The following is a 282,040-nucleotide window of genomic DNA, read 5'->3' as shown; positions in this document are numbered from 1 at the left end:
CCATGGCGTGTAAATTGTCTCAGGAGCATAAAAAACCCTTTTGTTATTACCTTTAATTATGGATCACTAACACACAGTTAATCACGCTATCATTCATTTAGCACTCAAAAATTATGACAGGAAACTCTACACTGATTCAGCACTGAGTGAGGAAGGGTACGTGAGAGAATGCCTCGCTCGGGTGCAGAGTTGTAAATTCATCAGGTATGGTATTGTGTGGGATACGCGAGAGGAAAGGGGTAAGTGGAGGATTTTCTAACGTAATAGTGAAAGAAAGAAAAAAAAAAGAAAGGAAGGAAGGAAAGAAAGAAGGAAGGAAGGAAGGGGAAAAGGAAAAGACCTCATAGACACAGACAACAGTATGGTGGTTCCCAGAGGGAAAGGGGGTGGGGGAGGTAGAAAAGGGTAAAGGGGGTCAGATATATGGTGACAGAAGGAGACATGACTCTAGGTGGTGAGTACACAGCGCAATATACAAATGATGTGTTATAGAATTGTACACTTGAATTTTATATATTTTACATAATTTTATTAACCAATGTCAATGCAATAAATTTAATAAAATGTTTTTTTTTAAAAAAAAGAACATACTGTCATTTTTCATCTTTGAAAAAAAAAAAAAACTAATGTTGACCATTAAACGAAATAGCTTTGCCCTAGGCTTCAGTGGTATAAAAAAGATCATTTCCGAAATGATACCAGCCCTCTTTCATAGAAACAAAAGATCATAAAAAATCAGACATCATTTTTGAACAGCGGCTCTGTGGCTGTATTTGTATTTTAAATCAGACCTTTCATCACAATGAACCATAAATAAAATATGAATCGAACCCTTTGCTTCACACATTAGTAGCCAAATGCATATACAATGCACGCTTAAATTCTTTTTCACTTTGTACTGTGAATGCAAACCAGATACAAAAAAAGCACCTCATTTAAAAGTCTACAGCCTCATTTAATCTTGGCCATTGTGACAGGGGAGAAGTAGTTGCTGAAAGATGGCAAAGTCACCGAACCACTGAAATTTTAAAATCTCTCAGAGCACAAATCCAGAGGTCCATCCGCTGACGCCACCCTGTGCAGCTGCGTGCACCGTGAGGGAGCCCGGCAGCTTTGGTGTGACCCTCGGAGACGAGGCGGCTCTGAGAAGAAACTGGAGCCGTGCTGTGCTCCGTAAAGCCAAGACGGAAGCCGTTTCCGAGTACCCGCAATCCTGCCTCTGCCTCACTACTGTCTCAAAGCTTCCGGTCTCCAGCTCGGCCCCCATCACTCAGGAAATGCCAACAGTGTCTTCACAGTGATCACGCTGTCACTGAACATACTACCACACATCGCTGTTTCCATGGCACGACTGCTGCGAGCACCGTGTGTGTAATGCAAGAGTGTGCAATATATAGAGGCACAGCGTGCTAGCACCTGTCATACATGTGCTTACACACTTAGTTTAGACATTTAAATATGTAAGTGCTTATATATCTGTGTGTGTGTAATCACAGAAGGATTTCGCAGGCATGTAATGCTCAGTGCCGGGCTCCATTTTGGACACTTTCTGCCCATTCACTAATTCTCCCAACAACCCTGTGTATTAGATCCTATTATTATCTCATTGCATCAAAGTGAAAAGCTAGGGACAGAGAGATGAAGTGATTGGCCCCAAGGCCCAGCGCTGTAGGTGTGGGTGTGGGGCGGCAGGGAAACCCAGGCAGCTCAGGCCCAGCACTCTGCACCACTGCTGGAGAACACTGTGGGAGATGACAGTTTATCTGGGGAAGGCGCGGCCGTCAGTGAGGAGGCAGCTACCAGCCAACACACCCAAGTGCTGAGCTGAGGCCCGATCCCCCCTGAACCTCCGCCCAGGGAATGACACGTGTGTAAGTGTGTGTGTGTGTGTGTCCTTCTCTTAGTAGGGGTGACACTTCCTGAAAGTGTGCCAGGCAGAACTCTTGACAGATGAACTGTTGTCTAAGAAAGCACATCCTGTCTTTCCAGCCAGTCGAGGTGCTGCAAACATGTCTTTACTCTTACCGTGAATTTAGATGTGAGGTGTGTTTAGAAGTCCTCCCCTCAGATGCCTTCCTGTCCAGAGGCAGGGTCCTCCTCCATTGTCCTACCAAACGCTCTCCTGCCTTTAGAGTCTAATGAATGCCCTTCCCATGCTCTCCTGTGGAATGTACTGCGTGCACCGCCCATCTGACAGGTGAGCATTTCCTGCCGTGTAGCTCCCACTTCTGCCTTGTTTGACGTCTCTTACCATCATTTGAAACCTCTTCTGAGACATGTGTGTCTGCTTTGTACAACCTGCAGAATGCTGTAAAATAGTCTACATGCGAGGCACACACCTGTTAGATGACCACAGCACCGCCAGCCTCTGGCTCGGCGCACCCCGGCGGGTCTGCAGGCACTAAGGGCCTTTGTACCTGGCTCTGCACACGTGCTTCACTCTTTGAGATGGTTGTGAAGGGACGGACTTTGTTAAAGACGTTTGCTTGAATCTGTAAACCTTCTGCAGAGAATTCTTGCAACAGAAGAGCAGCAACTTTAGAGTACAGGCCTATCTGCTAATATGCACTTTAGCCATTACTAGAGTTTTATCCTGATAATCAGTCTAAAATTGGTTTTGTACTTTTGTAAAGAACTAAATGGGTGGGGGGAGGGAGATGAGGGTAAGGGGGATCAAATATATGGTGATGGAAGGAGAACTGACTCTGGGTGGTGAACACACAATGGGATTTACAGATGATGTAATATAGAATTGTACACCTGAAATCTATGTAATTTCACTAACAATTGTCACCCCAATAAATTTCATTTAAAAAAAGAACTAAATGACATTTAATAACTATTTGACAGGTAAATGAATGAATAAATGATGCTGATTATGGCCTTGACACTGTTTGACTACGGATGACTTATTGCTGGGCGGATAACCAGTGAGCTAAGATCAAACGCAGTTGCTTTATTTTACTTCAATGGCACACTACTTCAACACATTTCATCCTGACCAGAAGTGCTACACAAGTTTCGCTTTATTTTATCAGCTCCAAAACATGCAGGTAAATGTACTGAAGGGGGTATTTCAAAACCACATTTAAGAATAATCAAAAAACTAAATCAAAAAGGAATTCACTATAAAGACAAAAGCAAGTAGAAACTGTTCTTAGCATGTGAAGTCTAAGCGTCTGTTATCACATTACTGACTAAACCGTTAAGGCTCAGGGCCTTAATGGTTTCGGCCCTGAAAGGGCCTTGAAAACGCTCTGAAATTTAGGTAATGTACTAAAAACAGAGGTCATGAAAAAAGTTTGTTATAACAGCTATTTGAAAATGCAATTTTGTTCTTTTTCATGTCACGTTATTTCTTCTCATTGTTTTGTTCCCAACAGCCTGAGCTCGGTACCAAGTGACCCTCAGGCAAGAAAGATGGTACAGCAAAACAATTTGTAAAGCCAATTTTTAGTGATTCACCAAGGAATTCACTGCTTCTTAACATTTCAAACTAACACTTTCAAGTCAACATTATTAAAAATAAATCCAATTAAGGCACAGAGCTTCTGTGAAGAAATGCCCTTGGATCTTGAGAGGCCGTTTCTGCTTTTCCAGGGTAAATGACATTTCTCTAAAGTAAAACTAAAACTGAACTGGAGAAATTACCATTTTAACTTCCTGTTAAGCAAATATGTCGCCTTCCACACCATTCCTTTCTCATGTACCCATAGTGTCACTCGCTTGTTCAACCAAAAATACCCACAACCAAACACAGCTTCCGCAGATCTGAGTCCACAGACAAGACACGACAGCCACCGCGCACAGGGCTTCTGCAGAAATGTTACACCTTACACGCTTCTAGTTGGTAAAACGCTCATTTTCTCTTCCTTTTGGAACTAAGACAAAAAAATGAGGGAAAGTAGTCAAAATAAGATGATGACGAAAAGGAAGAGAAAGTGGCAATGTGGCGAGGGGACTAAATACACTATATTTATACTAAATACACGTGTGTGTGTTTTTTAAGAAGACCTTAAACAGAACGAAGACTCTGCAGAGACACTGGTCCCCAACACACCACCGTCCCTCCTGGAGCCTGAACCGATTATCCTGACAGGTGACCATCACACGTTCCAGACTCGGGACCCAGAGGCACATTTATTCAATTTATTTCACAGCATCCATGCAGCACCCTTGAATTTCAGTAATTGAACACATCTTCGAATTTCAGTAATTGTGGTCATGTTTTCAAACCAGTGGACATTCTGGGCACCGGCTAGCAATGCACTGACTGCTGTGCCTGGTGTGCAGAAGGCCTGTGTACGTCAGGTCCGATGGCAGGGGGCCAGTGGGGCTCAGATTGGCCACTTCCTGGCCTGCAATCCAGGACATGTCCTCCAAGTGCTCTGTAAAGGGGGGCAGTCATCACCCTCCATGTCAGACGCACAGATGGCCTTGTCCGTTGGAAAACACCAAGTAGATATTATCATATGTCTAGTGCCACTGAACACATCTTACTAAGTTCTTAGTGTCCTCGGTACAATGCCCTTCATGGACACATGACTCCAGCAGAGAGTAGCTCACAGCCATTAAGGGTTCCCTCACTGGAGGGAGCCAAGTGGGACAGAGCTGCAGCGGGCGTCCAGCCCCAAGGCCCGCTCTGGACGTGGACCTGGTTTGCACCTGGGCTGTTCTCCCTGCAGCCACAGGGCAGATGGAGCCGGCCAGCAGCAGGCGGGAGGTTTAGCTCCTACACGCAGGCTTATTTCAACACTGGTATCGTCTGTCTGGGCCCTGGCTCCACTCTGGAAGAAGGAGCAGGGAATGAAACACATGCCTTCCCTTCACCACTCACTCACTCATTAATGGAATAAAATCCATACCATTATCAAGTTACTGGGAAGGTGTTGTCTGCACCAGCTGTTGGTAAACCCTGACATCTGAGAAGTAGCTGATCCCATCTTTTAGATAATCCGTTTACATTTAATGTTATCAATTTAAATTCCATAGCATAGGCAGAAAGTGCAAAGACCGAGAGTGAGAAAGGGAAGATTCCAAGGCCAGGAGGGCAGAAGTGAGAAGGCAGACAGCACTTTTACACGTTGTTGCATCTCTAGGACTCAAATTCCTCATTTGTGAGAGGGAGGAAGGGCTCAGTAGCTCTGATGACTCCATGATGGTGGTTCTTTTCAAACACACGCACGAGTTCTCAGATATGCCTCCCTTCAAAGGGTGGAGTCTAGCTCTCCTCCCCTTCAGTGTGGACATGATGTCTCACTAAGAATAGGACATGGCGGAAGTGACAGACTGCGTCCTCAAAGGCATGGCTGCTTCCCGCGCTCTCTCTGGGAGGAGGCAGAACCACAGCAAGCAGCCCAGTGGGGAGTCTGCCTGATGAAGAGCTGAGGCCTCCCCCCAGAAGCCACGTCCCTGAGCCACGTCCAAAGCTGAGAGCTCCCCCCAGAAGCCATGTCACTGAGCCACGTCCAAAGCTGAGCCTTCAGGCGACTGCAGCCCCGGTTGATATGTGCACTGTAGCCTCAGGGGACAGTGAGCCAGGACCACCCAGCAAAGTCACTGCTGGCTTCCCGACTTTCAAAACTTTGTGAGGAAATAATCGTCTGTTGTTTTAAGCTACTAGAGTTTGCGGGTAATTTGTTACAAAACAATAGATAACAAATGCAATGACACTGATATAAATTAATCGTGTTACTTAATGACTATCAGTAATGACTTTGTATTTGAGATAAAAAACGTGGGAAATTTGCAGGAGCTTTTGCTTACAGAGCGATTGAAGATTACAACTGAGAAAGTAAAATTCTGTTAGAAATGCTGGGAAATATAAATGGACCCTGTAGCTTGACGCTGGTCTTGGCTTTTCCGCACACACTGGGGTAATGCAGCCCACCCACAACTCCTTCTGGGCCTCTCTGGCACTCAGGAAACTTGTGGAACAAACGAGGGAACCATGGAAAGCGACAGGAAAAGTGTAGGTCTGGGCAGAGTGCGGACACTAACGTTAGACGGTAGCGAGTCTGTGCCAGGCGCCACCACACAGACATCACATGATAAACAAGGACGCACTTCCATTATCCAACACAACGATGGGAAAGCAGCCACTGCCCACAACTAATTGGGAAAGAGGGAAAATATAGAAAAGGAACCTGACAGAAATAAAATGCTCACCGGCACAGCAGAAACAGTATTTACATGAACCCGAGGTGCTCCTGGAAAGGGGGCCTTACCAGTGTCTCAAACAGAAGACTTCTGCCTAGGCCACATGATTTTCCACAAAGAGAACAAAACTCAGTAAACCAACTGGAACTCATGAAATGCGATTTTAACCAGGTGTCTTTAAAACTACTTCTGCCGGGACATTTACATGAGGAAGGCCCGCGTGCTAACCATCACCTTTCACGTTGCCAGTATAACGATATATTATTTCTTCAGAGGTTTGTCCTTCATCTCGGCAAACCGAGCTAAAGCTACAAATAAAGGTACAATAATGGTGATAAGAAATGAAACTTTAAAGATGGTGAAATATTTATTAGTGATATACAAAAATGTTTTACTTAACCCACACAGCTTAATAATTTATATGTTCCATTAAATGTCAGCTCGTTTAGGGTCTAAGCACTTCGTCAGTTCTGAAGGAAGAGATCTGGGTTCAGACACTGACCCCCTTCCCTCCTCACACCCTTCCTCTTTCACCCTAATTGGACTGACCGAGCGTCAGGCCTGCTTCCGATTAGGCCCAAATGCTCATGGACCAAATGACTTGAACACACTTTGAACTTTGCTTCATGCCACTCAGATTCCTTCAAACGCAAAAGCCTACACATGCCTATCCAGCTCTTGAATTACACCTTTTTATCTAAACAGCAATGGCAATTAAAATTTCTCAGACAGAGAAAGGAAAATACCATATGATTTCTTATATATGCGGAATCTGAAAAACAAATTAAATGAGCAAAGTAAACAGAGAACAAACTGGTGGTGGCCAGATGGGAGAGGGCTGGGGTCTGGGTGAGGGGGTGAAGGGGTTAGGAAGTACAGATGGGCAGTTACAAAACAGTCACCAGGCTACAAAGCACAGCACAGGGAGCACAGTCAGTAATATGGTAATAACTGTGTCTGGGAGGGACTAGACTTATTGGGAGATCACTTCGCAAGGTATGTAAGTGTCTTGTCACTGTGTTGTACACATGAACTAATATAATATTGTACGTCAGTTGTAATTAAAAAATAAATTTAAAAACAAAATTTTTTAAACTATAAAAATTTTTAAACATATGACAATAAAACATGATAATTTAGTAGAAACACATGAGTGAACTCTAATGTGTAACAAATGCTGAGCGCACGTAGCTGACAGGGCTGGTCCTGCTTCAGCACGAGCTGTGCCTCAGAGGAACCCCACAGCTCACAGGCTGCAGCCCAGAAGGACTTCCAGACCTGCACAGCACCCCAGCACCTTTCCCGGCCTACCCCTGGCTGACCAGCACTGCCCCTGGCCCCCTGTCTGCTCCGCGGGACGCCTGACTGGCTGCACCCACCCGGTTGCAGACCTGGCTCCCCGCCCCACCCCACCCCGCTCTGCCCTGCCATGACAGCTCCTCTTCCTCACATCTTTCAGACGCTGCACTGACCCCACAGAGCCTCGGCCACACACACCAGCCTCCTCACAGCCGCTCTCTGGCAGGGCCCGGCCCTCAGAGAGGGTTCAGACGACGCACGTGCGACCTTCCCAGGGGACCCGGGGCCTCCCCATCTGCAATGCTCCTGTGACCCCGCTGGAAGACATCTGTTTCCAAAAGGGCCCTTCTCCAGTGCCAGGTGATTTCCCCCAAATGCCCAGCTCCGCAGTAATGGCAGCTGTCCACGCGAATGTGCACACACCTTTTCCACAGCAGGCAACTTCCACACGCCAGAAAAAATCAGATGGAAAGGAGGAAGGAGCTTGGCACCACATACGGAAAGCCTGCCAATCCCCGCTACACACAAATGCACCCCCACTCCGAAGGGCAAGGGCTGAGGGCATGATTGACGGGAACTCATGACACAACCCCAGGCCTCCCCCCAGCTGGACCTGAAAAGAGCTACCTGGAAGGGCCTGTGCGAGACGAGAAGCCTGCATGTCACCCCTGCGTGTGTTGTCCGAGAGGTCCGCACGCTCGGAGGTAGGCAGGCCCTCCACGGTACTCACGTGGGCAGTCCTGCTGCTGCAGCTGCGCTGGTCGCTGGTCATCAGAAGAGCCTCTCGGGTAGCAGCGCAGTCAGATCCGCGGGGCACACGGAGCCCGTCCTGAAGCCCGAAGCACAGCCGCCCAGCTGACCTGTGGGCGACAAGGAACGCTCAGCACGTGGTGGAAGCTGGGAGTCAGGCCCCTGCAGCAGCAGCTGGGGTGTTCCTCTGGCCGGTGCAGGCAGAGGGATCTTAGAGTCACGCGAACGAGACGTGACAGGTCCACACTGACAGCTGCTTGGGGAGGACTAGGAAGGAAGGTAAGAGTGGGCACTGGAGGGAGTGTGGAAGCCATGGCAGGAATCGGGGGACAGGTGGTTGGTGGCTTAGGCCAGAGGAACGGGTGACGGGACCCAGCGCTGCGTGGGGTGTGGGGTGTGCGACAGAGGAAGGAGCTACAACTGTCCCGCGGCCTGTCACCCCCAGCTGCCAGTTCAGTCAGCACCAGGAGCCCCCATTTCTGAGCACCAAACAAGCACAAGGAGTGCTGTCAACTGCCGCACACAGGGACACAGTTGCTATGGCAGCAGCGCTCCTCTTGGGGCAGCCAGGTGGAAACCAAACTGTCTTGAAGAATCCGGGAGCTACAAGGAGGAGTCCTCCAGCCCCATGTGTGCACTTCCGACCCCCTGTGGTTTTCTGACGAGCATATTGGAATCGGGATGCTATGCTGGGCTGGTATTCATCTCTTTCTGAAACCAACTCTGCGTCTCCATTTTGCGTCTGCAGTGTGTGCCGAGCACATGAGGCAGCCCCCCCTCAGCTACGTGGGTGCGGGCCTTGGACTCCAGTGACAGATCAGGACAATGGACACGTGTCACTCACAGCCAGGGCATTTGTCTCAGACCTGTGCCCTCTCTCCTGACCTAGGAAACTCAGTGGGACACTGCTGGGCCTAGAGGCAGCCTGGGCACCCACCCGCCACTGTCCGAGCTTAGTGCCAAGCGTGGCCTGGATGCCAGCCCCTCCTCTGTCCCATATGGCTCGGCCCGGCGTTCAGCTCCTAGACCCGAGATTTCCTGCTCACGTGACATCCACCCAGCTCAGGCAGCCTGTGCACTGTCAGTGGGGACGGAAACTGGTACATTTGCATGTATTGGCCATTATGAAAAAACTGTATGGAGATTCCTCAAAAAATTACAAAGAGAACTACCATATGATCCAGCAACCCCACTTTTCCTATTTACCAAGGGAAAGGAAATGAGAATGTTGCAGAGAAAGCTGCACTCCCAAGTCACTGCAGCATTATTTGCAGCAGCCAAGGTCTGGAATCAACTTAAGTGTCCGTGGGTGGAGGAGCGGAGAAAGAAAAGGTGGCATCCAGACACAACGAACTATGATTACGTCTTCAAAAGGAAGGAAATTTTCTCATGTACAGCAACACGGATAAACCTGGAGGGCACTGTGCTACGTGAAATAAGCCAGATACAGAAAGACAAACTGCACGGTCTCCCTCTTAAGTGCAATCCAAAAGAGTAAAACCCACAGATGCAGAGACCGAACGGTGGCTGCTGGCGGCAGGGGAGTAGGGGACACGGGGAGAGGTTGCTCAAAGGTCGTCTCACTGATGCAGGGTCTAAGGTACAGCGTGGCAACCCCTGAGTCCTTTACCTGAAGTTTGCTAAGACAGCAGACCTTAAATGGTCTCAGCAGCAGAAATAACTGTGTGAGGTGATAAATAAATTAACTTGATTATGGTAATCATTGCACAATGTGCACAGACATCCAAAAAGCACACTGTGTACCACAAGTAGAGACAACTGTCGTGTGTCGATTGTACCTCAGTAAAGCTGGGGGGAGCGTGCCCAGCCCCGAACCCTTGGCAGTCGATGATAAATGGAGACAGCCTGCAGGACTCCTGCATTTATGACCCCCACGCCTCCCATAAAAGTTTTAGTCTTTACCTCCTCCTGTGATCTGAGCGTCACCTTATGTCACAGTGTACTCCACCCACACCGAGGCCAGAACGACAGAGGACCAGGAGGTATCCACACTTTGATGAACTTACCATTTCCATTTCTGATACCCAGTACACAGCACAGTAAATTAAGTCCTTTCTACCGGTACCGTAGGACACGCAGACTCACACCGATTTTTAAAATGCCTACTGCCCACCTGCAGCCAGGGAGGGAGCTGGTCTGGCAGACCAGCATAGAGAAGTAGCCTCTAAAGCTCATGCCATTGCTAAGAGGCAGCACTCGTGTGTGAAGACTGACAGCCCAACATTCATTGAACTCATTAACGCCCTAAGGGCTTCCAGATAAATTGCATTTGGGCACAAAAGGCTAAAGGAGAAATCTATTATGGAAGAGTTTAGAATAGCGTGTAATCTGTAGGAGGGCTACATTTTCTGCATTTCAAGGAGAAATCTCACCAATTTTCAAGATGGACTGACTGTCTGTGGCCGCCACATGTGGGGAGACAAGATGCCTTAGATGTGAGGAGGCTAGCACTTGTCCTTGTCCCCAGGGAGCACGAGCGTGTGATCGCAGCGCAATTCAATCCATGTCTGGAGACACCAAGCAGGCACAGAACCCGCATAGTGCAAACCCCCCACCCCCGGGACATGGTCCTGCCGTGCCCACCCCCACACGATTCCCTTTCCTTCCTGCTTGGGGCCACGGGGGCCACTCTGCCTTGTCACTGCACTAGAGGTCAGAGCACAGGCGATGTAAATGTCTCATCTACAGTCACAAGCATCCAGGTAAACAAAAGGACAAATGTCACGGTTTCCAAGACAGCCCAAGGCCCTCTGAGAACAGCACCATGAACTCGGCCCTTCAGGGCTCCATTCTCGCTCCATCTCGGCTGGCGGAGAAAAGGTGGGGTCGTTAACATCTTCAGAAAGTCAGATTACGTTTGTCTCATGTTCGCTTGGCACATAAGGGAGGGCTCAGGAAACGTCCCCCTGATGTCCCATAGGACCTGAGTACGCTCCACGCTTCACTCTGTGTTTCCGTCACATTCATGGTGACCACGGTGTGTGTCTGCCCCAAGGAGGTCAGGGTGACAGAGAGGGAGCAGGTGCCACACTCTGTTGGCTTCATACAGAGTGTGCTGTATTAGATAGTCTAGGAAGTAAAGCCTCTACCGCAGAAAATAAAAGATGAGAAATCTTCACACAGTTGTTTAAACACTCTTAAAATCAACATACATATTTGGAAGAATGTTCAGAAACATACAAAATTTGTGTGACATACAAAATACACACATATAACGTACACACAATACATACTCATTAACACACATAATAAACACACATAAAACACAATGCACATAGATAAAACATGCATAACACATAAAACGTACAAAATATACGCACAATACATAAACATCATAATACATAGACACATAAAAACAATACACACACAGCACACAAAACATACATAATGCACACACCTATAAGTACGTGCATGACCTCTATCTCCAACTACCGACCAGATGTTTCCACAGCAATGCCCTCAGCACCTCGGTCTCGACTAGTGCAAACCACATTCCCCCGTGAACAAAGACTCTCCTCTGAGTTCTTATCATAACATTCACTTCACGTGGCAGCCACGCCCCAAACCACAGCTCGTCCTGTGCCCCTCTCTCCCTCATCTCCACTGGCCAATCGCTCGTAAGTCACAGAAATCCCTGTAATAACCTCTCAGATTTGTTCATTCCTCCTCATTTCCACAGTCACTGCTGGACCTGTCATCTCTCATGGGGATTATGAAGAAACCTCCCAGACTGCCACCAACCTCCCATTTCCCAGGACTCCACCTGGCACAACTGTCACAATTATGCTGCAGAAACACTTATCTGATGATGTCATCAGCGGCATAAACACATCGTTGGTGACTGTGGCCTTTAAGACAAACTACAAGTCATTGCAACACCATCTTTTCAGTATGTCCTCCTACAAAGCGTGCAGTCTGCTAAGTATGACAAGTACAGAGGTGAAAAGGCATGGGTTCCAGGCGGCCGCACTGGCCATCTAGGCAAACTGGGCGTCCTCAGAGCCATTAGCACAATGCAGTGCACGCACCGCAGAGTGTGCCCGGGGCACAGAGCAGCGTGGAGTGTGGGTGAGCACTCACCCTGGAGTCCGAGCCTGGGGTGGGTCTGCTGAGCACAGGGACAGGCCATACAAAGCGCTTTGGGACACACCAGCTCTCCGGGCCCAGACACTACGGGAGTGTTGCAGGAACGTGAACAGCCCGTGGGCATGCGTGGTGCTGGAGGCAGGGCCGGGGGTAAGGTGGGAGAGCAGGGGGTGATCAAGGCACAAGGACCAGGGGACAGGTGGCATTTGGAGTGAAATATCCATGTGCAGGTCTCAGTCCAGGGGAAACTTGGAACCAAAGACACTGTCATGAAACCATGAAAATAAGCTAACTCTCCTAAGGAAAGGGCACAGTGGAAGGAGACACGAGGACTGACATAAGCCACTGAAGAAACTTAAGGTCTGCGAAAGAACAACGGAACCCAGAGTGAGGCGATGTCAGAGACGCCCGCAGAGAAAACGGCTCTGAAAGAACCGTGATAACTCTTGCCTGGCTGGCATGGCTGGTTCTCGGTGCCATCTGAAGAGCTGCTCTCCCTCCTCTGTGCTTAGTGCCAAGGCCACGCATGACACTGAGTCTCCTTCAGGAATCTCAGACACTGAATGAGGGCCACTCCAGCAGACTGAGTGTCTCGTCATCGAGCCCTGACTGCAGGTGCCACAATGCGCCCGCCCTGCGTCTGCCTGACACCGGTTCCCTCTGTCCTCTGAGGTGCCCGCTGGGTTCATGCACATGGTTCACTCACCTTGGCAGGGCCCTGGCGTCCTGCAACTCAGCCTGTCCACCGTGCGGCCCTCAGCGAAGGGACACTCCTGCCCCCGCCCCAACGGCTGGGCCTCCTCTCCACTTCCCGTGTGAAGACAGCTCTGCTAGGTCAGGACCTCTGCTTTCTGGGAGAGGCACACACCTTCGTCCCCCCCGGGGTACAATGCAAACAGGACATGCAGGTTAAAGAAGTGAAAACACATTGACTTCATAACGTTAAAATCTTTTCTTCTTTACAGTCCAAGAAATTTCTGGAATCTAACCTTTCAGTACCAATTAAATACTTTTCTTCTAACTGCCTCCATTTCCTAGACGCCTGTGCTCCCCGATTCCTCATGTGAAAAATGGGGACAGTCTAGGAACTCCGCTGTTGGGTCTCTGAAATGAGTTAACACAAGAAAAGTGCGGTGAACCCGCAGCCCCACCTTGGGTCTCACAGACCTGAAAACACCAGCTAATAAGAAAACGTGTACACAGACGCTCCGTGTGGCACTGTGGTGGCAAACAATAATAACCGGGAGCAACTCAAACAACTATCGGCTGTGTGTACTTAAGGAAGTGTGGTGCCTGCACATCACGCACGCCTGCAGCTGTCACACACGTCTCCAGGGTCACCTCACTTCCTCTCAGGCCACGTCATGCTCCAGCTGTCGCTACAGCAACCAGCTGCTTGTAGTGTAACCTCCGGCACCTTCCTTCAGCTGCAGCACGCTTCCTGCTGTGTGCCCAGAGTCTGTCATCAACACGTGGGAACACGAGGCCATTCCAGCACAGAGGCAAGCCTGGAGCTGCAAAGGGCCGGGGGCCCCCTGGACAGACGGTTCTGAGGCGCAGAAGCCCCCGCTTCCCACAGGTCCAGCAGCCTAACCAGGAGCACTGGTCCACTCGCCCTCCCCCCAGGCCCTCTCTGCCCTGCACTCCTAGCCCTGGGGTCACTCTCCAGAATAAACTGCCTGCAAGCAAACCCTTGTCCCAGTCTTTTGGGGGAACGCAGGTCAAACCAGTACCTATTTTCAAAATGAGAAGTATATCTGTAGACCTGGAAGGCTGTCCATAGTGTATTGTTAAATGAGGAAAAGCGAACTGCAGATTGATGTGTGTGGTGCCATTTATAAAGTCAAGCAATGCTCCAGTGTATGCATGCACATGAGTGTGTCTGGGGTGTGCACATGTGTGCATTGTGCATTCATGTGTGTGCATGTGTGTGCATGTCTTTCTGTATTTGTATGTGCATGGGGGTACATTACGACTGTGCACATGTGCATGTCCGTGCACATGTGTGTGCGTGTGTATCTGTGTGTCTCTCTGTGTACATGTGGGGGGTACGTGTGTGTGCGTGGGTGCATGTGTGATTGTGGGTGTGTGTGCATATGTGTACATGTCTTTGTGTATGTCTGTGCCTGTGTGTACGTGCGCGCCTGTGTGTACGTGCGCACCTGTGAGTACGTGCGCGCCTGTGTGTACGTGTGCGCCTGTGTGTACGTGTGTGCCTGTGAGTACATATGTGCCTGTGAGTACGTGCATGCCTGTGTTTACATGCACGCCTGTGTGTACGTGTGTGCCTGTGTGTACGTGTGCACCTATGTGTATGTGTGTGCCTATGAGTATGTGTGCGCCTGTCACCGTATCCAAAGAGAATGGTAAAAGGACGTATGTGAAGTTGATGGCGTTGGTCTCCTCAGGGGGGAAGAAGGAAAGCGTTAGCTTTTCCTTAATAATTTGTTCACTGTTGAACTAGTTACATGGAGCACATACTAATTTCACAATTTAAACTACTTTGAAAAGAAGATGATGTCTAAAATTAGTGTCAAGACAACATTTTCCTAAGAAAGAACTTGTAACCAGGTGACAGGGAAGACAATTGCTGTACTACTAATTGGACTTGAAACTCAAACTCGGTCGTGAGCCTTTTCGGTAACCTTGGACGGAAAGTAACTTCTTGCCCGAGACTGTCAGCGTAAACCTGCCTTCAGAAGCAGAGCGCTGGCTGGGCTGACACGCACTGCAGACGCCTGTGTGAGCATGCCCAGCTGTGGGGAGGATGCTTCCTGGAGCCTTTCCCTGAGGGGTGCAGGGGGGGACTCTGCCGCAAACGAGGACAGCTGTCCCCAAGGAAAAACCTGGCTGAGAGGAGTGGAGGATCTCAGGAAGGAGCTGTCCCCACGGCAGCAGGGTGGGCCCACACACATCATACACCTCTTGGCTTGGGGCTTCAAACCTCCCATAAAGAAGCAAACAGACCCCACACAAAATTGTATAAAAAGTTAAAATCTGATCGGAATAAATCTCCATTCAGCTCCTTAGTGGTTCATTAGGAGTTACTTTAAGGGAATGAGCAATGGCTGTGCGTGTTATAAGGAGGGTACCTTGGAAAACCTCCCCAGGGGCCTGAGTCTTGGGGTTAGGATCTGGTTCCACTGCTTAAATAATGCAAAAGGTAAGGAGAAAATCCCTTAAAATCATATGAGACGAAAGGATGAAAGCAGCTACCTCTAAAACACATCTGTCGAGAAGCAGCTGGCTTATGGCACGCAGCTCCAAGCACATACTTCTATGGGATGAAACAAGTGGACCGAGCAGGCAGCCCTGTGACACAGAGGGTAAGGTGACTAGTCAGCATGATGCCACTTTAAGTGTCAACTGCGGGGGCGACCGGGCCCAGATCATTGGTAGCCATCGACTGAATGCTTGTGTCCCCCACCCCGCAAACTCCTATGTTGAAACGCTAACTGCCAATGCCATGTCATTAAGACGTGGGGCCTTTGGGAGGTGACTGGGCTTACTGAGGTCATGGTGAGATTTGTGACCTTCTGTCTCTCTCTCGCTCTCTCTGTCCACAGCATAAGAGCACAGCAAGAAGGCAACCATCTGCACACCAGGGAGACAGTCCTCACCAGACACTGAATCTGCCAGCACCTCGACACCCTGATTTGGGCCTGACAGCCTCCAGAACTGTGAGAAATAAATTTCTCTTGCTTAGGGCACCACTTGGCATTTTTCTCGGGCTTTGACCGGCATACAACTGTCCCCTAAAGCCAGGAAGACTTGGTGTCCTGAGCCCGATCCGCCTTGGTTTTAGCTCATTGGGTCCCTCCCCGCATCGAATCCCCATTGATCCCTCATGGGGAGATCAACTCTCACCTGTTCTGTTAAATCTCACATCACAACCCACACCAATTCCTAAAGCACTGAGCTGTATTATTTCGGGACTTCACAAATTGCCCTTTATTCCTTTACATATACCCCCTGCTGCCCCAGGGACCATGTATTCTTTCTTTAGCCTGTATCCACCACAATACCTAAGCCAATGTCTGTACCACGCCTCAGTTACTAAATAATCAACTGACAGGGTATATTAGGGGAAAAGCTCCTATCGCATGCCATCTCCCCATCTCCCATCCACACCAAAACAAAATACAAGTCCCACTTGCAAAGTCTAATACTTTTTATACTTTGGAAAATTACTCTAAAAAGTAGGTAGGTGAAAGATACAAGAATGCTTGATTGCACTCAACAGGGAACGCTTCTTAAATCCCTACTTACGACGATTTTAACGGACAGGGTCAGTAAAAGCCTCTCACCCTTTGGCCGTGCTAAGAATTCAGTTAGTAATAATAGCTCTCTGAGGACAGAAGGAACTCCAAACTATTTATTTTTTAAGAGCACAGAAGGCAAAGATCCTCCAGGGAAGTTTTATAAGCCACTCCCAAATAGAAATAATCACCAAACTTTCTGAAGGCTTGGATGAATGGTTAGTTTTGATAAAAACAGATTTAAGGTCCATCTGAGAAAAATACAGGGAACGGACTTACAGACAGCAAAATGCCTGCCACAAGACAGACTCCCCCACTTCTACCAAACAACTACGGTGCTCCAGCACAGTTCACTGCACTGCCTGGAGGGTTCTGTCCCTGAAGGTCAGGATGTCCAGCACTGGGCCGTCCTCGAGCCAACCTATCCCTCAGGCTCATCTAGGAAGCTGAGTGTGACCTAGAGGCAGATGAACAACCTTTCAAAGCCTTTCAAAGTCTGATCTTCTGTAAAATGGGAGCAATGATAGCACTGCTTGCAGGGTTCCTGGGACAATTAAATGACACAATGCACAAACTGCCCTGAGCACAGATGTCCATCATCCTATCAGGACAGAATATATCGTAGGAGAAAACAGTAAAATGCCTTCAAGGAAGGATGATGGTTACTGAGACATGGGGCATTTCCAAAGCCAGGAGGACTTCAGGGTCTGCCTGACGGAATGTAGAACAGCTGTGAGGCTGAGATTGCGGGAGTGAGAAGCTTCCAACAGGAGTCACTGATATCGTTTCCAGGGCGTGTCCTGTAGGCACTTCTACCATCTACTGTGAAAGGGTAAGACAGAGCACATTGAAAATGGTCAGATGTCCTCCAGGCTTCCTTTATGCTGAATCACTATCACACAGGGGACCCTGCTCGCTGTGCTATTTTTCATGCGGGGTGTCAGGCGGGGTCTCAGCTCCCGCTCCCCACATAACGCAGGACATGGTGAGGCCAAAAAGGAACACCCACGGAGCCATAGATAGGGGAGTCATACCACTATATTCTCGCCGGCGGCATCCGCCTCTCCGCAATCCGCTCTTGCTAGCCCCTATTTTCTGCTAGCGTAGCCATGGCAGTTATATTAGTGGCCAATGGCTCACTGGTTACAGCTGACGGCCAACTAGCCACAGCTGATGGCCATCTGTTCACAATTGATGGCCATTTACTACCTGAGCCAGCACCTTTCCATGTGAGGCCGAGAGCCTGGAAACTGCTTTTTGGGGCTCTGTCCCCACAATCACTTTCCTGAATGCGTATGTGCTATAATTCGGAACTCTGTAGAACGGAACCTCCACGTCACAGAACATGGATCTGTTCCATGTAGGTCCATGAGGACTTTACTAGATAGCATATAGTCCCACTGTCGCATGACCTGGCCTCTGAACATGGTATCCTAGGGAACATATCACCAAACATGATATGTGATCACAGAACCATAATTTGTGAACTGAAAGGTCATTACAGATGGTCGCATCCAATCCCTCCATTTTATATCTAAGGGAACAAGCACGTCGAGAAACTGTCTAGTAACGCTCTTTAGTGTAAATCTGAAAAATGCAATTGGAGTGACGGTCCCAGGGAGGAATGACTGATTCTGACATCTTCAGAGCCTCATAGCAGAGCAGAACAAGCCAGAAATGAGGCAGTGTTTGAGAAAGATGCAATAATTCTAAGCAGACACATATGATTTTCTTCTTCAACCTGCAATGCTGACCACATGGCCTGTTTCCTCACATCCGCCCACCTCGCCAAGTCCTGGTTTATGGACCTTTCATTTAGCGGTGGCCCTCCCTGCTCAGACACCGAGTGGCCCTTGGTGACAGCAAAGGGCACATGACAACACAGACTCGACCGACGTGGCTGGGACAAGCTGTGGTTGGAACTGAGAGCAGCCCTTGCTCGCCCTCGCTCTGTCCTCTGCACCCCACATTTGGGTGTTTTGTGCCTCATTAACAAGAGCACAGCAACAATCGTGTCTCTAAGGCATTAGCGGCAATGACAACTAACTTCACTCATTAGTAGGACACACCATGCACTGTTCTAACAACAAACCTAAGCGATGGGTGCATTCGCCTCCCTCCGCAGAGACGAGAAGACTAGGCAGAAGGGCAAGTAGAGGGCCCCATGTCACAAGCTAGCGCAGGACTCTCGGAGCCCAGCTCCAGAACCCACCCTTCAATCTTTATGTTCCCAGTTCTGCGTTCTTTTTTACCTTCTCCCCCATTTCCTGCATTCTTAACCACCCTATTCAACTCTGTGTCATTTAAGCCTCAAATACGTCTTTTGCGGTATCATTAGCTCTACTTCACCAGTGAAAAGGCTGAGGTTTCCACAGGCTACGCTGGGAGAGGTTACAAACATGCCGTGTGTGTGAGAGCCGGGATCACAACCCAGGTCTGAGCGACTCCAGGCGCACACACCACACTAACGACCTGCGGTACTGGCCTCTGCAGCACCGTCTCCTGCTGAGACTAGAATCTGGGGTCTTGCTGTCCACATTCCTGGCTTGGAGAGACGCCATCTGGAGATGGCCATCTACCTGACGATCGTCACTTGCAAACCCCACCTGCCTTGCCCTGTGGAGCAGGATCTCAGCCGTGTCCATCACCCTCTAGAAAGCAGCTTTGGATAATGCCACTGCCCTGCTGGGAAGCGAGCAGCAGACCAGGGTCACTTCCTCCACTTGGGCCGCTCCTCCCGTCTTCCTGGATTCCAGGGCGTGGAGGACCGATCCCTCTAAGCCAAGTCTCTACAACCATGGTGTATGCTTAACAGAGTACTAAATGGGATGCGATTTATCAGCACTGTTATTTTAGGTTCTATACGTGTGTATGTGCACTGAGGTGTATAACTAATGTTCTAGTTTATAGATTTCAACAAATAAGGAAACCTAAAGAACTTCAACCAAGACATATTAGTGATATAAACACGTCTGCAACACATTAATCTTAGCGGCGATTCGTTCACCTTCATCAGTGTCTTGACACTTTCCCGGACGCCCAGCATGTCCAGCTGCCCTTGGACGACAGTCTTTCTAAGTCAAATGCACACCCAGCTGGGCGTTTCATCCTTAAGTCATTCAGCTGCACTTTGAATCAGCTGAGTGAAACTCGGCCAGGCAATCCAGCTGTGTCCATTTAAGTTGTGGCTGATGTAAAAATGCTTTCCATCGGCCATGTCATTGCCACTGCTGATGACCGGTGTCCCCGAAAACAGCAACACCTTCTGTTACTCTTGGGACTACTTAAGGGTAGTCTGTCAAGAATTTGGCCCAAGAGGTCAAAAATGCCTTTAAAACTATTTACCCTATGATTTACCCTACAGTTTTCACACACATTTGTGGAAAGAGTGAGTGGCTGACGTAATATTAAAGATAGCCCCCCAAAATTAGGTATGGCCAAGAGTGGAAAAGAGAGGCCATGGACCCTAAGTGGAGGCCATGTGACTGTCACTAAGGCGCTCTGCTGTTTATCTCTGTGTCTTAATTCTAGTCTCCATTATCTCTGGATGCAAGGCTTTGTTAAGAAAGACCACAGCTGTGAGCAACTGATGCATAATTTCTTCTATGTGAACAGCTGAAAACCTTAAGCCAAAGCCTGTTGTCATAGTCCTTACTGGGGAAGGGTCTTTCCAACTGCACATTATTAATGTCTGCAGCTCTAAGGAATTGTTTTCTGTTAGACTCTGGGGGTCCTATAAGTGATCGTTTGCCGAAGTCCTAAGTTAACATGGACCAATGGTCGTCTGCTCACTGCTGCAGACACATGTTGGCACAGTTATGGAATCAGAAGCCAAAATGCTCTCCTCTGAACCAAAATAACCTATCAGAGTAGAATTCCAACAATTATCACCATTTAAAAATTTTTCACTAAATGCCACCTTCAGTTACACATTCAGTAAAAGACTAAACCGCCACACAAGAAGTTCTAAGAATGCTGACTGATACTACTTTTTGGGTATTTTTGCTTAGATCTTAAAAAGAAGAATCATCATTTTCAGCAACATCCTTTGTAAATGACTGTATCTCTCATCAAAGTGTATAAAAAAACCAGTGTGCTATTCACATGACAAATAAAGGTCCAAAGGGCCATGGCCAGAGCCCAGGTTACCGTGGGTACGTCCAGGAGTTTGCATCTGCCCACGAGTGGTTACCACGGGGCTTCCCTGCCCACCGCAGGCTCAGGGCTCAGGACAACTCCTCCTGTGCTGAGCCTGGAGGCAGCAGGAGAGGTGGAAGGAGCCTGCGCGTTGGGCCAGACCATCGACACCTGGAGGCTGAGTCTTCCTTAAGGCCATGTGGGGACTAACACTGGCCAAGTTCCTGCGCTCGCTGAGCCGCAGGCTGTTCTCCAATGTGACCGGCCCAGGTGAAGCCTACAGCCTGTGTCATAAAGACCTAAGTCTGCTACTCTCCTCTGCCCTGGTTTTCCCCATCAAAGCACCAGAAGCATCTCTGTAATAGCCAGGTGTGGGTCATGGAAGCTCGGAATCTGTATGAAACAGTATCTATCAGAGTCATTTCATTGTAGACATGATGACACAGCAAAGATGTAAATAAACTCCCGCTCTATAGTGAGAAATAGACCAGGTTTTCTGCACAGCCATATATACACCGTACATACAGGACATGTCAGTACGTCTCCTAACCCTGGCTGATTTGTCTCAACCCTTCTTGCTGGATGAGTTCTCTTTCTTTCTGCCCCCCTGAGGCTCACTGTCCTACTAAACTGGGTCTGGGGTATCTGCTTCTTTCTGCCAGGCTCTTATTAGGCTTGCATTATGCTACGTGCTCGCCTAAATGCAGCCTTCTCTGTCATTTCTAACAAGTATACTTGTAGCTGCTATTACGTGACAGGCTCTGAGCCTGTTGATTTCCTCAGAATCAGTGGATTTCTGCAGAAGGGTCTGCACATGTCATATGTGCTCTGACACGCTGGCCATGTGAGGTGACACCTGTCCTTTGGGACAAGGTCTTCTGCTTTGAGTGCTGGGTTCCCTCTGCAGGACCACGAATCCTCTGCAGACTGTGGGGACTTCACAAGGGTTTCTGTGCCTTTAGGAAGACAGTCATTTCCTGTTTGGAGCACGAAGTGGAATCAGACCCCGACTCTCAGCGCCGTTACACTTACAATTAAACACTCCCAGCGGGAGCAGTTCAGTCATTTCTATCCAGTCATTTCATGTTCGTGAGCTCCTGGTGGTCAGGAAAAGTTACACAGCAAAACCCTGGTGAGATAATAGTTTTCTGTAAGTGCAAAGCTTTTCATCCCCGTTGTTGTAACCAGAAGGACACTTAATGGGTGACAGGAAACAGACAAATCAGTAATGGATTTGGGGCAACTTAAGGGCGGGGAGGGGAGCAAGGGTGGGGTTGGGGGACGTGCAGGAGGGAGCCACCTAGAAAACCAGCTTCAAAGAAAGATGCTTGATTTTTTTCAATGTTATTTTAGTTAGAAAATAGTAAGGGTGACTACAAAATCTGCTAATAGTTTTCTACTTGTTCCTGCAATAATTATCTCTTATCCCTTCAAGGAGGTTTTTGGAAAGTTCTAAGACCACCTAAATTATGACTAATTTTGGGTCTAATCTATTTGAGGAGGTAAGTGACTACCGTGTTTCCCCGAAAATAAGACCTAGCCAGACCTTCAACTCTAATGCATCTTTTGGAGCAAAAATTAATATAAGACCCGGTATTATATTATATTATTATATTAATTATATTAATCATATTATATTAATTATATTATATTATATGTATTATATTATATTATATGTATTATATTATGTAAGACCTGATCTTATAGTAAAATAAGACCGGGTCTTATATTAATTTTGCTCCAAAAGACTCACTAGAGTTGATGGTCCGGTGAGGTCTTCTTTTCGAGGAAACCCGGTAGTAAAGGTTCTGCCAGAAGGACAGCAGTTGGTAACCAGAGAGCAGTATCCCTGCCAGGGCAGCGATCAGTGGAATGAGCTGGTTTTGGAACCCTCCTGAGACTATGGAGGGGGTAGCGACAGTGAGTGAGCTCCAGAGACGGAAAGTGATCCATACGTGAAAACTATTTAATATATTCTGTTGTGTGGCTCTCAAAACAAAGACGTCATAGGTGGGCTTGAGGCAATTTGAATTTGAACTGACTAAGGGGCAACGTTAGGCGCCCCTCTTCTTCTTTGGCCCTGTACCCAGCCACCCTTCTGAAACTGAACACGGACGTTCACATTTTGTGCCTTTGCTCATGCTGGAGAGCTTTGGCTGCCCCTTTCCACCAACCAACATGGTTCTTGTTTTTTAAAGCTCAGCTTCCCCCTATTCCTCATGGTCTGAACTAAAGGCCCTTCCTCGACCGTCCTTGTCACTGGGCTGACATTGTTAGCCTGTGTTTGCTTTCCGTGGACAAGCTTGTCTCCTCCACCAGCACCGTTGTCTTCGTATACCCAGAGCTCCTAAGAGGGTAACCTGAGAACTAGTAAGCTATGTTACTTGTTTAATTCAGAATAAGGCGGCGGGCGCAGCTCGAAATATCAGAAGATAGGTTTAAACATCCGTCCACTGTGTGGTACACTAGTTAGTTCAGGTTCCTCTCAGAACTTCTCTTACACTTTTGTAGTCTAGGGGTACAAACAACAGTCCTGCATTAAAGTGGGTTTGGGAGAAGACGGCCTGTGCCAGTGTCCGATAAGCTGTGGAGCTCAGCCACGGGGGCGGGGGGGTCTTATCTTTATGAAATGAGCTGTGATTTGACCAAACTGAACAGCTTCCTTCCACGACGACAAACACTTTCCCTTTCGGTGGTGACTTGGCGAATTCTGAGACACCCACCCTGGAAGAAGTGAAGTTGAATTCCCCACACCCCCTGCTGGGCTCTTGGTTATCCTGTGACTGTCACGACTAACAATGCACAGCTTATGTCACAAAAGGCCTGGAAGTCTCCACATGGCCTTAGGAATGCTCATCCTCAGTCTCTTTAGCTGGAACTGCTCCCAGCTGTGAAGCCGCAGCCACCTGGAGAGGTCACAGGCAGCGCCCTGCACACCAGTTCGGTCTCTCACCAGGGCTTCAGCCACCTCCCAGGCGCCCAGCGTGAGTGAAGCAGGAGCAGACGAGCCAGCCCCAGTACTCTCGTCATGCCAGCCATTATGGAGAGGCTGGCTCCATGCTGCCCTTCTGAAGCGCTGCCCCACAAAATCCATGGGCACCAGACAACACTTGTCACTGCATGCCACTGAATCTCAGTGGGCGGGGGGATCCCTCAGCAGTAAATAACTGGAAAACGTCTCACACAGAACCGATCACTTTGACCCTGACCATCCATTAGCTGTGGGAGCCCAGACACTCTGGGTGACCCAGTTAGACCAGCTCAGCAATCTCAGTGGTTTTCAATAGCAAAGGCTCGGTCCTTGCTCACACTGTGCCAACTGTGGCTGCACACGGAACTCCCCCAGGTGTCAGGAGCTCGGGCAGTGGACATGGCCAGTCCCTGCGCTGGGAGGCAGACAGCTCTGGAGGGCCCTGCGCAGGTACTCCCACGCTCAGCCTGCAGTGGCAGGTCACTTATGGTCCTAGCTCACTGGCCAGGACCACTCACGTGGCTGCTCCCACCCACAGCTGCAGGAGTGCTAGTCCTGTCCTGCACCCTGGAGGGGGGCACCCCTGAGGACAGCCATACAGCCTCACAGACACTCGGGCCAAGTCCTGCCCTGCCCACCCTGGTGCTTTCTGCTGGCTCTCCCCACCCCCGCACCCCTGCAGGCCAGCAGCCTTTACTGAACCATCGGCACATCTAATCTTCCTGCCCACCCTTCCTGCACATTATCTGCATAGAAAGCAGCGGCTCTGGTGGTTTCCATGACAACCAAGACTATGGAGTGCTTTTGCTAAACTCCTCATCATGGGTGTTTCTATCTCTCTCTCTCTCTCTCTCTCTCTCTCTCTCTCTCTCTCTCTCTCTCTCTCTCTCTCTCTCTCTCTCTCTCCTTCTCTCTTTCTCTCTTTTTATCAGAGCCCAAATCAGGACTCTCACCTCAAAGAAAAAAATGTAGCCTGCACTCACATCTCTGGCCTGAACTGAGTATTCACCAAGGTATCAGGTAAAGATAATTATAAAGAACAAAAGGAGGAATGCAAATTAAAGGAACCGCTTTGAGAAATAAACTGGGAACGCGGAGAGACTCAAAGAAGGAAGAAAGGGTGAATGAGGAAGGTGATAGAGAAGGGTGTGTTTGGTGTGAGTTCTTGACTAGGTATTAAATTCAAGCACTGACTCGTTACTTCCTCATTTTTTAACAGTTTGAAAGCTCGGACCCCTTGTATAGGAAATGGGGAGATATAAGGGTTCTCTTACCTAGTTAACAAGGTAGTTGAAAGGATAGATAACTAGTCTAAGTAAATGCGCATTGAAAGCAGGGCCATTCAGCTTCAGTGTCAGCAACACACTCATCTCCCGCCACCTGTTAGAGCATCTCTGATGGAAGGTTTGGAAACTCCCCACCCGTAACGTGGCTCAGCTCAAATGTTTAAGACCCCTAGATACGCGGAGGTGACCGACAGCACAACTAATGCTGTGGAACGCGAGGCCGCCAATTGCAGAGTTGGGAGGAAGTCAAAGGCCCAAATGCAGAAGCACACTTCTCCAACAAATGGCTCTGAATGGTACCAATCACCTGCAAAGTCCAGCGGTTTCTATCCACCCGCATGCTTCCTAAGCTCTTAGCGCACTCTGACCCTGGACCTGTTTGAAATTCCCTGAATGTGAGAGTTTCCACTCCAGTATCGCCTATTTCTCTGATACTTTTCACGAATCCTCTTCTTCCCACCTGCGAACTGCAGATACTGCCCAAGGGTTGATGACCTGTTTTCATCCATTAAAATGGCTTCGAGCAGCTGTGCTTTGAGGGTAACATACACCACACGACTGTCAAACCCGGCCTCTCCACAATTTCTAGACCTGTGTTTCCTCCTGCCTACTAACCACGAGACTACAAGCAAAGCAGCTGGCACATGGAGCCACATTGCACCACATGCCACCAGGATTTTACTTATTTCCTTACAGCCACACTTAAACCCATGGCTAGGTGCACAAGTTACCCGCACTTGACAGACATGGAATGCGCAGCCCAGAGGGGTGAAGTAACTGAGCCCAACGCGCGGTGGGCACGCGTTCTGCCCGGCCTGTCTGCTTGGAGCCTGCTTTCCTGCCTCCCAAGCCTCACACTTGTTCATATGAGCACACTGTCAGCATCTCGAAATCAACATGTCTGAATTCAAAAACCCAGAACCCACACTGTGTCCTCTCTTTCCTATTTCTAGTAGTTTATTAATGTTTTGTTGGTCGTCCAAACCTAAAACCTTGGCGTTCTTGTGAACTTCCCCCCCTTCCTCTCCCCCACACATTAAATTCATAGACTAAACCTTCCCAGCCTCTTCCCACCAGCAGGCCACGGCTGCCCCCTCCCGCCTGCCCAGCAGGAGCTGCCCCACCTGCTCCCCAGCTGGCTCCCCTCACACCCCGGTGCCTGAAAGCACCCCTCCTGGTCCTGCTCCTATAAGCCAGCTGCAGACGGCAGCCTGGCGCTCCCAGCACATGCTCACTGCTCGCGGGCTTTTCACTCCAGTCCTTTGTGAGACCAACTAAGCTGAGCTCGTGGCTCTTCCCTGAGCAGTCGTCTTCCCCGCCTTCTCTCACATCACAAAAATCTGAGCTGCTCCTCAGGCCCACAGGCTGGCCTCCCTCTCCAGGAACCCCAAGGAGTGTCACCGGAAACCTGCCAATCCTGCTACTAGCGTGAGACAAATTATCCCTTTTCTTTCAGTTCAGGAAAACAGCACTGGGCAGAGCTGCCGAGTAACAGTTCCACTAAACAGGAAAGATTTCAATTTAAAAATAAAAAAAGCGAAAAACAAAAATCCCAGCAGCCTCCCCTGTCTATGAAGCCCTACTCATCATTCAGAAAGCAGTGGAAGGCCGCCTCTTCCAGGAAGCCCCCCCGGGTGCCCTCCCAGGTCGGGAACACCTAGCTTACACCTCATCAGCGTGCTTCCCCGACAGCTGACGCTGCGTCAGCGCGGTCCTCGGGGTCCCCTCCTACCAGGGTCCCCTGTACTGGCCGGGGAGGGAACTGCCGCATGTACACAGTGGGTGTGAAGCGGGGCTCTGCACACAGTAGGAGGTTAAGGAATGGCACTGGAAACGGGTGCGAAAGAGGAGCTCACACATGGAGCGTCTGCAGAAAGACCCGCAGAAGTCACAGACATAGGTGTGCAACGCTTACGCTGCCCTCTCAGGACGCGCCGGTGCCGTGACTGTCACGCGCCCGCAGCGACGAGCTTAGGAAACTGCAGCGAAGGAGCGTGTGGCTGACAGGCCCTGGCGGGCGGCCCAGGAGGCCCAGGAGCAGGTGAGCTGGCGGGACGGTGCGCCCCGACTGCGCTTTATCGGGGTGCAGGGGCGCGCAGATTCTCAGCTCCCTCTTTGTCGTTGAGTTTATTAGTAAGAGCTGCCCTTTAGCGCAGGGAGAGAAAACAACAAGCAGCCCGGGGCGTCGTCATCAAATGAACCTGAGTCACAGAGGGGCCCGGGGGCGGGGCCGGCCCTCACCTGGTCGCGGCCAGGTGCCTGTTCCCGAGGCTGCCGGCAGGGGGCGCCGCCGGGCGGCTCAGCGGGCCTTGCCCCGCGGGACGGAGCCTGGAGCTGCGCTGCACCTGCTCAGGTGTGGGCGGCGTGCGGGTGGACACGCTGCTGCCCGTCGCGCGGAGGCGGGGCCCCTGCACTCACAGCCGCAGGCTACACCGCCCAGGTGTGTGTGAATGCACTCGGACGTTCGCGCGGGTGAAATCACCGCCCAGCGCTCCTCCCACGACGTCCGTCCGTCGTGACGCAGCACACGGCTGTGGAGCAGTCATCGGGGACTGCTCGGTTATTCACCTTCCGGAAGCTGCAAACCCAACAGAAAGGTTTCGTTTTAGAGCGTATTTGCGGGGTCACTGTCAACACTGGAGAGAAAGAGGAGTACACCTTCCCGTTTTTCTGTACTCCCTCTTGTAATAACCATGCTTCATGCCCAAAAATGTCTCTCCTGCGTGAAGTGGTAAATTGGTGGCTTTTGATAGAGTTGCAAAGTAAACTTCGGCAAATTTCAACAAAACGTTTGGCACATCAGAAGTTAAAAATAAATGATTCTCTACCTTTTTATTCAGCCACCAGCACCTTGCTTAAGGCAGACCAGCATGTTCACTGGAAAGCCAGGAAAATCCATCGTAGCAACTTAAAAATCAAAATGAAAGTATCACATGCAATTTTCAGTTGTATTATGATTTCTTAAATGTTTTATGACCATGCTCACAAAAACATTTTCTTTCACACAAAAATGTTTTAAAACCATTGTACTCTAGAGGCTTTCTGGCTGGGAATATTTACCCTAGAAATTGTGCAACAGGAGGGAGCCTCTGGTTGCAGCATGATGTCTGCCCATCCTGGACAGAAGGCCACACAGCTCTCAACACTGCCACGTGCGGTCCTCCCAAGGTCACGTATTCCACTTCCAAACAGTTCCCACTGTCAGAAAATCCTATTGGACAAAATTCTGCCTCTGCCCTCAGGAGTCCTAAACACTCAGGTGATGTGTCTTAATAGGACAACCCTTTAACTACTTGAAGACAGCTGTCATGTCTTCTCTCTTCCAGACAAATTGTTGTGAGATGGTCCTTCCTTTTAGTCCAGCTTAAAGGGTATAATTATTTCAAAAGCCTGAGAGAAGGTATGAAAGGTCTTCATTAGCAGTTTCTGTCGACTGTCCTCACCTGCCACCTCCCTACATGCCTCCCCCACCTGCCCTGCCTGGTGTGTCAATGGAAGTCTAATGTGATTTGTGCCTGACACAGGAAGCCCCCCATGCCCAGAGGGTACATTAGGACTTCATATCCTCACCAGGTGTCATTGATGCGGCTATGGGCCCGTCTTGCTGCCATCCTGACCTATCCCTCCCGTAGTCCTATCCGCCTCTGCCTGGCTGGCTTGTGCCTGACAGCCACCCACTACCCCGCCTACCCCAGAGGTCTGCCTGCGTGCTTTACTAGAATGGCAGCACTGCACCTCAAAGCATTTATTCATGTGTTTCCTGAGTATTGTCTCTCCCTTTGCTTTCTAAATGATACTCTGAAGGCATTTCCCCTATCCTGTCCCATAGCCTCCATGGGCCAAAGACCCAAAGAACGAAGCCATTAACCACTGTTTCAGTCAGAAGAATTTGGAAACCAGTTTGAAGGCCGGATTTTTCTGCTCCTAGAAACTAGATGACTCAGGCCATGGAAAGGGAGGGTCTGACTAAGAAGGTGGGGGTGACTCAGACTGGAGAGGAAATTAGGGCTGGTGAGAGCCCAGCCTTCAGAGTGCAGGCAGAGGCTGTGAAAGGCCAGGGATGGAACCTGCAGCCTCGTTGTGCTTACAAGAAAATCCATGACCACCAACCACCATGCGTATTCAGTGCCTGAGAAGTCCACGCACATACCTTGCTTTGCAATCTTTGAAGAATTGTGATTTTCACATTTGTTTCTAAGTATTTGATCAGTGTGTGACTCTCAGGATATAGTTCCATGAGGACTGGACCACGTCCGGCTGCAGTTACCATGGTGTCTAGGTACCTGGAACAGTATCTGACACACAGTAGCTGTCCAGTAAGGGTTGAATGAGTGACATATGAACAATAAATGACGCCAGTGTGGCGCGATGGCAGGTTAGTGAAGAAGAGGTGATCAGCTACCTGTGTGCGGACGTTAACTCTTCGGAACACCAGCCATAGTTGGTCATAGTGTTGGGAAGCTTTGCCTCAAGCGTTGTTTGGGTGTGTTCCGTATTCTCCCTAAAGCAGCCTGCTCGGGCATTGTGAAACAAGCACATCTGAGCTGGAGAGAAGCCTCAGCCACCTGCAGGCCGCCAGCACTGAGCCCAGTAAGAGACAGCTACCACTGGCAGGGGTAACTGCACACATGGCATCTGAGCGCAGACCCTGCCAGGCCTGGCCAGGCCAAGTCACATGACAAGCAGAGGGCAGCAGCTGAGGGCCGCTCCCAGGTTCTGCTCCTCAGCTCGGGGGTTCCTTCGTCCGTTCGTTCATTCGTTCGTTCTTTCCTCATTTGCATCCAGCTTGAATATTGGAAGTAATAGAACATTGAACATGTCAAAGAAAGGGACTCCTTCCAGTCTAGTCATTTGAAGCACTTCATGAAGTCATTAAGTGTGAACTGCTTGTGTGACTACGAGGGCCTCTTGAGGAGGGTTTTGTGTGTGAGTTTGTATGTGGAAGCCGAGCGTACCTCCTTTCACCTGGATCCTCATTGACCAGATTGCTGTCTTTCCATGTCTGTTTGACAAAGGGCTCGATACTCAGCTGGGTCCCTTCGCATCAGAGCTGCTATAGGTATTTGGAAGGGTAGGAAAGGACGTCGCAGCAGTTAGTTTGCTCTCCTGAGCCACTCACTGTCTATACCACCATGACTGCACAGCACACACATCTTTCCACCATCTCTTCTTAATGATGGGTTTCATTTTTGAGTTTTCTGCTCAAGCTTGAGCTGCAAGAAAACGTACCTGCAACAGTGCACTTGCCCTCCTTCTCGCAGCACCCCCAACTTGGGTCAGACTTTGTCCACATTTCAATCTGCCTGAAGCAGCTTGGCCGTCTGGAAGGAGAGAGAGGAAGTGTTGCTGGGAGAGGCATGGGATTGCCTGAAAGCTTGCTCAGGGGTAGCAGGAAGGGGACAGGGCGTGGGAGGGGACAGGATGCAGGCCATCGGGGTCTACTGCTGCCCACTCGGCATTCACCACTGCTCGTCACTACCTACTGAGAATGCTCTTTCCTCCAGCCACTGACTCTGTCTAACTCAGAACTCTCCTTCCAGGCTATGATTTGAAACCACAGGTTTTATTTCCACTCGCTTCTTAATTGACTTGATATTTAAGTGATGAATGGAAACATTTTCCCTCAAATTAACATTGTGAAATATAGTGCACATTTAGAGCTTGCTATTCTCCACTCCCAAAAGCCTGGGAGGTAAGAGAACAGCTCTGAAACGCCACGGTGAGCCTCTGTGAACCACCGTCACTCAGAAGTGTTCAGGTTCCTGTACCGTTTGCTTAGGCACATAAATGAAGTGGTCCAAACGAGAAAGCCCTTTTGTTACACATATGGACAGTACCACAGTCTCCAGAGAGGTTGGCTGTTTTCTATGCCTGAGAAAATAGCTTCACTTAGAAATTCGTCATCTACAGGCTGAGAAGAAGCAGTGTTTCTGAGACGGAGTCTTTGACCTCATAGCGTCGGTCAAAACGAAGCGACTGTCTTCCATGGAAGCAACAGAATCATGCAGCACGTGCTGCGGCCTGTGTGAACACACAGTGCACCGGCCAGTTAACCAGACGGTGCAGAGAGCACTTTTCTCCCTGACGCTCACTGCTGCGGGCACACAGCCTGCGGTGAGACCGCGCTCCTGGCTCTGACCTCAGCCCTGAAGTGTAAACCCCTCCCAGCCGCACCTCCTCTCTCCAGAGCTCTAAGCCCATGTCCGGCTGCTCCTTCTCTCCACTTCTGCACATCTTTAATTCGTTCCTCCTCTGACTTTCCTACGCTCTCTGTCCAGTAATCCTTTACTTGCCATCAACCAACCTCCCACTGGTTCCCTTAGAGAGTAAACCGAAAGCACACGTTCTCTGACTCAAGCTTTCTGTTTTTCCTGGCAGATACAGCTCCTTTATGATATGTAACACCTACGATAATTGCTGCTGCTTCAAATGACTCTTTCTGAATGCTAAGACATGCAGAAGAAAAAGAGGTAGCAAAATAGAGATGTTACTTTTATTTACATTCCAGCATTCTCTGAGGGAGAATGTGGGAAGCTTTTCACCAATGACTCATGAATTCCAACAACACCCTGGGAGGCAGGGAAATGGCAGGGACTGTTAATCTTGTTATGGTGGGGAAAATGGAAAACCCCAGAGAGGTTAGATACCTTGCTGAAGGTGACACAACTGGTTATTTGGAACCCTGAGGGCAAAACACACACCTCAGGTGGCTGACTCCCAGGTAGTACAGTCATGTCTCCCCTCTGCTTGGAGGCATCTGTTCGGAAAGCTTGTCTCACTTTTAAATGCCGTAAGCACTTAGTTATGTGACAAAAAATCTGGGGTAACTCAAACCCCAAAAGATCTCAGACCCCTTGCTTGTCCAGACTTGTGGGCATGAAACATCGTGTTTCCAGGAGAACTTTCAAGCATGAAGTGTGAAAGGTACTGTGCCCTAAGGGAACTGCGACACCCGAGGGCCTGGTGACTCAGGGAACGTCCCCTCCCCTGGCTGTCCTTCAGAGGCCAGAAGCCGGAAAGCTGCATCAAAGCGCCCTTTGCATGTAGGGTTCTAAGTGCAAATAGGTGCCAGCGGTAGGGTGTGCTTGTGCAAGGCGTGCAAGGCAGAGTGAGGAGGGTCCTGGCCTGGTGACCCACCACTGCTAGCACTCATGGTCATGGAGTTTCCTGTGTGACGTCCCAAATGTGGGTGCGGCGCCGAGCTGGCTTCCACTGTCCAGCTGCGTGCCTGAGCTTCCTTTTGGGGTACAAGTCGGGATAATTGGAGGCTGGCAGCTGTGTTTGTTCCCATCCTAGCAGGGACAGGGCACCTGCTCACGGCCTTCAGCACCAAGAACATTGTCACCATCCAGGGAGCGCCCTTCCCACTTCCCAGATGGTGTTGCGCTGAGTCTGTATAAACCAGATGAAGAGGTTTCTACCCCTACGAGGTTATGAATTTCCTCTGTCATCTACTGTCATACACACAGCGACGCACGTCACCTTTTCTTTTGAAAAGACATTTCCATAGGATTTTTAAATTGCCATCACCATCCCTATAGTTCAGCTTTTTCATTTCTATCATTTGCACAGTGAGGAGCTAGTGAGATATTTATTAGAGAATACGTATTCTTTCAGTATTTAAATCTACTGAAAGAGTAGACAGAACCATTGGAGTAAACGTTAAAAGCTGAGGCCTGCACATGCTGTCCTTCTCACCCAGACACCGCAGCCCCTTTCACTTGACCTTGACAACAGCATACGTGTTCTTTGCAGTCAGATGAGTTAGAATGCAGTGCACATACTCACACGCAACACCTCCGATAAGGGGCTAATATCCAAAATATATGAAGAACTCATACAACTCAACAACATAAAAACAAACAATACAATTAGAAAATGGGCAGAGGATCTGAGCAGACACTTCTCCCAAGAAGACAAATGGCCAACATATACATGTAAAAATGCTCAACTTCACTAGCTATTAGGGAAATGCAAATAAAAACCACAATGAGATATCACCTCACCCCAGTCAGAATGGCTATCATCAACAAGACAAATAGCAACAAGTGTTGGAGAGGCTGTGGAGAAAAAGGAACCGTCGTACACTGTTGGTGGGAATGCAGACTGATGCAGCTGCTATGGAAGGCAGTGTGGAGGGTCCTCAAAAAATTACGAATAGAATCACCATATGACCCAGCAATCCCTCTCCTGGGTATCTACCCAAAAAATCTGAAAACATTTATCCATAAAGACATGTGTGCTCCAGTGTTCATTGCAGTTTTATTTACGGTGGCCAAGACATGGAAACAACCAAAATGTCCTTTGATAGATGAATGGATAAAGAAGTTGTGGTATATATACACCATGGAATACTACTCTGCCATAAGAAAAGATGAAATAGTGCCATTTGCAACAACATGGATGGATCTTGAGATGATTAGGCTAAGAAATAAGTCAGAAAAAGTCGAGAACCATATGACTTCACTCATATGTGGGATATAAAACTGAAGGCAACAGAGGAACAAGAACTCATAGACACAGACAACAGTTTATCGGTTACCAGAGGGAAAGGGTGCAAGAGGGAAGAAGAGGGTAAAGGGGATCAAATATATGGTGATGGAAGGAGAACCGATTCTGGGTGGTGAGCACACAATGGGATACACAGAGAAATGTACACTTGAAAACTGTATAATTTTACTCACCAATGTCACCCAAAAAATTTAATAATAAAAAAAAAAGCGTGTAAGCCAGAAGCTTTCCGTGGCTGCTTGGCAATATAGCTTCTAAGTAAACTATCTTAATTTGAAAAGAAGGTGATGAACAGACTGCTTTTTTTCTTTAAAATGACATAGAATTAATTTAAAATAGCTATGCGGAATGGCTGAGATAATCACAAGGTAGAAGTAGAGGAGGACTGGGCTGTGGGGTTGGTGGGTGAAGAAGCAAGTCCAAGAGTCACCTGTTGAAGCACAGTCACTCCTTCATGTCTAAGTTGAGACCTGCTGCGAGCAGCGTGCGGGTTACACACAATGGAAGGTAGAATCTCCTCAAGGGTCCTTCATTCGGATAATCAAGCAGTCAACCAAGGGGAGGGGCACCGGGCCGTCCTTGGAGTCCAGCTGCCCCTTTGCCCCTGATCCCGTCACGGCCACCCTCACAGCTCACTCACTGGCCGCACATAACCGGCCTGGCACACCCAGCTCACGGGACCCTCTGCGCGATCCAGGGAGGTGGCGTCTACCGCAGTTTTTATTTCTCTTACAGATGAATAAATGGGGCCGGGAGGGCGGGGCAGGGGGTGAGGGGGCAGTTGAAGTCCACTGCATGGAGTTCACAGGGCGGTAAACAACAGCACAGTGTTTTCACTAAAGTGCTGGGATCGTGAGTATTTAGGTGACATCTCAGCTTTCCCCTCGACCAGAACACACGTCTGGAGAGGCCTCGTTTTTCCTCACGTATAAAATGAAAGAAACAGAAGGTCATATCTAAGTTTCGTCCTTTCCAAATGCTTATTTCTAAAAAGCCAATGGGTGTTAAGTGGCAGCAGCATAGTAAGCGTCATGAAAGGCTGCATGGAGAATCGCACACGTGGAAAGCACTGATTTCCTAGGTGTCGTCCTTCCTTGTGTCCAGTGCACGTCGCCTGTGCCAGTGTGTCCCAGGCATCAGGACGAAGGTGGTGCTCCCGCTTCTGAGTGCCCCCCCACACACAGAGGCTCTGTGCAAAAGGAAACCACTTGACATGCATTCACAAGGGACCAGATACCGGAATCTGGGCTTGGACAGGTTTCTCTTGAGGCTGTTTACGTTTGTCTAAGTGTTTCCAGAAGAATACAAAGAAAACGGTAGAGAACTAGAAAACAGCAAGGAAAACCAGTAACTCAAAGCACATCTCGTCACAACTCTTGCGACCAGTCAGTGCACAAGAAGCCCCTGCTTTGTGAGAAGATTCTTTTCTCCGGGTTCCTCCTCAGTGCTCCCGTGCCTACCTGCATCCTTGAGTCCATGTCCATGTTTTAATTTACAAAGGAACGCTTAACCATTGAAGATAAATGAGAAGTCCCAGGCCAGAGGGACCGTGCTCCTCCCCTGGAGAAGCACGGTATATTTCCTGAGAACTGACATTCCAAGTTCAGCTTTTCCTCAGACGTGGGTCTTTTCAGCAAGTGGCGGACAATCGGTGATGGGATGGGGAGGCTTTTCACTTCAGAGGTACAGTCGGGTTTTTATTACGAGTGTGCCGCAGATCTTAGCCCCTCAGTGCTGCTGAATTATCTAGACAGCAGTCGCACGCGGCAGTAAAGGTACCCGGCAGACAGCCACTGGGGTTGGAGCACCGCGTTGGGGGCATTCTGCACACACACCGTCTGTGGTATCAGCACTGTCACGCGGCCTCTGTGCTGTAGGACTAGCACATGTCCCCAGCTGCATGTCTGCTCACTGCGCCTGCCTGAGCAGCCTCTCGGCATGTCTCTTGCACACAGCCAGGCACGTCGTCCTCCAGAAGTGACCTGGTTTCTTTCTAAAAGGCTCTCGTGAAGACTGATCTTTTAGATTTTCTGAGCTGACCTGTATTCTTGCTAGGTTTTCTCCCAAAATGTCCCAAGAAACTAGAAACCAAAAGGTACAAAAGGGAAGCTTGGAGAATTGTCATCACAAGTAAAGACTCTTCTGACATGGACGATTTCCTAAATCACAGTGATTTCTTAAGTTGGCAGAATATCATCTAATCTTCAGTAAAATCACCTAAGGGGCTTTGTTTGAGATGGTCCCTAACAGGCATTTTGGAGATTTTTGTCATTCTTGTCATCTCACATCCAAACACAGTACAAAGGGAAATATAACAAATTGGTTCCACAAAGAGACATGTACATTTTGATGACAACATTAGTGAAATAAAAATCCCTTCAGGACGAGCCTTGATGGTGTTGTGTTCAGTGCCTGCTTTGCTGGCTGGCTCCCCAAAGTGCATCTTTCTAACACATTTGTTCCAGAACACTGCTCACACAATAAATATTCATTTCAACAATGTGGTGATGACTCCAGGATTTGCGTCTGATGTAATCTTTCCAGGGCCCCTTTCTAAGTACTAATTGGACTCATAAAAGCATTTTATTTTCAGCAACTTTCAAAAGTTTGATTCTCGGCTTTTGCTTCTAGCAAATAATATGTTTAAAATGTATTAGAAATGCAACAACTAGATATTTTTACTTCTTAGTTATTCTTGTGAAATTCTTAGTTAATTCAGATCATGAGTAATAATGTCATAAGTTATTAAAATAGTGTATTAAAACATTAGCCAAGGCAAAAGAACTACCTTTTATGAGTGGAGAATGAAAAGTTAAGCAGTATCTTTTTTCAGCTAACAAGTGGTGTTTTAATTTTTATCTTTCAACTTAGAAAAGTATCCAGTTGAATGATTTGATTATTTAAATTAAGAAAAATGATTGCCCATAAAAAGGGAAAAATGTTTTTAATAGACAAAATGTTGGATAACATTTTTTCACCAAATTGTTTTTACCAAGGCAGTGAGCAGAGAGAAATTTGAATTACTAAAGTGAGGGTTGTTTAAAATAAAAAAGCAATAGGAAATGGGAGGAAAACAAATTCTCTCAGTATTCGATAACTTGAAATTTCAGACATAGGATAGCTCTTCAGTAAGGCCGTCAAAATTACCACCAACGATTTACAACGCGCAGAATCACTCACCACCATCACACAGTGCTTTGCCTAAGGCCACCATCCATTTCAATCTGTAATAGCACAAGAAAGTAAATGATGAGTGAACACACACGCACACACACGTGAGAAGGTTCCAGAAGTTAAAAGAGCAGTGCGGTTCCTTTCGGCAAAGAATACTGACAGTTCAGTAATCCTGCACCATTCACTGTCTCAGAAACCTCTTGGGACCCACCCCTTCGGTTCTAAGGCGAAGTACAAGCTACGTGGCTACCCAGCACAGTGTGGCGAATCATGCTAAACGTTTGCCAAAGAATCTGTGGGTCAGGAGCCTCTATTACTATCCAGACAATCCCTACTAATGAGTGGTTATACAGCGCTATTATGATGAGAATTGCTGTAATTAGAATTTCATGCTCACCGTTTCTCCAAGTGAGAAGGTTTTTGTTATACGCGAAGGGCAGGAGAGGTCCTTTTTTGTTCCCCTAAAAAATCAGGCCTAAAGAATGCTGTCAAAATTCAACAGGAAAAGGAATAAATTAGAGTTTATTTTAAAACTTGGTATCTATAACAATAGTAACTCATAGTAGGAATTCAGACACGGTAAGTTCCGGTTTATATAATAACTTATTCAGGTGAGCATAACTTTTTTTTTTTAATTCATTCACCCTAAGACTTGTTTTAAAGGACATGAGTGAAAAAAAAGAATGACTGGAACACTGTGCTTGGTGTGCTCAGAACTGGTATTGTCTTTTGAAGGTGACACTGGGAGACAGGTAGCAGCTTGGAAACTGATGTGTCAGCTGAGACCCTTCCACGCCCACGAAATTCCTCCCTGAGATAGTGCCGGCGCCGGGTGGGCCAGGGCTCTGGTGGCCGGCCACCCAGCCCACCTCCCTGGTAATGGCACATCTCCCCAGGGCCCAGCTTCTCAGCGTGACACGGTGGGGAAGCCCAGGGCGGCCCACACTCACAGCAGCAGCCCCCACGTCCTTCACAAGCCTCTCTTCCCCACTGGAAGACCGTTGTCTATGTCCCTGTAACAGGGCAACACTAGGGGGAAGTACTGCTGCCCTTGGCAGCTGGTAGCTACGAGAAAAGAATGTGTTAGCCTTCTTGATCTGAGTGCTTTAGGTCAGTTGTAAATGTATCTAAAGGAACATTTTCCTGACACCATGCATCGTGGATTGTTATGCAGCCATCATAGGAAAAACAGTCATTTTATTCCCCAGATTTCAAAATGAAAGAGATGCTACCAGAGCAGACCTGTGAAAACCTGGGACATTATTAGAATAAGTGATACATTCCACTGAGAACATTACCTTAAACTGGACTTTGGTTTAAGAAAGGATTAAGCACATTTAGTTCATTTGAGTTGTAGCTGTGTCTGTTTTCAATCTAAATACTTCATGCTTTTTCAAAATTGTAAGTTCTACAGACAAAAGAGAAGATTTTAAAGGCTCAGATTAACTTATAAGTATACGTGTTCAATTTCTTACGTGATGAACTGAACTAAGTGAGAAGATATGATCACTAGTGGCACACGTGGCACAGCACAGATGGCTAATAATTTGTGCTGTAGCTTGTGTCTAAACTCTAAAAATGCACGTGTCTGGGAGCTGACATTTGCAGTCTGGAGAGCACAGATGTGTACTTCCCAATCCTAGCATTCTTGTGTTCCCAGCTGTGGGCACACCGCAAACACCTTGAGTCTCCAAGCTCTGACTGTGTGGCAGTGGCATATGCAGACTTGCCACCTTGCTGGCATTTCCTTGTGGCCTCTTCCGCTGGACACCGCCCCGCCTGTTGTTCCCAGGCAGCCCAGGTGGCCATGTCTCTGTCCTTTCACCCCACCCTGGCCCACAGCTGGCTCCAGTGTTGGGCTCCCACTGTAAGGTATTCAGGCTCCTGGCTGAGCACACCAGGTGATCGATCGCCTGCCTCCCCAGAATGAAATACGGGCCTGGCTGTCCACAGACAGGACAACAGTACTCCACCCAGAGCAGTGAGTCCAGCAATGCCTGCTGCAGTCCTGGTTCCCACACGCACTCTGGGTTTCTCCCACTAGTTCATCTGCTTTCTAATGTGCCTTCAGCAGCAGTTTTGTTCGTTCGTTCATTGTTTTAAATGTGCCCTGACTCTGTCACAGGTCGTTATCCAGGTGACATGCAAAGGGGTCCTGAGGCTCCTGGGGTGGGGTGCGAGGGAGAGAACCAAAAACGCTGCACGTCACTGATACACTGTCTCAGGCGGATAAGTAAGGTACCAGAAATCACTACCAGATACAGAAGATTTAGAGATTCAGATCAAAGGAGGGCAGACGCGGGCTCTTAGCCATGAAGGTCTAGTACGCTGCGGAAGGGGGGAAAGCTGGTGAGGGGGACACAGATTCCTCCAAACCCTGTGGGGAAAAACAGTACAAGTATGGCAGGTTTTCCCTGGGGGTATGTCGTGCTGAGATCCAGCTGACAAACTGAATAGGCTGCTTGGATAGGTACTGAGTGCCCTAGACGTGACATTTCCAAGAGGACCCAGTGAAGTGTGGACGTGGGGTCACTTCCTTGGCACTCCGGCTGGGTGGTCACAGCTGCGTTGGCTGGCTCCCCACTTCTTGGCTGTTGGTCCACTCCTTGAACGCTCCCCCTTTTCCTGGAGGTGCTAGCCAGCTCTGCCCTCCATGGAACTTGCCCCTTTTAGTTGTAAAGAGTGTTCATCACTTGGCTGCCACATCAGTTTATAAAGCACATGGAAGCTTTCAATTGTTTAAGTGGCCCAAACCCCTCATTTTATACGTGAGAACAGAAGGTTCAGGCGCTCACTGGTTCGCCGCCTGGACATCGCTGGATAATGGTCAAGGTGACAGGCCGGGTGTCGGGCTCGGTCCAGTCCTCACACTGACCTAATGAACGCGTTGTAGTTAGTTGTACTGACGTGGATTTGAGACAGTGCGGGGGTAGCTGCCATGTACCCAACAGACAGCTTATCCTGAGGCAGGAAATGGACATCACCCACGTGCTTCTCTCTTCATTCTATCAGAGTTTTCATGCAAAGGGACGATCGCTGTTTGGAAATAAAATGCAGCAGAGGTCAGAGGCTCCTTCATTCTGTGTTTAGCCGACACGATGACTACGATAGAGGGTGTGTTCTGCTGCCACCGCGGACCCTGCGCCAGGAGAGGAGTCACACGCGTCCCTCCTTAGACGCTCTGCAGGGTCAGAAGTAATTAGACACACAGTCCAGTCGTCCTGTCCAGATAAGATGCCGTATGCAAACGGGGATGTTAAATTGCTGGTTAGTAAGTACTTGTGCTCCTTTATTAAGCCAGATTAGGTTTCCATATGGATGAGAGAGTTATGGGGGTGTTATAAAATCAGGTTACCCAATTGTAATTACCTAATATTCTAATTAAACAAATTTATATTTAAAATATTGCAGAACATTGCCAGCATCTCGTTTTCTGTCTATAAATTAATTACATTTTCCATAATAACCAGCCACCCCATAATCACCCCTTACATATGCATGAAAGGTAAGTTGTGTACTAATCACTGTAGCCATTTCTGTGTCCTGTCCATGTACTTGGCACTGATGAAATTTACTAAAAAGTTTACTCTCAAATTTTAGGATTATTCGGTACTCAGAATAGATACTAATAGAGTATAACGCACCATGGAGTATGGCCCCCAACAGGCAGATAGTATTGCTAGGCAGCCAGGAAACATGCTGTGTTCATTTTGCACAGCACGGGGGATTCAGTGCATAGCTCCTGGCTGTTGAGTAAGTCATATGATCTCTGACCTGAAGAAGGGTTGGTGACCTTTCTAACATCTGCACTTTTACTACCGGACAGACTAGAACTAGAACTAGATCCCTGCACTAGAAGAGATCGCTCGTTTTAAATGAGGGAGCTGCTGAGTCTGTTTAGGGCTACCACCCCATTCCCACCACTGGGCCCCTTTGGTCGTGCTGTTTAACCCAGGAAGCTTTTCTCATGATTAAGCTGTGAATGGATTGTTCCTTGAATCTCATTGCAAATTCTCCATATTACAAAGCAATTGCAGAACCCAAATCTATCATGACTCTGGTATCAAAGCTGATTAATAGTCATTATAAAAATAGAAACTCATAGCTCATTCACGCTGTATATCCTAGTGCCATAGTTCTTTTTTCCATCGAACCACTGACTTTTCCATATAAATGTAACTCCATTTATTGATGACCTGCTGACTGGCGTTTCTTTCTGTTATGTCTACCCATACGCTGTTTGGTCCCATCACACCTTTTTTTTATTTAGTTTTTTGTTTCTTCCCTAAGCAGTTTTTTAAAATTTATAAATACATACTTTTCAAAACTGTTTGAAGATATTTTACATTTTTAATTAAATTTCTAGAATAACATTGATAAACAATTGTATTTATAATATGTAATGCATGCAAGGTCCTTTTTATATTTGCAGACCTACATTTCCTGAGAATATAGGGTGATGAAACTGGGAAGGGAAAATAAATAAAATGTGCTAACTTGTATATTATTACAAATATTTATTACAATGATTATTACAAATACCTATTGCAATGATTAAAATGCTTATATGCTGAATCATAAAACATAGCCATTAAATTTAACGGAAATAATCCTGCCTAAAGCTCTGTAGACCTTCTGACATTTTTCATAACTCTGTTGGAGAAAATTATCATGTACAATGAAATTCATTAAATCTTGTCAGGGATTCCTTTCTTTTGTCGCCCTTTTGTCTAACGCACTTCTCCTTTGAACAAGGAAAGCTGCAGGTCCCTGAGGCCTGGTGTAGCCGACATAGCCAATGCCACCAAAGTTGTCTGTTTGCTTTTGTGTGTTTTTTTTTGCAGCGCTGAAGTAGATGGCTCCAGTGCTGGCGTAACATTTTAAAAATATGCCCATCATGACTCAGACACTTTCTGAATTGGGGCCTGCGCACCGGCCATCAGCATCTTCCTCCTGAGAAAAAGAGTGGCCTGCATTTGCCAGGCACCTGTCTGCCAGCTAACCAGAGCCTGCCGGCGCACTCAGGAAGCAACTCTGTTATTGGAGTGTTTGGCTCTTCGTAACTCTGGCTGTAAAATAAGAACCATCGAGACAAGAAGAACGTGGGTTGGCTGTGGAATGGACCTCCCAGCTGCTCACGAAATTCTCAGCATCCGTCACTTTTGACCTGCCAGCAAGCGTGTCATTCACGTGACCAGCAGTGTAAAAGCAGAGTGTAGCCTCACTGGCCAGTTCTTCCAGTGCGGCCTTTACCTGTCCAGCACTGGTGACAAACTTGAGCTGCGTCTCAGATCCTTTCCAACATACATGCAAAACAGAACTGTTAATTAAATGCATCTCACCAATATTTTTGAATACTTCCAAGAGCAAGGAATTGCCTCAATATTTTTAGTTTACGTCTGGCTCCTGCAAACATTTGGATAAATGTAATGTACTTCTCAGGGCTATTGGTGTGTTAGTTTAGTGAGTATTTTTGGTATATCATCACATTTAATTTCATTTTATTTTCCTAATCTGGAGGTAAAGACAATTAATTCTTTATATTTACAAAACGACGAGCTTTTGGATTGAGACCCTGTTTGCATGCCACGTGTCCTTCATGTTGCATGTACTAGTCTTATACGTGTTTTAATACCTTTGCCGCTGTTCACCTTGGCAGTGAGGGAACTGCTTTCCTCGGGGATGACTGTCGACCGGGCCTTAAGGAACCCACAGAATGCCCTCAGCTGGCAAGACAGGCCGGGTACTGCTGGGTGGGAAGATAAGTGGCTCCCTGAAAGGGAGGCTGCTTGGACCCTAAGGGTACCCGTTTTCCAGCCAAAAGGACAGAAGAGGACAGGTGGTCGGGTGCATCTTAAAAAGTAAGCGTCTGCTGCCACGCAGTTCATTCAGGCTGGATTCTCAGGGGAGTTGGGGAGCAGCAGATGCTTTCCAACTAGGAAGGGGCGTTTTTCAGACAGATCACTGCTGATGGTCAGGGAGGAGGCAGAAGAAACAGTGGCAACAGGGAAGACCATTAAATGGCTGTTCAGACAACCGTGGTAAAGGTGTTTCAGCCATAAAAATGCCTGAATGTATTTCATCTAGTTGTCTTAAACCTTCTCTTTCTGATTGGCGCTTTTTAAAACCAATTATTATTCTGACTTTCCATTTCACTCATTATCTTTAAAGTTAAAATTACTATGAACACCAACTGACTTTCCAATTTTTTAATACACCTATCTGTTTTTTCTAAATTTATATAATCTGGGAACATTAATGTGAATTGTCATGCGTTAATTTAGTGTCTATTCAAAACTGATTAAACTCTTCTCTTTCTGAATAATAAAGTAATTTTGTACTTGTGCCTACTTTCTGATGCTATAGACTCTCATTCATGTTTACAAACAATATATATTATTTGAATTATATTGAGGAATTTATTCTTGGGCACAGTGTTTGCAGAGGAAATTCTAGGGAAGGTTAGAATCTACCCAAGGCCCATGATGAAGCCCAGGCTAGTCAGAGGGCACAGCTGGCTCTCTCACTAGCCTGTCACCATTGTCTGTCCCACAACCACTACATGTGTCCCTTTCATTCTCAGAGTTCAAAGGACAGTAACAACCACAGCAGTGTGGCAAAACAGGCCAGATCACTGAAGATGTGCTCCAGGGGGCAGCCGGTTTTAATTGTGTTCAAACTCAGGCTGGGCTGGCACCAGGTGGAGAGGTTAACTGGAGTCATGAAAGGTAGGTTGAAGGCAAGTACTAGCTCAGCTCCTGAGGCCTGACCTTGAGCCAGTAAGCCAGAGGGACCACAGCTCACCCTAGAGAGCTTCGTGGACAGGAAGGGTCTGGGAAGGATGTCATGCTTCCCAATGAGATGACGTTTAAACAGAGACAGATGGAGATGAGGGAAGCAAATCATGCTTTGGCTACGTGTATCTTGGGAAGAGAGGAAGACAGGTGCAAAGGCAGGATGTAGCACGGGGGCCAGTATGGCTGGAGAACAGAGAGCAAAATGGACAGTGGGAGTGGTTGGACTCAGGGAGCACGCAGCAGGTCATGCGGGCTGTAAGGTCAGATACAGGCTTTGGGCTTCACCGAGAGCAGAAGGAAATAACAACCTGGCATGTTTTGTAAAACTCACAGCGAATGCGGGATGGAAAGTAGACCCGAGGTGTCTAGAGCAGAATTAGGGAGGACAGTTAGCAATGCAAACAGTAACTGAGGCAAGAGGCAATGATGTCTTGAACCAGTTGATGGAGATACTGAGAAGTGGACCAACTCGGGATATGCTTTAAGAATTACCAACAAAATTTGGTGATGGATTGAATGCAGTACAGAAAAGAATTTAGGAAGATTTTAAAGTGTTACCCTGAGCAACTGCAAAGACGAGGTTTTGTCATCACACGGTGATGTGGTTATGGATTTTGGAATCTCTCCTGTGTAGATATCAGGTAAAGTTGTAAAACTGGGTTAGGTTACTTATGGAGTGAGTATAATTTAAATTTCCAAGGACTGAGCTTTGGGAGACTCCAAAATTTAGAGATTGAGAAGATGAAGAGGAGCCCCCAGGAGATGGGGAAAGAAAGACGAGTGAGATGGGACAGTGTCGTTCCAAGCCCAAGTGAAGAAAGTGCTTCTGATGAGAGGGCAATCAATTTCAGGACTAAAACTTGACTTAGGTTGAGCAACAAGAGGGTCACAAGTGGCCTTGACAAGAGTGGGAAGAGAGCCTTGGAAGTGGGTTCAAGGAGTAGAAAGAGAGCAAGTGGAGAGGAGTGCAGACGATTCTTCCCCGAGTGCTGCGACACGTGGGGTGTGCTGGGGACAGAAGACGTAAAAACAGCAGGTTTTTAGGTGAGAAGTGTTACACTATGTACGTGTGCTGATTGCCCTGGGAAGAGTGGAATTCTGACCATGCGGAAGATGGTGGGGCTGGAATACCTGGAGGAGGGCGTGTCGGGGCGTGGCTGGACGTGGAGGAGGGCGTGTCGGGGCGTGGCCGGACATGGAGGAGGGCGTGTCGGGGCGTGGCCGGACATGGAGGAGGGCGTGTCAGGGCGTGGCCGGACATGGAGGTGGGTGTGTTGGGGCATGGCCGGACATGGAGGAGGGCGTGTCAGGGCGTGGCCGGACATGGAGGTGGGTGTGTTGGGGCATGGCCGGACGTGGAGGAGGGCGTGTCGGGGCGTGGCCGGATGTGGAGTTTACTGCCATCCTGAGCAGCATCGCTCCAGCAGCTCAGAAGTCCTGACAGCATGCAGTATCCGACCTTCAGGTTTTATCTAATACATACTTTCTCTCCTTGCTGGAGCCGTTTGCTGTCCTGGTTAATAACGCGAGAAACAAGTTGAACTCCAAAATTCTAAGTATCACCTAAAATTTCCCTGTCTGTGAGGTGGCCCCTCACCCGGCGTCTTTTCCTGTGCTACGAATTCGTCATGGTGAACTGTAAAGAAAAGAAAAGATGCATTCTGAGTGACTTGGGTGAGAAAGCATTTGAAGTCTGTTGTTTTCCTTCTGTTGTAAGTAGAATTGAATATTTTAAAAAGTTGTTGATTGCTCACAGAATCTCTAGGGATGATTGAAAAAGATTGTGGGAGGATGTCCAAAAGCAGGTTGTGCCTTGATCAACCTGTGGGGGACACCATTGTGCTACCAACGCGCCCAGCACTGTCATAGTACCTTGACCCAGGACTACCTCCAGTCCCAGCAGGGCCATCCTGAGGTCCTCAGGGTCCCGAGTGAATTCCTGACATGCTCTATGAGCCGGAATCGGTGCTTTTCAGCTTTTCAGTGAGTCCCACATCGGCAGCTGAGACGCTGGGAGAGGGGGCGTGGACCACTTACAACTGCTGTGGCTGGGCGAGGCCCACTGAGTGGCTTAACTGACCTCACATCACATTTCTGATTCCCACCACCACAGGAGTCCATCAGCCTCTTTTGATAAAAGTAAATCTCGTTGGCACCTATACTAGAAAACATAAATAATGTTTGTACATTCCTCTTAATGCCCTGACACCTTTTTGAATGCCTTGAATTGTAGATGTCCTGGCATCCTTCAAGAGGGGCATGCTTTTGAGACATGCATGTTTGTGGAGCACATTTGTGATCACCTACTATGTACAAGGCAGATGTTGCTGATACAGAGGCAACACTCTTGCTGTCGCCTGGGAATAGAGTCTAGTGAGATGTCTGAGACTGTCTCGGTGCAGACTGCTGAAGTATGAGGTGTGTGGGAGTGAGCTTCTCAGAATCAGGTGGTGTCAGCATGGATGGTCTCCCGTTTGTTGTCCTGGCAACCCTGTGTGTTAAATGTTATGAGAGAGACTAGAGGCTGTCGTCTGATTGTGCGGGCATAGGTGGTGGCGCGGGGATGCCAACCTCTGAGTCCTGCAGTAGGAAAGCCGTCGGGCCCTACTGCGCATCTTCCAACTCCATGCAGGTCCCTTGGCCCCCAACCACCCATTTGTTCAAACCCACCATCTTAATGACATTTCTGGCCCTGCTTGAGGGCTCGGCAAGAGTCTCTGCCTTGGTTGTTTCAGTATAAAGCTAATTGCTAGTATAATTGCTACCACTGATAACAATGACCTACAGCTTTGCAGACCCTGTGCTTGACATGCCAGCCTCCCGCCACACACACTCGAAGCTTATGGACCTGACCCATCTCATCTTCCATCCCTCCCAGTCTCTCAGCATGGCACCCCGCTCCCTACAGCCTGGCACTTCTACACTGAATTGTTTGGTTGCCCGTTTCCTAGCTGAGCCGTCTGCACAGGGCACCGCCTTCTGATTTGCTGTATCCGCAGTCACTCCTACAAAGCCACCCAAACCCTGATCTCTCCTAACTTACCCTCCATACTCAGCATTGCAGTCTTAGCATGATCGGGTTTGAGGAAAAGATTGAGAGGTCTGTGAATCGAGTCAACAGGTAAAAGTGAAAGGTGCAGGTAGGTTTGCAGAGATTCAAGTGGGTGAGCTTAGGAACACCTGAGAGCAGCTAGTTGCGCTTATCATTCCCGTTTCCTGTTCAAGTTTCTAAACACTCAGCGGAAGGAATGCTGAGGAGTCGCATGCAACAGTCACGTCAGGGAGAGTCTGATTGGTCGTGCTGAGTCTGGACAGGGGTTGTCAGGTGTTAAAATCGTTACAGCTGGTGAGTGCTAAGGCCCCTTCAGCATCCTGCAGTTTAGGCAGGTTGGCCTGACACTAAAGCACCATCTTTCAGAAGTTGTGGCCATAGAATTCGTTCCAATTGCCAGACTGGCCCCTTCCCAAGGCCTTTGATTCTGTAGGAACTGGCTGCTGCTCCGGATCCTCAGGAAGTGTCCTGGTGTCCATTCCCGGCCTGACGCATCAACTTAGCTGCCACTTGGGTCAAGTTCACTGAGTGCTTTGTCCCTTCAGGGCCTCCTAGTGGATGCCGACACTTACAGCCACGCTTTGCTCCAAAATACTCTTCCTGCTGCTGCTGCTGCTGTTACGTCCCTGCCCCTCGGGTACAGGGGAGTCACGGCCACAGACACGGCACTCAGTGAATGTTTCCACTGCATTTGTGCAGACAACACAGTGCCCCCATGAATGCCCAGATTAGGATAAAGAAGCAGAACCGTCTGCTGCTGCCAGATCTGCAGGGGTGCTCAGATGTCCCTCTGTCAGGAATGATGCCTGCTTTGGCCTCGCACACCTAAGCTTCTGTGGTTTCTGTGCAATTTAGAACCAGGACTTGGATCTGGGAGACTGGCTTAGGCAGGCCCAGCACGGGCCCTGGACACCCAACACCATTCCATGAAGGGAGGCCGGGCGCTACTGCGGTCAGAGCATGGAGGCTGTGGGGCTGCTCCAGCTCTCAGAAGTGGCCGTAACTTAATTCAGATGCAAAGTAGAGCTTCCTGTTTTATTACCTGTGGCAGAATCCTGGGCTTCACAGCACTTTGGACAGGACAGCTCCACTCTTCTGACTGACACTGGGGATTTATTTGCAGGTTCCTAGCTGAGCTGACTCAGTGTAGTTTGTATAGTTGGTCCTGTACACTAAGTGAGTTTTGATCAACTCTGAATTACAAAGCTGTTTTTTTCCTTTTTCACAGCCATTTTAAGCCATTGTATTGGTATCATTTTACTCTCCAGAAAGATATTTTGCGGGTGTTTTTTTCTGAGTCACATTAATAAGTAGTAAATATCACAGTAAGATTAAAAGCTTCCTTTTGTCTGCTTGCATCCCTGCAGTATTAAATGGTCATTAGCAATAAGTAAACTCATGTCTTAGGATGAGAACATAGGCAGAGCAGGAGGCAGTCAAAACTGGAAGGAGGTAGGGTCAGATAAACGGGCCAATCCTGGTTTGACAGCCTCTCGACGGTACCACCTTCTAGATGGGTCCCAGCTTCCTTGTCTATACAGGCACAACAGTACACCCACCGCTGAGAACGGACTGTGTGTGTCTCCCCAAGCTTATACGTTAAAGTCCTCATGTCCGCTGTGACGATATTAGAGGCAGGGTATCTGGGAGGCGACTGATCCTGAGGACAGAACGCTTGGGATGAGTGGAGAGCCCTGTAACGGGGATACACATGAGATCTGTGTCTCTTGGCTCCTCTGCCATCCTCTCTCCTTCTCTCCGGGGGATCTTGTCCAGGCTTCTATTGGCTGCTTCTCCCAGTCAGGATTCTAAGGGCATCTTCCTATTGTTAATTCCAATACTTCAGTTATATTCCAAATTCATTACAATTCTGTGGAAAATTTATCAACTAATAATTGTAAAATAACCACCCCACTGGCACAATTGTTTAAAAGTAAAGATTCCAGCAAACGTTGAAATGAATTTTAATTATAACATTTGTTAGTCACGACAGATCCATAGCGTCAGTGTGTCCACTTCCTTTTCCCAAATTTTCCAGAAGCCCCTAATGAGATGGCCGGCAGGACGGCCAGGTATTTATCTCAGATGGGACCTGCTGAGCTCTCTGGGGCCAGCACCAGGCTGCTCATTCTCGAAGGCGGACAGTGCACTTCAAAGACACGAACGCTCTGCCGTACAGAAGTATCTCCACACCAGGTGCCTGGCCATGGTCCATGTCCTCTAAACAGCGCCACACTTGAAGCTGAGTAAGTCATTACTTCTGAAAGCTGTTGAATACTAATGTTCACTAATTCTTACAGTCATCTATTCATCTTCCACGATAAAAAAGAATCAAGAAACCAAGATAAACTATCACTATTTCCTGCCTTAGGGGTGGGGCAAGTATTTTAGTAAATTATCTTTTGTCATCGTCCGTCATATAGGCTTCAGGACCAGACATGAACACTTGTTATTTACATGCATGGCTTAGAGGAGTTAATACAGATTTCTAAGTGTCAGTTTCTAGTAGCTTTTTAAAAAAATGTAGATCCTACTACCTGCCTTACAAGAAGTAGGAAAAGGAAACAAGATTACAGTATCTCCTTGGGGAGCCTACTACATGGGACAGAAAAGGAGCGTGTCACCTGCCTAAAGGGAACTTGCTGCTGCTCCTGAGCAGAGAAGGAAAATGAAGAAAGTTCTTGAATTCCTCACGAAAACCATGCTCTTACTAGAACAGCCTGATTAAAGCTAAACCCACATGCATTTTGTGTGTACCTAAATAATCTTAACTTTTTAACTTCTTTCAGCTCTGCAGAAGTGAATTAGCTTTCTGAGGAAACCATATGCTATTCAGTTAGTTATATTTTCCTTATAAAGCACCTTCACTGCATTGTGTGGTTGAAGACACGTATAACACTATGAAAATAATAGTTCTTCACTCACCTTCTTCCCCCACAGAAAACATAGACCTTTCACTCAGACACCAGGAGATTGCATTGTCCCCTGGGACGTCCCCAAGTCCAGCCTTGATGTCCTTTCCGTGGAAGGCTGTGCATGTGTTTGCATTTCCCTGACTCCACCCCTCTGCCAAACTTACATCTAGAAATGTCTAAAAGTGGTTCTATAGGGTTCAACTTATAATGAAAAGGAAGCAAGTTTGCCAGGTAAAATAAAGGAAGCTTAGCTCAATTTGGTTTTCGATAAACAATGAATAATTATTTACTGTATGTCCACGCAATGATGTTTCAGGATATCTATGTCCCAAGTATCATGTGGGGACATACTTACAGTAAATAATTATTTATAATTTACCTGAAATTCAAATTGAACTTGGTGTCCTGTATTTCTACAATCATACCTTATATTTTAATTGAAAAAATAAGTAGATATCTAGTCCCCTAGAAACACAAAGCCAACCCACAAAGAACTGTGTGCGTGTGGAGAAAAAACCAGCACTCCCTCGAGATGAACTTGTTTTCCACTATGCTCTTGGCATAGTTTCCAGTCTGATACAAATCCTGTAAGTCGCCAACGCTGAGGAAACCTCTAAGGGTTAGAGATGATGGGCAGTCTGAAATACAAAACCTTGGGTGTAGTTACTATACCCACTGAAGTCTAGCCAGTTCATGGTTTTTAACAAACATTTCCTCACCTTCTGAACTAGAGCTCATTGAACCAGAAGTGTGAGCCATATTCATTTTCCTCGTGTGACTGGACCTGAAATGTGCAAAACTGTGGCCACTTGGTTGGGTCTCTACTAGCCCATATGCTGCCTTAGAAATGAGAAAAAGGCACCGTTTCTAGAACGATTCAGCTAGGTTCACAGTTTGGCAGGACTCGGCTGCATTTTGACTCGCTGGGTTGGACACACTCATGTGGGGAGGAACGTGGGCCATCTTCTGTTGTTGCCTTGACGTTTTAACTCCCGCAAAATACAGAGCAGAGCATAGGAAGACGTGCAACTGAGACACGGCGTAAGGACACTGCTAGCACGTCTTCATTTCTAAATTCTACACCTCTTTGAGACAGGTTATTCTCATCATCGTGCTTTGTAAAGTAGTTTTGAATCTTTATAATAAATCATTCCTCTTTTTGGTCAATCTCCAGCTCATTCCTGACACTTGAAAACAATGGTGATTCGTTACAGAGATACTGGCTTTAGAGAAGCGTCTTAGGGGTCACTGGCAGATTCCAAGATTCTGGCAATGCTCTATGAACTGGCACTGAGGACACCACCGTGCCCTCCTCTCCCCCTGGATTGGTGTCAGAGGCCAATACACCCGCTGGTGATCAGAAGGGACTGCCTTCAGCTGTGTCCAGAATGAATTTCATTTCCACTCACTTTCTGTGCATAGCAAGTTCCTCAGACTGGACTAGAAGCTGTGCTGTTTGATATAAAATACCTTTTCTTTCTTTGGAACAATTTTTAAACATGGGATTATAGAGGTGTTAAAAAGAAGGAATCAGATGGTTTTATACAAAAACAGCTTAATGACATGGAAGAAACAGAGGAATAAGCAAGAACAGAATGGAACCACTTAATGTGTTAATAAGACCTACTTGGGCCATAGCTTACAGCTAACTAAAGCTTTTGTTTTGTTTTCATGATCATGGGGGAAAGCTCTGCTTTTCACAGTTAATGAACTGTGGCATCATGGGTCTTCACAGAGCCATTTTCATAGACATATTTACCTTCCTTCCAGTTGGCAGTACAGGGAGTTGTATTTTTGCCTTTCCACCCTTTTCCACGAGAGGCATGCTGACTCGAGCACACAGCTCACTATACCTTCTGTGTAGTCGTGTTGACAGCCCCGTCCCCATCAAGGTCGTAGACCCCCTCTGTGATGGTGGCATGTACGTGGGAAGCAATAAACCCCAATGGGAACTTTTAATACGCATATTTTAATCTGAAATCTACAGCCTGTGGTAATGCTGTAAGTGGTGATTATGAGGAAGAGATCCCACACTGCTCCAAGGATTGAAGTGGGGAGATAGTACCGTTAATAGGAATTGAGACTTGTGGCATCAAAGCATGAGGCCATCTAAGAATAAGCACCAGAGCCCCAGGGGTGGGGGGTCACCATGTGGGCGCGATCTACATGCTACCCGCTCCACAGTCATGGCAGAGGCCTACGTGTAAAGAAAGAGGGAAGGAAGGAGAACAAGTGATGATGGTTTAGGCACGTACACTATTGTGTTGGGCAAGTGGACTTCTAAAACCTCTTTTCTCTGTTTTTTTAAGGAATGAAGGAGCATGCCTATAACCACCTTCTGGGAAGCAAATAAGTTAAGGAATATCAAAGGCCTTGGTGATCTGGGAAATAAGTAGTATCTGAATAATACATTATAATAAATAGTAAAGAATTAGCTGAACCTGCCATGCTGCGAGGACAGAGGAAGTGCGCAGGACTGGCACAGAATACTGAGTAAGCAAATGTACTTTAGGGTGTATTCTGAGTCCAGTTGGTGCTGTCTGCCTGATACAGCGCATGGAGCAAATGCTTGCCCCCCCGGCACCTACACGATGACCCTGGAGGGCCTCGTGAGCCATTTGCAGGATTTGGTTTTTAGTCTAACTGAGATGGGAAGTCTTGAGCAGGTTGTGAGCAAAGGCACAAGTTGCTCTGACTGAGGTTTCCAGGGGATCATGCTGGTTGTTGTGCGGAGACCAGGATGAGGGGCGAGAGTAGAGCAGGAGACCAGCAGGAGGCAACGCTGATGAGCCACGTGCGACTTCTGTGTGACTTTGGAAGGACTCAGGCGGTCCGAACTTCAGAATTAACTGTCAATATATGTTTAAATAACAGAAATCTTTTAATTAGCCCAGACATACATCTAGGAACAGCGCAAATATAGACTAAGCAGACAGTGTTTGCTTAAAACACTACACATTTATTGTCTAAAAATAAATAAGTATTGAAACTGTTTCCGTTATTGTATCACACAATTATCATAACCGTTTACAGTCATCAGTAATTTAAGTAAATGAGATGAATACTGTAATTATGTAGGCCTCATTACTTGAATATTTAAAAAGCAATTTTCTTTCCCAGAGTTGTAAAATTTTATATTACCTTTATTTATTGCTTTAATTTTACTTTTTGTTTCATTTTTAGATTCAGAGAAGAATATAAATCCAGTGCATTATAACTTGGAACCACATTGCTAAATATTTAAGATATATGTTAAAAATCCTTAACCTAGACCAAATTGGGTTGGGTTTTTTTTCCCCAATTTTATAGCTCAGTTATTGATATTTAGACACCTTGTTTCTTTTTATGTAGCTTTTGGTAACAACCTCTTTTGTATCAGTATATTTTACATGTTGTAGTTATTTGCCTTTTTATGGCTCGGAATCAATATGTACAAAGTTGAATTTTGTTATAATAAGCGTTAAAAATTGTTAACATTTTGAGAACTTCGATAAAAGCTGTTACTGACAGTCCAGCATTCCCAGATCAGGACATAAGGGAATTAGGATAGGTGTGAGGTGGATAAGGTTGATTTACTTTTTAATAGCAGGCTCTGGGAACAAGCAACACGACTCCTTTAAGTCTTAGATTCTCCTTATCTCCAAGTTATCTTTTATCTTCTAGCTGTGAAATTTCGCGTTCACGATGTAATGCTAACGATGAACAAACGAGCAATGGAATTGCAAGGCTGATGAACAAATGAGCACTGGAACCCCAAGGTTTTTCTGTCCAATGCTGGAAAGCAAAAGGCAGTAATTTGGCAAAGACCTTTCATAATTCTTTTGGTTTTGGTCCGTCTCTAAACTTACAATTTTGTAGTTTATTAAAGGCATAGGACTGAAGGGAAGCCCCGAGCAATTTACCTACTGTGTAAACGTAACGCACGATTCTTTTCTCGTTTTTACTGGAAACAACGTCCGCTAATCAGCAGGACGGTCCTGAACTGCCGGGTGGTTTTCCCACAGCGTCACGCAGGACACTCACGTGTACCACCTGGCAGAGCCTCGAGCACGCGAGCAAAGCACATGACCTCTCCTCTGCTTTTTTCCCTTTGCAAAGGGGTCAGGCGAGGCGTGCTCACGTGAGGTGGCTGACATCAGCCCACAAGCTCGCGTGACCGACACCCCGCCTTCCTGACGCTCCGCCCCCCAACCGCGCAGCACAATCTCGCGAGAACCGCCATCCTCTCCGAACTTGTTCAGGTGACAGCGAGTCCCTTAGGAGCGGAGGTGTGGCTGGTGGCGGCGTTTTTGCTTTCGTTTCGTTAACGTGATGGCCGAAGCCGAGGCCTTCGGGGGTGGCCCGAGTCTGAGCCTCGCGCCCTGGGAGACGGCGGGGACAGGAGACGAGGGGCCGTCCTGTCGGACGGGGAGCGCCGCCCGGGAGGGGTCGCCCTCGCTGAGGGGCCGGGGGGCCCTGGGCACGGGGGCCGGGACCCCCTCTGCAAACAACCCGCGACCCCACGCACGGCGCCCCTCGCCTTTGCGCGACCCTGGCAGCACCTCGCGGTGATGCACCGCCCGAGGGAAGCCAGGGCCTCGATCACCTGCAACCACTCGCCCTCTTCCTACACTGGCGCGCGTGAGGCGCACGAGGGCACGAGACTGGGCTCGCTGATGGAGTGCGGGGCCCGCGAGGAGATCCACGAGAGAGGGCGCCCGCAGGAGGCGGCGGGCCTGGGGCCTGCAGCCTCCGCCCCGCCGTCGCCCCGACCCTGGGCCCCTCCCCTGACCCGCCTCCAGCCATAGTCCCCGCCCCTGGGACCCGAATCTCCACCTCCCCCGGCCTTGGGCCACGCCCCGCCTCCAGGCCGTCGGGCAGGAGCCCCGCCCCGGTCCTAGGCCCCGCCCCCAAACCCGGCCCTCGGGGCCTCAGCCTGGCCCCGCCTGTCTCCCCGCCCCAAGCCCTACGCCCCACCCTAAACCTCTCTCTCTCGGCCCTAGGCCCCCGCCCCTGCCCTGGCCACGCCCCCCAGTCTCCACCTCCCACCCAGCTTTCGGTCCCGCCCCACCCCCAGGCCCCTCGGGCCAAAAGCCCCAGCCCCGCCCCCCGGGCCCGCGCTGCCACCCGGGCCTTTGGCTGCGCCCTGAGCCTCTATTTCCGATCCCGGCCCGCGGCTCCGCCCCGTATCCAGACCCTGGCCCTCGGGGCGGGATCCCCGGCCCCGCCCCCCGCCTCCCGCCCCGCCCCCGGCCCTTGGCCACGCCCCGGCTCTGCCCCGCCCTCGGCTGGAGCCCCGCCCCGGGCCCGCCCCGGGCCCAGCCTCCTCCCGGCTCCCTCCCGCCTCCGCCCCGCCCGCAGGCCGGGAGATCATCGCAGCTGCTGGCTGCTCGCGGCTCGCCCCGCGCCGGCGGTTTTCCATTTGCAGGCCGCTGTTACCGAGCGCGCTCCCCTGCATCTGGGGGCCGGGGCTGGAAGAGGGCGGCGCGGCGTCGGGAGGAGCGGCGGGACCTCGGCGCGGAGGAGCAGGAGCCCGCGCCGCCCTCTCTGGTCGCCCCCGCCCCGCGCGCCCCCCGCGGCCGGCCACTGTCGGGCCCGGGGACAGCCCGGCCGGGGACAGCGCCAGCCGGGCAGCCGGCCCGAGGATGGCGTCCACCACCACCTGCACCCGGTTCACGGACGAGTACCAGCTCTTCGAGGAGCTCGGAAAGTAAGCGCGGCGCCGGGCGGCGGGGGCGGAGGAAGGGCCGGGCAGGGGCGCGGGCGCCTCGGGGACCCTGCCCTCGCCCGCGCGCGCCGAGCCCAGGCGGCCCGCAGCCGCGGCTGGCAGCCGGCGACGCGCGTGGACGCAGCGCAGACCGTTCTGTGTAAGCCGAGATGCCTCCGGAGCCGCGGGTCGACCACGCGCGGAGCGGGGACGCGCTGTCCCCGCGGTGCGTGATGAGCCCGGAGTTCCACGCCCGACCGTGCCGCGCCCCACTGTCACGCTCGCCCGCTGGCTCCGTGTTATCCCCTCGCGGGGCTCGCGCGCATCCCCGCCGGCCCGGGAGGACTTCCGCGCGGGGGGCGCCCGGGTGGCCTGGCGCCGAGCGCGCCTCGACCGCGGGGGACGTGCCGGGCCCGGGCCCCGCTGGGGACCGCGATGCTGCTCTGCGACTTAGGCGGCGTCCGACCCGAACCCAGTCCTCCGCCGCGGTTTCCGCTGTCGGCGATGGAAGGGTGCGCTTAGGTGTGCGGTGTGGTTTCCCGCAGCTCAACGCAAGGAAATGGAAGTATCTTTTCAATGGAATGAACATTGTATCCTCACAGGTTTATGTATTGTTTGCTGTTCGAACATGGAGAATATGTCGGAAGTGCAGCTTTATTTAAATCTCTCCCCTCCCCCAGCCCAAAAAAGGACACACAGAAATCAGCACACCAGAATTCGTTAAACCACACAAATGTTCCTAAGATTTATATTTTAATGAAAACAGTCGCCATGTTTATTTACTTGGAGCCACATTAATTTTTTTTTTTCCTACCAAAATAAATAGGCAGCAGATTTTTGCTGCTCTTCCTCAGCTCTGCTCTTTGCAGGGTTTTTTCTCAGCATTTGGTGCTGGGTGAATGTGAATTGTCAATGGTTTTCAGGTTTCGTGGGCAAAGAAAAGCCTCATAACTGGCATTTCTTTTGTTTTTGTTGATTGATGTGTATTTCTGGGTAAATAAAATTTTTAAATTTACTTTTATTCCTCAGCATTAAAGAAGGTCTAGGTTTCCATGAGGAATTGCTCATTTCCTGGACGTTACTGTAGTGCACTCATTTGAAAATTCACTGAATTCAGTACAAATGCCCAGATTGGTGTCATTTTCAATGACTCTCAGAGCTGATTATATTGATGACCTGTTGATTTGTGGTTTCCAGGGGCGCTTTCTCAGTGGTGAGAAGATGTGTGAAAATCCCTACTGGACAAGAGTATGCTGCAAAAATCATCAACACCAAGAAGCTCTCTGCCAGGGGTAGGTGTTGGCAACCACACGCGCGATTAATTTCGTATTTTTCATGCTGACTGTTGGTTCTCGTGTATCATGTAGTTGTAACTGAATTATAGACTTAGGTATTATTACATATTGACATTATTTCCTTCCTGAATGCCTCTTGGTCTGTACAGTTTGAAAATAAATGAATATAATTTAATTGTTATAAAAATTTTATCCTATGAGCAGTAACAGAAATAACTCTATTTTAAAGCAAATAAACGTCACTAAGTGAATTTGGCCTTTAGCTGTACTGGAAAATAACATCCAGAAAAACGCTGTAATTGAAAAATGTAAGTCTCACGACTGTCATTATTCCCTTTTGCTTTTGAGAAGAGAAATAGGTCAGAGCTCAGCTGAATCATATATTTCAATTGTGGTTACACTTGAACTTAATCCATCGAGGTCTGTTTGACGCTAATGGCTTTGGGAGGAAGCATTTGACTGCTACATTCTAGGAAGTCCAGCTTGCTTTTCATGTTCTGCGTGCACTTCAGACCTTTCCTTCGTCTTCCACACTAGGCTTCTCACAGACTCGGAATGGATTTTGTACAAGCTTACTGGCCACAGAGACAGTTCATACTCATAAAATAGCTGTTGACACAAGCGGGGACGTGGCGGCCCTCCCTGCATTCCTGTCACTTTGGACTCGCAGAGGTGCTTTCACTGCAATGTTAGGCATTCGAGTTATTGTGCGCACATGTCGGAGGTGTTTCCGTGGGAATTTATGGTTTAATGAAAGAAAAGTGAAGTTAAAATGAACAGACTGCCAGACTGTAAGCCCGTGTCAGTGACACAGTTTATTTTAAGTACTGAGAAGAGCAATTCCGTTGGGTTTGTTTTCCTCACTTAATCTGCCTCCTGAAGAGCGCTGCTGCCTGGTGTCCTGGCGTCACTGTGCTCGGTCTCTGCCATGACTTCTTTCTCCATTGGTTGTGAATTCTACTTTTACCATGGATGTCAGGTTTAGACTGGCCTTTCAGTGTACTGGCTCCACTGGCATTTTTGTTCTGATGTCCTCCCCCTGCCCCCGACTTTCAGGGGTTCTGAGGAAGGTCTGTGTGTAAGGCGGCCAGCACCCCAGATGACAGGTGTGTAGGCTCAGTTATGGCCCTTCCCCCTTCTCTGACTCCGCAGGGAAGAGGACTTGCTGATCTGCAAATGACATTTTAGTGAAAAAAAGGGAAATGCGGAGTTCAGTGCTCTCGGTGCTTGTATGATTTCTTCTTTTGGGGGAGTGTCACTCCTTTGGGAAGCATTACAACACCTGTCTTTCTGTGGCTTTAAGTTTTTCCTGCAAACGAGTGAGTCCTGTTGTAGAGCATGTTTACTGATGACCTCATCACAGCCATCCTTCGCCCCCTGCTCCTGCTTATAGAGGCCGTGAGAAGGCCCAAGGACATTGTACTCCTCCTGTCACCTGCCCTCCATGTCCCTCACCTGCTCATGCTCTGCTTAAGGACCAGTCTGCATTCAAAGCCACCCAGCCCTTTCTGCATGTAATGCTTCCAGTTGTCCCAGATGCACTTAGCAGTTCAGAGGGTGGAGAGCCAGAAGGCGGGCTTCCTGTCTTCCCTCTGCGAGGTTCTCTCCTCTGACTTTGGTCCAGTTTCTGCGCCTGTTCTGTTAACACGCTGGAGTGAGGGGTGAAGGAGCAGATGCCCTGCGTGTGAACTTCGTTCCTCTTCGTTCCCTTACCCGGTAGCTGTGTGAGCCCGGGCAGCTGATGTGAGCGTCACTTTTGTCATCTGTAGCATGGGGCCATACTGGAACTCTCCCTTTCATCGGGGTTGTGAGGAGTGAATGAGTTCCCACGGTGTGGAACAGCTACTGCCACTCACTGGATGTTAGCTGCTGCGAGCTCATTGGGTGGTTGTAAGGAGTAGCCAGATGGCCTCCATGAAAGAATGTGAAGATTATAAATGCAGCGGCAGCCTCTATTAGCTAAGGGAACCCACTCTGAGTCTTGGCTCTGCTGCTCAGGGTGTACAGTTGGCTCAGTTGCTTACCTTTTCTTGATCGCGAGTTCTTCACCAATAAGATGGGGTGGGAATAACCATCAGGTGTCACGGGTGCTCTGAGGATTCAGTGAAGTGTAATGGGGATCACTTCTTAAATTGCAAAGTGCTGCAACAATTTTATCTGTTACTGCTCACCTGTAAAATATGACAGCACTTTTCCTTCAAAATATTCACTTTATTTTACATCACCAAAACAATTAGAGCTGATTATATAATAGAATATTGGTACCTTTGAATGTGTACAGTTGACTCACCTATACCCTAGTAAATTACAAGCTCTTAAAGGAAAAATGCCACGCTTCATTTTGTAACAACATTCCACAGCACTGAGAACACAGGATGGTTTGGTAGAGTGACCAGATCACATGTGTCTCTGAAATGGTTTGGAAAGGAGGTGCCTAGTTTGTTTCGAAGAGCCAAATACTGACTGTGAAGTAAACGGTAATGTAGTGTTTTCAGAGCATAGGCTTAAAAGATGAATTCTCCTTTAAAAACACTCTCTTCTCAGAATATAATGATCCCAAGACACAACTTTTATAAATAAATTAATTAAATAAATAAATATTTAAAGGGAAACGTAGAATGAAGTGCAAAATAGCCTGCTTTTTTTTTCTAAAGTCCTGTATTTGTTGTTTTTGTTTGTTTGTTTGTTTGTTTTGGCTGCATATGGAAGTTTCTGTGGAACATACAATATTTTTGTACAATTTTTTTTTTTTATTTTAAATACCATGCTTTGTAAATCCAAGCTTTAAGCCTATTTGTTTTAACGACCAGGCAGGTCCTTCAACTTAAATAATGGTCTTTAAATGTGACATTACAACTGAAAAGAAGGCCACTGTCAGTAATCATCATCTAAGACCATAAGGGAATTGCCAAAAATATGGCTGCGTTCCTGCACAGATTTGCACATCCAGTGACACTGTCAGCCAGGCATTTTTCCGTGCCTGGGTCGTACTGGATTTCCAGCAGACGGTCTGAGCTGCATTTCCTCTCAGCTGTTAGGCACCCACACCGTATTTGGGAGACTCAGTCTGCTGAAGAATTTCTTTCCTTTTGAGTTCACACTTTGCATACACAGCCTTCCTTGTGCAATACCCATCAGACAGATAAGTGCACTCATATCTAATTGGCTTGTTTTAAAAATATAAAATAAAGTAAAAAAATCCCAAACATGATGTTTTATATGTAATTTCTGTCTTCTAAAAAGTTTTTTTGTTAGGTAGAAATAGAAGACATGCTTAGGAAATGGTAGTGGTAATCGAATTTTATCTCATTTTTACCATGAGAATTAAAAGTTACATCAGTTTGATCCCAAATAGGTTAGTGCTCGGCAAGTGCTAATTTGGCCTGCTGTCTTGATATTTTGCCTATTTTGACATGATTATAACTAAGGTATTGTCGGGTTCTGGAAGGTCCATGCGCCGCTGGGGCTGAGTTCAGAACTGGTGGCTGACCGTCCTGATGGCAGGTGTCTTTAGTACATGGGATGGACTTCACCTTTTGAAGCTCCCTGTGGTGAAAGATGTTTTTATGGTCAGAATGACGTATTTTCATTTCTCAGTGTATTTTTTGACCATTAGAAACCACTTCTTATTACAGAGAGTCTGAGATGCCTGGAGTCATTCTTTTTATAAAATACAGTAAGTTACAATAGAAGTATAGTATATGCGGTGACAAGTATATTTTATCTCTGCTGCAGTGGAGAAGTTAGAAGGGGGATTCATTTTATATTTCTGTAAAACTTCACATATAATACAGTTAAATCATTTTGGTATTCTTTGATTTTACTAGTTTTGTTAATTCTTAGACTGATTATACTAGTAGAAGGTGGATCAGGAATTTATAAAACGATTTGACCACTTCCACAAAACTGGGCCTCAGCTATGAATTCTGAATGCTGCATATATGTCCCTAAGTCTTCTGTGTTAGAACAGGGACGTCGATAACTAATGCCTGTTACTTCTCCTTTTTTTGGCATTCAGAGAGTCCAGAAATTACTGTAATTTCTCAGCCTCATGGTTACTTGTCTTGAAGCAGAAGTAGAACTGAGATGGTGTAGATGAATCAGCTTGTTCTGAATATACATTATTAATTTGGCAATTTGAAACTAATTAGGCAAATTAATATTAATTTTTGAAAGTTTCCTGGCTCGAACACCGTTTTAAGAAAAATTAGTGAATCGTTTTCATTTTTGTACGTGAACTCTCTCCAACTCTTCAGTCATTGGGCCCCAAAGTGGCCTGTAACATCCTATCATTTTGTTCTTTAGTTATGTTTAATTGTGTTTACATTCGTACCTAAGCCTTGCTGTTAGGCATTTATTTTCCTCTTTTGGTGAATGAGAATATTAGCAACATTCAAAACCAGTTAGGACCAAAAGATAAAAGTGTGCGTATCTGTGTTTCCAGGAGATCATAAAAGTCCTTTCTGTGTGCACCATCACTAGGGAAGGCAAACTTCGTAGAATATGGTGGTCAGGTAGCTTTCTGTGTGCTGATGGCTAGTGTTACCTCCCCCTGACCAATTACGCAACAGACACAGCCCCTGAGAACCTCTTGTGTGTCCAGTTAGATCCATACTCTTCATTTCCATTGAAATACTGAATCACCTCAATGTCAAAATTAATAATTTAGTAGTTAATTACTTTTTATGGGTTCTCTTAATGTTAATTGTGAATTGCGGTAAAGCACATACTAGCATTTTCTTGGGCATTTAACTTCTTTTGTTAACTAGAATTTTAATTAATTTTTAAGTCTTCCTTGGGCAGACACTGTGGCTGGCCGACCGCCAGTGTCTCTAGAGCTGGGTTGGTATTTTTTTTAACATCTGTCCCTCTTCATTTATTAGGGCGTAGTGTGTACAATGTTATCTTATATTTATTGGTGACCAATTAATGATTGTTTGCATAAGAGGCTGTGGTAAAGCTTTTAAGTTACAGTATCATTTAGTAAACTTTGGTGTGATACAGTAAATGGAGTCTCAGCAATGGTTTTAGTCTAAAACATGATACCTTTATAATAGTAATTTATATTTCATGTTACTTTATGGATTACTAAACACATTCAGATACGTGTTTTTAATAAACATTGAAATGACTACAATGGGCAGAGTGTAACAAAAGTAAGATTTATGTACGCAAAGAGATGTCTAGGAGACATGCGTGGTGTTGTGAGTCTAGCGAATAAAGAGCTGTGGGTTTTCAAAGGAGGGGGAGATTATTCTGCCTGGGGGGTGAAGGAGGTCTCTGACAGGAATTTCAGTGAACTTTTAGAATTGTAACGCAAGTGGGGCTCCAGTACCAAGATGTAAGCAAACAATTTGGAGGGATTATTCAAAATAGTTTAAATATCGGATTATAATGAAAATGTTATTTTATTCATATGGTAAATTTGTTGCAACTATCAGTATAAAATTATTTTTAGAATAAAATAATTTTAAATGAAGTAGGGAAAAAATTATAGACAACAAAATTCCTGTGATTCTGGTTAAGGCAGATACAACAATACTTCTTAGGGTGAATTCATAGCCCTTTCCTGTGCCAGAACTTGTCTCTTATTCTGGGATGGGGAAACAGGAGTTTGGAGAGGAGAGAGCACAGCTTTTGTTGTTTGTTCGGTTTTGTTTCCAAATGTCTTATGGATTGTTACAATTTTCCCCAGAGCAACAGTATCACTGCTGTTTTCCTTCTGTGAGCCCCTTTCTGGGACTGCGTTCTCCTTTGAAATTCTTCAAACTTGGTGATTACCAAAGTCACTGATAATAATAATAATGACATAATAGAAATGTCCCTCACGTTACTTAAAGAGAACCTCGTGAGTGACAGGTACATATCGAAGTGACAGGTATATATTTACAAGACCCTCTGTCTTATTTAACCCACACTGCATCCTCCAGCGAGATGAGACCATCTCATCTCTGTTTTCAGATAGGGGAGCTGAGGCTTTGCGTGCCATCGTTAGTAAGCGCAGGGTCAGAATTTCAGCCCAGTTTCCTTGGGCTCTCCAGCCAGTGTTTCAGCTGGTCAGGTCTTTCAGCTGGTCACATCCCACTGATGGCTCACAGGGAACGCAGCCTTTCTGTGTGGACCTGCCTGACCTCCCAGGAACGGGACTCCTTGGTGAAAAGCACTGTCTCCGCCTCTGTGTTTGCCAGTGCAGCATAGAGAGTTGAGTATTTCTTTGGGAAAATTTATTTGGAGTTCCCACTTGTGAGAGAAGATAGCGTTTGGATTGCTGCATTAACACCAGATCACACTGAAGCTTGAGATCTTCAAGGGGTCCTCCTGTTGTTTTCTGGAGGGGAAGCAATGTCGTGAAAAATCTTGTTAAGAATGGAAGGAAAATGGTTGCAGAAGATTGCAGTGTTTTGTAAACTTAATTCATTACCCGATTAAAAATACCTCGATTCACGGCAAGTTGCTGATATTACTTCTTCTGCATGATTCACTAGCTGCTGAAAAGAAAACTTCAGCCCTTAACCCAAGTCCAGAAAAACCTGCTCAGGAAGGCGTCTCTCTGGCTCCCCTTGTTCAACCAGAGAAGATGGGAACACAGGTGTGTTTGTTTCCTCTTGGGCACACTGTTGTGTGTGTCAGATTCATACAAAACTGTGTCAACTGAAAGAGAAATACTAGTGTCATGTATCATATTTGTTGGAAAAACAACTCTTAGGTGCGCAAGTGGGTATACAGATGACATTGTCACATGATGCGCATGTTCAGCTAATTGCTCTCCTAAGGTCTCTACTTTCCGTAGGTTACATAGGGATTAAACTTTGTATTATAGAAATCAGATATGGGCATTTACATCATACGTATTTAATTATAAAGCAGCAGTCAAGCACCCAGTAACCCACCTCTCACATGGTCACCAGAACATTCCGTCTAATGGGGCAGCAACTCGTGCGCTCCCTGCTGGTACCTTACTCCCTGCAAGTGTTTTAGGGGAGAGACCTTTCTTCACACCCTGAGCTGTTTGATTCCCTGGCTAGTCTCAGTTGTCCAATCAGTCACCACTGGGAAACTATGCGGTCATTATCTAGGTAAACTGTATTTTACTTTACCTGTGTTTTATCTGTACAAATTCAAGACATAAACTGCCTTAATTCTCACATATTAGTTATATTATTTGACGCTCTCCCTTAGAGGTAGGGAAGGCTTAAATTATTTGGAATTTTTTTAGCAACAAATTATTTTCCTTCTCTGTCTTTTTGAAGAAATGCCATTGGTGGTGATGAATACACATTGTAATGAAGCAAGAATAAGCTATTTAAAACTATCTTATTAAAGGTAAATATGGTAAGTGAACATGAATCAGATTTTTCTTCTGAGAGTTGAGATATGCCACGATACAGCTTTAGTGTTAAAATGTGATGTTTTGAGAAAGGAATCGTTTTACAATTTTTGGAGCCTATGTCCGGGATAACTTGAATTTCTGCTGCAGTCTCTTCATTAGTAATCCAGGCCCCAACTCTCCCTCCTGTGGGTAGAGCCGTGATGTCCCCAGGTTCCCACATACCTGAGCCCTGGTTTTTAACCCATCTCAAAACCCTTTCCATCTCTCCCTCTTTTTGATTTAACCATTTGGATTTGAGCTGTCTTTTCTTCTTGATTCACCTCTAAAAAAACTTCTCAACCAGGTTTTCCAGCTGATAGTTGCCACATTGTTCATTCATTTATTCAGATCTTCATTAGACCTTTTGGGGCCCACTCTGCTGGGCATCTTGATGAAGCCCTCGGATGTGCAGATGAAAGGCAGACATACCCCTGGAGCATTTCGGGTCCAGCATGTGGGGACAGCCTGGCAAACAGCGCAGGTCGTGGAGGCTGTGACATGGGGCTCTCCTGTAGACATGGCTGGAGGAGGCGGTGACCCAGAAGGCTTCCCGAGGGCACCTGTGTGGGATGTGCCTTGAATGATCAGCAGAGAAGGGAGATGTGGTTTTCCCGGCAAAGCGAGCAGCTTGTTAAGGGAAGGGAGAAAGCACCACTCCACCCTCCAGATGGAATGGACACGCCTGTCCTGTTGCAGTCCTCTCTCCTTGACGACCAGTTCAGGTGCTGTCTCCTCCAGGAAGCCGGCTCTGACTTCTTCTCCACCTCTCCTCCCTTCCTCTCGCCAGAAGTGACTTCCCTGGTTCCCTGAACAGCTTTCTCATGTTTCTCAAGGAACTCATGCCTCCATTCCCCCTCGTGCTGCAGTCCTCCGTATCTCAGCATAGTGGGGATGGCTTTCAGCTCGTCCTCGAGTCTGTGCCTCACACAGTAACTACAGCATTGCAGACACTCGTAAACGTTTGTTGAATGAGTGAATAAATAAGATTCTGTCTCTCGAAATCAGCGGATGCCTAACGGAGATCTGTGATACAGAAAGGAAGTGAACCGAGCGGGGGCCTCGTGTCAGCGACATGCGCTCACTCCATCAATCAGCTTCTAATTCTCAGATGATTTCATCATCTCCTGATGGCCAGTGAGTCTTTGTTGGAAAGGGTTTGTGTAATGCAGTAAGTTTTCGAGCAAGGACATGCACATCCTTGCTGCTCTGCCGATGGGGGACTGCCTCAGTGTGGGGGTGACAGGCTCCTGGCCTGTGGGCCCAGGTCACGCACGCCATCCTTAACTGATTCTAAAAGGACTGGCTTTTAATATTTTGATCCGTTCTCCAGAGGTGCTTACTTTTTCACTTTTAAAGAGGCTCATTTTTAAAAGCGTTTTGATGATACTTTATAGAGTTTTGGATACACAAGTGATGGATATTATTTGCCCATAGAGATTATGATTTTTCAGTACAGGCGGTTAGGCCAGCTGTTATAACTGCTGTGTCTGGCCGTTCGGACACTTGATGGGGTGCTGGAAAAAGGACTTGTTTCAGTGTCAGAAGGCTCTGAAAGCAGAGTGCAAGTTTTCAAGTGCTATCTGTGTCCCCTCCAAAGGTTGCTGTGTGATGTGTAGCACGAAATTGGGGGTTTTGCAACTCTATAACTTTCAGTACACATACCTATATAGTATGTATTTTTTTGTTTTTTTTTAAGAAAACATGCTATTCCTTTCATAAAAGCACTCCAATAATATTTTTAAAAGGCTGTAAGCATGTTGGCAGAAGTGATTATCTTAATTAAGCAAATTATATGTGCTTTTATATTAAAGACTGTACATAAATATTGGTTAAGTACAGAGAGAATTGTACACTTTGCACATACCACTAAAATATATTTTTGATTATTTGTTACTAATTTGTATGAATGCATTTAAAGATTATATTGTAAATATGTATTTTAATTACAAAATCTGGGGAAATACAGAAAAATAGAAAAAAGAGTTTGGAGTTCAATTTCCCCAACCTCTGTTAACGTTTTGTTTTCTTTCACGTGTCAGAATACTGGACTAAAATATACAATTTTGTGTACTGTTTAATATTATAAAATTTCACTATGTTACTACAAATCCTTTGAATTCTTAAAGGATTATAGTTCACTGAGTAAAACATCAGTTTAGTATTGCTAGTATTTTTAAAAAAACTTTGTTCTTTGCTATGATAAATAACATAATAGTAAATATTATTCTGTAAAACTTTTTCAGATTTCAGATTCTTTTCTTAGGAAATAGTTATAAAGGAGAGTTTATAGGTTAGAGGCCTGAACTTTCAAAATTCCTGACAAATGCCGCCAGGCCACACCCTGCTCTTAGTCGTGTGCATTTCCACCCGTGACATTTAAGCATGCCCAGAAACTGAGCTCTGGGGAGCACGACTCTGAATTTCAATTTCAATGTAACAACAACACAGAAAACACTGATCCTGTTCCAGACCCTCGGCTGGGTCCTGGATAAACAAAGTAGCTGGTCAGAGCCTTCAGCTTGGTGGAGTCGCTGGGGACCCCGTGACAGCGAGGTGGTGGGAGGCGCCGTGGGCGTGCTCACTGCTCCCGCTGCTGGGCTGCTAAACGGGAAGGGGGGACTTACTACAGGAGCGGGTGTCTGAACTGGGTTTTGAAAATAAGCAGCTTTGAATTTAACGATGGCTAGTAAAGATACAAATCAATAGGATATTATTAAAAAAGATTTGTGAGAAGCAAGGAAATTAGAAAGTGTCAATAAAGTGAACTCAAAAGTAGATAAATACTTTTTAATCCGGAGTACTGGACTCACCAGTATAAAGTTTCATGAAAGCGTGCAAACATTTCCCCCCGTGACTCCTTCATGCAGCCAGATCTGTCGGGAGGCATGAAGTGAGGTGGGATTCTGCAGCTCTCAGTCATCGGGGATGAACAGCTGAGAAGAGAAGAATAGCAACTTCTTACCAGCCTCACATTTTGTTTTATTAAGCTTTGGGGCGATACCAAAAAAAAAAAAAAAAAAAAGGGATTAAGTGGAAGATAAAGGACAGGAGGATAATTAGAAATTTTTTAAAAAATCATTTGATATTAAAAGTGCCCTAAGGAATCCGTTTCTGTTTATAACAAGAGAAGCTATGTAGCTTCTCGGTTGCCATATTGGATTAATGACTGTTGCAAAAAATATTTGTAGGTTTCTGTTCAAAACCAAAAGTATGATGTCTAAAAATGGCTTTGAGATCATTCGGTGAGTTCTTGAGTTCCCGGTGTCTAGAATACTTCCTTTCTGTCCTTTACAGATATTAATGGAATAAACGAAGGAATAAAGGCATCCAGAACTACATTTTATTATGAAAAATGAATACATTTAGGGGCCCAGAACTTAAATATGATTTTGAAGAAAACCTTAAAATTTAACAGTCAGATGCATTCTGTGATATAATTTACAACTTAGCACCAGCTGATGGTTAGAAAATAGCCCTTCATTTCCTTCACTTAAATAGTGAGAAAATCTCTTATTGATTTAGAAGACGGCTTCGATTTAAATATTCAGCCTCCTGAGGTAGACTCAGCCACGCAGTATTTCCCCCTATTTTCAGAAAGATCTTAGTAGCTATATATATAAAAAAATTACCTTGTAAGATCTCCCCAGTTGTATTAACATTAAGGGCTGTGTAACTTGTAGTCCAAAGGGGAAACATTGCTTTACTCCGAGTATGCATATGTTTTATGGTGGAATGTTCTCGAGGGGGTGTGGGAGCTTTGTAGAGCAGAATGCTTTCTGTTGACTTCAGAGGCTGGGAAAACCCCTCAGTCCAGACCACAAGTGGAATTTCTGAGTCAGCGTCCACTCCTGTTGTGTGTGGTCTCTGGACTGCAGGCCAGTTTCGTTCTAGTAGAAAGGGAGACAGAGAAAAAGCTGTCCGAGGGAGCTAGCTGTTCGTCTCCTGTCACTAGGACTGAGGCCGGCTTCTCTCTAACGTGCATGCTTGGTCATTGTTTTTGTGTAAAGAACATTCTTCGGGTTGACTTTTTCCTCCTGTGTTCTATGTGTCTTTATGATCGAGGAAAGGGAAAACAGACTACTTGTTAAGCCGAGGTCTACGTGGAAGCAAGGCAACGTGTACCATCTTGTAGTGACAACACCAGTACTGGGCTGCCTGTGGCTCTGCACCCTCTGTTTGTGCTAATAATCACTAAAGTGCCTGTCATCTGCCAGGGACACCACGACGAGAAGCCCCAGGATGTGGGCAGGGGTGGCTGAACGACGGCGCAGTCTATCCTTTAAAATAATGGGAACTCATTGGAGTAAATACTGGCAATCTTTTGTAAACTTGAGGAAACTATTTTAGGTAGGAGACTCGAAGATATACGAGTAGGTTTCTGTGTGTGTGTGTTAGAATAATCTGAACCAAACAAATCCAGGTTTAGAGATGTATTAGAAATCTACAGTGAACAGTGGATTTCTACAGTGGTCAGTTTTAAAAATAGCACTTGGCTTTGAGAGTCCAGCGTCTGTCCACTCGGCATGCACACCTCTCATACCTTCTGTAGCAGGCTTTGGGGAGGAAGGGGAAGCGAGAGCGGAGTCCTGCAAACTTCTCATAGCTCATGCTTATTTAGCATCTTTCATTCAGGGCCTGAGACACTTCTTGACAGGGTCCCATGGCGCTTCTGGGTAGGAGAAAGGCAGGCGGGGTGCTTGTGCCTGCTCTGCAAGGCCTGTCGCCCCAGGTGCTTTTGATGCCAAGTTGGGAACACCAGCTTACATATCATGGGGACCTGGGAGAGAGGGCCCCAGGACGTGACTGTAAGCAATGAGTCATGGACTGGCACAGACTGTGAGGAATCAGCTTCTGAAATCTTCAGTTGATGGAAGACGAGGAGTGAGGTCACAAGGGTGACAGGTTTGGGGAAAATGGGGTTTTCATGGAAGAAATTGAGAAGTCAGAATCAAGGACTGATTTTGATGAAGGAAGATGGTGAATTGACATGTGTTTGAGGTACAAGCAGTCTGTGTGTTCAGGTTGAAGTATCTAAAGGACTTGAAAACTGGACGTGGTCCGTGAGCAAGGGCCCCAGGGAGCAGTGAGCTGTACCTGTAACTGTCAGAGGAGCGGGGCTCTGCTGTCAGGTGGCCAGGATTTAGTACCTGTGTCCACCGCTTCCTGGGCCTTGTGACCTTGGGCAGCCTTCTAACTTCTGCAGGCCTGGCTTTTCTTGTCTATACAACTGGATAATTGATGTAGCTGCATTATTTGTGAGTCCTCTGCGTGGAGATGGTGCTCAAAGCTCTACGCAACGAGAGAATATGGGAAGGGAAGAGGGCAGCCTGGGACCGTGGCTGGCGGCACCCGCATTCTAGTGGACGGAGGAGGAGGGGGCTAGTGTCAGAGAAGTGGCAGGAAAGGAGAGCATGGCTATTAATGTTCAATGTTACAGAGATGCAGAAAGAGATGGAGACCCAGGAAAGGCTTGGCTGATCGTCCAGCAGAATTTTAGGAGCGCTGGGGAGGAGATCCGAGTGCACTGTGTGAAGTAGGACAGGTGTCTAAGAAATGTTGGCTGAATAGATAACAGAAAAAGCAACGGCTTGCTGGGATTAAAGATCGCATGGAGATAACATGTAAAATCCTTCTTGTTTAATAAAATACTAAAAGAGAGAGATGCTCAGGAGTAATTTCAGGGATTAGCCCAGTCAGGGGATTAACTTTGGAGGAAGAGAAAAAGGATCAGTAAGGAATAGAAAGGCTGATACTCAGGGGAACAGGGTGTGGTTATTGGGGACAGTCCTGGACACTTGGCTGTGAGTGGGGAAAAGGACATTTTTGCTACTCAGGCACAGGACAGTGAGACAAAGCATCTAAGCTGACACCATCTGGATGGAGCAGTCACAGTTCAGCTGAGGCCGGAGAAACAGCAGGGCTGAGGGCGTCAGAGGACAGACGTGTGCTGGTCTCGGGGGGCTGCAGTATGCCAGGGGCCCTGAGGGTTGCATGGCCTGGACCCCGGGCCTCACCCTGGGCATCACCGTGGGCCTTGATCCTGGGCCTTGACCCTGGGTCTGACGCTTGGCCTGAGCTGGGCCTTGACCCTGGGCTTCACCCTGGGCTTCACCCTGGGCATTACCCTGGGCCTGATGCTGGGCCTGACGCTGGGCCTGACGCTGGGCCTCGACCCTGGGCCTCGACCCTGGGCCTTGACGCTGGGCCTTGTCGCTGGGCCTTGACGCTGGGCCTTGACCCTGGGCCTGACACTTGGTATGACTCTGGGCCTTGACCCTGGGCCTTGACCCTGGGCCTGATGCTGGCCTTGACCCTGGGCCTTGACCCTGGGTCTGACGCTTGGTATGACCCTGGGCCTTGACCCTGGGTCTGACGCTTGGTATGACCCTGGGCCTTGACGCTGGGCCTGATGCTGGGCCTCGACCCTGGGCCTCGACCCTGGGCCTGACCCTGGGTCTGACCCTGGGTCTGACGCTGGGCCTTGACCCTGGGCCTTGACGCTGGGCCTGATGCTGGGCCTCGACCCTGGGCCTTGACCCTGGGCCTGACCCTGGGCCTGATGCTGGGCCTTGACCCTGGATCTGATGCTTGGTATGACGCTGGGCCTTGACCCTGGGCCTTGACCCTGGGCCTTGACCCTGGGCCTGACCCTGGGCCTGATGCTGGGCCTTGACCCTGGATCTGACGCTTGGTATGACCCTGGGCCTTGACCCTGGGTCTGACGCTTGGTATGACCCTGGGCCTTGACGCTGGGCCTGATGCTGGGCCTCGACCCTGGGCCTTGACCCTGGGCCTCGACGCTGGGCCTTGACGCTGGGTCTGACGCTTGTTATGACCCTGGGCCTTGACCCTGGGCCTTGACCCTGGGTCTTGACCCTGGGTCTGACGCTGAGCCTTGACCGTGGGCCTTAACCCTGGGCCTTGACGCTGGGTCTGACGCTTGGCATGACGCTGGACATTGAACCTGGGCCTCACCCTGGGCTTGACACGTATGCCCTGGGAGCTTGGGCTTGGCCAGCAGTAAAGGAGAAAGGCTTTTTGTGTTTGTTTGCTTTGGTTTGATATTAATTTCCCTAAATTTGTACAGTTAGTAAGATTAGTTATTCTCCCCATTTCCACCTCTCCTCTCCCCCAACACTGGGAAAACACTAATATATTTATTTCTCTACAGATTCATTCATTTTGGACATTCCATATGAGTGTACTTCATGTAGTCTTTTGTGACTGGCTGCTTTCATTTAGCATACTATTCTCCATGTTTTGGCTTTCTTTTTGTTGAGTAATGTGCCATGGTGTGGACAGGCCACATTTTGTTTGTTCATTCATCAGCTGATGGACATTTGGGCCTCCGATGAATAGCACTGCTGTGAGCATTTGTGTCCAGGTTTATTGTATGGACTTCTGTTTGTATTTCTCTTGCACGTATGCCTAGGAGTAGAGGAAATACTGTATACACACACGCATGCATGCATGCACAGTGAAGAAATACAGTGTTTGGGATGGAGATGGTACCCTGTAGTGTAGCATAGGAATAACTGGGTGCCAAGCTGGTTAATTTGCCTTTGAACACATGTCCCGGGAACAGACAGGCTAGAAAGTGTCATCATTTCGAGATTTTGATGCGTGGAAAAGAAATGGAAGTAGAGTTGCAGCGTGAGGAGGTGGTTAGGACGGTTCCCCTTTGTGTATAAGGAGCAGATGTCGCGCAAGGAGGGTTCTTGGTGGAATCACTCGGAATAGCTGTGCCCAGAGTTCAACATCGTTCCGTGTCACAGAATCGTCAGTCCAATGTGCTAGTTGCTGTGTGTTCTCCTCACTCATGTCACCTGTTACTAGGAAGAACTTGGCGTGGGGTCTTTACTCGTCTTATGGCTTTTGTTGGAATGTGGATGCATGTGGGGGGGTGTCGTTCTGCGGACTGACTGGCAGGTGGGGTAACGCTCTCATGCCGGCCCCCATCCCGTCCCTTGCGGGACATGTGCCTGTTCCTGCCTGTCATTGCTATGTGTGGCAGGGACCCACAGTCTGTTGACACTGGTGTGATGTTTGCCAGACTTCTCATTTTGGGTGGGGAGCTGTTGGGCCTGACTGGGCCGTGGGGCTAGGAACCAGGGGACGTTGTCCTTCACTGAAGCCCAGGCTTAGTGTGATAATCAGTGAGAAGCTTCCATCTTCATCTTTTAAACTGAAGAGTGTGTTCAGGATTCCTTGAAGGTGTAAGAGTGCGATGCCCTGCCCCCCTTTCCCGTGGGGGTTTGAACCAGGGCCCTCGGTCCTTTGGGCTACACTGTGTCGCTGACCTGCCAACACTGCAAGGTTGGCCCGTAGGGAGTGTTTCCAAGGGCGGGCTTCTCACTGCTTTGAACAGCCTAGGAATGGAAAGGACTGAGAGAGTGGCCTTTTTGAAGGGATACTCTAATCCACGCTTTACATGTATTTCCACATCATTAAAAACTGTACTTTGCATTAATGGCAGGGTTTCTGTGGACGGGTTCTGTGTTGTCATATGTACAGTCAGACGGGCATTTCCAAGTGCAGTGTGTGTTCCCCGTCTCGTCTTTCATAAAATGCTGTGATTAACATTGAAGACCAGGCTGTGTCCACGGCCTTTCACTTGGCCTTTCAGGACTGACTGATGTGGCAGTCGTGGGGCAGGCCATGTTGGAAAGTGGCCTCGATATCGAAAATGGGGAATTTCTGCTAATGATCCTGCATCCCAGCTTTTACTGTTATGTTTTTATTCAAACATAACTATATGGTTTGAATAAAAGTATAAAATACCCATTATGTAGTTTTTGTGAAAACACGCACACGCGCGTGCGGTATTCCTGAGGGGAGATACAGGGATTATGAAGAGCACCCCTTGTGTTTGGTTGCAGTCCAAACAGGACGACAGCACAGTAAAAAAATTTTGTGTTCACTGATTGTGCAATACCCTATTTTCAGTTTAAAGAATCAGGTTGGTTAAGTCAGCTGGAAATATGTAACTGGCTGATGTCCACACGTTTCTCTCCCTTGTGGTCATATTCGGCTGCATTTGCATAGCCCCATGAAACCATCATTCGTGCAGCGCGGATCGGAAGGCAGCATGTACGGACCTCCTTGTGTACATTTGGGGCCAATTTCCAGAGCACTGTCAGAAAGCGAAAGACAGCGATTTCATAAGTAGGAATCCATCATTTCATCTAACCTGATTTTCTTCCCCTCACACTGATTTTCTGAGAAGCACTTTGAGTCTTCACTCATTCTCGTTGGTCTGTAGGAAATAAAAGTGGTGATTTATCAATTCTTTTTCCAGAGTTGGAAACTGATTTCTCACATCAGCAAGAGGACCTCAGGCAATTTGCTGAACGTTTTGTTATTTGGAAGCCTAATTTGGAGTTGTGGGAAATAATGAGAGAATCTGCAAGGCACATTGTCTTAAAATCTACCATTTCAACCATTTTTTAGTGCACAGTTCTGTGGCATGAAGTCTATTCACACTGCTGTGCAGCCATCATCACTGTTCATCTTTGGAGTTTTTCATCTTCCCGAACTGAAACTCAAAACCCATTAAACAACTCTCCAACCCAGGGCACCCACTATTCTACTCTTTGTCCCTATGATTTGGTGACTCTTGGTAACCTCATCTAAGAAGATTTACGCATATTGTCCTTTTGAGACTGGCTTACTTTAACACTGAGCACGCTGTCTTCAAAGTCCATCCAAATTGTCACAGGCACGAGAATTTCCTTCCTTTTTAAGGCTGATGATATTCCATTGTAGGGATGGACCACATTCTGTTTATCCATGCATATGTTGGTGGCCACTCGAGTTGCTCCCACCTTTTGGCTGTTGTGAATAGCGGGGATCTCAGTGTTCTATCTGAAGCTCTATATGATCATTAAACTGAACATTCCTTTTTATTAAATTTATTGGGGTGACATTGGTTAGTAAAATTACATAGATTTCAGGTGTACAATTCTGTAATACTTCGTCTATATATCCCATTGTGTGTTCACTACCCAAAGTCACTTCTTTCATCCCATATAAAGAGCGTTACATTGAACAATCTAATGGGTGAAATAAAGGCAGGAAGGGAGGAAGGAAAATACACATCACATACATTTTATGATTTTGATTTCTTTGCTGTACACAGGGATGTGTGGGGCCATTTTACCCCAAGATACTTTTATTAGTTTGTAAACAGCTTACCTCGACTACTCTCCGTGAACAGAGGTGTTGTGGTGTGTGCCTCACGATGTGTATTTCTTTACTGAAATGAGGAGCGGGGTCCTGTACACTGTGCACGTTTGACGTGATGAGGGGGTTGGCATCCCAGCTCCCATTTGCATTGGACTCTGTTTGCGTTTGGCAGTGTGATGTCAGAGGTCAAGGGGAGCCAGAGGGATGCCTTCGCCGTCTATGATCCTTGCTTGCAGTACCTGTTTTTTCTTTTGTCCTTGGTCTGGCTTTCACAGTTACTTTTCATTTGACTGGTTTGGTCATATTGATTTCAGTATGAATGAAGGGGTGTCGTTTTGCTTTCAGATCTAAAACGTGGTGCGCTGTTGTTGAAGGGATGTTGGCGTGTTGAGACCCTCACTGCAGGGATGTGGGTGTTGGCTGCCGGCGAGCCTCAAGGGGTATCGCTTCCTGAACGTCCTGCAGGTGCCAAGTGCAAAGGCGCTAGAAGGGAAGGGATGCCTGCTGCTTCCTGTTTCACTCGTTTTAAAGCAGTAAAGCAAAACTGAAACAAGCTTTGATTGAATCCGGTTGATAAACTTTTGCAGCTAATTGCCTTTAGAAACAGTGTCTGTTAAATGCTAGAATGTATCAAAGTACGGTATGCACACTTTTTTGTTTCCAGGACTAATCTAGGTGAAGAGTTTAATATGTTTCATTGGAATTAATGTGTTTAATATGTGCACTTACTATCTAACACTAGGTACAATAAAACAAAATATAACCCCATTGAGGAATAGTGTCTAAGAAGCCTTTGGAATAAGTTGAATGACTTGGAAGACCTGATTGTGTGTGAATATTTCGAAGCAAAATTATGAGTGGGAAAGAAAGCCTTTCTGAAAAGCCCTGTCTTGAGTTCTGTTTTGGGTAATTTTTAAATGGTTTTGTATTTTTGAGGGATCTGTTTGATCAGCTGATCAGATCTTAGCTCCCCCTGCATCTACCTGATAGGTTTACCATTCCAAGGTGGCAGTGGCCTCAAATAGGCTTCAGCAGCACTGGGGTATTAGTGGGTGGAGTCTTTTTACTCTAAGGATGAATCAGGTGGACTTGTCGCTCAGTAGGGGCTGTGCCTGTGGGGACACTTCTTCCTGAACAGCCTGTACTGTCCTTGCTCCATGGTCACATGACGGTGGTGGAGCCCTCTTACATCTTTCTGATGCTCTAACAAAGAAGACAAAAGGATAGTTTTCCTTTTTATTGTTTCTGATCTTCAACATATTAGCTATTTTCTTTTGTAGTTATAGGCCCTCTTATTTTCTGTTGCTGTTTGCAGAGGTGATAGTGCTAATATATAAATATACTTTCCCTAATGTTACTTGGCTTTTAACTGTCTACACGAGTCTCCTTTTTTTTTTCTTTTTAATTGTTTTATGTTAAATGTAAAACTTCCCCAGGCACCTTATTGATTCTTAGAAAGTTGCTGTTTATTAAGTTACTACAGCTGTATTTTAACCTTCCTGAGATCCTTTCTTCATCAGTAGAATGGGAATAGTAACCTTTGGCCTGTGTATCTCTCGAGGTTATTGAGAAAATTAAGTGATATAATATGAAAACACTCTGAATTGTAAATCACCATGTATATTTTATAATTTCATATAGTTGCATATTATACAAGTTTTTTAAAGGCAGAATTTTACAAATAATATTCCCTATGTTATTCTGCTGAGGTACATGTTGTGCTCTTGGTGCTGGCAGCTTCTCTGACAGGCAGATAACTTCATTGGGTTTTGTTTTGTGTTTTAGTTCTTATGTGTCTCAGATCAGTTTTGGAATCCACATTATTAATTTGGTGATTATACATTATAGCCTAAGAACTGTGCCCTATAAAATAATTTTAAAATGATTTTTTTCTGACTCTCCCCCTCCCCCCAGGTTATTAAGAGTGAAATTGGTTAATTTTTTTAAGGCATTTAAAAATATTAAGTGGAGTGTTCACATTTTATTGTTTTCCTTCTGTATTAACACGCACACATATGTTGCATTTAGAGAGATACAAATGTGTTCACGGTAAAACAAGTTTTCCCATCAGCTTTTCAAATTTGTTGTGTCTTGCTGATTATGAAAGCATCGTCATCGTAATAACCAGTCTTTCTAGGATGTCAGCTGGCTCTTAAATGGTGCGGCTGCTCGGACCTCCCACCCTGTTGTCAGCAGGTAATACTAAACAATTGAAAGATTTGCTTTGCATGCTGAGGAAATGATCTGTATAAATGCCATCCATTCGGAAAAATTACTTTTGAAACAACTAAATTCAAGAGCTTAGTATAGCAATAAAAATAAATGCATGAATAAATGCATAAATAAATAAAATACCCTATGTGAGAATATGGTGGAATGTTGTCCTGTACTGTGCTGTCGTGATTCAGTGAGGGTACTGCCCTTTCTCCCCATCACCACCTCCGAGTTTCATCAAGTGGAAACCAGCACAGCTTTCTCATGCCATGCCATGTGTTTTAGAAAGAGCTGGGAAGCAGAAAAAAGGAAGTTAAACAACTGACCTAACTAATCTCTTGTTACCAACATCTAGAGGAAGGCGTCTTACTCTTGATCTTCTCGGTTTCTTAGGGATTTTCTGTGCAAAGATTTTGTTTTATACTCTCAACTGAAAGCTAAAACACATGAGTTACCCTTATTTTTTTTAAAAAAGATGTTAAACATGAGAATTGCAGACAAAATTCCCATTCTTTCGTACAGTCACAGAAGTCAGGTGAGAGTCTTTCTGAAAGTTAACGTTGAAGTTATTTTTTCCTTAAAAAACATTTTTTCCTGTCAGTTCTGTGTAAAGGCTGAATGGAAACTTGTTCTCATTTGCACATATCTGGCCTCCCGGCTCACCGGCGGCTGAGTCGTAGACAAAGTCACTGTGTGTATGTGTTTGAGAAGGCAGATGTCAAGTGATGACCTCAGGAAGAGGCCATTATAATTAGAAGTGTGCATCACTGTTTACTCAGGAAGAAAATGCCATTTCTATACTTTCAAGGTACATGCCTGAGCAGAGCCTGTGTTTCTAAATTCAAAAATAGTGAAATGACCCTTTGCCTTTATGTAAAAACATGTTCAGTGACCCTTGTTTTCCATAGCTCTGCTTCTAGGATGGTAACCAAGCTTTCGACAGAGTTGGAATCAGCAGATTGAACTTTGGTAATTTCACCGTTGTTGGCATTTTACCTGACTTTGTGCTCGTGACTGATCACTTGAGTTTTCTTTGGTTTACCTGCAGATTTTTCACTCATTTAAAACACAAGTGGCTAACAAAGTAGGATGTTGTGTTTAGCAGTAGGAGAGGATTCGTGCCTGCTGACAACTGCTTTGAAGCAGACCAGCGTGTGGTTGCTCGTGGAGCTTTCACTCGTGGTGGTCGTGTCGTGCGGCTGTTCCGGGCACACGAGCGTCAGTCGCGCCCCACAGGGTTCAGGAGCACGGGAGCCAGTACCCACGGGCCTGGGCGGTGGCCCCCTCGCCACGTCCATGTGCGCACATGCAGCCCGCATGCGGGGCCTGTGTCACGGGGCCTGTGTCACAGGCACCCACAGCCTCAGGCCCAGGCTCGGCCGCCCTGGCGGCCGGCAGCGCCCTGAGCAGCGCCCATGTCCGGCCCCGGCTCCGCGGCTGAGGGGGGTTCTCGCGGGCCCATGCCCCACGGGTGAGGCGCTGAAGCCCCACAGCGGGGCGGCTGGCTGTGCCAACTCAGCTCCTTTTGTCCCAACAGTGTGAGGAAAACCACATGTCAGCAGTGGCCGCGGAAGGGCTGCCCCAGAAGGAAATGTCCGTCTCTCAGCGGGGCCTTGTCAGATGGAAGCCCCACGAGAGCGAGGACGCGCGTGGACCCTCCCCTGCGCCGTGGGGACCGGCGTCTTGCCGTCCATGTCCCCTTGGGCAGGACCTGTGGTGGCAGAATGGCTCGGCGGGATGGGGCCGTCCCCGCAGCTTCCCTGGTTCCAAAGGACCAGTGTGGGCCCACCACCCTCGTCGCTGGGGGACTCCTGGCGGCCTCGTGTTCCTGCACATGGACTGACGTGGAAACACGTGAACTGCCATGCACTGGATGGCACTGTGAATTAAGGCCGTTTTGATGAAAGGTCCATTCACGTAAAAGTTGTACTGAATTTGTGAAAGCTCAACCAGTCATCCCACAGGCACCGCAGCTGAGTGGTGACACTCGGAGGGCGTATGTGCCCCAGGGGCTGGCGTCACTGCTGCCTAATCTCAAAGACGAGGACACGGGGCCCACGGCAGTGAAGTGACCTGTCCGTCAGGGTCTGAGAGGGAGACCAGAGCTCGGCTCCAGGGCCCTGGGGCCCTTCTCCACGGGGACGGCAGGTGGTGTAAAGAGGACAAAACCCTTTCTCGGATTGCTGGTCGGAGTTGGAAGTGGTTTTTCTCACCATTAGGGAGCAAGAGGCAAGGAATAACTTGATTATAGAAGATAAAGTATTATTACACTGTTAATTTCTGACTCCCTGGGGGCTCATTAATAATAGCAGAATCATCATTTTGATAATACTCAAACTTTTAAAATCATGTTTACGATTATGATTTTTTGTCTTTATAAAGCCTGAGAAGCAAGTAGGGAAGGTCGGTGAGCCTACTTTTCACCTGGGACTGCTGACACAGGTCCAGGGGGTGACCTATAGTCGCAGAACCAGGTCTCACTGCTGCTTCATGTCCGTCTCCTGTGCTGTGACCCTGCCGCATGCTTCTCTTTTCTGTGTTTTTACTGAGGGGCAGACTTACGGGAAAGACGCTGAAATGCTTGACTTGGCTTTCGCCAGCGTGTCTTAAAAAGAATCATTGGTCAGCGCATTGAATGTGATGACTTTCATAACATCTGAGGGTCGTATGTGCTGCATTGTCTAAGTCAGTGATTGGAAATATTGGTCCCAGAGTAACTGCTGAACAAGAGGAGTTCTGCTTCTGATCATAAGACTTTAAGCCTTAGCACTGTCGTACGTTGGCACTGGGTATGTGAGTGTCCCCTAGCACGATGTGTGCACAAGTGCTACAGGAATAAGCCTGGTGGGACGCTCAGTCCCACAACCACTGTGCAGGCAGCACGCCAGGGAATGGACCCGGAGCCAGCAGAAGGAAGTTGCTGTGGGAACAGGACTAGAGAGCAACAGTTTTGAGCCTTTCTGTAGTCAGCTGAGGGAATCACTGTAAGGCCCAGAGCTCCTTGGAGTAGAATAAGGACATGTGTGAGGAAAAGGGGCCTGGCTGCAGGCCTGGCTGTGTTACAAACACTATGGTTTTGGAGTCAGATTCCAGATGAACCTATTCAAGGTCCGTGTTCTTCTACAGTGTGTGCGGTTTGCTAGAAGAGGTCTTTACAGCAAGTAAAGTCATGAGTGCCAGTAAAATGCCTCTGAAAAGCTGGAGGACCTCTGCCATTCACATGGAATCCTCCACCCTTACAAGACGTGGTGTCATTGCTGCCCTTGTCACTTTCATGCACCGTGTCACTTGGAAGAAACTGCTGCTTAAATGAGCATGAACGTCAGAAGTGAACAAAACCATGAAACAATGAGCTTAGAGGAAAGTTGACGAGTGTACGGCTGACATGCGTTGCCGGCTTTGTGGACCATGTGGGTTCCATGATTCCTAGAACCCAGGATGCTGAGTGAGCAGAAGACATTTGTGCCAGAGGCGGGGCAGGGACACACACACACACAGACACACACACACACACACGCACACACGCGTGGAGCACCGACCAGCGAGTGACGAGGGCAGGTGAGGAGCTGTTACATCCTGGAGGGCCTGCCCGCACCTGAGTTCTGTTTAGTCCCTGGCTTCCCCGTTAGAGGGCTGAGTTAGGGGACACGGAGGGTGATTCCCTCCTGCAGCTCTGAGGTCTCTTGTTTTCCCCATAATCTACACTTACTACAGCTGGAAAGATAATCCTGTGTTTTCCATTGTCCATTGAAAAGCAATTTCACAGTCATCATGTGTTTTGATCAAAGCTACAGTGTGGTAAGGGGCTTCTTGTGATCTGCTGTGGTGGAAAATGACTTTTTGGTGGAGAATCCGCAGGTATGCACCTGTGACTGGTAGGCGTGTGCTGTGGGAGCTGTGATTAGACGGAATCCGTGACGCAGGGCAGGTTTTGAGCTGACTTATTTCATTCTTGGCTGTGCTTTCTAAGCCCCTGTGTCATGAATCATCACAGTAAGCCTAGGACACAGGTGTTTTCATTATCTCCATTTTGAAAAGAAGGAAACCAGGGGGCTGAGAAGTGAAGGCACCCTCCCAAGGTTGCACAGAGAAGAAATGGCGCGGTCGGAATTGGACCAGCTGTCTCTGATACCACAGCTGAAACCCTTTTAAAATAAGAGTGTACCTTAACTGATGCATCTTACAAGTCACAAAATGATTGGATCTGAAGTCATCATTGGACAAATGCACCTCGGTGCCAGCTCTGCAGACCAAACACAGAAGGTTTCCCGCAGGCAGACTGTCCGTCTGTCCCTCCCAGTCAGTCCCCACACCCGCTCACCATGCGACGGCCACTTCCCGGCTTCCCTCGCCGTCTGTGAGAGTTGCTGCTTCCCAGCCGCCTGTGAATGAAATCACGAGCCTGTCATCTGTGCGCCTGGCTTCCCTCGCCCAGCATGACACTTTGGAGACTCTCCTGTGCTTGTGGCTCACTGCTTCCTGTGGCCACAGAGCCCCATCCACTGTGTGAACATGTCAGAAACCACCAGCCATTTACCTGTTAGTGGCAGCACGTTTTTCCCAGAGCGTTCCTGTTCTGGGAACAGGACTTTCAGCACAGTTGTGCCCAGCAGTCCATCTTCACTTCTGCTGGTAAGAGCCTCGGACAAGAAGAGACGGGGCGCGGCTGCAGGCAGGCGTCGGCTCAGACCCTCAGAAGCTGCCGTCTGCCCTCTGGAGTGTGTGGCCCTTTCAGCTGCTGACACGCACACCAGCACTGGGGTTGTCTGGCTTTGTCTGTTAGCCAGTGAGGAGGGTGGAAGTAGGAGCTCATTGTAGTTTGAATTTGCATTTCCCTAATGACCAACGATGTTGGGCACCTTTTAATGTGTTTATTGGCCATTTGTATGTCGTGTTTGCATGGGTGTGAAGTGTTGAACACTTTTGTCCTTTAATGCCCTTGGATTATGTGTACTTTTATTGCAGATTTCTGAGGTTTCTTGATCTAATCCAGGTGCACAGGTCTTTGTCAGATATACATATTATATTCCTGTGGAAATTTCCCCCAAACTATAGTTTGCCCATTCATTTCCCTGGCAACGTCTTTTGATGAGCAGAAATGTTTACTGTTGATGGAAGTCCAATTTGTCAGTTTTGTTTTTCACAGTTACTGCTTTCTGTGTCCTAAGAAACCTTTGCCTGCATCCCACTTACAGAGATTTGTCTTGTGTTCTCTTCTAGAAGATTTTAGTTTTAGAGTTCAGTCGTTGATGCAGTCTAAATAAATTTAGACTTTATTTTTGTGCATGGTATGAGGGAAAGGACAAGGACAAGGTTCATTTTTCCTGTTTATCTCGTTCCAACACCTTTGTTTAAAAGGTGTTCTCTTCCCCATTGAATAGTTTTGGTTCCTTTGTCAAGTCATTTGACCATATATAGGTCAAGGTTTCCATTTTGAGTTCATTTTTTGTGGGTCAATTTCTGGATTGTTCTGCTTTCTGCTCTTGACGTACAGGAGTTGTTTATTTAGTCGATACAAGATCTTTGTTAGATAAATATATTGTGAATCTTTTCTCCCTGTCTGGGCAGTACTTGTGCATTCAGTGTTTTGATGACTAGGGTCAAATCTGGTAAAAGCTAATTCAACACTTTTTCTTTGGTCAGTACTTTTCATGTGCTAAGAAATCTTGGCTTATGTCAAGAGCGTGGAGATGTTCTGCTGTTTTCCTCTAGAAAAGCTGTAGTTTTAACGTACGTTTAAGTTATGTATCAGTTTTTGAAGTAACGTTTGTTTTTTGTGTGAAGTGAAGTTCAAGGTACATTTTTACCACACACATATTACTTTGTCATCTTTGCTGAAATTTAAGTGATCACACATGTGGGACAGCTACTGGACTCTGGCGTGAATTTTGTGAATCTGTCCGTCTGTCCTTCACTAGCTCCGTGCTGTCTCATTGCTCTAACTCCATAGTCTTGAAGTGACATCCTCCAAGTTTGTTCTTCCTTTCAGGATTGTTTATGTTTGTCATCTGGGGCTTTTGTGTTTCCTTGTATGTTTCAGACTTTGCTTGCAAATATCTGCAATGATATTTGCTGGGATTTACTTGGTGTAGCAGTGAATCCATGTAGCAGATGAGGAAAATTGACCTCTTAACAGTATTATGGGTTCTAATCCATGAACGTGACATGTAACTATCTTTTTAGGTCCTCTTTAATTCCTCTCAGCAGTGTTTTGTAGTTTTCATTATAGAGGCTTTGCTCACTTTTGTTGATATATTCTAAGGCTTTTTATTTTTATGTAAATGATATTGTTTTGAATTTCATTTTCTAAATGTTCATCTTTATAACATAAGATAGAAATTTATTTCTTTTGTATGCTGCCCTTTTATCCTGCAAACGTGCTAAATTCACTTCTAGAATTTTTTTGTAGCTATCGTATTTTTCTATGTATACAATAAAGTTGTGTATAAATAAAAATCCTTTTACTTCTTTCTTTCTCAACATTATACATTTGTTTCTTTTTCTTGCTATATTCCACTGGCTAGGACCACCAGAGCAGCCTTGAACAGAAGTGGCAGGAATGGAGAACGCCTGTCCTTGGCTTGTTTCTGATGATAAGGGAGAGCAGTCAGCCTTTCCCTGTGGAACGCGGCGTTAGGGGGTGTTCACTGTGGGACACGGTACTAACTGAGATTTCTCTTAAGCGCCCTTCATCAGATGGAAGACATTTCCTCTGTTCCCAGCTTGCTGGAGTTCTCCTGCTCCCTTTTCTCCTTCCCCCTCCTGCAATGTGAGATGGGTATTATTTTTTTTTCTTGAATATTTGCTGTAGTTCACCAGTGAAACCGCCGGGGCCTGGAATCTTTTACACCTGGAGGTTTTGATTGTGAGTTAAATATCTTAACAGATGAGGGGCTGTTCATATTTTCTTCTCTTTTTTGCATCATTCTTTTGTGATTCTTTCAAGGAAAGTTTCGATTTGTATTATTGAATTTGTTGGAATAAAGTTGTTATTCTCTTATTATATTTTTGTATCTTTATGATATATAATAAGGTCATTTTTTCAATTCCTTAAATTTTGTGTTCTGTTTTTTTCCCCCTCTTTGGTTAGCAAGCAGTTTTATCATTTTATTAATCTTATCAAAGAACCAATTTTTGGTTTTGTTGATTTTTCTCAGTTCTTTTCATTTCCTATTTTATTGAGTTTTGCTTGTCCCAATTCCTTCTTTCTACTTACTTTGGGATTAATATGCTCATACTTTGCTAGCTTCTTAAGGCAGAAGCTTAGATTGTTGATTTTAAAACTTCTTTTCCAGTTTTAGCATTTAAAGAAATTAGCTTCTCTCCGAACACTGAGTTATTTAACCCACATATTTTTGAAAAGTGTTCTCCGTTTTGAGGTGATTGTAGGTTCCCAAGCGCAGTGGTAAGAATTCATAGTAAAAGGTCCCACGTGCCCTCACTCAGTTTCCTTTAAATCTGACAAAACTTTGGCGGAAGAATGTCACAAGCAGGAAATCAGCATCGATCTGCGCGACCAGCTTTGTGCGCACCCCTGTGTGTGCGTTCAGTTCTTTGCAGTTTAGCACCGGTGCCGGTGCTCGCTGCCACCCCCACACATGACACACTGAATAGCAACGATCTTTCCTTTTGTCCTTTTATAATCACTGCCTCCCACACCCCCTGCAGGAGTCCCACACCCCGTGCTTAACCCCTGGCAACCACTAAACTTTTTTCCTGCCTATAATTTTGTCATTTGAAGAAGGTTATGACAGTGGAATCATCCAGTATGTCACCTTTTGAGACTGGGTTTTTGAAAACTCTGCATAATTCCGTAAGACTCCTCCAGTTTATTGCATGTGTCACCTCTTGGTTCATTTTTGGTTCTTCAGTGGGTCAGCCAGTTTAACCAGCCCCTCTGTTGGTCCTGTTTGGGGCCGTTCGTTATAAAGGTGCTGTGAGAATCTGTGTAGAGGTCTGTGTGGGCACAAGTTCGTTCCTCGGAGGTAAGTTCCCGGGACTCGCGGGGGTGTGGCCACCGCGGTCTCTTGTGTGCGAAGCTGCCACACGGACCAGGATGTCCAGCCGCCTTCATTCCCGCAGCCGGAGTGAGTGGTCTAGTTTCTCGGCGACACCCCAACACTGGTCGCCTTTCTTTAGCCCGTCTGATAATTGTGTGGCGATGTCACACTGTGGTTTAATTGGCACTTCCTTAATGGCCAATCATGTTGGGCATCTTTCCACGTTCTCATTTCTGTGTGTATTTCCTCTTCTGTGAAATATCTGTTCATGGCTTTTGCCTGTTCTGATCGGATCGTTTGTGAGTGTGCTGTGTGGTAGGTACTAGTCTTCTGGTGGATGCGTGGTTTGCAGATACCTTCTCCCACCTCTAGGGCTGGTCGTTCATCCTCTTTTACAGCAAAAGTTTTTCATTCTGACAAGGTTGAGTTTATCAGATTTTCCTTTAATGGGTCATACTTTTGGTGTCAAGTCGAAAACTGTGTAGCCCTAAATACTGAAATTTTCTCTTACCTTTTAAAAAGATTTCCATTTTGAGTTAATTTTTTGTATAAGTTGTTAGGTTTTCCCATTACTCTTCTTTTTCAGAATTCTTTTCAATATTCTTGTTCTGTTGCATTTCCATGTAAGTTGTAGAATAATCATGTCTATGTACACAAAAATCTTACTGGGATTTTGGTAGGAACTGCATTCCATGAGTAGGACAATTTGGGGAGAATTGACATCTTGAGCCTTCCAGTCTGAGTACAGTATGTCTCTTCCTTTATTCAGAGCCGTGATCTCTGTCATCGGTGCTTTGCAGCTTCACACACAGCCCCTGTGCATGCCTTCTGGGGCTAGGTGATCGTCTCTGGAGCAGTTGTAAATGGCATTTTAGTACCTGCTTCCCCATCTTCATCACTAACGTGGAAACGTGACTTATTTTTGTGTATTGATCTTGTCTTCTGGGACCTTGACTTTTTTTTTTCTTTTCTGTCCATTTCTTGGGATTTTCTTTGCTTTGCCATATCTTTAAAAGATCCCCCTGGCTATGCTGTGGGGCAAGGGCATAGCTCACAAGCACAGTTAGGAGGCTGTTAGAGTAATCCAAACCAGAGAGAATAGATTTCTCGGGGACACTCATTCAGTAGAAAGAAATGATTGGATTTTGATATAGTTGAAGACAGAACCCATGGGAATCTTTAGGGAGAGAGGAGTCCACCCTTCTCCAACCAATCGAATTTTTAATTGTACTGTTGTCGCCCCATGTTCCCAGACCCCCAGTCCTGAAATCTGATGCCTGAAACCACAGATGGTACCAAACCCCACATTACTATGTTTTTCTTTGCGTACATAGTTATGGTATAGTGTGATTGATAAATTATGCACAGTAACAATAACTAATAGTGACATAGGCATAACAATATAGTCTACTAGAAGTTGTGTGAATGGCTTTGGGTGATCACTAATAAAATAAGGGTCACTGGAACACAAGTACTGGGATCGTGCAGTGACTTGGGCTCCAAGTGCCCGAGGGCCGGGGTGTGTACAGCGAGCGCCGTGGGCGGGCCAGACGGCTCGGACTTCCTTCACACAACTCAGAATGCCACTCAATTTAAAACTTATGGATTCTTTATTGACTTGCTTATTTCTGGAATGTTCCATTTAATATTTCAGGCCACCGTTGACCATGGAAAGCAAAACCACGGATAAGGGGGGACTACTGCACTATTATTATTATATCACCATTATTTTCATTTGTCTTCTCTAGAGGTAGGAAAATATCCACGTGTACGAATGTTACAGGAAATAAGGAGATCGCCGTTCAGTTGTAACAGTGTTCAGGACCATTACAAATGAACTGAGATTATCAGCAATACAGAGGCCAAAACTGTTTCCAGGGCTTGGTAGCCACTCCAGAAATGTTTGTTGATAAAAGATTTTAAAGTGATTTGTTATAAGCAGATGGAACCTATTAGAAGCTACTTGGGAGCTATTTAGGGCGCAGCTTTACTTCACGTCGGTGGCTTATGAAGGCAGAGGACTAGTTCCTTTCCAGGTAAAGGAGGTTCGATGCAGAGCAACAAGCTGGGATAACACACGTTTAAAAATATATTTCATAACCTGAAGAGTAATTCATCTTTATGAATGAAGTCCAACAGGCTGGATTTACAAAGCGAAAACTTAAAGATTCTTTTTCAGATTTTTATTCTACTTTGCAAAAATGATCACTGTTTATCTGTTAGTCATTACCTGTGTTTCTTTCCAGAATTATGAGGTGCATTTATCTTTTTTAGCCATTAATTTCTACAAAATATAAGTAGTTAGGTTTATACACGGTTTTGATTCTACTCAATCTGAGACCCTTTTGCTCCTGTTTTCTGTTTTCGAAATTTTTGCCTGGTTTATTTTCATTTAATGTAATTCATTCTTAATCCTACATCTTAAGTTTACTAAAGAGGATTTTAATGTGTTCCTACTTTTAAATTTTCTCAGAAATGGAGGAAAACATAGTCTTTAAGTGCAAACTAGAAGACAATCAATGGGAAAGCAGATTTAGCTAGTCAAAGTCTGAGAAAAACAAAACAATTGTGACACTGCATTGGTAAAAGAAATTTCAGAACCAAAAGAATTATAGAAGAACATTTATATTGACGAAAGCTGTTATATTAGGTTGGTGCAAAAGTAACTGCAGTTTTTGCAATTTTTAACCTTTTAAACCGCAATTACTTTTGCACCAACCTAAAAGTGTTGACTAAATTTAGAATTTGAGCTAGGTGTTAAAAAAAGGACAGGGCTACTCAAGGTTCCTGCCTCCCTCATCCCCGCAGGGAGCCCCAGACTTGGAGAGTAAGCTGGTAACTTTGTGAGCTGAGCAGGGCTCAGTCAGCTCCAGGCTTGCCTTGCCCTCCGTCTGACGACGAGATGCAGGGTTCCAGGACACACTGTGAGGCTTTGGTTAACTGTCCACTCAGCATTCGTGTTTGTCTTGTATTTACTTTATCACTCCATTTTTTTACTTGAGGATAAAAGTTAGCATATACTTACCTCAAGTTATCTGTTACTTTATTTAAGTCTTCAATGGCTTTTCTTAATATTTAGTGTTACATAGTTTTCTTTGTAAAAAGAAATAATTTGTCATTATGTGCTTTTGTCTAAAATTGTATTTGTCTTTTGTTTCCATTCTGCCTGAAAAATAATTCCCACAGATTTTCTTTAAAAACACAAGTCCTCTCCCAGTTATGCCCCAAACCAACTTTCATTTTATTGAAGATGTTAGGGCAGGATATAGTAGTTACGGATTGTCAGCGTAAAAAGCTGTGCTACCGTGTTTCCCCGAAAATAAGACCTAGCCGAACAGTCAGCTATAATGCGTCTTTTAGAGCAAAAGTTAATATAAGACCGGGTCTTATTTTACTATAATGTAAAAAACGTTTACTTATATTATATAAGACCCGTTCTTATATTAATTTTTGCTTCAAAAGACGCATTAGAGCTGACTTGTCCAGCTAGGTCTTATTTTCGGGGAAATACACGGTATATAACATGTAATTCTTAGCTTTCTGTTGTAATTAAGGTTAATAGTCCAAATGTCCAAACTTTAATGTGCGATGATTTAACTGGGACTATTAACTCTGATGGAAATAAAAGACAGTGATGGACATGGGCATTGTCCATTCAGTAACCAAGGATTTCAGGGTGCAGATTCAGACCTGCCCTCCGCCACCTCGTAATTTAAAACTTCAACAGAGACATGTCCTAGAGCCATACAAGTGTATTCACGAAAAGGCATCTGGCTTCACCTCGACACTCGCTTTTGCAGATTAAGGTTGGTTTTTCTTCTGCTTGTACCCATAGTAGTCACTGGTGAGAGGTGTTTATACCACAGGCTTGAAGCAGTACCAAGCCCTGAATTTTTTGAAAATTTAATGTGAACATGCTTTAAAAATTCATTACACTAAATTCTCCGAGAGCTTTCAGTACATTTTAAAAACCATTTTATCTATATTTTTCTGAACTCATATTGGATAGGGACCAGCAAAGATTTTTTTTTTTTTTTGCTAGCAAGGTGAGATTTTTATAATGTTTTTACAAGCATTTTCCATGGGTATTGATGCTATTTCTAATTGATCTTGAAAATGAATAGAAAGGATAGACGATTCTGGAAACTATAAACTACGCACAAATTAGAACTTCGTGCTTTCTAAGACATATGTGCCTTTCCCTCTTAGTCTGTAACAGTAATTGGCATTCTGAGAGAGAAAGACATACACATCTCAGGCTGATTCAGCAAAAAACTACAGGATTTATCTGGACCTGATCACTTTGAAAAGTTAGGAAAAGTAAAATAGGTTGGAGAAATTTAATCTTTTATAAAAATCCCTTCAAACTTTTCATTCTGAAAGCTGAATAAAATTAATTGTAATGTTAAGAACCTGTTCACCTGTTCACTTTTATGTGTCCATAGTGGCATCACTGAGTTGGTTTCTTTGGTTTGCAAAGTACCCTGAAATAATAGTATTACATGCATTTGCAGGGACTCAGTTTTAGAATCACATAAAACTGAATGTTTCGCTTGTGTCCTTGTGCCTAAGTGTCCCGTGTGTTACCAGACTTTGCTGCATGCCGTTACTTTTACGCATTTTGTAAAAAGATGTCAAAGGAAAGATTTAGGCTTCGAGCTGAGTTTTGCAGGCTTGTGATCAGTATTCGTCACCGACAAGACAGTGCCACTGGAGCGACAGGCCACTCCTTATGCTATGAGAATGGTGGTTGGCTCTGCAGTATGTGTTCTGATTGACAAATCTCAGGGCTTGATCAGAAATGCAGACCAGGTGGAACTAGTGTAGCAGGTGCTGCTGTTGTCTGCACTCCTGCTCCTGTCACAGCGAGTGACTGAGGAGGAGCCGTGGCAGGGGCACCGGGCAGATGCCTCCTTAGCCGCCCTGCACTGCAGGCAGAGTGCCCAAGGCAGGACTCTCCAATGCTCGCATCGAGCTTCCGGAGAAAGGGACGGGGGTGATGGCGCTCTGTGTGTGATGAAGCCTAGCGACTCTGGAAATCACTCCAGAGCCAGGTCCACTCAATGCTTTGGGGTGCGGTGATGTCCTGGCAATGCCAGTACTCTGTTCTGAGGAAAGAGAATTATTCGATCAAGAGACTTGGAGACACTCTTGTTAAACCATCACGTACATAGTGACATGTGGTACGTTTCTGAGAAAGAGATGTATGTGCTGCTCAGGGCATCTCCCAAACCTACTTGACCTCGGAAAGTGCTGCAGCATCTGGGAGGATGACAGGGCTCCCTGGAAATTGAGAAATAGTCCTAAAAACATGGTTAACTTTCTTTTCTTGTGAGGAAAGAAACTGAAAACAAATGTGGTGAAGTGTTATTATTGGCTTAAGGTGGTGATGGGTAAATGTTTTTTGTTACATTATTTTCTACATGCTTACGCTGTCACAGAGTTACAAATTAAAAAGTATTCACAGGGATTTGAGTGTTTGCGGGTTTAGAATTAGAATCTCAAAGAGAAGTGGACCTTGGCAGTTCCATAACAACAGTAGAGCCTTGATATGTCTCAGTGACGCTGACACTTTCAGGTTGTGCAGTGTGCGGTGAAAGAAGGAATGTGAGTGGCTTCTGCTTGTGGTTACACGTGAGCGAGCCGGGAGTGCAGGGGACAGTTTCCAGGTTAGCGTCCTGCTCAGGGAACAGTTTCCCACCAGCTGTAAATTATACCTCTGTATGCCCTGAGCCTAACGCCATAGATAAAGAGTAACCTAAACTAACTCCAAACACCCACCCTTCTAGTGCCCCGTTCTGAACACTGTCAGATAGGTCAGAGTTCATTGCTGGCTACCCCTGTCTCCCCTCCAGCTCACCTGTGCCCCCCAGGAATCGGTGACTGTAGCCTCTGCCATGAAAATCTATCATGAGCTGATAAATTCACATGCAGTGAAGTGTGTCGGAGGGAAACAATGAGTTTCCTTTCCAAATGATGCTTGTGTTTTAAGGAGGTTCAAAGACTTACACTCAAATAACGAATTCCTAACGTGGAAGTCAAGGGTAGACGTTTTGACAAGGACCTCGTGTAACCTCTGAAAGGCTCCACCTGGAGAGCACATGCAGTACCTAGGAAGGTAAAATGAGGGTAAGAGGATGTGTGGGAAATGGCCCTGTTATGGTTTTAATTGCATATTAGAGGCAAATTAGGACTCACACAACTTCTTCAGCCTGAAAAAGAGTCAGTGTACAGACGTTTTTTTCTATACATAGGATGAAGGATCAGATGACACAGTGGAGTCGTGAAGGCCAGTGACAGGCTTCCAGCCAGCGGACTGTAGGGTCCCTTTCACTGCAGTGGTCTTTTCAAGTGCATTTCTAGGTCATGTGTTTTCACAGGTCCGTGTAAAGCCACCTCCGTGCTGATACGAGCGGGGACAATCATTTCATTGTCAATCAATGGACTTCTGTCAATTTAGTTTTCTAGTCGCCTTGAGGTCAGACTCCATGAGCTCATTTACATCTTTCATTTAGTTCAAATCGGCACAAACCCATGAGAAGACATGTGTGCACACCTATACAAATAGACATTTTAGCTTTAGTGTGGATTTTGAATTTCTCAGTATTAAATATTTTCTCTTAAGCTTGTTAGTTTTCACTGAGACAGTCTGTGTAAAAACGGGACATTTACTGGCATTACCCATGGCTGTGTTAGTATTTTTAAAATGTACTACAAAGGGTAAGTTGGAAAATTCTAATATGTACATATATTATACTTACATATTCAACTTTAATTGCACATAATAAAATAGATAATTAAACATAATCAATGATATATGTAACATTTTTACACATTTACAAATATGTTTAGATATAGAAATATCTATTATATTCAATCAAATAGAAGTTATATTTTGGGGTAAATTGACTACCGTCTAAAATTCCAAATAGATGCTAGAAGTTAAAGCTACTAGAAGTTATGACGGAAACTCCGTGGTGATTCAGGTTCTAGAGGTTCCTGTTAGGGAGCACACATTCCCGAGGGACCCACAGGCCTTGGACTGTAGAAGTGCTGCCCTCCACGGGCCCCAGAGCTTAGGCGGATCCGTCTCTCAGTGACCTTGAGTTTAGGCGGATCCTGTCTCTCAGTGACCTTGAGCTTAGGCAGATCTGTCAGTGACCTTGAGTTTAGACGGATCTGTCTCTCAGTGACCTTGACCTTAGGTGTATCTGTCTCAGTGACCTTGAGTTTAGGCGGATCTGTCTCTCAGTGACCTTGACCTTAGGCAGATCTGTCTCAGTGACCTTGAGTTTAGACGGATCTGTCTCAGTGACCTTGACCTTAGGCGGATCTGTCTCAGTGACCTTGACCTTAGGCGGATCTGTCTCAGTGACCTTGACCTTAGGCGGATCTGTCTCAGTGACCTTGACCTTAGGCGGATCTGTCTCAGTGACCTTGACCTTAGGCGGATCTGTCTCAGTGACCTTGAACTTAGGCGGATCTGTCTCAGTGACCTTGACCTTAGGCGGATCTGTCTCAGTGACCTTGACCTTAGGCGGATCTGTCTCAGTGACCTTGACCTTAGGCAGATCTGTCTCAGTGACCTTGAGTTTAGACGGATCTGTCTCTCAGTGACCTTGACCTTAGGCGGATCTGTCTCAGTGACCTTGACCTTAGGCGGATCTGTCTCAGTGACCTTGAGTTTAGACGGATCTGTCTCTCAGTGACCTTGACCTTAGGCGGATCTGTCTCAGTGACCTTGAGTTTAGGCGGATCTGTCTCAGTGACCTTGACCTTAGGCGGATCTGTCTCAGTGACCTTGACCTTAGGCGGATCTGTCTCAGTGACCTTGACCTTAGGCGGATCTGTCTCAGTGACCTTGAGTTTAGGCGGATCTGTCTCTCAGTGACCTTGACCTTAGGCGGATCTGTCTCAGTGACCTTGACCTTAGGCGGATCTGTCTCAGTGACCTTGAGTTTAGGCGAATCTGTCTCTCAGTGACCTTGACCTTAGGCGGATCTGTCTCAGTGACCTTGACCTTAGGCGGATCTGTCTCAGTGACCTTGAGTTTAGACGGATCTGTCTCTCAGTGACCTTGACCTTAGGCGGATCTGTCTCAGTGACCTTGACCTTAGGCGGATCTGTCTCAGTGACCTTGAGTTTAGGCGGATCTGTCTCTCAGTGACCTTGACCTTAGGCGGATCTGTCTCAGTGACCTTGACCTTAGGCGGATCTGTCTCAGTGACCTTGAGTTTAGATGGATCTGTCTCAGTGACCTTGACCTTAGGCGGATCTGTCTCAGTGACCTTGAGTTTAGATGGATCTGTCTCAGTGACCTTGACCTTAGGCGGATCTGTCTCAGTGACCTTGAGTTTAGGCGGATCTGTCTCTCAGTGACCTTGATCTTAGGCGGATCTGTCTCAGTGACCTTGAGTTTAGATGGATCTGTCTCAGTGACCTTGAGTTTAGGCGGATCTGTCTCTCAGTGACCTTGAGTGTAGGCGGATCTGTCTCAGTGACCTTGAGTTTAGACGGATCTGTCTCTCAGTGACCTTGACCTTAGGCGGATCTGTCTCAGTGACCTTGAGTTTAGACGGATCTGTCTCAGTGACCTTGACCTTAGGCGGATCTGTCTCAGTGACCTTGAGTTTAGACGGATCTGTCTCTCAGTGACCTTAGTCCACCTCCGGTCGGCGGTCTTCAAGCTTGGATCTCTCTGCATCTCTGGCGAAATGGCAGAGTCGCCCTAGCTTCTGACCACATCTCGCTGCTGGGCTGTCATGGCAGCAAGAGCGAGACAGCAGTTTGTCGTGGACGGGGTCTGGGGATGGAGCTGCTGACACACACACACACACACACACACACACACACACACACACACACACGAGGACCTGGTTATGGTCTGCTCACGCAGGCACAGCCCAGATCTGCTTGCTGGAGCCAAGAACCTCTTTATTCCCTCATTAGAATCCCTGGGTTTCGTCTTCCCTGAAACAGTGAGGAAAAGGCATCGCGGATTCTCAGTTGGGGCTGATGGGGGTGTGGTCAGGTAAGTGTTTATCGTTTTCCAGACAGGGACCCAGGGCCTCGGACGGGTCTGGGGGCTCAGCAGTGTCTGTGTTTGTGGCTGTGGTTCCTTCCTGCAGTCTTGCAGGACCACTGCCGCTGGGCTTGGCGCCGGAGACCCGACGGGAGTCACCGTGCAGACAAGGACCTGTCAGTTCCCACAGCTTCTCCGTTCTAGAGCCATCCCCTTGATCAGGCATGCTAGTGACAAGTTTCAACTTGTGTCCTGCAGCCTCGTAAATAGTCTACATATGTGTCATTAGTAACTTTTGGCTTTTTTAAATGACAGCCAAACAGGTGAAGAAGTCCGAGCTTTTGAATACCCTGAAATCTGAGTGTCTCTGCAGAGCTGAGTTATGAGGTCTGCTGTTGTCAGAAAGGTTGGAATTTTAACTGTTGCCTTCCCAACACCCGGATTTCTTTCTCTGTTTTACTTCTGGTATCAGCATCAGACTATGGAAATAAATACTCAGATGAAAGTGCAGGTCCACCCACCCCCCCACCCCCCACCCCCGCCACCTCTCCCCACACATGTTATCAGAGTGAAAGTAAGTGCCACCCTCCGGAAACCCCAGGCTGCGTTTCTCACAAGTGAGCAAGCAGCTCTACCTTGTTAATTCCTGTTCACTTTCGGGGCGTTTAGTTTCGCTCTGAAGCCTCTCTTTCATTTGCCTTTGTGTCTCCTGGTTTCAGCTTCCCACCTCTCCCCTGAGCCAGCGGCGTCCTGGAGAGCAGGGCAGGTGGGTCTGAGCTGCAGCCACACAGGTAGCCTTCCGGGGGCCTTTGGAAGGCTGTCCGCACAGTGATTCTCTAGGATTCCCTGACTCAAACCTGAGTTCAGCCCACCAGCGTATGATGTCATCCCTCCCTAGCCCATCTCCTTTGGGTGCGTGCACCCACATGGAAAAACAGCCTCCGAGTTTTTCTGCTTGTCCTCTGTTCTAATTGAGTGGGAAGGGATAGGACTTCTTTCAGTTCTGAAGGTGATATAATTCGGTGACTAGTAATGTATATAAATTAAAAATATGTAGTCTTAAATTACAAAAAAGTGATCACTGATTTTCATTCTCTGGATTTAAAAAACACGTTTTTGATTACATTTAAAATTTCTCTAGAGGAAAAATTAGGTTGTAATGCAAGTGCCTAGAGAAACAAGGTGATTTTGAGAGAATGTATTATAATTTGTTTCAGAGATGATGGGGAGATTTAATAGAAAGTAAACAGGAAAATAACTTCCTGTTTTTATAGCTACATCAGCCTACGGTATCAGTATTTTTCTGTATTTAAAATTTCGTACAGTTTGATTCCATTAAAAGAACAACACAAAACCCCCAAATCCTTTTGTTTTGAAGGGGATAAAATGCTCATTTCGATAACACATTTTATGGGTAGGTTATGGAGTATCAGAAAGGTTTAGCTGTTTCAAAAGGTAATCTGTACAGCTATGAAAGAAACTTTCCCCACTCTTTTTCTTTTCTTATTAAACGTACTGGGGTGGCATTGGCTAATAAAACTACATAGATTCAAGTGTCCATTTGTGTAATTCGTCATCTGTACGTTGCATCGTGTGCTCACCGCCCAGGGTCAGTTCTCCTTCCGTCCCCATATGTTTGACCCCTTTACCCTCTTGCACCTCCCGACTCCCCCAGTGTGAAAGTGACTGGGCGATTGGCATGCCAGGGTAATCTCCCTGTGCTGTCTGTGAGGAGGTTGGTGCTGGGTAAGCCTGTTGGTTGCCAGGCAACAGGAAGCAGCTGCAGGGCGTGGGCCAGGCCACCTGGGGACACTCCTCTGGCCTTGTCAGTGGGGGCTCTGCAGCCCTGCGCCCTGTTCCTGTAGTCAGCTCCTGGGGAGAATCTGGCCCCACATTTTGTTTCCGGAATGCTGAAAGACCTTGGAAGCCCTTAGATGCCACCAGCATTGACCTTGGGGCCACTTAAATGATGAATGGGATGGCCAGGAACTGGAACCGTGGGGCCCTTCTGCTTTTCCGTGATTTGCCTGTGATACGGCACAGACACAGACGGGAGCTGCCGCCGGAGCTCAGGGGAGAGGCTGGCCGGGACAGCGAGAGCCGGCCCTGGAGGCCGCGCGGCTCCTTCTCGAGGTCGTGCTTCTGCTCTCCCACTTTTCCGTTCTGCGAACAGCAGGGGAAGAGTCAGGGTCGTTTCATGGTGTCCTGTGTCTGTCGATGCCTTTCTGAGGTTGCTCGCTTCGGAACAGCAGGGAGCTAATGTGACGTGAGCAGCAGTCTAAGCAGTTGCACCAGCTCCTTTCCACAGGTTATCTCGTGTTTTGTCAGCACCACACTTTTCCAGCGTGAACGCTGTGATAGCCCCTTGTGGAGACGGAGGCGCTCAGGGAGCTGGACGTCCGAGGTTGGAAGTCTTACCTGGTGTCGCAATATGGTCTCATCTGAGGCAAGTTAAATCATTGCTGCCTAAAACTCAGAGTAATGGACTGGGTTCAGTAATATCTCATAGCTCTTTATGCACTTAATATACCTGTCTTGATAAAGGCTGTAGAAATTAAGTATCTGCATAGTTTCAAATAACTCTGGAAAAGGTTCCATGATTTGTCAAATCTGTCATTGCTTTGATTTCAGCCATTTTCTTTTGGTTCGTCCCAAATAGAGAGGGAGGACAGCTGGCGGCCTTTGTCAGTACAATAGGCCATATATTTTGAGGATGTTACAGCGTCTCCCCTTAGCTCTTTCTGCACAGCCGGACCACTTCCGTCCTTTCATCTCTGTGCTCTGCAGCCGTCCACCATCCGCTTGGTTTTCCTCCTTTCTCACTTCACAAGTGGCGATCCTAACTGGGTGTGGACAGGTGTGAGCCCAGCAACGGACAGTAAAATAGGAAGCTTACCTCACGTTTCTAAACTGATTTTCTATTTATGAACCGTGTGCTTGGTTAAAACTCAAGGACGGCGGCTGGCTGTCACGTGTCGCACGGGTCGGCTGTGGTGCCAGGTGGCTTTTCCTGCTGCGGTGCACGTGGCAGCCTTACCTGTGTCTGCTGTTGCTCATGTTACGAAACACATTATTTTGCAAAATGACAGAAAAGCGCTGCATGAAGTATGAAGAATATATTGATGCCAAAAAAAAGTCTTTTAAAGTCTTTTAAAAGACTTTAATGTGCTCCAAGTGATTAGTGTTAAAATGCTTTGTGTTTCATGTACAGTGGTACCTGGAGTTACTTCACATACACCTGGACAGTTGGGACTGCAACTTCGCCTCAATCCTTTAATCAATTACCTGTGGGTTTTCTAATCCACCAACCCCACTCTGAGTACTATTTGAATCCCCGAAGTTTGGTTACCTTATTTACTAAGGGAAAAACGTAAGGATTGTCCTGTCTCATACTGTAAAACCTTATGTCGTTGCCTGTCTTCCTGGAAGCACTAACTACCAGGCTAAGTTTTACCCATGCCATCCCCTAAAATTCACTCAAATTCACTCATTCCTTGTTAAAATAGCCAGCTCTTTCCTCTCCCCATTTCAGGACTATTGTAGTTTATAAAAATTACTGTTTCTTGGAAGGTGTTATGTCTGTAATTTTTACAATCACAGATTGGCTTGTTTTGTTACTCAATTTTATGCCCAAACTTTACCTTTTCTGTTATGGGTAAGGGGTCATAGGTATTTTTATTTAGGTAGGGAATGTCTTGTTTTCATCCAGCCTGAATGGAGAAGTTTCTGGTAGTGAAACTATCGTTTTCATGCTTCCATAGTGTTGTAAACCAGCAAACTTAGAATTGGGGCTCTTCACACGTGCTTTTCCAGTTCCATTAAAAGTCTGTGCCCTCTCAGTAAGTGCCATCAGGTTCATGAGAGCGAGTTCATCACTGCATTAAAAGCGTCGGCTCAACCGCTGATCACAGCTCACTTCTCTGTGAAATTAGCCATTTTGTATAGGACAAAAATTTTTTGTGGCTCTGCAGTTATCAGAAAAGCATCTCGAAATCTCTTCTTATCATCGATTACTATCGTCCTTACTTATGAATGACCCATCAAATTGGACAGTTTTCAAAAGTAGTAGTGTTCTCTCTTTAGCTGTGACCTTTGCATGAGACGCACTGTGGGGTATGTGTCACCTCTTGTGTTCCCTCCCTACGATGTCAGCGTGCTCTGTCGCCGTCCCTCCCCACCATGTCACCGTGCTCTGTCGCCGTACAGGTTTGCAGACATCTCCCGACAGCCCACGTGCCCTGCTCTCGAGAAGGCTTCACTCAGACGATGGAACGGCTGCTGCTTTGAGTCTTGACGCACAGCTCCTATCCTTCTAGCAACTCGGAGGGAACGCTTCTGCCCTTTAAATTCCATTCACCGTCAATTTTTAAGAAAATTCAGCCTCCAGTCTAGGCAGGTCTATGGAGAAACAGAACTGTGCTGAATAGTCTCAACAGCTCACCTTTGTTGGAGCTTTTTATTTTGAAATAATTCTGCATTTCCAAGTTGCAAAGAGGTACAGACTGTTGTCACGCAGCTATCACTTAGTTGGGAGCTGTGACTCCCAATTGCGGTGCCTGCTGCTCACAGACCATGCGCCTGCACTTGCTCACGCGCCGGCACCTGCTCGCGTACCGCACACCTGCGTCTGCTCGCATGCCGGTTCCTGCAGGGCTGTGGTGGTGAGTGTCTGTGGGCTGACACGGGCACGCAGCTGCCCGGCCACGACCACAGCAGCACTCGAGGGGCTGAGATATCTGAGCAGGCCTGGGCCAGGGTGCCAGGCTCCATCCCCGCTACTGAAGCAGGAAGAAGTGTTTGTGGGCACCGTGCTCCAAGCACACAGGGCGTGGTGAGTGCCAGCGGGCTGCCCAGCGTGGTCCTCAGGGTGGCCTGTCCACTGCTAGACACGCGTCTTACGGAGGCGACTTACTGTCGTGTGACATTCATCACCTTGCAGTAGTAAAAGCCTCGCTGATGGTCAGTAAGCTTGATGTGTGTTTTAGAGGAAAAGTTATCAACCTGCTGTGAGGGAACTCTTCTGCGCTCACTGTCGGCTGCATAGTGTAAGAGAGTTTGAGTGTTTCTGAGGACGTGTAGTGCTTTCCTCTGTTAATGGGATTTTAATTGTATATTTATCCCCTGTTAGTGCTTGTTAGAATATACATGTTTCTGTTAAGAATGAAACTTAGTTATGGATTTGCCTTAAATAAAATTGCATTAGATTTAATAAAAGTTAAATTGTTAGGAAAATTAATTTTTCCTTTTTCTTTTATTATAACGATAAAGTTCATATTTTACAATTAGTAAAATATACCAGAAAGTCCAGGGGGAAATGGTGGAAATGCCCACCTTGTGTATTTTCAGAAGATGTTTAGATTTCACCTTAGTGCTCTTCTGACCCTTAGATAAATGCCGTGGGAAAACAGGCACTGTCTTATCGCCTTCAAAATAATCCTGTGTTTCTAAGGCCATTTTATACCCAGTATGCTTTCTGGGGATTCATAAAATGTGTTTGCACAAAAGCAGGAAAAGCACTTCTCGACCATTTGAGATTTCAGAAGGCATCGTTGCCACGTGAGGCGCCTGGTCCTTTAAAATAAGAACTGACGTTATGAGAAACAGGAAGTGCACCTGTAGCAAGAGTTTGACATCTGTTTTGAGAACACCTGCCCTCCCCTTTACGCCTTCTGTAAAATGGTTAATCGTTCCCATGAGATCATACACTCCCTGTGCGGTCGTGGTGTCCTTATGTCACATGCCAAACCCATCTCTCATGCAGAGGGTGCTTAATGGAAGAAAATCATGTCGAAAAGTTCGAGCCATTTTAACTCTTAAAAGCATTTATGATTTTAGAGAATCTGGAGTGCATTAAGAAGTTCTCACAGATGTGGTGATCAGTTAAGACCCACCTCCTTTTAGTTCTGCTGTAGCCCATGTGCAGACCACTAGACATCCCACTGTCACCGGTTCCCCCCTCCCCGCCCCGGACGCTGGGCTGCTTAAGGGAGAAAACGGAATCCTGTAAATCACCCTCTCATATTTAGCACAAGACCATCTGTATTCAGATAACGGAACCCAGCAGTGGTGTGTAGGTGACTACGTCCACATTCTGGAAACACCACGCCTGTATCCTTCAGCGCTCTGGTCCAGCATGGTGGCCACCTGCTCTCCGTGGCCGTCGAGTGGAAAGCAGGGTAAATATAAACTGCACACTAGACCTCAGAAACGTAAAATGTAAAATAGCTTAATATTTTATATTGGTTTCATGTTGAAATGAGATTTTTTAAAAGATTTTTGATGAAATAAAACATTAAAACTGAGCCATATATGTGTACGTATATTTTATGTGGCTGTAGCCCATTTAAAGTTCCATGTGCTGTTTGCACTTGTGGCCTGCGTAACTCTCCATCTGACGGTGCTGTGCTGACGCAGAAGCTGGGAAGTGGGCGCCGGGAGCCGTTTCTGCTCTATTTTTTTGTGACCAATGAGCTAAGAATGTTTTTACATCTTTAAAGGGTTGTTAGAAAAACAAGTATATGCCATGGAGACCATATGTGATATGCGAAGCCTGTAGTGTTTACAATCTGGCCTTTAGTATAAAATGTTTAACTCTGTCCTGAAGAAATTCTGAGGATCCAACTCGTGGTTCTTACCTTCCAGCAGCTTCTCGGTCGGTGGCAATGACAGTCCTGACACATTACATGACAACCAGAGTGCCGTCGAGGGGTGGGTGGTGGTGGCGAGTGTTCGGACGTGATGTGACATTGTTCTAGACACTTGAAGGAGGAGGGCCTGGGCAGGGCTGCGCGTCCTGAGCCCTTCAGGGCGGCCTGGCCTTGCCTCTGAGCTGCTGGCCGTGTCCGTGGCCTCTGCAGCCTCCTCGCCCACGTCTCAGGGTGGCCTGGACAGTGTGTGAGCAGAGAGGAGAGGATGGTGAGGCGTCCCGTGTCAGCACCCCTGAGGCCACCTGTCGGCTCCCGGAAGTGCCGGCGGAAGCCGTCCCTGTGACCTGGTTCGCCGTCTCCCTCTGGCTTGGTGCCCCCGCCCCTCCTCTCCTCGGGTTTGGGCCCCAGAGCCCAGCCTAATGAACATGATACTAACCCCCCTCAGCAGAGGGGGGTGTTCTTGTTGGGGGCTGAGCAGCAAAGGGGCAGAAGCAGGAAAGAAGGAAGCAATGAGGTCTGTTGGGGCCAGGGCATTCATCACTGGAGTGCAGAGTGCCTGAAATGAAGGTGCAGGCACCAAGCGCTCTTCCTGGGGAGAACAGACACTCTTGGAGCAGGGAGGTGACATGAAGGAAACAGTCCTTTAGGGGAGTTCAGCGAGGAAGAAGTGTGGATTGAGGGGACAGCATTGTTCCAGAGAGTAGCCCATTCCTGCGCTCCTCACTCACCAGTGCCTGGTTTTGTGGGTCATCAGTAAGTGAGGATCAAATACATTCTTAACTGAAACCGAGGTAGTTGAGATTTGAGAACTTGCAATGGTTGTGTCTGGGGTCCCCTTGGATCTTTTCTGAAGGCTGCATCAGGTCCCTGCCCCTCGCGCACTCCTGAAGACGAGACGAGTGCCCCACTAGTGTCCTGGGCCTGTCCGAAGAGCCGTCGGGCTCTTCACCCTTGCCAGTTCCGCCCAGTGCCAGCTGACCCAGGTGTGTCTCCTGCCAGACGTACCTGTTGGGACCCTGTTCTCCTCTCTGCCCTCGGAGTCAGGCCTGGAGGCCGAATGGGGCCGTCTTCCTGGATATTACATGGCACGGCCCGCCTGAGGCTCTGGGTTTCCTTCACAGATCTTTGTGAGTCTGCCCAGCTTGAAGGGAAGTGTTTTCATTGTTGTTTCTAGATCTGAAGAGGCCATCATCTGATCCTGCTGTTTAGAGCTAGGAGAACAACCTTTGTCACCAGGGCTGGGGGCGGGGCACGAGAACGACACAAGCAGAGCCGGCGCCGTGACTTCTGGAGCCTACATAGCCATCTCTCCCGCCCAGAACCCGCAGGAAGAGGGAGCGCTGTGCGTGTGGTGCCTTCCTCAGCCCCGGAGGATGCGTCCTCCCTCGGCCTTACTATCAATCGCGGGAGTCACTTAAATCGCATTGACAAAGGTTAAGATGGGCAGCCTATAATTACGAGCTTGTTAAAAATCACCCTTTGACCAGGCAGTGAAATGGTTGCCTGTTTAAAGTTGGCAGGTTTTCTGAGAGCGTTTTATAAAAAGTGGCCTCAGTCTTGGCTGCCTTGGTCAGTCCCTCTGAAGTAAAGCAGTTTCAATTGCCCATTGAGTATTGTATGCTGGTGTTTCCACAGAAACGATTCTGCGCAGTTCAGTGCTCAGAAAGCACCAGATGGAGAGCTTCTGGGCTGCAGGAGTGTAGGGTGTTTAAGCGCTCTGTCCTCTGAGATGAGCGGCAGGCAGACTGGCCTCTTGCCAGACTGTAATTCCAAGACCAACCTGGCATTGTACCAGTGCCCAGTCGTTTTCTTAAAAGGAAGACTGTCCCGAAAATCGGTGCCTCCTTCGGTCTGCGGAAACCTAAGTTAGTTGCGTGTGTATTTAGGGGACACAGCCGCAGAGGAATGAGTTTCGTCGGTGACATTCGCAGCACAGCCGTTTGGTCTGTGGGTCCCGAGGTGTCTGGTCTGGGATGGGGCTAGTTGTTTCCTTCCCATGATCTTGTCATGTTCGAAGGTGCGAACAAGAGGATTGCAGATTCTGTGTGTAGTCTGGAAAGTGAGACATCAGCATGCAAGTATGAGGGATGTTATGGGTCGTGATGCGGGACAGGGCATGTGCGAGGCATGTGCGAGGCATGTGTGAGGCAGGACACAGCGGCTTCACGCGATGGTTTTGACCGTGGCTTCATAGCGTATAACAGAGGTGGCCCTGCCTCCACGTGGCCAGAGACCACGGTCGGTGCCCCTGGTCTGTGCAGGCCAGCTCCTTCATCCTCCTCCTGTGGCCATCGGTAAGCAGAGGGCTCGTGTCGGACTCGTTCTCACTGGTGGGACGGCCGCGTTTCTGTTTTTATTAGATTAATGGGATAAAAACACACCGCTGAGGGGTCGTTGCCTACAGGTAAGTGTGCTAATATCTATGTCCTTGAAATACAGGCATAGCTGTTGATGCACCGTACACACTTCTAGAATGAATCTCCCCAAACGTCGTGTGTACACATCTGAAGTGTTGATCAAAGCGTCGTCTGTTAGGCATGGACAGTGCATCCATTTTACACTGTTCATGGGACCGTGATGGCGTTTCAGCGAGACGGTGTCAACATGGAGAAAGCTACACGAGACATCTCCTCAGGTGAAGGGAAGCAAACTGCAGACAGCTCTGTCATGGGGCCCAATTTATGTCAATAAAAAAGAAAATGTGAAGGTAGCTCTGTTTCCTGTCGCAAAATACGTCTGGAAGGACATGCAGACAGGGACACTTTCGGAGCACGGGGTTGGAGGGGTCGGGTGGAAAAGAAGGGATTTTCCCATTCACTTCTGTGCTGTTTGAATTGTTTCCGCAGTAAACATACCAGTCAACTGTTTCCAATTTAAATGTAAACCACAGATAGAAAAATAAAAATGCACACGGTAGGGACAGTGACAGCTGATGCTCACTGAGCAGTTACGGAGCAGGCCTACTGTGTGCATGTGACGTGTGTGTCCTCACTGCGTCGTCACAGACACCCTACGGGCTCACACAGATCTGGGGTTCCCTGCCCCAGTCAGTGTGTGGGGAACGAGTCAGAGCCGCCCTGGAAGGAGAGTGCATGAGCTCTGCAGTGCGAATGTGGTCTCTGCTGTGTGACCCGGCCGACAGCATGGTGGCTGGCTCGCTTTGTGAACAGGAAGGAGAGGGGAGGGCGCTCTTTCCCCTGTGGCTTCTGCAGTGGTTCTTAGGAGTTTGACTCAAGGAGAAAATAGGCTGTTGGAGAAATTCCAAGGACTTGTGCTTGAGGGAGTCCTTTCCAAGGGGGGAAAGCAGGTATGCTTTGGGATTTTTAGAGGTATTTCACAACAGAGAGGAATTGTATGAGTCATTTCTCATAAGACCTGGCCTAGGATGGTACAAACGAATCCTGCTCATAGTTTCCAAGGTTATGGGGTGGGAGGGGAGATGCTAACAAATGACTTGCTCTCCCAGTCATCATCCAAGTTCAGAAAGGAGGCGGGCGGCGTCCTGGCCACGGCTTCGGATGCATTTTCGAGCAGTGACCCTTCATTCCCCAGTGTGTACTGTGTACCCCAGAAACCCACACGGATATATTTGGACAAGCAAATTCAAAGTCCCCTGCCCCTCCAGAACCTGTTCCTTTTGCTGTGGGCTCCTCTGGGACTGTCCTTCACTGTCACCCTCTGGTCCGGTCTCCTCACGTCCCCATCGCTGCCAGGGGGTGGGGGTTGCTTAAGCCTGGGGGTTACAGACAAGTGACCTCTGATACGCGTGTCCTGATACGTATGGTGGGGTCTAGAGCCTGAAATCAGGCTGTGGACCTGCTCACGTGCGTGACTGCTCACTTCTGTCTCCCAGCTCTTGTACGCACATGTTTCCATCTGTACATTTGTGCCTTCCACTTTTTCCTCCACCTTTTCAGAACCTTTAGACCAGAGCCAGTGGGGGGACCCGTCCGTCGGCATCCCTGACTTCTGGGGACAGGCCTCTCCTGCCCCCATCTCCACCCCCTGTACCAGACACACTGTGCCCCCTTAAGAGTACATGTCAGTGGTGTTTCTCAATCACCTGCTTTTTGGACATCCCTTCTCTGCACCCGGTGGGACTGTCTTACTGTTGGCTGCCAGAGTTAGAACATGATGCTCTGACTTCCTTGCTGTGTTAAAATTTCTTTAAAGTCTCTGAGCCTCAGTTTCCTTCTTTTAAAAAGAAAGAAAATAATACAAACCCGCATCTTAGCGCGTTGTGAGTACCGGCTCATGTGTGCTGATGCTTGTTTGCGCCCGGCCTGTGATCACTCGGTGTGTGATGGGTGTCTCTCTGTGAAGGACAGCTGCCGGTCACGGGCCTGTGTATTCACAGGCCCCTGTTTACACCCCGACCCCGGCCGCACCTGTGCCCGAGCGTCTGCCCTCTGCCTGTGCTGAGTGTCCGGCAGCAGGCCGGTCACCACGGCCCACGGAGCCTTGCGCTTCCCTCCAGACCTACTGCTGTGCCTTGTTTCTCCTGACGCAGAGCTGACAGCGTCATCCCTCTAAGTCGCTCAGGCGAGACCTTGTCTTGACTCCTCTCTCTCCCTCATACACCATCTCCCATTGTCAGCAGTTCCTAATGGCTCTGCTTTCAACATGTCACCAGTGTCGGGCACTTCCCCCGCACCACGGTGCCCCGGCCGGGCCAGCACCGGCCCCCTGGGCCTCTGCAGCAGCCTGCCCCTGCCTCCTGCTCTGTCACCTGGGGCCTGCGCTCAGCACAGCGGCCAGTGGCATTGTCAGCCTGCACCCCCACCCACGGCTCCCGTCCCACGCGGCACCGATGACAGAGTCGTGGCTGTCCAGTGTCCCGTGGGGCCACCCGCCTGCTTCTCTCTCTCTCTCTCTCTCTCTCTCACACACACACACTTCAGCCCCTCCTTGGCTTCATTTTCTCTGCAGCCCTGTCGTCCGTCTCGCACACGCACACTTTACCTGTGGCTGAAATGTGAGCTGCAGGAAGGAAGCATTTTTTTCTGCTCTGACCCCTGTTTAGCCCCAGGGCCGGGACGACGCCTGGCACATAGCAAGCAGTCAGTAGCCGCGTGTTTCTTCAGCTACGGACCCACTGAGAAGCCGGAGGGGGACCTGCTACCGCTGCGGTGTCACTGCAGAGGGATTTCGGTCCCCCCTCGTCTCTCCGGGGGCTGTCGGCACCCACCTTCTGGTAGTGAGAAACGGGAAATGTGAAGCCTGGCAGTGACTGAGGCGGAAGCGCCTCCAACTGCCCCACACGTTCTTTTCTTTAGTTGGTCTGTCTGCGCTCTGCTCATCTTGTCACCACACAAAGTCCAGCACGGCCACAGTGCTGACAGTTGTCACCGGCTTGCAGGACGTGGGGAACCTTCTCTTCCTTTGTCACTCTGAGGTGTCAGCAGAACAAACTCTCGTCTAGGAGATGGAGGCTTCTTCCTGGTGACTCCAGCTACGATCAGACTGTGTTCTGAATAGAAAGCTGGAGCCTGCCTTTCCTCGTCCTCTTGTGCACTGTTTGTTTGTGTTTGTGTCGGCCGCGTGCTCGCCCCATCGGCACAGCCACGCATCGGTCTGTGCTCCTGTGTGGAGCTTGTGTGCCTGTGCGTGGGTGGCAGACGAGAGGTGTTCCTCGGTCTCTTGCCTGCAGAAGCTCACTAGGCGCTGAGAGCCGGACACACAGCGAAGCGGCTGGGGCACAGAGGGAGCCGGCTGTCCCGTGCCCTGGGCTGTGCAGCACAGCAGTTGAGAAAAAGCTTGTTAAAATGAGCTGTGCCGTATTTCTGGCCACACTCTGATGCATGGCTTTCTTGTCGTCCTGTGCCGATGGGTGGAGTGCTCAGCGGAGGGCCTGTCCCCCCATCTGTCCAGCAGCCCACAGGTTTTTGGGGAGACCCTGAGAGTGGCAGAGTGAATGAGCACGTGACCCACATTCCCGAGGAGAGCCCTTGTAAACCCAGCTGAGGACTTTTTCATCCATAGAAATACCCGTTTTTAGAAACGTTTTCCTAGTGGACTACAGGGTGCCTCTTGGTCATGACCGTGAGCTTCTGAAAATACAAATGGCGGTCGTGGCCCTGGACTGCAGGGCTGGTGGTGTTAGTGGAAGCTTGTACTGACGCTTCATTAATAAGTCAGCAGTGGCGAGAAACCAGATCGTCCTTTTCCTGAAGACTTTACAGTCTCTCCATGCTCCTGAGGGTGCAGGAAACTCGCAGTTTGAGGTCAGACGATATCATGTGCTATTTCCATTCTCGGGACAGAATGGCTGGCCCTTACCCCCTGGATGAAGGCCCCAGCCCCCCGATGAGGTCACGTGGGCCATGAACACACCCTTTATATTCATGGAGGGTTTTTGAAGAGGAACAAGCAGGAGAGATGTGCGTGGAGAGGACAGCGCTCTGGCTTTTGCTTGGCCGCGCTGCCCTAGCAGGGAGCACGTGAGGGAGAGGAGATGGTTTCCAGGCGTCTCCAGTGAGCTTTGGAGGGCTTAATGGGATGCTTTGGAGCAGATAATGGCTTCCTAACGGGGCTCACTTTAGTAGATCTTAAGATTAGAAAACATGACGTAGGTAGTATAAGCCTAAAACATTTCCTTTGGGTAGTCCCCACCGGCCTTTGCCTACACAAGAGAAAACATTTTTACCCGTAATGCGATATTGTTTTGCTTCTGTCCTTACATTTGGTGACCGCCATTCCTGGCCTCTCAATTCACAGGACATTCTTCCAAGGGCTCCGGTCCTGAGTAAAAACTCCCAGCAGGCCCCATTAACCCTACAAAACCGGACACTCCCTCCCAGCTGGCACGCAAGGCCCGGGAGTGGCCGAGCCCAGGAGAAGGAAAATACCCGGCCTAATGCCCTTTCCTCTGCCACTGGTTCCTTTGCCCGGCGCCGTTTTCTCTGTAAGGAGCGGTGCCAGATGAGTGAGTCTTGGCGAGGGGGTAGCTGACTTGACAAGGGCTTAACTGACGGTACCAAGAAAAGGCAGGGTTTATTGGGTCCCCTCCGCGTACCTTACACCAGTAAAGTTGCAAAAAACCTGGTAACATTTTGGAATGTAGCCCAACTAGCTAAGTCTTTCTCTGGCTTTCTGACTTGCAGGCCGGTCTCCTAGGAATTTTTTATGGGAGTTCTGGAGCCCATAAACTTTACAAATATTGTTTCTGACAACATAATGAGCCCACACTGGGAATGCCAGCTGCCAGAGGACGTTATTCGGGATGGGCTTTCTCACGTGACTCGTCCTCCGAATTCTCCCTCGCCCCCGTTCAGCTTTGTAGATGGTGCGGTCAGAAAAGTTAGCTCAGGGCCAGTTCCCAGCCGCAGCAGACTTGTTTCATTTATTTTTCACGTCTCCTGTGGGTCAGAGGGCGTATGAATGGTTTCCTGTGGGCTCCTGCCTGAATGAGGAAGTGAAAGTGTTCGTGAGCCCTGCAACGTTACAAAAACCTTTCTGAGCAGTTCTGCAGGCGATGTTACTAGAACTCGAAAACAAGAGTCATTTTGAATTCCAGTCAAGGTCAATAATACTCCTAAGAATAACGTAAATCTCATATACTTGTATTCAGGGAATATATTGGTATGTACACAGATGCTTTGTGCAATTATGTTTTCTACAACTATTTAGTGCAGCAGGAGTTAACCATGTAAATGTTAAAGCATCAGAATGCAATACTAAAAAACTGCATAAACTGCCGATTATAGACATATTTTTATTTAGAAAGTGATAATGTCAGATTGTTGTTACTTGTTTCAAATATATTGTGTCAGAGGACTGAGGATGCGTGCTTTCACCCTCTTCAGATAGGAGAGAGGTGATGTGTTGGTGTGGGAAGGGGACAGAAAGCCCTGCACAGGGACCAGGCGCTTGAACTTGGAAGAACCTGGAATGGCAGAGACAACTTTTCCTGAGAGAATGAGAGACTCAGGATGGAGACGTCTCTTAGCAAGGACTCTTCAGTTATTCAGTGACTTTTTCTCAGCAGCATTTTAGGTCTTGCTTGTGTACCTGTTTCATGGTTGGCTTTATTCTCCTCATGCCCTAATATTTCCCTGTCCTTTTCTCAGGAGTAGGAGAAGGTCCCATGAAAGCACAGAACCGAGTTCTGCCCCCTGGCCCCGCTGCACAGCAGAGCTGTGGTGGAATCGGGCCAGCCTCCTGCAGTGCTGTCAGAGTAGCTGGGGTGTCCCCAGCCGTTTGGGGACATGCCTGAGGCTGTCAGGTGTGGATGCAGCCGACAGGGCCTGCAGCTCAGGGCAGTGTCATCAGCCCCGTGGCTGCCCCGTCCATCCCCACAGTCAGGCTGTGTGCTTCTTCCCGCCATTTACAGCGTCTGGGGCGTACTTAACGCCCTCAGCGTAGCACCTCTTCGTGCTCGGGGCCTCGGCCCAGCAGGCGTGGTGCCACCAGCAGACCGCAGAGTGGGGCCTCCATCTTCCGGGCGAGGAGAGCGTTGTGCTGGGCAGACCACGTCTGTAAATTCTGCAAAGGCCCCGTCCTCTAGGACTGTCTGGCAGGGACGCCTGGGCTTTCGGGGCCGCAGGCCAGCGCTTGTATTCAGAATCCTGTGGTCGGTCCCGAGCCGGCGGTGACTGAGTAACTGTAACCTGCCCGTAGTTCCCGTCCAGGCGTTGGGTCTCAGCAGGCACAGCAGCCTTGGTCACAGGTCCTGTCACCGGCCTCAAGAAAAAACCGTGCAGACCCGGGCCCGGCCCGCCCCGGCAAATGCACGCATTCAGAACCCTGCTCTCGGCCTCCCAGCGGCACGTGTTCCCGCAGTCAGTGAACCTGTGTTGAGCCAATAACACATGTTGCAGTCTGTCCAGGACTGACCAGGAAACTGTCAACAGGAGTAAGAAACGTCAGCTGTTTAGAGGGGGTTGGGGGGGCTGATGGTCACCACGGTGGCAGGAGGACCGGGCAGCTGGGAAGCCTCGTCATGGACAAGTCAGGGACATTTGACAAGTACGACCTTGGTTATGCCATGTAGTAATGATAACAGTGGTGATGGTGGTGACGTCGTCAGTCCCAGTGATGCCTTTGCCTCCGGTTTCCCATGGTAACAGCTGCTTGGAGACATCAGACTCCAGGCCAGCGTGGGCTCACGGCGGGGCAGGGGCACCTTTGTCCCACTGCTGGGTTTCACCAGTCGCCTCCTTCAACACCCTGAATCTTTCCATAGCCTCCTGCTGGGTGCTCTGGGTGCCAGGGTGGCAGGGTCACACACCTGGGACCTTTGTCCTCTCAGAATTTTATCAATACTTTCACCAGTGGGAATTTGGGAGTGGGTGGGGCTGCTCTGGAGGTGGAAATCCTAAGGTGAACTGGAATCTTCTGTTGCTTTCTTGGTCATCACATTTCGAACTTTGCAGGGTTGTGCTCTGTTCTTCGGTGTATCTACCTTTGGTCCGTCTGTTCTTGATCTGCCTGCATGTTGTCATTTGTATGTGACGTCCTCCCTTGTCACTCTCCCCAGCACAGTACCCATGGCGCTCAAACTTTATGTGTATGTCGCAGCTTTGCCCCCCGTTCAGCCGATACTTACTGAGCACCCCAGTGTGCCTGGCACTCTTCTAGACTTTGGAGAAACAGTGGTAACCATGACAGGTTCCCTGCCTTCCAAGGGTGACATTTCAGTGCGAATGGAAAGGTGGTGAGAGCAGGTTGCTTAAAGCAAGTAACCAAACAAACCCAGGATCATTTCAGATGCTGTGAAGTGCTACGATTTGTACGTTGGGATGATGACGGGCTATGGAGACGGTAGAAAGGGGACAGGTGTTGCTAATGTTGAGTAGAGGCCTGAGTGATGAGAAGGGGCTCCTCATGGAAAAAGGAAGTGCAGAGTCCCCAAGACAAGCATAAGAAGGGCAGGAAGGAGGAAGAAAGGGTGGTCCCGTGTCTGGAGTCCTGTGAGCTGGAGGTGGAGTGCAGTGAGATTGAGATGCTGGAGGACTGATTTGCGTAGGAATTCTAGGCCTTGAGTCTTAGGTTGGGTTCCCCCAAAACAGACGCTGAGGTGGAAATTTGCATGAAGGAAAGTGACAGGGTTATCTCTTCATCGACACACTTGGAAAAAAGTCGAGGGGACAGCAGGCTGAGCAACACACACACGTAATCACATGTGTGCACCTCAGGCTCTCCCCAGGCGTGTCCTGTGTGCATTAGTCAGAACTGGGGCGGGGGGGCACTCAGCATCAAACAGCTCGGTTCTCTTCCTGGGTAAGACTGAGAGGGCAGGACAGGCGCTGGGGTGGGAAGAGCCCTCCTCCGTCTCCCCTTCTTCCTGTGTTGTTCTAATTTACCCTTCTAGCCTCCTTTTCATGTTTTCACCCCCTTCTCTGTATGTGGACCGTTTTTTGTTCTTTTCCCCTTCTATGACCACTTTTTGGTTTTGGACCAGTTTTGCGACAGACTGAAGACAGGGTTATAAATCCATCTTCCTGTTGAGACAGATGTGGCTCGGGCACTTGGGAGGCAAAGATGGGATGGATTGGACAGGCGTGTCAGGCCGCGGGGCTGAGAGTGCTGTGCCTGGGCACGTGGGAGAAGGGACGCGGGGTCAGAGGCGAGGGGGCAGGCCCAGCGCCATGTGAGGCATGCTCTCTCTGTGCAGGACTTCTGAGGGCCTGGCGACGGCCCCGGGAAGAGGGGGGAAGATGGGCCTCTGGCAGCTGGAGCTGCTGGTTGCGAAGCACAATCAAGGTCAGGCTGGAGACACAGATTTTAGAAACAGCTACATGGAGAAGATAATTGTGTAAATAGATGGTTTACTGTGCTGTTTCTAATTCAAGTCCATGCAGCAGAAAGCATGTCATTTAACTGGAAAATGGTGGGAAGTCGTTTTATTTTCACATACTTAAATGAAGACCAGGCTTGGTTAGAAAGGAGACTGTGCCCCCTTCCCCGGGCTCTGGGCCCTTCTGAGTGAGGCTGCTTTCCAGGGAGGGAGTGTGACAGAATCCGCCCAAGGGCACAGGGCAGAGGCATCATGTGACCAGAAATCCACATAACCTGCCTCCTGCATGTGGGTGCCAAGAGTTTTGGTTGCTTTGCAATTGGTATGGTTTTTATACCTAACAGTACAGAATCTTCTGGAAGCCTTACCCAGATTTAGCAGCTGTAGAAATCAGTCATTATTCACCAATTAGGACAGTGGTGTTTCCTTTGCTGAGCTTGGTCTCCCTGGTGGTGGTGTTCTCTGATGAGGTGTCAATGTCTGTTTAACTGCCAGTTTCTCTCTCTCTCTCTCCCGCTCACTCCCTGCCTCTCTGTCCAGGAGTGTTTTCAGTACTGTAAGTGCTGCCATTGTTCAGTCATAGTGTGTTAGAAGCTTTAATTTGTATATTGTTTTGTAACAGAATGATCTGGAAACACGATTTTCTGGAATCATTTGAAAACAAAAGCGATGGTTATGTGAGCTTCTCTGTGATGATTGAACCAAGAGTGGGTGTGGGCCACAGGCGGAGGGCGTGCCGATTTCCTGCTGCGTGTTCAGAATCAATGAAAATGCCTCATTTGCACTTGGATACTTCCGTGTCACTGGCACAGAGGGACGGAAGCTGCCAGTTCTCAGCAGGTGGGTGGGTGGGTGTCCAAGGTGGTGTCCGGGGTTTCTCAGTTCTTAGGAATCGTGGGCCAGACAAAGGCTTTACCCTGGAGATTGCGTGCGTGGCACCAGAGGCTCGTGCTTGCTTGTGGCTCACTGCTGACTCCCCTCCGTCGGACTGTTGTGCTCTGCGTGGACAGCTGTGACCCTCAGTCCTTTCAGTCGCGAGGGCTCCTGATGAAGGGCTGACAGGGTTTCAGGCCGTCCAGTGTTCACCCTCGTTGGTTAAACCATCTGGAAGGATTGGATCGATGACCCGCTTGCCCTGGAGAAGATGGTCTGTGACCACGGAGCCCCTGAAATGACACAGAGGCCTGTCGACGTTGGTTCAGTGGAGGAACGCTTAGGGGTGACCCCTGTGTGTGGACGGGGCACTCACTGCTAGAGGTTTTGTCAGCTCGGCAGTGGTTTGTGACGGGTGACCTGGGCGTGTGGGCTGATGCTGTGTGCTGCGAAACACGTTTCCTCCACGACAGTAACACGAGCTGGGAGTCTAACAGGCGGCACTGGCTTCCCTCAGATGAGGGCGCAGTGGGGAAGAGCTCCTGGTGACACCTTTGCTCAGCGAGAGCGAGCGTCTCAGCAGGTGCTCTGGGCTTGTCCCCAGCGTGACTGGGCCTTTGTCACACAGCTCTCTTGGGGACCATGTCCCTAATCTAGGAGTCTGATGTTTGAAATGATTCTTTTTCCTTCCACTTCTGTTGCCTGTATTTGAAGTGACAACCATTACTTGAGCTCTTCGGTGTGTATGGTGTGTGTGTGGTATGTGTGTGCGTACACGCACACAGCATTGAGTACAAGCCAGGGGCTTGCTGTGTCCGTGTGGAAGCTGTGACACGAGCTCCCGCACTAGCCAGCCTGGACGAGACCGGGTCTCCTGCTGCAAAGCCAGGGCCGAGGCTCTGGTCCCCGTTTTCGGACCCTGACACGCCCCTGGAACCTTGGGGTGTGGCCCGAAGCTTTGGCAGATTCAATGTCCAGAGCTCCTAAAGATTCGAGGAGGAAAGGGATTCCAGAAGGGGGCTTTGTGCTGCCTTCTTACTGTGAAACCAAAGTGCAGCCTAGATTTGAAATGAAAGCCCTCCTTTAAGATTAGAGACCCCAAAGAAATGCTGCAATTACACGGCATTTAGAAAAATAACCTAAAATGTTAGCCGTTTTGTTACTAGCAAAAAAAGAGAAGTAAAACGTCCTTTTTAGAACCACTGCTGTGGACACTTGTCCCAAGGCCTGGGAAGCTGTGCCAACCGGCTCTGCCCGGTGTGTCACGGGTGCCTTTCCCACGCACCGGATGCCGTCACCCGGACTCGCATTGGAGGAGTTGGATAATCCTTCCGCTATCTTCACGATACAAGTTAATTTACATTTTAGTGTCAAACATGTTGCTCAGAATAAAGTGCATTTTAGCGAAGTGGCTTTCAGTCATCATTCATTTATTTAAGTTAACTTTTTAAATTGTAATTTTCAAAGAAAATAATGTGGAATATATTAGTTAAATGTTTCTCCTGGTTCCCAAAATCTCTATTATTTATTCTGAAAAATGGATAATTTTCATGACTATATGGCATAGAATTAAATTGTCCCTACCTGACACTTTTGACGACATTACCCATTTTTGCTTATTTTCCTAATCTATGGACACATCTGACTGCCCTCCGTGAGTACGTCAGTTTCCTGTGTAACGTCTGGACTGTGAGTTACGTGTATCTATTCAGATGATGTCAGCTGCGTCAGGGCTGTCACACGTGATGGTGGCCCAGGAGGTCTTTGCAGGATGGGAGAAGGGCCAAGATGCCGTGGGGAGCTGCTGGCCCCCCTGTCATTGGCCTGCTATCCCCTCGCCTCCCTGAGGGTAGTCAGCAGAGCCGTCTGCTCAGTGCTCTGTGGTGTTGGCCTGGGGGGTGACTGCTGCCCGCTCTGCGGGGGCCCATCCCTGGAGGGACCCCACCCCTGCAGGGGAGCTCAGCACAGTATTTGAAAGAGACCTCAAGACTTTGATCTGCTCAGGTTATTTTTAGAAGTAATGACAGGATAGCACTCTGAGACTTGGGTGCTATTTCTAGGCTGAAGAGTAATATTATTTTTCTGAGAAACAGCATTTTGAAATTGTAAATGGGTTTTTGGTAAAGATTTCTGTCGCTTTCCCAGAAAGTGGGACTCACGGAGTAGGCGAGGTGGACAGCAGTGTGTGTCCTCAGCCTCTCTGAACCATGTCTGTGACACTCGGGCTGGAGGGTGTCATTGAGGGGTGCGCTCTCTGCCCCACCCCCATGCCAGTGAGTCCGGAGCCTACGAAGACGGAAGAAGCAGTCATTCACTGCAGCCATCCATTTCCCAAGTTTCTGGATTTTAGCTCATGCCCATACACACAGTTCCTACGAGGTTGTCCGTAGGGAGTGTGTTTATGCTTACAACTTGTGACATTTGCCTGAGATTTGGACACACACACACACACACACACACACACACACACACGTCTGACTTGCAATGTGTGAATAGTAACACTTTATGTATGTACGTATATTTAAGAGACTCATTAATTTGTATGATTAATTTGTATGATAGTTATTCTGTTTGGATAGCTATACAGAGAAAGGTCTTCACAGAGGTGTTTAATCTTCACAGGTACCGTTCCTTTTAGCCTCCTCATTGTAACCCTTGCCTATAATCTTTCCTCCCCTAGTCCCCTACTGCATACTGTTATCACTTTATTTTCCTAAAATGACAATAATAACCAGCACTTCTGTATTACACACTGCCTGCCAGGCACTGCTTTGGTTTTATGTAAATGTCTCAGCAGCTCCTGGACCAGGTACTGGTAACACCCTCACTTGGGAGAAGGGGGCCCTGAGGAACTGAAGCCAGGGCCCCAGACCCCAGCCCTGGAGGTGGCAGAGCTGACCCTGGCAGCCAGTCAGTGGCTCTGGGGTCTGCGCCTTAACCGCGTGTTGTGCTGCTGGAACCTGTCACCTCCCGGTCTCATCAGACCCACGTTCCCTGCAACAGAAAGTCCTAACGTCTTAGTTTAGGGCTGACCTGTCCGCCCATCACGGTGTCCCTGGCTCACCTCTGAGGTCACTGTTGAGTCGAGCACTTCTGCAGACGTTGCAATCTTGTCTCGGGCTCTGCAGCGTCAGGCATGCCACCTGTGGTGTGCAGTCACTGTGTCGGTGTCCCACTGGAAACCCCTGCTTACCCTCCAAAGCCGTCCAACCCCAGTCCTTATGCCATGGGGCAGTTGCTTCCTCTCATCTGTGGCCCCACAGCACTGAATGGGAACTCTCTCACGCTTGCTGTTCCTCGGGGCCTGCAGGGCTCTCTGAGGTCAGGGGTGCTGTCCCTTCTCTCCGTGCCCCCAGCTCACCTGCACAGCCCCTGACTCATAGTGGGCACACATGAAATACTGTCAGTGTTTAACTGAACTTGACATCAAATCCATCTGCATCCTCGAACTGCAAGGACACAGAGGTGCCCGAGCCTGGCTACAGCCCCTGTGGACGGGAAGAGGGGGCCCGTGCCCTTTACTGGGACTCCGTGTCCCCACTGCCGACTTCCAGTGACTGTCTTAGCCACACCAGCCCTCGGCGCGCTCCATGGAGCCGCTCTGGGTGTCAGTCGGAGTTTCTTGTGCAGGTGGTGGAAGGTTTTGAAGTGCCTGGAACCAAACCTTCCCTCCCACTTGAAATGTTGTGAGTGTGTGTGAGTGTTTGTGTGTGTGTGAGTGTGTGTGTGAGTGCGTATATGTATGTAAGTGTGCGTGTGAGTGTGTGTTTATGCGTGTGAGTGTGTATGTGTGTGCATGTGTGTGTGAGTGTGCGTGTGTGCATGTGAGTGTGCAGGTGTGTGAGTGAGTGTGCGTGTGCGTGTGAGTGAGTGTGAGTATGGGGTGAGTAGAGCCGTGCGCAGGGCAGTAAGTTCTTGGAGTTGGGACTGTCTGGTAAATGTCGTCAATGGGGTAAAATGACACATAGGACTTGGGTCTAAAATATTTTGCTCCTCGTTTTGCTGCTCAGCTTAAAATGTAGAAAGTCGGTTTCTAGGTGTCGGCAAGCAGTGACTGATTCCCCACCCTCTTTTATTCTGTTTTCTTGATTGTATGTCGTCTGACTGAAGTATATTTAGGGGATGGGAGAGAATGAGACACGAGACAGGAAGAGGCTTTCATTTCTCTGAGGAGAGTGTAGATCCCGGCAGTTTATTGCAGCCAGAGCCCATGCACTGCAGCCCGTCATGGGTCCTGTGCAACGTGCTGACTCGTTTTGAGTTTAACTGAAAAACATTTGTACTAAAACATTTTCTTTAATAGTAATAGTAGGGGAATACTTTTCTTGTGTTTTACTGTACTGAATGCGAAGGTGGTGTGCTTTCTAACTTTGAGTAATAGAAATTCTAAATTAAAGATCTTCGCATGAGTTCAGCCAAGTAGTGAGAGAGCTGGAGGGTCCGGGGTTCCAGGTCCCACTTGTATGCAGCAGGGGGACAGGACGTGAGAAGACAAGCTCTGAGATTTGTTCAGTGCTGGGCTAGGAGTCAAAGCCTGAATGGCATTGAAATAAACGAGGGATTTGAAAGCAAACTTACAGATTTTGCAACTGGGTCAACATGGTGAATGGTAATATTCTGCAATTAAAAAAATTAATAGAACTACTACTTTTAAGTAAATTTATAAAACTCTGCTTGTATATTTTCTCATATGCCTTACTCTGTTCTTAAAGCGGTTTATAATTAGAAATTATTAAAACAAACTTAATACATTAAAAATAATATGTCATTCTCTCTCCGGTATCAAAACAGTTGTGCGCCAGGTCAGAATGTGTGCTGGAAGCTTCCGGGTCTGGCCTCTGGTGTGATTCCCGCAGTTATCTGTGAGCAATGCCCCTGTCTGTCCTGTGAGCAGAGAGCAGGAAGCTGAACCATCATCCCAGACAGTGTGGCCGTGGCCCCTGCGTCCTGTGTCACTGGGCAGGGCTGTCACTTGTGTGCAGGCACTGCTGAGCTAGGGACACAGTCATACTAGGATTTCAGAACTAATCAAATGACAAATTGTAACCGGGAAATACTGCTTTTTATATCAGGTGTGTCACTTAGCATGTTTTAAGAAGTTATCTAAGTACGGTAAGAGATTCATCCCTACTTGATTGTCATTTAAGCCTCCACTGAGGGTCTGCCAGCACGGTGGCCTGTGATCGAGGCCCCCACTATGTGTCACTTATGTCAGCAGCTTAGAATGGACTCGGGGTAAAATCTGAGGTCAGAGTTTGTTTCTCAAACAGGCACGGAGTTGTCTGTGGCCAGTGACCGATATGTTGCTCAGCCTGTCGCTCTTACCTTTGTGCTGAAAACCTAGAGCATACGGTTTACCACACTCTTCATTTTAGTGCAGAAGAATCGTGCATGAGAGAGGGGAGGACAGGAAGGAAGAGAGGCAGAGCTTAGGCGTGAGCACAGCTGGTATTTGCTTCAGGGAATGGGGCTGGCAGGGAACAGGTACCCGGTCTGCTGGCACTGCCTTCCTCTACTGACTGGTGACAGAAAACCACAGAAATTCCTTTATTGCGGGCCGTGCTCTTGTGACCGCCCTGTGTCCCAGCGATGGTCACATTTATTACTCCCTGCAGCCAGGTGCAGCACCTCCCCCGAGTGGGGGTGGGGTGGGGTGGGGGGGTAGGGTGGGCGGTTCCAACTGCAGGAGGCCTTCCTCTTGGGTCCCTGCCCAGCACAGGGCATCCCATGTCCTGGAGTCACCCTGCTCAGGCCAGGACAGGGTCCTTCTCACAGAGCCCTGCCTGTGGGCCTGATGTCGTTCTCTGTCCTTGTGCAGCAACAGCCAGACGTCCGTCCGCGAGGGGAGCAGCCTGGAGCAGCGTGGTCTGGGTCCCGTTGCTGCACTTGCCCTGCCAGCTTCTGGAACCCATTGAGCTGATTTTAATGCTGGGTGCCATTAGAGACCTGGGGCAGACCCTGGGACGAGACTTTCCGACCCGTTCCCAGAGGGCTCTGCTGTGGGCTGCGTCCCAGTCTGGGCTCCCGCTTGGCTGACCTGCCTTCAGCTTCCTTCCCCGAATCCTGATCCCGCTAAATACCTTGCAGCCCACACTGTGTCTCAGCTTCTGCTCCCACAGATGCGACCGGTGACAAGAACTGAAACACAGTGAGACCGCAGGCCCAGGGCAAGGGAAGCCTCCAGCCACAAGCGGCCGGTTCCGAGGGAGGCCTCGTCATGTTCTGTGGTTTATTAATTTGGACATAACATTTTCATATTAAACAAAAGATACCCCAAAAGCGGAAACTCCATCACTTTTGGGTTTGGGATAGAAGTTTCGTGTAGGTAACTGTAGGGTTTTTCCACTGGACACGAAGCCTTGGACAGAAAGTTCTGTGTTCCGTTAGTGGCATTTGTAGCAAGTTGTGTGTTTTATTTTTTTAATCACCATCTTTTGTTCCTAAGTAAATCTTCTGTAACCTACTTGTTTAATTGCCTTTCTTTAGTCTTTGGAAGGAAACATCATCCATCAAATATGCAGCTTTCACCAGCCTGCACTCCAGGCGTTTAGCTAGGCTCCAGGGCGTCCTGTCATGTCGCAGAGAAGCAAGCCTGCTTTCCCTTTCTTCTCCCTTTCCTTTATTCCTTCCTAAATGGTTTGCCTCTGGTTGTCTTTTCTTGAAAACTGGAAGTCTGATCACCAGTATGCCGTTGATGACATCGTAAAGAACAAATGCCGAGCGTCTCTGTGAAGTTAGGCTTCAAGTTATGATGGGGCTGACGCTGCTTTGCTTGTGCTTTCATTCCAAATTTGCAGGTAGAGATTTGGCTTCATTTTATACATACATACATACATACATACATACATACATACATATATATATACATATATATATAAATGAGAGTTGTCAAAACTCAGTTATGCAGCTTTTTAAAAATTTGATTTCTCCCTCCATGGTTAAGGGCTCTGATTAATATTTCTGTGTTTTTCTTTTACGTGGTATTGTTGATTTCTTAACCCAGATCAGAGAAGCAGACATGAGGGAATACCTGGGTAGTCTGTGTGGCAGATATCAGGAGAAGAGTTCAAGACCAGGAAAGGGGCTTGGGAGAAGGGAGCGTTTGAACATGTTTCAAAAGAATAGGCACTGTTACTTCTGTTATAGCCACAAGGCAAATGACATCAGTTACACTAAGCCTTTAACACCTTTCCATACTTCCTTGTTTTTCTTCTCCCTGTTCTTCCATGTCAGCACCTTTCCATCTCTTAATGGTGTTGCTACGGCCGACCCTGGAGCAGTATTAGGGGAATGGAGTGTGTTCAGGGACAAACTAAAACCAAGGCACAGTATGTACGGAATTACTCCTCTTACGTAAAGTGCAGAAAGAAGCTGAAGCTGCTTTCCTGTTAGATGGCAGGATAGTGATCACTGCTGGGAGGGGCTGGTCACATGGGTGTGTTCGTTTGGGGGAAGATTGCTGTCCTGTGCTTATAGCACAAGCAATCTTCTGTTTGTTTTGAACCCAAATATCTTTTAAAGTGTCAGGCTAAGGACTGGTACCCCCTTGGGCTGGGGGTACTCTGCCTGCACCCAGACCTGTAAGAATCCAGAACCAAGTATAGAATTGCTGATGGGTCAGACTGAGGAGTCTCCCAGCCGCGTGCACAGCGGTTCTGAGCTGGGAGGACTCGTGGCACCTTTGCGGCCAGCGTGGAGCTGAGTGCCTGGGCCGTGGAGGACGGAGCCAGGGCTGGGAAGGTGCGGGACTCAATGGGCTGCGGGTCCTGGCGCCGGGAGGAGGTGACCTAGGACACGTTGAGCAAACCAGGTGGAAAGTGAGCTGTGGGTGGGTGGCTGGGGATCAGGAATTTCAGCCTCTGGCTCTGGAGGAGGAGGCGGAGTTTCAAGCTGTGGCTGCCAGAGCGGGGACTGCAGTGGCACCTGTTGGCCACCAGAGGTGGAGAGGACAGCAGCGGGCGGCTGTGCCAGTCACCGCGGGGCCTGCCGCAGGAGCCAGGTGCTGGCGGGTTGGGAGGCGGACACTGCTGGGGCCACGGACGGGTGGGAGACCACGTAAGCCAAGTCAGCATGTCACGATTGCAGTGGTTTGTGTGACAGACAGCGGTAGCCTGGGCTTTGAATGCTGTTTGCCCGCGTTTTCGTTATAGCTCGGCCAGCACATAGGTGTAGCACAACCAGGCCCAGGGAGCCTCTGTGTCTGGACTAGGCTCCGGGGGGATGGGAAGTGTCTCAGTCGTGCAGAAGCTGCCTGTCTCCCTGGCTTGTCCGGAGGCCCGTGGTCCACGGTGACGGATACAGCAGAGCCCAGGGCGCAGGCGGGTGGTCCGTTGTTTCGTTTTCACGTGGGCCTGCAAATTTTATCAGCTTTACCTGGCGTCTTACCTCTGCATGCACAGTACTTACATGGCAGTCTCAGAGGTTTTTCTTGTAAAAGTGAACTTTTAATCGGAGTAATTAATTTTCCCTGTGATTCCCTGGGAACATTAGCATTTATGCAGACGTTTGGAGGAGCCAGCTAGTCACGTCCTCCTGACAGAACTTACACAGGGCTCCCTTTGAAAAGCTTGAGGATTGTTTTGTCTGGGAAGGATCCCCCCCAGGTGAAGTGTGTGTTTTGCCAGCCAGCTGTGTCTGTACCACCAAGCCATCGCTGGAAAATGGCACACATGTGTTTTCCTGTTGGAATCTATCATTTTACAGTAAAATTTTTATAAACAAAAATAGTGTTGGGGTGAAAGGCAAAACAAGGCCCTGTGGAGGCGACGGGGGTGCTGAGGGCGGGACACGCGGATGGATTCGCCTGCAGGACGCTCTCTTCAGAGGCGTCTTCTCACAGTCCCCTATTTCCAGGTCACTTGGCAGAATTCCTAGAGTCTCAGGTTTTAAGGAGCAAACAGCATGGGTTTCTGTGTAGTGCTCTGGCGTCTCATTTCCTGAGGACAGGTAGCCATGCATGTCTTCTAACGGAGATGCAGGAAACCAGTAAGCTCCGGGGACCCCCGCCCCTCCGCGAGCCTGCATTTGATTCCGATAATACATGTGGATGAGCACAAATCACAAGTTGTGTCAGGGCCACGCTGCAGACGGACACGTGGCAGGTGGGCGGTGGGTCAGTCCAGGTCTCTGGGGAGTAGATGTCCATTTCCCGGGTCAGTGCAGGACACATTTTTGCCTAATGGTTTTAACGGTTGCCACACAGAGGCAAACGTCTTCCTCTTTCAGAGTTTAGAAGGAACCAAAGTCAATTTCGGTGGCATTTCATGCGTCTCCTTGTGAACCGAGGGCGCCAGGCCAGCCGGCTGCAGGAAGCCCTGGCCGTGGGGCTGACCCACTGGTGACGCGTGCTAGAAGCGGTGAGGCAGAGCCTCTGGGTCAGAGAGAACACTCAGCTCCCAGTGACGAAGGGTGCCCAGGGTCACCCTGCATTTTGGGTGTGACCACAGATCAGAAGGAGAGCCAGACTCACTCCCAGCGGGTAGTCGTCCAGCAGATATGCCCCGGTCAGTGGTGCCTGGGCTTGCCCAGCAGGTGTGCTGAGTGTCATCATGCTGCCTCTGGCGGGGTGGTGGCGGGTCTGACGCAGAGGGAGGGGCACAGAGAGACGGACAGACTCAGTGAGTCCACATTCTAGACCCGCACACGGTTGCTGGAGAAGGCAGGGCTGATGCTCAGCTGGGACTTAAAAGGCTGCAGTGAGACTTCTTGTACCCGCCCCACCAGGCCCATGGGACACCTTCCGAGGGCCCTGGCCAGCTCACACCTTGCTGCTCTCAGTCTGAGGCCTGGACCGTGTGTCCGTCTGCCGCTCTTGCCCACAGGTCAGCCTGTACAGGCTCCAGGGCCTGTGCCCGGGTGCACTTGGCTTCCTGTCCCACAGCCCACCGGCTGCCTGAGGCCCCTGGGGACCGAGTGGGAGGGGCGGCCGGCTGAGCCCTCTGTGCCCTCACCTGCACTCACACCTCTGGCGGCTGAGTGAGTGCCCACTCACTCGGTGATTGCCGGGCAGCCGGCAAACGGTTTGGAGACTTGGCTGCTCTTTTTTGTCTCAGCTCTGCCCCCGCCCCCGGACCCCTTCGGCGGTAACCCGTGAGGAAGCTCCTCTCCAGCACGGGGTTGAGGTGCGGAGGAGACCCCCCCATGTTCCCATTACCTGCCCTTGTACAGCCAGATGGGAGTGGGCTCATGGGGGCAGAAGGGAGCCTGAGCACGTGGTCCTTGTCTGTTTTCAGCCTTCGAATTTCAGCTAAAACTGAAACTCTCTCATTTTACTATCTTTTCATTTAGGTGGTGACACCAAACCTCATATTTGTGTGTGTGCGTGTGTGTAGGAAAGGAAAACATTCACTAAATGTGTGAACTGGGAGCATGTGATTAGAGAAGTAGAGGCCAGACAAGTGTCTGGGTTTTAACTTGGGGAACACAGTTCAGTAACTAGTTTCACTTCCCCAGTTTGAAGCATATTACTGTTATTTGTAGAGCCAGTGACTTCTAATTTAATTACTAGTTCATGAGTAACCAGAGTGTAATGAATTACTGCGTCTTCCAAAACATCGATCAGTGCCAGCCTGTCTACTCAACAAAGATGCTTGGTACAGACGCTGATGAGAATTAAGCACCAGGTCACGTACAGGACGCTTTTTTTCCTAAATACAAATTTTCTCAAATTTGTAGTATTCTCATAGGGTTGACAGGAATAAGTATAGTTGTTCACATTTATAACAGTTTCTCTTCTTGCCTTTATTCCTGGCAGAGCCTGTAATAAAAGCCACTTTCCCCTCCTGATTTTCAACTTGGTGCTCTTTTTACTGTGGTTGGTCTCTCCTGACTAATGCAATGTAGGAGACATAGGGCTTTTTAATGACTAATTTACTTTATTAACTTAAAGAAGAAAGTTCATATTATAAATTTTATGAAGTATTATGTTATGGAAGTATGGCTTCTTATGCTTAGAATTAAAACAGTAAGTTATCTTTTATTATTTTTGTAAGTAGAATAAATAGCGTGGGTCCAGTAGGACTTACAGTGTATGCAACTGGGGAGATTCTCTCTAAGGAGAAGAAGAGAAAAGTACAAATCAAAAATCAAACCCAAAAGTAATATATGTTTAGAATGAAAATAGTCACAAGAAATTATAAATTTACAAATCTGACAGATACTGCAAAGCACAACAAATCCAGGAAGACACAAAAAATAAGTGTTGCTCTTCATCCTCTGTGCACATTCCTGTGGGGTGGCCTGCAGGACAGTGGCCTGCAGGACACGTGCGAGTCACGGTGCCTGCCCCGGGCTGCCCAGCATTGCCTGACATGCACGTCATAACGTAACATCTGCGTCGTGCCATGCGTCACATGACGTCTACAGCACAACATGACTTGTCTCTCATAACACAGTGTCTCCCAGAAGTGACTGCGAACCAGGTGAGAAGCAGGTTTCCTTAAGTCCAGACTGACTTGAATGCTGCCCTGGGCCCCCCTCAGCTGGAGCTCACAGGTGTTGGCTCCTCCAGGACCACTCGGCATGGGGGTGCGATGGAGGGAGGAGGGCTGGAAAGAAGGAGCGCTTGCACCTGACTGCAGGAAACAGTCTGTGTGTGGAGTTTGAGGAAGCGTGTGATCGTGTAGCTAAGACCCCTCCCGGGCCCCCGCACCTGACAGGTTCTGAGGTGATACTCTGGTAGCTTCGCAGTGACGTCCGCGGAAAATCAGCCGCAGAAAAGGAGTCGCCGGATGTTCAGGTGCTTAGAAGAACCACAGCAACCCAGGTTCCTTACGTTTCCTTCCTCATGTGCTAATAATACTAAGCCACACAAGGGAAGTGTCCTGTCAGAAACCACATACATATTTTTACTTCTCACATTTTGAACAAATTGTATGTACTTAATTATTAGGAAAACATATGTAAGAACAGCAAAATATATTTACCACAATAAGAAAAATAGGGAAACAGCGAAATCCCTAAAGAAAGTGCTCTCTCGTGTTTCTATGCAGCTGCCAGGAGAAGTCACCAGCCACTGGGAAATGATGAGCGTGGGCGCCTTGTTTCCGTGCTGCCTTTTAGTCTCTACGTAGTGAGTGTGGAAGGTGACAGTGCACAGTACCCAGGTGGCTGAGCTGCCATGCCTGCTCGTGAGGGTGGCACTGGCTGCACGTCCTTCCGAAACCACAAGCAAATCACCCCCAGGCGAGCGTGCGGGACAGCCCCAGCTGTGGAGACCGGGCAGAGTGATGTATTACATGACGGACCTCGTCACCTGTGTGTAGGAGCACAGTGAGGGTAAATTTTAGTTTTCCGTATCGATTAAGTCATCGATGGACAATCAAAATAAAGATGCAGCTTCAGTTCTTACTGTGCACCAGTGAACATCCTCGTCACTTGTTTCCGGAAGGGTTTGCTTCTTATGGGAAAATCGCTTAGGCTGTGATGGTGTCTAAAGGGACTGCCGAGCAACAGTCAGCTGTGCTGTGTGAGCTGTCAGTCGACACCGGCTGCCCACCCGGGGCCGTCCTGGAATGCTGCCTCTCCTCCTGCGGGCAGGCCCTGACCGTGCCTGCTGCAGGGCTGGCCCGGGCTGCCGCTCTGGGCACCGCGCTCTGTTCTTACGCTTCCTTGTTGGCTCCTCCCGATGGAATCCTTTGGTGGCCGGTACAGAACAGGTCCCCTGCCTGGAACATGCAGTGAGTGACGCGGCAAAGTTAGCACCAGGCCCAACACACGGCAGGTAGCAGGCAGAGGCTGCGAGCCTGCGAGGGCCACCTGACGTCCCTCAGCAGCACTCCAGGAGGTGGAAGCAGGGCTTCCTGCACCCCTCCCTGTCATGTGCAGGAAGGCTCCTTGCCAGCTCTGTGCTGCGTGCAGTGCCCTACCCAGCGACGCCCCTGCCCCTTCCCCGAGGGAAGGTCAGTTCAAGTGCCCGCAGCCCCTGAGGGACTGGCTGAGAGTGCCGACCTGTGGACAGTGTCCCCACAGCCGCAGGAGGTACACAGACTCTGTCTAGTCAGGTAGCAAGCGAGTATATGAAAATCTGTTGTGTAAGTTAATGCCACCATTGTTTGCAATTTTAAAAGGTCTGTAACGTGTCATCATTGAAATTGCCCGAATGGGGGTCCTGTACAACAGAGATTTTGTTTCCCATTTGCATCATTTTGTGAAAAGCATTATTTTTATAGCAAATATCATGTCACGTCTCTGAATGAATGCCATTACGGTGACAGAAGAGTGAGGATGTTTCTCCTGGTGCCAGCAGATTTTACTCTTTCTCGCTTTACAGTCTTAGGAAGTAGGCTAAACGCTCTACCCATAACTCCCTCTGCGACAATGGGACGTGGTAAATTACCAGAACAGACTTTATTCTGATGCGTGGTGCACATGAGTAAAAGAATACAGTTGGTATATAAAATGGGTCAATTTAATTTGTTTGAAAAGTTTATACTCAAACATTTTTCTGTATTCTTGTTTATTTTGAGGTATTTGGAGTGCACCACAAAATCGAATAATTATGAGTGTTTTAGACTGTATTGATTCTGTCTCTTTCTAAACACAGAGACCAGTGGTTCTCCCACAGATTAATGCCCAGTTGCCTCGGAGCATGGTTATGTGAGTTTATGGACAGTAGTTAACTTTCGTAGTGATTACAGCACATGTGAGATGAACACTGGATGACATCGATACCCTCTTGAATGGGTTCTCAGGAATTTCTCTCTTTTAAAATTGCAGATTTTTAGTGACAACCGTGGCAGTCTTGATGGTGCTGTGACCTGAACACCTGCTTTGCTCCCGTCAGGTCCCCAGGCCTGGTGGTGGTGCTGAGGCATTTTAGGCCCTGAGATCTTTGTGGTGGTGCTGAGGCATTTTAGGCCCTGCTGTTAGAGGGATCTTTGGAGACCTCAGGGGACGTGGATACCCAGCTGGTCGTGAGTGGTGGACCAGACAGCAGGTCTCACGTCCCCTGCTCTGCACCCGCGGCCTTATGGTCCCTCGGCTGGCTTCTGTGCCAGGGCCCCACAAAACCAGGTGCTTTGACGCTGGCCTTCAAGTCTCGGGCACCAAGGGACAGTGTCATCTTTCTTCACAAATGAAACTGCAGGAAGGAGTGAAATGAAGCAGAGGTCTGGTTCATCTTCTGTGTGATGGATGGTAAAGAAAATGGGAAACAAGTTTTACACACACGCACACAGACACAAACACAAGCCGTGGTTTCTGGTCCATATAGACTTGAGGTTTGATGGACGTCACAATTCAGGATTTAACATTTGCAGGGGCTGCCCTCAGAAACAACTCTTCAGGTTTCAGTCCTAAATTAGGCTACCTGGACTTTGGCAGGTGTACCTCGTTCTGCTTCGGGGACAGGACACACAGCCCTCTGGGTGTCACAGCACTCACTGACCTGCCCAGGTGTCACAGGCAGCATGAGTAGTGGGGTGTGACCCATACCTGAAGTCAGAAGGCATTTAGGTCAAACAGTTGAAAACCAAACTTGCGGTGTGGACTAAGCATAGTTCAAGATGAAAGGATAGTGTTAATTATGAATTTTAAAAGCTTTTCCTCAATGAAGACGATAGCTTTCTGTTAGAGTACGTGTAAGATCGCACGGCATCTGTGATACAGACGCCCCATCAGAGAGCTGCTTGTGAGTGACAGTGTGGTTGGAATGCGGCCTCCTCAGGAGGACCGAGGGCCTCAGTCGGCTCACCTGGCTGCTGTCTCTCGCAGGAACGCAGGAACGCTGTTTGGAGGGTGCTCCGAAGCCAGTACCTTGTGTCACAGGGGAGCCTGCGGGCCCCATTGCCTGCTAGTTCCCTTTGGTCCCCAGCACTGACTCCTGACAGACCAGTAGTGAGGGCACACCTGCACCACTGTGTGTCCTGCTCCTGCTCACAGACACGCCTGCGACGAGACAGAAGAGGTGTGACAGACGGGTGCAGGTGCCTTCTGGCCCGTCTCCGAGAATGAATGGCTAGCCAGTTGGGCACGGTCCTGGCAGGGCGGCCAGTGTCCCTGCAGGGACTTGAGGTCCTTGGGAGCTGCAGGGGCCTGGAAGGTTGAGAAGCGAGTTGGGCGGGTGCAGGCTGAACCTGCCCTCAGAGGCAGGCAGGTCCGTGGCCTGCATCCCAAGGTGGAGCCCAGGCCCAGACAGACCAAGGAGTTCCCAGCCGGGCGCAGCTGCTCCGCTGGCCAGGTTGGAGGGACAGACAGAGCCAGGACAGCTGATGTAAACGTCCCGCCTCCTTGGGCCTGAGGGCCACGTGTGACACTGCTGTGGTGGGCTCGGGGGGGCCAGTGGGATTCAGCCCTCTTGGTGTGGTGAGCCCAGGTGCTCCTTGGGCTGTGTGTTTACACGTGTGTGTGTTTACACGTGTGTGTGTGTGTGTGTACATGTCTGGGGGGAGGGGTGCTAACCGGCCATTCATGGCTCCTCTGCCAAGCCACCTGGCATTACCTGGACTGACAAGGGGACTCCGTGTGGAGGGCGGGGACACATGGGAATACAGGGCTCAGTAGCCTCTGAGGGCTTTAGCGAACTATAGAGTGACAATTAAGGCTGACGATGACCCTGCAGTGTCACGGTTGTGTGTCATCTGTGTAAGAAAACGATGACTCTTTGGTCCCCCAGGAGGATGCATTTTACAGCTCTGGCACTGGGGTGCACGGCACTGACATGTATGTGCTGATCAAAGCTCCTCCCAGGCAGCAGGTGGTGGCTTTATGCAGCTTTGGTGACTTTCCTGCTGCCCCATGGGGGTTATTCGGGGCCAGCACTTCAGTTTCCCTCTGTGCCCAGAGAAGCTCTGCACAGATATCAGGAGTGGATCTGGCCCGGGATGAAGGGTTACTTCACAGTCCGAATTTACAGTTTTCACCTCATTTGAAGTGAAATATCTTAGTAAGTTTTAAAAAGTGTCCTAAAGCTGGGAAGAAATCAGCTCATTTTCTCAGAATTCTCAGACACGGTTTTAAAATCTGACGTGTGTGTAGTGGGCCATGCTGTTCCCTGATGATTGGTTCTGTGACAAACTGAAGGGACGTTTTCCTGCAGGCATTGTTTCTGTGGCGGTCTGCAGCCCCGTCGGCTCAGCAGCGTGGGTCTTACCGGCCCTGACACAGAGCAGCAGTGTGGACTTGAGCAGCAGGGAGTGTAAGAGGCCCCGGCAGCCCGGGCCCTGGGTGGGTGTGAGGTGGTGAGTGGCGCTGGCGCCTAGCGGCTGAGGCCGCGCTCAGGGCGAAAGCACCTCTTCAAGAGCAGGACGGTCCATGCTGTGGGTCTGGCCTTTCCGCTCCATCTGCCTCCCACCACTGTGGCCATGCCCGCTGGGAACGTGACGCGGGTCCTACGAGAATCAAAGGTAAAGGAACTGTGACAGGAATTCACCTCGCCGGCAGGATAAACATGGAAACGTGCTGGGGGGATAGGCCCTCGGTGTCGCGCCCTCGCTGCTCCACCTGCCCTGCCTGCAAGCGGAGGTGCACACCAGAGATGGCCGCCCACGGCTGCTGCACGCGGCTTTCAGGGAAACTGGTTCTGTCGGGATGTGAGGACGCCCGTCCCGGTCGGCGAGTGCGAGCCCTCGGGGTTCATAGACGTCACTGTTGAGGCTGAGGGGAAAGTCCGTGAGGCTGCGTACCAGAGAGGAGGGTCCTGGGGCAGCGTGCCTGCAGCTCCAATGTCCTCTCATGGGCATCACCTCCCGTGAGAGTGGGCCAGCCGGGGACTGGCTTCTCGCCAGTGGAAGGTGGCTGATGTGACGAGCTGTCCCTTCTGTGATTAACCGAGGTGTGGCAGTGGCTGGCCTCTCGCCATGTGACTCTGTTGAAGCTGGTTGCTGAGCTGAGGGCAGCCTCCAGCCACAGCCAGGTGGGAACTAAGCTCTGCAACTCAGTGACTCGCCACAACCACACGGGCTGGGGGCAGTTCGGACTGCGGCTGACGCCCCAACCTGAACCCCGGCTGAAGCCCACACTGCAGCCTGAGACCCGACAGCAAAGGGCGCCGTGGCATGTGCCCAGGTCTGACCCTCAGACACACGCTAAGTGTGTATTGTAAGCATCTACATTTGTGACGATTTGTTCTGTAACAATAGAAAACTAACGTGTCGGCATGTTAGCCGGGGCTGCGCTAACAGAGCCCCGGGCTAGGTCTTCGCCCGTCAGCCCCAGGGATTGGTGTCCTCACATCCCGGACATAGAGGCCCCAGGTCCAGCGGTCAGCAGGGCAGCTCCCGCCCGAGGCCTCTCTCCTGGGCGTGAGGACGGCCGTCTGCTCCCCGTGTCCTACATGGTCGCCCCTCTGTGCATGTCTGTGTCCTCATCTCCTCTTCTTATAAGGACCCTGTCCTGTTAGATCAGGGCCCACCCTGCTCACTTCATTCTGCCCTGATCACCTCTGTAAACACCCCGTCCCCAAACAGTCACATTTTGAGGTGCTAGGGGTCAGGTCTTCAACATAGGAATTTTAGGGGGTCACAGTTCAGCCTGTAAGTATAGGCTGTATAAAATTCTGTAATTATGTCCATACCCAAAACTGTCAACCACTGTTACCAGTACAGTTCTTTTGTGAGCTTGTTTAACGTAATTACACATGTCAGACTATGATGTATATTGATCTATATGGATGATTATCATATCTATGTCATGGTTTTGCGTATGTATTTGTGTGTCCCTTTCTCTAGAACAAGATTATAAACCCTATAAGCACATTTTTCATGTTTTACATATGACACTTTACAGGTTTCAAGATGGTTTTAGGTACATTTTCAAAATCTGGTTTTTGTGTTTACTTGTACATTTCTAAATAAGGCTAGTCTAGAAGAAGCTTGTCTTCAGAATGAGGACCTGTTAAGGAGTTAGGGAGGTTGAAGAACTTGCATTTATTTGAAGTATGTGTAGTTTTAGATACTACACAAGGCCAGAGAATGTCTCTCGTCACACTTGTAACCCAGAGATAATGGTGCTCACATCCTTTCCAGTGCTGGGCTGGTTCATCCAACACTGTTTCTTCCTAAGCTATGAATAGGACTATGGATGTTCAAAATACTTTCCTAAATTACTTACCTTCATATGGTTTGGAAAAAATTATTTCCGGGATAAGTATACATTGATATATTCATGTATATTTATGTACATGTGTATCAATTACATACATATACACATGAGGTGGAGAGAACATAAATGGTTAAACGTGGGGGAAGTGTTAACAAGAGCTATATCTAGATAAACTGTATACATTTTTTAATATTCTTACTCTTCAAGTTTTCTGTTTAAATTATTTACAAATAAAATATGTAAAGACAGTCACTTATGTTAATATGTGTAATGGGTTGATTATTGTTTTTAAATGAATTAAATATCTATTTAAAATTGTCTCAGTCTTGTTTCTCCTGGAGTGAATATTAATAGATCTAATCCATGTGAAAAAAGCTCTTGTGATTCTCAAGAGCAATAAGGGTCTGAGACCACAGGTTGAGGACGTTGGTGTGGAGTGTGCGTGGGTTGCTGGGTGGGCACCCCGCCTCTCTTGGGGCAGCTCTGTGACCTGCGTTACTGATTACTGATTGGCGGACGCCACTTCCTAGCTATATAGGCTAAGACAAGACAAGCTGTCTGTGCAGCACTTTGCGTGTTTGTAAACCTGGGTGATCAGAGGGCCGTCCCAAGGCCTAACGCAGATCTGTGGGTCTTACCTGGTGACCACTCTGCCGCGCCACGGTCCTTCCTTTCTCCCCCATTTGTTCTGGGCTCTGGCTGGTGGTCTGGGTTACCTGAGTGTGCGTGTGGACCCGCCACGCAGCCAGAGAAGATCATCAAATGCAAGTTTGCAGTGACTGGGCCTGGGAGGGAAGCAGAGGGGGCAGGGAGTGAGCCCCGGGGTCTTTGGAAGTCCTGGCTGGGGAAGAGCATGACACACCTGGGAAGCAGACAGGTCAGTGGCTGAGAGAAACCGACAGGACGCAGAGCCCTGCCACAGCCCTGAAAAATGTGGCTTCAGAGCCACATGGGGACAAGGCTCTGAAGCCTCTGGGCTCTGGTCCCACTGGAGTCCCAGGCTCCAGACACGTGTCTTTTGCTCGAATGTGCGTCTCCACTGGGTTTTGTAAGTGTCTGTACTAACACGCACTTCGGGGGAAGGTTTTGTGTAGTTTTGTGCCATTTTCACTGCTTTTGCATCAAGCCAATGGAAATACAAGGGAAATTAGATGTTAAAAACTGTAATGTCCACATAATTCCAAATTCAGGTCATCGGTTTTTAAACAGAAATCAAAGGACAAGTAAATGTGCAGCCTGTCACTTGGGTACACTGCTCATTTTAATCTTTTTGCCAAAGTTGTGATTTATTCTTCTTATTTATTTTATTTTTTTTAACAGATCATCAGAAGCTGGAAAGGGAAGCTAGAATCTGCCGTCTCCTGAAGCACCCCAATATTGGTAAGGAAATGTTTTCAATGTATTGGACATTGATCTAAAGCTTTATGTTACGTGTTTTTACCACAATTAAATGTTTATTTAATCGTCTAGTGTTTGCAACTATTAATAAGTAGGTTCCTAACTTTTAGCCTTGCTTATATGGTATTTGATTCTTGAAAGTTTTTTAAGTTTTTCCTTTACCAGGGACCTGGTACCAGGGAGCTTTTCCTTTACCCAGTTCTATATACACTAACATTTAAAAAATATATGGTATTATTGGGTAAGTAGTGCCCTTATGTGTCTTAGTGATTGTTCAGCTAATGACTCTGGACAGACAGAACTGACGCCATATTTCAGTCGCTAAATTACTCTTTACCTCCCCCATAAAGTTTACCTTATAATCACGGGTTCTGTTCCAGAAACTAGTAAAATTGTTTTAGAATCTTATTCCTCATGAATTATAAAATAGCACAATAATACTCAGAATAAACACTTGATGAATGTAAGAAAAATTAGAAGAAAGGAACACAAGAAAGAAACTGTAGGAACACCTATAGATACATACTCTAGATCCTATGACAATAGTTTTCCTTCTTTGGGAAAAACTTACTGTCCCCACTTTGTCAGTTCTATTTCCCACCGAAGTACACGTGACGCAGACATGACCGGATGTTCAGTGGCATTCGGAACGCGCCTCCCTGGTAAGACCTGCGGGTCTTTTGTTGTTCACACGTGGGAGCGCTCGCTTTCTGTCCCTACCTACAAGTTCTCAGGGACCTGGGTTTCGTGGGCGCTTCTGGTTCTTAAGGGAATTTGCAGCATTAAACTAGCAGCTGACGAAGGGAACCTGGTTGGAGTGAGAACGGAATGACCTCGGTGTAAATCTACCCCTTTACGCGTATTTTACCCTGATGGGGTCTGTGGTGTTTCCTTTTAGCTTTGTCATTGTGCCATAACAAAGTACCACAGACTGGGTGGCTTCAAAAGAAAACTGTATTTTCTCACAGTTCTGGAAGCAGGAACTCTGAAGTGAGGAGGGGCACTGGTTTCTGGGGAGGCCTGCGGCCGGCCATCTTTGTGTTCCCACATGTGTGATGTCCATGTTGTCATTTCTTCTTCTCGTGAGGGCTCAGCCCTTAGCTTGGCTCCGCCCTAATTACCTCCTTTAACTGAGTTACGCTTTTAAAGACCTGTATCTGAATGTAGTCAAATTCTGAAGTGCTGGGGTCAGGACTCCAGCACAGATCTGGGGGGACACGAGTCCCCCCAGAGAGAAATGGCACGACACAACTCCCTATGGTTCACGTAGGCTTAAGATAAAATGAGTGGATTTGTGGTTCCTGTGAAGGAGAGTTGTTATTTGTTTGTTTTTAATCAGGGTTCTTCTATGAAAGTCCAACTTTGCAGAAAATGAAGCTACTTACCTCCATTTCTTCTAGGAGACCCAAACCCAATGTGTAAAGACACCCAGACAAAAGCAAGAATAAGTCAGTTTGGGGAATGTAATCAATAATGTTGTAAAGATTTTGTGGGGTATCCGATGGACACGTGTCCCATTTGGGAGACCACCTCAGGGAAGATGTAGATGCCTGATCAATGCACTGAAGCTGAACAATAATGAATGCCAACTATAATTTTATATATATATATATATATATATATATATATATATATATATATATATGTATATATATATGTATGTATATACTTACAAGAAGCTGAGTAGAGCATTAGCAATAGAGACAGTGGAAATGTAATGGCCATGTACGATGTCAGAGGGATAGTGGATGGGGGAGAGGGGTTGTCACTGTGTGAGGGATATAAATGATAAATGTCTAACTAGTACATTGTTTGTACACCTGAAACTAATAAAAAATAAAAATAAAAATAAAAGCAGTTCTTCTGGGCCCCCTGTGCAGAACAGCCTGACCAGACAAGGAGAGGGTGTGTGCTGGGAGCCGTCCCCAAGCTGTGGGACTCAGAGCAGCATCAGCATGCGCTGCCACGACAACAGGTTTCCAGGGTCCTGGTCCTCGGCTGCCTCACGGCAGGCAGGGCTCTTCTCTCCCAAATCTCAGGAGAACTACAAAAGCACCTGTGACACTACCAGGTGCCTGAGCTGGCTTCCCCATGAGAGAGTTCTCCATTCGTACCACAGGATATATTTCACGGACACGTTCAACCTCAGACACCATGTCGAAATCTACAGTGGCATCTCCACTCAGGTCACTCAGCCCCTCAGCAAAGTGACGTCCTAGGACAGTGAGCACACAGCTGACCAGGAGCAGTCCTATCACCATGGAGATGGGTTGTTGGGGTGGACGGCCCAGAAGGTGTAGGATGTCCGATTGTGGTTATTACTGAGCAGGAAAAGAAGGCAGGATGAGGGAACTGGGAATGACGGGGTGTCGTGTTAGGTAGTCGGGCAGAGTGATTCGCTGAGAATAAAATTTGAGTCAAGTGCTAAAGGACGGGGCAGCCAGTCATTGCACGCTGTGGGGACTGTCCCGACCTGCGGGACACTACACGAGGGACCCCGAAGCACCTAGAAGGGAGGAAAATGGGAGACACAAAGACCGGAGACAAGACAGGAGTTCTGATCAAGTCTCTCTTTATTGCAGCTCAATCAGGGGTTATATACATTCTTCTGCTGGGTGGAGGGGCATTAACATAAGAAGGGTTGCCCCAGGCTAGCATCTTAAGCCATCCAGACACCCCCTACAGAAATGTGGGTGTTATCTAAAGGCCCAAGTAACTTCCTCTATCTCATGCTTCTCAGTTATGTGATGGTGCCTTATAGGCACCCGCCCCCTACAGGTCCCCCTTTTCTGTTTTATAAAAAGAAAAAAGAGCTCTAAGCCCCCAGGGAACTGCGCCTGTCTTAGGTTGGGACAGTCCATCTCTGTGAAACCTGGGACAGTGACAGGTTTTTGATTTTTTATGTTACTTAGAGAGCTGTCCTCTTACCCGTCATTGGCTATCCAGTTCATCTCACAGGGGAGGAGTCCTGTTTTATGACTCCTGTCATTGGAGATAGGGATCTCCTCGCTCTTGCATCTCCAGTCGGGTGTAATGGACCTGTATGGGCTTGGCCTGCAAGGCCTCTATTTGTTGTCTGAGAAAGCGCATGAGTTTATTGAGGAGGATGGGTCCCAGTGATAGTAGGATAAAGCACCCATGGGGCCAAGCAGGGGTAGTAAGTAGGGAAAAAGTCCATTGAATCCAGAGAGGGTTGGAAAGGAGGTCTCTTCTTTTTTCAAGGTCTTCTTGTCATTTTTGACTCTGTCACGAACAATTCCAGATTTGTTAGCATAAAAACAACATTTTTCTCTGAGGGCCAGGCAGATGCCCCTTTTCTGCAGTAAGTAAATCTAATCCCGTCCTGTTTTGGAGGACAACTTCTGCCAGGGAATCAACCTGATCTTAAAGATCTTGGATAGTTTCTGAGAGTACCTGGACATCTGATATAAGTTGCCCAGATAATTTATGGTATTGTACTAGGGAATGTCCTATCCCTGCGGACCCGGTGGCAAGTGCGGTGGTGATGTTAGGACCCGCTAATAAGGGAATAAAATGGACTGCACGTTTAGTGCATCCTGCAATATGTTCGAAAGTCGGGATAGGGACTGGCTCATCTCCTGGAATGATGGATACATCTGGGAGGAGGGAGCCTGTTCGAAAGTCGGGATAGGGACTGGCTCATCTCCTGGAATGATGGATACATCTGGGAGGAGGGAGCCTAGGGCACAAACTCCTGTCCAGTTTTGTGGTAAATAGGTGTAGGCATAATTATTTTCACAGATATATATTGATCCATTGGGTGCACGCATAGGAGAATACATTAATGAAGGAGGAGCAATTTGTAAAGGAGAGGCTTCTAAAAATAACCTCTGTAGTATATTGTTAAAGCCAAGGGGTTGGACTAAAAAAAAGGGAGAGCTATGTTGCATGAATTAGCAGTCATTTTTGTGCCTGTTGTGAAAGATGGCTTCTCAGGGAGCAGGGCTGTCCCTGGAATGGGGGTTAACATCTATTTGTTTTATAAGTCTCTCGGGAAGCCACCGGGCAGCTTGGGTTTTATTATCGAAAATGCAGACTGATCCTCGTCCCCAAATGAGGACAGGATCTGGGCCTGACCATAGATTTGTTATGGGGTCTCGCCACAAAACGGAGGCAAAATTATCAGCTGTGGATGGATGCCAGAGGCGGTCAGCGGCAGTTTTTGAGTTTTTGTCAAGTTGCAGGAAGTTTAGAATAAAAAGCGCATGAGCAACAACATTTTTTGGGGAATTTTTTGAGTAGCAGCAGAGGAGAGTTGTGAATCTAACTGTTGAAGTTGTTTAAGGAGAGTTAGATGTTGTTTTTTGAGTTGAACGGTTTTTTCTAATTGTTGGACTTGGTGGGAGAGGAGAGTTTGATCAGGATCGTGGAGAGGAGCTGAAGGCATTTGGGGATTATAGGGAGGGGGCAATTGATTAGAGGCCAGAGACTGCCAGTCAGGATTAGAGGCAGCTTCCTCTAAATCAGCCTCGTCCTCAGAGCTTAACTGATCGTCCTCAGGTGGGCTCGAATTTACATTAAAATCAGGACAATTAGGTGAGGACTCCTCTAGTCCTGAGATAAACTTGTCATGAACACTAACCTCTTGTCCCATTATGAGAAGGAATAAAGACTCTCCTCACGTAGGCAGTCGGTTGGTACAATCCGCCAACACGGACCCAAACGAGACGGCTCGGATGGTAACGACCCGCAGACGAATGTCTTTTGGGACTCACCCGGCCGGAGCGACGGGGGTGTTGGGATGAGAGGAGAAAAAGCCCTTACGTGAGCAATCGGTTGGTATAATCCGCCAACACGGACCCCGAGAGGCGACGCGGCTGGTAACGACCCTCAGGCGAAAGCCAGTCGGGACTCAACCGGTCGGGAAATCCTCTGGGTGGACGATTGGAGCTCAAAGTAAGCAGGCAAAATCTCGCTCAGACGGTCCCAAACACCTAGAAAACTGTCTCGTTGGTGAACGACTAAAACCCAAAGTGAGCTGAGAGCAGATAAAAAAGGAGACTGGGACAACAGGTTAGGGGAAAGGGGAACCCTAGTCTAAGTGTCTGAGGGGAAGCCTGTAGACTATACATAAGTCTAGAACACAAATATATGTCCCATTTTTTGAAGGAGTCGTCCGCTTACCTGTACAGATCTCCCACAAGTTGGGTAGTCTTATGGTGATCAAAGAAGAAATATGCTGCAGCTCCTTAGACCGGACGAACTCAGACGTCTCGTCTTCTAGGAGACTTCAGGCCCCACGTTGGGCGCCAGTTGTCCCGACCCGCGGGACACTACACGAGGGACCCCGAAGCACCTAGAAGGGAGGAAAATGGGAGACACAAAGACCGGAGACAAGACAGGAGTTCTGATCAAGTCTCTCTTTATTGCAGCTCAATCAGGGGTTATATACATTCTTCTGCTGGGTGGAGGGGCATTAACATAAGAAGGGTTGCCCCAGGCTAGCATCTTAAGCCATCCAGACACCCCCTACAGAAATGTGGGTGTTATCTAAAGGCCCAAGTAACTTCCTCTATCTCATGCTTCTCAGTTATGTGATGGTGCCTTATAGGCACCCGCCCCCTACAGGGGACAAGCGTGCAGGCAGAGGCACATGCATGTGAAAAGGCCCTGGGGCAGACCCTGCCCCGTGGATCCCCAAGCTCTTCTCTGCCTAGGGAAATGAGGACGAGCTACTGCGTGTGTCCTCACTGGTGGCTCTCCAGGTCCTGTCATGGGCAGCGCTGTACTACTCATGTGGGCAGAAGTGGTACCCACCACCAACTGTCAGCAAGCAGTGAGCGGCAGCCAACAGGAGGTGCCCGGACATCTGAGCACCTCCGAGCGCACGTCCTGCGCGTGTCACGCCCACTGCTGCTCAGATTACACAGCACAGCTGCGTTTGCTCTTGGGTGCGCGAAACGGACAGTTTGGAAGGCCTGGTCTCTTCTTCCCCTTCCTCCGTTTTATTATTGGCTCCGTTTTCTTAAAATCTGTCAGGCTTTAGAAGGAAATCCTATATAGGGCATGATTCCCTGTGAAAAGTCGCTGCGTTTTTATTGTGTTGCCTTGTCTTGGCACAGAGCCTACAGCAAGGGAAAGCTTTCTCCCGGACACACACACTTGGAACCAGCTAGGAGCGGTGACTCTGAACCGCTTTCATCCTCCAGTGTTGTTTTAGAGTTTTATTTTCTAAGTAACACACACACTTAATGGAAAATGTGGGGAACACAGTCATGTATAAAGAAGAAACCAGAGGGAACAACTTTTAATGTTTGTTGTATTTATTTCTGCCTTTTTATAATAAACCTTATGTACATGCTAACTTTCAGCTTTCTCTGGTGGCCATTTTCATAACCCTTTAGACCAGGGGTGTCCAAACTGCGGCCCGCGGGCCAACTGCAGCCCACAATCCATTGTTAATTGGCCTGCAGCAAATTCCAAAAATATATTTAGTTTACCTAAATAAACCAGGTGAGGCAATACGTACTTCACCTCGAGTGAGTGGCCCGGCTGTTTGTGTATTTTACCGCATATGGCCCTTGGTAAAAAACGTTGAAAAAGTTTGGACACCCCTGCTTTAGATAAACCATGAAGATGGGATTTTTTTTAATTGTCTCACTCAACAAAATTTACAGTGTGGCCATTGCCAGTCCACGTTGTAGGCTTGGCAGTGGGATGAAGCAGCCGTCAAGGGAAACAAGGCCCCCCAAAGCCTGTGGGGAGGGGCCACCAACAAACCAGCCATCGCAGTGACGTCATAGGGGTGGTCCTGTGGAGAGACTATAAACAGGGCAGAGAAGCAGTCAGACACAAGTTAAAGCCATGGCTCTAATTCTGTGTGACTGACGGCGGGAGGCAGAGCTGAGTCAGTGCCCAGGAGGCAAGGACAGTGGGGACGGCCAGGGAGCAGATGGAGGGCTCAGTGGGTGGCAAACACGACGAGGAGACTCCGAGAGTGGGGGCTTCTTGGTGAGCTGGCCTGAGAAGACCTTGTTCAAGGCCGACCGTGGACGCAGACAGCGGGTGATGAGGCCTGACCGTGCAGGGAGGGGCGCGGCTTAGCAGCTTCTTCGCTGGGACTCCTCAGGCAGGTTGAGGACCAGGCCCCAGAGGACAGCCTCGTGGAAAGGAGGGCTCCCTGTCTGCAGTTCGGTTAAGGACAGAGTCCTCATCACACTTCGGAGTGTTTTGTCTGCGGAGCTCACAAATGAGAGGAAGGAACCATCACCACAACACTCAGAGAGAGGAGCTTCCCTTGTTGGGGGTATTGGGGGGCTAGCATGCGAGGGAGGTGCCTGACGGGCCTGGGAAGGGCAGGTGGGTGCCTGTCCAGCAGAGAGCTTGGGCTTCGCAGGTGCCGATGGGAGGGTCGGGACGAGAGGCCCGCCGTCTTCTGGTTTGCTGGCAGCCGTGCTTTACACAGGCTGTGGTCACATGTGTGCTCCATTGGTTCACGGGAATCCAGAGTTTGTCCCCCCGGTCCCCTGGTCCCCGGGTGAGAATTTCAGCCTCTGCGGGCTGGCTGTCGGCCCCACGTGGTCCCCACAGGCCATGAAAAGGCCGCACGTGTGCTCCGCAGTCATGAGGGTGCTTGACCCACCCTGGGGCTCACAGCTAACTCTAAGCCGACATTCAGTGTTAGAGCAGCCGGGAGACAGCACCTCACATTGTGCACACTTCTCTTATTTGCTCTCTTTTTCATCGTTATGTTCCTCTTTTGTTTTAAGAAAATGGCCTTATCTCCTTTTGAAATTTGGTGAACCAGTTTGTGTTCTATGTCAACATATCTACTAAGCAAGGGAAGATACCCTTACGGTAGTGAAATAAAATATTGAGGTAATAGCCAATTGTTTGCAAAATTGTTCTGTATTCCCATTGATTTGTGTTTGATCTCTATGAGCACTGCTTATTGAGACATTTGTTGAAACCCAGTAACTCACGTGACCCACGTAACTCGGGAGAAGCCAGGAGCACAGGCAGGACACACACGTCCCCCAGCCCCTGCGTCTGAAAGGAAGTGGCCCTGGCAGGGGGGAGGGAGCCGGCCTGACGTCCACGTCCCTCGTGGGGACACCCGCTGGCCCCAGCCCCGCATGTCTCTGCCACTGACCTCGGTGAGTGGTTCTGCCCTGTCTGACCACGTGTGGGGACCACTTAGGCCCTGGGAGTGTGTGTGGGAGACGTTTCCGTGTGGGGTCGTGAGCACAGGTGCACTGGCTGTCTGAGCCTGCAGAGAGCACGGGAGTTGTCTTCAAAGAGCAACAACAGTCATGGTCTTGGATGGTTTTTATTCTGAACGTGCTTTTAAACAAGTTGATGTATGAAATGGCTAAATTTTTATTCTGGATAAGTAAGAGGAAAATATATTTGGGGACAGAATATTTGGAAGTGTGAACAAAAGCAGTGTTGGCTTCATTCCTTTTTGGCTTTTTATTTTTAGTAATGATAGGTCAAAGGTGTGGATTTTAGATAGGCTAACCTCAATATTTGCGTGTATAAGGAAAGTACCAAGACCATATGCTTTATTAACAGGCTTAATTTTACTGGAGCTATAATGAAGTTTCTATATTGAAGATCATATTTTTTTCTTCTTACAGTTGTCTTCCCCAAGTACCATGTTTCCTCGAAAATGAGACCAGGTCTTACACCGTATTTCCCCAAAAAGAAGACCGGGTCTTATATTAATTTTTGCTCCTAAAGACGCATTAGGGCGTATTTTCAGGGGATGTCTTATTTTTCATGAACAACAATCCACATTTATTCAAATACAGTCGTGTCATCTTCTGGAACATCTTTTATAACGTACTAAATGCGTCCATCTGGCTGACAATCTTAACCGGGGCTTATTTTCAGGATAGGTCTTATTTTCGGGGAAACATGGTAACTTCTCACTTAAAGCTGGTAGTACTACGTACGTATTTAAGCCTATTCACTAGATCCTGTCCAAGAGAAGAACTCTGATAAAACACAGTTTGCAAATGTCATTTTCACAGGTGTAGCGTATTCCAGTGACCTTTTCTTTGATATCCATTACATAAATCTGCCTTCATAATCCCATTACATCTCCTGGTCACGTTCTAAGAGTATATTCATAAGATGGATGAGAGAAATGAGAGAAGGCCATTTTCCCCCTAGGAAGCCAAAGACTCGTTGACTTTAGGTAGGCTTTCAACCTGGGAAGATTTGTCCTCTCCACTCACGCCTCTTCCTGGGGACACTGGCAGTATATGTTTTGGTTGTCACAGTGGGGGATACCCATCTCCCATCAGCTGAGCAGAGGCCACACATGCTGCTGAACTCCCCATAGGCACAAGCCATCCCTTGTTCCAAATGTCAGTGGTGCTGAGGTTGCGAACCCTGATTTAAGGTAAGAGTGATGACAGTAATGCCAGCCTGACTTGGGTTAGGTCTGGACTCATGCAGTTTCCTTATATAACAAAGCCAGTCCGTGCGTCCCCTTCTCTAGAATGTCCTGTGAGCACAAGTATCTAAAGTAGCACCTTCTGACAAAAAAGGAGAAAAATAACTAGTTTGAAAGTCAACCACAAATAAGATGAAGCCACAGATTAGAATTTTGCTTTTTTCTAAATCATTCAAAAGGATATTGATATCGTGATATTTTGTTAATTTAAGACGAAGTGAAAACTGTATGAGTCAATATTGAAGTAAAATGAGGATAATCCCTCCCAGGATTGAGTTGGAGATGAAAGAGAAGTGATTCCCCAGTGAAACGACCTCATGTCATTGCGGCTCACATAGAACAGTGATTCTCACCATTTGGACCTTGGACCTCGTTCAGATACACCTTGATAGGCCGGGGGTTCTCCCCCTCGCCCCAAAACTGCATATTGACACCACCTTTTTCATATAGTTTGGAGTATTTACAGAGACCAGCCGAGTGCAGGTGTGGACCTTTGGACCACAGATTTCATCCTAAAAACAACAAAAGATATTTGGAAGAAACCCAGCGAAATGCCCGTTACTCTTAAGTGTGACTCTTGTTGGTCTATGGCCTTGGAGTCATAGGATGACCTACACCATTATGTCTCTCGGACTACAGCCAGCATGTCGGCCGGGAGAAGTGCCAGCAGGCTCACCTGGGAACTGACCCCACAGGAGCTGGGCTGACCTCACAGCTCCCCGTGCCCATTTCTCCTTTTACATCATTGACACTCCCTGCTTAAGAAGTGAATGATGTTAGATTTCACATCCGTGTCTGGTGAGGAGAATGGGCTACTTCTGAACGATTGGAACGACCTCATTCAACTTCACACGGGGCCTACAGTGCCTGTACAGACTGGGCTGACAGGTGCAAGTGCCAGCCCTCCACCATCCACTCAGAAAACAGGTGTGCTCGGGCAGCCCTGCCAAGCCTGATTGCTACTGCGCACACGCACGGGCCACGAAACCCATTTCAATAAAACAGAGCAGTTCAGCCTTTCCAGTAACTTTGACAGTTCTTCCCCCAATTAATCTGAATCCGTGATGCGTTCCTATGATGTAACAGTTGTAAGGCATCTGCCAATAAGATAAAAAAAACCAGAGATGTCACTCTCGCCTGAGGTTTTCCATAAACAATAAATGAATGCAATGTTTATGTTGCAATTACTTGTTTTTAATTTGGGAATGGATTATATTTAGATAGTGAAGTGGTGGGATCTGCCTTGGTTTTAGGGGCCACAATGAGTATGGCTGACAGCGTCTTGCTCAGGAAGTGCCCAATGGCTCCCACCACACTCAGGACCAGCCCCGTGGGGACACCACCATAGCTCCTGTCCTGTCCCCCCACTGGCTCTGCTCCCACCCCTAGCGCCTGGGGGACCCTCTTGCTGGTCTAGACTGGACCACCCCTTCCCCCCGGGCTCCCCGATAGCTTTCCCTGTTGGCCTCTGCCTGGTTTTGCCTGGCACTTACCATGGTGCTGCGTCTTTGCTCTTGTTTCCTACCCACTAGCATGGAGACCCGTGAAGGCAGGGGCTGTCACCTGTTGAAGCTCCTGTACCTGGAACGGGGCCTGGCGTGGAGTCTGTGCCCAGAGAGTAAGAGTGGCAGAGGTTCAGCGACGCGCGCTGCTTGTTTTTACTGAGTCTAGGCCATCTGAATGGGAGCCACCCTGTGTCAATATAATTAGGAGAATGTACATTTTAACACATGGCACAGCTGCTTTCTTCACTCACACACGGGATCCCGCACAGGAGCTTGGCTTCCTTCCGGCTGAAATGAGTGGCGGCGCCTGAGGGCCAGGCTACACCTGAAGAAAGACCATACAGCCCAGAAAGCAGGTGGCCTGGCGGGCAGCTCACCAAGTCACATGCCTCTTTCCACTGTGTGCTGAGTCTGAACCGGCCCTCCTGCTGGTCAGTGCCATGTGTCCCTCTAACTTGGAGAGCCCAGCACCTCTGTCACGCGTGTCGGGCTCACTGTGTTTCCACCTGCAGACACCTGACCCTGCTAGCTGCCTGCCCAGCTCCTGGGGGCCTTGTATGGATTCTCCAGGGAGCAGAGCTGGACTCCGGAAAAGTCACCCATGTTCCCCTCGTCAGCTGGCCTCCCAGTGTGGCTGGTGGTCCTCCATCTTCCACAGTTATGGGACGGCCCTTAATTTGACAGCTCCACTCTTCAAAGAAAAAGGCTGCTTTACAGCTGGAATTACACAACCACTGAGGGGAGAAGGTTGGCGGGCGGTCGCACTGCCGCTTCCCTGTCCCCAGGTCCCCGCACAGCCCTGGAAGCCCTGCTCTGGAGAGCAGCTGGCACACTCTCCCCGGGAGACCCCCGAGAAGAAACGCCCAGGGCTGCCGGCCGGCCCTCGCTCGTCCTGGCTGCTCAGCTCTGTCATTGTCACACAGCAGCCGCAGACATCCCAAAACCTTACTTACATACACTAAAGTTTGAATTGCATTTAATTTTACATCATAAAATACTCTCCTTGATTTTTTCAATCCTTTTAAAATGTGAAAACCTCATCAGCTTGCAGACCAAACAAAGATAGGTGTCAGCTCGGTGTGACCTATGGCCGCAACTTGCCAAGCCAGAGCCAGCGTCCAGGGGCTCTGTGGGTCTCTCTGACCCTGGACATGTGCCGGGATCTCTGACGCTTTCTTGCCAGACCTAGGGACAGCTCTTCACTTTTGTCCCCTGGCTCTCTTGTATTTCTGACGCTCAGAGAAGAGATGCTAAAAGGTCTGGGACAGTGATGGCCGGCGTGGCTTCCCACTCCTGAGCCCTCTGACTTGGGGAACAGGGCCGTGTTGGCTCTGCCCCGGGTTCCGGGTCCCGTGAGACAGAATAGCCCCACGAGGTGCTGCGCGTCACTTCGGCCTCCCGCTGTCTGCTGACTGGGCTTCTTCCCCGGCACTGAGTGTCTGGGACGCTGCTGCCTCACCAGCCAAGGGCCACACCTGCGTCACCTGTGCACGTCAGTTTGCTTTAGAGCTCGAGCTGGTACTGCCCAAAGCAGACCTTTGTCCTTCACTGGAACTGGCGATCTGTCTAAGATGACATGGATTATATGCGCACGTCTGTTTGTAATTTTCCCGAGTTTTCCTGATGCTGTTAGCCTTCTGGGTGAAGGCGGCCTCGGCCAGGATGTCTTCTCGTGGCAGGTCTGCTCCCTGCGCCAGGAACCTGACAGGATGCCACTTCCTGTGTGTCCCAATGGTGTTGGGATCTTCTAATTCTGACCACGTGTGCCCACCCTGCTCAGACAGCTGAGTCCGCCAGGGTCCACCCCCACCTCATGTGGGGGAGGGAAGAGCTGCCCCGGCTGGAGCTCCCTCTCCAGTGACTGCACGTTCTGACGTTCTGACGGAGGGAGGTAATTTGCATGTTTCTGTGTGAGAACAGACCACAGCAGGTTTATCCATCGGCATTGGCAACTCCCTCCTGAGGAAATGCCCTCCCCCCTTAGATCTGGTTGCACCTGCAGGGGTCCCAGGGGTCCCCTGGACCACTGTGCCCTGGGTGCACACTGCCGAGGGCCCAGTACTCAGAGGCAGGCCCAGAGCTCCCGAAGGCCATCAGATGGTCAGTGGAGGAGGCTCCGCAGGCACGCTGACCCACTGTCACTCCCCTGATGTGTGTGGACATGGCCGAGCTGCCTGTGCGTGTGGTAAGCACTGGCACTTTGTGTTGGCAGCTCGTCAGCAGGCCGTCGACACTGTCCTGGGCCCTTTGCTGGTGACTGGAGTCGCTGACAGGGCTCTTGTGGTTTGACTTGCTCTTCCTGGGCCAGCCCACAAGCTGTGACAGGGCCCCACGCGTGACCTTGTGACCTCAGCTTGTGACAGCTGCCCGCTCTGTGTGGGCCCCACACTGTGCTCCCTCATCCCGCCTGCCTGCCTGGGGTCCCTGGACAACAGGGCTGCTGCACGTTATTACACAGACTCCAGACCCATAACTGGTCTTTGCACACGAGGTTTGGAGAAGGACGTCTGTGCTGAGAGATCCTTACACGGCAGCTTCCTGAAACCTGTGTGTAAACACTCCCTGTCGCTCGTTTCCCAGACCACTGCTCTGCACACGTTAGTATCTCCATGTTTGATCAGAGCACAGATATGGGCCCCGCCACGTACCCTGCACAGATGCGGAAGCCAGGTGCAGAGACGAAGTCATTTGCCTGCAGTGACAGGTGACAGTGCCCAAGGGCGGAATCAGGGTTCTGGTGTTTGGTTCCAAAGTCCAGGCTCGTCCCAGGCGTCTGTCCTGCACTTCCTGCTGAGCTCGGGGCTGTGAGCACTCCCTGGGCCGCTCGTCACCCTCTATTTAATAAGCAAAGCAGCTGAATGTGACCAGCTCGGTGCCAAGCGTGGTCCCCAAGGGGCTGCCTCTGGACACAGGAAGTTGGGACCCTCACACACTGAGCAGATACCTGCTTCTAAAAGCAAACAGTGGGGCGCTGTCCCCACCACGTTCCTCCATGTCCAGAGAAGCTTCCCTCCATCATCCCCTACCGGCCCCCAGCGCAGGCAGCCAGCAGGGCAGGAGGGGCTGAGGGGCACAGGGACAGTCCAGGGCAGTCGGGGGGGCGGACAGGGCAGGCAGAGGCGAGGGTCAGAGCACTTCCCACCGGAAGGTGTGACTTGGGACCCTCAAACACTCAGCAGGTTAAAGGTGTCATCAAGGCCCAAATGAGACGTGCAGATAAGAGGCCGTGCCGACCTGAGTGTTCTGTGCAGCGTGCAGACAGAGGTGACCCCAAAGGACAAGGTCAGGTCTGGGGGACAGGACGGGCGACTCCCAGTCAGGGAAGCTGAAGGGAGTAGGTTCTGGGGAGCTGGCTGGGATCACTCGTGCATTTTAAGTCATTAAGCTTGTAAATGAGCCTGTGAGTAATCCCGGGCCCCTGTCACCCCCACCCCCAGCCTCTGCTCAGGCCCCTGCTGGTGCCCAGTGGTGGCCGTCCCCTGTTCCTCCCCGGAGGCCCGAGGCCCGAGGGGACCTTTGCTCTCACTTGGTGAAAGTGTGGGTCATCGCTTTGGCTTTTGTGAACCGGTGTTTCTAGATTTCTCCTTTATCTCTGACACGTGTCCCAGGCCCTTCCCCCTGGATCACTTGCTGTGGTGCTGAGTGCCCTGACAGCAGTAGCTCTAGGCCTGACTGGGCCCTGTGTCCCCCAGGCCCACCTGGCCCCCCAGACCTGCTCCTCGCTCACCTCCCGGCCTCACCTCAGCCTGGCCTGCCAGCAGCTTGCTGTCACCTGCTGAGGTCCTTCCGGGACAGCTGACTCAGTGTCAGGCAGTTCCTGTCACTGCAGCCACCTGGAATGACTGAGCCTCTCCCTTCTGTGTTCTGGGGGCTCTGATACCTTTCACCTTTCACCTGCCTCATGCTCCTTCTGCCACAAATGCAGACAGGACCTGCCCCTGCTGCCCTGACCCCTTCCTGGCTCCCCAGGATGAATTCCAGATTCCTGACACTGCGGTCCCCAACGTCCTGTTCTCTCAGGCCCTGCAGACCACCCTCCTGCAGCCCAGTTCTGTTTCCGTCTTCTTGGTGCCTCTCATACCTTCCGGTGAGAAGTGCTCTGTCCCTCGCCTCTGCCTGCCCTGCCCGCCCCCCCGACTGCCCTGGGCTGTCGCTGTGCCCCCAGCCCTTCCCTGCTGGCTGCCTGCCCTGGGGGGCCGTGCAGGGGGCGGGGATGATGGAGGGAAGCTTCTCTGGAGGTGAAGGAAGAGGTGGGGCAGCGCCCCACTGAGTTTGCTTTTAGAATGACAGGGAAATTCCTGTTTTCTTCCATCTCTTTGCTAAGGTCACAAACTGACCCAGTTGCGTCCCTTGCCGGACTGCAGACTGTTCCCCCAAATGCGCACCCGGCAAAGTGGGAGAGGGCACATTGCCTTCTGCACCTGGGATGTGCCTCATCTTCCCCTCGGGAGCAGGACACGTCTCCTGTGGGGCCGACCCCGGAAACAGGACACTGCCGCCCAGCACCACTGGCCTGCCCGGGCCGGGGTGCCTCAGTCCTGCATGCCTCTGTGTCACACACACGCACACGCATACACACGTGCACACACACACACACACACACACCCCCGTCTCCCTGATCAGCAGTTTCCTGTGATATTTAGGCTCCAGTTTTCAGCCTCCCCTTCCCAGTCATGCTTCCTTTTTCTTATCGGAATCTCCTTCTGCACTTGGCCCCTGAACAAGCAGCACAGTCACCTGAGTACAGCCGAACCCGTTTGTCGGCCGAGAGGCCCGGCTGTGCAGTTGCAGACAGGGCTCGGGACTGAATGCGACGCCTGTTGAGCAGAACGAGCCCCAAATAGAAGCAGAGTGAGTCCCCAGAACCAGCGTCCGGTGGGCGGTGCAGCGCTGTGGGCCCGGAAGGGTGGCAGGGCCAAGGCTGCTTCCCGTCGCCGAGCACCCACAACCCAGGGAACCCCCGGACGCGGGAGGCCTTGCCCGAAGACCCCATTTAGTGATGTTCAAGAGCGTTTTACTCTGCTTTGTCCAGGCCGCCTGCGCCTGGGATCGAACGGCCTGGGAACCAGCCTACAAGTGAGGAAACCTGCACTTTTGTAGTTTCCGAGGAACCATTCAGTTTTGTATGACTCGCTGTTTTGGAGCAAGTTGCATCCCCGTTTGATGGCACGGAAAATCCATAGACAGCAGATTTCAAGGGACCCTCCTGCGCACTTGGGGCAATGTTTGCTGCTGCTGAGGCTGACGGTTACGTGCCCGGCCAAAACAAAAGGGCGCATTCAGCTGCTCCCAGGAGGCTGTCTGTCTGAAACCAAACTCGAGCGAAACCAGGGATGGAAGATAAGGAGTCGCAGGCTCTGAACTTGCTGCTGGGACTTTAAATGCTCCCTTTTATACTTTACTCTTGCTCAGATTTCTTTTTCCACTTGATATATTTTATTTTACGTTATTTGGAGAAACAAAACACGCTGAGGCTATGTTCCATTTTGGATGTAGATAAAACTGTTTCCAGAACTGTAGGAAACTCATTGCAGATTTAAAATTACACTGGGCTTGCAGAATCAGCCCCATGTGTTTCCTCATCGATTAGCAAACGTTTGCTGACTGTCTGTTATGTCAGGCCCTCTTCCAGACACGTGTGTACAAAGGTGTGAGCAGAGCAGACAAAACCCCTGGTCCTCGCACTGCTTATGCTCTGGGCCGGTGACAGACACACAAATCCTGGGGGTGGTCAGTGGGCCACCCCCCAAGGACGTGAGGGGCAGGCTTTGTGGACAGGGCAGCCTTCCGGGCCGACTGGTGTGGCAGGGCGTGGTCTGTCAGGTGGGCGGGCGGCTGTAGGTGAAGCCACCACAGAGGTGACGGACTCGCCTGGGGGAGGACCTCACATTCCCTGCTGCATGCTGTGATGCCCTAGCTCCCAGTGTGAGGGATGGAGCCGGGGTCTTTGTGAGGTGATTAGGATTCTGTGACGTCACAAGGTGGGGCCCTTGTGAGAGGGACGGTGCCCTTGTGAGAGGACAGACCAGAGGGCTCTCCACCTGAGGAAGCTGGCCTCCCGCCTGAGAGGAAACCCCAAATCGGTGGTTTTGTTATGCAGTTTGAGCTAGGAAGATGAAAGGGCCTGGAAAGTTCTGAGCAGTGAGCTGACCCTACGTGTGTTTTCAGAGGATCCCTGGCTGCTCTGCTGGGGAACTGCGGGTGGGAGCAGAGGCCGGGAGCCTGTCAGGAAGGGTCCCCCGGCTCACATTTAGGGTGCGTGGAGGCCCAGCGGCTCTGAGGGGTCACAGGCTGAGGGGACTTCAGGACAAACCAGAGAAGCTAGAAGGATGGAGGTGGCACGGCAGGAGTGGGACGCTGTGACGGAAGATGAGGGTCCTTACTGGCACACAGGTGTCAAATGCCAATGAGATTTCCCCACAGAGAGGTCAGGTAAGCGGTCAGATACGAGTGTGGTCAGTGGGCTGTCAGGGCCAGGATGTAAGATCCGTTCACAGCTGCCACGAGGAATGATGTGAAGTATTTAGCAGCCGGCGTAGCCGGGTCCCAGCCGTCTGCCCGTGTGTGGCCCATGGCTGCAGACACACGGCCCCCGTGGCATCCTGAGTCCCACAGACAAACTGCCATCTTCCCACACGGGACACACGTGCGCTTCCTATGACCAGCAGCTGGAAAGCAGGGCCACTGGTCCTCTCATGTCACACAGCCCGGTCATTGCACTTGGGCCTCAGCCACGTGGGGGCACTGAGGTCACCTGTTTACCGCCCAGTCCGTGTCCCTACAGAGCCGCCGGGCTTTGTTACCTGAGCATGGAGACAGGCTGTGTTGTCCCGACTGGCCCTCGATGTCACATTGTGCCCCGAGGGGTCACATCCTGAGAAGCTGCTGTCTCTTAGCTGACTGACAAATGGTGTGACTTGTGCCTGTTGCTGCTGTATTGGACTTGGTGTCCTCTTGTGCTCAAAGCTGCTATTTCATTCCCCTCTTCATTAAAATGATGCATTCACTCACCAACTCTTCCCCCCACCCAAGAGCTGCAGAAAGCCCTGTCGTCTCCATCGTACCTGGTCACTGTCAGCTGCCCAGCCCTGTCTTCCCACGGACAGGCCTGAGGGACCGTCACAGCATGTAGTGGACACAGCGCCAATCCAGACTGCTCTCTATGCAGAGTATGAGAAGGAGAGGACACAGAGCCCGGAGGGCCCACAAAGGGAAGGGGACAGGGCGCCAGGACAGCTGCTCCGCGAACGACCCTGAAGGCACTGAGGACAGACGTCCAGTGTCCGCAGGGCCGGCCACAGACGGCTGTGTGCCTCCGGCTTGTGTTTCCTGTTCTCTGGAACAAGCAAAGACGCTCCAGAACGCGAACTTGGACAATGCCTGCCCGTTCCGGCTGTGTGTGGCTGGACATTTTTCACCCAGTTCTTGAAATTATGCTAAACATTTGCTGAACGCGCGCCGCGTGGGAGGCCTGATGCTATGGGCTCAGAGCACATGCTCGTGGTGGCAGTTGCGGTGAGCCCTGAGCCCGCACGCGTTTGCTCATTTCCACAGGGAGGTGGAGCACAGCTGCAGGTGGCTCCTGGGAATGTGCGCCCGGCATTCAGCACGCAGTCACCTCCTATGCTCCCGGCGGCTTGGACACCTGGAAGGGCTCTGTTTATCCTCTTGGAAATGACAGTTGCAGTGATGACCAAACGTACTGTGACGCTAATTCCCCCTGGAAGTGCACTCTGAGTGTGTTTGGTAAACGGAGTGTCTGATTTCTACGGAAGCAGCTTTTGATAGATTAACGGTGATGTCGGGTGTTGACTTGCTCTCCTGTTGCAGTGGACGCTGCTGCGTTTTCCGACCCACTCAGACAGTGTTTTCTGTGTTAGGCCATTTTAATCTGTCCTTTGAAAGTATGTTTCCTAAGAGAACCCAGCAAATGTGGAAACTGGGTGATGTAGCCTTAAGTGGAAATAACCAAAACCCACATGCCACAGAAAGAGCATTTATTATCGCTCCAAACTGGCAGAGAAAGACACACAAGTAAGGTAATAACCTTTAAGTGTAGTTTTGTTCATGTGTCATTTTACAACCCATGAAAACTCATAACATAGGAAATCTTTTAATGCCCACATTTACTTTCCTGACATACTGATTTTCTTGCCAAATCCCTAAACATTCTTCAGTATAATTCACTTTCTAGTTTTCTGGCTCCATTTCCTGACTTGGTCTTCGCATGAGAAGCAGCTACCATTCCATTTGGACAGTTGGCGGTAGGAAACGAGCTACCTTTTGAAATCTGAATGACTGATCTTATGCCAAGGAACAGATTACGTCTCAGTCCTGCAGAATGTGCACTGAATGTCACTTTGCAGTGCTTTCCAGAACCTCACATTCTGTGCCACGCTTGTTCCAGCTGCCGGGGACCTAGGCAGTTTGGCCTGAAGTTGCTCGAATCCTACCCTGCTTCTTCCTACAAGCATTCTCCGGCATCTGCAGGATGGGTCACGTTTAGTGGTGACGTTGTGTACAGGACAAGGAAAGTATACTTCTGAGTGGGCGCATGACGGCTCATGCCGACACAGAATGGTACTGGATGAGAGATCGCTCCCTCTTCTGCTCTTTGGAAATGAGTCCAGCCTCATGTTCCTTTGGGGTTAGCCATGACCTGGTAGCGGAGGGAACGATGTGAGAATCAGAGAGAAACCTGGGGACACTTAACGTCAAGCATAAGAGGGAAGCTGCAGGAAGTCTGGTAAGTTCCTAGACCTGGGTTGGGGAATAGTTTGCAATTGCACAGGAATCTCTCTGCATTCCATGTTAGCTTTGATGACAAGTGACATCTGCTGTAGTTACCTTGTGACTTACTCCGGCAGCGTTCTGGTGGCAGGATTATAAATGCACGTGTTATTACCTCCCAGTTCTATGTAGCACTGTTTCAACTAAGAAGAGTAAGCTGGTGTCTGCAATTCCATCACTGGCACACTGGCACCCTCTATCCTTTTATATTTTCTCCCAAATCTCCTAAATTAAACAGAACTCTGTCAAGACAGCCTTGGTTCACCAGCTTGGCAGACAGCATGACCGTCATCCGGATGCCATTCTTTTTCACTCACTGAGGGGTGCAGCTCTTTCCTGAAGTACTTTCAGGTTCCTTTGCTAATTGCAAGCAGGCCCCTGGGGACCACGATTTCACAACCCCCTCCCTCCCGCCTGTCCCCGCGGCTGTGGCCCAGTGCCCACCTGAGAAAGACAAACAGTTGCCAAGGGTACTGCTTACCCAGTTAACTTGGGCTAATTTTGTTTTTGTCTGGACCATCCCTCTGAGGCATTTGGCTTATTCTGGGCATTGGTGAGCAGGGGGTAGACGGTGCCAGAAGCCTCTGACTCCCGGGCAGCAGCTCCTAGGTTCCCTCCAGGGAGGGTGGTGTCCGTCAGATGTTGGAGGTACCAGGTGCAACCAGTCTGGATGCTGTTTAAAATCATCAAACGCGCTCCCTTCCAGGTGGATTGTTTTCTGTGGAGTGTTTTCTGCTCATGGATAGCACTGGGTGTGGGAAGATGGAGAGGGCTGCTGAATGAATGGTGCGGTATGATCCAGGCATCACCTTCTTTGCAGTGATGGCGGCAGCTCTGTCTCAGTGAAATGACCGCATGTGTACAGCAAAGACGCTAGATTGTGGCTGAGTCTGGCACCTCTGTCAGGGCTGAGACTCTGGCACTTTAAAAAAAAGTATGTTGTGTCCATGATGTACCACCCAAAATGCAGGTGTGGAGGACAGCTGCCACACCCCACAAGTCCTGTCTCACCCACTTTGAGGACCAGAATCAGATTCCCAGCTTCCCTTGCAGCTGGGACACCCAGTTGTCAACTGGCTGTGTTTCTGGTCTGACAGACGGGCTCCATACTTCCATGGGAACTGGTCAGTTGCGGGCAGCAGGTCTCCCTGGGCCTTCCTCTGGCAGGGAGGATTTTGTTTTGTCCAGTTCTGGAGATAAAGCATGTTGGGTTGGCTGAAATGTTCTTCCAGCTGTGCTTTACATCCCTGGGTCACTGGTGACTCAAAGCCGGGCGACCAGGGGCAGACACTTCTTTTCTTGTTTTTTCTAGTTCTCAGATTGTTCAAAGTTTCAACCTAGTTCAGAAGCATTTCTGCTTATGAGATAATAAGAATGGTTACTTCTGCAAAATGATGCAGAAATACATTTTATTTTTCCAAGACCTTTTATTGCCCTTAAAAATGGGACAAAAAAGTAAAAATTGGAATTCCTCTTGACTAGGAAGAAAGTATTGCCTTCATTTTTCATTGTATGAGAAAATACCTTTCTTTTCTCCTCTTTATTCACGTCCATCATCTTTAGACAGTAGTTTTTGCCAGGGAGCCCAAATCTGTCATGGAGTGATGGGCAGTGTGAAGGCCCAGGGCTTTGTAGCAGGAGACGCACGTCCTGTGTGAGGACGAGAGAAGGTGACAGCTACCACAGTCTCTTCCAACATCACTGACCCAGAGCGGGAACCCAGAACAGCTCAGCTAGACTTCTGATTTACAGGATAACTTGCACATTCATGGCAATCATAGTTCATCGTAATGTTAAGATGGCTTTTTAAAAATAAGAGGCAGTATCTCTTACTCCTTTTTCTTCTTTATTTTCTTTCCGGATGGAGCACTATTCGCTGGTGCAGGACACAGTGTCATTGTGTGGAGCCAGTCTTGTACCGGTGCTTATGATTAGACAAGCGTCAATATGTAGGGAGGTTGCAGCTGGAAAACTTAAGCTTGGAGTCGAGGGATGGGAGGGTAATCCGGCGTTCAGAAAGGGTTACTTTATAACTGGTAAACCACAGCGTTTAATTTCCTCACCCACCATGAAATGTCTGTATGTCGCTACCTCGATGGTGTTGAAGAGCGACAAGCCTGACGTGAAAGCTGACGGAGGAGGTGGTCAGCCCTCCCGGCTGGATGGTCACCTCACCTGCGTGCTCACGGCCGGCTGCGTGTCACCTCATCAGGCCTGGGGCTTCCAAGGTCGGTCCCGACGTTCACACATGCAACACCCTTCTCGGCTGAGGCCCAGCACGGTGACCAGGGCTTCTCCTGTAGTTGTCACACTCACCATCTGTTTCGTGCCATGTTTTTGTGCCTTTTCTGGGAGTTTGCTGTTTAAAGTGGCCCAGAGCACAGAGCCAATGGGCTGTGGAGTGGCTCTGAGCTCAGACAGGCTGTGATGTGCCTTATGGGGAAAATACACGTGGTAGCTAAGCTTCAGGCATGAGTCACAGTGGGTCCTGGCGGCGGTGGGTTTAGTGTTAATGAGTCAACAGTGTATATTAAACGAGCCATCTTTAAACAGCAACACAGAGAAAACAAGGCTATGTGTTGATACGTTGACAAAAGTGTGGCTGGCGGCTCAGGAGAGGTCCCCCTGTGTCTCCCCGAGCTCGATGGCTCAGTGTCTGCTAATCCATGTCCTGGTGACTTTGTGGGACCTGCTATCACGAATAAGGACAATCGGCTGTCTTAAGTAGTCTGAAACTCATTACTGGGACAGAAAACAATGGCTTGATCTGAAAGAGTCAGATTTACTTCCACTTTTAAAGGAACACACATCTACATGGAACTAATAGCGTTATTATTCAAAGGGTGTTTTTCTTTACTTCCTTTGGCTTCAAAGAGAGCATCAGATGGCAGCCGGTGATTAAAGAGAAATACAGGCAAGTTTGCAGGGAATCATTTGCTGCCTGATTCATGGGTACAACTAAAGCCTATTTTTAAAAACCATTTTTTATAGATTCCCATGGAAAAGCTGAACTCTTCATTTGCATAATCAATGTTACGAGAAATGTTGCTTCAAGTGCTACACTGGCGACTGTGGCCGGGGCACACTGAGGAGCAGGCCCGGGGCTGTCGTGGCCGAGCCGAGTGTCCCCCAGGGACCCGGTCCACATCCTGTCCTCCTGTGGGAGCTGCCTCGTGACAGCCACAACCGCGAAAGGGTTGATTTCACACCATCTTTATTGTGCGAGTAAATGTATCAGATTCATGCAGTACAGAATTTAAAACAAGCCTTCGCTAATGACAGTTCCTTTTCCTGTAACAGGTATAGTCATTTGATTTCATGTAATAACACACGATATCGTTCAGTGCCTGCATGCAGCGTGCACTGTTTTGAGCTCCTGACGTATTTCTTTTACTTGTCACAACAAGCCAATGGAGGGATTCTCTTTGTTCCCCCTTTTACAACCGAGAAACTGAGGCACAGAGCAGTTACGTGTCTAAGGTCACATAGTTCATAAGTGACAGAACCAAGAGTAGCACAGGTGTCCGACCACCCAGGAGCTCTTGTCGTCACACAGCTGGGTGCAGGGGCCACCAGGGGCATAGTCACCCAGGTCCCTCGCCTTAGACAGCCGTCGTCTCATGTGTCTGGTACCCCAGTTACACAGCAAAACCCTCGAAACCTGCCCTCACACCCCTCACCGAATGCGTCAGTGCGTTCTGAGGGCTCTCCTTTCCAGACGTGCCGGACTGGCACCCATGCCACTCAGGGCCACTGCCGTCTTGAGTGTCAGGTTCCTCGTGCTCTCCGTGTCAGTGAGCGTCTGTTTCAGCACAGTAGTGACGGTGTCGTCCCTGAACCCCAGGACACAGCGCCGTGACTTCCCACCTGCCCAGTGTGACACAGCGCACACCCTTCACACTGGCTCTGACACGCGTCAGTGAGCCCCACCCCGCTGGCCCCGCAGGAGCTCCAGGGGGTTCTCAGCGCCGTGCTCTGCCTGCTCCTTCCTCTCCCCCTGGCGCTCACAGCGCCGTCCCTCCCTCACTGTCCTCTTGTCACTTGTCACTGCCGTATGCGTCTGCACTGTGTGACCCTGGCGTGTCCTCCCACGTCTGGACACGCACTGCGTGAGGCCAGCACGTTGCTTTATTCTGAGCATATGCAGTGCTTCGTGCGGGGTGGGCCCTCGGGAGTTCTTCCCTGGGAAATAATGAAATCAGCAGCACCAGCCCGTGGTTGCTGCATCGACCAGGCATGGCCGGCTCAGTGTCCTGTACCCGCTGCCACGTACTGGGCACGGCCGCCTGGGCACCACACGGGGCTGTCGTGTGACGGGGCTTCACATTAGGAGGCGCATGAGACCAGAAGGATGCGTGTCACACGTGAGTCAGCATAGACGGGGCCCCTGTCGTACGAGTGGGACTGCTGGGCAGCGAGCAAGGACTGCGCCGTCTGCACAGACCCCCTGTTGGGCCCCATGCCTGTCACGGTCATGGAAAGACCCCGTTTTGTTTTGTTTTGTATCGTGTTTCCCTTACACCTCGGCTCTGGCTGGAAATCTGATGGTTTCTGGTTTTCTTCACTTGATTTTTTTTTTTAATTTTAATTAGTTTCAGGTGTACAAGACAAGGTACTACTTAGACGTTCATCATTTATATCCCTCACACTGTGGAACCCCTTCTCCCCAACCCCCCATCCACTATCCCTCCGACCTCACACCGAGCCATCACATTATATACATAAAATTATAGTTGGCATTCATTAATGTTTAGCTTCTGGTGTACAATGCCATGATCAGGTATCCACAGTATCCCTGAGGTGGTCTCCCAAATAGGACGCATGTCCATCGGATACCCAACAAAATCTTTACAACATTATTGAATACGTTCCCCAAATTAATTTTCAGAAAACCCTGAGGCCATCTTGTGGTTACCAGCTGCTTCCTAATCCCTTCACCTTTCCTCTTATCCCCAACCCCCCCCCCCCCCCCGCCCATCTAACAACTCTCGGTTTTTTCTTTGTGTCCCCAAAACTGTTCCTGATTGGTTCATTCACATATTCTCTTCTTTAGATTCCACATACAAGTGAGATCATATGGTACTTGTCTTTCTCTTTCTGACTTATTTCACTTAACATAATGTTCTCTAGATTCATCCATGTTGTTGCAAATGATAAGATTTCTTTCTTCTTTGTGGCTGCGTAATACTCCATTGTATAAATGTACCACAGCTTCTTAATCCAGTCATCTACCGAAAGGGATCCTACTGAATGGGAAAAGATATTTGCCAATGATATATCTGATAAGGGGTTAATATCACAAATCTATAAAAAACTTACTCAACTCAACTCCAAAAAAACAAACAACCCAATTAAAAAATGGGCAGAGGACTTGAGGAGACATTTCTCTAAAAAGGACATACAGAAGGCAAGAAGACATATGAAGAAATGCTCAACCTCACTAACCATCAGAGAAATGCAAATAAAAACCACAATGAGATACCACCTCACTCCAGTCAAAATGGCTATTATCAATAAATCAACAAACAACAAATGCTGGCGCGGAAGTGGAGAAAAGGGAACGCTAGTGCACTGTTGGTGGGACTGCAGATTAGTGCAGCCACTATGGAAAACAGTATGGAGGTATCTCAGGAATCTGAAAATGGAACTACCCTATGATCCAGTAATTCCACTCCTAGGCATCTACCCGGAGAAATCCAAAACTCCAATTCAAAAATCTGTATGCACTCCTATGTTTATTGCAGCACTTTACACAATAGCCAAGATATGGAATCACCTGATTTTGAATCCAGAGAAATCTTAGGATGTATTATGTCCAAAAGTCAAGATTAACTAAGGTTCATATTTCGATTTCAATGGATCATTTTTCCTTAACCTTATCCCTCAATGTACCTGAAGTGAGGCTTCTAGGACCGTAGAAAATGAGGGAAAGAGAGTCCACAGGTTGTGAGCAGCTGGCCTGGAGCTTAGAAGGGAGACGGTTCCCATAGGACACCGGAGTGGGTGACATTCAGGAGAGGATGGGCCTCAGACGTCCCAGGGCACACTCCTCAGGGAATAGCCGGGGGCTCTGCTTGGCCAGAGTGTCCAGTGAAAATGCCGATGGTCAGTCACCTGCCTCTGACCGACGTGTCCTGTGCGAGGCTCACTAGGGGTGAGAGCGGGCAGCAGGGCGAGGGACAGAGCAGAGACACATGGCATGCCTCCTGGGGATGGGCGTCACGTGGCGGACGCTGCTCAGAGCCCAGGGAGGGGTCGTCAGGTAGCCGCTCACTGTCCTGAAGTAATGCAGGCGCTGGAACACAGGACGTGTGGACAGACACCGACCGTCACAGTGACACTGAGAAGCCAGGAGGGTGACAGCAATTCAGTGACAAACTCATATTCCCTAAATTTAGTCTTAAAAATAGATATGCTTATTTAAAACTGTCTCTCCTAAAACAGAAAAGTGTGAACATTTATCAGAGACTCTTCAGCGATCCGATGGAACATTGGGTTAATAGCTAGATGTTGACCGTTTTTTTTCCCTTTGATTATAAGGAACGTGATGGGGTAATATCGGCCCCCGTGCTGCAGGGCCACTGCTTCTCAGGCAGCCTGGCTCGCTCGCTCCGGGCGCGCCGGGGCTGGGAGGCTGGCCGTGGCCTCTCCCCCACGTGGCAGGGAGCCCAGGGCAGCTCTCCTGCCTCAGTGTCCCAGCCCCACCCTCCACCACCCTGTCTTCAAACACAGTTTCTCAGATCGCGACCTCTCGTCCCCACCTCGTTTGTTGCAGGGCGACTATTTCACCCCTCCCCCACGCTCAGCATCGCTCTTGGTTTCAGCCTGGTAGATTGTCCCGGCACACCAGCCCTTCACAACCCCTCTTCTCCCTTTCAGCCGTGTTTCTTCTACAACAGGTTCAGCAAGCTTTTTCTGGAAAGGGTCAGATAGTAAATATGTTCAGTTCCCCGGCCGTTGGGTCTTTGTTGCAACTAGTAAACACAGCATCCCGTTTGAGAACAGCCAAAGATAATACATGGCTGTGCTCTAGTGAGACTTTACAGGACAGGTGACAGGTTCAGTAGGGACCGTATATGGGGGAAAATGTCTGCAGGCAGAGGCCACAGCAGAGCAGGCTGAGGTAGGAACTGGCCTGGAGACCTCACAAAGCAGCAGAGGCCGGGGAAGGGGGGCGGCCAGGGAAAGGACATTGCCAGGAGACACCGGGATACGGGGGACCCAGTGGACCTCCCAGCCCCGAGTAGGATGTGGCTTTTGCTCAGAGGAGTTGGAGAGACATTGGAGGGTCCCGGCAGAGTGGCAATGATCAGGTTTGTTTTAACAGAATTGTTCTAGCTGCTGTGAGAAGGACCGTGAGGGGCAGGGTAGAGATAGTTTTTTTTGCAATATGTTTTGAAGGATTTGCTTTCAGATGGGATTTTGGGTTGAGAGAAAGGCATCGAGAATTACACTGAGATGTTTATTCCAAGAACATAGGGGAGAGCAGGTTTGGTTGAAGATCATGAGTTTTTTAGGCTTGTTTGGTTTGAGATGTCTGACATTCATTGTAACTTCCTGATTTCATGATAAATGGACAATTTTCTTTACCAAAAATATCATTGACCTGTGAGAGCGAACTGTTCTGTTGATCACATAACGAAAAATACATTACCCGACACTGAATGCGGCTGACTGATGGAACAATGTCTGTAGTCGTGTTGATTGATATCCTTTATTATTCCAACGGTATCTAATTCATGAATATGTTTCATAAATAACTTGGTATTTTCCTGGATTCTGAGCCTAAGATTACAGTATGTTGTCAAGTCCTTCACGTCCATGTATGTTATCCAGAGGAAATAAACTGATATTTTTAAGTGCTTCAGAATAAAAATAATTAAAAAATATTATGAATAATATAACATGAATAGTAGTTACAGTTTTATGTTACATTTCTGATCATTTAGTAGGATTTTAAACTCACTGTTGCTGCTGATAGCATGAATCAAGGTTAGAAAAATACTTTATGCAAGCAGTGAATTTTCAGAAAGGGGTTTGAAAGGTAAGGGAGTTTGGGCAGCTGCGTCTCCAGGGGAAATTCTATTGCAAGTGCTCAGGTCACGTGGCAGTGCGTCGCACCCACAGGATGAGCCAGTCAGTTATTCCAGCCTCTGTTCTCCAAGGACTTTTGTCGGGAAAGTCTCACAAAGCTATAATTCCCTTACATGTGAAATGCACTGCAATGTATCTGCTTCTATCAAATGCTGCCTTGATCTGCACTTTGGAAAGAAAAGACGCATGTCTGGTGTTTGGCATGACACAGTCTCCTGCCTGTGTTCTATCACAAATCACATGCCTCTGTTTAATCTGAAAGTGTAGCCACGTATGTAGTCCTTCGGGACATTCAAGGGTAACTGTGGAGCCAGTGGGCAGCCTGCAGTGCCATTTGCACCAGCAGGCGTCTGTTTGACCCGGTGGTGGGAGTGGACGGTGAGCCTGTAGTGAGCTCGTCAGCCAGTCAGTGGGGCTGTTCAGGTACTTTGAGCAGAGGAAGTGCCAGTGGCCTCTTTTTTGTCTGCTTCACCAGACACTCTTACAGCGGTCCATAGGTCACGGGTACATGCATTTTGTATACATTTAGCAGGAAAGGGGTGGTAGCCCAAAGCTCCGTGAGGTCCTTACAATCAAGGTACAATATAGAAGTACACCGTCTGGAGATTTCTGTAATAGGAAGCCACCTGCTGGCAGCAGCTTCTCGTCCTTTCTCAGTATTCCGAATGCTTCAGGATGTGTCTGAGTGTCACTGATCGGCTCTGTGTGAGTACTAGTAGATGGAAGAACAAAAAGACAAGGCAAGAAAGAAGAAAATGAAGAAAGTCAGAACCACTAATTAAAATACATAAAATAAATGATATTGATAGAGAATTGAAAGAGGAAAGATTTTTTTTTTCTTAGTAAAGGAAACTTGAAATGAGCACTGACTTTTCCAAGAAATATAATCACTTTTCCAAAATCAAACTATAATCAGTACAGTGGAATCATGCAATTAGAACATGCAAAAAGATGATCTAAATGTATTTTTCAAAGAAAACAAAGAATATTTCTGAATATTCCTAGGCTTAGTAATAAGTCTATAATTCAGTTTCCCCTCATATGTGTAACTTTATTAAAAGTGAACGGGAATGGGCATTAAATGAATTATCTGTTTATTTCATTCACCACCTCTGAAAGCCTATATTTAGGCATCTGTGACTCTTCTTTCAAGCAGAAGAGCTGACTGCCCTCTCCTGTTGTCCGTGGTGGCCTGTGATTGGTGTCGCTGGGAGTCCTGTACTTCCCAGTCATTGGTCTTTTATCCTCACTTTCTTCTATCTTAGATTGAAATTCTCCCAAGTAATAGATATTTTGACCAACCAGAAGCCACTGTGAATATTCTGAGATATTAGAAGGCATCATGGTTTCTCCCAGTCAGCCCTAAATCTGACCAACTGGATTCTAACCATATTGAGGCTAAGCTCAGCTTGACCTTGCAGAGCCAGGAAGTGGGGTGGGAATTGGGGTAAGGATGGAGACCGTGGTCAGCACGGTCCGTGCACTTTGACCTTCAGGACCTGTCGTGGGATCCAGTGACTTTTGTGTGTGTGTGCTTTTAGAATAGTTTTAAAATTAACATGGATAACATTCCCCAGTGAGTTTTCATGGAATAATTATGTGTGATCAAAAAGTACAGTGAATGTTTACATTTTTAAAAATGTATTACAGTAAAAGACACATTACCATTAATCCCTCTGAAAACACTCCCCCTCACTCCAAACACACGTATCCCATCGTTCTTGCCACTTTCTGAAGCAGTTCTGGAAGTCCTCTTTCGTGTCTTCAGTGCACTGTCATGGCTGCCTCAATGTCCTGAATCATTTTGACGTTGGGGAAGAGCCAGGAGTCGCACAGTGCCAGATCTAGTGAATAGGTGGATGAGGACACACCGTAATGTTTTTATTTGACAGAAGTTGCCAGACCAGAAGTGATGTGTGACGTGGAACATGGTCACGATGGAGGATGATTTACAGCACACTTTAAAATGCACCTTCTCTCAAACGTAGCTCACACCCGACTGCACCAAACCAGTTGAAACTTGTCACACACTGAGGTTCCACGTGTCACTTCCCATATTGAAGGTCCCTGTCTTTCCGTTGGATGGCACTTGGCAGCAGCATTCACTGTATTTTGTGATCACACCTTATACATTTACTTTTTTTCCAAGAGTTCTTTAATTTTAATTTTTTCTGAAGTGTGAGCAATGAATTGCTTTAAATATAATTTAATGTTACTTAATATTAGGTTTAAGAAGAAGATTTTCTTGTCATGACAGGAAAATACTATATTTGAAATTTTAACAAAACAGTGTTTTTGTTCTTGATATTAAATTTATTTTAATTTCTGGGTACTGAACAGTGGCCTATCTATCATTTATTAATGGGGCACATTGCTAAGTGTTTTGTCAAAATCTGCATCCATTATGCAACTTTAGGAATCTCTGTTCAAATATCTAAAATGAGAAGACTGCAATTTCTGTGTCTGACCAGTTTATTTGCTTGCCTTCTCCAGCTAAGCCAAATTCCAAGCTTTTTATGCCCAAATGTTAGACCTGTCATGTTTAAAGTAAAGAAAAAGAAAGTGTAAGCACTGTAAGACTTTGGGCTTTGACAAACAATAGCAGCTAAGGAACCATCTCTTTGTCTCTATCTGCCTGTTTTCTTCTCTATTTAAAATAAAGTGAAGAGTATACGTGGGTTCATATTTCAAAGAAACACACTGCACATAGTTTTGAAATATACAAATGTAAGTTAATACATATTACACAGGGGAGGTAAACATTGGTGTCGTTTAATTACCTGTATTATTTATGTTATGAGAAACAGAGATTAAGGAAAACAAAGCACGTATGCAGATTTGCTTTCAGCTTTTTGGAAACGTTCATTTGATTTTGAATTTGGTTTTCAGTGCTTCTGTGTTTTCCCTCTAGAAGTGACCAGCTTGGTCACAAAAGAGCCAGCAGTAATGGTTGACGACACTTTCTCCCTGCGGTGGTGCCATTCGGCTGTTCTGGTGGCTGAGACTAGTAAATACGATGTTTTTAAATTAATAGATGAACTCAGTGTAGGTGTCCCTCTTTGAGGAGGCCTAAGTTGGCTGGTGCGTGCCTCGCTCTGAAATAGAACTAACTGCCGATGGGAACTGAAACAGGATCTGACTTAGCAGCTGCCTTGTTTGCACCGCAGTATGTGATCGAATCCCACTGCCTGCACCTGCGGCAAAGCCCGTGCCCCGCCCGTGCCCAGGACTGCGACTCAGCTGCCAGGCCGATAACTCTTAGGTGATAACTCTTTCTTTCGAGCTAGAGAGAGGAGGAGGATTAGGCCTTGAGGCAACTAAACTCTGGAACTATTTTAGCCTCAGCGACACCTTCTTCCCCCTTATAAATCTCATACTTAATGTCTTAAATTTAACATTTTATTCTAGATAAAGACCTAGAAGGACCATTTCCTTCTAGGAAAGCTCATTTATTCATGGACTTGATTTTACCTTCTAGTAAACTTCAGAAAAGAGTGGCTGCCAAGCTGTGCTATAACCTGTTTTCTCAAATGCTTTTCTTATTTCGTCCTAAAAGCGTTTTGGGGACGACTGTAATTAGGGTAAGTGTGTGCACCTTGTGTGTGGCCGGTGGTAGTGACAGAGCGGTCACCCAGAACGAGCAGAACGTGGCGTGCGTCTCTGCAGCAGCTGCCACCAGCCTCGCAGGGCTGGCCATGCCGTCCGCCCGAGGCTAGTGTGTGGTGAACAGAACACCATGGGTTCCTTTGGTGTAAAAATGAATGGACAGTTATTTGCAGGGAATAGTTAATGTCAGCTTTTGTAAAAATAAGCAGTTTTCAACCCTTGACACACTTATCAAGAAGAGGATGGAAGGTGGAGACTCCTAACTGCCAGAAAGGGCGTGAAGAGAGCTGGATGAGCTGGATGACGTCTGTGGCTCTCGGGCACGGTTCCCAGGCTGTGTAGACATCTGTGCAGGCGTACCGCACCTCTGGGCTTAGCAGTTGAAGAGCTCACAGTGTTAACAGACGCTCACCATCCTCAGAGCTGTCGCAAACATGGCCGTCCCCGGGAACACTGCATCACCCAGTTGGGTTAATAAACAAAAAGTGTGACTATTTCAGTTAGTTCTGGTTTTCCAGTTCTTTAGTTTTAAAAAGGGTGGAAGGAAGTAGGGAGGCAGGAATAAGGGAAGTAAATGTGTACGTTTTATCCCAATAAAGATGATGCTAGTTTTCCCTGCTGTGTCAGGGGCATCATTCATTCCGAATTCATCTCACCAGGTCACATGGCTGGCTACAACTGTTGGGGATTATTTTGGGATTGTGAAATGCAAAAGCAGTGAACTTGGCCAAATGGTTCGGCTTTAATTGTTACCACGTGCTTGCTGGCAAAATGCTTTTGTGAAACTGGGTTTGACTAAAACAAAATCACATGCTCAGTCATCAGGCTTGCATCTGAGCACCTCTTGAGGTGTTCAAAAAGTAATTCACTCCCAAATGACGACTGTTTCCTTGTATACGTGAGTAGTGGTCATCATACTGAGAGATTTTATGTCAGAGAGAACTCGAAATTGGTTCCTTGTCTCCGTGGCACCTGGAGCACCCACCTCTGCTTAGCTCCACAACTCTGATCTGAGCCCCTGAGATCGCCCCGTCCGCTGCAAGCTTTGACCTTGAAATGGTGGCAGAAAGGAGTCATTTCCTCCTTCTCACACTGTGATCTGCACGTTTCCTTTTGACTTGGACAGCATAGAAATCCACCTTATTTTCACAGAATACCGTCGGAGTTCATTGAGTAGATGTGTCATTATTTATGCTCATTAGACACAGGATGTGCTCCTCCTAGTGAGGAGCCTGTCATGGCCCAGCTTTCTTTACTGTGTGGAATGACTGTGAACAGAGCCAAACTTGGGGTTTTCTTGGGAAGCCTAAGCTTAAATGAAGGCAGCAGGCACCTCTGATGTTGGAAGAATAATCTGCACATGACGGAAGTTACAGGACAATGTTTGTGCAGCCGTCATTTTACACACAGGTCACTGACATTTGGTGACAGATTCTGTCCCAAACATGGAAGAATGCCCCGCATCTGGTAGAGTAAATGCTCAGACACGGTTGTTGGAAAGACCATGCGCATACTGTATGCCAAGTCTCTGAAGGACGCACAGACTCAGGAAACATGGCCCCTGCTTGGTCGCGTTGGTGAGACAGAAATCCCAGGAACTGAGGAGGAACAGGTGTTAGAGTTGGTCATGGAGAGCAACCTGTGCTGCACTCTTGTAGGGCGACACTGGTGGGACAGGCTCAAGAGAGGGGACCGCAGTGTTTACCTGCCACGCACTCCAGAGACGCGGGGTCTGCGCCTGGCGTGCATGGCCTCCCTCCCAGTCACCTGAGTTCTGAGCCCTCCAAGCTGATGCAGAAAATCCACGACCTGCAAATGACCTTCTATGATTGTGGGTGAAGCCAAAGGCTCTCTTCTCTGCCTTGGACAAATTTTGGAGGTGGATTCAGAACAGATTTTAATGGCCAAGGACGACATCCAAGGAGGATAGACCTGGAGTTAAAGACTGGACATCATAAAGCCTGTGAGCTTGGGGGTTCACGGCTTCTACCAACCCCCTCTGTGGACGGTGGTGGTTTGTGTGACAATGTAAATGTTTGTGGTGGCCATCAAGCATGCTGAGGACAGGTCGTAGCACTCATCATTGTTCTTTGGTGGTGACTTTTCAAAAGCTTTCTATCCTGTGAGTGGCTGCTTTTCCCGCCCTCTGTAGCCCTGTGGAGGCCTCGGCACCCCAGGTGGTTTGGAGAATAAGAAGGAATTTACCTTCTGCGGGGGTGAGTGGGGAGGCGGGGACACAAAACAAGTGTGAACGTTCTACATGTGGGGTTTACTTTAGAGTTTAGGGTACACAGTGAGTGTTTTCAATTCAGAAAATACAGTTTTTCGCTTGCTTTCAGTGAAAGCCCAGCTCATGGGAAAATTTAAAGTATGAGTTTGAGGAACTAGCAGATTATTTTATTGAAAGTTCTAGCTGTGTGTCATGGGCTTATGACTTGGTAAATGGACTGTGGTGACTTCAGTTTAGAAGCGGCATGATGAAGGCTGTTTGACAGTTGGCTGTGTAGAACTTTCCTGTGAAATAAGGGAGAGCAGAGGCAAAGAGATGTTTGCTAGACTCTCAGAGTGACCACTCTCGCCGCCGATTGTAGCGATGCTGGCACGCGTGGCGTCCCCCATATGAGGATGGGAACAGATGCGCGAGGAAGAGCCTCTAAGCAGGACAGTTGTTAGAACCTGGAGACTTGGGCTACGTGGATCTATAACATTTACGTATACTCACCCAGCATCACAGGGATTGTTTCAGTTTGTCTCATTTAACCCTCTCAGCCATTTTATAACATGTAAGCTTCCAACTTACAAGATGGTTGACCTGAGTATGACCCACAGTTCACACTCGTCAGAACCAGAATAAAACCTCGGGCCTGTGTGTGAGGACACTGGCTGCAGAGGCTGAGCGAGAGTTGTTAGCAGGTCGTTGGGAGACGAATGCCTTCCGCACGCCCGGCTCAGTGCTGCTCGTTGGCTTATGTCTAACACAAACTTTCTTCTCTTTTTCCTTTTTTTAGTGCGACTTCATGACAGCATATCGGAAGAGGGCTTCCATTACTTGGTGTTCGATCTGTGAGTACAGCACACTTGTGTTCACTTCTTTTTTGCTTTCTCTTTGAAGACCACTTTGGGTTACACATGCTTTCTTCCAATCTATAGTCCAAATTAGTGACCCTATAATTTTGTAAAATGCTCTTCAAATAACATTCAACTCTTAATTCTTCTGAGAAGAGGTGACAGCTCCACAGTGTCTGTTGAAACCCTAAGTTAATCTTCATGCTTGAGATAGTACAGAGTCTGTTTCCTTCGGGATTCTTGGTTGTGATGTCGTTAGCAGTGCTGGGTTTACCTTTGGGAATAACAGCGGCTGACCGCTGACTTTGCACTGAGTGTTTTAAGAGTATGTGTAACTTGTTACCTTGTATGAGAAGGCGCCGAGGAAGGAGCCTCAAAGCTGCTTAATTGAGGGGCTCAGACACCCTCAGACTCCCACCTCCCGACCCGCCCATTGGCTTGTCCCAAGACTGGCTTGGTTCAGCTTACTACTCGTGGTAATGCCCTGTGGAGGACGTCGTCTCATGTTCTCTCAAGAATAAAAACCTTACCCAGAAAATTGGGAGTATTTCTTTCCATTGGCAGGATTGGGTCACGTGCCCACCTCTGAGCAGTCACTGGCAAGAGAAGTGGGGTCACCAAGATTGACTTGGACTGGCCAGGATTTGTACACTGAGGTTCTCTGTCAACAAGAATGAAGGGACAGTAATGACTCTTGGGGCACAGTTCCCAGCCTCTGCTCTGGCCAGATCCAGTGGGACAGGCCACACACATGGGGGGAGGCGTTGATAAGAACCCCGTTTCTGAAAATCAGTTTGATGTTTTATATCAGAAATGTTCGTATCATTTGACACATTCCACTTCTAGGAACAAAGTCTGTGGACAGTATTCTCTAATTTCAGGTAACGCTCTGTGCTGACAGATGCCCATTGTATCATCCTTCATAATGGCGTGGCGGGGGGGGGGGGACAAAACCTAAGGACCCCATAATAGAGAAACGGTTATAATTACAGTGGATTCGTACACTGGACTGCTCGCCAGCATTGTAATGTGATGTTGGGACGCAGATAAGAAATTATTTCATGGAACTGAGCCTGAAGGTGCTAAGTTTGGTTGGTTCAGCCCTTCAGTAATGTTAAGGAATCAAGTTCTTTCTGTCTGTTCTTTGTCCTACGTGAGCTTGTCCTCATGCTCTGACTGCCTGATTTCCAGGTGTCACACTGCCTTCCAAAGTCAGAAAGCAGGAGAATATTAATTCCATTGCATATGATTTTATCCACAGGGAAAATCTTTCTCATCTGTCCCTCAGAAGTAGTGTTAATTCTTGTGCAGAACCGTGTCCCACACTCATGTGTGAGGCAGGTGTTGGGGAAGGGAGTAGAGTTACCCTTGGCTTTGACCGGTCTTGAAGCCTCTCTGTGGGTCTGGGGAGGGAACCGGCCACCCGCCCCCCCCCCCCAGTCATCACGTCAGTGCTTTGTTTCCAGGACGGAGGTGTCCTGCCTGCTGGCTGGGCAGCCAAACGCGTCTGCCCTGTGGGTGCGCGGCCTGCGTGCTGGCAGTGGGACCCTGAGGCTTGGACTATGCGCAGCCCCTGCCCGGCCCTCCTGTGGCTGCGGCACTCATCCTACCTACTCAGTTCTCTCTCACAGCTCACGTTCGCCTTTCTGTGGTTCTGTCATCCATTGTGTAAGAAGTCCCTTTAGCCGTTCTTTTAGGGTCCATATGCTAGCAGCCAATTGTTCGCGTTCCTTTTTCTGAGAATGTCATGATTCTCCCCTTCACTCCTGAAGGATGTTTTTGCCAGATGAAGAACTCTGGTTGACAGTTATTTTCTTTCACTGTTGCGGCAATTCCTGCTGGATTCTTTGCTTTTTGATGGGAAATCTTTTGTCATTTTAATTGTTTTTTCCCCTGAAGGTAAGGTGTTATTTCTCTCTGGCTGTTTTAAAGTTTTCCCCTTTGTCTACATGTGAGTAGCTTTCAGAAGTTTGACTATGATGCATCTTGGCTGGGATTTCTTAGTGTATATCTTTTTTGGTGTTTACTTAACCTCTTGAATATGCAGGTTTGTGTCTTCTGCCAGACAGAATTTTTAGGCATTGTTTCTTCTAATAGTTTTCCAGCCTCACCGTCTTTTTCCTCTGCTTCTGGAACTGATGACAGGAACATCAGATCCTTTGTTTTACTCCCACAGACCCCCCCAGGGTCCGTTCATTTTATTTCATGTCTGTTGTTCAGATTGGGTAACTTATATTGTTCTCTTTTCAAGTTTGCTGATCCTCCCCTCAGGTTTTTCTGTTCTGCTATTAAGCAAATCCTTTGAGCTTCTCATTTCAGTTACTGTATCCACTGGAGCTTTTTACTGTAGCTGAAAAGATGTCCTTGTAGATTAATTCCCACTGCATCATCATTTTGGTTTGGGGTCTGCTCATTGTTTTTTTCTTCTTCTCATTGAGATTTCCCTAGTTCTTGACGTGGTGAGTGATTTTGTATGATGTCCTGGACACCTGGGGTGTCATTTAATGAGACTCAGGGGTAAGGAGGTGCCATCTTACTCCTGGAAGGTGGGGAACGGGAGCCCCGGGTTCGTGCTCCGCCTCCCTGGGTGCCTGGGCCGTCCCTCCTGCTGCTAGGAGCACAGACTTGGTTTTCTGTATGTAGTGAGAGGAACGCATCCAGCCTATTTCTCAGACCTGTTGCTATTTCTCGGTGGATTAATTTGTCAGATTTCCTTTCTAAGTAAGTCAGGCTTCAGTGTTGTAAACTGGGGCCTTCGTGACTCAGAACCGAGTTCTGACCATGGCTCCATTGGAGATGAAAGCTGCTCCTCTGCCTCCTACGTCCAGTACATGAGCCTGGGAACGAAACAAACGCAAGACAGGTTAATAGGAGAAAAGGCACCCAATTTTTGTTACTATTTATGTGCACGGAATTCATAGAAAAGAAGTGGAACTGAAAGGAGCAGGGAAGCTGGCAGGTCCGGTACTCGCCTTCAATGATGAGAACCACTCTCCTCGCCCTGGTGCATGGAGGGGGCACCTTCCTCAAAGGGAAATGTGCGGCCAGCTCTTAGGCAGATAAGCGGAGGCAAGATCTCTTCCTGTGCTTGTTGATTCTCAGGTGCCTTTCGCTCAAAGCAGTCCTGATGCCAACATGACGTTTTCTGAGGCAGCATATTCTGGGGCGCACTCTAGGATGATGTATTCTGATAACTTCGGCTCCATGAATCACTTCAATGTCAGGTTAAAAGCAAAAAGAAGGCACCCTTCTTACCAGGCCAGGCCTTTCCATAGCCACCAAGTTACTTATGTCCACATTTTAATTTTAAAAATTTCTCTATTCCTTACTAAATGGAGAGAATGATAAGAATCACATAGGTTTTTATTTATGTACACCTGGTACACAATCTTATATTGGTTATGTTAGTTTCAGGTGTACAATACAGTGATTGGACATCTTTATGCCATCCAGTGTGATCACCCCACTAATTCTAGTAATCATCTGTCATTGTGTAAACTTATCAGAATATTATTGACTATATTCCCCTTCACCTTTCACCTATCCCCTCACCCTTTCCCTTCTGGTAACCATCAGTATGTTCTCTATCTCTGAGTCTGTTTCTGTTTTGTTTGTTTACTCTGTTCTTTAGATTCCACACATAAGTGAGATCATATGGTTTGTCTTTCTCAGTCTGACTTATTTCACTCAGCACAATACCCTCTGGGTCCACCCATGTTGTCGCAAACGGTAAGATTTCCTTCATTTTTATGGCAGAGTAATATTCCATTGTATAAATGTACCACAATTTCTTTGTCTAATCATCTATTGATGGGCATTTTGGTTCTTTCCATGTCTTGGCTATTATAAATAATGCTGCAGTGAACATAGGGGTGCATATATCTTTTCAAATTAGTGGGGTTTTTTTGGATTTCTTCAGATAAATACCAGAAGTGGAATTGTCGGATCATATGGTAGTTGTATTTTTGATTTTTGGAGGAACTTCCATACTGTTTTCCATAGAGGCTGCACCAATCTGCAATCCCACCAACAGTGCACGAGCGTTCCCTTTTCTCCACATCCGCGCCAGCACTTGTTGTTTGTTGATTTATTGATGATAGCCATTCTGACTGGGGTGAGGTGGTATCTCATTGTGGTTTTTATTTGCATTTCTCTAATGATTAGTGACATTGAGCATCTTTTCATGTCTGTTGGCCATCTGTATGCCTTCTTTAGAGAAATGTCTCGTCATGTCCTCTGCCCATTTTTTGATCAGATTTTTTTTTTTGAGTTGTGTGAGTTCCTTATATGTTTTGGATATTAACCCCTTAGCAGATACATAATTTCCATATATCTTCTCCCATTCAGTAGGTTGTTTTTTGGTGAAGGTTTCCTTCACTGTGCAGAAGCTTTTTAGTTTGATGTAGTCCCATTTGTGTATTTGTTCTTTTGTTTCCCATGCTCAGAGGGGTGTCTCCAAAAAGATGTTATTCAGACAGATGTCAGTTGACTACCAGTGTTTTCTTCTAGGACTTTTATGGTTTCAGGCGTTACATTTAAGTCTTGAACTCATTTTGACTTTATTTTTGTACATGGTATAAGAGAGTGGCCCAGAATCACAGGTTTAGATAAAGTGTATTTTTCCATGCACCTTCTTTTATCCAACATGTAATAATTATCTAATTGTGGTAGTATTCTATGAAGAGGCAAAGTGAGTCGCTTCATAAAAATGCACACTTTAAACATAGTTAACAAAAGTGTGGTCTTAAAGTTATCAATGAACTGCTCATCTGGGAAAATTGGACCTCACGTAGCCAATTGGTTCCAAGATAAAATGACTGGGATTCCTAAGGGAGGAGCGTTCCGTGTGTCACGTCCTTCGGTAATGGTTTGGCTCGTGCTCACTTCCTGTGGAATGTTGGCTATGCAGATCTGATGGCAAGTTCTATTTTCAGAGGTGCATTGAGTCTCCTAATGGCACCCTTTTCCCTTTCTAAAAAGCAAAACCCAAGAGGCTCTGAGTGCCCTGAAAAAATCATTTCTTCTTGCCCTTTTGAACTTACCTTTCTTATTCAGGCGTCCGTCCACTGTCCCCGAGAACAAAGTGTGATGGTAACTTTTGCAGGTAGACTCAGGAATCCCAGGAAAGGCCTGCAGGGAAGCAGAGCCCTTCCTCCCCGCACAAGCGAGCTCCCGAGTTGTAGACGCAGCCCTCCTCGGGGTTGGGTGTGGCAGGGCGCTCGGCACCCTTGGCAGCTCCGGGAGGCAGGACGGGGCAGTGCAGCTGGGGTAGGGGGGCTCCCAGGGCAGCGGCCTCCAGGCACAGCCCTGGCCTCGAGTCCACAGGCGGTCCTGCCTGCTGCAGGACTGGTGGGAAATGTGGCCTGACGAGAGTGGTCGTCTGCATGTGGCGTGTGTGATACAGAGGCTGTATCGTGTGCATGGCAGTGGAAACGCCACAGCTCTGAGTGTGTAAGAGCCGTGCTTGGGATGCTTTTGCCATCTCAGTACGGCGCTGAAGTGTCCGGTTGGGGTGAGGGGTTCCAGAAGGACTGCTGACCGGAAAGGACAGACCTAGTGTTGGCCTCAGAGCTGCCCAGGGCTGAACCCTTAACGCTCTGTCTCTAAGCCTCATTCTTCTCATGCACAGGGAGGCTGGGGGCCCCGGGGCAAGTTTGTGGGGTGTCTCCAGTCCTTCCTGTTCTGAAAGGCCAGGACGCTATGCTCATCAATTAGGGATTTCTGTAGAACAGTACTCCTGGTGTCATTTTTAAATTTCAGATAATTTCTCACAATTCTATAGTATTAGAGAAAAATGCAATTGTTACATCTTCAAAATGAACATTTTTTTCTCCTAGCAAAACCACATCTTGGTACATGCAGTACTTCTTATTTTCTCTGTTTTAAAGTACGTGTTTTTCCCCAGGTAATAAATTCTATTCGTCACATGCCTACTAATGAAAGGCGTTGATGCCTCATGTTTAAGGGAGAAAGCACTGTTTCTAAACATATTAAAATAAATGTCCCAGTTGGATAAATTAAAAAGGAGTCCTCTGGGAGAACCTGATGGCTGCCTCCCTGCCTGTTTTATCATATTCATACCGGCTAGAAAGCTTGGTCAAGTGGCATGTTTTGTAGTCATTATTAGGAAACCATGTGTATTTTTAACTTTTGCAAATTTTGAAATGATATAATATTAAATATGCTTTTTCAGATTACACCCCTTGGACTGGGGAACTGATAGTTTCATTGCTAATGTCAGGACTAAAGGATGAGTCAGACCCCATCCCTTCCTCACAGATTTTACAATTCAGAAAGGGGATTAGACCTGCGTCAGGAAGTCTGTGGTGTAGACTGAATGCGGCCAACGCTGTAAAGGGTACACAGGCCTTTGGGAAGACAGGTGTCTGGGAACACGGGAAGAGCTGGGTTGAGGCAGACAGTTACATCTTCGGGAGTTTCCTTCATGCAGCAAACACGCACTCAGCACAGGCCATGGGTGAGGGACAGAAGGCAGGTGAGCAACAGTGCTTGCCTCCCAAAGAACTGAAAGCGATGTCATATATTCTCTCATCACTAGAGTATGTGGTTGCATAACCACCAAGTCAGCAGAGATGGTGTGACAAGTGTGACATGTCTGTGAAGGCGTCTGACATGTGCCCTAGCCGCTGGCTCATCCTTCCGGCTATTTGGTCCTTCTCTGTGCCGAGAACACTCCTGCATGTCAGAAGGTTGTATGTTGCACCCAATTCCGATGATTAGTACATCTTGGGGGTGGAGGGCCAGTCTGATTTTTCTGAAGACCTCGTGCCACAGCACATTGTATCCCTCTTAAAACCTACCTAGTGTAACCTTGGCTGCTTTCAAATCTGGCGTTTATGAAGAAAGTTTCTATAAATATCTGTGCACAGGATTTGTGTGGACATAAATTTTCAGCCTGTTTGGATAAATACCAAGGAGTGTGATTGCTGGGTCGTCTGGTGAGAGGACATTGAGTTTTGTAAGAAACCTCCAAAGTGCCGTCCACTTCGGCTGCACTGTGCTGCGTGCCTACCAGCGGTGACTGAGTTTGGTGGCTCCACGCCCTCGCCAGCATCTGGTGCTGTCACTGCTTTGGACTTTGACCAGCCTCTCAGATGTGTGGTGGCACCTGGCTGTTTAACTTGCAGCTCCTGGTGACCTGGTGTGGGCTGTCTCCTCCTTTGGTTGTTTTGCCATCTTTGTGTCTTCTTTGGTGAGGTGTCAGGTGAGGTTTTTTGCACACTTTTTAACCAGATTGTTTATTTTTTGTTGTTGAGTTTTAAGAATTCTTTGTATAATTTGGGCAACAGTCTTTTATCAGACCTGTCTTTGCAGATATTTTTTCCGATTCTGTGTCTTGCCTCCTAATTTTCTTGACATGGCCTTTTGCAGAGCAGAAGTTTTTAATGAAACACAGCTTACCAGGTATTTCTTTCATGGATTGTGCCTTTGGTGTTGGACCTGAAAGGTCATTGCCATCCCCAAGGTCATGTAGATGTTCTCCTGTGTTATCTTCTAGGAGGTTTTTAGTTGTGCTTTTCATGTTAGGTCTGTGGTCCGTTTTGAGTTAATTTCTGTGGAGAGTGTCAGGTCTGTGTCTGGATCATGTGTTGCATACCATGTCCCGTTGTCCCAGCGCCATTTGTGGGGAAGACCATCTCTGCTCCGAGTGGGTGCCTTTGCTCCTTTGTCAGAGATCAGCTCCTGTGTGTGTGGGTCTGTGTCTGGGCTCTGGCTTCTGCTCCGTTGGTCTGAATGTTCTTTCATCGATACTGTAGCCTTTTAGTGAGTCTTGGAGGTCGTCAGCCTCAGTCCTCTGACTTCGTCTCCTCCTTCATTTCTGTGTTGGCTGCTCTGCACCTTTGCCTCTCCGTAGTAACTGCAGGGTCAGTTTGTCCATCCACAAAAGGGATGGGTTGAGATTGTGCAGAATCCACAGATCAAGTTGGGAGGAAGTGGCATCTTGACGATATTGAGTCTTCCTGCTCATGGACGTGGGGCATCTCTCCATTTACCTAATTCCTTGAGATCTTTCATCGGTTTTGTTTTATATATATGTACATATATGTATGTACACACATATACATACATATATGTATACGTATACTTACACATTTCGTTAAACTTCTACCTAAGGATTTCGTTTTTGAGGAGTTTAAAGTGTTTTTTTATTTCAATTTCACTTGGTCATTTCTAGTATCTAGGAAATAAATAGACTTTTCTGTGTTAACCTTGGATCCTGCAATTTGCTATAATTGCTTCGTTCCAGGAGTTTTATTGTTGATTATTTAGGATTTTCTACATAGTCATAATGTCACCCATAAACAAGGACCATTTGATTTCCTTCTTCCCAATGTGTATGGTTTCATTTCCTTTTCTTGTCTGCTTGCATCAACAAGGACTCCCAGCACAGTGCAAAAAGCAGTGGTGAGCCGTGAAGTCCTGCCGTGTCCCTGGGAGGCTTCAAGTTTCTCACCATTCAGCGAGTTGTCAGCTGTGGTACTTTGTAGATGCTCTTTGTCAAGGTGAGGAAGCCAGTCCTGTTCCTAGTATGCTGGGAGTTGTTATCATGAGTGGCTGTTGGATTTTGCCAAATGTTTTTTCTGCACCAACTGATATGATTGTGTGATTTTTCTATTTTTGCTTGTTGTGTGACAACAACATTCATTGATAGTCACGTGTTGAACCAGCCTTGTTACCTAAAATAAATCCCTTTTGTTCAGAGTGTATAATTGTTTTTATACATTGTTTGACTCGATTGCCAATATTTTATTGAGGATTTTGTATGTGTGTTCATAAGGGATATTGGTCTATGCTTTTCTTTTCTTATAGTGCCTTTATCTTGTTTTGGTATTAGAGTAATTCTGGCCTCATAAAATGTGTTAGGATATGTTCACTCTGCTTCTGTTTTCTGGATGAAGTTGCAGAGAATCAGTACCATTTCTTCCTTAAGTGTTTGGAGTAATTCACCAGTAAACCCTTCTGGGATCCGTGCTTTCTGTTCTGGAAGGTTATTATTGATTCTTTATAGATACAGGTCTGTTTAGCTTCTCCATTTCTTCTTGTATGATTCTGTCAGATTGTGTCTTTGAAAGAATGGGTCCATATCATCGAGGTTATCAAATATGTGTGCAGTGAGTTATTCAGAATATTCCTTCATTATCCTTTCAAGGTCCATGGTATCTGTAGTGATGTCACTTTTTCATTTCTGAAATTAGAAATCTCTGTCTTCTCTTTTTTGTTGTTACTTAGCCTGGCTATAGGCGATTCCATTTTATTGCTCTTTTAAAAGAACTAGCTTTTTTGCTTTTGTTGATTTTTCTATATTAATCTCCTTTTTTCAATTTTATTGATTTCTGCTCTGATCTTTATTATTTCTTTTCTTCTGCTTAGTTTGGATTTAATTTGCTCTTCTTTTTCTCATTTCTTTTTCTTTTTTTTTAAAATTTTTATTGGGGAATATTGGGGAATAGTGTGTTTCTCCAGGGCCCATCAGCTCCAAGTTGTTGTCCCTCAATCTAGTTGTGGAGGGCGCAGCTCAGCTCCAAGTCCAGTTGCCGTTTTCAATCTTTAGTTGCAGGGGGTGCAGCCCACCATCCCATGTGGGAATTGAACTGGCAACCTTGTTCTTGAGAGCTCATGCTCTAACCAGTTGAGCCATCCAGTTGCCCATTTTTTCTCATTTGTTGGTGAAAGCTTAGGTTGCTGATTGTATATCTTTCATCTTTTCTAAGATACAAATTCAGTCCTATAAATTTCCCTTTATGTACAGAATCCCACAAATATTGATATGTTGTATTCTCATTTAATCCAGAACATTTGGAAATTTCTGTTGAGATTTCTTCTTTGACCTATTTGTTGTTTAGAAGTATGTTGTGTAATCTCCATGTATTTTGAATTATTCAACTATATTTCTGTTATGGGTTTCGAATTTAATTACATGTGGTCTGAGAGCAAGCGTAGTATAATTTCTATTTTTCTAAACTTGTTAAGGTGTGTTTTATGACCCAGAATGTAGTCTGTGTTTGTGAATGTCCCATGTGAGTTTGAGACGAATGTGTATTTTACAGTTGTTGGACGAAGTGGTCTGTAGATGTCAGTTATATCCAATTGATTTGTGGTGCTCTCAAATTTACCTACGTCCTTAATGATATTCTGCCGGCTGCATCAATCTATTTGTTATAGAGGGACTTAGAAGTCTCCAACTGTGAGAGTGGGCTCACCTATTTCTTCTTTCAGCTCTGTCAGTTTTTGCCGCCTGTATTTTGATGCTGTGTTGGTAGGTACATGCGCATTAAAGATTGTTGTATCTTCTGGGAGTATTGATCCCTTTATCATTATGTAATGCCCCCTCTTCATCCTTGATGACTTTTCTTGCCCTGAAGTGATCATTGATATAGTTGGATCATCGTATTTGTTACTGTATTCTATTTGAAGTTTCTGTTGTCATAGCCTCAAGCTCAGAGATTCTTTCTTCAGCTGTGTCCAGTCTACTAATGAGTCCATCAGTGTCATCTTCATTTCTGTTACAGTGTTTTCTCTTTTATTCTGGACTTGCTTTTTGATTCTTTCTTAGAATTTCTATCTGTGTGTGCTTACACTACCCCTCTGTTTTTGAATGCCATCTACTTTTTCCATTAATTCCTTAGTATATTAAGCACAGTTGTTTGATTTTGGGTCTCATAATTCCAACATCCCTGCCATATCTGACTCTGGCTCTAATACTTGTGAAGTTTCTCCAAAGTGTGCTTTTGCCTTTGAGTATGCCTTGTAATTTTTGTTGCAAGGTAGACATGGTGTGCTGGGTAGAAGGAACTGTGGTAAACAGCCCCTCAGTGGCGTAGTGGTGAGGTGTGGGGAGGGCGGCAGTCTACAGCCTGTGAGGGAGCCTTGGGCTCTTGGTGAACCTGGGCAGTTGGCTGTGGACTTCACTGTCCTTCTCAGTTTCGTTTAGGGTTTTTCCCCCTTAAATGGGACAGGATGGCTAGAGGCAGCTGGAGATGGGTGTTCCCATCCCCCACATCAGCTGAGCTCTGGTGAAATAGTTTTTCCCTAAGGCAGGCCTTGTTAAGAAGAACAGAATATTCTAAAAAGAAAAACAACGGTTTTTTTCCCCTCTCCCTACTGGAAGCACAAGGAAGTTTTGAGATTCACTGTGAAGACCTGACAGAACTCTTGGGTGTAAAAGTCTGGGGTCCCTCAGGGCTGCCCAGGGTTTTGTCTCGCAGCCTTGTCCTCACTGAGCCTCCCGCAGGTTGTCAGGTACAACTCAGGTGTCCTGCCCCCGCGCTGGTCCTCGCGCGGCTCCGCCCCAGCGACGTGCGACGGGATCTGCATGTCTGTGTCATTCTTAGGAGGCAGCAGTCGGCTGCCACCAGATCGGTGGAGAACTGTTCAGTGTTCAGTTTGTTCAGCTTTTTCCTCATTAGGACAGAGTGGCAATTCCTATGCTCCTTACACGGTGGACCAGAAACCCGAAGTGCCCATAATGCCTTTTTATTTAATCTTGAATTTTATAAAATTCAATTAAAAACCTCTAAATTGTTTGGAATTAAAAAGACAACCAAGACGTAGTCATTTATTAGCTGAGGTCAGAAATCGAGGCTAGAAATGTAGATTTTTAAGACGTTTTAAGATAAGTAACCGCCTACCTCTGGTTTCTCGTGTAGTACAGGCCACCAAGAATGGCAGGATGAGTAGTTTAACTGTTTCTTGGATAACGACTGTAACTATTCGTTAGCACACGTCATTGGAACTTGCTGTCCAGAGTCCCTAAAGAGAGGTGCTGCCTCTTTCATTCCCCCAGATGTTGGAAACAGTTTTCTCAGAAACGTAAGCGTGAAGTCGTGACGCGTGTTAAGTTGCCGCGTCCTCACAGACGCCTTGCAGCCCCGGGTTGGACGGTTCTCCGTGGAAGAGGCTGGGAGGCTGCCTGAGTATCCATGACCATTTGAAGACAGTCTGTGGCCAGTCGGTGACATTATGCTGTGAAAGAACCTGGAAAAGTTACCGTTTAGAAGACGTTGGGCTAAGTTTAGCAGCAGCCTCTCCAGCATGTGGTGACATTTCTGCCGTGCTCTCATCCATCCTGTCCCTGACCCCGGCTCATGTTTCACTTGTGCTTGAGACACTAGCCTTGGCAGGTGCCGCTCCTGGCTGGCGGCCGCCTCCCCCGGCCCTGGCACCGTGGACAGTGTCTGTAAATAGATTTGTGGCTGTAATACACTCATCCAGTGACTGGAATACTGACCGGGTGCTAATTATATGGCAAGCACTGTGCTAAATACGAGAGAGAACCACGGGAAGACACAGTCCCTGCCCACAGGGAGCCTCCAGCCCGGGCAGGACAGGACAGGGCAGTGACCCTGGGCCAGGCCAGCGCCTGCGGGGGGGTTGGAGCAGGGAGGGCGGCCATGCTGAGATGGGGTGGGGTGCCGTCAGCACATGTGCTGGTCCCCCGTGGGGCCCAGAGAGCGGTTGGGTGGTGCTCGGCCTGAAGGCAGAGGGGCCATGGGGATGCAATGGAACTAGCGGGGCAGAGCCCAGCTCTCTGTGCCGTCCTTATCTATCAGCCCCTGGTTTTTAAAAGAGAGAGTTGAGGGAAACGATGTAGTGAGAGACGTGTTTAGAAAAATCGTTCCAGCTACTAGTGAGGGACGTATTGGTGTCCCAGTGCGAGATGCCAGTCTCTGGAGCTAAGCAGTGCCAGGAAATGAAGACAAGGGGAAGCTTTGAGAGCACCTGAGGGTGGAAGTGACGGGTAAGGTGGCTGATGGAACCTGGCGCTCTGTGGAGACTTCCTTCTGCTCAGAGGCCACTTTTCTCTGAGTGAAGTAGTTGTGGACAAAAGAGCACCATATCTCCTCAAAGCCGCGACTCGCTCTGTGACTGGCAAGCGTTAAAACAAGGACACTTTGTTAGAATACATTTAGTAGACTCAGAAAGGGGTAGCACTTCAGTGTTTGGAATTTGATTATATGAACAAAGTAAGTAAAACGCATCTTCTCACCAAGAAACAGATTTTGAAAAGAAGACCTTCTCTTTGCTAACTGAGCAAGGGTGTAAGCAGCACGACGACACGGGCGACATGCCGTGAATGGCGTTGGAGAAATGACTGGAATCATCGGACATTTTAAATAACTCAGAAGGAGAAGCAGTTTCAGCTGCAGCGCCTCAGTCTCGCTGTCGACATCCCTCCCTCTGACTCACTGTGGGACGGTGCCCGTGGGGGGGTGCGGGGTGATGGCCACTTATGATTTCGTCCTAGGTCTGCGGGTAGTACTTGACTATGATTTCAGTGACCGGTGTTTGCGTATTGTCTTCATTATGTGCCAGCCCCTCATTCCACCTGCCCGTCTACCCCGGCCGGCCACCCAGCACGCCGCACGTCTGTGTGTTACCTTCGTGCTTCACATGTGTTGCTGTGGCTATGCGTTCATTAAGATTGGGGGCACACCAGAATAATTGTTTTCAATAAGATGTTTCGTTTGTTTTAAAAATATTTTGAGAGAGAAACAGAAGTCTAATTTTTCATAAATGTTTTTAAAATAGATGTTTTGAAATCCACATCAGCAGTTTGACATTAAGCAGGAGTGTTGTTGAACTCTCAAAAAAGAAAAACGCTGCTTTCAACATAGAATTGTATCATATAGTATATTAGTTTTTTATACTGTTTTATAGTGTTTTATACATAGTGTTTTATACAGTGTATTATATAGTGTGTTATGCTCTATTATGTAGTTATTATACAGTGTCATATATAGTTTATTACGTAGTGTTTTACAGTGTATTGTACAGTGTATTACGTAGTGTATTACATAGTGTATTTATAGTGTATTACACAGTATATTATAGTGTATTATGTTGGTGTATTATCAGTGTATTATACAGTGTATTACATAGTGTATTATACAGTGTATTTGTACAGTGTATTACATAGTGTATTATGGTGTATTATGTAGTGTATGTGCAGTGTATTATACAGTGTATTACATAGTGTATCATGTAGTACGGTGCTGTCCCTGGGACCCTCAGTGAGTTAGATTTTGTCCCTGTCCTCAAAGAACTTGAAGTTTTTTCAGATAATCGTTTAATGCCATGCATATATTGGACATACCATGGAGGTAATGTCCTCATACCCTTCTGTGTCTTCTCTGCTACTTCCTCCTCGTCTCCTTTACATCTACACAGAGGATTGACCCAGGAGGTTGGCCCTTGGGCATCTTAAACTTTCCGTTCACACTCACTTCCTAAGTATCTCGTCCAGTATCATGGCTTTAAATTCCACCTGGGAAGTAATGGCGCTCCGGTTTATAACTACAGCTCGACCTCCACCTGAACTCCAGTCTTTATATCCTCTTGGATGTCACCACCCCCACTTGCATGTCTAATTGTCATTTTAAAATTTCTAATTTCTAAAAGTGACCTCATCTGCCTAAGGCCACACTCGCTCCTATCAGCCAGTGATAACTCCGTTTCTCCAGTTGCTCAGGCCAAAACCATGCAGTAAACATGGACTCATTTCTTCTTATGGAACTTATCTGATTCATCAGCAATTCCTGTTAGTTCCAAAATATATTCCGAGCTCGATAACTCGTCACCATGGTGGCAGCACACTGTCATCTCTTGCCTGGATCATTTTAAAAATGTGCCGACTTGTGTCCCCTCGCCTCCTGCTCTCAGCACAGCAGCCAGAGGTGTCCTGTCAGAGCCTAGTGACCTGTCCCTTCTCCACTCACAGTCCTGAGCCGAGCTGCAGCCACACGCGTCCTCGTAGCCTGGAGCGAGCGAGGCATCCACACCTCCTCTCCCCTGGTCCTGAGTGTTCTGCGGGTCTGGCTCACAGGTCACAGGTTGCTGGCTCCAGGAGGCCTCTCCCTGTGCCCAGCCAGAAAGTTAGCCTTTCTCCCCAGCTCTTCCCAACTTCTTCCTTGCCTTTGTTTTCCTTCTCGACACTATCACTACCCAGCCTACCATAAATGAAACTTCCTGTGTTTGGTAATTATCTGTACCACCACTGAGTGCAAGCTCCATGAATGCAGGGACTCTTTCTCTTTCGTTCATCTTGTGCTCCCTGGTACCTGCACATAGTAGGCATTCAGTAAATATTCTTGCATAAAAGTGTACTATGCAGCTCTGGAAAGAACACAAACTTGTTTTGTAAAGAGCTTGGAATGAATATTTTAGGACATCGTTTTTTATCTAAGTACAGGTAAGAGAGACAGCTGAATAGAGGAAGCCTGTGTTCTAGGTGTAAGTGCTTTGTTTGTTTTATGGTTTATATAGAAATTTCCTGCCTACCCTCACCCTGTTCTTGGAGAGTAAATCCCGCCCACACCCCACAATGACGACCACCCCCCACCCTGCATGCCGCATGATTCTGCCTTTCTGGGCATAGCTTCCTGGACTGGGGGTGGGCACCTGGCATTGGAACCATGAAGGAACTAAAGCTGTGAATTCTTGCAGATTTGGAGTCCGTGTCTAAATGTGCTCCCCAAAAGCCATGGGCAAGTGAGAGTTTAGGGAGCTGCAAAAACAAAGAAACCTATATTGAGGAAGGAGGGCTGAGCCAGGATGTGGCGAGGCCTTGGGCCCCAGCCCTGGGGCCTTCCTGGGGGAGAGGACAGTGCACCCTGGTGACGGAGCTGGTGTCAGGGGCCTGGCTGAGCTGGTCACTGCTGTCTCTGACTTGCTTCCCTGTAAGTTCACTGCTACTTGAGACAGCCAGTGTGCCTTCGGTTTTCACGTGCAGAGCAGGAAAACTACCCACTGGCATCCGCATTTCGGCAAGCACCCATTTTTGATCAGCTCTTTCCTCCCTGCAATCCTTGGCTCTAGTAGTGGGAAAGAGAAGTGGGGTTTTACAGAGGTCCGAGCTGTTTGTCAGCTCTTTTCATCTGCAAATTGCAGACTTTTGTTTTTAATCAGGTATCCTCTAAGTAAGAATTTGGCACTTAGTCTTCTTTTCCTTCCTAGAAAGTTATTTAGATACAGAAAGGTCAAGTAGAGTCATAGTGACTGATTTCAGCTCCTTCTAGTAGTCATGACATTGTCCTCATTGTAAGGAAACCATTGTACCTCTACTTTCACACTGAGTTTCTGATTACTAATGTATTTTTTAAAGGGAGATTAAAAAAAAAAAAAAAAAAAAAAAAAAAAAAAAAAAAACCTGGGGAATACCTGAGGAAACTAATTGAGGACCAGTTGAAAATATACAATTTACTGGCTTGGGACAGGGGAGGGCACGGGTTGCTGGAGGAACTATTTGAAAAATTAAAATCCAGCAAATCAATCAAAACGAATCATTCATGAACGAAAAGCTGTGGTAAATGGTCATAAACATTTAACCCTCTCCGGATGATGTGAATAGTAAGTTGCTGATTCTGTGGATTATTGACAGCCAAGGGACGTGAATGTAGAAATCCCGACAATTATTTTTTTTAATCTTTTTTTATTGTATCACAAGAATCTTTAATGTTGCAAATTTACTCGTGGTGGGGTTATACTTGTGTTTAGTAAACTGTGCCAAGTGCCCACATTGAGACCACATCAGACCACATCAGCGCACTCCACACGGGTGTTTCCTGTGTCCCGCGAGGTCATTCACTGAGGGGACCTTGACTTTTCTCTAATGTGGAGAGCGCAGGTGGGGACGCGAAGGGCCCCCGAGGACGCTGGTTCCCTCATGGCTCTCGGAAGCAGGGGTCAGTGACACCACCTGCTTAACACTTGTAGTTAAAAATTGTCCTAGTCTTCACTGTTTTCAGAATCCTCTTTTTAAAAAAATTCAGAGTGATCTTTTAAGAAATATACCTGCTAACAACTTTTACGTTTCATTTTAATTACTTCTATTAATTTCAAATTTAATTAAGCAATATTTTGTGAATTAAGATTAATTCCCAGATGAGTCCTGTTTTTCAAAATGTCTCAATGTTTCTGTCACCTTATATCCTTCTATGTGCAGACAGCCACATACATACAATTCAGGGTTATGGATTTGGGATAATTTTTTCTTATTGCTTTTATAGTGAGCTTCATTGCATTGTTTTAATTATTTGTACTGAGCGTAACTAATTTTTATAAAAGTAATCGAGTGATTATTTTTTTCTTTTTAACAAAAGGGTGAAGGAAGATTGGAGCAAATGTGCCAATATGTCAACAGCATTAACTTTGGGAAGCTTCAATGTAGATTTTTATTATTTCCTGTATTTTCTTGAAATTTCACAAATTAAGATATTAAAAGAACTTAACGGCTGATGTCTAGGTATCTTCTTGCTTTAGCTAGAAGATACTTATTACAGAACCACAGGCTTCTCTTTAAAAAAATAAAAAGGCAGCATTACAGCTTATGTAGTAAATACCCACTTCCTAGGAAGTCAGTAATCAAAAAAGGACTTTATGTAATTAAAACTTTTGTCAAAAAACATGTTCACTAAAGGTCATGCACTTTATTCCATAAAGAATCTCAGACCCTCCATCAGAAAATATTGACTTTCGTGTATTTTAACATGTTTTTATTATCTAATATCCAAATCCTCTGGGAACCGGAAGCTGGACATTTGAAGGGAGAAATACAGACCAAAGGATACGAGGAAGTACTAGGAGGTCCTAGGAAGTACTAGAAAGTACTAGGAAGTACTCTTTGATATAGTGCTTGCAGTAACAAGAAGGAAGAGTTGACTGCCTGACAGAAGGAGGAAATCAGCCAATTTTTAAAAAATGGAAAAAAAAAACAAGAGCCAGAAAGACACCATGGTTAGAGAAGACTTAGTGTGGGGCAAATTTTCTGCTCACTTGTGTCGTTCTTAAGTGCACACACCACAGAGCACAGATTTCTCTAATCATAATTATGACACTGAGTCATATAAATTCTATTTTGTATATTTAAATTCAAAATTCAGAAGTATTTAAAATATATTTTTATATAGCCATCAAAATAATTCCATAGAATTTTGGAGCTTGAAGGACTAATTTTGTGTAATTTGGAAACTAAACTAGTGTCCCCATTCCGAACGAGGCCTTCTCTAATTGTCACTTTGTACTTTGCTGTGTGCAAACACTCTGATTAGCATCCAGGCACATAGCGTCAGTCCGTCCATTTTCTGTCTGTGAAGCAGTGGATGCTGGTCTTCAAGGGAACGTTTTAAGTTCCTAAGACAGAAAGTGCACAGCGTGAGTCTTACGTACATAGCTCATTAGCCCGTGTTCTCCAGGGCGGAAATGATTCCATTCACTACACATGTTCTGTGGGGCTGTGAAAATTACTGCAGGAAACCTGATTGGCTGTAAAGCTTGGAGACATGCTCCCACAGATGCTGCATTTATTTTTTCTTCAACTTGCCCCACCTGTGGATCATGCCACTTGCTGTTGACAAAGGAGGACATCCTGGTAGAACAGACCAGTGAGAGCCTTTCTGGAGCGTGCATGGCCCCTGCGGTGAGTGGTGGGGTTAGTCTCATGTGTAGCTCACATATTAAACATTTCACAGAGCTGGAGAGTTGGCATATAGTCCCGGCATTCTTCCAGTGACGCCAACACAGACAAACATTGTTCTCAGTGAGGCTTGTCCAGTGGGGCACGTTGTCAAAATCTCTTTAGATCTGTGGCATATTGTGCTTCATAAATTCCTTATAATCTGGATGTGTGGTTGAAGGGACTTTTAATGACTGAATGGCGCTGAGCGTGAAAAAGAAGTCTCAACTTACAAACCAAGACGCAGCCCTGGAAGTCAGCCTTGCCGTGTGTGCAGTGAGGAACTGGCCTTGGGCTATGTCCCCAGACCTGCCTGTGGTGATACCACTGGAACTGTCACCCCCACCCCTGCTCAGTAGATGGTGATGACGGTGCTGGCTGGTCACTGGGACCCGACTCTGCATGCACTCTGACGTGGCCACGGTGCACTTTGCATTGGTAACGGTGGCAGCCACGTGGGCAACGCATCTGCAGGAGGGCTGGCAGGCTGCCCAGTGATTGATGTGACGCGTGGTGAATCCCTTACTGTTGGGCAGGAGGCGGGGTGGGGGGCGGTCCTGAGGTGTTTGGAGCCAGAGTTGGCTGGACGGGGTGACCCACCGGATGTGGTGGGGACATGGGACAATTCCTTTATAATAGGGGGACACAGATCAAAGTGGCCATGTGTTCCCCAGCTTGAAGTGCCTTTGTGCCGTTCAGGTGACACTGGCTGCAGCTGGTTAGGAGGTAGGCGGTTCCTGGTGCAGACAGTGAAGGCAGACAGGGTTCTGATGGGGGACTCATTCACAGAGGAGAAAAGATGCTGAAGGGACGTGAGGGAGAAGATGTGAGCCACGGCAACTCCGGGTTCACAAGGAAAGAGCAGGACAAACTGGGGTCCTGTCACTGCGTCTCTGAGGCATATTCAGAGGCGGGAGGTAGAAGGCTTGCAGGCAGCTCTGAGAAGCCTCCGTTTGGGGTCCAGAGCAGCAGTGCCCGAGGTCACACATGCAGTCACTGTGTTACCCTGTGGAGTCGAGTTCGTGCCCTTCCTGCCTCTCCCGTCACCCCACTGGCCTCGTGTGTTCACTGCCGTGTCCAGGGTCAGCCAGGTGGGCAAGTGCAGCTGAGGAAACAGTTGTTCATTCCTCCTAACCTCCATAGGTGTGTTTTTCCCAAAAGGAGAGAACTGAAATCAGTATCAACATGCTCAGGCAAATCAGAAACATAATTGTAGTCAGTGTTCAAAGATCACCTCAAACAATGGAGTTCCCTGTAATAAAATGCACTTCCTTGGAGATCTGTGTATGTGTGTGTGTGTGTGTGTGTGTGTGTGTGTGTGAGAGAGAGAGAGAGAGAGAGAGAGAGAGAGAGAACGTCATCTCAGACTACAGGCTGAAGTTGCCAGCAAGTATTCTCAACACCCTTTCTTTGGATGAGACGTGGCCACTTTTACCACGTTTGAATCTTCTACATGGTCTCGGGGCTTTCAGGGTGAAAGCAAGAGCAGTAGTTTGCTTGGTCCTTGTCAGCTAGAGATGTCATTCCTCACTCTTTTCCCTTTACCTGCCAGCATTCATAGTAAAGCCATTCGTGCGCAGATCTCTGCGTTCCCACAGTCCGGCCTCTGGCTTCCTAAGCCTCACTGTGGGGAGGGGACAGGCACGTCTCTGACCGGTACCATCGCCAAAGATAAAAACAGTAATAACAACAACAGGTACTGAGACTGCTGCATTTGTCTCTCCTGCGAGGCTGTCCCAGCTCCGGCTCTGCCCTGCCGGCGAGTGAGACGGGCACTCCTGCAGGGGTCAGGGTCAGCGCAGCGGGCCACAACGAGAAGATCCATGTGGGCTCTTTAGTTTGTTTTTGAATTAATTGAATTCATTGTGTCCAAACTGGCTTCCACACTTTTCTAGTACAGTCTGTGCTCTCTTAATAACATTTATGAATCTAGCATCTCACATGGAAAAAGTGTAATGAAGACAGATTGGTAGACCAACCCACAGATTTCACAAAAATAAATCAAAACCTATGCACAGATAATGCTAAAATATTAAAATCATGTAACTTGTTTTTTTCACTTGCTATTTCTGCTTTTGTGACTATCATTGGGGAAAGCAATGATATTTAATTTGGTCTCGTAGTTTCCAGGATTTTTTTTGAACTAATATGAAGGTTTACAGATGGGTTTCTTAATTCTCTGTCAACATAGATGATCAACTATTAGCAATTTCAATCTCTCTATTTAAAAGAATAAATGTAATGAAAGTATTGTCGTGTAAACCACAGATGTCTAGTGAACTTACTTTTTCGATTATTACAAGCCTTTTTAAAGCTGGCACTGTTTATGTTGCTGTTTAGAGGCTGGATCTCTGCACAGTTAGTTGTATGTGTTCATTTATACTAAAGTGCAAATGTATGCTTTTACTTTTTTTACTTCTGTAGGGATTTTAATCTGAAATCATTCCAGCTGTCTGACTGGCATTTTCCCCAAGGCAGCTTTGAAGCAACCTGACCTAGAAATTTCTATAAATAAGACTTTCTTTGAAAAGCTAAGGGGAATAAGACACACTAGGCTGCAGGTAACAAAGGGCCATCTGCCCAGGGACAGGCCTGTGCAGTGTCCCTGAGCATAGGGCCCCTTGGAAGCCCAGTGGCCTCGCCAGGAGGAAGAGGGGTGCAGAGCCGACCGTGTCCCGTGGGCAGGGCCCTGGAAGTCCGGCCACCGGTTGCTCAGTCTGGTCTGGAAGCCTTCTTCCCACGTCCTCTTGCAAAACCAAGGTCCTTCCCCAAACAGGAGTTAGACTGTATCAGAATCTTGTTTATGGTAGAATTTTGATTGAAAATCACTTTTTGATTTCTCCTTTTCAGACATGAAAGTTTTATTTTTGGCATTGGCTCGAGAAAAATGTCTGTCTAAGCCCATGTCTCTGCCGCTGGGTCCACATCAAAGCTTGCAGCTGTTTCGTTTTTATTTTCTGTATTTTTCTAGTGTCAAATATAATTCCATATAGTTGATGTGAAATAAATATTAGTTATGACATAGTTGGATAGAAATGCATGCCTGGAAGCAGAGTGAACACTGAGCATGCGCCTGCTGTTCTTACTGTTCGTCTGTGGGGTGCCGAGAGCATGTGGGGACAGCATGGTGCGAGGGCAGGGCCAGGCCGTGTCCCCAGCCACTACCTCCTCTCCGTGGTTCTCTGCAGCTTCCTGCTTCAGGCCTTGTGACTTTTGTCTCTAAAATGGACTTCATGTTTTCCTGATAAGATGTTGAGGGGATTAAAGAAAACTGTTGAGAAAGTGCACAGCCAGGCACGTGCACAGTCAGTCTCACCTGTTTCTCTGAATAGCAGTGTTGTGACGAACACCCTCGAGTGCACAGTCACAGGTGGCATTGGCCACTGATGTCCCCAGCCTAGTTTTTCAGCTGTGGGAATGGAAGTACCTGTCTCCCATCAAGGAGGCAGAAGGTCGGCCGAAGCAGGAAGCAGGGCTGGGCTAGTCTTTCTAAAGGCCCAGTCTCAGGCAGACTGGCCCTTTTAACTGTTCCAGATGCCTTCTTCTCACTCACTGAACAAAGAAGAACAAGACATGATGAGAAAGAGGCATCTGGACCCAATTATGTACCGTGTTTCCCCGAAAATAAGACCTAACCAGACAGTCAGCTCTAATGTGTCTTTTGGAGCAAGAATTAATGTAAGACCCAGTCTTATTTTACTAGAAGACTGGGAATATTATAATATAATGTAATATAATATAACGTAACATAATATAATACTGGGTCTTATGTTAATTTTTGCTCCAAAAGACACATGAGAGCTGACTGTCCAGCTCGGTCTTGTTGGGGAAACACGGCAGCACTGACTACAAAAAGCACTTGAGGGTGGGATGTAGCCAAGATGGGCTCTCACTCTGGGAAGTCCGTGCTGGGAATTACCCACGTGAATGCCATTTATGATTTTTCTTGTTGGCAGGTCTTGGGGTACAAGCATGTGCATTTTGTACTTTGTTATTGCAGTAATCTGACCCCAAAAAAGATTGGGAAAGTTTGGAAACTTGAGGTTTTAAATTTGCATATTATAAATGTACAGCCTATTTCTGTGACGTGAGTGTACCATGCTCTCTGTGCCGTCGTGTCTCGGACTAAATAAGGCATAGGAATGAAGGACATCTCAGGTAAAAGCTCTAAAAATGTATGGCTCTCTGTATTTTTATTTAAGACTAGCAAGGTATTATATTCTTTTGAAATTTTGCTTTTACACAAATGTATTCTCTTCGGTTTATACATAGACTTTTTATTGCAAATCTCTATTCGGGCCGCATTGCCTTCCAAGAATAGAAGTAAGACATAATAATGGCTGACACAGCAAAAGTGCCATGTGCTCTCACCACGCCATCTATCATTGTAATAATAATGAAAATAGATAACATTGTCGAGTTCTTAATGTATGCTGAGTATTTTGCTGAGTAGATTATAACCTTTATTGTCTGTAAGCTCAAAACATCTATATAAATGATGGATAAAGAGTATAAATAACTCCCAGAACAATGAATGATGGCACAAAAGTTCAACCCGAGTCTGATGAGGACCCCGTGGGTGACAGACATTTTTCTGAATGCTCCTTGGATGTCTCAGTCTTATTTCTGCATCATTTCTGGACTTTATCCATCTTCATATTTTCTATCCATTTCCTATACTTAATCTGTGCCGCTCTAAATATGAAGGGACTTCTCCTAATTGATAGAGAGGGATTGCTTCTCATAAAATGTGTCAAAATTGCTTTTGATTCTTTTGTTTTTCATAGTGGAATGATTGCTTAAAATCTTTTCATAAAAGAGTAATAACGTTATCCTGAAATAAATTTGATTACAGAGAATGAAGCACCTTAACCTTCTTGCTATAACAGTTTAACACCCCACAGAGAGAACAGTGGATGGAAACTCGGGGGTCTCTTAGGAGTTCCCCTTCCAGCTTGCAGTAGGAGTGATTCCTCCAGGGACAAGTTGTGTTGCCCACCTTTTATGTCAGCAAGTTATGTCAGTTCTTCGAAGTTGTGGATAATTATTAGGCTTCAAATAGTAAGGTTATGGGAAAGAAATAGAGACATGTGCACGAGTAGGGAATTTTCTGATCTATTTAGAACTGCATTCTTCACTAATTATCTATATTATAATCACTATAAAGAAAAACTAAGAATAAACTTGCTTCATTGGTGCTATTTAAAATATTTACAACTTAGGATACCTTATTTACATATATGTATTTTATTGTTGCTACAAATGATTTTTCCAAACTTCACAACATAAAAGCCACTTTAATATTTTCTTTAAAGATGCTATCCTAGAGAGGGTAGAATTGCATGAATTCCTCCCTTTGAAAGGGTCTTGTACCATGATGGTTTGAATTAAATATTAACCAATTCTCCCAAATTATTGTGTGTAATATTTAGAAGTGAATTGCTTAAAATTCTGGTAATAGATGTATTATTTTATGGTGTATATCCAAAGGAAATATTGAATGCATTTTTAACTAATCTCTATAGACACATATAAATGTTGATGGCCTTTCTGCCATTTTCCTATATTGTACCAAAATCATTAGACAATAACTGCATGGGATACTGCATGGGATGGCCCCATGTAAAATAATGGAGCTGAACCCGTACCTCACACCACATGCAAAAGTTCACTCAAAATGGATCAAAGACCTAAATGTAAGAGCTAAAACTATAAAACTCTTAGAAGAAAACAGGAGAAAATCTTCATTACATTGGATTTGACAGTGATCTTCTGGATATGACACCAAAACATGAGCAACAAAAGTAGAAAACAGATAAATTGGACTTCGTCAAAATTAAAACTTTTGTACCTCAAAGGACACTATCAAGAAAGTAGAAAGATGACTCAAATGAGGGGAAGTATTTGCAAAGCGTGTTTCTGAGAAGGGACATACATATGAAGTACATACGAGGAACTCCTCAACTCGACAACAAAGAACAACCCCATCCAAAAACGGGCAAAACCTTTGAGCAGAGGCCAAAACACACATGAAATGATGCTCAGCATTGCTACCCATTAGGGAAAATACAAATCAAAACCACCCTGAGGTGCCAGTTTACCCCATTACCCCCACTGGTTTTTACACAGTAGTCACGGGGACGTAGGGCACAGCATAAGGATTATAGTCAATAATATTGTAATTGCTATGGATGGTGTTAGGTGGGTACTGGATTTGTTGGGGTGATAGATAGGAGGGGGGTTAGGGGGCAGGGTGAAAAAGGTGAAGGGGTTAAGTACAAATTGGTAGTTAGAAAATAGTCATGGGGATGTAAAGTAAAGCACAGGGAATATGATCAGTAATATGGGAATAACTCCGTATAGGCTGCAGCGTGGAGAAATGTGAGGACGCCAAACCTCCAGACGAGCCCTACGAGGTCTGACAATGAAGTTTGTGAACTGATTGCCATGATGTTGCTAAACTTTTTTGATACCAGAGGGATTATTCATTATGAATTTGTACGAACTGGACAAATAGTTAACCAAGTTGAGCTGAAAAGGCTGCATGAAAAAGTTAGACGACCTGAACTTTTCGCCAACAATTCATGGCTCTTGCATCACGACAAGGCACCAGCTCACAGGGCACTGTCTGTGAGGGAGTTTTTAGCCAGTAAACAATAACTGTATTGGAACACCCTCCCTACTCCCCTGATCTGGCCCCCAGTGACTTCTTTCTTTACCCGAAGATAAAGGAAATATTGAAAAGATGACATTTAGGACATCAGGGTTAATATGATGACAGCTCTGGTGGCCATCCCAGAAAAAGAGTTCCAAATTGCTTTGAAGGGTGGACTGGGTGCAGGTGTTGGTTCACAGCTTCCCAAGGGGAGGACTTCAAAGGTGACCTGTGATATTCAGCAATGAGACATGTAGTACTTTTTCTAGGATAAGTTCATGAACTCAATTGTCTGACCTCATAGAGTCCATCCTCTCTCCAGGCAGAATCAAAAGATTAGAAGTAAAACCAGAATTAAAACTTGTTCCTGTGACCCTGTACGAAACCAATTCAGCATCAGCTGTTAGAAAAACAACACAGAATGAGTCTAGTTTGGTGATTCTTTATGTAGATATTTGGGAAAATGTATTTGTGGAAACTCACTTCCTACTGGTCCCCAGTGTGAGAGCATGTGCATGTGAGCGTGTCACACAGGTAGCTGCTGCGGCAGAAAGTAGGGAGCCTGTGGCCTTGGTGTGGCTGCGGTGGTGCGGTGTGTCCTGTGTGTCCTGGCGAAGAGTGGAAGGAGCAACACTGGGACAAGTAGGACCCTGTGTCCCTGTGACCTTGGGCATTCCAGAGGTTCTGGGGTCGTGGGAGTCACATCTCGGTGGGGGGGGGGTCACGTGAACTAAGTTAGTCAGTTGTAGGTGGTAGCTTGTTAGCCTGTTTGGTGTTGCACCGCTAGAAAAAGGTCCTGGTGGGCATGTTGGGAGGAGGCGCCACCCCCTGTGCCTCTGCGTAGACACATGGCGTGGAGGACCCGCGCCCTACACCCTGATTGCGTAGGACACACATTGTGGGGGACCCGCGCCCTGCACCCCGTTTGTGTAGGACACACACAGCACAGCCCTTACCTAGAGCTCTGAGTAGGGTAGGGAGGGCAGCTCCTTTCTCTTTGCACTTTGTGAAGGGGCAGAATACAGTAGAGAAAAACTGGCTCGAGCTGACCTCACACAGTTGGCTAACGCCTAACCGTGTTGCGGAGTCCACTTTGTTCCCTGTTTGACCATGCTGCCTCAGTGTGCAAAACAAAAGTGGTAGAAACCATCAGGTTTTACAACTGACAGAGGGAGAAGTGCTTATTAGCATTGAAGACGGTGATTTCCTAGAGCCTCTGGGACCCACAGGAGAACCTGAAACAGCAGTGTTCCTGTGTCTTCCTCAGATTACGCTCGTTATGTTTTCATTGTCATCATCAGTATCATCAAACAATTGTTTTGAGTTAAAAAATGTTATAGTGGTAAAATATACATAACATAAAATTCACCTTTTTAGCTATTTTTAAGTTACAGTTAAGTGGTATTAAGTTCATTCACTCTGTGTAACGACCGTCACCATGCCTCCTCATAACTCTTTTCATCGTGTAGAACTGGACCTCTATGCCCATGAAACAACTTCCCATTCCTCCTGCCCAGGCTCGCGCCCACCACTTCATTCTGTGTCGGTGTGAATTTGGGAAGGACCTCGTAGAGATGAGATGGCACAGCATTTGTCCCTCTGTGACTGGCTCATCTCAGAGCAGTGCCCTGCAGGTCCATCCGTGATGTAGCAGGTGCCAGAACTTCCTTCCTTTTTAAGGCTGCACAATCCTTCATTGTCTGTATAGACCACATTTTGCTTATCTGTCTGTTGATGGACACTGTGAGTAATGCTGCTGTGAACATGGCTGTACAAATATCTCTTCAGGACCCTGCTTTCAATTCTTTGGAGTATATACCCAAAACTAGAGTTGCTGGGCCGTATGGTAATTCTGTGTTTCATTTTTTGAGAAACTGTCATATTGGTTTTCAGCAGCTGCACCATTTTACGTTCCCACCAGCATTGCATGAGGTTTCCAATTTCCCCATATCTTCACCAACACTTGTTATTTTCTCTTTTTTTAATAGTAACCATCCCAGTGTGGGGAGCTGGTATCTCACTGAGGTTTCAATTTGCACCTGACACTTTAATGAATGGCGTTTCAGTCTGTTCTTCACCTTCAGGAAGCATTCACTGTGATGTGCAAATCTTTGCAAAGCATTGCCTGGCTGTGTAGCTGGACAATCTTACATGAAGGCATCTCTTTAAACCACACATAACAGTATCGTGTAATAAGCTTAGTGGCTGGTGTGCTCACTCAAGAAGGTCTCTGATAGAAACAGAAAAAGAACTCATTCCTTTCCTGCTGGTGTGTGACTCCACGCACCCGTAATCGTAATTAGTAGTGTGCTTATCAGTCCTGCCTTTTTTTCTTGGTCATAGAATAGGAAAAACGATTTTAAGAACATGAACTTCTGACGGTGGTTCATGTTTTTGGCAAGCATTTGTGAGCGCTAGATGGGGCAAGAAGGGATTTGTAAAGTAGTGGTAGCTGAATTTTAGACTTGAGGGAGGCTACAGACTGACCATGAATAAATTTACATAGAGTAAGATGAGAGAAAGTGGAGTCCAGAGGCGACGACGATTCAGGGGTGATTCAGGGATGAGCCCCCGCAGAGAGGCAGGCGCCCAGCGAGCGCTGCTCTGGGTGAATTCGCTCCGCGCCCCCATCTGCTCCCCCCTCCCCTGCCTATGCCCACAGGTTGGGCACTGCCCAGGAACCGCTGTCCCGACGTTTCACACTGCGCCCGCCAGCGTGTGCCCTGCCCGCCTGGCTGAATCAGGTTTGGGACAGATCAATTCCAGTGGCCTGTCTCAGTTTTGTCACCTCAGTTGTCATTCCTGGTGCCACTCAGGAAATCTGTCTCCAGCAGGACCAGAACGACAGCCTACGGACCCTCTCCTAAAGCAGCTCTCAGCCTTAGTTGATTTCCATCATTCGATTTGGAATGCAGTCAGAAAGGCATTTCTGGACAAGCTCAGATAATCCACTATTTCAGAGGTGCCATTAAACACACGGCATTCAGCGAGAAATGACTTGGATCAGGCCCCGGGCTACTAACTGAGAGGCTGGCGTGGTGTCAGCAGTGACCACACTGTGTTTTGAACCCCTGCGTCTCCAGTTCACGCCAGCCGCCACGCTGGGCACCGCAGCTTGGACAGGACAAGCTGACACGGCTATGCTGCCGTCATGCTCACAGCTCCCAGTGGCCAGTCACCATGATCGGAAGGTCTCTGACCCTAGGAGAGAGGCGTGGTATCCGGTCGGAGCCACACGTGGAGATTCCCGTGGCCCCTGCACTCGATCATAGTAAAAGGTGTGGCTTCAGTTCTTCCATATAAAGTGTGAACCGAGGTAGTTGCCTTCCAGAATTGTAAAACGCCATGCTTCTCCTCCCTTCTTGATCTTTAAACCGAGTGTGTGCCATACAATGAGCCCAGCCAGTAAAGGCATCCTGTGCCATCCTCAGACATGACGAGTTCATAGGCAAACTCTTAAGGTATTGGAAGATCCACAGGGAAGATAGGATTTCAGGGAAAAACTGCCTGAGAAAGCTTTACCTTCTTATTGAAATGGAGTGACAAGATGTCAGGAATGTCGGCATCATGGCACTGAGTGTGAGCACGCCACACACCTGGTCCTTTGTGAGGCATGAAACTCTGGGGTCGCTCCTCACAAGTGTTCAGTGAGCTTGTCACAGGTGCTGGTTATGTTCCAGGGTAAAGGCAGGAACGGACTCCCCCTCCTGGCACAGCCATTCTAGTAGCCAAGCCAACATTAAACAGACAGTACCACCAGTCCCCTCATCACAGCGGTCATGAAGAATAGCAGGGGTTCTGGGGGGTAGGACGCCGAGTGGGGCCTGAAGATATAAAACTCCAGGCATATTGGGAAGGGTGAGAAGGACCCACTCACCAAGTAGTGGACATACACAGGCTGGGACCATCCTGGGGAGAGGCAGGCCGGGAGGGGCCCAGGCAGGGAGGGGCTCCGTGCATGTGGCTGGAGTACGGCCTTAGGCCCTGGTGGCAGGAGCAGGAGGGAGGTGGGCACCGAGGAGGCCAGATGGCGAGGCTGAGAGTTAGGCGGGCACTTGAAGGTATGTGTGGATTCTGCTTGCAAAGCAGAGGACAGCTATTTACGAGCTACACGCTGGCCCAAGACACATTTGCAGCACATTGAAAGCTGCTTTCCGGAGAACCGATGGCAGAGAGCTGAGAGAGGAAGCGGGGGCATGAGAGGCTTTCACAGGACAGGTGACAGGCATGATAACCTGGGCTGGTGACATTGGGGTGGAGATGGAAAGAAGTCTTGATTTGAGATCCATTTCTGAGATGAAATCAGCAGGATTTGGTTAGAGATTGGTGTAAATAATGTGAAGGGTAGTTTGGCCTCGTTACCCTCAGAATCTAGCTTAAATTCAGATAAAACCTTCAAATTGTAGACTGATGCCTGTGGTTCATTCACCCATTTAGTGTTTTAATCAGTTATTCACTCATCAAAGACTTGCTGAGCTCCTTCTGTGCCCAGGCGCTCTGCCAGGTCCTGAAACACAGGGTCCGTCGTAGATTCTGCCAGAGGCCCTTCACCGAAGGTCGGCGGATTGAGTACATGTGTTAGAACCAGGTGCTGAGAACAAAGCTTCCAACTGCATCTCCATGGACTCTGTTCCCTCAGCTCGTGGTTCTCATCGGGGTGCCCATGGGCTCTTGGGGTGCCTGGGAATGGTGGGGTCGCCCCCTGGTTGCCCCCCTGACAAGGCAGTGCAGCTCGTACCTAGTGTGGGGCCTGGTACTGAGTCATGCCATGCACGGGACTGTCCCTCATGGCTAAGGGTCGTCCAGCCACAACCAGAAAGAACTCTGTTGATGGACCCTTCTGAGCTTCACTCTGACCGGTGACCACTCGCCAGCCTGCGCCAGTGTTTGTGGGACTTTAATCCAGGGATCAAAGGGGGTACATGTGGCGCTGCCTTTATGTGAGTGTCCTTCCAGTCCCTCCGTGTCCACCTCCTGCGTCACAGCTGCAGAGACTGGCCACGCTGGGCCCTTACCGTCTGGTGTGTCCTCACAGATTAAAAGCACACCCCTCTGGAGAGATCTGAGGACCCCACTCTGCTCCCCCAATTGGCAGCGTCTCCTCTGCTTGAGCACGCAGCTCATCAGACCTCAGTTAATACTTGGAGAATGGAAGGACGAGTGTCATAAAAACCCTTTTCTGTGTGGAACCATTTTCTGCAAATCAGTCTCGGAATATGCGTATTTGTGGTGCAAAGAAAATTATGTCCTCAGCACCTAGCGATACAAAGGCATGCAGAAAAGGTGGAAACGCTTAGGACAATGTCCACTGGCCATTATGAAACTGTAAGGCTTGCAGTGTTTTAAAACACTTACATTCTGATAATAATTTTTAAATAATCCGTAAACCAAAAGTCTCTATGTGAACACAGGTGCACATCTATTGATGCCTAATTTTTTCTTGTTTTTCAACATGAATACCTTGCCTGTCTTCACAGAGTTACTGGAGGGGAGCTGTTTGAAGACATAGTGGCGAGAGAATATTACAGTGAAGCCGACGCCAGGTAAGTGACTTGCCCGGGGCTCAACGCCGGGCTCGGCCTGCAAATGACAGCTGTCCCCCCGCGTGGTGCTGGCCCTCCTGGGCCTCACAATGCCACTGTGGACTTCGTCTCATTTTGAGTCCCTCTTAATTGATGTCGCTCTCACTTAAGGATTACCAAGGTGACTCTTTGGAAAAAAATCAAGGAATCTCGTCTGAACTTCATTTTTATCTAGCATCTGTAGAGTGCATGTTTTATTTTATTTTTTTAGAGCCTAACTGAAATAACTTCTGCTAAAGAAGCAGATGCTTTGAGCGAAGTTAAGAGACCAAAGATTGCAACCCCCTTTTTCGTAGATCCTGGGCTGCCCAGCGTGGTAGCCACTGGTCAGATTTGACTTTTATTTCAATTGTGATTAGTTAAAATTAAATAAAATTAAAAGTTTAGTTCCTCAGTCGCATCGGCCAGTTTCAGCCACAGGCGGCTCGTGGCTGCCGTCTGGGCATAGCAGGCCACGGGCACGTCCTTGGTCACGGGGAGCCCCACAGCCCGAGCCCGCCACACACAGAAACGTGTGGCAGGAGCCCCAGGTGCCCGATAGCGCTGCTAGCTGTCCAGCGCTACGGGAATCTCCTCAAAGCCCCTGCAACTCTCACTTGAACACTGTTTATTCAGGTGTTTCAGAGGCTCCCAGAGGACTTTCAGGCCTTGTTAACTGGCACATCTTTGCAGAAGTAATGGCTAACACCGTGTCCACTTGGAAACTCCCCAGGCACACGAAGGCTGTGTGTTTGGAGAGAAAGGGTGTTGATCACTGGCTTAGGTGGTCCTCAGACGACACGCTCACTTCCCTCAGCAGCCTTTCTATGTGCTCCGGACTTGGCACTCATTTTTCACAACATAAGCAAACGCATGGAAGTCAGCTGCCCACTGGCCCCTCTCCTGCCCTCACTGCTCCCCTCCTGAGGGCCACCCCTCTGTGCCCTCAGCACACAGCCGGCTAAGGATGGCCCGTCTCCCCAGAGTGGTCCATGCACGTGCAGGCTCCATTCTGAGTGTCTGATTAATCTTCCTGCTATGATGCTGTTGTCCTGGCATTCAGTGACTCTTACCTGTACATGCCTACGCTCTGCCTTTTAATGGAGGTTTTGCTGCCAAAGTCATTGGAAGTTCGTGTCACTTAACTCGCATGAGTGAATCGTCACCAGCTCGGTTTAGCCCTTAGGGGTCACTCTCTGCCCAGTTGCAGAGAGAGAGAGAGAGAGAGAGAGAGAGAGAGAGAGAAAGAGAGAGAGAGAAAGAGAGAGAGAATTTTAACCAAGGTGGTGAGCAAGTTAGAGAATTTCATTGTGCTCTTCAAAGTTATATAAATAGGCGGTTATTAAATTGAAAAACATAGGTTGAAATTAAAATCAAGATTATTGTTACTGTGGAAGAGCCCTGCGGATACCTGGGCAAACCCTGTGGGCTGGGTCTTTTCATGTGCAGCCTTATATGACATTTTGGAATTCACTGTAGAATATTTTTAGGAAAGGTCCCACACATCAGAGACAAAGTCAAGAAAAAACATTCTTCCCAACTACAAGCATAAAGAGCATTTTTGCAAATAATTGTAAAAGTCTGTTCTCATGAGTCCTCAAGACGTTTAGAATTCAGTCCATTCTCACTGGTAAAAATGGCGAAGTTCACATAACAGGAATTGTTTACTTCTTTATTTTCCGTTTTTCATTAGGCCCAATAACCTGTGGTTTGAGAAAAGAATGGGAAATATTCCTAAAAAGTAGTACAAAGTGAACATTTTGGTGAAAGGAAAGGAGTTCGTGATTTAAAAAAATAATTAGCAACACAGATTAGCTATAGAATGGAAATCAAACAATGTGAGGCTCTTAGTGGTTCTCTTCATTGAGTTAGAGCTGGAAAAACCACCATTATGATCAGTTTTTGACATTTACATTGTAACAAATCAATGGTGACTACTTTTCTTAATTTAAGAATTTACTTTGGAGTAATGCTATTTTGTACATTGAATGGTTGAAAATGTCCCCCTTGAATCGCTTGCTTCCTCCGTAAATGGGTGTATTTGTGTACAGATGTACATGCATGATGGGTGTGATATGTCCTACGTCACTGTCTGTCATATGACAGCTCGTGACACCGCACAGGGGCCCATCAGCGGCTTCCCCTCTAATTTAATTAGCTGTCATGCCATCAGTAAGCCTTCATAAGAGTAGCATAAACTGTGCATTTTGACAGCTAATGAGCAAGCATTTCCTCGCTGAGGTGTGTGGAAATGAGATGATGGTGAGCAGTGCCCCATGGACCTAAATGTTATGTTTGCTTCCCGTCAGCCCTTCACCATTCCCCAGAGTCTTGGGTGACTTTAAATTCTCCCTTTGAGACTGCAAACCCTCCCTGGTTTTCCTAGCACGTATTGTCACCATTTCCCAGTCGAAACGGTCCGTGTGTCCCACCCTTTTTAACCCTGTTCCACCCACCACTTCATCTGTGTTTGTCCTCGTGTCACCCACCTGTGTTTAATTGTGACCTCAGATTTTAAACAGTTTAGGTGTGTCTGAGAAATACCCACTAATTTTCTGTCTCTAAAGAGTTTTCCCAAAACACTGTGGAAATTATGAATGAGTTTTCCTCCCTGAATATGGAAACCTCAACTTCTGTATACCAGTGATTTAACGTGCAGACTTGGGATGAACAAAATGCAGCTCGAATTGTTTCATCTGAACGTGTCAGGAGCTCTGTGTTGGAGGTCATTCTTGTTAGAACCAGATTAGCTTTACTCCGCAGTGTGTAGTTCCAGTATACAGCTAAGATGATGTGGAAAGTGTACTTTTTGTTTGTTTCATTTGAACCTTCATTTATTTGTACTCAATGTGATTATGTGCCTTTAAAATGTTCTCCTTCCATCTGCCTTTGTATCTTTGCAGTCATTGCATTCAGCAGATTCTAGAAAGTGTAAATCATTGTCACCTCAATGGCATAGTTCACAGGGACCTGAAGGTCAGTATGTGGAGTCCACAAATCTGAATGGAAGCAGTTTTTCTTGTTTTTTTCCTGGGGAAAGGGCCGAGGGTGGGGATTTGCCGTTCCCAACTTGTGCCTCGAATGACTGGACGATGGAGTGAAAATGCATGCTGCTTCTTTCAGTCGCTCATCCACAGGCGGAGTGCATCATAGCGACACGGGCGACGGCAGGGGAGCGCGCCTGCTCCGCCTGCAGCCGTGAGCCCCCAGGGCGGTTTGGGGGGGCTGCCCCGCGCCCCCCCGCCCGGGCCTGGGGCGGGTCTGTGATGTGCGGCGCCTGTAGATTAGACGCCACTGCTGTTCTGAGCCCCCGGCCGTGGCCGCACCGCGGGCCTGCGCTGCTCCCGTGGAGGCTGACAGCCCTGGGGGCGGGGGGGGGAGGACTGCCAGCCAAATTAGCGCGGGTGCCCTGATGGACCCTTCATGGGACCGTGATGCCGACGTGAGCATCTGGGGAGACACTAGGAACACGGGCGAGAACGGGGAAGCGCCTTTGGGGGGCGGGGGGCGGGGGGGCACAGCGGCCCCGGAGCTGAGTCTGCTGCAGTTCATGCCCCTGAGAGTTTGCAGCCAGGAGCTGACTGGGCGCCTGGATTACAGGATTACAGCCTCTCGGTGGTCTTCCCGAGCGCAGAGCGCAGGCACAGCTCCCGCCTAGCTCCCGCCTGGCGTGCCCCCCCCCCAGGGCCCTGAGGAGCTCGTGGCTCCGGGAGCAGCGCCCCGCGGGGGCCCGGCCGCGGCCCTGGGCTGCGCTGCCACTAACACTGCCCCTGGTGTTTGCATGCAGTCATTGCATTCAGCTCCTGGAGGCCGCGCCGCACTGGCACTGCCATCAGATGGCCGTGGTCCACCGGGACCTGGAGGTGAGTGGCGGGCGCTCGGCCCTTCAGCTGCACTTACTCTGTCCAGGCGCAGTGTGGCAGGGAAGTTGTTGGGCCCCTTCCAGCTGGTGACGCACACCCGTGCCCTCGCCACGTCTCCGCTCTCCACGGGCACACGTGACACTCGCAGTTACACCTCTTCCAGAGAGTGACTTCCTGCCTTGACAGTAGACAGGCTGTTGTACCTCCTTCCTCCCCAGAGGGGTCACAGCACCTCATGTGGCCCAGCAGGACTGAGGCGCTCTCTTCATTCCAGCAAACACTGGTCGGACTGCACACTCCTGACACTGTAAATGGGTGTCAGAATTGCACAGTGAGTGGGGTGACGTCACGAGGTAGGTTTGGCCTGAGGGCTGGGGATGCGACCACTGGTTCTGTCACCCCTCAGAACCCAGAGCACACACATGCACGCACGCGCACGTTTTGTGGTGCCTGAGGACACATTCTCAGAGTTGCCACTTGAAACATTCTATTCCATGTTCTGTTGTTGTTCTAAGCTCACTGTCAATGCCAAGGATGAAAGTACAGATCCCCTCCGAGACTTTTACAGCACATTTTATGGGTCGTGATACCGGACATTGGTACGTGTCCAAGCTCCCTGAGCCAGCCCTTCACTCACTGGGCCTTTAATCAGAAATGGCCACGGGCCTGGGATGTGACAGGGAAGAAAGAGATGTTTTCTGACACATGAGCTGAAATCACTGATTAAAAACTCAGGCACGGGTTTCTAGGACACTTATGCCAAAGGAGAGCCTGCGGCATCACCTATCAGAAATGTATTTTTGCTCCATTCTTACCCACCCTGATTTCAGGAGAAGACAGAGACGAACTTCTGATGGAGCTTTTATGATTCCTGCACTTGCCTGTCACTTTGCTGGCATGGAAAAGCTCCAGCCGCATCTGTTTTTCAGAGCTTGTTTCATACACTCTGAGTGCAGGACGTGTGTGGAGTCAGTTGGTGCACGTCCTCCTTGTACCGGCACATTTACCAACATATTAACATGCAAACAATGTGCGGCTGACATTTCTCATTACCAGGCTTGAAACAAACTGTTGACCTTACTGTTCCTAGGCCATGTGTTTCTGTTTCCACATCCTGGTTGCTCTGTGAATTCATGCACCCTACAGATATGTAATGCACAGTTCAATTTGTCCATATCAGTTAGAGAAATCCCAGGCAGTTACATTTTTCGTCCTTATCAAAGGTGCCCGCGAGCAGGTGAGCACTGTGTGCTGTCTGTAAGCAGTTCCTGGGACCGGGCTATTTAACAGAGTTCCCTGTCCAGGACGCAGTATAGGACCTCAGACCTAGTGAATGCCTGCAGCATGTCCCTTCAGTTTAGGAGAGAGTGGCGTGCTACCAAAAGCACATTCATACTAGAAAAGGCAACGCTGAATAAAGTAGATTGTTATATGTGTTCATTAATATTGAATAAAGAGGAGTAGCATTAACTCTCTGACACAGTGAGAGCCTAACGATCACTGTTGGAATTTTTCAACAGCTGCCACCTGTGGGGGCCCATTAGACAGGGAGCCACCAGGAGGACACTCATTGGACCTAGAGACTGGGCTGAGCACAGCCAGCAGCTGGAGGGTGTCCCTGAAGTATGGTTCTGGTGGGGGCATTAGCGGCAAGGGAGCTGGTCGGTGGATATCAGGTGGGGTCGGCGGGGCGTGATCCAGTGTCGGGCCAACTGGGCTAGACCCATGTGGCCCTGGGGTATAGCAGTGGTGACGTAATCACGGCACTTAGCCCAGCAATACGAGTCTAGTCGGGGGGTTCAGGGTCAAGGAAGGACAGTCACAATACGGGAGGTGATCGCTGCCGTTTCTAAGGCGGCTCCCATGTGCCCTGTGCTGAGTTCCATGACTCTTCGCAGCACCTTCACGTGGGGGCACTTAGACCGCTCGCCCCCGTGGTGCCCAGTGGCGAGGCAGTGACTGAATGGCATACCGTCGCCAGGGTCACTCCGCCAGTACGGTGAGCTGTGCCCAGGGTCACAGGCCCAGGAGCACAAGTTCTCAGTTCGGTTTAGTTCAGCAAATTGAAAACCTTCATAGAGACCAAAGAAGAAGTGAAACGATGATGGGAAAATAATTTTGCCAGCAACATTAAGAATTATTTAGGAAGTGGTTCTAAGGTTAGTGAATCAAAAGACTTAAAAATCCCACCTGTGAGTCTTCCAGAGCTACGTGGAGGCTGGGTCAGCTGGACTAAGAGAAGCGGGTGTGTTTCGGGCATGACGTGGAGCAGGGCTGATAGCCTGGACTGTGAAGTGAAAGCATCCTGCCTCGGGGTCAGTAAGCTGGCACTGGCCACAGCCTTCGGAATCAGGGCCCAGAGAAGAACGAGATGCACCTGCCACATTTCACTCGAGCCACTTCACGGCAGTCACTCTGGAGTGTTTACAGATCCATTGTTTCCCAGGGCGGGTTACTGGGATGGGACTCAGTATTGGACATTTGTGAACCGATGATTGGAAATTCAGGTACAAAAAGAAGAAGAAACATTCATCAGACATTTCTGAACACCGGTGAAGGCCCCGTCTGAGCTGTGGGCACGTTATAGACCAAGTGAAGGACAGGCCTTGTGTGCCCGGAGCCTCCAGGCCGCTGGGTCCACGTCACTTAAACATATGTGGAAAGTGGATGGGGGTGTCCCTCCCAGAAAGAAGGCACAAGCACTGCATCCAGAAAAATACCAGGTCAAACAGAAGCTGCAGTGACAAGTGACAACCCTGATGTCACAAGAAACAAAGGAATGTGGAGTCAGATGTGTTCTCATTTGAGAGCCAGGAGGAGAGCTTCTGTGAACAGTTGACAGAAGTAACTCAAAGGAGAGCATTCCAGAGCTCTGCTTTTTCAAACCACTGGATTTCACCCAAAGTGGTGAGATTCCTTCAGTACAAAGTGTATCAGAAACGGTTACTACGGCACTTCACGGGCAGCAGGCAGACTAGGAGGGTCTGCACACAACTGGGTCTTTTGGCAACAAAGAGGCCCCCATGAATTTCCTCAGCAAGAACCTCACCTTTCCTCAGCCAGCCTCCTGCAAAGCAGTGTTACTAACAGGAACATGTTAGATGGAGGGTGGCAGTGGGATCATGGGTGGGTGGATGGGTACATGAATGGAGGATGGATGGATGGATGGATAGATGGATGGATGGATGGATGGAAAGAGATTTTAATGGAGGTAATCATTCTGGAGATTTGGGGGGATTTTAAAGACTATTTCATAGGAATAAAATTAAATTTATGAACAGAAAAGAATTTATTTTCTGGGGGAATATATGACACACAGTAAATTCTTGCTAACCATGGGTATTAGACATATAAAATTGTGAATTCTACATTTTGAATAATTATAAAATCACAATTGTTCCACTTTTCTCAGAACCATATTTAGATGAAACTTTAAAGAACTTACCATTTGAGTATAATGTACGTTGACGTGTTTTAGAAACAAACTGTGTTTGTGATAAATTCCAAAATTCATTTAGTCATCCTAGTATTTCTTTACTGAGTGCCTAGTACGTGTCAGAAAAACACTAGGTAAGTGGCACTCCCACTGTGGTTACACTCTGGTTTTTCATTCTACCCAATAGTGTGCCGATAATGTAAAAGTAAACCAACACGAGGAATGGGACAGAGTGGTGTTCATGAGCTCCCTCGGCTGTGTGTGGTGACAGAAATGGTGCCTCCTCAAAGGCTTCCAGCACGTGCATCAGCTGGAAACTCCTGGTGCTGAGCACACAGATTCAGGACCCACTCAGTGTGAGAATCAAAGCAGAAATTCCCTTTACTGCCTTCACAGGAGAGCACGTGCTGTGTGCGTGAGTGAGCTCAATATTCAAGCTTTTGGATTCTTGCACAGCTTCATTTAGTGTGTTTCTAGCAGCTGTGTTCACACCGCCTTTGGCAAAGCAAAGCGACTGAAAACACCGGCACCCACAGTGGTTCACCTCATGCTGAAATGCCTAGACGCCACTAGAGGGAAGAAACCTAAACAGACAGTTTCACTCACACTTTGAAAATGCATCTCCAAGGGTGTGCAAGAATCAAATAATAGGGAATAATAAAATGAGTAACTTGCTGTGTTTATAACAGTCGTAAAGAAAAAAGCATTAGAAAGTAACACAGGTGTGTTCGCTACACACAAAGATCCCTAAAGTTTGGGCTTCACTGCTGGATGGTGATCGCATGCCCGTGCAGTGAGCCCTGTGACCTGACTGACGTCTGGGCACTCACACCTTTGCTGGGTTAGTTTTTTAGTGAAGAGCACACTGACTTAGGAGTCCTGCCACGGCGATGGGATTGGCAAGAAGCAAGATCAAAAGTACGCCTTTATCCTAAGTTCTCGCCTTGTTTATCTGCATATGGACAAAGTATTGGGGAGTACTTCCAGTTCTTCTCCGAAGTATCCACTGAATGGACTGCCTTTTGAAACTGAGCCATTTTTAGGCCGTCAAGGAGTTTGTTCCACGTCACGTCTTTGAAGGAAGGAATCAGGAAGTCAGGTTTCAGGTCTTCACTTCATCTTTCTGGACCTCCCTCCCTCACTTCGAAACTTTGGCTTGTTTTTTCTCCCAAGTCCTAAAAGTGAGCCCAGCACCGTGCCTCTGTACTTTGAGAGACTCAACCAGTTTCAGGAAAATGCCACATCACAGTGACGGAAGTGGCTGGTGTGCCCACGTGGGCACACAGGACAACTTGCCTGCAGTTGCTGCTGCTGTGCTGTAAATGGCTGTTGACATGGAGACCAGATGTCGTGGACAATCCTGAAGCATTAGGAAGCAATGGGGTGGGGACGGAGCTGTGTGTGATCACATCTGTAGACTCTATTTAAAAACGCACCTAAAAAGTGATTGCATTGGAAGAATTTAGAGATAATACATACGGATTAATGAAATAGATTGCATTTAGTTTAGGAATGCAGACATTCCCACCTTACAAACATCGTCATAAACAGTGTTCTACACACCGGAAGGGCCGCTGCCTGGAGGGTGACAGCTAACCAGGGTGTGTATACCATCCCTTCCAGGGGACACAGCCCTGTTCAAAGGCCAGTGGGAACTTACGGTTCCATGTACACTCTCGGGACATAGTTCATACTTATGATGTCGGCTGAGAAGATGTAGGGACTGATTACTTAGCTCAAGAGTCTGTGGGCTACAGGTTCCACAGAGCTGACGACATCAGGCCCAGGACACACACCCAGGTGTTCATTCACTCTTTCTGGGTCATCACGTTGTCCGTATCCTTCATGGTGTTATGCCCATGTTCAGCTACAGCTACACTGGAAGACCTGTGTTCTCATCCCCCTTTCTGATTCGCTCTAAAAAACCCAAATAGTGGAACAGCAGCCACCAAGAGCTCAGTGGGGGTGCTTGTCAAGGAAGGGGCCGCCAGTCGGCGGAGATTCTATCATCTCGGCTTGTGCACTGGAGCCACACACTGCCTGCCTGTGTGTGGCATTCAGAGTTTGAACCCACCTACTTGGCCAGCGACCCTTTGTAGTCCAATAGAATTTTACGGCGGCAGCTGGACGAATGTTCAAACTGGTGGGCTTCTGCAAACGGATATATTCTGAAAGTTTGTGTATAAACCAAGTTCGTGTGAGACTCTCAACGTTCCATTGGAGGCAGTCTTGTGATGAAATACTTGATAAAGCAAGTAACCTTTTAATATTGTCAGTAATCATCCTGGGGTTTCAGGTTTATTCCGTAATTCTGTATTTTAGGTTTGCCTAAAAGATATCCATACACATGAAGCCATTTCGGGGCGTTAATTTTTAAATCTATGCCGTACTCTTGCAGTTGCATGGCGTTTTCCTGTCCATCACTGCAGCTGAGCAGCCGTCGTGGGTCTGAGGTTCAACACTGATGCAGACGGGCCTGTCACTTCCCGAGTGACTCCCGAGGCCCTGCAGGGAGGCCTTCCAGGTCGCCCCCAGCGCTATGTCCCCGTCACTCAGAGGCCATGCCTGACGGAGCCTCAGGTGGGAGGGCCCTGCTACGGTAAGGCTGAAAGCCCACAGCACGGCCCAGAGCGCTTTGGTTTGGTGATGAGAAGAGTAGCACATCCATTTTTTTTTCATTTTATTCACTGATGACACTGGCATTTGTTCGTCAAACTTCAATAGCACTTGATTTAAAAGCCCTGAAATGACTGTGACTTCCCGAGTGATGGAACTCTTCCTTGAATGAATCTGGTTGATGGATCAGGACAGACGTGTGTCAGCAGAGACCTGTGACATCTCAGCGCTTCCGAATGTGAAGATCACAAAGAAATAAATGATTGCTTACAGTTCGATGTGTTTTTTTCCAAGTTATTTGTTCCATAAATTAATAGCTGGAAATGACTTCTCGATTGAGTGAGAAAATGCATGAATGGAGTGAGCCATAAATTTTAGTTGTGAAAATAAAACATCAAATATCAATCATATAACATGTTAGTTAGATACTGTAGAGTATCAATAAATAACCAGAGTTATAAGTAATTTTGAATGCTAGGTTTTGCTAAAAGTTATTTCAGCAAGAATAGTTCATATTGTTGAGACCTCTTCATCCCAACATCCAAATGAAATGACCGTGTGTTTCGGGCTGAGGTAATCCGAAATCCCATCAGCCCTAAGCATTGCTTTACAGAAGTGTGCTAGCAGTCACAGCTGTCCCACTGCAGGGACAGTGAGGAATCTGATGGCAGTGAGCAGGAGCCTGAAGAAGCCGGGAACCTGTTTAAAACTTACTTCTTCCAGACTCAGCCTAATTTCTTCCAAGTTCTGGTTATGAGTCTTTTGCTAATTTGCATGGCTGGCTTAATTAATCAATTAAATGTTGGTTTAGGCTGTGTCTAGACAAGGTCAAAACAACCAACAGGATCGACAAATTCAGTATGAAAAAATAGCAGCCGATTTCATGAAAAAATGAAATTAGTTTTTTGTCAACATCTAAACAAAACTGATTTGATTGACTGAATTTTTCGATTTTCAGACAGTTGTTTTGGCTCTTGTAGAGTCCATTGTTTCCCAACTTTTTCCAGCCTGAGACACACCTCCAAATTTGCTGGGTCTCAGTCGTCCCGAGGTAAAAAGATGCAGAACCACCTGTCACTCGTGTCCTCACCCAGTGCAGCCGTGCCTGTCTCCGTGTGCCTGCGTGTGAGTCGGGCCTCACTGCATAGATGAAGCAGGCCTCCTTTCCCGACCACCTTCTCCTTTTATTTCATGTCCACACAGGCGGTCCTGGGAAACGCCAGGCTTCGTCCTGGTTCCTATTGTCAGAGTACCAGTGTCTCAAAGGTCTGGTTGGGAAACAGTGGGATAGAAACAGCCTTATTCCAACACTGAGTTATTAGTCCTCGAGGTCCCAAGGAAATACAAAAGCATCTTTCTCATCGTATTGCAAGATGTAAAAACAAAATATATAAGTCATACTTTGAATCACTTTGAGGACGTGAATTATGTTTTAAGAAGCTAACTATAACATTTGGCAAATAGTAGTACCCTCTTTCTGCCTTTAAGAATAAACAGATTCTTAAAGACAGCAATTCTAACACATAATGCCAAATAAGATTCCAAAATCTGCACAGAAATTGTTTGGAAACTTCGAGAAATCAAAGTGCCTACATTTGGGTCCAAACTCTTGAAGTCAACTAGGATTTCATTTGCAGTTTCATTTGCCAAATGTCGGTAGATTTTTCCAACTCTGTCATCCTTTGCCAAGTTTCCTTCTGCTGGCAGTGTGTGTGTGCTCTGTTAGGCTTCTGAGTCTGTCTGTGGCCAGGGCTGGAGTGCAGCGGCTCCTGGAAGCATGTGAGCAGGTTGGAGGGGGCTCCTTGCATTTGGTCCCCCAAGCACAGCCCCCCTCTGCCCAGCATCGCCCCGTGTGTTATTGCATCTTTCTGGACCTGCACACGTGGTAACTTTTCACATTTCTAACCATATTTTCCCTGGGGTTTAGGAATGACAGTCTTTGGGAAACAGGGCCATGCATGCCTTTTTGCTGTTTTCCTAATCTTGTAAAATGTTGTTAATTTTGAATAGCCACTTAAAATTGGTTCTCACTTCATCTTCCTTTTTCTTTCTAAATAAAGCCTGAGAATTTGCTTTTAGCCAGCAAGTCCAAGGGGGCAGCCGTGAAACTGGCAGACTTCGGCCTGGCCATCGAAGTTCAAGGGGATCAGCAGGCGTGGTTTGGTGAGTAAGGCCCGGCCTCCCGCCGCGCCCGTCACGTCCCGCCCACTTCCAGGCAGGGGACACGGAAAGGTTCCTTCTAGCAGCTTGACCAGTTTGAAGGTGTCGGGCTTTCATCAGCACTTAATTTTACTGACATTACAGGGCCTAGAATCGAGAAGTAATTTAAGGGAGAATATTATAGGAGAGCAAGGACATGCAGACTTTTTTCTTAAAGGATGGGTGAGAAAATGGGTCCTGTCCTCAGGTCTACTAAGACATTTGCAGTATTCGGAGTTCGTGTTTTATTCGTGAGGAAGTTGTGTTGCTAAAAGCTACTATGCACATAGCAGGTACTCAGGAAGCACTTGCAGAATGTGTCACAAATCTTTGTGATTCGTGCACACAGACGCGTTTGATGGTTTCGTGTTCATTATCTCCTTTCTCCAAAGTGCCCATTTCCTCTCTCAGATTTTGATAATTTTTAAATTTCTATATGATGAAATGTGTTTCCTTACAACTAAGGAAGAAGTTAACTCTAAACAAATTTAAATTATAGTATTTCTATCCAGGCTTATGGACTGTTTCCATGTTTAGCCTGATAAATTATTTCACCCATTGACTTCCTTCTGCCTCTGTTGCTGTCATTTCCCAGTATTAACCCGTTTCTCTTGGAATGTTTTATAATATAACCTCTCTGCAGCCTCAGTCTTATTTCTTTTCTGACTCTCTGTGTATTGAGGGTTGATAAAACTTTTAAAAGGCTTCACTTCTCACTGCTTTTCCCTGAACAATGGGAAGCAGAGAACTCAAAAGGTGCCTGCTTTTGGTTTACATGCAGCGCCTCTGGGTCCCTAACTGCACACCTCCTAACACCTGCCCAGAGCTCCCAGCATACACCTCGTCTGGAATCTGCCCAGCGGGTAATGGGGTGGTGGTTGGCAGCTCCCATCTCCCATGCCAGCAGCCTAGGTTACGACCCTATTTGATGCCACCCATCCTGGGACCTGACTATGACCCTCCCTGAGGTCAATAGCACCTTTTCCCCTAGGTCTCTCCTTACCCAACAGATGTATTTAACACCTCCAGACTTGGCATCTGGTTTGCCATGTGTTGACATCTGAATACGTTTGATCCTGTTAATTGCAAAGCAAAGTAAGTGGAATTAGACCTCTGTGAATCTGAGCTGCAAAGACCTCTGTGTCCTGGGCAAGAGTGTGGTTTACACAGATAAAGGATACACGAGGAGAGGAAGCAGTGGGGTTGTCCCCAAGGTGGGACAGACGTGTGGCTCAGACGGCAGGTCCTGCTCGGATGGCAGGTGCTGGCACTGTGGCCTCGGCGACCACCGGCCGCGAATGTAGGGCACCGACCAGCGTGTGTGGGTGTTCTGCTGCCTCTGGGGCCTGCCGGTGACGGCGTAACACTGCCGCCTCCCTCCTGGCTGAACGAGGGTTTGTTCCCTGGCAGACAAGGAGATGAGGGCACCAGAAGAAGGCTTGGCTCACGCAGAAACCTGCTAGTGCTGAAGATAACGTTGGCACGGGGGGAAGGGCGCCTGGGTCCTTCGGACGGGTTCTGCTTTTCAAAGTTCCAGAGATGTGACGGTTTTGCATGAGAGGGACGAAACTGGTTTCTGTTACGTACTGCCGGTCTGGACAGCAGTATGGCAGATGCTTCAGGACCGGTAGCCTGCGGGTCAGAAGCCGGTTAGGCTGAGGCAGTGTTCACATTCCGCGTGAGGGTGGCTGGGACTCAAGAGGACACGGGAGCCAGTCCCAGGCATGCAGGCAGGCAGGTTCTCCGAACTCGTGGCCCAGAGGTTGGGTTCTGTGTAGAACAAAGCAGGACCTCGCTTCACGAGACTTGGGGTGTGAGGCAGGATGCCAAAAGGGGGACTCCGGGGACTCATAGGCTCAGGGCTGAACTGCAATACCTGGGTCCAGACTGGGTGTCAGGACAGGACTGGGGGCCTTACGACCAGAGCTGAGGCTGAACTGGACACCAGCCATACACGATGCATCTGAGCGTGTGGGCTCTGAGCGCCCATCCCCTTCAGGGTCAGCTCGGCACTCATGTTCTCTAAGCCCGCAGGCTGTCGGGACATTCTGCTCTTTGAATAGAGTCCCTGGCTTCTGCCCATTAGGTAACCACATGCCTCATTCGCAGGGCGCACTGTGAGAACTGTTCAGTGAGTTTTGAAAACCATCTCAGTGTGAAACCCAGTGTCACACTTCTTTGTCACAGTGACAGCCGCCGAGTGATTCAGTGAGTGCAAGAGTGGATGGCAGGCTTGTGAAAGTAAGAACATCCAAATAAAACTCCTGCCTTTCCAGAGGTGCTGATTCATCTCTTAGAGCAGGCTGGTCCCAAGAAGCAGTGACACATCGGCAGGCGGGCCCGTCCTGTGTGGCCGTGAGCCGCTGCACTCTCGCTCAGGGACATAGGCGAGTCATGCCTTTCAGCAGGTGCCTTTTAAGTTCTGAGACAAGTCAGCACTTCTCAAGTGTAGAAAAACATCGTTTGTAAGTTTAAGAGAACCCCCGGGTCTGCTCGAGTTCGAGTGACTGCTCGCGGGAGGGGAAGCCGGCATGCGAGCCGCTGCTTGTCTCTGGGTTCCGCCATCTGGCTCCGGAGGAGAGACGTGTTTTAGTGTGAATGACTTGTTTTGATACTTACTCAGTATTATCTGCCATCATAGTCTCATTTTTTGACTCATTAATTTTATCTTTTAAAGTGTAACATCAGTGTCAGCGGGGGCGAGCTTTTTATTTTAATAAGAAAAATGGAACTCTTTCTTTATTATGTATAATTACGCCTGAGCTTCAGGCTTTTAAATAATTTTATTTTAATGAAATAAGAAGCCAATTACAAATAAAACAATAAAACTGTACTAGGCATTATAGAAGCTTCTTATTGGGTTTGATTTTTTTTTTCTTAATTCTCATTTTCAAGTCCCAAATATTTGTTTTTCCCACGTTCCTTCTTCTTTCTTCTTGGCCCCAATCTATTTGAACACGAGCCAGGAATGCTTGGTGACACCATGTGTCACTAGACTTGGTAAGGTGACTGGAGCGTTTACCCAGGAGCCATGTGCACACGCAGCCCATCGTTCCTGGGGACTGGGACTCAATTCTGTGTACAGCACGTTTCTAGTTTTCATTGCTGCTGGGAGAAAGGATCACTAACACAATCCTGTTTCACGGAAGACTTGTTTTGTTGCTTGGTAGTAGGTCCTTTTAAACAATAGTAAGGTTTTTTTAATGACAACATGTTGCATTGGCTACAGCAAGTGATTCTGTTTTCTCTGGGCTCTGATGCCCCTGTTGGTTTTTAGAGGGAGAGACGTTTGCTGCCTCTGAAGAAGGCTGGCTCTCGTCATTCCTCGCGGGCAGCATGTATCGTGATAAGCTGGATTCTTATGAGTTTCATCGGCCTCGGTATCCCTGACTCCAAGAGAGCTCGGGCACTCACACCGATTCTTAACGAGCCTGCATTTAGACGCCTGCTCGTGTTCTTAGGAGGAGTCCCCCGCCCCACCCACGGCTGCTGAAATGGAGCTAAATGAGAGGGAACGTGCTGTGTTCTTGGAGCGTTTGTGTCATCTCCGGAAGAGGTTCCTAATGACTTCATTCAAATGGCGTTGTCATCCTTACTGACACAGACTGACTTCCCCTCTCTTCCATTGAGTGAAATATCATTACCAATGTATTCCACAAAGCCATTTTAGACCCACACTAACGTACCAGTTCTAGACGGCAGAGCACAGATTGTATGCACAAAGGGGTGGAAATTCATAGTGGGAAGGACCGCTGAGAACTGGTCAGCCGAGAAGGTCACTGAGAGGGATTATTTAGGGCCTTCCTCTGTTCGAGAACAATTGGGGGGTTTCGGGAACAGAAAAGGTAACATCAAGGGTAGGATGAGAAGTCTGTTCTCAAGACCTTGAAGAGATCCATCAGGTCAGGGCTCAGAGGGGATGGAAAGGAAAGGGGTTGGGTGAGGGAGGGGACGTGCAGGTCCGGCCCGTCTGTGACCTGGACTCTGGCGAGGTCTCTGCCCGGGCTCCCTGTGTGTGTCTCCACTGGCGGGCTGGGGAGAGAGCAGGGTTCCCACCAATCGTGGCTGGGCCTCCCTCCTGGGACGATGCCTGCCACCACCCTGAGACTCAGGCATTCCCACACATCACCGCGCCAAGCAGACGCTTCTGCAGTGAAGTCGAGGGTGCCGCCTAAGTGCCAGCAAGCAGGTCCTTTGTGGGGCCCCTGTCACTGCCCGCGCCGTCCTCCTACAGGACAGAGGGTAAGTAATAAAAATGGGGGCTCTGAAATCTGTGCCTCCTCTTCTGCAGTGTTTCATTGAGAGAAGTCACGTGCCATTGCGTGCAAGCTTGGTTTTACAGCTCTTTGCACGTCATTTGTGCTTAGCAAGTATCCTCGGACAGGGACGTGGGGAAAGCACTTTCCATCCCAGTAACTCTATACCATGCTTCATCAGGGATTTGTGGCTTGCAGGAATTCCTGACTATATTCCCCTGTAAAGAAAATCGTTCCGGTTTTTATGTGTGCCTTTCAACAAAACTTCCAAATGAAAACGTTTATTTTTTGGTATGTTTTAAGTAAATATTTTACTTGAAAACTATTATTTTCAGGAATAGGGAGAGCGATTTTACTCCAGATTCGAGCTGTAAATTTGTTGTTATTTAAGTGAGTCTTCCTGGGGTCCACGTGACCTATGATGTCAGACTGTGCCAGCCACTGTCACCTACTACGTGTCTTCCCGACAGTGGAGCTGTTCAGTAGTGAGCCGTCCAGGTGCTGCTGACAAGTACACACTGATCATGTGTGAGGACAGGGAGCCTCTGACGTGTTCTGGGAGGCTCTGTTTTCCTGGTGAGGCCTCATACATGCTCATCCTCATTCCCCAACCATCGTAGACCACCTCACTTTCAAGATGATGTACTGGAAAGGTGCTTTAAGTTTGTTCTGAAGACCTGTGTTTTGCGTCCTTTATTTTATAAGTGCGTACTTCTCATAATAAAGTCATGCAGTATCATGACAACTGCCATCTTTTGCAAGGTCCTAAGGCTGCCTTCGATTCGGCCTCATCTCCCCGCCCCTGAGGCAGTGAGGTCTGTGGGTGGGGCCTGTGAACTGAGCCCACAAAAGACATTGACAGGAGGAAAGCACACTCATTTTATGTGGTGTCAATAGTTTAATTTTTATGCTCACAGAGAGGCCTTTCTAGAAAAGAAATGAGGACCCAAAGGAAGAGTAGACCAGGACCTGACGTCCCATTGTAACCCAGTGATGAATGGAGAGGGCTTTGGGGGGGGGGGCTGAGCGGGGAAGTGCTGAGTCGGGGAGGCGCTGAGTCGGGGAGGCGCTGAGTCGGGGAGGCGCTGAGTCGGGGAGGCGCTGAGTCGTGGAAGTGCTGAGTCGGGGAAGTGCCCGGGGGCTCAGGGGCAGTGGGGGAGGGGTCCTTGCAGTGGGTGTGTCTGTACGGCTGCCTCCTCCGCCCAGGGCCCCCCTCCTGCTGGGGGGGTTGGGGGGGGTATGGTCTCACAGGAAATGTGTGCCCTACTCTGGGGTACAAAGGGCTCCTGAGGGAACTTCCTGCACCTGCTGTGCCTCAGGTGCCTTTGGCCCACACGCCCTGGTGGTGCACTGGGGGGGTGTCCCGTCCCCTACACACAGGCGATGGGGAGGACGGCAGTACCGGGGGCTGGTCTGGTGTCTGAAAGGCCAGGGACTGATGTCTAAGCTACAGAGCGGACAGGTCAGTGTCCGTCCGTGCTGCTGTAAAGCAGCCTGCATTATGTCCACCTCCGAGAGCCTGTCCTGTGTGGGCAAACGTCGTCAGACGGAGCAGCGCAGACAGGGGGCTCTCCCTGGGTCTGCCCCTCCGCGGCATCCTGGCACGAGCCCTGACTCACGCTCTCTGTCTTCCCTAGGTTTCGCCGGCACACCTGGGTACCTCTCTCCAGAAGTCTTACGTAAAGACCCTTATGGAAAGCCAGTGGACATGTGGGCATGTGGTAAGCAAGCATGTTTTCCTGCAGTTTTCCTAGGGCACTAGAGTTGTTAGTTTAAAGCAGCATCCTTTCCGTTTGAAGCTGATGTGACAGAGTGGTGTCACTTCTCAAACAAGGTGACACCAAGGCCACCTGGAGGAAGGAAAGGGCACCGACTCCTGTCTGAACTAGCAGGTCTGCCTCTCCCACGAGTTCCCAGGAGACGCCAATGCTGCTGGTGCTGGCAGCACGTCCCCAGGCCCCTGTGTGTGATGTTGGCCTGTCCTAGTCCAAGCAGCCCGCACACAGGTGCGTTTGCATAGAGCGCTCGGCCGGGCACACGCGGGAAATGGTGCCCCTTGGAAAGGAATGAAGCTGCCCTTCTTCTGGAGCCTGGATGCAGGCCGTTACATGGCTCTGCCCCAGTCCCTGCCCTGTCCTCTCAGGGCTGTGTGCCCAGCCTCCCACAACTTCTGTGACGGACAGGCTCCTAGTGGCTGACGCGTGCTTCAGAAAGGGCCCCTGCAGGATGCTCTGGAATGTCCCCTCCTGGGCTGTGGGCACAGACCTGTCCTCCAGGCACCTGACAGTGTCACCGCATCCAGGCCAGACCGCACGGCCCCCGTGCCACACACGGGCGCCATGGCCTTGGCTGTCTGTCAGCACGCCTGGAAGGACTTGATAAAAAAAACTTTGATTCTCAAACTAACTTTAGGTTTGGTTTTATTTAAAAGCATGAATAAACTCTCTACTTTGTAGAGAGAGATTATCCCACACTATACTTGTCTGCTTTATCCCTTTACCTGTAGTAGCCTGGTGTTGGGCCTTAAACTGGGTGCAGCTGGGACTCCCAGGGTCCTGCCCAGGCTCCCCTGCCTGGAAAGCAGGTCTGAGAAGAGCACCGATCTGCAGCGACCTCCGGGTTCAGGGGCCTCTGGCACCCACTGGCCCCACCCCTTCCTCTCCGAGTTGGTTTCTTTACCTGTAGAACAGGAACATGTTACCCTCCTGGAACTGCATGAGGGTCAGATAGGGTACGCTTTCAATGAAGATATCTTATAGGTTGTCAAGCAGTTTAAATGCAGACAGCTATTATCTAAAAGGTTGGTGTTTCACTTAATTAAAGGGTGAGATCTTAGGTGTGTTCCAAGCTCTGTCTTCGACCTGCCTCCCTGAGAATATCCTCTAAGCGTGAAGTCTAAAATGCCTTTGGGTTACAACATTGGCATTTTAGAGCCACAAAATGTCCCTGTTCAAATCTAAATGTTAACGGCGGGTAATTCCAATATTTTCCTGCAGTAAGTCTGCCCCTGCCACACATCTCTTCCTGCAGACGACTTTTAGAGCCGCGGAGCCTGCAGCTCCCCAAGGACAGTCGGGGCGTGGCTGGACAGTGGCTGGCACCTGAGGGTGACCTGCCCCGGGGCCTGCAGGTTCTCCTCCTCTGTCCCTGCTCTGTCCTCCTTTCCTTTCTGTTTTCCCTCCCCCTGGTCCCGTCTGCTCCAAGGGCAGAGCCCTCGGCCAGCCTCCACTCTCCTGCGTGACACGCTGGTCTCCATACCTCAGCCCCCTCTTACAAAATGGAGACGATGATGGTGCGCGCCTCCTGCGAGGGCCGAGAGGAATGGTTAACACAAGTGTGGTTATTGTGACTGTTACTGTTATAATAGAAACCTAGTGGCGTTTCTAGGCCGCTGACACACAACGCAGCCTTAGAGGAGCCAGACCACACGCCTCAGTGGGCGTCTCAGCCTCAGGCCGGCCGGCCAACACACTCTGCTTCCGTTTCCACGGTTTAGTCCTTCCTTATGCAGCTTGTGTTCTGCACAAGACGATGCTGTGTACCCAGGCGCAGCTCCTGAATCCTGCGTCGCTCGTTCAGACCCTTTAAAGAAACCATTCGTTTGGTGCTGGCATCGAAACACTTTTCTTCACCGTGTATAAATTTATTCATGACAAGAATATCAGATCCTTTAAAGAGAACCACCCTCCCCCCCAAAAAAAATAACCCTGATATTTTTACTAGGATTTTTTACTGGTTTGGGGCATAATCAGAGTTGACCTTACCCAGAAACGCCTACAGGGACCCTTAGCTGTGGGGGCTCTGAGCTGAGTCCAAGCAGCTGCCTTTTAATAACTATGACATGTTATCAGGGTTAGGCTCACCACACAGACTGTGCTCGACTTTGATATTACTTTGGTAAATTTGCGCCCACTTGGCTTCTGGATTTTCTGTTTGAGTGCATTTCCATAACACAGTTTGCTAACCTTTTTAAATACCGGCTATCCTGTAATAATGGGTGTCACATCCATGAAGTGTGAGATAGCTTACAGGGCAGGAGCTCTAACTCTTTCTTGGCTGGAATAGGGGCAAAAGGTAGGAAGAAAAATGTTGTTTTCCTCCCTGTTGTCTGAGAATGTGACTCTCAAAACCTGTTAGTAAATATTGGGTGGATGGATGGGTAATGGATGGATGGATGGATGGATGGATGATGGATGGATGGATGGATGGGTAATGGATGGATGGATGGGTAATGGATGGATGGATGGATGGATGGATGGATGGATGGATGGATGGATGGGTAATGGATGGATGGATGGATGGATGGATAGATGGGTGGGTAATGGATGGATGGATGGATGGATGGATGGATGATGGATGGATGGGTAATGGATGGATGGATGGGTAATGGATGGATGGATGGGTAATGGATGGATGGATGGGTAATGGATGGATGGATGGATGGATGGATGGGTGATGGATGGATGGATGGATGGATGGGTGATGGAAGGCTGGATGGATGGATGGATGGGTAATGGATGGATGGATGGATGGATGGATGGGTGGGTAATGGATGGATGGATGGGTAATGGATGGATGGATGGATGGATGGATGGATGGATGGATGGATGGATGGATGGACGGACGGACGGATGGATGAATGGACGGACGGATGGGTAGGTACTGTATGTACACATGAGAACATATGTGCACACATACACACACACAATCACAGATCTCATGAGAGCCTTCTGGAGACTTAGCGCCAGCAGGTGTCTCACGGATTTCAACACACTCTGCCATGGACAGAGCCACCGTTAACTTTGCTCAGTTTCATCCTTTCCTCCCCTGTCTTCACAGTTTCCTACAAACAGCCACGTCCCTTGGTGACAAGCCCCACCCATTAAAGCACATACCACATTTGCTGCCAGCTCCCATTCTCTCTAGAGATTGTGGTGTCGTCCAATTGTGCCTGGAAATGCACTTGGGGGGTCACACACCAACTACAGAAATGTTTTAGATAGCCTAATACCACATATTTGGGGAAATGAGCGCCACTGCCCACAACTAGAAGCATTGTAATAGATTCTTCTGCCTTTCGTTCCATATCTGGGTCACTGCTGTGTTTGGGACATTGTTTTACCATTTGGTATGTGTCATCTCACTCAGGTGACATGAAAGGCACATTGAATTCACTTGAACTGTAAGGTGCCCCCTTCGTCACCCACTTGTAAGACCCAGCAGAGTGAAGCACAGCCCAGCGGTGGCTCCCTGTCTGGGGCGTGTCTGAGGGACACAGCCATCCATCACACTAGCTCTTGCTGATCGTGTGACTCCTCCTCTTCAAGGCGAGAAGTCAGGTAGTAGACAGGACATGACACGCCCAGGTGACAAGGAACGCAGAGGAGCCATGGAGCAGGATGGCAGCCCGTCTTCTCTGTGAGCTGAGCTGTGAGCGCTCCTCACAGAACATTCTTTGTCTTCCAGCAGTTGACACAGAGAGTGAAGGATGACATTGGAACAATGGCTCAAAGGAGCCTTACGTGATTTTATTAGAAATAGGCCATTTTCTGTACATAGAAACTTCAGATACTTACCACCACTGCCTTGCTTTTTAACTCACAGAAAGTAGTGTGACCTGTTCTCGGTCTTTGAAAGCAACTCGTCCATTACTGAGAAGTAAATAATAGACATTACCGAAGCGAGAACATAGCCTGTGTTCTGCTGTTAGCAACAGTAAATTGGTTTTGATGGCTTTCTTGTACGTATAGCTGTTTCCGTAATTCCCTAATGGGGTGGGCAAATGCTGTTTATAGATGTCACTGAGTCACTGGCTTTTAACAGGACTTCCTTCTGCATCCTGGCTTAAAAAATAATAAATGTGAGCCTCTAAACATAGCTGCCACACACGCACACACGTGCTCACACACGCACACACACGTGCTCACGCACACACACATGCATCCACCATACTACTTTACCTGAATTAGATAGCGCTCAGAACACTTACGAGCGACGTAACTTAGGACTGTCACAGAACACCATGACGTTTGTGGATCCTTGGAGTTTCTCCTTTCCCTGCATGGTCATTTCAGGTGCAGCATTTGTGTGGTTTCTGGGCCTGCCCCTTTCATGGTTCAGCTAGGCCAAGTAAGCACGAGTGCTTTTTAGCAAAGCCTTTCCCGTTTTGAAGCCTGAAGCCTCCCGCACAGCTTGTTTCTGTTAGCCGTCCTGTGAAGGCGTGTCCTGGGCCCACCACAGGCGTGCTCCCAGATGGCGTGCTGTGCAGCACCCCTTGTGACCTGTGTCTGCGGCCGTCTTCCAGCCCTGGAGCAGGGCGTTACCCCAGGTGGTCTCCCGCTGCTCTCTGACTCAGGACCTAGATACACTGTCACATGTCCTGAGATCCCGTATCTGTGGTTTCCCTAACTTCATGGTTTTCACATTGTGGACTCTGGGCCACATTCCTCATAGTGACTGGCTTATCAAAAATGCCACTTTCCGAATGCCCCCAGAGAACGATTGCGTACGGGTCTCAGGTGTGTGCTTCCCCGCTCGTGCCAGGTGACCGGTGCCGCAGTGTGGAGCGCTTGACACAGCTGGTTGCTGGTCACTCGAGGGCAGTGGGTTTTAGGGTCTTCTCAGCATAGCGCAGGCTGCAGGTGCGTGGTCACAGACGTCTTGGCCAGATGGTGGGACCTTTGCTCTGGGGGCCCTGACGTTTCTCATGTATTGCATAACCTGTCATCAGGAGACCTCTTTAAAAATGATCAGTTTCTGGCTTCTTTAAAGTGATCAGAAGAAGGAATAAGAAGACGCTTCTGCTGAGATGTAGCATTTGTCCCTGTCAGAGGGGTGGTCATGTCACAGCCACGCAGACATGTCACAGCCATGCGGACATGTCACAGCCACGCGGACATGTCACACCACACGGACAAGTCACAGCCACGCGGACATGTCACAGCCACGCGGACATGTCACAGCCACGCGGACATGTCACACTCACTCGGACATGTCACCGCCACGCGGACATGTCACCGCCACGCGGACATGTCACAGCCACGCGGACATGTCACCGCCACGCGGACATGTCACCGCCACGCGGACATGTCACACCACACGGACATGTCACAGCCACGCGGACATGTCACAGCCACGCGGACTTGTCACAGCCACGCGGACATGTCACAGCCACGCGGACTTGTCACAGCCACGCGGACACCACCCTGCCTGGGTCGGGGGGCTGGCATGGGGTGCCCCTCCTACACAGGCCGGCCGCTTCCAGCTTCTGAAAACCAGCTCCTGCCGTGGGTGTCCTCCCCTCCGCGGCCTGAGTCACAGTGTCAGCTGAGCGTCCCTACTGCAGTGTGTGGACATGTTTTGGCCTCTGTTTCTGCGATAGCGTCAAAGCGCCAGGCTTCCCCTCCTCCACTGAACTGTCCTTTCCGGCTTCGCACCCTCCCAGCCTACCCTCTGCACGTCTAGCTTCCCGCTGACATCCAGTTTCTCAGCACTGTTCCTTCATCTCGACCGTCACAAGAATGGCCTTCAAGCTGTTTTAATCATTAGTGTGATGATAGCTCTGATCATTTTACTAACTCTAGCTTTTATTAAAGGTCCTTGGTACTGTAGTTTTCCTAACCAGGAATTACTGCTTCTTGACTCTTATAACCCAGCGTCCCTCACGTCTCCCCACACAGGTATGTACTTACATCATGAAAACTAGCTTTAGCTTCCATTATTAAAGGTTGTGCGAAACTGACTGTGTCAAGTAGCCTTTTGATGTTTTGTTCTGGAAAACCTGAAACTTAGCGAAGTGGAGACTAGCCCCCCTCACCCTGTACCAGGAAGATTTAGGTGAGTGCAAAGATCTTATCAGCACATCCGTGAATAGTCTAATGTGCATCACTTTCAATAGCGATAGTTTGAAAATGTCATGTAATAATAACTAAAGTCACCGTATCCAGTAATTTTTGCAGTTTGCTCTCTCCTCTCTCAGTTCTGTCCTCAGCTTGGTCTCCAGCGTCTCCTCACGTGTAGGTTCCCCGCCCTCTGTCTCTGTCTCTTCTCCTCATTCTGCCCTGTCTTGGTCGGGGACGCCGTGGTCCCACAGCAGCTGCACAGAGTGACTCCACGCTGTGAGGAAGGCGCATTCCCGAGACCACACAGGAAGAGGCAGGGCGCCCACGGCTGTCTTGTCACATGCAAGGAAAGGAACTATGAAAGGCCACTGAGTTTGTATGAACAGGCTCGGGAGCCAGTATGATGAGGTTTCTACTGGTTAGAGGTGGGACGATTAGAGGATAACTAAGGAAAAAACACTAATGGACTCCAACACTTCAAATGCGTAAATGCACAGTGTTACCATGGCAGTCAAAACACAGAAGAAACCGTATCTTTGGAGGACCCTGGGAACCAATGCATTATTTTGAAAACTGGTTAATAAGAGGGGAAAATCGATTGCTCCACCTTCCTACATGAACTGCACCTCAGGGTAAGCAAGTAGTCGATGAAGTAAGTTATTCTTGAAGAAGGTCTAAGAGGATTGGAACACAGTTCCCAGCCCTGCTGAGATGCCTGGCAGCGACCTCCAGAGGTCAGCATCTCCGTTGTGAGCCTTTCTTCACTTTCAAGCAGCCTAACTCCCTGCTTCTTGAAAAAGTGTCCAGAATCAGTGCCGTCGGCTGCCATTTCAAAGCCCATTCTCTTCACCCGTAACTGAGGGCCGGGCCCCACGGCGACGGCCTTTTCCTGCATGGAAACGCCGACACGCACTCACCACCATGATCACTAGCTGCGTCTGTGACACCAGGCAGCACAAAGGGTTCAAAATAAGTGAAGTCTCTAACAATAAAACATGGAAAAATACTTTTGTGTTGTGAAAATGAGGTACCCGTACAATGAGATTTTCTTCATGGTCTTTTTTTATTTTATTTTTTTAACCTCCCCTGTGACGAAGTAACTGTCAGTCTTGATTTGAAGGCCTCGTTGGGTTGTTATTGAGGATTGTTGTTTGAAACAATTACTCTGGTGTGTGTCAGACGGCTGTAAAAGACTAGGGGGTTAAACCACCATTTAAAAGCCATTTCAGCTGCGACGGTGGCTCGTATGAAGACGTCGGGACAATGGACGATGCCGGAGCAGGGCTAGTTCTCCCTAAAATGAAGAGGTGAGGGGAGCCGGAGACGTGCTCTGCTTAGGGAGCCTCAGGGACCTCGCCCGGGGTCCTAGCTGAAGGGAAAGCCAGCAGGAGAGGCCAGAGCGGACCTACCTCCCGGACACCGGGCTGGAAAAGAAACTGAAGACCTGCACGGGGCAAAGGAGTTTTTCAAAAGTAGGGGATGGGCATATGATAACAGGAGGACAGGAGATGTGGGGACAGCAGATGCAATTGTGCAGCAAGTTAAAGCCTGTGGAAACAGATTGTTAGTCAAAGTTAAAGCAGATCCTTACTGCAAATACTTACATACCGCTGACATGATATCGGGTTGTGTTACAGCTGAGTGTTTGTTTCCTTGAGTTTCGTGTGCAGTTCTGTCTCCTCTAACGTGTTCTGTACTGTTACTGGTCTCGTTGTTTTATTGAAAAGCTCTGTTTTTCAAGAGTAAGCTCACTGAAGGGAGAAGGATTTTCACCCCCTTGCATGTTGTCCATACCCCCAGAGCCCTGGCTGCTCAGAGCATAAATGTGTGGCCCAGGCACCGTCTCTTAACAGCTGTCAGGATTCAAAGCACAATGACTAACAGGAAATAAATAACACATGTTAAGTTTTAAATGTCAACCTACTAATGAGCAATATCACATAGGATCTAAATAGACAAGTGTGCCGGGATGTCACCTGTAGGAAGAGTTTAGGGAAGGGAGGCTGAAGAATGTGTGGCCAGAATGGCAGGTGTCACCGACATTATCTGAGCGTTTAGCACCCCCCACCCCCACCCCACAGGGCTTCGGAGTGGATGGCACATGCCATCTGGGTATCCCAGCAGCCAGTCGCCTCTCCTGGGACGTGTGTGGCTTAGTGCCCTGCTCTCTGTGTGACAACCTGTGTTGTGTTTGTCCTTGCAGGTGTCATTCTCTACATCCTACTGGTGGGGTACCCGCCCTTCTGGGATGAGGACCAGCACAGGCTCTACCAGCAGATCAAGGCCGGAGCCTACGACGTATGTGACACTTGCGGCTGTACTGGGGTTTGCTGTCTGTGTGCTGACCAAGAACCACATGTCCTCATTGCTGGCTTAGCCATAGTTTTCAGCAGTTTCCTGTATTATCTGCCTCTCACTTGGGGAAAGGGAGGTAAACACTCAGAACTGCCGTCCATGCGGTCTGTCTGTATATCCTTCAGGCTCCCTGTCTGCTGAGACTGAAAGGAAAGGAGTAACGTGTCTAAGGAAAGGCCTCGCTTGTCCAAACGTTTGGACCTTTGTGCATGTTAACACATATGAAAAGTAAAAGATTTTCACTTGAGAGGTGACGACTAAGAGATGAGGAGTTTAATGACATTCCCAAACGCCTACCACATAATTTTAAATTGTTTAATGGCACCTGGCAGTGACCCTTTGTCAAATAGAATATTGTTCCGTGTGTCAGTTTTGACTTGCTTTTTGTGTTTTTTACCTAACGGGCTTCTTTGCAATGTTTCATTTGAAGAAGGAGTTTCACAATTGAAAAATATTTGAAAATTGCAATCCCAATACATTTTATTTACAGTTAGAATATTTGAAAGTAGGCTTACACACACACACACACACACACACACACACACGTGAATTAAGTTCTGAGTCTGAAAAGTGAGTCCTTCTCTATTTTCTCTTCACGGATGAACTTTGCACTTGGCTAGAATTTCTCTCCTTTGGCAAATGTTACCATAAACACAATCTACCCCCTCCCCTGACCCCACCTCGCACCGCCCTCTGGAAGTCAGTGTGTAGGGTCTGGAGACACTTCCCGGGTGTTTGTGAGGGCTGACGAAGGCCACATTGGGTCCACCCTCTATGCACAAGTTCAAAGCTTGATGTCGAGTTGAGAGGGATTAATGTAAAAAGTGAGTTATATTCTGTCAGGTCTCATGAACTCCCCAGTGCCTTTCTGTTAAAATGTTCTATTTAGGGGGAGGTGTGTATCACAAGAGTTTAAAATGTGTATTGTTTAAAGAAAACTTAGGATAAATAGCTTTATTATAAAGTTATTAAGGTACAATTGGATTTTTAATACAAGTTCTGAGACTCAATTACCTTCAAGAACTTCACTTGGTGACATTTGTAATGAAGTATGTTTTTTTTAGAAATAGTATTAGAAGGGAAAACTTCTAATGTGTCGTGAACTGACATCTATTATTATTACCATGTATGCTAGAAAATGAATTCTTTTTGGTGGTTTTCTGACACCAGTGTTTAATGGTACCCTTATTGCAACCCATCTCTGTGTATATAAACTAAAAATATATTTAAAGAGGTAGAAAACAATGTGCATGATTCACCATGCAGAGTAGAGCAACCCTTTGATGTGTAAATGAAGCCAGGCTGAGGCTCCTTGTCACGGCAGCAGCCCTGGTAGCCATGGGAGGGGTTCTGGTGCAGGAGGGAGCCGTTTTCTTGTCTCTGCCGTTACTGCTTGGCAGTATGGACGAGTGCGGTACTTCTTGGAACCTGGGCATGACAGCACAAGGATACCTGTGACAACTTCTCAGCTTTATGGATTGCTGCAAATAATTATGGGGGAAATGGCATAAACTTTCATTTTCAGATCAAAGCAGAGATGCTTTGAGAGGACTAGAAGATTCTTAAGTTTGTTTTTCTGAGTTGTAAAGTACATTCACTGGATAGACTATGCAAGCCATTGAGTATATGTGCATCTCCTGTGTCAGTTACTCTTCTTAATATAGGTAGATGTACGTGTGGGGGACGTACCTATCTACATCATTTCATCTCAAGGAAGTTGATGTCATGCAGAAAGGAAATTTATGTAGAAATTCACTACTTAAGGAAATGATTCATATATTTGGTTATTCCCTGTTTGACTCAGTGTATCTATTTTGTAAATGCTTTATAAATTTATATTTTTGAAGTTTCCGTCCCCAGAGTGGGACACAGTGACCCCTGAAGCCAAAGATCTCATCAACAAAATGCTCACTATCAACCCTGCCAAGCGCATCACAGCCTCGGAAGCTCTGAAACACCCATGGATCTGTGTAAGTGTCACTTGCCAAAGGCCCCAGGCGCGAGTGTGAAAAACGGACTCGCCTTTAAAATTTCTGTCATGCATTTAAAATAACCTTTGCAGAAAAAGATTAAGTGAATGAATGAATGAATGTTGACTCCAGCTGTTTAACAAGGTTAATTTCATAATGGTTGAAAACACCTGTCAGGTAGCAAAATCTGATGGACACAGATTGCTGAATAAATATTGCCTACAGTAACACTAGGGATGAGTGTCCACCTACCAACTATTGTAATACGCTTGCACAGAAGGTAAGAAAATGATGCCAAGACCAAGTATTTCCCAGGAGAAAAGATCCAACAAAGCTCATTATTTATCATTCGGCAGCTTTGGAAGCTGGGAGGAAGTTTTCGTTGTAGGAAAGAAGGCCCACGGAGACTGAGTGTTCTGGACACGTGCTAAGAAAATCGTGGGATCTTGGGGGGAATGTAGAGATCTCAGTAAATTTCTAGGGGTAAGGGTCAAGTGTTAAGGCAATAAGTCAACCAAAGACAGTTCAGTAGAAATACGATCAAAGACATATTGTCACAAAGATAGTGGGGAAATCACCTATATTATCTGTGTGACTGGGCGTCTTAGTGACAAACAGCCCTGGCAGAGTTAGTCGTTCATCTCTAGGGAATTTTTCAGTTGGACACTTGCAAGCTCATCGTGTGGGTACAGGCCCCAGTCACGAGACTGGAAAAGCTTGAGGATACTGTTGAACGTCGTGTGTCTTAAACCCCCAGTGAAGCCCCTCTTTCTCCTCCTCCAGCAACGGTCCACGGTGGCCTCCATGATGCATAGACAGGAGACTGTCGACTGCTTGAAGAAGTTCAACGCCAGGAGGAAGCTGAAGGTGAGCCATGGGCGCTTCTGTGGGGATCGGCCTGGCGGAGTGAGGAGTGAGGTGCTGACCTGCAAAGGCTCTTCAGGGCCTAGCCTCGCTGTCCACTCCTGGGCCCTGCGGACATGGGGTGGCACTAGGAGAAGAGCTGGGTGGGGGCAGCTGTGGTCACCCCCCCCCAGTCGCTGGGAGCTGTTGGGTACCGGCCACCATCACGAGGGGCTGCCGCTCTCAGGAAACCAAAGCCCAGACCACAGGTGAGGCCGGGAAGTCTGTGGCCGAGGACCGCAAGGCCGGTCAAGCAGCGCGACCTCTGCTTGTTCTTCTTTCTCTCTCAGGGCGCCATCTTGACAACCATGCTGGCCACCAGGAACTTCTCAGGTACGTGTGTGAAGGCCCCTGCTCCCGGTCTTCTGTTCCCTCTTTGGAATTGAGGATAATTAAGGAGGAGAATAGCACTGTCATTTTGTTCAGAAAGGGCAGGGTGTGGCATGGACTCGGCCACGTGGGGCCAGCAGGTTGCTCGCTGGACGTGGTGGGCATCAGGCAGGTGACTGGCCACCTCCCGGCAGGGCCACCCGTTGGCACCCACGCGTGGCAGACATGCCCCTATCCTGGGCTCAGCATCCCCAGCCCAGAATTATAACTGATATTTCATAAAGCAATAATGATGAAGACGTTTTTCGTCTCATTCTCATTGGGAATCCCAATAAGCACAATTTTTAAAGGGCATCGAGGGACCCGCTTCTCTTAGGCCAGAGTTCTCTCAAAAGTGCAGTAGTGTCTAGACTGTAAAAACATTTACAGTGTTCAAAGGGGTTGAAATCCGTTTCCCAGACAAGCTACCCCCCAGTGCAGTAACACTGCAGGGTGAGAACAGTGCCCCGCACGACTCTGTGCTAGAAATAAGTTTTAAATAATGGCCGAGTGAGGCTGACCTATTTATTCACTGTAGGAATGATTCTCCAGAAGGGACGTTAGTACATGTCATTTCCAGAAGTTAATCTGAGTTGTGGGCCCTTTTCGGCAGCCGGTCTCAGAGGACCAGCTTTCCAGGTCGGGGTTGATAGACGTTGGTGAGCCCCATGCACGGACGACTGAGGCAGCCCCTCAGCTGCTCTTGGCAGCCTGCATGTGGCTCTGGAGACCCAGAACAGTTGTTACACTGTGGTGCCCAGAATGCGGCCATTTTTCTTTGCCTACTGTCCCCATGAGAGTAACCTGCCGCATCCGATTATCCAGCAACTTCCCATTCTTTCTTCCTGCCTCCTGCTTGGCCTGCTGTTGTAGTGACACCAGGTGATGGTGTAAACGTGATCAACACTCAAACTCCTGAAACCACTGATTGTTTACGATTGTATGAAGGTGTCCCCTCTGTCCTCACTGCACTCAGTTACACACAAGGTGAAACCGTAAGTGGCTTTCCCACAGCTGCCACTGCACTGTGAGAAGACAGTGACAGCCCAGTGAGTGACGCTACAATGAGGGATGGTGTTATGGGCTGTTCGTGTAGTGAGACCTGTTAGCGCCTTTGTTGAGTTGCCTGTTTTACAAATGGTTGGGTGATACAGTTGACGTTTACATGGGTGACTCAACTTCATCTTATCAAAGAGTAATTACTATGTACTGTATCAAATGAACTAGTATTTCACTGTGCCCCAATAATGAGCGACTCACTAAAAGGTAGCATGGTGTACATAGTATATATTGTGAATGAGAAACTAACTTGAAAAAATATCCAGAATAAAAATTGTGTTTCATGAAGGTCTTAAATATATTGGCATAAATTGGGCCTTTTTAAAACATGTGTGTGGAAGCTTTTTTTTTAACCTCACATTTTCCTTTCAGCATCTTATAAACTAAAAACTTAGGACCAGTAGGTAAATTTACATTGTTTCTGAAATGTCTTAGCACGAAAGGCAGTTTCTGTAAGTTCATCGCGTTACAGCCACCAAACCCCTTTAGAGCCCGTTACATCTTGTACTTGAAATCACCTCCAGTGCTGAGTGTTTCACTCGTTGTTTCATTGCCAAACACACTCTTTAATCTGTCCGTAAGTTCATGGTTATAGAGTTGTTTTTATTTCTTCTTTTCTCCCCTCTGTGGAGTGTATTCTCATGAGGTAAGATGGATAGAAATTGAAAGGGCGGTCCTACCTCTGGCCCCGGCCCTGCCCTGATCCATGGTCCCCTCCATGCGAGGCAAGGCCTGGGTTCTGAGCTTACCCTGGTCACTGCTGCAGGACTCGCTTCCAGTTGCTTCTTAGCTCGAGACAAATAGTATTACAGCCAAAGCAACTATTTCTTACAGTCTCAGTTACCAGCAAATTATTAGCTTTGATGCTAAGGACTGAATAAAAATAACATTTTTGCATCTTTTAAATAAATTTAAAATTATACCAAGTGGTGTCAAAATAATGCCCAAATCCAAAGGGCAGCAGGGAGTTAACGTGTCCAGGCTGTTCTGCAGCCACGCATTTTCACGTCAGAGGCCAGATCCTGTTCTGCTGCAGGTAAACGATGACAGGTGTGGCTCAAGGGAGGTGCACTCCCCCCCACCACACAGCGACCTCCACGGGGGTCCTGGTCGGCTCTGAGCTGTGAACCCATGTGTGCCGCCCATTCAGCAGTGCACATTGCAAGGACACCTTTACCCTTCAGTGCATTCAAGTTCAGCAGGGGTTGGTCAGAGCCCTCCAGGAAAGGCGCCTCACATATAAGACAGTGCCCTGTGGGGATTCTCTGATTCAGCTGAAGATTTCATTTTGCTTTACATTGTGTGTGCCTCAAATGTGTGGTTTTTAAGTTTTCAGTGTAAAGGCTTTCTTTACACAGGCTTTGTATTCTGATTTTGAGGTACTACAAGAATGCATAGTGCCTTTTTTTAAAGGTCATATGCCAATCCTTTAAAAAATTTGCTCTAGGTCAATAATACAGCATTTCATTTTTAATACAGTTGTTAATATTTTTTGTAAGAAATGAAGTGGTCTGATTTCAACAATATGTATTGAAACAAAGATGTTATTTAGCTGAGCAAATTTTCACAAATCAGTGTTAGACCTCTAGAAAGAGGGTTTAGGCGGCAGAACTGACGAGGCCGCCATACTCATGTGGCCGCACACGTAACACAGTCTGGAAGCTGGTGTCTGGAGGCTGAAAGAACTTTCTGGATCACAAAGGCACCATCCACTTAAACTTCCAGGATCCTTTCCACGGCCAACGGTGAAATTAAATCCAGTAACATAACTGGCAGTGTTCGATGGTATGCAATGAGCTCAGTGAGAATCGAATTTGATGTGACAGAACCAAAGAAAGTGATTCTGCATTTCCATGTCCTGTGAGCTCAGCTCACCTGGACCTTGAGGCTTGGCGGGTGGGGGCATAACCCAGGGAACCTGTCTGGTTGTCTGGCCGCAGCCTTCTGGCATCGCCCACTAAAGTGATCTCACTCTCATTTTGCAGCAGCCAAGAGTTTGCTGAAGAAACCAGATGGAGTAAAGGTAAGCTAAGCAGTGTCCTGAACCATTTCTGACTTCAGATGCTGGATAACTTTTACATGTTAAATATAATGCGTAAGCTTTCGCAGCTTGTTTTTTATGGTTCCTGTAAAGAATGCAAGTTGAAGTATAAAGTAACACAAAAAGATGACTAATATTTATGCCAAAAAAAGCTGTGTTTTTCTGTTTTATTACACATTAAATAATCATGACAAAATGGTACTCTTATGTGGAGTTGCTATGGAAACTTAGCCACTGGGCCTGGAAAGTGGCTGGATGTCCCTGTGAGGGCAGTTATGTGAAGGTCTTAGTGGTCCCTGGGCTTCTTCCATCGTGAGGTATCAAGACGGACTCGAGGTGAGTGTTCTGAACAAATATGAGAAATATTGTCAGAAAAAAGACAATAGCAGTGTATTTTGACTTTCTCAGATTTCTAAACAAAGTAAAACAGCTGATTTCCTGTTGAGTGCATTTGTTTCATGGAGATTTCCCTTAGGTTGACGGTCACCTCATACTTGCATCACGGTGGCCATCTTTCCAGACTGTTGCCTGATGTCTTGTTTCTTTAAACACCTTTTTCTCTCCCAGTGGCAGATGCAGACGTGCCTCCTGAGCACTTGCTCATTCTTGGGAATTAGTTAGTATTCTGACACTTTGAACTTGACCCAAAGTCTGGTGGCCAGTTCGTTTTGAAAATATAATGTAGAAAATCATTTGTCATGCGTGTCCATGCCCGTCACTTCCTCCCCACCAGTGTGTGTGACTTGGCAGCTTCCAGAGCTGTGGTTACCGTGCACAGTGGCTTTCCTCAGCCTCTGACGCCCTCTTCTTTCTGCAGAGCGCATTCAGTGTCAACTTCAGCAATCAGTTGATTCTGCCTTTTTCTCAGTTAACATTGGTGGAAAGGTGATAGTTTAGCTTTTCCAAATGTTTTATTCTCCTGTTTTTCTATGCCATTCAGCGATGCCGAACGCACCGTTCCTATGGAGATACTTACTGTCACTACTATCCATATATAGAAACATTTCCTGAACTTTTTCCTTCTAGTCAACTTACAGCATCTCTTTAAAGACAAAATTATTCTGTTCTCCGTGCTCTGATTCCTAAAAATTCAACCGGTCATATTTTTTTTCTTTCCTTTCTCTTTGACTGGTCAATTCAGAAAAGGAAGTCCAGTTCGAGTGTTCAGATGATGGTGAGAACCTCAACCTGCCGGATTTCTCCTGGGAAAATTCACACCTAGGGACCCACGGCCTTATTTACCTAAGTCAGTTACACGGGGAAAGTGTAACACTCTTACTGTTCAGGGCTGATTAGCCAAAAAAAACATAGTGTCCACATTCACATAATACTGTCTTTCTTTCAAGTGGAGTTTTCTAAATTTGTAAAAGTTCACACCTTCATACGCTAGTACAGGATCTCTCCTGAGGACAAGGTCCCATTTCCTCTTGAAACTAAAGAGACCGTGACATAATGAGTGTCTGTTCACTGATGTGTGAAGAAACGCTGTAGGATTATTTATAAGTGCTGATCGTGACAACTGAAGTAGGAGTGACTCTTAGTTCAGACACGCCATTACACCCCGACCGGGGGTTTATAAATAGTGTGGAAGTGGGCTTAGCTGACTAAGCACCTTCAGAGGAAATGCATCTTCACCTGGAAACCAAATGGAGCTAACCCCTGGGAAGTAGGAACACCTTGTTCTGCCTCGTCAGGGTAATTAAGGATCTGATTTGATGCAGGTTTTTTTTTTTAAGAAAAACTCTCTGCCTCCATAACATGAAGTGACTGTGTCTCATGGGCCAAAAGTGCCAGAGTTCTGCGCGTGGCTGAGCCCACACTCAGTGGTGGTCACGTGAAAGCCAGTCCACCCCGCCTTTTCCTTACGCGTTCTCCTCTGATTCTCCAATTAGTTAACATTACACATACCTTCTAAAGGTTTCCTATAGGGCGGAAGACCCACACGACGCTTACGTTAACAACATTTCTGTCTGCACCGAAGCGTAACCATGCTGCTGCTGGAATTCATGTTTAACAGGACTTGCTGTGCCTCGCAGTCCAGGGTGGGCGTCCAGACGGAATGCCCTGGTGGGGGAGAGCAAGGGCGTGCACACAAGTGTGCATGGGTGTGCACGTGGGACATTTGTACCCAAATAAAGCAGTTCTGGCAACCACATCCTAGAAAAAAAGGCAACTGTCTTGCCTCAAAACCAATACAAATAAAGACTTCCTCTTTCCTTCCTTGCACCCACTGACAGGCTCGCACACGCCTGAGAGCTGCACGCATGTCACTCGTAGGCCCTCTGCCGGGTAGGAAGCCGCTGTGTGTCGCCAGACACCCCTCCGCTAGGCAGCTGTCTGCGCGCACTGTCCGTGCTTCTCATACGTTCTGTCCTCGTGCAGAGACAGAAGTTGAGCCCCCTTTCAATAGCTGCGTGTCTCTCATCTCTGCTTGGCTGTTGCCCAAGTTTTATCTTAAATTCTGTGCACTTTTATTTAAAGCCCAGTTTTAAAGAAACTTTATGCAAACTACAGATGGGTGGTTTAATATTTAGAGAGTTTCCCAGGAAGGGGCATCAAAGGTTCTCTTTCTTTTCGTGCATGTCACAGAGCACAGCACCAGAGCTCCTTTAAATAAGACACCAAATCATCCCACGGGGGGACGTGGGGGGGATGGAGAAGGTACCACCTACTGCTTCAGGTTCTGAGCCATCGGCCTTCTCAGCGCCAGTTTCAATACGATCTGTGGGTACAAACTATGAAAGGAAAGAATCCCCAGGAAGCTCAAACAACTGGTTGCTGGAATTGGTAAATACTCATGGCATTCATTTTTCTGCAGTATGTTTTTCTTTAACTCTTTATGCACATTTGTACGAAAATTATGGGATGTAGTCCTTTAGACAGTAATAAGGAGAGAAAGTGCCTGCATCATATAAGGGAAGAAAATGAATGTCAGTTTCTTTCCTTGTATGAGAACCATAATATAAGTTGTCATACGTGAGTTTAAGTGAACATTGATTTGTACTTTTTAAGTCTTTCATTCTTCAAGCCCAAACTCAAGTGCAGGTTCAAGTTGCCATGTGTCTGTGGACCCACTGCAGTACCTGCTGACTCTCAGTCACTTTCACAGGGGTCGTGACTTTTTCTCTGAGGTCAAACCCAATGATGTGAGAGCAGGGGAACAACATTACCCAACGCAGTCGTCAACCACAGCAGTTAAAACTTTGACAGAACGAATAGTGTTTTCCTCTGAAACAACTGTAAAAATAAAGTCATTTTACGATCAGAATACAGTAAAGAGTTCAGTTTTGTCCATTCATAATTGAAGATTTTTTAAAGGAGACCAGATTTGCCATTTTAAAAGTGTATTACCAAACCTGCATTTCATCAGAAGATCTGAGTTTTTAATTGGACACCTACGAAGCAAAGTGGTGGTGACTCCCCAGGGAGAGACGGTCCGTGGGGACTTCAGGCTCAGAATGAGATGAGGGGGATCTGTGTTCATTTCACACCCAGACACCTGACCTGGGCTCCCCTGGAGAAGCTCCTGTCCGCCCGCCGAGCCAAAGCCCCGACGTGGGTCTGGTCTTCCCAACGTCACAGATATTGTCCCGCCCTGTGTGTGAACAGGGGACTAGATGTGGTCACTCCCATGATGTCACCGTGCCTTTCAATACCCCCAGTGACTCTTTATTTTCGTGTCTGCATTTCCACCTAGACGTACCGCAGGTAGAGACTTTGTTCCCGAGGGTTAAGGCGTCTCTGTTTCTGTTTTCTGCACACCTACAGATAAACAACAAAGCCAACGTGGTCACTAGCCCCAAAGAGACCGCCCCTCCCCCGGCACTGGTACTCCTGGACTCTGTAACCCTTCCTGCGTTCTTCACTGTTCTCTGTCGTTTCTCTCATGTGCTTTCACTGTATAGACGCATTTATATGAGTGTTTTGTTTCGTTGCGTTTTGCTTTTGTTTTTGCTTTCTAAGATACGGGAAAGTTCATTTTTTCATTTCGTGAAGGCAGTTGGTTGTCAAGCAGTGTGTTTCTAACATGGGGCGACCTCATTTCGTTGTTGGACGTCACGCTGACAGCTGTGGTCTCAGCGACCACCTCTGCATGCGACCCTAGGAATGCGGTGGGACGCGCTTTGGTTGCTCTCAGCTCTCCTACTGATGACAGCTGCCGAGGTCGAGGTCGGGGACCCCGGGTCCTTCTGTGAGGCGCTGCTGGCATCAGGGGCAGCTAAGGGGACAATCGCAGAGCACAGTAAATGCAGACCTCATTCCCTGGTTCCCTCTCACTAACAGACAGCATGGCTTTGGAAGACCTCACCTTCTGACAATAAGAGGCGCTGGAAAATTTAAAGTTTGCGGTTTGCTGTATTTTAAATTAAATTACCACTGTTTCACTTTCATCCAGAGAATGAAACCACATAGCATAGAGCTTTGAATTACCACTGGGGACCAGTTTTGTCCATTCCAATCAGACTCAAGCTATCAACAACTACATTAGTTTAACACTTTGAAACAGTGTTTATGTTAAAATCTGAGATTTGAATACTGGAATTTAGTTCTCTAAGTTCCACAGTATTTTTCCCCATGTATGATTTTGAGAAATGTTTCTGCTTTTTTGCTGACCTCTATACTGTTATTTTCAAAGAATCCCAAATGTCGGGATGATTTCACTTGGGTTCACCAGGAGGCCCAATTTAAAGTCATTTAAAGGAAGATAGCAGCTATGCAGCAATAAAACAGCTGGTGACCCCAGCAGGGAGAGGACTCCGGGAGCCGGTCCCAGAGCGGGCCCAGCTTGGAGGGGACTCTTGGGGGCTGCAGTGACTTCAGTGGACAAGACTCATGTGATGAAAGCACCAAGCATGCCACTGGTGTGGGGACATGGGTCTCTTTTATATCAGTTATTTGAGTGTTACTTTCCATTTGGGCATATTTCTTCAATTTTCTGGTGGAAAGCAATAGCAGACATAATATTTTCATTATGGAAAAACATGGCTTTACGAGCAAATTGTCTGTGTAAATACAGAGGGTGCAAAAGATGTATGCACATTTTAAGAAAGGAAAACTGTATTAAAATTATAATACTCAATATATTCCGATAACAAAAAATGAATACAAGGTATGTTTGACGTCTGCAATTACAAGAGGTGCTCAGGGTGGTTACCATCAGCGTCCAGACACTTCTGATGATGGTGAACTACTGCTTGAGCAACGTTGACCAAAGTATCCACTTGTATACAATTTTTTGGCACCCCCGGTATATGTTCCACAAAACAGAATTTTCTTTTAGGTATAAATCAGCACAGAGCTTAACAACATCATGTCTCAAATTATAGTAAAGATATGATTCGTTCTAGAACCTTTTAAAGTTTCTTAGAATTTCTTAGGGACTTTGAAATACTTTCTTTAGGATAGTCCTTTGTAAGGGTGGTCCAACGGTTCTGGATTTTCCAAGAGTATTTATCTGTGTATAAATATTAGTGATGACACCATCATCGATTCTCAAAGCACTACAGCAGGAAAATGTCTCAAAAAGAGTTTGAGATCTCCCAAGAGTGCTGCTGTCCGGTGGTCTTGGCCATTCACTGAGGAAGGAAGGAAAGCTCTGTGTGATGTAGGCCTTCGTGAAACAGTGGCTGCCTCGCTAGGTCTGCGTCCTTCAAAGCCTTGTCTGTCCGCTGACGAGAATAAGGCCTCTGCATGCTGCTGCCGTCCCGGGGCCCTGCGGCGAGCTCATCGGGAGCTCCCCCATCCGGCTCGTGTTCTCTGCAGCCTCTGACAGTCGTGGACACTGCTTGAGCCCTGGTCACTGTTTGTCCTGTCAGCTGGCTCTCTCCATGCTGTGCCTCTCATCAGTCCGAATATACTTACCAATGCAAACTGTTTCTTTCTCTATTTTGTTCTCACTCAGGAACCCCAAACTACTGTTATCCACAACCCTGATGGAAACAAGGTATTCAGAAAGAAAGATCAACATCGTCTTGCTTTAACAAGATTACACATCTCATCAAATATTCAAAACAAAATTAATTGTCTGAAAATAGGAAAGAAAACCCTTAGCCTTTATCTAGCACACTTTCTTTTGGACCTAATCTATGTAGAACTGTACACATATTTCTGTTTCAAAAGAAAAAAGAATGACATCTTGAAAGAGAAACGAGTGGTATCAGTAGTCAATAAAAGTCGGGTCAAACAAGGTCTTTACGGCAAGAGACTGTGTATCTTAAGCAAGCCCACTTGGTTTTTTTGGTTGATTTTTCCTTCCATGCCTGTCTTGCATTGTATTTTAGATGTATTCTGCATGAAATTTTAGAATTTCTTGCTGTCTCATTCCACTGTCTTCAAAAAAATCAACTTGAGTTCATAGGTATTTGTTTAAGTTTAATGTTGCTTTCGAGTTTATTCTGTTGCCATGGTGTTTTTGTTTTTGTTCTTTCCTTTAAATTCTCTGTTGTTGGTGTTGTTTTGTTGTTTGGCATGAATTTGAGGAGAAGACGGGAGTTTTCCTTCTTGTGAAACATGTTTGTTTGTGTTGACCCATGAGCGTTCCAGTAACAGACAGTGGCTATGCTGAAAGAAGGCTGTACCGTTTCCCCTCCACTGTAGCTTGTTCGCACGCATATGAACTAAGTGACAGTCCTTGAGTACGAGTCTGCAGCGTAAAAGGAGACAGTTTCTGAACATAGTCCACGTGTCCAGTTTATTCTCATACATCATGATAGCTCCAGGGGGAGGAAAAACACTTCATGAGACTTTCTGAAATAAGTCCTGGGTCTTACTTCTCCTTACTCTTATCAGCAATGTTTAAGTCAGAAAACACATTTTTCTCTGGGTTAGCATTTAGTTATCAATATGAAAACCATTAAAGTAAACACCATCCAGTGCTCTATTCTTTATGATGAGATTGATAGTCGTGACACTTAAAATGCTCTAAGTCCCTAAAAGACTGAAGGCTCCCAGGAACATCACACGGGAAAATGGGTTTTGCCAGAATCATTAGCAAGTGAAAGACCACGCACAGCAGCTGGAGTGGACACTTCTAGGTCTAGCTCTGTCCTTTGTAAGAGTCGCTGCATGTTATGTCTTGCTTACGTGAGTTAGTTTCCTCTTAAGTGCATGGGTTTACTTCATGTTGAGCTTAAGTTTGAACTCTAGGTCATGTTAACAAACGCATGAAGACTGGTTTTGTGTGGGTGGAGACTCTGGACACATCTGTAATTAGTCTGTCCCTTTGGTGTAAATATTCTGCCTGATAGTTACACAAATTGATTGCTTTTTTAAATATCGAATCTCTAAAAGGACACTGCTGTTTGCATCATTTTCCAAAATCTGCTCTTCCCTCACGGAGCACGTACTGTAGCTGTAATCAGAAGCTAGTTTTCAATGTTTTCACTGGCCATCAGTCACTCCAAGTGGAAAATCGTGTCTTACGAACATTACTACATTTCTTGGCTAGAAAATCCATTATAAATGGAGAAACGTGCCAAACCCTTTTTCAGGAACATAACTTAATGCTGGCTGTTGCAGTGTCCTTTTAAGTGTGCTTCTGAATCTCCAGCCTCATTTGTAGTTTTACAAAGAAATAGCCTTGTCTTTTCCTTATGGGAGTGGGTTCCAGTAACGGCCAGTTTCTGACTTAGAAATTAATGGAAAAATTCTAATTGTCCTTGGAAGTAAATTACCCGTTATGGTTCCATTGTGCCGATCAACCACAAACGTGGGAATTCTCGAAAGCACGTCCAGCACACCCTCACTTAGCACTGAAGCGCGTTGTCTCTGCAGAGAAACAAGGCGGGTTCATCTGCTGTGCACTCAGTCGGATGCATTGCCGTACACAACGAGGGAAGCGTGCTGACTGAGAATAAAAACTGTTCTGCTTCAGGTTAAGATTCCTTGGGCTGATGGCGTCATTGTCCCCTAAGCCACAGACAGAGCACGTGCTACGGTGCAGTTTAGCACAAACGCGTCCTTAGGTGGCTCTCAGAGGAGGCAGCACGCGTGGGCCGCGTCTGCAGCTCACCTGGGGTGACGGTGCTTCCGAGCTCAGGCGGCCAGAGTGCTCCCTTTGTAAATGTTTGTGGCATTTGGCATTTTATTTCTGTTCAGACCATGTCACGTGTCTGTCCGTTTGCACGTCTGCACACGCACACAGCCTGCCGAACAATTTTGCATGATGTGAACACCACTCGCCAGTTGTTTAAGAAGCAAAGAGTGAAGCTGTTCATTGTTTGCAACTTAAAACGTGTTTTCTCCTCCACAGGAGTCAACTGAGAGTTCCAACACGACAATTGAGGACGAAGATGTAAAAGGTACGATTAACCCAGCGGTGGGAAAGGCCCAGTCGGACTTCCGTGTGTGTCGGGAAAGGATGTGTCTGTCGCAGATAGCTGATAAATGTAGGAGCGAGGCCTGTGCTACGACACAAAAAGAATTTCCTCTTAGTATTTTCTTAACGTATCACTATTGTTTTGAATGCGTGTGTGGGTTTGGTCAGGTTTTTTCACATTGTGTTTTTTTCCCTGTTTTAGCTGTGCATATGTGGTTATTCGAGCATAGTGTGACTTGAAACCAGTAATGACATAATATTAGAAACATAATACCCAATTGTAAATGTGTCGGTCAAAAGGAAACATAAAGTGCGTGTGCACTGCATACATTCCTGAAACCTTCTAGAAAACAGTTTTATGTTCAAGAACGGGGTGTGACAATAACTATTTTTTGAAAACTTCCAGTCTTCTCTCCTGGGTGTCAGTGGATTTGCATTTGGCAGCCTTTTAATCGTGGGTTTTCGCGTACTTTCCTAATGTGCCCTGGCCCCCATGCTGTGCAGTGTCCCCCCAGGTGAGTGGCGCCTGCTGACGCCTCAGCGCCTCCTCCCCCACCCACTCCCAGCGCCCTTCTCTCTGGGGCCATGGCCGTCCTAGAGCGACTCGTTTTCCCTCACTTGCTTCTGCAGTTCTTACTCGCCTTTTGTAATCAGTGTCCGTAGCAACAGCTTCTACAGGCCACTTGTCACGATAGGGAAAGCAGAAGAATGAAAGGAAAGGAAGCATAAAAGAAATTCAGAGAAGTGGTCCATCAGTTAATGAAACCTCCCCTGGAGAGATTACGTACCTAATGGTATAAACATAGGTGTCATTAGCAAGATAGTTTTGAAAATCTGCCTTCACATTACAGAAGAAAGAACCTGGGAACTCTCAGCTCAAGGAGACTTACAGGTAATTTAGGAAATAAAAATGGCTGCGGAGCCAAGTTGTCGGCCAGCTGCCAACTTTATTCTGTTAGGCGCCCTCCCCGTAAGGCTGGCACCCTGACCTGACTCACCTCTCCCAGTGGGAGCTGTGTCCGGCCTTTGTTTAGTAGGTCTATTCACCCCACACTTGCCCCGGAGCTAAAATTTGAACTAAAGTAATTTCGTGAATCATTGGTTCTAGCCCCATTAGATAAAGAGATTCCTGTTTTAACCAAACGAGCATATGTGCTGTTAAGCTTTCCCAATGATTCAGAAAGAATCATCTTTATATGTACGTTGCACTCATTAGCTCTTTCAGCCAAGCAATGTATTTATATGATTTTTACATCTTCCCTTGAGCAAGAATTGGAAAGAGGAAATAACCTGTTATCCACTGGAGAGACTGAGTGTCTGAATAACTGGATGAAACTGGAATACCAGCATCCAGGGAGAGTGCCTGCTGCTTGGTGACCACAGCAGGCTCAGGAGGGCCGTTCCCAGCTCCCTCGACTCTTCTCTGAGTGTTGGTTCAGAATGAGCCCTGTGGCCGCTGTGGGTGTCAGTGTGCACAGCAGCCCGGCCACTCACACCTGACAGTATGTACTTTGTGTGTGTGTGAAGGGAGATGAGGTCAGCAGTTGTCGGAAGCAGCCCTTCAGTCCCGTGTCCCCCGGGACCCCAGACTGGGAGGCGTCAGCCTTTGTAGTTGCACTGTGTCGACACCAACAAAAGCCCAACCCTGAGCTCAAAGAAATGCCCAGTTGGCCGTGAGCCCTCTGTGCTGTGGCTTCTTCCCTTGAAGTCCGTGAAGAAGTGACGTAAGTGTCTGCCTGCTGTTACGTGTGTGGATGTGGTCAGTGTCCGGATGAGGCACGGGTGACACGCGAGGCCTCACTGTGTTCTCTATGATCCACGCCGCCTCGGGCAGCTCACACGGAAACCCTGCGTGACAGCAGGAAGCTGTGGCCTCGAAACGCTCTGAGGATCACCCCGGCCATCGTCCTGACTGCAGGACAGGTGGCACAGAGAATGGTCATCGGTGTTTTCAGAGTATTTTTAGGCTGTTGGTCTGCTCGTGCGGGAACCTCTCCGACCGGCGGCTAGGCGCGCTCCTGCCTGGGAGCGCTGTCTTTCTGCTGTCACTCTGCCGCTGGTTTGGGATGTGTTCTTGACCCCGCCGCTCCGCTAGACCGTGGGCTGAGCTCAGGACCTAACGCGTAGGAGCTCATGGAGACCGTCCGTTCCTTAACCCGACCCAAAGCACAGCGTGTATGGGCTCCACACACGCTCCCCACCCCTACCCCCACGTGACCTTATTGTGCGGCTGAAACCACACTTTCAACGCGCTCTCAAGGTGTGTGCCTGCCGTGCTCTGCTGCGTGCAGCCCCCTCCTGCTGGCTGTCCCCGCTCATACCAGCACCCAACCTCCACGTGACCCCACGAGTGCCACAGCACAAGCTTCAGCCAGTGGTAGCGTCTCCCTGGTCTCGCTGCCAAAGAACACAGGCAAAATTAATACCTGAGGAGGGAGGAGGGGGACCAACAGCACAGGACCTTGGTCAGGCGTCTTCTGGGGGCAGGGAGACAGGCCACTGCGCTCAGAGAAGGAGCACAGGCGCTGTGGGAAGTCGGGACCTCCTGCTCCGAGGGGCCGGCCTGGGGAGCGTGGGGGTGGCCTGTGGCTTCAGGAGGCCCGAGCTGGGCGCTGTTCCTGACCGGGCTCTGGGCGGTCTGTTTCTTCCTCCAGGAATGTGCAGTGAGTGTGTGCCATCTGCAGGCGCCACATCTGTTCTGGTGAGCTCGTCTTAAGCCTTCTGTGTGTGCTTCATCTCTGAGGCTATGACTTAGCCATTTCTCCTATTTAATTCTGCAAACATCCAAAAGACTTAATGAAAACATGAGATTTTATATCTCAATATCCTTTATCTTCTTTTTCAGAAAAACCTCTGGTGTTTGGTTACAATCACATTTTCCTTTCCAAGCTCACAGTGTCCTGAGGGCCTTGTGACAGCTTCCCAGGCTTCCCTTTAACAAGCGGCTACGGCCACCGTGTTCTTTCTCCAAGGCCACGTATTCACGTCCTGCTGCCCACCTTTTGAGCAACAACCTAATTTTGTCCTTTGGTTTCTGGCCAGTGTCCAGATGATTCTAAGACAGGGGATGACGTGCATTAAGCATACACAGGCCACGTGACATGCCACAGGCACACGTGAGCAGGCCCAGAACAGTTCAGGGGTGTGCAGCGCGTGGAGATCCTAACAGGGGAAGCTCTACACGAAACATTTGGGTTCACCCAGGTGTCCTAAAGATTATTGAACACCTGCTATGTGCCAGACCTGGAAAACTAGGCAGAGGCTATGAAGGCTCGTTTCATAGAAGCTCTCAGCCTTGTCGTCTTCTGTGAAGTGACGTCTGCTGGTGCATTTCCCCTGTTTGCACTGCAGTTCTCTTCTGTGTTAAAGGAGTTTTCTTGCAGTGTCCATGAGTAAATGTCCTTAAAGCCTAGTGCAGTCAGTAGTCTTATTTCTTTTGACATGTAACAGGGTACATTTTCCCCTAGGCCAGTGCTGTTAAGCAGAATTTGCCAGTCATGATATGGAAATAAGCACCATGTTTGGTACAAAAAGACTGATTTGCTGCTGGGCCTGCTGTGGTCTGCTTCGCTGTGGTGACACGATGGCCCCCTGAGCCGTCATACCCACTAGCTATGCGGACGTGGCACTCAGGTACCCTAAGGAAGCAGTCTGCGACACGCAATACCTCTGGTGCTTGGTCTGATCTCCTCAGATTAGAACAGAAAACTTACAAACAACACTTGGGTTTGAACACTCCCATCTGTTCAATTGTGTTTTCTTGAAAAATAAACATAAAAACTCTACAAAAGTTTCATGCTACGTACGCTGTAGATGCGATGGTCCTTGTGTAGTGGCCACACTTGCTCACACCTCTGGAGAATGTCCCTCTCTGGTTCCCCTCTTTCCCTTGTGCTGTCCGCGCGTTTTGTTTGGTACAAGTGCACTTGTCCCACAGGCAAATCTCTGACTGTTTCCATACATTCACGTTCACACATGACTGTGACAATCGAATGTGACATGACTGTCATATTCCAGTTCCGTTAACACTCCCGGGTCATGTTATAGCTTTCTCTGTCTCCTCAGTTCTGCTTGCCCCCCACATCCGGTCCCTTAGCAAATCCTGTGGGTCCTCCCTTCCGAATACACGCAGTTCTTCTGGAAGTTGCCTGCAGCTCGCTGACGCACGTCCATCAGCCTGGTTACGGCACCACCTTGTTCTGCCTCTGTTACTGGCATGACGGGGCCGTCAGCAGTCGGCTGCTTTGGCATTACCTGCCCAGAGGCTGTTCCCAGCGCAGTAGTCAGAGTGCCACTTTCCAAACCTGTCAGAGTGTGTGCCGTGTCCGCCCTGTCCCCGGGCTGGCTGCCAGCACCATTAGAACGGGGGGAAAGGCCAGGCCGCCTCCTGCCTTGCCCTGGACCCTCTGACTCATCCCTGGTGGACCTCAGGACACTGCTCCCGCCTCGCATCTGTGTGTGCCGCCCCCAGCCTGCTGCGTCCTGGCACAGGCTCCACATGTCTCTCGGTCTGATTAGATGTGACGCTCTCGGAGCTTGGTGACCCGGTTCTACGTTGCGTCCCCCCACATCCAGCGCTCCCACTCTCCTCTCCTCTGCTTTCCTCTCGGTGTTTATCAGCCTCTGAAATAGTGATTTTCCGTGTTTGTTCACTGTCTCTCCTCCCCTCCTAGAATGGAGGTGTTTTCTCCGCAGAGACTTGTGTCCCCCACAGCTGTACCAGCAGTGTCCTCACAGCGTGTGGCAGTCGCGGGAATGATAAGTGCCTAAGTGCTGGAGGAAGGAGCCCAGTGGAGACCAGCCGGCCACGTCCTGAGATTAGACTTCCCTGAAACTTAGCATCGCATCGCAGCTTTTTAGCGTCAGAGGTTTTTGTCCACATGTCCCCGCCCCCATAATTAGGTGTTAAAAATATAGGAAATGCAAGTTTAAAAAGTAAGACACTGGCCCGGTGGAGCGTGTGCTCTGGCGTCAGAATCCAGCCCTCCATCGGCTGTGCAGCTCGGCCCTGCACACTGAGTCATGCAGTGGGACAGTCACAGCACAGTCTTCAGCATTTCCCTTCAGAAGTGACGGCGTGGCCAGCCCAACAATAACAACAGCGGTACAGGGCCTGCGGGCTAGAGAGGTGTCTGTAGGGGCCCGGTGGCCAGCTGCCGTAGCTACTCAGGACCTTACCTTGTTTCTGACCGCTCTGTACTGAGTGAGTGGAAGGAGCACAGAGGGTCAGTAGTCAGGGCCCATCAGTCGAAAGGGAGCTGTGTTTGGTTTTAATTTCAGCATCACTGCTTCTATTTTCTAAGCCATTTATTTTACACATGTGGGTAGATCAGTAATGGTAAGACCCACAGGTAGAACCCAACAGACCTACATGTGTAAATAACAGAAACTGCCCAACTGCAGGAAATAAATTCATTTTGCTTTAAAACTGAAGTCAACACTTTTGTTTTAATTAAGGTGACACTATTCCTTTCATGTGGGATGAATTTTAAATAATTTTAATCCAGTTTTTGCCTCCATGGCATCACATAACAGGCACTCAATACATTAGTGAATTAAATGATAAGGTTTTTACATTAAGTCCCTTTTGTTTGAGCCCTTAAGATTTTGAGTGCAGAACCTACTTTATTTTTAATTAAACATAATATATTATAACTAGTGACTCGCTCATTGCAACTGATCCTTTCCCCTGGATGTTTTCAAGTGTTTTGAAAAACTGGCTCACTTTTAACTGTGTCCCGATTGTCCCCGTGGCGAGTAACAGGAAAATCTGCAGCCCTACTGTCTGCGAGTAGCCCACCCACAGCTGCAGGGAGCACATCTGTGCAGGTCACGGAACCCGCTCAGGCAAATGGCGTCCAGCCCGTCACAGACGCGGTCCCTCATGGAGACTGTGGCTACAGGTCGGCGCTCCGTCAGAGGGACACTCGCCTCCAGATAGGAGCTTAAGGTTAAGTGTGAAAGGCCAGTTACTGGTTTGTTTTGAAATAATTCCTCACGGCATCACTGGTTTCTTTATTGACATCTCTACATCTGCTTTCAGAACGCCTATCTAGCAAAACATAGATGGCAAATGTTACAAAGAGATTGTTATCATCCAACAGCGTTTGGATAACAGACAGAAACCCATTGCCACTTTGTGTTTTCAGATTAGAAGAGAAAGAACAGAAAGAAATTCCGCTATGCAGTGTCACTTGTTTTCAGTGTGGACGGGGACACTTTCCATGGGGACGTAAGTGGGTCTGCCTGGCGGGGGTGCGGCCTGCTTGCCCTGTGCCCACTTCATCAGGACCACGTGCCCAGCCCAGCGCTGTATCATGTTACACAGTTAAGGCACCATGAGAGACCCCCACGCTTTGGTGAAATGCCCCTGAAAAGGAAATGGTCTCTGATGACAGAAAAGACAGCTCTCTTGGAAGATGACCGTGATTTAGGAGGCGTTTTGACCAGTGTAGGAAGTAAGGTGGTGAACTTATATCTCCCATCAAGAGACAGACACTCGTCCTTCGTAACCTTACAAGTAAAAAGCGGAGTGGAGCTTAATAATGCTACTTAATATGTGACCCGTTACTGAGACGTGGCGTTACCAGTTACGCAGGGTAAATAGACAAACAAAACATCTGGGATGAGTGTAAACACCTGTGCCTGAGTGGGTCTCCTCGGTCAGAACGAGAACTTTCTGGCGTGAGCAGCTGTGAGCAGCACTGGGGAGACCCTTGTCATGTACCATGTGCGGGACCTGCCTGTGCGGGTTCTGACACAGCCTTCACAGGCTTCCCTGGGGTCCCCACGCCGTCTCAGGGGTTCTCACCCTCCTAAACTGAGCTTTGACTGAGCTGTAACTGACCTTTGGTCCTGGACGTCGAGTCACTTCTCCCTGTCAAATCCATAGGGACATCAGAAGAGTTATGGGAATTTCCGTCATTTTGAGAGAGAGAGAGGTGAAAAGAGGCTGTGTCCTGCACACCTGAATCAGTGTCCCAAGCTGTGACAACACTGAGTGTCCCCAGACTGCCGCTGCCGTGTCCTGCTGACACGTCAGACGCATGCGGTCTTCAGGCAGGCGGGCGGCTCCTACGTGCCCAGTGCCCTGGCCGCTGTGTGTGGTGCCAGTGACGCGGGCAGTGCATTTACCGGGAGACGCTGGCATCGGCCCAGAATTGTCCAAATTAAGGAAATTCACTCCTGACCTTCATCCTTTGTTCTGTGACCTTCCTTCACTGGCTTCCGAATTTGCTGTTGGTTGTGGATGCCCTGGTTCTTTCAAACTGTGTGGGTGCAACTGGGTTTGCGGCATTTCCCGAGTTGTCTTCTTGTCCCCCTGCCTCCCCCACTCACAGGGATTCAGTGATTCATGGGCTACGGGGGGCAACCTGCAAGGAAAGCACAAGCGGCTCTTTTGTTTGCAGCTGCTAAAGACGCAGATGAGCTCAAAAGTGCAGGATGCTGTGACGGGTCACCCTGCTCGTCGTTGGCAGGCTCCCCAGGGGAACAGAGAGGGGGTAGGTGGAAGAACTTATCACTTAGGAAAAGGTGAGACTTTCTTATAGTTAAAAGACTTGTACTGCCCAGTGAGGCAACACTGGGGTGACGCGTGCTCAGCTGTCAGCTTGTGTGACCCTGAAAACAGGGAGAAAGACTTTACAATGTCCCACAGGGCTCGATAACTGTGGAGGCAGAATAACGTCTCATCGTAGTGACTAGAGTTGGCCTCGTTCTTTCTCCACGGCCACCCTGCTCTGCATGGTTTTGCTGGGTCTCCTTGCAGAAGTCACAGGTTCGGGCTGTGGGGCGTACAGGGTGGGCTCCTCCTACATCTCGCCCTGCAGGGGCACCCATGGTCATTGTCACCACTTGAGTTGTCCAGGGAAGTAGCTGTGAGGAAGCTCACAGATTGCACTGAGTCCCCTTTTGTACTAAGCTCGAGTGTTCAGCTTCCCTTAGAGGAGTGAAAGCAGTTATGTAGAAGAAGTGAAGTTTGTTCAGCGCCACCCTCTCGGCTGCACGACTGTGCCCTCCTGAGCATGTCCCTCCTTCCAACTCGTCCTGTGTGACAGAGATCTGACCCTCAGATCACTTTTACTTGGGACCTGAAACGTACAGGCCCTGTTTTGGCCAGTGTCACATAAATTGATTGGTGGGGTTCGTGGGAATCATTGCTGGATTTCCTTCATGACCAAAAAAAAAAAAAAGCAAAAGGGAACTTCCCAAATATTTAAAAATCCTGGGCCTCATCCTCTCGTTCCCAAGCCTGACTCTCCTGGGAGAAGACGGCTTTGCCGTCCCCTTGGTTTGCAGTGTGAGAGCCCCTCCCTGCCACCACCGCCAGGGAGCGCTTAGCTTCTCGCTGCTCATGCCAGTGTGTGAGCCTGGAGGCCAGGGCACTGCAGCTTTCATCTCAAGTCCAGCAGTGGATATGAATCTCTGTACCAGTTCCTTAAACCTTTTTTCCCATGTCGTCACCTCTTAGCCGGAGGTGGCACCTCGCACCTGATTGCTGACGCGTCCTAATCCTGAATGCTCAGTGCTGCGGGGGTGCTATGAATGGCATATGCACGTCAGCGGGCGGCGGGCAACTCCCCAGTTACTGGTGGGGCTGGACTGCGTCCTCTCCTGTGAGCAGCTGTTCTCCGGAACCACCTGGTTTGTTTATATCGAAGCCATTTTTATGAACATCTATAAATATTTTGCACTTCACTTAATTTTAAAAAGAAGTAAATATTTTTGTCTCATCTTCAGAAGCAGGGTCATTTTTGGAAATGATATGGCCATATTTTGTGACCCAGTGATATCCTCACAAGCTTTTTTAAATCTGAACATATTTTCACTTAACGCTCAATGACCCCAGTGCTAGGTTTTCTGTTCTGAAGCATTTCTCAGTCATTTATTGTGAGGCCACAACAAGTCACAACGTTTCTTTTCCAATTAACAATTTATGCATTGAAACTACAAGTCGTTAGTTTTTATAGAGCAAAATAAAAAGATGGCTTGAATAATTTAATTTGTTTTAATCTTCATGGCCTATAGCAGCTAAAGAGCTGAAAAGTTGAACATTATGGAAAAGGTTACTCTGGATAAGTGAACAATACTTTTTTCAACATAACTTTGGTGATTTCCAGGTCTTATGTTTGAATAAAATGTTATAGATTATGACATGCATTACAACATTCGTGGGTTTGAATTTAAAAGCCAAAATAATGGAAATCACTCTTCCAAATGTTAACTAACGTGTCCACCAGTGAAATAAAAATGCAGTTTCAGGAAACTCCAAACATAGATGAGTTAAAGACATATTTTCCTATACACCTACCAAGAGCGTAAATATGATCCTAATTTGTATGTTTCCTTAGACAATAACTATACCCAGGAGTTAGTTTCATTGACAGCAGCATGGAAAGAGAGTATAAAACCATGGGGTACCATTCATGTAAAATTGGCCCAGTCATTAAGTAGTCACTCCACAGAGAAAGGACAGGCCTGGGCATCGGTGAGAAGGACAGGCCTGGGCATCGGTGAGAAGGACAGGCCTGGGCATCGTGAGAAGGACAGAACAGGGCATCGGTGAGAAGGACAGGCCTGGGCATCGGTGAGAAGGACAGAACAGGGCATCGGTGAGAAGGACAGGCCTGGGCTTCGGTGAGAAGGACAGGCCTGGGCATCGGTGAGAAGGACAGGCCTGGGCATCCGTGAGAAGGACGGGCCTGGGCATCGGTGAGAAGGACGGGCCTGGGCATCGGTGAGAACGACGGGCCTGGGCACCCGTGAGAAGGACGGGCCTGGGCATCGGTGAGAAGGACGGGCCTGGGCATCGGTGAGAACGACGGGCCTGGGCACCCGTGAGAAGGACGGGCCTGGGCACCCGTGAGAAGGACGGGCCTGGGCACCCGTGAGAAGGACGGGCCTGGGCACCCGTGAGAAGGACAGGCCTGGGCACCCATGAGAAGGACAGGCCTGGGCATTTGTGAGAAGGACGGGCCTGGGCACCCGTGAGAAGGACGGGCCTGGGCATCCGTGAGAAGGACGGGCCTGGGCATCGGTGAGAAGGACGGGCCTGGGCATCGGTGAGAACGATGGGCCTGGGCACCCGTGAGAAGGACGGGCCGGGGCACCCGTGAGAAGGACGGGCCTGGGCACCCGTGAGAAGGACAGGCCTGGGCACCCATGAGAAGGACAGGCCTGGGCATTTGTGAGAAGGACGGGCCTGGGCACCCGTGAGAAGGACAGGCCTGGGCATTTGTGAGAAGGACGGGCCTGGGCATCAGTGAGAAGGACAGGCCTGGGCATTGGTGAGAAGGACAGGCCTGGGGCATCAGCCTGCAGCACAGCAGGAGGTGGATGGAGAAGGCGACATGTCCATTGTCCTGGGGCTGATGGGGTTTTCATACACAGAGTTTGGGGAAGAAAGATATAAATTGTTTTGAGAGAATCTGCAGTATCTGCAGATATGAAGCTGGAAGAAGGTAAAGCACAGGAGCCTGACAGTAAGGAAGGTGTGTGAGCTGACTCTGGATTCCTGTGGGCAACCATCTGGGACGCGGTGGCATCTGGGGGCCACCGTCCTTTTCGGGTAATAAGCGACAAGCTGGTCAGGAGCTGAGCTGTCTCCTGCTGGTGTCACCCTGGCCACCAGCTGATGAATCCTCTGTCCTCCTCCCCCACTCCACCTGTCATCTGATTGAGGACATGTCAGAATTTCTGTTGTGACTGTGATGATGGCACACCTCTGCTACAGTTCAGTGAGGGAATAAATGGCAGCCTGGGGACTCAGGAGGTGACACTGGAGCAGAGTACTGAAGGAGCGTCCAGACACAACATGCTGTTTCCAGGCAGAGGAGTAGACAGAATAGGCAGGAGTAGCTGGGAGGGGAGCCGCTTGGGATGGCTGTGCCCCGCACCCCCACCGCCAGGGGACAGAGTGTCAGGAGATACAGTGGACAGCAGGGCAGGGAGGCCTTTACAGAGCACTCAAGTGTGGGCTTCAGTGCCACAGAGAGGGGTGTGCAGGGGTGGGAGAGCAGGGGCGCCCGGGACTTCAGAGAAGCAGAGATGGAGGACGGCCCACGTGAGCCAGATGAGCTGCTGATCGAGAGGCGCTCACTGAGCAGAAAGGAGGCGTCTAGGCTTTGGTGTGGGCAATGAGTGCATCGCGTGCCACAGCCAAATGCATGGCAGACAGCGGGTTTAGCAAGGAAGATGCTTGGGGTCCATTTGGGGCACTGAGGCCTGAGTGACAGGACCCCTGGTGCACTTGGAGTGCTGCCAGAAAGGTGAGCCTGGAGCCCAGACAGGTTTGAGGTCAGTCAGAGGTGTGGCCGTCTTCAGCAGGTGGTCAGAGCCAGAGGAACCAAGGAGATCACCGGTGACAAGCTCAGAGACCTGGGGCACCACCGGAACTGGCCCAAAGCGCAGGAACCCTGAGGAGAAGGCGGGTCAAACGGGATCAAACCGGGTTCCTTCAGGGGAGGAAGGGAGGTGCTGGAGGAGCTGAAGGGCATTTTCTCCATTGTCTGTAAACACTGCGCTGCCTCAGCCTGTGGTTTCCATTGTCACTGCTAGTTTTTAAAGGGCCAGCACACCATTTTTAAACGTCGTGCCCTGTTGGGAAGGCTACTGGCCTGTGAGCAGTTGAGCTTGTCCTGGACACGCTCTTCAGTCACGTGCTGCCTGCACACAGGCTGTGTGCACGTGCTGCGCTGGACGCAGTGGTCAGGGGTCCACTGTGGAGCTTGCACAGGAGACTGGTGGAGCAGGACGCACAGTAAATGTGCACGTGCAAGGGTCCCAGCGTGAAACAGCAGGGGAAGAAGCGCGTGAGTCCCTGACCCAGGGACCGCTCCTGAAATGAGGGTCAGGGGCCCCTCCTTGAAACAGTAGTTGAATTGAGAGGTGGTATGGGAAATGGAGGCAGAGATGGGACAGCCTTCCAGGAGCACGCGCGGTGAGCGAGAGGGCTGGCCCCAGTAGCGGGGGCAGTGGCGTGGCTGGAGAGGCCTGGGGGGCGGCGCCTACATAGTGGTGGAGCCTCGAGGGGTCCAGCCAGACCTGCAGCCTCTAGGTCGTAGGTTCAGGGCTCTCCTCCGTATGTACCCAGGACAGGAAACGGGGCCCGTACCGGTAAGATGGTGAAGGAGGCCAGACGTGGATGTCAGACGAAGTGGCAGAATCCACATGAACTGAGAGGGAGGGTGGGGTCGGGCGAAGGAGTCAACCAGCTCCTGGTTTGTTTTCAATCCGTAGGAAGGAGACCCCGAATGGCACACAGGTGTGTGGTGCTGGCAGTTTCTAGGCTCGGTTTAGGGGTGTTGGGTTCAACCTGCGTTCAAGACAGCCTCCCAGAGATGCCAAAATGGGCACAGACACACTGATCTGGAGGAAAGGTCTGGAAAGGAGGTACAGTGGTACCTCAGTTTTCGAACGTCTCCGTTGATGAACATTTCGGTTTATGAATGCCATAAATATTATGGATCTATGGTATCATTAGATAGTAAAATGCATGCTATATTTACAGTTTTAGGGGTTGATTTTAAAGGTCTAGAATGGATTAACCCATTACTTTCTATGGGGAAACCGTGCCTCGATTTTCGAACGTTTCATAACTCGAACACTCGAACGGTCTTCAGCAATGGATTACGTTGGAAAACTGAGGTACCACTGTAACAATGTGGCAGTTGTCGGGCTGTGGAATGTAGATGATGGAGAAAGATGTAGGGGCAGAGTGTGGGGAGAAGCCAGCCTCACAGCCTCGGAAAGGGACGGAAACATGGCAAGGCCAGGCAGAGAACGCATGCTGGTGGCTGAGGCCCTGTGATGAGACCACTGCTGAGGAGGGGCCCACAAGCAGCCCCTGCGAGTCCCTCCACCAGAGGGGCAGCTCTGTCCGCGTCCCACACAGGGCTGGCCGTGCTGCAGCAGGTGGAAGCCAATGGCTTTGTCATGAGAGGACTCGCTTTTCAGGGTTCGTTTTCTTTACAGCCCTGGGACCATCCTCCCTCTTATGTCACCCTTCCAGGCCTCTTTAGAACAATGAAAGAGCCAAAAACTAGGAATTTGAACCTAACCATGTTCCCATCCTCATGTGCGCTTACAGGGGGAGTTACTGAATGTGGAGCGTGCCCCCTCCTTCGTCCCTCCCCATGGGGACCTGGAATTCCCCAGAGACCACCTGGGGACCCATGGGTGTGGCTTGGGCACTTGTTCTATAGCCAGAACTACTTGGTGATCGGTTCCTGTGACTGAGGGCTGGCAGAAGCTCCAGCTATTCAGGGAACGTCAGCTCAGTGTCACAGTGCCACATCACACACTGTCCTCACTCTGGTCTGGGGTGGCCATTCCTTAGTATTCAGGAGGACGGAAGGGAGATGCCAGCAGCCCCTCCCCACAGAACGTGGGTATCCAGGCCGAGCACAATGACTGTCCCTTCACCTCAGTGCTGCCGAGAACAGAGTCTGCTGGCATCAAACCCTCACTGTCCCTCTGCTCTCCCCACGGCATCAGCTGTCATGTGCCACCGTGACCCACAGTCTCCGTGGCCGCGAGCGAAGGCAGTCACCCTGCTTCTGTGGAAAGGGCAGCCTCAAGTACCGCCCTGGCTCAAGCACCGCTGTCCTGGAGCAGAGCCCAGAGAAGGCTGCTGTGACTGAGGACAGAGTACGCCGGGTGGCACGCAACCTGGAAGAGCTGGCACGTGGCCACAGGGCCAGGGGAGACAGCATCACCACCAGCAGCCCTGACCTGCTGTGGGAAGGCAGCTCCAGCAGCGTCTGCCGTGAGGGGACCCTGCACATTTCCCTCTCCACACCCAGTGGCCACCCCGTGAGGCTCTGGGAGCGACGTTATGCTTGTCGCTTTCTTCCTTCTTAGTTTTGTATGTTTCTTTTCTAAACCATGGCTCGTTCCTGGGGCCATGGACAGCAAACTGAGGAGCCGTTCATTTTCAACGAGCTTTAAGGTAGGGAGCAGGCGTGGGTGTCACACTTTCTGGTCTGTGAGCGCCTGCACCGTGGTCTGCTATGTTCCGCAGTGGGGTCAGCTGGCACGTCTTCTGCTACGTGCTCCCTGGAGGCCACACACACATGACTCTTTTCCTGCCAGAATGTGCCACTGGCACACCCCTGTTCCAGAACTGTCCCACCACATGCTGGCAGTGTGAGTTGGGGTCACATGTGTTATCGTGACCATCAGTGAACAAGGTAGGAAGCGTCTGATGTGTGTAGGAGCTAAGAAACCCTGTTTTGTTTTCCTGATCTGACCTAAGGGGGGGTTGAATATCACTGACCTTCACAGTTTAGTAACCATTTGATGGACAGCTCATGTTTTTACAAGGTCATCTCAGTGACGTCAAGTTACATTTGCAGAGCATTTATTTTGAATAAGGACAATAGTAACCTGGAAAACCTGGGGTTTTGAAAGTGAACGTGAATGTTTAGGTTCGTGGGAAACTCCTCTCAGTGAAGATGAGGTTCATTAAAAATGCAGAGCGGCCTCCGATCAGTGACCAGCTGGGCGCAGACCTGAGCTGCTTCCGTGCAGACGGCAGCCTCAGTGAGGAGGGTGGAGACCACTGTGCGACGCGCCCGGCTTACAGCGATTTGAGAAGGGTCACAACACTCTTAACACAAACTTCAGTGACATTTAGTTTTAACAGCATTTCATCCATGTTTCATGCATAAGAGAACAGTGTTCTGAAGCCAAGAAGAGGCCGCCACCTCAGGTGCTCAGACTCACAAACGTGTGCTTCTGTCTTGTTGCACACGTGGGCTACCGGTGCAGACGTGCTCCTGGCCCTGACCTTTTAATCTTAGCAGGAGGACGGGCCCCATTGAGAAAAGTGTGCTTGTGACCTACAGCCAGCAGTGGGGTGATGCCACTGAGGTGGCCGTGGCACACAGCAGGCACCCACTCGTGAAGGGAGGGACACACGGGGGCACGCAGAAGAGGGTGTGATTGGAAAAGGCAGGCCCAGTGAGCAGTGTGAGCCGAGCCAGCTGGTAACAGCTGTGCTGGTCGCGTCCGGAAGCGAGTCCTGTGGGGGTTCCAGGCGACAGCTCCGGGGACGCCATCTGAGCAGCTGCCCACACGCATGCCACTTATCCGTGGGGCCACTTCCCTGGACTGATGGCAGTCGCTGGGTGGTGTCCTCTTGTAGAGGAGGTTGAACTGAACAATAAAACAATGCAAATACTTACAGAAAATGTAATGCTAAAGGTAATGAGAACGAATTAAAAATACAGCCTGGGCTTTCCAGGCCTCTGTCACTATCCAGCAAGCAGCAGGTGGCCGAGCGCCCCAAAGTGCTCATGCTCGCTGGGAGTCACCTGAGGGCGTGAGTCTGGCCTGGCGTGCAGGCAGGCTCCTCCCCAGCCGGCCAGCACAGCCAGGCTACGGGGGTGCTCGCCGGCCGGCACAGCCAGGCCACGGGGATCCTCAGCGGCCGGCACAGCCAGGCCACAGGGGTGCTCGCCGGCCGGCACAGCCAGGCCACGGGGGTGCTCGTGCTCCAGCAGTGGGTGGCAGGGGTGGGCGAGGCCCCATGAGGCAAGTCTCAGTGGCTGCCCCCTGTTGCGGGAAGCGGCACCCCTGTTGGGCGGGCGTCTGTGTGGCTCCGTCCTGTGCTCTCACCCGCCTCTGTGTCCTTGCTCTTAGCGCGGAAGCAGGAGATCATCAAGGTCACTGAGCAGCTGATCGAAGCCATCAACAGCGGGGACTTTGAGGCCTACACGTAAGTACAGCACAGCTGGCTGCTGGTCTCGCCCCCGCGGGGCCCTCGCTGGCGCAGGCCCTGGCCTGTCCCCGTTTTGTGCACCGGGCCGGGACAGCCTCTCAGGACCTGCCAGGTAGAGCCTTCTGGGGAGAAAAGGTCCTGAGACGGCTCTGCCACACTGTCCAGAGTACACACACGCCCGTGCAGCTTGTGAGTCTGTTATCAACCCAAAGCCTGTTTCAGGAGAGAGGCACATGCGTGCGGCACACATGCACACGCGAGAAAAAACAGACTAACAGTTTGGGGAAAAGACTGTGCTTCCGTGATCTCAGGTGGTGTCTGTGCCCAGATGGGACTAAACACTGGTATCCCCAGTGCCGAGCGCCGTTCCGTTTCCAGAGGAAGTGACAGTCCCTGGCAGAATGAGTTCCTGTTACCATAGGAACCCTGTTCTTCCACTTCCTCCTTAGAAAGACATTGTGTAGGCTTGACTTTGAGCTTGAAAACACCTGCCCACCAGGAAGTCTGAGGCGAACTTCGAGCCCCCCGCCCTTTCCCCCATTAAGGCTTTCTTGATCACAAAGAGTAACCATGGTGATTATTTTCAAAGCATTTTCTACTTTAAAAGTATTCTGAACAACATCAGTTCCACATTCTGTGAACAGGACTTTCAAGAACTGCCGTGAGTTAAGCTTTTGAAACTTGTATTTCTGTTGAACAGTTAAAATGTTTTCCTTTCCAAACAGGGAATTTCCATATGAAATTTAGGTGTCGCCCCATCCTATCGATAAACAGTCCAAACTCCTTCCATTTGGGCTCCTTTTATCTCCTTTGTGAACTTCCACTAATTGTTCAAATCAAGATTTTGCGTCACCATCTCTGAGAATCCTAACCATGACCTCCGCAAGCCCAGGGAGCTGTTCACCCCTGTGTTCCCATGGGACTCGCATGTGTCTGCGCAGCTCAGGTGTCAACAGGAGCCGTTGTGACACACACACGCGCACACACACGCCGTACTGCACAGCCCTGAGTCAGTTCCGCCCGCCACCTTACACCCTCCGGAAAGGCTCCCTCTCATCGCTAGAGCCCTGCACAAATCTTTCTCTTAGATCTCTCCTGCCCCGTGTGCACGTTTGTTACCTGCTTATCGAGCACTTCGTAAATATTTCTATCCTGGAATTAATTTGGTGTCATATTGTTTGTTTCAAAGAATTTCTACTGCATAATGGGTATTGAACAATTCTTTGTTGAACAAATAAGTTTATGCAAAGAAAACCCATTGCTGTTATCTGAACACATATTTAAAACAATGTGTCTCTTTGTTGAATCAAAACTAGGATTAAAAAGAACAAATCTCTGCATCTGAACCTTTTATTAATTTTATTTTAAAAGTTAAATAAACTTTAAACACAAGTTTAATTGTCTTATGAATGTTGCCAGGAAGTGTAGGAAGTGACACCTGCTTTCCAATTGATCATAATACGGATGTTTGTCATGAACATAGGAGGTGTCAGAAACTATTCCCAAAGGATTTAATTGTCGAGCCAGACTTGACTTTGCAGATCTGGAGAGTAACCTAGACTTGAACAGCATTTAAAAGACTGGGGAATCCTAGAGAATTCACCTTGGAAAAGAAAAGGTCAAAATGTTTAAGAGGAAACACCTACGGTTTGCACCTTTCTGTCCACGGGGCTGGCTGTGTTACCTTTGCTTTTTGTCCCGTCAGTTCTCTGCAGGGAGTGTTCTTAGAGTCTCCTCCTCAAACTGCCTTCCCAGAGCCTACGATAGACATGGGGTCTTTGGTTTTTAGAGACTCCTTCAGTGACTGTTGGGTAAATCAAATGGATATGTGTGAAACAACAAAGAACATTAACTCATTTATTATTTTCATGATTTTTCTTTTCCTGCAGAAAAATCTGTGACCCAGGCCTAACTGCTTTTGAACCTGAAGCTTTGGGCAATCTAGTGGAAGGGATGGACTTTCATCGATTCTACTTTGAAAATGGTACAGTTACTTTAAAGTGAATAATGTGCCTTTTCAGCTTCCCTTGCAATGTCTGTCAAACCTGCAGATTCTTTGGCTCTTTTTAGGCAATGAGAATTTTTAGTATTTGAAATCGTGTGGGTGGTGGCAGGATGACAGGGTTAAAAGTGTTGGTATGTTTTGAAAAATATCTGACTTTGCATAAAAAGTAATGTTAACTGAATACACCCCACATAAGTCCCAGTAAACACACGATACAAGGTGCAAAATGCGTTACCAAAAATGTGTTATTTCAAGTTCCCATAAAACATTGTTTATACATGAAAAAATACAAAAGGGCACAGCGTGCCAGAACATTCCACAGTGGGGAATGCTTTTGAGCCTACTTCCTGCTCATTTTCAAAGAGATGACTGAGGTATTTCAGGTCAGGTTACAGGAGTCTAGTGGCCTCAGAGGACAGGCTTCATTTCAGAGAAAGTGACAACAGGAACTCGTGTGGAATCCTTCAGGCCACCTGGAAAGTGTGGACAGAAACCCCTGCATTCCCCACTCCCCCCGTCTGCTCGATGCGTGCCAGGGGCTCGAGCATAAGGAGTACAGTAATGGTCAGGTCCCCAGGCTGTGACAGGGCAGTCTGCTGGCATGGATTGTCACAGTGTGTCCCAGGAATTACTTTTCTCATGTGCACTGGGCATTTGCAAGCCAACAGGTAACTGGACAGGAAATGGGCCTTGAGAGCTTCCATAAGTGACCTCTCGGCCACTGGCGGCATCTTCTGTCCCCTGAGAGAGCTGATGCGCTCTGCCCCCTGTGACATCCCTGACGTGTGCTCCTCGTGGTGGGCGTTCTGTCTTCTGTGATGGCAGCACAGGGGTCCTAGAGCCCTTCAGAGAACAGGAAGCATGTCCACTTAGGAGGTCAGACAGCCTGCCTGTCTTGGAGACCTCAGAGTGGGCATCTCTGTGTCTCTTAGTCCTGGGAGAACTACAATGGGCAGCCGCTATCCAAACACCAAAGGCCAGAGCCCGGCCTGGGCTGCCCAGTGAAAGCAAAGGGCTGCAGGACACACCCGGCTGTACGGCCAGCACAGAATTGTGGCTGCTGACTGGCTGGCCACAGCCGGGCTACCAGGGAGGGGACTCTACTAAATGAGGGAACCCCAGAGTGAGACAGGGCAGAGTCGTGCTGGTCCCATGCTGGAGACTGCAGGTTCCGTGCCTGACGCTCAGTATATGCCCCTTGTCCCATGTATGTCACCAACTCACAAAGACAAGACCCCAGGATAGCCTGTCAGCTGCCCAGTGCTTCGTTCAGGAGCTCATTTTCAAAGAGATGACTGAGGTATTTCAGGTCAGGTTACAGGAGTCTAGTGGCCTCAGAGGACAGGTATGCCATGTGTCATTTAACACTGGCGGGAAGAGATGTCTCAGGAGAAGCAGTCTGTAATCTCTGGAAGCACCTGCACCAGGCCTCCTCCACCTCCATTTGTGTTACACTTCCGTTTCCAACCATCCCACGTTATAAATAAGTACATCTGTCCAGCTTTTCCCCAGTTTTTAGAGCAGCTTGTGTACAAAGGGAACCAAAGAAAATAATGGCTGTATCTACTTTTGCCCTTTCTCTTTTCCTTTGTCCTTTGCACAGTGCCAGGTACCCAGTTACTGTGAATAATTAGTAGGTGCGTGGGTGGATGGATGTATGGATGGATGGTAGATGGATGGTGGGTATGAGATGGATAGGTGATGGATGATGGATGGATGGTATGAGATGGAGGGATGGATGGATGGATGTTTTCTTGACGTTGAAACTAAGCTCCATTTCCATTGTTGCTCCCTGTCAGCTTTGTCCAAGAGCAGTAAGCCGATCCACACCATCATCCTGAATCCCCACGTCCACCTGGTGGGTGACGATGCCGCCTGCATCGCATACATCCGGCTCACGCAGTACATGGACGGCAGCGGGATGCCAAAGACCATGCAGTCAGAAGAGACACGCGTGTGGCACCGCCGGGACGGCAAGTGGCAGAACGTCCACTTTCATCGCTCGGGGTCGCCCACCGTCCCCATCAAGTAAGTGTGTCCAGGCTCAGCATCGGTCACTTACCCACTGGTAATGGTATGCCATGTGTCATTTAACACTGGCGGGAAGAGATGTCTCATGAGAAGCAGTCTGTAATCTCTGGCAGCACCCACCCGAGCGGCCACGTGCAGGCTGACACCTGTCCTGCAGCACACGGCAGTGTCACCTAGGGACTAGCCAGGCCAGGGTCTCGTAGGGTTAAGTCAGGCCGGCTTCATGGAATAAGGCAAAGCACATGTGACTTCACTGTCACAACAGGCAGACGGGGGATTCTAAAATGGCAGTATGATAGCAGAGCTTCGTTTCATGGATTATCTACCAGGGCTCATCTACGGCCAGAGAAATTTATAAAAACAGCACTTAAAATGCAGGTACTCAAGCGTCTCTGTTACTGCACCTCAGCTATGTGTGTGCTCCTATAGTCGTTACACAAATGCTGTTGCACACCGAGATGCTTCGCTTGTGCCTGATGAAATGGGGGTGACGTGTATGCAAGTTTAGAAAGCCATTTCTCTGCGACCCCAAAGACAGAAGAGCCATACAGTAAAGACAGTGCTCAGCGTCAGAGCGGCGTGTGGTGAGCCCAGGGTAGCAGACCGTTGGCAACAGTGGGAGTGAACTTGGAGGTCTGGAAGGAACACAGGGCAAACGTCCAAGCTCGAGGAACCACACGCGGGCCCAGTGTCAACACATTAGCGTGGCTGGGCAGAGGTTGGGGGTGAGGGAGTCGGGGTCCCCCTGGAGTCGAGGGAGCAGTGGGAATAAGGCTGACAGTTAACAGGAAGTGGCGATTCTCTCAGCACAGGTGCAGCACCACCTGTTTGTACCTAGGGGAGGGATGGGCCGTGAAGCTCACTCCTGAGAACGCTGCAGCGCTTCTTGGCTTACTTATGTGCCCCAGGGGCTTTACAAGGCCTTCTCTGTAGCCTTACAAATACCTGCTGTACAGGTGGATCTGTAAAAAGGGGGTCAACAAGGAAAACAACAGAAGACAGGTTGACATTCACTCTGAAGACAATAGCTGTGCTTAAGAGGAAGTTAGGAACAGAATAGTAATGAAGACGCCCATTTAGTGTGTGTTTTTACCCCCAGAGGTAAGGCCCACATTGCCTGTTCCTGTGGCAGGAAGGGCTGGTTCCTGCAGTCCTGGGGGGTTAGGGCTCCCACAGCTCCCCGAGTATGTATGGGATCGAGCCTGCTGAAGAAAACGTCAGTTTTTGCCAGGAGGCTTAAGTGGGGCTTCTCTTGATAGGCCCTCCTGTATTCCAAATGGGAAGGAAAACTTCTCAGGAAGCACCTCTTTGTGGCAAAACATCTAAGGCACGAAAGCCCTTCCCATGTGGGTCTTGTAAGTAACACCCTGCCCTGGGCACTTTGGGAGTGGAGCTGGTGACTGGAACGCTGCATGGCTGGTTTCCTGCCCCTTCAGGTATCGTCCCCTGCCATCTACTCAGTGACAACCGTAAAGGGTCTTTGGAAACTCACAGCATTTTTGCATGAGCTCACGAGGCTAAGGTGTGGCACCATTTTGCAGCACAGCCCTTCTTCTAAAGGGACAAGCGCAGAGAAGAGCTGCCTCCAGCATACGGGACGTGGGGTTTCCACACAGGCTGAAGGTCTCACAGGAGACGTCGGTTACGTCAGCTCTCAGTTATCCACACCCAACTCACGTCCCGCTCGGGACCCCGGGCATCCTCCTGGTTTCCACGAGGTTGCAGTCCCTGACACGCACGTGGCAAAGGCTTATGTGGCCTTTCGTTGCCTGCCTGTCGTGGCATTTGACCTTGAGGACAGAACACAGGAGGTCGCGCTCGGGATCAAAACACAAACTGGGTGATTCCAGAGGGTAACTGGAAGTTGACTGTAACTCAGTTCGAGCCTGTGCTGTGGTTAAGGTTTGTTTCTAACTTGGGCCAGGACTCGGGCCTAGGTGGTTCTGTTGTGGGTATTTTCCCGCTCGCAGCCCTGGGCGTCCTCAGAGCTGAAGGAGCTGCTCTGGCTGTTGTGTCAAGACACAAGTCCTCCAGCTGAAGGAGAAGGGCCACACCGTCCCGACGGCTAAGTCTACATTCCCTGTGAAGTGGGCTTCTAGGTTTGCCATCCCATCGAGTCTGGGAACAATGACAGAAGCTAAGGATGCATTTCCATGTTTAGCCTCGTTCAAGCAAGTGATAATGTCCATTCGCTAATGTGTCTGGTAAACAGGAATGCTTAAAATGTCCACTGAGATCTAATCTTGTGATTGAAGCCTGGCTCCCTGGCTGTATTTTCAGCTTAGCACTGTGTGGACAAATTGACAGATCATTAACCTTGGTTTCCCATGTGAATATTGTCTGTTTAACATTGTATATTGTACCTTTAACAACTGCAAGCAAGATCTCTTAAGTACTTTCACCTCTTACTCAGATGAGTGATCAGGTCCTTTTGGCGAAGCAACGTGACGAGACTTTGCAGAACAGTGTAACTTGTCCTCCTTCTCCTTGCAGCTAAATGAGGACAGTGCCACTTCAGCCTCACGTCTCCAGGCGTCTGGACGGGAACCTGGGCCCCCCTCTTCATGCCTGTGTGAGTGCATGAAGGCGTGAAGGTCCAATGTGTGCACATGTGACGCCGCGTCTTGTCATCTGTTCCTTCTGTACTTCGTTTCCACTTCAGCTGTGGGGGTGTTCCATGCAAACAGGGGGCCACACAAAAGTTCCACCCTACTCCAAGTACAACCTGTTCATCCAGTTTCTTTTTGCCAAGATTTAACAGACTTCACCATTACTGTTCTCCAAGGACGGTTTGTGAGAGCAATGTAACTTTTTAAAAACTCTTTGATGTTAACCTGTTTTTGCTTGTTCAACAAAAAAGGGCAAAAACTAACTTCAGTTTCCTGGTGTGATCGTGGTTGAAATGGGTGGTTTTCCACTAAAAGCTTTGTTGCTGTTCAACAGTGGAAGAGGGTGCACGTGGCTGTGGAAGCGAAATCGGGTGGTTCGCTGCCATGTGACATCCTGTCGATCGGCCCGGCTGTGAACTGAATCGGTCAGGTCATTGCCGCGTTTGTCACTCTGCTGTGCTGGCAGTGCTCTGCTGAATTCGCTGGGTTGAAATTTTTATTCCTTTCTCAAATCTGCTGTTTTCTTCATTTTATCCTGTTCCTTCCCTTTTTGCCTGTTCTCTACTTTTTTCCTTTTGTCTAGTAGTGTGTGAGAAGAGTGAAATCTGCATAATGAAGGTAAAGTGAAAACCAAGGCCTTTCAGAGGGAGACAGCCTGCAGTTTCGATGGTCTGCAGGGCCCACAAAAATGGTGTCAAAACTTGAAAGGTTTTCAGTTGGCTTAAGCTCAAGCTTGGCTGCCAGGCTGTCGCCCCGGGGGGCGTTAGGGCTGCGTGACCCGAGGCCCAGCACTGCCGGGGTGACCACCTCGTGCGCACGCGCACACTGCGCGTCCCGGTTGGTTTTCTGAAGTTGGACAGGCCGCCAGCTTTTCCATTCTCATATGTGCTTTGAACTTGGTCGTTGCTACTTGTGCTTTTTGAGCTTCCCTTTTTGTCAGAGTATACATCTTCCTGCAAGGAGTCAGGATGCTCCAATTTCAAAACCAAGACAAGGGAACGCCCCCCTGTTCTCTGTGCTGCTCGCTGCCTGTAGTGCATGGACCTCCCCCAGCGTTATTTTGACAGTAACCATAGAGATCTGCAACCTCAGAAGCCTGTCCTAAAGCAAAAAACAAAAACAGCAAAAACAGCCCTCCTTTCTCTCATTTCACCCTTCTGTGTTGATTACTAATCGCCTTAGATATTGTTGCTAGTGGATGTACGGTAGACGGATTGAAGCTTTTCTGATAATTATTACACAATTTAAAACAATATATATATTTAAAATAAATAAATACAGTAAATGTATTGAGCCATGTTAACCTGCCAATGAGATCTGTGAAGTAATGGCCTCATTTTCCCTTTTTACTTTCTGCTACCTTTTTGTGAAACGGCTATACGTGGCATACATGTATTTTTAAAACATAAGTATGAAGTGGGTTTTTTTTTTTTACACTTTTAACGTAGCACGTGGTGTTGATGTTTCACCGTAGCTCACATTGTCTCCATAGGACTCCAGGAAATTGTGCTTTGTTCGCCACCACGATCGGGTTTCACATTTATTACCTTCTATCATTTTGAAACACTGCAATTTACCATGGGACACTGTATATATTTCTTGCCATAATGGTAAATGACTGATTGATATATTTAAGAGTTAATAAATTTGTGATTTCTGCTGACAATGCGTCCATTTCTTTCTTCGGGGGAGGTACCACACTCATGCCTGAGGCCACCTCATGCCAACGGTGCGTGTTCTGGTCTCATTAGGTCTTAACCACTTATTTCTCAGTAAAGATGAAAAGCTGCCTTTTAAGGATGGACTTGTGGTGATGGCAGCTTCATTTACTGTATGAACAAAGTAACATTCCCTCCTAGGAAAACTGGTCTGAAAGCAAAGTAAGTTAGAAACAGGTAAGAGTCTGCAAAGTTTCTAAACGTTCCTCCAACCCATCCTTCTCAGGGCTGCTGGTTCCATTTTCAGCCTAATCTAACCATAAAACATGACAGTGTCATCATCTTCAGTAAACAGGCAAGTGTGTCAGCCCCGCCCAGCTTGGACAGAGTGGTCAGAACACTCAGCCCCTTCCCGTTTACTGAAAGCACCACATGTGTTTCTAACCCAGAATATTCTCCCCCTACCTCTTCAACATAATTCTTAGTCTTTAAAATTCATGCTCTGACCTCTCCCAGTACTTGTGAAGTCATGTTCCCCTGTCCCGCCAACCACACTGTTTAGAAAACATACCTTTACTTGTGTCTCCACTGAAGTATCCTGTCTGGCGGCCAGAGCTGGGGGCCAAGCACGTGTGAGGCCAGGGAGGGAGAGGTGGGCACGAGCCGTTGCTGAGCTGTGGCCCAGCACTAAGGCCAGGGCTGCCTGCCATCGACACTGAGCACGTTGCCTCTTCCCTCAGTTTCCGTGGTTGTCTGATGAGAGAAAACATGCCAGTTAGCAAGGATATTGTGAGGGTCAGAGGTGCTGGGCTCTGGTACTGCAGGACTGTCAGGCAGGTAGCATTAAGGGGTGCAGCTGTAACCACCTGGCTGCTCACCTTTATACGCCCATTGCTCTTATTCCCTCTCGGGGAGCATGGAACGCTTTTACCATGAGCTGTTCTGTCTAGTTTTGCTCACAATGCTGAGGATACACTGGTAACCAGATGTCTCAGTGGGAAAATGAGATAGTCCTCTAGCCAAAGTGGGGCACAGGAAATACAGACAGTCAGTCTGTTCTAGGAAAAAGCTCAGACTCTTCATTGTAAGTAACTGAAATTTTGAATCTCTGTATAAATAAAAGAATGAAATATAATGCAAGGGTGAACGTAAGAAGCACAACCTTTGAGGGATTTCCGTAAATAAAATCTGCTGACCTGTAGGGCGTTTCCCTCAGTTCCTTTGTCAGCACAGCAGACTCTGTGTCCAGGACGTGACAGTCAGACCACCGGGCCTGGGACAGCCACACAAAGTGTCACGTGTTCCTACTTTCCACCAAGCAGAGCCAGTTCTCAGAAGTAAGTCTCTAGGAGGAAACATTGCCGAGATTAAGTAGTAATCTCACCCCAGGATTAGCATTTTAAAGGTTTTTACAAATGCTTTACAACTGAAATTTCTGGTGTGTCCGTAAAAATAAATAAATAAAAAAAATAAAATGTTTTTAGCTTTCATTTATTGCCGCCAACATTTTAAAATTGGATAGTTCTACTTCATGTAAAAGTCATGGTTTCTGGCTTAATTCATCTGAAAAGGGTCAGCCACACTGGTCCTGTGGGCCATGGCAGCAGTCAGAACAGCCCATGTCTCCTTGAGGAGAGTGTGGCCCCGACCCCAAAAGCTTCACTCTCAACTTTGCTGCTGGCACCGTGGGCATTTTGGTTCTCAGACCGAGGTGCCCCAGTACTCCTGGGTCATGTGTACACTCAGGCCGCTGACTTCCTGCTGGGCCTGTGCGGCTAAAGAGCCCAGAAGTATTTTAATTCCGTTTTGATAAGAAAATTGAGATCCATAAAAACGAACCCAAACCACAAAATTTTGTGAGGTGCCCTTTGATTTGTTAAAGGAAGATCAGCTGCAGTTTCCATGTAAAATGACTTTAGTTTATCCCATTCTCAGTCTTCACCAGAGGACTGTCACGATGTTTCCTGCAGCAGTGACATGGCCATGCAGGGTGAACTGTTCAAGGCCGGCAACGCTCTGCCTCCAGCCCGATGCCGGGACCTGGGGGACCCCCGGGCGGGGGCGGTGCCAGACGCAGCCACCAACACATGACAGTGGGCTTCACCTAGATGAGCCCGTCACCCAGTGGTTAGAGCTTCAGCCTTGCGTCCTCCCCCTCCCCACTCACCTGGAAAGCCACAGCCTACTTACACCCCCAACCACCCCCATGCACCCCCCACCCCAGGCTGCCTTCCTGGACATTCCGCGGCTCCCCCTGCCCACTAGTGCAGGCTTCCTTTCTCCTGCACCCAACACGCCTTCCGCAGCCCCACTCTAGGGAGGGCTGCGCCTCGCTCCCACGCCGGTCCCACCTTTGGCTCCCGCTGCTCTTGCTGCAGATGGAAGGTCGCTGCTCCAGCACAGGCCACACGCCCCTCGTCCCGGGTCATGGCATCTATGGTGGACTGTCCTCTCCACCAGTGCCCATGTCTTTTCTTCAGGACCCGGTGAGGGCCGTCTTCAGTTTCTTTCTTCCCATTCCCTCTAAACCCACCAGGTGCCCACACACCACAAAACAGTCCCCCAACTCACTAGCAACCGCCATGCAAATGCCAAGGACCAAGTCCCTGTGTCCCGCTGTCTCAGCAGCGGTTAGCGGTTGTCCACTGTCTCCGTCTGGGAACATTCTTTTCTCCCATCTTTCAGACAACACATTCGCCTGGTTTTCTTCCTGCAGTTGCAGACACTCCCTCCCACTCTAACTGCTCCCATTTCATCAACCTGACTTAAATTTTGGAACTCTTTTTTTCTATCTTCACTCACTCCCCACGATAATTGTATCCAATCTCAGTGGCGTTCAATTATGTTAATGATTCAGCTAAACCTCCAGCCTGAATGCTCCCCTAATCTCCAAACACAGGTATGCAACTGCCTGACTTGAAATCTACAGTGTAGACCCAAGAGGCATCTCAAAATAAACGTCCAGACCTGAGCTGGTGATACTCTGCCGAAACCTGCTCCCTGACAACTAGTTCCAATCTCAAGAACTGGCACCTCCTGGATCAAACAGAAATTTGGTGTCTTTCTTGTTTCCTCTGGTTGAAATCCTATGAGCTTTACCTCCAAAAGGTAACCAGAACATAAGCACTCCTCCGCCCCCCAGCTGCCTCCCATGCCACACCACTGTCGTGTTCTCTAATACAGTAGGAATGTCCCCTCACTGGCCTCAGCTTCTGCTCGTCTTGCTTCTGTTTCTTCTCAGTGCAGCAGCTACAATGTGCTTGTTAAGACAGAAGTCAGAGCTATCACTTCTCTGCACAAACCCTCCAAAAGTTTTCCGTCTCAGAGTGAAAACAGAGTCCTTTGACTGACCTCCGAGCGCAACCTGAGGCGGCTCCTGTCGTCTCTCTCTGCCTGGGCATGCCAGGATATGACCACCTCAGGGCCTTTACACTTGCTACTGACCATTTTAGGGGAGAAAGTTTTCCTCTACCTTCTAGGTTCTTCTGGCTAGCCTAAGAATTAAATTGACATGAAACAGATTAATAGGAGAAAAATCAAACTTAATTACATATGTAGGTATGTAAGGAGATCTCAGAAATGGGACCCCAAAAAAATGACCGAAGCAAGCAGCTTTTATACGTTTAGATGCAGAAACAGTAAATGCATGAGGATTTGACAAAATAAAGAAACTCAGGTTCGGGTGCTTCATTAGTAAGGACATAAGTAGAGTTCAGGCTTGGGTAGTAAATTGGTAACAAGTAACAAGGTTGTAAATCCTGGCTTCTCATCCTGAATCCCCTCTGCCTGATGATAAGGATTTCTCTTTCCTCCTGGTGTGGGAAGGGGCCCGTTCCTGCCTTCAGAGGCACAGAAGAGTCAGAATGCCTTTTTGGCACCGGCTGCTTTTAAAGTAAATTATTAAAAGTAAGCAATACGCCACGTGGGTTGGCCTGCCCTGAGCCCCAGCACTCTGCCTGAAATGTCCTTCCTCAGAAACCTAAGTGGCTGTCTCCTTCGCTTTCTTCTTTCTTCACAAAATCGAGTCACCGATTCAGTGAAGCCCTCACTGACTATCTCATCCAAGACGTCAAATGTAACGTGCTGTCTCCACATCACAGTTTGCCTTGCTTTATTTCTTGTGAGGATGGGATTTTGTCTCTTTGTCTCCTAGAAAAGTATCTGGGACACAGTGGAAGCTCAACAGCTCCTTCTATTTGAACGAACAAATTAATGAATTTTTCTCCTCTCTTACACTTAAAAAAGCTGGGGCTCCCAGCCCACATAGGAGCTGCTTGAGAGTAATCCCAGGGTTGTAAACTGCTCAGGTCGTAATTACTTGAAAAAAAAGAAACTCTACTGTAGCTAAAGTACAAGCTTTCAGCATTAGTGCAAAAAATTGGAACTTCTTTAGGTTTAAAGGAACAGAAAACTGAATTTTCGATCACAAATGATAAGGAACACACAGGAAGTCCTCGCAACCAGTACGTGGTTCCTGGAGATGCAGAAATGATGTGTTACAAACCATTTACCACAAGCTAATTTATATAGATACATTAAATTCCTACAGCACCTCATCCACGTTAAAACAAAATGACAAATTGGAAGGAGACATCATCAAAATGGCGGCGTGAAGTGAGCCTCTGTAAAGCTCCCCTGGAATTTACAACTAATCGGACAACAATAACTCCACAAAGGACTCCCTGCACAGCAGACAGGCAAGACCAAGAGGCCCTCTACTGAATTCACCTCCAGGTGGGTGAATCGCGCGAGCGGGGGAGGAGGGAGAGGAGAAGTGCGGAGACGAGCCGCGCGGGCGCAGGACACAGACCTAGCTCAGTGCTCGGAGCCCGCTGCTCCCGGATCCTCCGCAGCTGCGGGAGAGGGAAGGACTTGGACTGCTAGGGCTCCGCTTACGGCCCACAGGGCTGAGGGGGCAGCATACCAAACCGCTGAACCCAACGCTCGCTCACGGCAGACCTCGGAGCAAAGACTGAGGGAAGAGGGCTGAAATCGGTGGTTTAAGCCCTCACTGCCGAGCAGAGAACGGAAGCCTTAGGCACTGAGACTAGCCGCCCCTCCCTACCCTCCCAGAGCTCACCCCGCCCCCACCTGCCCGGTGCTAGAAACAGAAGAGTAGCAGTGTCAGATCAAAGGAAGAGAATATTTGCTGTTCTGAGAACTGTGGACCGCAGACACAGATTCCCAGCCCAACTAGTTCCAGCAAAGGGAAGGGAGCTGTGGAAGCGGGACTGGCTGTGGTGGTCGCCGCCATTGCTCTGGGCCATCTCTCACAACTCACCCCGCCCCTGGCCCCACCTATCTGGGCGGATCCCTGCAGGAGTAAACAGAACTGCTGAAACATATGGGCTCTGAATCTGGTGCAGGAAGAGCTTTGGAACTTCAAAAGCTCTCCACATCCCCATACAGACACTGAGCCCTGTAACCCAGGTGAACTATTAACAGAAGAGAAGCCCATCTCCCAGGGAATCCCCCCCATTGTGTGAGAAGCTGCAATAGTGCAGAGAAAACATAGTACTACTGTGTGAGAGTGCTAAAAAAAGGCTGCAGATGGAGAGAAAATAAAACATTCTACCAACAAGGTTTTGCAAAAAATTAAAAATGGAACTATCATATAATCCAGCAATCCCATTTCTGGGTATTTATTCAAATGGACCAAGATATGAGAATAACATAAGTGTTTGTCTGCAGATTACTAGAGATTATATATATATATATATGAATATTAGAATATTTAAGGTCCTAATGAAGAAAGGAATAGCGCCATCTGTGACAACATGAAGGTATCTAGAGGGCATTATGCTAAGTGAGAAAAGCCAGACCCAGACAGACAGACACTGCTGATCTCACTCACATGTGGAATCTAAGAAAACTGTCAAACTCTTAGGTAGAGTAGAGTTGTGGTTGCCAGGGACTGGGAAGTAAGAGGAAAGGGGAGAGGCTGGTCAGAGGGGACAAACTTTCAGTTATAAGATACATAAGTTCTGGGGAGCTCATGTATAGCATGATGACTATGGTTAATAACAACGTATTGTATCCTTGAAATTTGCTAAGAAAGAAAAGCTCAAGTGTTCTCAGCACAAAAAGAGGAGGTAACTGTAAATACTCTAATTAGCTTGACTGTGGTGGTCATTTAACAATATGTATATATAGCAAAACATCACATTGTACAAGCTAAATGTACACAATTTTTATTTACTGAACCTCAACAAAACTGGGAAAGAGAAAAAGACGTGGCCTCCCTCACCTTGATAAAGGACATCTGCAACATACCTTGTTTCCTGGAAATAAGACCTAGCCAGACCATCAGCTCTAATGCATCCTTTGGAGCAAAAATTAACATAAGACCCAATGTTATATTATATTATACTATACTATACTATGTTATGTTATATTATATTATATTATCTTATCTTATCTTATATTATATTATTATATTAATCGTATAAGACCTGGTCTTATGTTATAGTAAAATAAGACTGTGTCTTATATTAAATTTTGCTCCAAAAGATGCTTTAGAGCTGATTATCCAGCTAAGTTTTATTTTGGGGGGAAAGACGACAGCTGACAGCAAATGTAACAGTGAAAAATAGAACACACTTCCCCAAGATTAGGAACGAGACCAGGATGTCCTCTTTCAGCCCTCCTTACCCTCATATGGGAAGTTTGAACCAGTGCAATAGGACAAGAAAAGCATACAGATTGCAAAGAAAGAAATAAAACTATCTTTGTTCCCAGATGACAAGATTGCTCATACCGAAAACCCCAAACAGGAAACTCCTGGACTGAATAAGTGAATAGAGCAAGGCTGCAGGACACAATGTTAGCATAAGAAATTGGATTGCATGTCTGTATCCAGCAATGAACAACTGGAATGAAATATTTCTAAAAAATACTATTTACAATAATACCACAAAAATGAAGTACTAACAAAATATATGCAGAATCTGTATGCAGAAAACTACAAACTCTGATAAAAGAAATCAAGAAAGATATAAATTAGCAGAGAGATATTCCATGTTCATGGATTGGAACACTCAATATTGTTACTATGTCATTGCTTCCCAACTTGTTCTGTAGCTTCAATAAACCTCAATCGAAACCCCAGGAGGCTATTGTGTACATAATTAACAAAATGATTCTACAGTTTATATGAAAATGCAAAAGACCTAGAATAGCCAACACAATACTGAAGAAGAAAAACATGGCTGGAGTAGTCACACTGCCACATTTCAACCCTTACTACAAGGCTCCAGTCATGAACAGCCAGCACCAGCATGGTGCTGGTGGAAGAATAGGTACCCTGACAATTGGGCCAGACTGGAAAGCCAAGAAACAGTCCCAAACAAACACAGTCCATAGATCTTTGACAAAGGAGCAAAGGCAATTCAGTGGAGAATAGTTACTTTCTCAACAAAGGGTGCTGAAGTAATTGGGTATCCATGTGCAAAAAAGAACCTAGACACAGGCCTCACACTTTTCACAAAAATTAAGTAAAAATGCTTCATAAACCTATATACAGAATGGAAAGCTACAGTACTTCTTCTGTAGCTTCATCTAGGAGGCGAAATCTTGTGACATTGGGTTTGGTGATGATTTTTTAGATACAACACCAAAAGCATAATCAGTGAAAGAAAAAATTAAGAATTTTGCTTGTGGAAAAACTGTTAACAGATGAAAAGACCATCACTCTAGGAGAAAAATATTTGCAAAACACACATCTGATAAAGGGCTTATATCGCAAACATGCAAGGAACTCTTAAAAGTCAACAATAAGAAAACAAACACAACTTAAACATAAGCAAAAATCTGAACACACACCTCACCCAAAACATACACAGATGGCAAATAAGCACATGAAAAGATGCTCCACACGTCATTAGGGAGTGGCAAATCCCAACAGCGAGGTGGTAGCACTGCCACACATTAGGTTGATTAGCAGCCAAGAGCTGACACCACCAATGGCCAGCAAGGATGTACAGGAACTCTCCTCCTTTGTGGCTGGGAACACAAACACCAGCTCAGAAGGCAGTTGGGCGGTTTCTCTCACGATGGAGCATGCACGTCAGTAGGTGGGTGCTCAGATGTCCACTCCGAGACCTGTATGAGGATGTTCACAGCAGCTGAAGCCATTCCCAAACTGGAAGCAACCAAGACGTCTTTCAAATGGTGGGTGGGTGAACCGGCATGTGATGGAGTACTTTTCAGCAATTAGGAAAAAGAGCTGTTAAGTCACAAAAAGCCATGTGTGAATCATAAATCCATGTGACTATGTGACAGAGGCCAGTCTAAAAAGGTACATACTCTGTGATTGCAATTGTATGACATTCTGGAAAGGACACAATTCTAGAGATGGTTGCAAAAGAATCAGTGGTTGCCCGAGACGTCAGGTGGGCACACACTGAGGTGACACACAGGTCATGTTTTAAAGGTCGTCCAGCCCTCCTGTGTAACACTGGAATGGTAAATATGTGATACTATGAGTTTGTCAGAACCCATAGAATTTTACAGCACAAAGAGTACATCTTAATGATACAAATTTTTTAAATCTCGTGTAGGAGGCCAGAGGATGGGATGACGGACTACGGAACATGACAACAGTGTAATGGTATCACACATGCAGGAAACAACCACTCTGAGGAAGGAGAGCCAGGGAAAGGGGCTGCCAGAGGGCACTCTGGAGAGTGTGGTCTGGAAGACCCATGTGAGCACGGCTCTGTTTCCCCAGGGGAGTGACGATAATAGTGATACCACCACCTACCCTGTGATGAAAGGGAGCAGGTACTGCGTCCGTCCGTCCATCTGTCAGAGCCTCAGGCTGTGGGAGGCACACACTTGGGCCTACTGATTTTGGATGGCCTCACTCCTGCAGGCATACTGGAAGATTCTTTCTTTCCTGTAATCTTGACAGGCCCAAGAACGAGAAATGGAAGCATCACTTTGTTTTCTGGGGGCATTTTTTGCTCAGCGTGTGTTTCAGTGGTTCCCAGGACCACAGATTCATAGTATCACCCCTCTCTTTACCCACATTCATCATCAGGGGCTAAGCTTCTTACATCCAGACATCCTCCGGCCTGGTGTGGCTGTGTTTTCGGAAGACTCCAGGGGTCTGAGCTCCCAGAACAGCACTTCCCCAGCTGTGGCAAGAAGAAAACCCCCGAGAAATCTCCTTTTTAAGATGCATGTGTGGGGTCCTTCCCCTGAGAGATCCTGGGTCAGTGGCTGTAACAGAGGCCCAGGAACCTGTGGGCACAGCTGTGCAGACCCAGGCTGCCGCCACGGTGCCCACTGTGGGGAACAAACGGGAAGGCCCGATTCCACTCGCAACCATAGATGTCATTCCTGGAGACCGTCAGCTGCCTGCCGGCCTGTCATTCCCTTCCAGTGCCCCACACACGCCCGCTGTGCAGCTGGGAGTCCCACAGAGCTCATTTGTCATTGCGAGCAGAGCAGAGGTGGGTGTCTCCTGAGCAGTGGAGACGGCCATGAATTCTTAGACAAGTCACTGAGTCCTCTTTCTTTGGTGCAAGCAAATCCTTTGAGTCAGCACTGTGTGGACAGCTCTCCATGGGTGACAACATACAGATGGAAAGGGTTTGCGGTGGCAGAAGTGCTCAGTTCTCCTCCTCATCCCTCGGCAGGCCACCTCTCTTTAGGTGTCTGACGTCGCCTGAGGAAGACGCATTGATTGTATCACAGAAATACTGCCCATGAAGGAAACTACCGCTAGGGCCAGGAGCTCCTGGCACCGGCTACACCGTTTCACCCCCACCAGAGCGGACTGCCCATGCACAGCCGGCAACGCAGGCTGGGAGGACTTGACCTGAGGCCTTGGGGCAGCTCCTTCCCCACTGTGTCGCTGACCCTTTGTATCTGAAGCCCAAAACCGTTTCTCCCTGAGGGTGAGAATTATGTAGAAACCACGTGTGTATCCACACATGGCAAATGCTTGATGTAGAGTAGGCACTGAGAAAAGTCAGGTGGGTCAGAGCTGGGTTCTCCCGCCGACCTCCAGGAAAGTGCCGTCTCCCTTGTGGTTTCACACGCACAGTGGCCCTGACGTGGGCAGCACAGCCAGCTCCCAGGTCCCAGTCCCGCATTGCAGCTGCTTCACAGCAATTGTTCTAGAAGCACTGGTTGGGAAGATATTTAAAATGAAATATGGCTCATGCCCCAACATGTGAAACATGCAAGGTAAGGGGCAAGAGTGGGAGTGTGCACGGGTCATGTGTGTGCAGGGGGCATGTGCAGGGGTGTGTGCAGGGGTGTGTGTGTGTGTGTGTGTGTGCGCGCGCAGGGGAACGTGTGCAGGGGTGTGTACAGGGGGTGTCTGCTGGGGGCAATGCAGGGCTGTGTGTGTGCAGGGGAACGTGTGCAGGGGCGCCTGGGAGCGGGGTGCGAGGCCAAGGCCTCCTGACAGCTCCTAAGGCTTTCCACCCAACCCTTCACATCTGAAGCCACATTGTGAAACCACAGACTGCAGATTTGGTCAAGGCCTTAAAATGTTTCTAAAGCCTTTCTCTCCCAGGTTTCCACACTGTTTCCCTTCTTATAATACATCTGTGTTCTTAAAAACATGAGTGGGATAAAAGTTGGGAAGGAAATATGGTGATTTGGGAGTTTGCCATTTACCATCCCCTACCATGAGCTCAGTGTAGCAGGCCCCCGAGTGGAACACTCAGTCCCTCGTCCCACCTGAGAGGGGACGGGAGGCCCCTGTCCCCTCAGCGTCCTCAGGCCCCATGATCCCTGCACTGAGGCCACTTTCCACCTGCATGTGCTGCGGGTAGGAAAACAGAGGCTTTTACGAGTTAGTCTCTAACTGTAAGTAAGGCAGAGTCTAATCTTTGAGGCAGAGTGAAAATGGAATGATTTTCTTTAAAATCTGCAGGACTCTGACACCTAGTGGTTCAAGGCTGTGATGCACAAAGAAAAAGCAGCAGCCTGAAATAGAAACACGGCAGCGCCTGCTTTGGGGTGCAGACCCCCAGGGAGCACAAACCCCACACCCCAAGGCTTCCTTCCTCCTGCTTTGTGGGCACGACCAAGTGGCAAAATGATTCAGGACAGAAACTCGAATCAGACTAGACTGGACCTAATTGTGTCTGGCCTTGGGAAAATGACTTCAACTCCAGGAACCTCAATTCTCATCCAAAAGGAAGAAAAAAACAGCCCAGACTGACAATCTGAGCCACGCGTGTCTGACAACCCAGGCAGGGCCAGGTGCGTGTGGACCAGGTGCGAGGTCACTGTGAATGCCCCACAGAGGCCGCGGGCCCTGGGCCGTGAACCAGCACAGAGTGCCCAGCGAGCAGACTCCCTGGGCTGTCCAGCGGCCCTGTTCCGCCTCTTTCGATCCTTTCTCACCTTCTCTCCAGGTCCTTGTACAGACCTAGGCCATGGTGTATTTTTAAAATGGCTATCATTTTAAGTCTTCTTTTAAGTAGGACCCTATGAAATGGCTGATATTCACCATTTTTGACCTGCAAAAAAATGGCTATTTTATAGGGTAAAACCAAACAGCTCCCTAACAGTTAAAAATCATTGTCTATTATTAGACTTTTTCAAGTGAATAAACAGCTTGGGAAAATTATTTTCTGTAGGCTGAAATCATAGCATGATGGTTACTTTACCCCTGAACTTAGATGGGCCCTGGATGGGACTTAGCTTATAAAACATCTCTGCTACAAGCTCCACAGTAAAGCACCTGTAATTACCTCCAGTAAAGGGCTCTTTTTCTGTGTTTCACATAAGAATTTTATGGAAAATTATATACTACTGGGGATTTCAAACACAATTTTGCTACATAGAATCCAAAACTGCTTTCCTTTTTACCATCCATGAAATCGAAAAACAACAAAACCTGTTGTTACCGAAAATAAAAACCTCCTAGGCAACAAAGTCACACAACACAAAACTCCTCTTACGCTGCACAGACGGCCTCTTGGAAACAGCGGCTCATTTGCTCTGCGTTCTGCTGGTGGAAACTTTGGGGCACAGAGAGTGGGAGGTGGGAAGGTGCCGAGCGCAGCTCACAGGCACAGCCGTGTGGCCCATGAGCCCCACGATGCAGTGGGATTTAAAGCAAACAAACATACAAAAATAAAGACAAAATGGAGAGCATGAAGTCCCTGAAAATTCTGACAGATCCCTGAGGTCTCTACAAAGAAAGACCATTTCGAGGGCATTGTCCCAAACCAGTAACACATGCAAGGAGCTGGTACCCAGCTACACGCTTGGGAGAGGGCAGGTCAGGAAAGACCCAGGTGGCCAGAAAGCAGAGCAGAGGGTGAGGAGCCGGCTGAGAGTGGAAATGCCTCCATCACAGTAGCAGGGGTCAGCACAGCAGCAGCGGAGACAATAGAAAGGACTGCACACAGCAGAAAGGCTGGCGATAATGGACCACCCAAGAGCTGGACAGGCTTGAGGGAGGCAGGGACGGACCACGTGGCGAGGGCCGAAGAAATGGTCAGAGGTTGGCAGCGAAGAAGGGGACAGGGTGCCACGAAGTGTGGAGCCTAATTGGAGAATGGCAGAAACAGACGGGGTACAACGGCAGTGAGGGGGGCAACGAAAAGCTGGTGATCAAGAAGGGTGGGGGGCAGACAGACACAAGATTGGTGTCTGCCTCTCGCCCTGGAATGAGACGACGAGGGAGAAGGGACAGGGAGGGAGGGGCGTCGAGCAGTAGCTCAGCCTCGTCACAGAGCGAGGATGCGGGAGAAAAAGAGTGAACCTTGGAGCTCGTCAGAAGATGGACATGGATGGGACTGAAGGAGAAGGTCAGACAGGGACAGAAGGAGACGGAGAATGTGGGGTGTGGGTGCTGAGCTGCTGCCAGCCCATGGTTGCTGACTGTGTGCATGGCCTATGGGTTTGGGATCTCTTGGGGTGTCCTTGGCTGACTCTGCACTATGTTCCCAAGTCTTCCATGTAAGCCTTTAGGCCCCCCAGGACTGGAGTTCCCACACCAGGCCAGCACTCTGGACCTGAGGGTGGACCCACCATTGGAAAAGACACCTTATGCCAGGGCAAAGCTGAGGGACTCTACCCCAAACCACTGGACAGGTCCAGCTACCACATCTGGGCGGGGGGGGGGGGTGCCTGTTCCTGCAAAGCTGCCCGAGGAGCCCGGTGTTCAGCTCCCCCTGCAAATGCTGCGCCTGGAGTGGAGTCCCCAAGGCCCCTACCGCCCGAGCGCCCAGGCCAGAGCCTGGGATCCCAACACAGCCTGCCTCCCCACCTCTCCCTGGGGGCTGCAGTCTGGCCCCAGCAGGCCTCCCTGTGGTCTTTCCATACCCAGGCTTTCGGGTCTCAGACCTGGGTTCCTTTGCAGTGGTCCTCCTGGGCTGCCTCTCGTACATGCAAAATAAATCTTTGGTTTGCACCCCACTCCCCCAGACGTGGTGACTGACAGAGGCTCTCTAAGCACACTGTTAGTTCCAAAACGGCCCTAGGGAAGGTCGGGAGCCGGGAGGGGAGGGTGGCATAAGGCAGCATAGGTAAGAGCCAGGTGAGAAGGTAGTTAATTCAGATGTGCCGAGCCCTGGGCCAGGTTTTACCGCGAGGACTCCACATTCCAGCGGGCAGCTCCCAGGGCACAGATGACTGCACCTGGGGCACAGCCCTGGGTCTGACACGTGCTTCATTAGCTCGGAAACCTTGAGAATTTCCTGACCTCCACTCAGGTGTTATTCCCAATATGCACACGAGACGGCAGCAGAGAATAACTTTCCCAGGTTACATACAAACAGGTGATATTCCTGAGACTCACACTAGATGGCAGCAGAGAAGAGCATTTCCTGGTGACTTCCACTCAGGTGTTATTCCAGAGATGGTCAGTAGATGGTAGCAAAAGACAACTTTTCCTGGTGAGCTGCACATGGTGTTAAATCCCAAAATGCACACTAGATGGCAGCAGAGACAGGTACTTCTTTCACGTAGGTGGGTACAGGATAGTTAATAGTTCACTTTTTATAGCACATAGGGGTAATCAGGGGACAAGAATAATAGTAGTTTCCTGCTCTGGTCCAGAAAAAGGGATACTGACATACCAAGGATATCATCTTAGGTGCAAAAAGACAACAGACAGGCTCACTTAGGTAGAGCTTGACCTTTGTCAGGAAGCTACAGGCGAAGCATGTGACTTCCTGCTGGCTCACCTTAGTTAGGAATTGTTTTATGCTCACGCCATCCGATGTGGTTATTTTCAGTCTCCTGAGCTTGTCAGGTTTAACACGTGGCCCCTTTTCCATCCACATTCCCCCCTTTTGGTCATAAATCAATCCGAAGGATGCACTGATGACCAAGCTTTTGGTTGGATAGTGTGGTCCCACGGTGCTAGGAAGGCTCATTCCTAGGAAGTCTTAGTGTCAGCGTTTGTCTTCCTGAGTGTTGGACCATTGGGGGTGAGGTAAGACCATAACTTTAGATGGCAGTCAAGGCCAAATTATTTATTTAAAAGAAAAGGTGAACAAGTGGGAACAGTAGATCCTATATGTCTTCATTAAATATATTCTGGATAATTTTTTATCTCTGAGCCATCGTGATCTGAGTCTTTTCTCTGTTTTATTTTATTTTATTTTTTGCATCTAGTATAACATTTACAAACTAGGACCAAGAGCAATAGTATTAAACCAGAAACACTGATTAGGATCAGAAAATGTCCAATATTAGACAAGTATGAGTCTGAGGGGAGTAAACATCCTAGCCAAGCCAAGAACCCTCCACATGCATTATCATAATGTTTTATTAAGCTAATAATATGTTTTCCTCCCTCATCTACTGCTATTTGTACCTTATGATAAGTTTGGCCAGATGAATGAAGACTCTCTATTATTTCATGACCTACGAGTTCTAATTTTTCTTCTGGCCAATTCGTATCCACAAAAATGACTTCATGGGTAGGATTAAGTTCAATTTTCCAATACACTGGATTTTCAGTATCAATATCGTCATAGGTTTCATTAACCTCAGGCAAAGTTAATTTGCTTATGATTTCAGTATTACACCATATTCCCAAAGCATTTACTATAAACCTGGTGTCGTTAAAATAGAAATCAGTTAGTATGACAAAAGAATTTTTTTTAAACCTTCTCAACAAAAATGTCCCTTTCTGATATACCATATATTATTGTTGGGGTGGATACAATAGGCCAGGATTCGATGAATTCAGAATTCCATATAGATTGGGGACATAACCATTCACCTTTCCGATTTCCACAATGAGATAATGAGATGTGTTCCCAATTATTTAATATGGTCTATCTACTTTACATTGGAAGGACTTAAGTGTCATTCTTTATTAATCTGATTTCTGCTAGTTGTATAACTGAGAACTGTTAAGTTTAAGGTGTAATAGGGGCCAAGGCTGTAAGAACACAATTGTATAAATTAAAATTACCACCTAAAAATTTCTAGAGGCCAGGAGGACAGTCACAGTTTCATAAATAAATTTTCTGTGCCTCCACTTCAGCTTCTATCTGAATTAATATAGTTAGTAGTCTTTATTGAATTAGGGGGTAAGCACAATTGTGTTCTAATATTTATATATACAAAATTCCTTTCTCAATATTTCTTTTCTACTAACTTTCCTACAACTTCACTCGTCCTTCTCAGTTTGTCTCCTTTCCCTCATTCAGAAATCATCAACTTACTAGGACAAACTACTTCCTTTTAACTTCTCTCAAAAATACACACCCACATCCCTTTTCTTCCTTCTGCAATAATTCCTTCTAAATTTCAAAACAATAAAAATAGTATTATTGGTAATACAAAAGTTATCTTATATGCCTTCAGCAATTATTAACAGTCAGTCTATAGAAATACAGGGTTTGAGGAAAGCCTCAAGAACAAGTATAACTTTCGTTATGACTAGTATTATTAGCAGACAGATAAAGACAATCAAACAAATGGTTATTTTAAGTTCAATATCAATTATGTAGATATACAGGCCTTCTCGGTGTCTGAGGATAACTGTCTACCCCTGATGTCGGCGGCTTCTTGTCCTTGAGGAATCTTTGATGTCCACTGATAAGTCCCTTCTGACAAGGTTGGAGAGTCTTTAATTGATGTCTTGTTCAGTGGACAAAATCTCCTGGTTGTAAATCGTGGTCTTTGAAGTCTTTATCTCCCAGGAGCATGCTGTGAATCACCTACTAATTTATTAATTTCTTTAAGATAATTGACAAGTCCTTGATAATAATGTACAATTTTCTCTTTTTACTAAGGTTGGTTCATATGCCCCTTCACATAGGGTGAACAATGACTAATGAGAAGAAACCCGTGTTTACCAAAAGGAGTATATCTCAGGTAGAGAAGCACTATAAGGAGAACTTTTGGCCAAAGGAGATTAAAAGCTTCTCAGAATTTACCTAGTTGAATTTTAATTTACGATTTGTACATTCTACCAATCCACAGGACTGGGGTGATAAGCACATGAAAATGCTGTAAAATAAGCCAAATATTATAAATAGATTATATTATTGGCTCAGTGAAATGAGTCCCTCAGTAGTCACTATGTAACGCACAGAGAATTCTCCAATTGGGGATTATTATTATTATTATTATTATTATTATTATTATAACTTACCTACCACTAAGGCTGTTGCTCTCCTGCAAGGGAATGTCTCAACCCAGTGAGGCAACATACAAATCATGACTAACACATATTTGTATCCTTGAGATAGTGGCATTTGGATAAAATCCAATTACCATACCCGAAGCTGGACCTAAAGAAAATGGGAAATGTCCTTGGGACCCATGGAGTGATTTTCCAGGGTCATATTTTGGACAGATAGAACATCTGCTATACACCGTCTGAGCTACAGTAGGAGGTTTCCAATAATATTATTTACTCCATGAAACCATCTTTCTAAGACTCCAACGTGTTAGCTCATGTACTTGTTGAAGAATAAGTCATTGAGCCCCTATAGGTAAGATTAGGTCTAAGCTATATCTGTTTGTGCCAAAGGTTCCCCCTTTTTGTTGCCATATTTCCTTTTCTTCTTCTGCAGCTATCCATCAGAACTATAAAAGAGAGTCTTTTATTGATTTAATAGGGAGAAGAAATATTTTAAAGTCTGGATAATTTGGCTGTTTATTGCTGCTGGTATAGTTGCAGTATCAGCTAAATTATTTTCTTTTGCTTCCACGGTGGCAGCCTTAAAATGTCCTGGAATTTTGATAATTGCCAATTGTTTTGGGTGCTTTATGACATCTAATTTAAATTCTGAAACCTGCTTTCCATTCTTATGGGTTGCCCTGAGAAAGTTAAGAAGGCTTCCTGATTCCATAACATTTCTAAGTTGTGAGCTACACCAGAGGTATAGAAACTGTCAGTGTACGTATCAGCTATTTGATCTTTGGCTCATTGACAAGCTCCTGTTAAATCAGTTAATTCACTTTGTTGGGCAGATGTTATTCAGGTAAATGAGAAACTTAAATTTATGTTCACCATGAAAGTTATTGCGAAAAAAGGCGGCGTGAGGTGAGCCTCTGTAAAGCTCCCCTGGAATTTACAACTATTCGAAAAACAATATCTCCACAAAGGACTACCTGCACAGCAGACAGGCAAGATGAGGAGGCCCACTACTGAATTCACCTAAAGGTGGGAGAATCGTGCAAGCGGGGAGGAGGGAAGGAAGAAGTGCGGAGATGGAGGCACGGGCGCAGGACGCAGACCTAGCTCAGTGCTCCGAGCTCGCTGCATCCCAGAACTACTGCAGCTGCGGGAGAGGGAAGAACTCGGACTGCTAGGACTCCGATTATGGTCCACAGGGCTGAGGGGACAGCATATATCACCGCTGAACCCAACGCTCACGGCAGAGACCTCGGAGAAAAGACTGAGGGAAGAAGGCTGAAAACGGTGGTTTAAGCCCTCACTGCCGAGCAGAGAACGGAAGCCTTAGGCACTGAGACTAGCCGCCCACTCCCTACGCTCCCAGAGCTCGCCCCGCCCCACCTGCCCAGTGGTAGAAGGTGAATAGTAGCAGTGTCAGATCAAAAGAACAGAATATTTGCTGTTGTGAGAACTGTGGACCGCAGACACAAATTCGTAACCCAACTAGTTCCAGCAAAGAGAAGGGAGCTGTGGAAGCGGGACCGACTGTGGTGGAAGTCGCAGCCATTGCTCTGGGCCACCTCTCACAACTCACCTTGCCCCTAGCCCCACCTATCTGGGCGGATCCCTGCAGGAGAAAACAGAACTGCTGAAACACACAGGCTCTGAATCTGGTGCAGAAAGAACTTTGGAACTTCAAAAGCTCTCTGCATCTCCAAAGGGAAGTGGCGCCCTATGACCCAGGTGAACTGTCAAAAGAGGAGAGGCCTGTCTCCCAGGGAATACCCCCATTGTGTGAGAAGCTGGAACAGTGCAGAGGAAACATAACACTACTGTGTGAAGAGACGAAAAAAAAGGCTGCAGTTGGAGAGAAAATAAAACATTCTACCAACAAGTTTGGAAAACAAAAGAAACACCTCTTCCTATCAACCTGTTGCAGAGACCACTCCTGTAGATGTCTAAAAAGATAAATAATAAATCAGTAATTGCCATGAATAACCAAGGCAACAAGACAGCTCAGAGAGAAAGTGAAAAGTCTCCAGAAAAGGAACTTAAAGATATGGAAACATGTGATTTAATTGAGAGAGAATTGAAGATTGCAGTTCTGAAAAAACTCAACGAGATGCAAGAAAACACAGAAAGGCAATTTAATGAAGTGAGAAACGCAATCAAAGAACAACATGGGCATTTTACGAAAGAGATTGAAATTTTAAAAAAGAACCAAATGGAATTTCTGGAGATTAACAACTCAACAGAAGAAATTAAGATGAATAACTAGCTTAGGTAGTAGAGTTGAACAGATGGAGGAAAGAATCAGCGACATTGAAGATAGAAACCTGAAAATTACACAGATGGAAGAAAAAAGAGACTTGAAACTTAAAAGAAATGAAAGAACTCTACAAGAACTTTGTGACTCCATCAGAAAGAGCAATATAAGAATAATGGGCATACCAGAAGGCAAAGAAAGAGAGAAGGGAACAGAGAATATATTTAAACAAATTGTTGATGAGAACTTCCCAAACCTGTGGACAGAACTGGATCCTCGAATCCAAGAAGCAAATAGAACACCTAATTACCTCAATCCCAACAGGCCTTTCCAAGGCACATTGTATTGAAGCTGTCTAAAATAAACGCCAAAGAAAGAATCCTCAAGGCAGCCAGGGAAAAGAAGACGGTAACCTACAAAGGAAAGCCCATTAGATTATCATCAGATTTTTTAGCAGAAACTCTACAAGCCAGGAGGGAGTGGAACCAAATATTCAAACTATTGAAAGAGAGAAATCATGAGCCAAGAATAATATACCCAGCAAAGATATCCTTTAGATATGAAGGAGGAATAAAGACCTTTCCAGACGTACAGAAGCTGAGGAAATTCTCTAATACACGACCTGCACCACAAGAAATACTAAAGGAGGCTATTCGACTACCATCAACAGGGACAATTTGTGGCAACATAAAAAGGGGGAGAGTAAAGGCCTGAACTGGAATACGGGAATGGAGAAAGTAAGCGTGCTGAAGAAAATGCAATACTCTAAATATCAAACTTTTTTTTACATAAACTTAAGGGTAACCACTCAAACAAAATCCAGAACTGAAATATATACTGTAATAAAAGAAGAAACAGAGGGAAACATCATAGAATACCACCACACAGAAATAATAGACAACAACAAAATAGCAAAGAAACAATGGAGACAGCCTTACAAGAAAACTAAAGATAGAATGGCAGAAAATCATCTCATATCAATAATCACCCTAAAAGTAAATGGACTGAACTCACCAATAAAAACGCACAGAGTAGCAGATTGGATCAAAAAACTAAACCCAACCATATGCTGTCTCCTAGAGACACATCTCAGCTACAAGACCAAGCATAGACTCAAAGTGAAAGGGTGGAAATTGACACTCCAAGCAAATGGTACCCAGAGAAAATCAGGTGTAGCCATAATGATATCAGATGAAACAGACTTCAGGGTGAAAAAGACAACAAGAGACAAAGATGGACATTTCATAATGGTAAAGGGGACTATACAACAAGAAGACATAACAGTCATCAATATTTATGCCCCCAATCAGGGAGCACCAAAATACACCAAGCAACTACTAACAGAACTAAAGGGAGAAATTGACCAAAACACAATTATACTAGGGGACTTAAATACATCATTGACAGCTATGGATAGTTTATCCAAACAGAAAATAAATAACGAAATCGCAGCCCTAAATGACAGGTTAGATGAAATGGACATAATTGACATATATAGAGCACTTCATCCTAAAACATCAGACTATACATTCTTTTCTAGTGTTCATGGAACATTCTCAAGGATAGACCATATATTGGGACATAAAAGCAGCCTCAGCAAATTTAAGAAGATTGAAATCATACCAAGCATATTCTCTGATCACAAGGCTTTGAAATTGAATATCAACTGCAAAAAGAAAGCAGGAAAAAACACAAATACATGGAGATTAAACATCATATTTTTAAAGAACGACTGGGTCAAAGAAGAAATTAGAGGAGAGATCAAAAGATACATAGAAACAAATGACAATGAAAATACATCCTACCAAAATTTTTGGGATGCAGCAAAAGCAGTTTTAAGAGGGAAATTTATATCATTACAGGCCTATCTCAAGAAACGAGAAAAATCCCAAATAAATGACCTCATGT

General features: G+C 47.9%; 1 protein-coding gene across 14 annotated transcripts; it reads left to right on the top strand.

Annotated features, from left to right (window-relative positions):
• Nucleotides 1-54,741: 54,741 nt before the first annotated feature.
• Nucleotides 54,742-261,313, top strand: CAMK2D (calcium/calmodulin dependent protein kinase II delta; the record flags this gene model as incomplete). 14 transcript variants are annotated; one of them, XM_081077257.1, is made up of 21 exons in its annotated part: nt 54,742-55,106; nt 56,301-56,395; nt 130,806-130,865; nt 165,311-165,365; nt 195,973-196,038; nt 198,960-199,032; nt 208,032-208,134; nt 214,064-214,147; nt 222,471-222,565; nt 224,470-224,592; nt 225,376-225,459; nt 225,786-225,828; nt 228,909-228,946; nt 232,733-232,792; nt 234,867-234,908; nt 237,216-237,264; nt 252,924-252,999; nt 254,892-254,986; nt 256,807-257,035; nt 258,298-258,393; nt 259,532-261,313. In XM_081077257.1, the coding sequence occupies exons 1-20, from the start codon at nt 55,042-55,044 to the stop codon at nt 258,362-258,364; spliced, it is 1,602 nt and encodes a 533-aa protein (XP_080933383.1). In that variant the 5' UTR covers nt 54,742-55,041. The 14 variants fall into 14 exon arrangements, with proteins under 14 accessions (XP_080933383.1, XP_080933379.1, XP_080933386.1 ...); XM_081077253.1 differs by having other exon boundaries at nt 54,901-55,106; nt 228,912-228,946; XM_081077260.1 differs by lacking the exon at nt 234,867-234,908 and having other exon boundaries at nt 54,901-55,106; nt 228,912-228,946.
• Nucleotides 261,314-282,040: the final 20,727 nt, after the last annotated feature.

Source organism: Rhinolophus hipposideros (assembly GCF_964194185.1).
Source record: "Rhinolophus hipposideros genome assembly, chromosome: 16".
Taxonomy (NCBI): domain Eukaryota; kingdom Metazoa; phylum Chordata; class Mammalia; order Chiroptera; family Rhinolophidae; genus Rhinolophus; species Rhinolophus hipposideros.
The sequence above is the reverse complement of the archived record's forward strand: the minus strand, read 5'-3'. Positions and strand labels throughout refer to the sequence as shown.